At 43.7% G+C, this 288358-nt stretch overlaps 5 protein-coding genes across 10 annotated transcripts; 3 read left to right on the top strand and 2 right to left on the bottom strand.

Moving 5' to 3' along the window:
- Positions 1–448: 448 nt before the first annotated feature.
- Positions 449–52246, top strand: cp (ceruloplasmin). 3 transcript variants are annotated; one of them, XM_069897410.1, is made up of 19 exons: positions 449–643; positions 6821–7065; positions 9308–9520; positions 12100–12270; positions 14548–14802; positions 17484–17652; positions 20300–20439; positions 22351–22491; positions 24924–25144; positions 27411–27561; positions 30379–30591; positions 31631–31835; positions 37759–37898; positions 39350–39478; positions 40600–40706; positions 41916–42138; positions 44301–44440; positions 44981–45143; positions 51976–52246. In XM_069897410.1, the coding sequence occupies exons 1-19, from the start codon at positions 486–488 to the stop codon at positions 52083–52085; spliced, it is 3294 nt and encodes a 1097-aa protein (XP_069753511.1). In that variant the 5' UTR covers positions 449–485; the 3' UTR covers positions 52086–52246. The 3 variants fall into 3 exon arrangements, with proteins under 3 accessions (XP_069753511.1, XP_069753512.1, XP_069753513.1); XM_069897411.1 differs by lacking the exon at positions 51976–52246 and adding an exon at positions 49508–49697; XM_069897412.1 differs by lacking the exon at positions 51976–52246 and adding an exon at positions 46057–46254.
- Positions 52052–88911, bottom strand: hps3 (HPS3 biogenesis of lysosomal organelles complex 2 subunit 1). Its single transcript, XM_069897413.1, has 19 exons — positions 88685–88911; positions 88248–88454; positions 85875–86016; positions 85422–85714; positions 83831–84349; positions 78574–78736; positions 77822–77907; positions 75894–76086; positions 70503–70584; positions 69083–69234; positions 67743–67851; positions 67481–67659; positions 66284–66461; positions 63961–64191; positions 61937–62113; positions 57722–57922; positions 55032–55136; positions 54165–54240; positions 52052–52215 (listed from the first exon to the last, which is right to left on the bottom strand). The coding sequence occupies exons 4-19, from the start codon at positions 85636–85638 to the stop codon at positions 52151–52153; spliced, it is 2733 nt and encodes a 910-aa protein (XP_069753514.1). The 5' UTR covers positions 85639–85714; positions 85875–86016; positions 88248–88454; positions 88685–88911; the 3' UTR covers positions 52052–52150.
- On the top strand, positions 85893–121189 carry LOC138742679 (transmembrane protein 145-like). Its single transcript, XM_069897414.1, has 15 exons — positions 85893–86092; positions 93963–94037; positions 97438–97515; positions 99959–100045; positions 101748–101849; positions 105419–105503; positions 105587–105658; positions 105751–105819; positions 108353–108433; positions 109347–109425; positions 111158–111251; positions 112151–112323; positions 116943–117063; positions 117630–117827; positions 120924–121189. The coding sequence occupies exons 2-15, from the start codon at positions 94035–94037 to the stop codon at positions 120939–120941; spliced, it is 1260 nt and encodes a 419-aa protein (XP_069753515.1). The 5' UTR covers positions 85893–86092; positions 93963–94034; the 3' UTR covers positions 120942–121189.
- A 10462-nt stretch (positions 121190–131651) lies between these two features.
- hltf (helicase-like transcription factor) lies at positions 131652–199534 on the top strand. Of its 4 annotated transcripts, none has more exons than XM_069897407.1 (25): positions 131652–131737; positions 134800–135031; positions 138111–138277; positions 143574–143707; positions 144732–144832; positions 150124–150198; positions 153867–154058; positions 155663–155746; positions 157444–157531; positions 158451–158544; positions 166183–166262; positions 166464–166532; positions 169381–169485; positions 174122–174219; positions 174347–174490; positions 180207–180345; positions 183416–183551; positions 185419–185598; positions 187295–187419; positions 190047–190225; positions 192148–192273; positions 193822–193934; positions 195388–195568; positions 197319–197399; positions 198982–199533. In XM_069897407.1, exons 2-25 carry the CDS (start codon positions 134801–134803, stop codon positions 199126–199128), a joined length of 3069 nt encoding a protein of 1022 aa, XP_069753508.1. In that variant the 5' UTR covers positions 131652–131737; position 134800; the 3' UTR covers positions 199129–199533. The 4 variants fall into 4 exon arrangements, with proteins under 4 accessions (XP_069753508.1, XP_069753509.1, XP_069753507.1 ...); XM_069897408.1 differs by having other exon boundaries at positions 131696–131720; XM_069897406.1 differs by lacking the exon at positions 131652–131737 and adding an exon at positions 132328–133377 and having other exon boundaries at positions 198982–199534.
- A 12989-nt stretch (positions 199535–212523) lies between these two features.
- Positions 212524–269021, bottom strand: LOC138743609 (glycogenin-1-like). Its single transcript, XM_069899124.1, has 7 exons — positions 268867–269021; positions 257667–257841; positions 249463–249625; positions 230886–231012; positions 216595–216817; positions 214006–214062; positions 212524–213486 (listed from the first exon to the last, which is right to left on the bottom strand). The coding sequence occupies exons 1-7, from the start codon at positions 269019–269021 to the stop codon at positions 213313–213315; spliced, it is 1074 nt and encodes a 357-aa protein (XP_069755225.1). The 3' UTR covers positions 212524–213312.
- Between the last annotated feature and the right edge of the window lie 19337 nt (positions 269022–288358).

The following is a 288358-nucleotide window of genomic DNA, read 5'->3' as shown; positions in this document are numbered from 1 at the left end:
TGCCCATTTTCATACTCCAAGATAGTTCACTGATGGCACCAGCTCAATCTCTGGGAGTGACATTCCAGGGTCAACACATGACTGGACTCTCCCTCTCCTTTATCTGCTTTCCAGTTAATGTGGTTTGCTCATCGTCTCCAGGAGGAATGTGACCCAGCCCCACCTCCATCTGGCTGCCTTTGGAATTTTGCTGACAATCAATATTTGACACTTTTAAGTTAAAGTCTGCTAATCTCAGCAATTTTGCTTTTATTTTCTCCCAGGCCATAATACTTCAACATCGTCATTAGATTCTATGATTCTAAGTGCAAGTGCTTTGGAGGAACAGCACCTGTACACTGAGTTTACAAAACCAATGTTATTTAGCAATTGTCCCTGTTCCAATTGGTCAGGTAAATCAAACAGGGCAGATGGCTCCTCCCCTACCGTATAAAAGTAGCCACTCCATTCAGTTTGGCCACTGGAGAATTCCAGATCTACCAAACATGAAGACAGTATTAACTCTTTGTTTCTCCTTGCTGTGTTTCAGTGGCTTTTCCCTGGCCATTACCCGCGAGTATTATTTTGGGATTAGGGAAATCGAATGGAATTATGCTCCAAGTGGCAAAAATATAATTGCTGGCATAAAGTTCGAGAAGGACGAGTGAGTAGAAATAAGCAAAATGACTAAGAAAGAACACCAAGCGATACTTGGTGTCTGGATTAAACATTTGGGTATTTGAAATGTGTGGCTCTGACAAAGAAAGCCAGTCTAAATGATATAGATCTGCTAGGAGGGTCAGAATGGAAATGAGTGTCTGATTGTGTACTTGAGCTAATTTGCAGATGGAATCTGGAAATTAAGAAAATGAGAGAGGATTATTTTGTTTGCCAGGTAAACAGTGAGCCACAGACGATTTCTCCATCAATATGCTGGACTTTACTTATTGACAGATCGTTGCACTGAAAACCAATATCTCTTGTGCAATACTCAGTACTGTTCTTTTTTCCCTGCTCGATACAGAGCCCACCAATAAACAGAAAGGCTTTGTAGTGTGGGATTAAGTGGAAAGTGAGGTGGAATGTTTTGATTGGAAGAACAAAAAGATGAAACTTTTTTTTCAAAACTAAATGTCTAAGTAATGCACAAGGGCTCAAAATATTGGTGCATAGATCTGAAAAGTAATGTCAAGGTCATAAAGAAAGCAATGCAGATCTGGATTTCATTTGGCTCGCGACAGAATTGGGAAGCGACAAATAACAAAAGAAATACTTTGATGAAGGGGTCACGCCTGAAACATTGACCATGTATCTTTATCTTTGATATATAAAGGACACCGTTTGACATGTCGAGTTTCTCCAGCTTTGTATTTTTACTTCAACCACAGTGCCAGCAGATTTTCATGTTTTACACAAGAAATAGGTGCAGGGTAAGACATCAGATCTTTTTTGTAAGAAAATTCTGTGTGATCAAAGTTCTGCATAATATTTCGATCTGGCACTGACCTTAATACATTTTGTGTTCAAAAGAATGCAAGGAAAAGAAACAGAAGTAGGTCATCTGGCTTGTCGAACATGCCCTGCCATTTAATAAGATCGTGGATGATCTGGCCGTGGACTCAGCTCCACCTACCTACCATTTCCCCATAACCCTTATTTCCCCGAGGATGCAAAAATCTATCAAGCTGCATTTAATGAGGTATCCTCCATTGGTTCCTTGGCCTGAGAATTCCACAGATTTACTACTCTGGGAAAAGCAGTTCCTCCTCATCTCTAAATCTACTACCCTGAATCCTGAGGCTACATAAACATGCACAGATAGTAAGGGGGGAATTCAGACAGTTTTCATGTCATACTTCCAATTAAAAAGGTGAATCTGTTGATCATGGATTTTAATGCACAGCAGATTTATATTAACAATGTACAGATGAACAAAGGGCACTTTTTGGAACAAATCCCAACATGCATTTTTCCAGAAATCTCTCCAGCCCTTCCTGAAGAAGGGCGCTGGCTCCAAATGTCTCTTTACCTCCTATGGACGATGCGTGACCTGCTGAGCTCCTCCAGCATTTCTGTGTTTTTACTACAATCACAACATCTGCAGACTTTCATGTTTTATTCCTGGTATGGCTGCATCAGATGCATTTGAAATGGCATAATTTCATTATTCTTTTGCCAGTAGTACCAGGGAAATTATTCCAGAATTTCCCAGGAACACAATTTGTTTGGCAGTCCTGGCACAACTCGGCTTTAATAGCACTATTCCCCCTGGGAGTCCATACGATACAAGCCAGAGTCTATACTTTCTCTAGTTGGGTTGTCTAGAACTGGGAGCCAGTCTTCAAAGGATATCATTTGACAAAGTCCCAGGTGAGAGGCATGTGCAGAGAATTAGACAACATGGGATCCAAGGTGTTCTGGAAAAATTAGTCCGAAGTTGGTGATGGGGTCAGGGGGTAGTGGTGGAGGGTCATTTGTGAGTGCAGGTCTGTTACCGGCAGGGTAACTGTGGAGATCAACGCTGGGATCTTTGCTGGCACCAAGATTGGTGGAGCTGTAGATGGTGATGCTGGTTGCCAGTGGATAGAGAGGGCTGTAGACCATCTGGAAATCTGAGCTGAGCAGGTGCAGAAGGATGAAACACGAAAGTCAAAATACAGAAATGTTGAGGGAACTCGGCTGGTCTCACAGTTTCCCTAGGAGGTAAAGGTATATTAATGACATTTCGGGCCAGAGCCCTTCTCCAAGGTACAGATGAGGAGGGGTGTAGATTAGCTGAGCAGATACAGGTTAATGTGGACAAATGCAAGGTGATTCTGGAGACTTTGACACTCAGTTGGTTTCTTGAACTTGGACAGGTGTTTGCAAGGTCCTAATGGAATCAGCACTAGATATAGATAATTGCAGCAGTCTCCACCCAGAGGTGTCTCTCTGACTGTGCTTCTGTGACACTGGGCAATGGCTCACTCCACAGCTTGATGTGGAGAAGTTAGCTGTGAGGGCTAATATTAGCTCAGCAGGGGCGAGGGGTGTGACATGTTGGGCCCAGGACTGCACGACAACTGCTGGGGATCTGACAGCATCCACTCCAAGTGCTTACACTCTGCCTGGATGTCTCCTGTCCCAATTTTGGATGAGACCATGCAGGCCATGAATAACTGAGTCGCACAGCACAGAAGCAGGCCTTTTCCCCCCCCAACTCATCCACACCAACCAGCTTCCTAACTGAGCTAGTCCCATTTACCGGCACTTGGCCCATATCCTTCCTATCTGTGTGCCTGTCTAAATGTCTTTTAAGTGCTATAATTATAACCGCCTCTACTGCTTTCTATGGCAATGTATGCTAGAGGTACACCACTGCCTATGTGGAAAGTTTTTGCTTGAGTCCCATTTAAATCTTCCCCCCCACCCCTGCACCATCAATAATCACAAAAGTCTGAAATTGTGAAACTGGAGGGCTTTTATTAACTATAGTCAACTTCATTGACTGACCAAGGCAGAGTGGAATGGCGAGTGTGCAAAGGGCTCTGGGTAGGATCAGTCTCAGGAGGCGTGTCCAGCTGGCAGCAGCCAATCATAGCATAACAGTGGGTTACCACATTCACCCCCTCGTTTTTAAGAAGAGTCTGAGAAAAAAAAGATGAAACAAATATATATTTTACAGATTAAGTCTGTCACGGCGTCTCCTCTGCCACAGTGAACGATGTGGTAATGGTTGGGGCATCCTGAGCAGCTTGTGGGGTTGGCCTGTCATCACTGGTTACATCTTGTCAGGGCGGGGGGGGGGGGTGCAGGTGAGCGAGTAAGGGAATGTGGTGCTGGTGCATCATGGGTGACAACATGGGTGGAGAGTGGTCAGCCGCAGACTCAGTGACCCCTCAGGTAGCAGTGGGGGAAAGTGTCTGTTGGTGGTCAGTGGTGATCGGACAGGTGTCTGATGGTGCCAGATCCTGGATCGAGACTGTGTCCTCCTGCCCGGCAGGGAAGACAACACAGGCATACTGGGGGTTAGCATGGAGAGGAAAGACCCTCTCGACCAGTGGATCAGTCTTAGATTGTCTGGCGTGCTTTCGAAGCAGGACCGGTCCTGGGGAGGTCAGCCAGGTGAGCAGTATAGTCCCGGATGCAGATTTCCTTGGGAAAGCAAACATCCGTTCATGAGGCGTGTTGCTAGAGGTTGTACATAGAAGTGATCTGATGGAGTGGAGTGCGTCTGGAAGGACCTCTTTCCTTTGGGAGATGGGGAGGCCCTATGACTTCAGTGTCAGGAGGTTGGCTTTCCAGACTGTGGCATCCTGCCTTTCTACTTGCCCCTTCCCTCTAGGGTTATAGTTGGTGGTCCTGTTTGTGGTGATGCCCCTGGCCAACAGGTACCTTTGCAGTTCATCACTCATGAATCTTTTGTGTAGTCTTCCAAAGGCGCTATTTGCCTTGGCGAGTCTGTTGTCTATCTCATTGTCGATCCTTGCATCTGATGAAATGGTGCAGCCGAGATAGGTAAACTGGTTGACCGTTTTGAGTTTTGTGTGCCCGATGGAGATGTGGGGGGGCTGGTAGTCATGGTGGGGAGCTGGCTGATGGAGGACCTCAGTTTTCTTCAGGCTGACTTCCAGGCCAAACATTTTGGCAGTTTCCGCAAAGCAGGACGTCAAGCGCTGACCAACTGAAAAACCTCACAAAGATAAGCGTATACAGAGCCGTTGTCATACCCACACTCCTGTTCGGCTCCGAATCATGGGTCCTCTACCGGCACCACCTACGGCTCCTAGAACGCTTCCACCAGCGTTGTCTCCGCTCCATCCTCAACATCCATTGGAGCGCTCACACCCCTAACGTCGAGGTACTCGAGATGGCAGAGGTCGACAGCATCGAGTCCACGCTGCTGAAGATCCAGCTGCGCTGGATGGGTCACGTCTCCAGAATGGAGGACCATCGCCTTCCCAAGATCGTATTATATGGCGAGCTCTCCACTGGCCACCGTGACAGAGGTGCACCAAAGAAAAGGTACAAGGACTGCCTAAAGAAATCTCTTGGTGCCTGCCACATTGACCACCGCCAGTGGGCTGATAACGCCTCAAACCGTGCATCTTGGCGCCTCACAGTTTGGCGGGCAGCAGCCTCCTTTGAAGAAGACCGCAGAGCCCACCTCACTGACAAAAGGCAAAGGAGGAAAAACCCAACACCCAACCCCAACCAACCAATTTTCCCTTGCAACCGCTGCAATCGTGTCTGCCTGTCCCGCATCGGACTGGTCAGCCACAAACGAGCCTGCAGCTGACGTGGACTTTTTACCCCCTCCATAAATCTTCGTCCGCGAAGCCAAGCCAAAGAAAAACTCATGAATGAGGTACCGCGGTGGCTGTGGATAAAGCCGGGGTACCCAAAGCGTGTGAATTTATTGCAGAGGGCCTAGATAACTGCGGCCTTGGTCATGTCTGGGCAGGGAATGGTGAAAGGGGAAACGTGAGTATTCATTAATGATTGTAAGTAAACATTCTGGTTGGTGATATGCTGACTTCAGGTCAATCGTAGAAAATACCCAATATTATGCGATCCGTTTGACCATATTGGATATGCGTGGAAGGGGGTACGCATTGGGCTGCATGTACTCGTTGATGGTCTGGCTGTAATCTATGACCATCCTATTCTTTTCCCCATTCTTTACCACAACCACCTGGGGACTCTGAGGGCTATTGCTGGCCTCATGATGTCCTTGCTCAACAAATACTGAACCTCTGACTTAATGAGCGCTTTGTTTGTTGCACAGTACTATCTACTCCTGGTGGTCACACTGGCTTGCAGTCAGGGGTGAGGTGGCGGACAGTGGTGGGGCAGGGGCGGGGGGTGGGGGGGCGTTTGACCTTGAAAGTTGAGAGGCCACAGATCACACATAGAGGCTACTTGTGAACTGTTCATTGCAAATGATGAGGAGGGGATGGGGCTCATCAAATTTCAATATAACTTTCTGAAGTTGGCACTGGAAGTCTAGCCCCAAAGCAAGGGGGCACAGGATTGTGGCATTATGAGTAGTCTGAAATGTTTGTAAACTATGCCTCCAATGGTCAGGGACACTATATACAACCCATGGATGGCTGCTGTATGTGATTTGGACATACTAAGGGTATCGGGGTGAATAAAACTTTCTGTACTCCTGCTATCAAATTAACAGTTGATTGAGCGCCTGCTCACCGAGATTGGGTGATGCCTCTTGGATCAGGGTGACAGAGGCCAGTATAGACTCATTGTCTGAATCTGATAGGTGCTCACGATCCCGAGATGGCCACTTTCGATCCCAAGATAGCCGCCCTCGCTATTTCCCTGTGGTGTCGTATGTCTGAGAAGACCGTGTTTTCCGTATGGCCCAAGATGGTGGCCCCCACAGGGCGACGCTGGTTCGTAGAGGAGATGGCGCAGATTGTACTGTCTGGAGTGGTGACTGCCCGCACGCAGCGCTGCTAGGTTTCACAGATGGTTTGGACCAGAAAACTTTGGAATTTCTGCATTACCTTATTCTATGACTGGAAGTTGCTTTGAGATGTATGGTGCTCTCCAATTGTAAATGTCTTTTTAAATTTAGACATACATCATGGTAAGAAGTTATTCCGGCCCACGAGACTGTGCTACCAATTAAACCCAATTGACCTACTACCCCAGTGGGAAGAAACCGGAGCCCCCAGGGAAAACCCTCGCAGTCAAGGGGAGAAAGGACAAACTCCTTACAGACAGCATGGGATTTGAACCCTGGTTCCAGTTGCTGGCGCCATAACAGTGTGTTGTTAACCACTACACTAACCTTCTTCCTTGATGCCAATACTAATGAGTCTACTTTGGAATGTTTTAGGCATGCATCTGTGTTCCTGAAACGTGGCCCGACCAGAATAGGAAGTGTTTACAAGAAAGCTGTGTACCTGGAGTACACTGATGGAAATTACACCAAGGAGGTTGTCAAGCCTGCATGGCTGGGATTTCTGGGACCAATCATTAAGGCAGAGCAAGGCGATTCCATCGTCGTTCACCTGAAGAATTTTGCTCTTCTACCTTATTCAATCCATCCTCATGGTCTCACCTACACAAAAAGCAACGAAGGTAATGTTTTTGTTGGTTGCTGTTCATTCCCTTTAGTGTTCAGATTCCTAGACCATAATTTGACAGGAGAGGATACATAAGATCGGGCCACTGCACAGCCTTGTCTCCACCTGGTAATGCTTTAGAAAAAAAGTAATTGGTCTGATTGTAAGTGAAAAATACCAAGCATTGACCTTGAAGATGCTTCAAGCTTAGGTCAATGTACCAAGACCTAAATTCCACAGCATCTTTTCCATAGTGATACATCGGAACAGAGCCTGAGAAGAGAAAATCTGGCCACGTAACTATACTGGGCAAGAATGAGAGAATCATAAGGAATCTCATGACACAGGAGGAGGCCATTCCACCACCGTGTCCATGCTGTTATAAAAAAGACGCATCTGCATGGTCCCAACTTCTCACACTTGGCCTTGCAGATCACACGTCAGCAGATACTTTTTGTATGTCACAGGGTGTCTGCCCGTCCTCTACTTTTGGGCAATGAGTTCCAAATCCTACTGCCCTCTGTTTGCTCATGACCCCACTAATACTTTCAACCATTACTTTAGATCTATGGCTCCTGATTTTTGACCCCTCTGCTAAAGAAAAGGTTCCATTATGGTCGTGCAATGTACATTTAGAATGTAACGTACATGAAATTCTTTAATGTTTGTCGACTGTAAAGCAGACAGAGAGTTGCCACTTTGGCCAGTGCCCCTCACAGAAACCTACAGCACCTGATGTTTCTAGTTGGGCTCCCCTCCAAGTACTGACCAGGCCTGAGCCTGCTTGGCTTCCAAGATCAGACAATCTCAGGTGATTTCAGGCTATTAGGAGCTGTACCCCGTAAGGTCCATGTGCCTTATAATTCAGTATCATGAGATGATGGAGAAAGGAGCAAGAAGCTTGGTGGCTTTGTCTGTAGAGATACCCAGTAGAAAGTGACTAATACTTGAGGTATTATTTAGACTGGGACTTTACTCCATCCAAACTTCCCCATTGCCCTTCCATTATTTCTTGATCTCCAATTTGAGATTTATTGTCAGACTACATACCTGCCATCACATATAACCCTGAGATTCTTTTATCTGCGGGTGAGGCAGGCCAAAAAGAAACTGTACACAATGTATACATGTAAACAAAAAAAATGTAAATAAACTGACCATGTGAAATAGAGAGAGAAAAAAATCAATGAAGTTCAAAAGTAAGAGACCTTAAGTAAGTCCCTGATTGAATTTGTTGTTGAGAGGTCTGATGGTGGAGGGGTTCCTCAACTGTCTTGTGGCACCTCTACCTCTTTCCTGATGGTAGCAGCGAGAACAAAGCATGTGCCGAGTGGTGTGGATCCATGATGATTGCGGCTTCTCTCTGACGGCAGAGTTCCCTGTAGATGTTCTCAATGGTGGGAAGTTTTTTAATCTGTGATGTCCTGGGCTGGGCTGATCATTCTGACTACTCTGAAGAGTATAGAGATCTGGTTTGAACCAATCAAATTTGTCCAGGGCTCTCCTTCCCTCCAGGACCATTATTGAGAAGGAAAATAATTCTAGGTTCCTTCCTCTCTACTTAGCCCCTCCCAGGCTCATCTACAATAGGGAGGCCCTTTGTGACCATAAAAGAAATCCTCCCTCTAGCTGCCCTTAAAGCCAGTGTTTAACCCTCACTCCCGATAGTCACTTCTGAGTTAATGCAATACCGTAGCATTTCAAGCATGATGACATCAGTAACGTCTTATGTTGCCACAGTAATTTGATAGTTAAAAATTCACCTATTTTACGTTTATTCTACTGACCTGAAGCAGGTGATGCCTCTCACAATCCCAGGCACATTATCGACAGTCTAAGCAATTAGAAAGTAAATATTAAGCTTCTGAGAAGCAGACAGTGGTTAGAATTGATGCCTCACTGATTGGGGGACTTGGACTTTGCTCATTCTTACCTCTGATCCTCCATATCAAGGTGGAGAATGAGTGTGGGGGGCTGGGAGGGGGGGAAATCGACAACTGAAAGAGAACACATTAAAGGAAACAAGGATGAGAAAAATGGAACTGACGTTGTTGTTCTTTTTTGATCTGGCATTGAGCAGATGAGGCCTTCTGCTTGATAATAAGTCATTTCTTGGAGCAGCAGAAAGTTCGATTGGCCATTTTTGTTTGTAAAAGATCACGGTTATTGTCCTCAAATCATAACAGTTTGGACAAGTTATCCACAATTTCAACATGCAATTATCATCAGGAATTTAATCCTCTCCTTTGTTCTGACAGGTGCTTTTTATCCTGACAACTCCACAAATACTGAGAAACGGGATGATATTGTAAATCCAGGAGGTACTTACAGCTACCACTGGGACCTAACAGAAGATCAAAGCCCAGCAGACGATGACGTGGATTGTTTGTCGAGGATGTATCACTCCCATATTGATGCACCCAGGGATATTTCAAGCGGACTTATTGGACCATTGATCATTTGTAAAAAAGGTAATGATTGATTTGTACTGTTCCAAGTACAAAAATGTTGACATGTGACATCTAAGTCTTGAATATGCAAGGAAGGTAGGTATAAAGAACCAGGTGAGAAGAGACGTTGTATTTGTAGTTAAAACACACCGAGATGCTGGAGGAACTCAGCCAGTCTTGAAACCACCATAGGAGATAAAGATATACTGCCTGAGCCCTTCAAGGAATAAACAATAAAGAATAAACAAAGAATGGGAAAGCATAGAATAGAGACAGTGCTGGCTGGGGAGGCCAGACCAACAAAAGGTGTTAATTGGATATGAAAAGAGGAAAAGTGAGAATTCGTTTTGACTTTGTGAAAGGAAACAGAGTTTGGGAAAGGCAACAGGGGCAGGGGGTGGGGGGGGGAAGAGGGAGGGGGAGAGATGTTTAAAGTTAATGTTGATGCCATCTGCTTGGGGGGTGCCCAGATGGAAGATGAGGTGTTGTTCCAGATACTCCCCACAAGCTTGTTGATCTAGATGTCATCTTTAATAGAAAAGTTCATCTTGAACCCAGCAATCCCAAAGACCCAGCAGATATAGCTCCTGGATCTGTCAGGCAGGAAGCATCTAGATTTCAACATCACCAAAATAACCCACATCTGTGTCTTATATTCATTGCAGTTCTATAGAAAATCTTAGTCATATCTTACATGGTATCTTTGACTCAGCATCAAAATCAGGACTTCCAAGCTGGGAAATAGCTTCTTACCACAGGCTATGAGATTGATGAACAGTCTTCTGTGACCTTAGGTCTTTTATAAATGAAATGAGTAAATTATTCCAAAATATTTATTTTACATTACAGCTTTATGTGTACCAGTGATTTTTATGTGCTATGTGTTCTATGTGTATGTGTGTGCATCATGGTCCAGAAAAAAACAATTTTATCTGGTTATATGATAAATCTGAACTCGAAACATCTTTGGGTGCTCACTGTCTGGCAATCATTGACTGGTACAATTGGGACTCCACTTTTAATGATAACGTCATTTCCTGGTTGACCCTGCTTTCATTGGCTGGCTCATGACTCCTCCCCCTTTCTTTCCCATAAAGGCTGTCATGCCACAAACCAACCCCCAGTTAGAGTCCAGGTCAGTGTGAGCGACCAACACAGGGATGCTGTCCATCCCTGCAAATAAAAGCCTTCAGTTTCGGCAATTTCAGTCTTTGTGCAATTGATCGTGCATCAATCCCTTTCCACCGCTGACCACTCAATGAGGTCTGGTAAATGTTCTCCTGATTTCCCCAGCCAGAAGTCCACAATCAATTCCCTAGTTTTGCTAAATTTGAGTGGAAGGTCATTTATAGTTCTGGTCAATGGTAACCCCCCACAAAATTTATAGAGAGAGATTCCACCACGCTAACGTCAGTGAATACCAAAGCCAGGTAGTTGGACTCCTGTTATTGGAGATGGCACATGTATGATATGAATGCTATGAAGTGATATAATCCTATTGTGCAATTATCAACAAATAAACTTATTTCTGACCATTTAAGGAAGTAAAGTTAATGAGTTTGAAGCAGGTTCAGAGAAAGTTTACCAGAATGATAGGTGGGTTGAATTATGAGTGAAACTTGGATTGGTAAGACTTCACTAACATTCAAATGCATGAGAGGGGCTTCAAATGAACCACAGGAGAATCTGACATGTTATGGATGTGGAGAGGATGTTTCATCTTGTGGGAGATTTCACAATTCTTGGCTGGTGGGAGGGTGTTTAAAATGAGAAGTTGTGTATTGAAGATAGATGGCAGTGAGTGTTTGGAACCCTCTTCCTCAAAGAGTAGGGGACTCAGAGACTTGGAACATTTTTCAGGTAGAGTGAGATAGTTATTTGTAAGTTTATGGTGTCCTTTTCTTAATTATTTTCATAATTTATAAGGCTATTTAGATCCCATTTAGTGATTTAGCTGTTTCCTTTTTTTTTACAGTAGTGGAGCATGTATGTTCAACCAACAATTTCATCAGGGTGGGATTAGATCAATGGTTTTCAACCTTTTTCTTTCCACTTTAAGTATTCTCTATGCATTGGTGCTCTGTGATTCATAAGGGATTGCTTAAGGTGGGATGTGGATGGGAAGGCAAGTTGAGATCACTGGTATACTTAGTTGAACATCAGGTAAGTGATGGTTAGTCAGGTCTAGACTTCATGATGACTAGAAAAGATGCCACGGTTAGCACAGTGGTTGTGCCAGTGACCTGGGTTCGAGTACGGCGCTACCTGTGAGGAGTTTGTAGGTTCTCCCCATGTCTGTGTGGGTTTCTTCAGGATGCTTCGGTTTCCCTCTTCCCTCTCCAAAAATGTATGGGGTTTGCCAGTTAGTATATGGCAGCATGGGCTCTTGATTGGACGGGAATGTTACTGTGCTGTATTCTTTCATTGAATTTTTAAAAAACTAAATTTAACATTTAAATCCTAGGGGAGATCCAGGGGGAAGGCAGCACTGCCTGGAGTGAGATGATAAAATGAAGGCCTGTCAAGGATTTCTTGATACCACCCGAAGAAGAATCTAAATAAGATCATTCATTATTTCCACCTCTTGGTTTCACTTTCAGGTGTTTTATCTGGCAAGAAGAAAAGAGTTGATGAAGAATTTTCACTCATGTTTTCAGTCATGGATGAGAACTACAGCTGGTACCTGGATGACAATATCAAGAAATATTGCACTTCCCCCAACAAAGTGGATAAAGATGATGAAGATTTCATGGAAAGCAACAAAATGCACTGTAAGAAACCTTTAAAAATCTGTGATGTGACAATGTTGCAGGGAAAGGTGTAAAGAGCAGCCTATGCCTCTTGTTTCAAGTCTGAGTAACATTCACCACCCCCCCCCCCCCACCTCCCCAGGTCTCGTCCACCTTATCAACCCTGTCATAGACATTCTGCGTTTCGAGCCGTGTGGCCTGGTCGGTGCTCTCAGCTCCTACGGTCCTCACACACCTCTCGCATGGAGTTCATTCTGCTCTTTCATTACTTTTCCTGGACCTCTTCACCCTGGAACCACCTCATCTTCCTTCATTAAAGGACTTTGCTATTGTGGTCCATGCCAAATATTGTTTCTGCCTCCAGTCAGTTTTTAAGTTTAATTATTTAATTTAGACATACAGCACGGTAACATGTCGTTCCAGCCCATGAGCCTGTGGTACTCAAGTACCCCAATTAACCTTCAATCCCCATACGTTTTGAAGGGTGAAAACCCACGTAGACTGGGGAGAATGTGCAAACTCCTTACAGACAGCTCTGGATTTGAACTTGGGTCACTGGGATGGTAAAACCTCTGCACTAACTGCTACGCTAACCCTGCCACCCAAGTTTTGCTGAGAGGTTCACTGCCAACACCTGAGCCCATCCTTTAGGATGAGGAAGGGACTTCCAGGTCAAAATAGGAGGCATGAGGCTGAAATTGCTGGCACTTCCCTGACCATGGGATTCTGGGAGGGAGCCCTATTCCAGGGTAAGTGAAAGGGCTTGGCCACATCTGCCAGGAATCGAAGAAGTTTCCCATCTCAGTCTCCCCACTCTTACTGATCCCCTTTCTCCTGTACTCGAGAGTTCTTTAGCCTAATTGTCCCATCCCTCCCCTCATCAGCTTGACCCCTCCTACTCCTCAGAGTTATTGCCTGCTCTCAGACAGGGGACAGCATCAACTAACCTGGGGGGAGGGTACACAGTTAGCACAGCGCTATTACAGCGCCAGTGACCAAGGTTCAAATCTGGCACTGTCTTTAAGGAGATTGTACATTTCCTCCCATCCAAAATGTGCGGGGGTTATGGGTTAATTGGGTGTAATTAGGTGGCATGGGCTTGTGGGCCAGAAGGGCCTCTTATCATACTGTATGTCTAAATTTAAATTTATATTAAGACATTTAGTCACTTTGTCTGGATCACATTTGACACAAAATAATTGTAAAGTTATAGAGCAGCGAAACCGACCCTATGGCCCAACTCATCCAATCTGATCGGTCTCTGCCTGAGATGGTCCTATTTCCTCACACTTGGTTCTTGATACAACATTAGAATTGATCTGAGCATTGTCTCAAATACTCCAAGTACCTGTCACTGCCAGTGGAATGTACACTGCCGATGAATCTTGTCTTCAACAAAAAATATTTTAAAGTCACTTCTGTGACATCTGACAGAATCAGGTGATTCCTATTTCAGATGTACACCTGCCCAAGAGGCTGGTGTCTAGAGGATGACGGTTTTGGGAATGCAGTTTGGAACCGATGGAGATGTGGCAGTAAGAGTTTTAAGCTCCTTCCAACAGTTAGAGTCCAAGGGGAGCCTCTTGGTATTTTGAGTTGGCCAGCATTTCACTGATTGCCATCTTTCTCTCTCTATTTATCTATTTATCTAATGGAAAGGAATGGAGCAGGGATGGGGAACAGCTCTTTTAAAACTCGCATTCCATCTTAAGCAATCCCTATGCCATTAATGCTCTGTGATTAGTAAGGTGGGATGTGAGTGGGAAGGGAAAGTTGAGAACCACTGCTCTAGACCCAATTATTTCTCAAATATTTTGATTGAGAAATATTTGCCATTGGCCCTTTTCCTTTGGAGTTATGAAACCATTTGCATTACGAGTCAATTAGGGATGATTAAAACAGTGGTTCTCAAACCTATTTCTTTCCACCCACATACCACCTTAAGCAATCCTTTCCTAATCACTTGCGGCATAAGGGATTACTGAAGATGAAATGCGAGTTATAAGGGGACAGAAAAATATATGGTGCGGGTAGAGATGGTGGAGAGAGGATCAAAATATGATTCAAAACAGGACAGTATTTCAGACAATCGAGAAACTAAGCAGGTCACGCACCTTGACGAAGGACTCAGGTCCAAAACATTGACCCTATATTTCGAATAGATGTTGCGCGATCTGTTGAGTTTCTCCAGCACTTTTGATGATTCCAATATCACAGCATCTGCAGACTTTTTTGTTAAACACAATATTTCAGACAATGCTTCGTAATGAACTTACCATCCACTTCTATTTTTTTCAGCCATTAATGGTTACGTTTACGGGAACCTCCCTGGCCTATCGATGTTCATTGGCGACAAAGTGGTGTGGCATCTTTCCGGGATAGGCAACGAGGTGGACATCCACTCAGCTTACTTCCATGGGCAGATCCTGATTAATGCTGATCACACCACAGACACCATCAGTCTATTCCCTGCCACATTCGTGACTGCATTGATGGTGCCCAACAACCCAGGAAAATGGATGCTCAGCTGTCAAATTAATGACCACATTGAAGGTGGGAGCATTTCCTTCCCACTCTCAGCCCTCGTATGACATCTGTGTTTCTCAACATGCAGCTTCAGCACTCGGCCGGATTTTATACTCTTGGCATTCAAAGATCAATAGCTCATAAAAAATACAGCAGTGCCAAAGCCGGCCACGGTGAGCGTAACAGCACAGTTAGTGTAGTGGATAGCGCAATGCTGTTACAGTGCCAACGATCGGGATCGGGGTTAAAATCCTGCGCTGTCTGTATGGAGTTTATACATTTCTCTCTGTGTCTGCATGGGCTTTCTCTGGGTGCTACGATTTCCTCCAACCCTTCAAAACATACCTGGGGTGTAGAGTAATTGGGTGTACTTGGACAGCATGGGCTCGTGGGCTTAAATGGCCTGTTACTGTGCAGTTTGTCTAAATTTAAAAAAATTCCACTGCAAAACTTCACTCAAATGCTTTAGTCAATTTTATCATCCAATTGTACAAGTCACCCCGATGAAAGTGTTCTCTGGTCCTCAGTGCAACACACTGCAAACACACTTAAAAGACAAACAGTACATTTGCAAAGTAAATGCAATTATTGTTAAATAAATAAATGAGTCACAGTGGACTTGTTTGAGGAGTTCATCAGTTGCTCAGCAATTTCACTGCCTGTGCAAATAACTGTTTCTCAGCCTGGTGGTGATCGCTCTCTAATACTCTAAATCTGTTTCCTGATGGGAGTAGCTGGAAGATGCTGTGTGCAGGATGGTAGGGGTCCTCACCGATTTTCGGAGCCCCCTTTTGACAATGATCCCAGTAAATCCCATCTATCCTATCTGCTGCTCTTATGGTCCTGTGGATTGACCTCCAATCTGATGCTCTACAGCAGGGGTGTCAAACTCAATTTCACGGAGGGCCAAAATTAAAAACTTGGACTAAGTCGTGGGCCAAACTAAATATTTATTGAAAAATTTATTGAAAAATTTTCAACAACATCTGCGTGTTTTCTCTTCTTTCAACATATGTCATGTTAAACTTTTTCTTATTCAAATAAACGTTTAATAATAGTTTTGGTTAAACTCTTTCCAGAAGAAGCATTAACAAATGAGAAATAAAATATTCAATAAATAATATTTCTCTGTGGCCTTTAAGCTCCTTTTAAATGTATTTTTTTCACAAGCCAACAAGTCAAAAAAATAACAACTTACTTCAGTGACAAACAGGTTTGTCTTTTAAAATGATGAACATATAGTCTGCCTCCCACCTGTCTTGAAAGGTCCTGTTTCCTGTCTTTCGTTTGGCCATTTTTCGTAAGGGGTTTATTACATGTGAGTTGGGCGACAGGTCGCAGATGTTAATGAAAGTAAAGAGGAGGTGGGGGTGATTTGCGGGCTGACGGGCCGGCGCCAATGCATTTGCAAAGCATTCTGGGATTTGTAGTATTAGCTGTGCGTGTGCTATACTGGCGCGGCGGCCAGCGGGCCAGCTCTAATACATATTTGATATGTTCTTGCGGGCCAAATATAATTATATCACGGGCCAAATTTGGCCCGCGGGCCTGAGTTTGATATGTGTGCTCTACAGCATATACATAGCGTTTTACAGCATGGACACAGGTCTTTCAGCCCCACATTTCCATGCCACCCAATGTGCCTTCCTGATCTGATCCCATTTACCTATGTTTGCCCACATCTTTCAAAAATTTTCCTATCCATGAACCATGTCCAAATGTCTTTTAAATGTTGGAACTGCACCTGCTTTCTCTGTCAACTTGTTCCATATACCCACCAACATCGGTGTGAAATTTTGTTGTACAGGTTCCCTTTAAATATTTCCCTTCTCACCTTATAACTATGCCTTCAGGTTTTAAATTCCCCAACCCTTGGGAAAAGATTGTGGCCATCCAACTCGTGATTTAATAATCTCTACAATGTCACCCCTCAGAGTCCTTCACTCCAAGAAAGACACCCTCAGCTTATCCATTCTCTTTATTGTCATGTAATAAAACAGGTATAATATTACATGAAATTGACATTACTTTGCTGTAAGGGGACAAAAATTCGCCATCAGCTGAAATTGTCCAGGGCCCCTTACTGCCAGAAAAAGAGAAGCAAAAGAGATACCACCGCCCCCCCCCCCCCCCCCCCAACCACCACAGTCACTGAATCTCCATGGATTTTCCTCCAGTACTCCCGCAGCCTTCGCAGCAACCTGAGCTCAAGTTCGAACCTGTGACTCGATCAGGAAGCCTTCAGCGCCATCAGCACCTCCTCGCATCCCGATACCTAGTACCTCTTCAGCCAGTCAAGATCCAGTCTCCAGCAGTCCGCAGCCTGGCGTGAGTCCTTTGACCGCAGACGCCAGCAGCACCGAGCCTGCATGGGTTCCTCATCTCCAGTCGCCAACAGCCCTGCTGCCTGTGTGTCCTTCAGCTACAAAGCTCTAATAACGAAATCCTTCCTGTCCTACAAACATTCTTGCAATTTATCTAGCCTAATCATGCCCTTCATATAGTGTGGTGACCATAACACCAGGTGCTGTTTTGCCAATGTCCAATACAGCTGTAATGTGGCTGTGTAACTCATGACTCATGGGCAAAGTGAGGAGGGGGAGAGGGAGAAACTGCTGTCTCCTGATTCAGGAAGAGATTCATCAACTGGGTCACGTCACCTGAATTCATGACCTGATAATTAACCAGGACTGCTTTTATGATTCCAGCTGGCATGCAGGCCTTGTTTGAAGTTCTGGACCATGAGAAGAAAACCAAGAAGACCAAAAGCAAAGCGAAAGAACGAAAATATTACATTGCTGCAGAAGAAGTAATCTGGGACTATGGACCATTAAAAGTGGATCAATTCACAGCAAAGCCTCTGGACAGTCAACATGGGTATGTCTCAGTGATCCATTCACACCAGTGTCGTCATAAGAAACTTTGCACTTCTAGATTGAGAGAAACTGGAACTGAAGACAAATTTCTAAATAGATCAAGATATGATATTTAAGTCAAGTTTATTGTCATCTGACTGTACAAGTACAACCTGACAAAGCAGTGTTCTCTGGTCCTCAGTGCAAGACATGTAGACACACAACCAGACATAACACACCTACAGACAAACAATACATGTGCAGGACAAGTATTTAATAAATAAATAAATAACGATTGTTTTGTAGATACGAGATCCTCGGACAGTTAATGTGAGCAGTTCCTTGGGTCGTTCAGCGTTCTCACTGCCCGTGGGAAAAAGCTGTTCCTCAGCCTGGTGGTTCTGGCTCTGATCCTCCCGTATCTCTTCTGCGTGGAATAAGTGGGGCAACATTATTTTAGGGTGTGAATATTTTCAGGCTGGAAATTTGTCCAGTTACATTTTAGTTTTGGTTTACTTCATGGCTGTTTTCTGGATTTAAGTAGAGTTCTGCAAAATCATGTTTTCAAAAAGCTACAATCAACCTTTTATCTCTTTCGAGGTAACCTAATTGAAATTGGTAATAATATAAAGACAGACCTACAGTGTACTTTAATAAAATTTACTTCTCCCCCAGTTCCCTACTGCATTCCACCAACCAATCAAACTCAAGATTTGTCCAGTTGTTTATTCATGTATTTTTGAAGCCAATTGTTGTTTTCTTAAAGCAAATAATTTAAAATATAAATTTTGTAAAGTTGATATTCACCTGCTGGTGAAGAGTTTTAGCGCTGAATAAAAACTAAAAGTAGATTTTACAGGTACCCTTAACTCAACCCATGTAAACATAAGAGCAAGTAAGAAACACCCTATATCAGCCATTCTCAATGAGGATCCTACCCCGTGGGGGAGGGGGCACAGCCCATTTAAATAAAACCCTTGTTTTCTTTACACCTCATAGAACATAAATATTCTTTTGTATTTTTTTTTATGTCGTGAGTAGGCGAGAAGTACAGAAGAAACCAAAACTTGACTGCTTCACAGGGAAGAGGACCCATAAACTTTGAGCAGAGACCTGGGAGTGGGGTGGGGGAGTGATAGCCACATAAAAAAGGTTGAGAATGGCTAGTAGATAAACAAGAAGTCTTTAGATGCTGGGGTCTAGAGCAGTGCACAAAGGTGCTAGAGAAACACAGCAGGCCACACAGCAGGCCACACAGCATCCATAGGAAGTGAAAGGCAGTTGGTACTTCAGGTAGGCAATGCCACTGCTCCCCCCCACCCAACAGGTGCTGTATTAAGCATAGGGTATTTGTTTTAATTCTTAACTCTTGTCACTTTTTAAATGTCTGTCATGATTTTTAAATATTGGTCATTTTTCAAGGCTTGCCAGGAGACATTGACAACCTATATGATTCTTCTAACAATAACATTTCCATCCTGCTCTTTTCAATAGAAGCATAAGACCTGTGGCTTTTGAGCTCCACCCTTGCTCAGATAATGACTGATTTTCAAGTCAAGTCAACAAGTTTAACATCATCTGATTGCACAAGTGCAACCTGACGAAACAGTGCTCTCTGCTCCTCGATGCAAAATTTGCAAAGGCACAGCCAGACAGAGCACACATACAGACAAGCAATACATATGCAGGACGAGTCTTCACCTGTATATGCAATTAAATAAATAAATAATATTTCAGAAATATATGAACGTCTCGGATTGTTAGTGTGAGTTGTAAAGCATTCTCACTGGCCGTGGCCAGCACCATCTCCATATCTCTTGATTGACTTAGTATCTAGAAATGTATTGATCCCTGCTTTAAATAAATTCTGTGTCAGCCTCTACAACCCTCCAGGTAGAGGTAGAGAATACAAAGATTCACCAATTTTCTTTTTAACTCAGTCCTACATTGTCTACTCTTTGAGTCCTGGTCCCACCCTCCTGAGCTGGGGAAATCACTCTCCCTGTTGAACACTGCAAGAATTTTGCACATTTCAGTGAGATCTCCACTCGTTCCTCTAAACTTTAGAGGATACAAAAACTTTAGAGTCAACGAAAGAAGAAATACAAATTTTACTCCACTTTCATTTCAACAAACAATGAAACCAAAGTGTTGGCTGGGCCCAGCTTGGTCTTCTTCCATTGGAAAGGGAAAAGCCATGATTTTTATTTCAGATTTTTTTTGTGCCTGCAGGTTTGATTTTGGTTTCAATTCACATCAGTCAGGAAAGACTGTGTTTCCAAGGAATCAATTGCTTTGTACTTTTAACAGGATACTGATTGAGAGCCCAGAAAGCAGCTTTATTTTACATTGTTATGAAGCTACCACTAAATTAAATAAAACCGGATTAAAGGACAGAGATGCAGAGGAATTCCTTCCGCCAGAGGGCGGTATATCTGTGGAATTTGTAGTCACAGGAGCCAGGATACTGGGTGTATTTAAGGCAGATACTGATAGATTCTTCATTAGCCATGGGATCAAAGGTTATGGGGAGAAGGCCGGGCAGTGGAGTTGAGTGGAAGACTGGATCAACTAATGATTAAATGGTGGGGCAGACTCCATGGTCTGAATAGCCTATTTCTGCTGTTATGGCTTATGGTCTTAAATGTAATGTCTTCTTGCACCTTTAGAGATGCTGTGACTTTCTTTGAAAGAGGAGAGAAAAGAATTGGAGGAATGTATATTAAGGCAGTTTACAAAGAATACACAGATGATACCTTTAAAGTATTAAAGCCCAGGAACCCAGAGGAACAACATCTTGGAATACTTGGTAAGAATAAGTGCAGAAGTTGTTTTTCAACTATTTTAATTACTTTAACTTGTGTCACTGAAGATGACAAAATAGAATGGGCTACATATTTGCCTCTTGAAGGATTGGTGCCTTTTATAGTTTGGGGGTGGCACCGTTAGCTTAGCAGTTAGCTCAATGCTATTATAACGCCACTGAGCCAGGTTCGAATCTGGCACTGTCTGTAAGGAGCATGGGTGCTCTGTTCTCCCCCAACCTTTCAAAAACATACAGGGGTTGTGGGTAAATGGGTGTATTTGTCGGCTCATGGGCTGTAAGGTCCTCCTACTGTGTTGTTTGTTTAAATAAAAATTTAACTACTGAATCAATGCAGATAAAGTGAAGTGAAGATGTGAAACCACTACTGACTACACAAAGGAAAGATCCAGCCCCTTATTCTAAGCATGTTTTGGTTTAAGGTAGCGAGACAGAACGTGCAACGACATGCCACAGGGGTGTCGCAGTGCAGTTGCCTCGTAACTCCAGAGATCCGTATTCCCGGACTTCCCTATGGTCTGTGTGGAATTCAAAGGCTCTTCTTGTGACTGTACTGATTTCCCTTTGTTCTTTTGGCTTCCTCCCACCAACCAAAGTGATACAAGGAGCTGTTTGGATTGCATCTACTGAAGACCAGAAGTGTGTGCAGCAAATGTCTCACATCCAACACTGGTTGGTTGGTTGGAGAATTGTCCACTGTATTTACCCATCCTATGGGTGAAATGAGAAAAGAGAATCCAGGGGAGTAAATAGGCATAAAACACAGAACATTACAGCACAGTACAATACAGGCCCTTTGGCCCATAATGTTGTACTGACCCATATACCTACCAAAAGAATAACTAAACCCTCCCTACCTTACAACTGACTATTTTTCTTTCATCCATGTGACTGTCTAAGAGTCTCGTAAACCCCCCCCCCCCCCAACCTATTGATTCAGCCTCTTCCACCACCCTGGCAATGCATTCCAAAAACCTACAACTCCGTGTAAAAAAAAAAACTTACCTCTGATGTCTCCCCTAAAATTTCCTCCCTTCACTTTGTACAGATATGTGGAGGTGGGAGAATAAATGGAGAATTTGGATGATGGGATAACTCAGAGAGCTTGTATTATGTTAATGAGCCAAATTACCTTCTTGTCTGTGATGAATAAGAACATTAGAGGTTATCTCATTTAAACATAAAAGCTTTGGAGGAAGGTTGCCAGGGTTGATGTTGAGAAGCTGAGAATGAGGGCACAAGAATAAGAATAAGGGGACATCCGTTTAAATAGAGATAAGGAGGAATTTCTTCTTTCAGTGGGTTGGAAATATTTGGAAGTTCCTTTGGGGAGATGTGAAGATGGGGCCATTTAATATGTACAACATGAAGATAGCTTTCTGGATTTACTGGGGAGTTGGCAAGAAGTGGAGCTGGGACCAAGGTCAGACCAACCAGGGGTCAAATTCTGTTCTTATTTGTTTTGCTCTGTTACTCCTTCTCCCTTTAGAACCAGCACACATCCAAGCTCCATGGCCCCTGAACAAATAGTTCTCTCTCTCTCTGCCCCGTTCCTTTCAATCATATCTTGAAATCGTTGGTCAAATTACCAGTAAAATTACTAAATTTCAGACAATACCAGCCATGCAGACCAAAGAGAAAACCCTGGAAACACCCAGATGGTCATGCAGCATTCACAGAGAAAGAAACAGCATTGACGGCCCTTTGTCAGGTCTGCTGTCTGAGGGCATCCCTCCCCTTAACGTAACCTTTAAAGTCCAGTTCCCAGACTGCAGCCCAACCCCCTCTCACCGTGCTCTGCCTTGGGACAATCGTGACATTACCTAAATGCAATTTGTTGCTCTCATGCAGCAATCACAAATAAAATTCTTAAGGGTGACCAACTATGTTCCATAGGTCCTGTCATTAAAGCAGAGGTTGGAGATAACATCAAGGTGACCTTTTGGAATAATGCGAGCCATACCTACAGTATACAACCTCATGGAGTGTACTACGAGAAAGATGTTGAGGGGGCCAATTACCAAACCAACACCACAGGTAACTCGGTCTGAAGATATTTATCCATCAAAAATATTTCGACCTCCAGAATACAGTGACAGGAAGATGGACAAGGATAGTACAGTAAAACCCCTGGTATCCAGCATCTATGGGAATTGGTAGATGCTGGATAAGTGAATTTTCTGGTTGCTTAATATTGTGCGCTGCGTAATTGATGAATTAACAATGATAAACTTCTGTATTTTTTAGCTGTTTACTTTCTGATTTTTTTTTTCTGGTTGCTGGTTGCTTGAATTCCAGATTACAGGAGTTTTATTGTACAGTATTTAAAGTTTAAGAAACAGAAGAGATATCTAAAGTCATTTGGAGGTGAAGAAATAAAATAAAGCCCCAAAATGAATATTTCTTTTAAATGAGCTCAACCGAAGCCAGTTTAAAATGAACTTCTGGTAGGGAGTTATGATTTCCTGGTATTTACAGCCTTCTCTTTGCTGCTTCTCTGTGAACACTTCCATCCAAACTATCACAGAACAGCCCCATTACCAAACTGCGGCAGTGTACCATTCTAATCTCCGTGTTGTAAATCCTCCCTGACATCACTCGACCTTGAGGTCACCTGCCATTGACCTCACCTCTGACCGTGGTCTCACCAGGCTCTAGTCACACCTTCCCCGATCATCAGGCTCTGATCTCACCTGCTCCAGCCTCACCAGACCCTGACCCCACCTGACCATGGCTTCGTCAGGCTCTGGTCACACCTGTCCATGACCTCACCAGACCCTGCCCCCCCCCCACCTGACCATGACCTCACCAGGCTCAGACCTTACCAATCCTTGACCTCACCTGACCTTCACCTTGTCTGATCCTTGCCTTGCCTGCCCCTGACCTCAGCGGGCTCTCGTCTTCCTCGCCTAGATCTCATCAACCCCTGACCTGACCCTGACCTCTCAGGTCTCTGGGCTCGCCTGAACCTGAGATGCCCCATCTGTGAAAGGTCCCCTGATTGGCCACCAAAGTGGTGGTAAATCATCCAAGGTTCTCAGGACCAAGGAAGCTTGATCAAGAAGACGAAACATTATTAACAAAGAAGGTGGGAGAGTATTTGCTGGATCTGTGTCTCCTCCTCTACGAATGTGTTCATCTCTGTTCCTTTCAGTCCACATTAAACACATAATATCCCAAACTTAAACATCCTCCTTAAACAATTCCCTGATGTCCAGCACCTCTATGTTCAGAAAAAAAGTTTTGATCCAACAGCTACCAGGCTGCTAAGCTTCCCTGTATAACTCTATCCCTCACCATAAATTAGTCCAGGACCACAAAAGGATCTGTCTGCCCTATTGAAATATCACTCTTTTTCATGCGCTAACTACAACTGTGAATATCTATGAATCTATCCCTTGATTCATACATTGGAGAGGGACAAGAACTTCGAATTCCTGGATGTCAACATCTCCGAGGGTTTGTCCTGGAGCCTCCATGTTGGTGCAATCACAAAGAAGGCTCGTCAGTGGCTATACTTTGTGAAGTGTTTGAGGAGATTTGGTATGTCACCGAAGACTCATAAACTTCTACAGGTGTACTGTGGAGAGCCTTCTGGTTGGTTGCATCACTGTCTGGTCTGGAGGCACCAACTCTCAGGACAAGAATAAACTCCAAAAGGTTGTTAATTCAGCCAGCGACATCACAGGCACCAGACTTCATTCCATCGAGGACTTCTACATGAGGCGGTGTCTTAAAAAAGCAGTCTCTATCCTCAAAGACCCCCCCCACCCCCAAGGCCAGGACCTCCTCACTCTGCTACCATCGGACAAAAGGTCCAGGAGCCTAAAGACAAGCACTCAGCTTCTTCCCCGCTGCCATCAGATTCCTGAATAATCAATGAACCTTACTTTTTGCGCACTTTTTTTTAATATAGTCGTGTCGTAACATGGTTATAATATGAATGTTTGCACTACAACGCTGCCACGAAACACCAAATTTCATGACTTATTCATGCCAATAAATTTTGATTCCGATTCTTATTTATTATCTCTTTCTGTCTCATGGCCACTTGTAGCGATGTAATTTATATTATTATTATCGGTGATCTTACATGACTTACTGGAAGAATTTTGGTGCATCTGTACATTGTACTGAGGTACATGACAAGAAGCCATGAAGCTCTTGTACTCATACACATATACTCATGCACCTCCAGACAACCCCCTGTTTGATTCATCTTTCAGACTATCATCTGTTCCTATTTGAGAATGCCTTAGTTAAGCAGCTCAGGACAGCCTTCAAATTGAACTACTGCATCAAGCCACTACAATTATTGTAATGGAATACATTTAAACGAATTAATTACAGAGTTGTACTATGGCGTAACATAGGATGACGATATTCAACCCTTCACAACTGTAGTGGCTTTTTTTGAAGGAGCTTTGAAATGCATTTTAATGGCATTGAAATTAACATCTACCTTGCAGAATTTGTGGGACAACATTTACGATCCCCTCATGTTTTGCCTGGTCATACATTCATTTATCAGTGGAAAGTTCCCAGCAAGTATGGGCCTGGCAAGGCTGACCCTGACTGCCAGGTCAGACTCTATTACTCGGCAGTAGACCCCATCAAGGACACCAGCTCAGGCCTCGTCGGGCCCCTGATCATATGCAAAGAGAACAAGCTGGACTCAAAGGGCAAACAGGTACGATAAACTTGTTGATGACTCTCAGTGGGCTTCACATCTACAGCAGTAACCAATACTCCATACTCCTGGAATGCCTTATTCCTATTATGAACAGAGTTCCAGTACTTTATTATTATAAGGTCAAAGTTCAACACACAGCAGCCCTTTGAAAATTAACGAGTGAGCAAGATGCTCAGAAAACCATCAGATTTTCAAATAATTATATACAGGATAGATGGAGTCTTACTGAAGCAAGCCACAAAACATTCCAAAGTCCCCAGTTGAATATTTCCAATCAAAAAACAAAATGGACCATTAAGGTTCAAGTTCAAATTTATTGCCAGAGTATATGCATGACATCAAATACAACCATGAGAATAATTTTCTGTGGGAATTTCTACTTATCGGTAGTGACTGCAAACTGTACTGAAGAAGAAAGATAAGCATACAACAGAGAAATGTAAACAAACTGACTGTGCAAATACAGAAAAATTTAAATAGCAATAAATAATATACAGAGTCCTTAAATGAGTCTCTGATTGAGTTTGTTGCTGAGAGGAGTCTGACGGTGGAGGGGGAGCAGCTGTTCCTAATCCTGGTAGTGCGAGTCTTGTCTCACCTGATGGCAGCAGTAAGAACAGAGCGTGACCTGGATGGTGTGGATCCTTGACGATTGCTGCTGTTCTCCGATGGCAGATTTTCTCGATGGTGGGAGCGCTTTGCCTGAGATGTAATGGGCATCATTTTAATAATTACTTCATTCCAAAATAATATCAATGTGCAAAGAAGCGCAGATCTTGCAGAGAACAATACAGCACAGGACTGGCCCTCGATGCAGTGCCAACCCATATATTCCTTCCAAAAAAAAAGTAAACAATGAGCTGTTGGAGGGACTCAGTGGGTGAGGGACTCGGTCAATGTTTCGGGTCAGGCCCCGTTATCAAGTCCTCACCGGGTTCTACCTGACTGCAAAAACTATCGTCTCCATAAAGGGTCCTGATTTATAACGTTGACTGACCATTTCTACCCACGGATGCTGCCTGTCCCTCTCAGCCCCTCCTGCTGATGGTTTGCTTTAATATCAACGGAAGAGGGGTAATAAATAATGACCTTGTCAATGTCATTTTCTGTCGCGTTGCGAAGAGCATCAGGTTCGGTGGGTTCGCAGAGAGACGAGTCTGGACAAAGTGTTACAATCACATGTAACTTTAATGGGAGACAAACGGGGGAGATCATTAAGCGGTACTCGATTACTTTTTCACTTAAGCAATGATATAGACCAGTGGTTCTCAACCTTTTTCTTTCCATTCACATACTATGCCATAGGGGCTCTGTACTTAGTAAGGGATTGGTTAAGGTGGGATGTGGGTAGAAAGAAAAAGGTTGAAAACCACTATTTTAATTATACCTAATGGACTCGTTATGTGCATGGTTTCATAACTCCAAAGGAAATGGGCCAATGACCATTTTTCTCAAGCAAATTATTTCAGTAACAATTGGGTCTAGAGCAGTGATTCTCAAGCTTCGCTTCCCACTCACATATCACTTTAAGCAATCCCTTACTCATCACAAAGCACTGAAGGCTTAGGGATGACTTAAAGTGGGATGTGAGTGGAAAGAAAAAGTTGGGAACCATTCATATAGACATTCATCTCAGACCTAGATTGGACCTCTACAATAGTGAACCTATACTTGACATGCTCACACACTTGAGTACACCCACTACAAACAGCGACTCTTACACCTAGTGCCAATGGGGGTGTGGCTCTCTGCAAGTATTGATCTATCGCAATACTAGGGCGCACCTTTGGTGTAGTGCACACCTTACCCACGACACTTCCAGCGATGTCCACAGTAACGACCTGGCACGGATTGATGTCTGGGGTTCGGTCCAGAAGGCAGACAGAATGTCCTATGCTTTATACAGGTGTTAATTTGTACTTCTAGCGAATAATGACCCTAAATGATTTAAAGTAGTCTCAATGAAAAGGTGTGCACTAATGGGTGGCTGGAGTCCAACCTTGATTGACAGGTGATGAGACTTCTGAATAAGTTTCAGTCAGGGATGACATGTGACCACCTGCAATACTGACATTCAGACAGGCAGGGAGGCCCCGTTTAATCCGTACACAACACTTGCATCACAGGTATACCTTTGAAATGTTTTTATGACTTTAGAGAAGAGTTGCACTGAAGAGCTGTGATTTTTACAGTGACAGAAACTGAGTATTTTTTAAATTTCTTTCATCTGGCTTTAAATTTTCTATGTTCCCCACACCCACAGAAACATGTGGACAAGGAATTTGTCCTGATGGTAACTGTATTTGATGAAAATCTAAGCTGGTATTTAGAGAATAATATCAACAAGTTCACGACTAAGCCCAAAGCTGTTGATAAGGAGGACGAGGACTTCCAAGAATCCAACAAAATGCACTGTGAGTCTTTATGATGGATCAGCGTGGACAACGGGTGGTGAGGTCCCTACATAGGGATGAATATTTCTGATTTACAATCAAACATTTGAGTACAAAATAGTGTTAAACAGTAAAGTCTGCAGTCGCTGCAATTGTCATGGAGAAAATCAGTAGGTCGTGCAGCGGGCAAAGGAAGTAAAGGGTAATGAATGATTCAAGCCTAAGCCCTTCGTCAAGGTATCAGCAAAAAGCAGGCAGGGTGGTGGGAGGAGAGAAGAGGAGGGAAGAAGGGGCAGGGGGAGGAGCACATGCCAACAGGCAAGAGGTCCTAGGTGGATATGAATGAGAGGACAGAAGAGAAAAAAAGCTGAGGTGATAGAGGTTAGCTCTCTGAATGTAGAAGGAAGGGGGCGAGGAGATGGAGGAAAGGAGGCAGGTGGAGAAAGTGAGAGAGCGAGAGAGTGAGAGAAGGACCTAATGGAAATTGAAGGTAAATTTTAATAGCAGTGTGCCTGGATAGAATATTCAGTGTTATTCCTCCAATTTGAGTAGTCTTGGTTTGGCAGTGCATGTGACCATGGACAGACATGTCGGTGTGGGAATGGGTTGTGGAACTAAAATGGTTGGCCACTGGGAGGCCCCCATTGTTGCAGAGGACAGAGCAAAGGTGCCCACCGAAACGATTGCCCAGTCTACATCCAGTCTCTCTGACTGAGAGATAGATGTACAAAATAATGTTCGGCAATCGATTGCAGTTTTAAGGATTTACTTAAGGATGTTCATTGTGAGTTGATGGGAATGTGGAGAGAATTGATTGCAGGTAAAATTGATGGGGGAATAGGGTTGCTCTGCAAACCACCATTCACTTTATTTGCCGATTATCAAGTACGAGATTTATTATTAGAATACTTTGGTAGAGAGATAATACTACCTGGGCAAACAAAATTTGAGAAATTAAATATGGATAATGGTAAAAAGGGCTTTGTTTCAGAAATGTATTTGTTATTACAGACAATGAATGAAGACAATCTTAAGTTTTAAATTCAAGTTTATTAGTCACAAAATATCAGTGAGAAGGGTTCATCTGGGAGCAGACCAACAGGTTATCTCCAACATTCATAGAGTCTTCTGAACAACTGAATTACAGAGTATAGGATTGCAATGAAAAGAAAGATCAATCAGCACAGGCAGCATGAGGCACTGTTGTGGGGTTCATTCATGAGCCTGATGGCCGAAGGGAAGAAATTCTCTTTAGGCTTCTTAGCGTGTGCTTTCACACTCTTAATCCTTCTCCCCAATGGGAGGAGCGTCCCGAGTATGACAGGTCCATCAGTTTATTGACGGCCTTTCTGAGGCAGCAGGAGATGTCGATGAAATTCGTGGAGGGGAGGGAAGTTTGCATGATATCCCGTGCTTCACTCGCCACCTTCTTTAGCTTCTTCTGATCTTGAGCTCCCGTCCCAAGCTGTGATGCATCCAGCAAGTTGCTTTTAATGATGTACCAGTCGACGTTGTTGACAAGGGGGTCATGCCAATTTTCCTCAGTCTACTACGAAGCCTGTTGGTGCGCCTTCCCGACCTTCACGTCAATGTCCATGTCGCAGGTCATCGGAGATATTTATTCCTCAGAACTTCGACTTCAGCACCATTAATGAGTTCAGGGATGGGGACCTTGGCCCCTCTTTTGAAGAAGATGATCATCTCCTTCATATTTTTGATATTGAGAGAGAGTTGTTACCTCGGCAACACAACACTAGACTTTCACTCTCTCTCCTGTGTTCCATCTCGCTATCATTTGATGACAAGACTGCTCAGGGATCTGGCCAGTCAGGATTTTGGGATTTTCTGGATTCTTGGCCAGTATTTCTAAAATTCAAACTTAAGGAGAGAAAAAAAGAGATGAACAGATACATTTTGATAGTTTATTAATGAAACAGGTTTCCAGATAAAATACAAAGTACAAAAAACCCCCAAATAAATTATTCATTAATTCATTTCTGTGACTTCTGTGCATCTGTGGCACTTACACACACACACACACACACACACACACACACACACACACACACACACACACACACACACACACACACACACCTGGATACAGAAGCCTTATAAATTTCAAAAGTTTGAGGGTTTTTGAGAAGTCCAGTGGTCTGGATTTTTGGACTTTAACTGTATTCATGATTTAAGTTATGTATTAAAGGTCATTTAATGTATAGTATTGCAGTTATTACACAAACGTGCTGGAGGAGCTCAGCAGGCCCCATAGCAGCCATAGAAGGCAAAGGTATATAAACCAACATTTCAGGCCTGAACCTTTCGTCAAGGTATGAGCATAAAGCAGGTGGGTGCCTGAATAAAAAGGTGGGAGGAGAGGAGGCCAGAAGAGGAGCCAAAGCCAAGATGCCATAGATCGGAAGGCAGGAGGGAAAAGCTGAGAATTGATCGGGAGAGGGGTGATGCTCTGTGAAGGCAAGGCTGAAGGAAAGGTTACAAAGGGATGGGAAGCAAGAGAGAGTGAGAGCATGAGAGAGAGGGGGAAGGGATAGTGAATTGGAGGAAAGGATACATCAGGGTAGGGACCAAGATGGTGGGGGTGGGGGTGGGTGGGTGATGGGGAAGCCTAACAGAATCCAGAGAAGTCTATGTGAATGTCATCGGGTTGGAAGGTGCCCAGACAGATTGCAGTTGTTTTTTTCCCCCAAAAGTATCTGTTTGTTTATGACAATAAACTCATGATCATTATTATCTCTGTAATTATCTTGTTCAAATTTATACAGTATGCTATCTATTTGTAAAGAAGCTTTTTCGTTCTCTCCGGAATGTGACTTTTAGCAATCAACGGATACATGTACGGCAATCAACCAGGCCTGGTGATGTGCAAGGGGAATACAGTGGTCTGGCATATGATTGGCTTGGGGTCAGAGATCGATATCCATGGGATTTACTTCCAGGGAAACACCTTCACCAGCCAAGGAAGGCGCAGAGACACAATGAACCTGTTTCCGCACATCTCAAGCACAGCCATCATGAGACCGGATAGTTCAGGTAGAGATGTTTAATAATGTTTGATAAGCTTGAGTTTATTTGTCATAAAATAGCTAGCGTAGTGAGTCTACATATATGGTAACCTATGACCATGTCCTCCTTTGGATTAGCCCCCGTAGCGATGAGTAGGGTTCTTCTGCGAACAGACTAACAGGTTATCTCTAGTATTCATATAGCTGTGTAATGAACACAATTGACAGAATATAGTATTACAATGCAAAGGAAGATCAAGGGGCACCAAGCAAGGGCAGTGTGCTGTGGGGTTCATTCAGGAGCCTGATGGGTGCACAGAAGAAACTGTCTTTAAGCCTTGCTTTCATACTCTTAAGCCTTCTCCCCAATGGGAGGAGGGAGAAGAGAATATGGCTGGGGTTAATAAAAAAACACACCAAAATAATGGAGGAACTTAGCCGGTTTTTTCAGCATCTACAGGAGAAAGAGATATATTGCCGACATTTTGGGCCTAAGCCCTTCTTCAAGGAATAAGTAGAATAAGCCAGAAGCAGGAAGTCCCGGAAAGTCTCAGAATTCAAACAATGGGGGAGGAGTCCAGACCAACAAAATGTGTTAATCGGATATGATAAGGGAGAGGTAAGAATTTATCATGTCTGTGTGAAAGGAGACAGGGAACAGAGAGATGATGGGGAAGAAGGGTTGGGTTAACAAAAGCCAGAGTAGTTGATATTAATGCCATCTGGTTGGGATGCCTTGACAGAAGATGAGGTGTTGTTCCTCCAATTAACAGATGGTCTCTATCAGGCAGTGCATGAGACCATGGACAGACATGTCAACAATGGAATGGGATGGAGGATTGATATGGGTGGCCACTGGGAAATCCACGTTATTGCAGCTGACAGAACAGAGGTGCTCAATAAAGCGATCTCCCAATCTACGTCCAGTCCCTCTGATGTAGAAGAGCCCACAAAGGAAGCGCTGGGTTCAATTCTCCCTCCCAAAGGATCTGTTCCAGTGCCCTATGATTCCATAGCTCATAGCTCGGAATGATTTGAACTGTACTTTTTGGCATTGTCTTGCGTAGGCACCTTTGGAATTATCTGCAAGACCACAAATCACTTCGCTGGAGGAATTAAACAGCTTTACCATGTGAATAAATGCTCCTTGTTCAGCGTTTCTCACACCTTTTACCATGATAAGACATACTACATTGCAGCTGTGGAGATCGAATGGGATTATTCACCCTCCAGGAATTGGGAACTGGAAAGACACATGTTACATAATGAGAGGTAATTGAAAGAGCACGTGTTGACAGATGGGATTGCTTTAGTTTGACATCCTGGCCTACATGGAAGGCTTGTTCCATGTTACAACAGTGGTTAGGAATGACAGTACAATTACCTCCAAAATTTCACACTGACATGTCCATCCACAGCCTCATGCACTGCCAACCAATGCCACCCACAAACACCTTCTATTCCATCTCCAAACCAGACCTCCAGTTTCCTTTCACCCCAATATCTCTCTTTCCCTATCCCTCTCTCTCCTTTCCTCTCCCCATCACTTCTCTTTTACACTATCACCTGTATCCACCTACTACCTCTTACCCATTTGCCTAAACTCCCCCTCCCCCTGACTCTGCCTCTTCCTCCCTTACCTTTTTATTCGGGTGTCTACCTCATTTTCCTGATTCTTGACAAAGGCCTCAGGCCTTTACTTCCTCTTGACATACATAAACATAGAACACAGGACATAGAAATCTACAGCTCAGTACAGGCCCTCTCTCTGAGTGACCTAATAACGTAATAACTTCATAACCTTCCATTATTCTTAGTTCCGTGTACCTATCGAATAGTCTCTTAAAGGATCCTATTGTCCTTGCCTCCACCTCTGTTGCCGGCAGCATATTCCATACACCCACCACTCTCTATATGAAAAACCTACCTCTTACATCCCATTCCCCCCCATACTTACTCCCAAGCACCTTAAAAATATGCCACCTCGTGTTAGCTATTTCTTTCTTTGGCTTTGCTTCGCAGACGAAGATTTATGGAGGGGTAATGTCCACGTCAGCTGCAGGCTCGTTTGTGGCTGACAAGTCCGATGTGGGACAGGCAGACACGATTGCAGCGGTTGCAAGGGAAAATTGGTTGGTTGGGGTTGGGTGTTGGGTTTTTCCTCCTTTGTCTTTTGTCAGTGAGGTGGGCTCTGCGGTCTTCTTCAAAGGAGGTTGCTGCCCGCCGAACTGTGAGGCACCAAGATACACGGTTTGAGGCGAGATCAGCCCACTGGCGGTGGTCAATGTGGCAGGCACCAAGAGATTTCTTTAGGCAGTCCTTGTACCTCTTCTTTGGTGCACCTCTGTCTCGGTGGCCAGTGGAGAGCTATTTGACCCCTGTGAAAAAGCCTCTGGCCTTCCAAACAATCAGGTCACCCATCATCCTCTGTCACTCCAAGGTAAAAAGACTAAGTTCACTCAGTCTATCCTTACAAGGCACACTCTCCAATCCAGGAAGCATCCTTGTAAATCTTCTTTCTGCAGCATTCTCATTTTCCTGTAATGAGATAACCAGAACTGAACACAATATTCCATGTGGGGTATAGCCAAGGTCTTATAGAGCTGCCACATTACCTCATGGCTCTGGAACTCGATCCCATGATTAATGGCCCGAACACCATGCACCTTCTTAGCAACACTATCAACCTGCTGAGTTTCTCCAGCACGTTTGTGTGTTTTGTTGTTTCCTCACATGAGATGAGATCATGTGGACTACCTGCTTCCTCAGAGCAACCTATTTTTTTTTACCAATTTTTGCTGTGGACTGTAATTGACTGAGAGACTTCCAAAGAGAAGCTTTGAATGGTCAACTACAATGTACAGCTTATGTGTCTATATAATTTACCATGTTTCAGTAGATTCCATAGAGGAATTATTTAAAATGCAGCACATGGGAACTTTGATCAATGCATTAAAAAAATACCCCTCGAACTAAGACTGTGAAAAGGTTTGATCTCCTTACCTCAGGATGGGGGAGAGAGAGAAACAAAGGTTTAGCAGATGGATTCTTGGGATGGTGTATTGAGAAGAGTTGTGGCTGTCATGTGACAGCATTGTCTCCTGCCTAGTCTGAGGACACACCAATCACGATTTGGATCCATCCCACCCATTAGTGCACATCTTGCTGTTGGATCCATGTAAATTATCTGGACAGCCCTCTCCAGCCTGCCTGTACTTGGCCTTGGGCCATTGGCTGTTGTAATTAGATTAACCCTCCTGACACTGAGCTATTGGCCCCCAGTAAATGATGTGGGCTTGTCCCTCCAGCACTATAAAGGGGTCCTGTGCTCTTTGTTCTCTATTTTTTGCCAGCTTGGGACCACCCTACTTCACTCCAGGCCTAGAAATGTGGAAGGGGGCTGGAGAAACTGTTGGTAAGATGTGCACTGTTAAAAGGGTTGGGAGCATTTAATTAGTGTCCTTTGTAACCTAGAGCCATGCCTGCACCAAGTGGAGGGGTGGTGGGGCATTGTAGTGATTTTTCCCTGATCATTGTATGTTCCAGTTGTGTGTGTGTGTGTGTGTGTGTGTGTGTGTGTGTGTGTGTGTGTGTGTGTGTGTGTGTGTGTGTGTGTGTGTGTGTGTGTGTGTGTGTGTGTGTGTGTGTGTGTGTGTGTGTGTGTGTGTGAGAGAGAGAGAGAGAGAGAGTGCGCGTGCGCACGCTCTGTATCAGTTACCATCTTCCCACACTTGTAAATAAAATCCTTCCTGACTTCAAGACTGTGTTCAGTCTTTGCCTTTCAGACCCACCAAACCTGTTTCTTCACTCACAACATTCTCATTCCATGAGATGGGATGAACTAGAATGTGCCTAGACTCCCTTCAGATTTTTTTAAAAAAAAGAAAGCTAACCTTATAACCATATAACAATTACAGCATTGAAACAGGCTAATTTGGCCCTTCTAGTCCTCACTGATCCAAGTACCCTCCTCTAATCCCACTTACCAGCACTCTGCCCATATCCCTCCATTCCCCCTCCCATCCATATACTTATCCAACTCTTTCTTAAATGACAAAATTGACCCTGCCTCCACCACCTTTCCCGGAAGCCCATTCCACACAGTAACCACTCTCTGAGTAAAGAAGATCCCCCTCGGAAAGATCCACTAACACTAGCATTGTATAGACCAATATCTCTGCTCAACACAGATTATAAAATAATAGCTAAACAATTAGCAAACAGATTGGCCGACTGTGTACCAAAAATAGTAAAACTAGATCAAACTGGATTTATTAAGAAAAGACGAACAACGGACAATATCTGTAAGTTCATTAACTTAATCCATGCAGTATAAGGAAACAAGACACCAACAGTGGTGGTTGCCTTTGACGCAGAGTAGAATGGAATTATTTATTCAAAGTACTACAGAGGTTCAACCTACCAGAGAAATATATTAATTGGATTAAAGCATTCTATAATGGACCATTGGGGAAGGTGACAGTAAATGGATACATATCAAACCAATTTAAATTAAGCAGGTCAACTAGGCAAGGATGTCCACTATCTCCCTCAGTGTTCGCGTTAGCTATAGAACCCCTGGCAGAACTGATAAGAACAGAAAATAAAATAAGAGGGATAAAAATAAAAGAGAAGGAATATAAAATCAGTCTATTTGCAGATGATGTCATAGTATACTTAACAGAACCAGAATTATCAATAAAAGAATTACATAAGAAGTTGAAGGAACATGGAGAAGTATCGGGGTACAAGATTAACGCAAATAAAAGTGAAACGATGCTAATGAATAATGCGGATTTCACAAAGTTTAAGAAAGAATCACCATTTAAATGGCAAATTCAAGCAATCCGGTATTCATCTAGATAATAATCTAGGCCATCTATACAAATTAAATTATCAGCCATTAATGAAGAAATTACAAGATGACTTAGAACAATAGAAAGATTTACCACTAACACTGATAGGAAGGGTAAATTGCATTAAAATGAATATCTTCCCAAGGATACATACCCTCATCAACAATCTCTCCTTTAAAAGTCCTCTATTTCCCTATTACTTCCTTCCCAGAAAACAAATTGCCCCAATCCACCCCTTGTAAATCCTTTCGCATCTCCTCAAACCTAGCTTTTCCCCACTCAAAAACCTCCACTCTGGGCCCAGACCTATCCTTTTCCATAATTACCTTGAAGCTAATGGCACCATGATTACTGGACCCAAAGTGCTCCCCCACACATACCTCTGTCACCTGACCCATCTCATTTCCCCAACAGTAAATCCAACACAGCTCCCTCTCTAGTTGGTACCTCCACGTATTGATGTAAAAAGCTATCCTGCATACATTTTACAAACTCCAACCCATCCAGCCCTTTCACGGAATGGATTTCCCAATCAATATTCAGAAAATTAAAATCCCCCACCATCACTCCCCTGTGCTTATTACAAATATCTGCTATGTCCCTACTAATTTGATCCTCTAATTTGCGTTCCCCATTTGGTGGTCTATAATACACCCCTATAGTTGTAACTTCCCCTTTCCCATTCCTCAATTCCACCCAAATAGCCTCCCTGGATGAGCCTTCTAGTCTATTCAGACTTATAAAATCCTTTCAGGAGTAGGTAGGGTAGATGTGGTTATGATGTTTTTTTTGGAACCATAGAACACCACATAACCACAAAACAGTACAACAGGCCCTTTAGCCCCTCTACTCTGTGCCAAAGTGTTATTCTGCCTCGTCCCATTGTCCTCCACCCAGACCATGAGCCTCCATTCCCCTCCCGACCAATACCAATTGAAGTTTTCTTTAAATGTCAAAATCTAGCCCACATTCACCACTTCAGCTCGCAGCTCATTCCACACTCCCATCACTCTCTATGTGGAGGTTCCCCTTAAATTCACTTTAAAGATTTCCCCTTTCACCCTTAACCCATGTCCTCTGCATTCATTTCACCTGCATGCATTTATTCTATCCAAACCCCTCATCATTTTGTGTATGACTGTGGAGTCTAGAACCTCTGGTCATTGTCCAAAAAATTAGAGGTCAGTCAGTCATTCAGAATTGTGATGGGAAGAAATTTTTTTTTAAAGAGAGAACCTTAAACATCTCAATCTCAGTACCCAGTACCAGTCAGTGGGGACTGAGATTGAGATGTTTTGCAGTATTAAGGGAATCAAAGAATATGGGGTCAGTGGGGCTATGGGAAATGGTCAACCATGATCTTGTTGTCTGGGGAGCAGGCAAGGGGCTGAAAGCTTCTATTTCTACATTCTTATGTCAGCAAGTTGATTCATATCCGTGGTCTTTCAAGTATGCTGAAGCCAATTAATGCTGGTAGAATGGAACATGCCTTCTTGGCCTCCGTCGGTCATGATCTATCATGGGCGTTGAGTCTCTGGTAGTCTCTGGTTTGTTCAGCAGTGTTGATCCTGGAATGGCAGGCTCTGCCATAGTTGCTGGAAATATAGGGCATCATTGAATTGTTGTCTGTACTCTTCGCTTAGCTCTCCACTCCTGAAACTAACTCAAGCTAATGGAACATAGCTACCTGAGTAATACTGTGAGTAAATATGAAATGCAGCTCAAGTTCAATACACTCATCACTCCATTGTTTCCAATGTACAGCAGATATTAGCATGTCCCCAAGGCAGATATGTTGATTCCATTACATTATAGAAGGCAAAGTCGTATTCTGCTCTGCATGGATACATGATATTGTTGGGTTTTCCACTTTTACATGCAACATAGAGCACAGTACTGGCCATTCAGTCCATAATGTGGTGCCAACCTACAACAAGCTAATTTTTCCCTACCTCACACCCATTTGTCCAGTTCTTTGAACTCTTCCATAGAACTGTACAACTTGCCCAGAGTAGTTTACAACTTTAATCAGCATGGTTTTTGGCACCAAAACAATAGTCAAATTAAAGTATAAAATGTTTGTAACTTAATAAAATATAAATAATTTGTATGGTGTGCTAAATTGTGTCCTTCACCATATTGAAAGAGAGGGGTTTCAAAATTAGATCAATGTTAATGAAGAACAGATTTTTTCCATTCAGCAATCATGCTCTTGAACCTCTCCCCAACACTAATCACAAACTGGCCTGACACCACCAAAGCTGCACTATTATCATGCCTCTTGCACTATGGGTTTGGAAGAGTTTAATGATGTGCACATTTTTTGCTTTCAAATGTAGTCCTGGCGAGCCTTACGTAGTTCGAGGAAATGTGACCATCGGCTCTAAGTACAAGAAAGTAGTTTATCGGGAGTATACTGATAAGACATTTACTAAACAAAAGAACAGGACTATAGAGGAAGAACACCTGGGAATTCAAGGTATTCTGCATGTTTATTTAATATATTTTGCTGTTTATTTTAATCCAGTGGTTCTCAACCTTCCTTTCCACTCACATCCCACTTTAAGTATTTCCTGTGCCATCGGTGCTCTGTGATTAGTAAGGGATTCCTTAAGGTGGGATGAGAGTGGGAAGGGAAGGTTGAGAATCACTGCTCTAGACCCAATTGTTACTGAAATATTTTGCCTGAGAAAAATTGCCATTGGCCCATTTCCTTTGGAGTTATGAAACCGTGCACATAATGAGTCAATGAGGTATGATTAAAATAGTGGTTTTCAAACTTTTTCTTCCCACTCACATACCACCTTAAGCAATCCCTTATAGGGAATACATAAAGTGGTATGTGAGTGGAAAGAAAAAAGTTGTGGAATCACTGGTTTATTGACATATCTATTTTTCCATGAGATGTTTGTGATCAATGGTTTCAGGTAAGCATGACGGACAGTTAGATATACTATAATCTTCATCTATTAACATGTATGTTCAGGGTGATGGTAACATGACATTCACCAATGAAAGCTTGAAGCTTGAAAGCATGAAAGATTGAAAACTTGGATGAATGGTGCAACAACAACCTTGGCCTCAATGTCACCAAACTAAGGTGTTGATTGTTGACTTCAGGAAAGCCAGAGGTATATAATCCAGTGAATATTGGGGGATCAGAGGTGGAGAGGGAGAGAAAATTTAGGTTCTTCAGAGTCACTATCTCAGAGGATTTTTCCTTGACCTATCACACCAATGGCATCGTGAAAAAAGCACATCAGCACTTCTACTTCCTCAGGAGTTTGCATAGGTTTGGTATGACATCAAAAACCCTGGCAAATTTCTACAGAGGTATGGTGGAAAGTGTACTGACCAACTGCATCATGGTCTGGTAAGGAAACACCAACACCCCTGAGTGTAAAGTCCTCCAAAACATAGTGGACATCACAAGCAAATCCCTCCCCACTATTGAGCACATCAGAGAGCAGCAGCAATCATCAAAGTCCCTCACCAACCACCACATGCTCTATTCTCACTGCAACCATCAGGAAAGAGGTGTAGGTGCCATAAAACTCCCACCACCAGGTCTGTATTGCACAGTCATTTTGTTTACATTCATTATCTGTTTACAGTTCTTTTATTTGTTTATATGTTTACACTGTTTATTTTTTTGCACCACCGGTTAGTGATAATTCTGCTGCACCCACAGGAAAGAGGAATCTCAGGGTTGTATGTGATGTCATGACTGTACTCTGACAATAAATCTGAAATCTGAATCTGAGTAAGGTAATGTTTGTTTGCAAAATGTTTCTTCCATTAGAACACAAAATGTCATAAAAGTCTTTCTGCGCCTTTACACAGGTTCTCTGTCTTGGATCAAATTGTGTTGATAACTTTACTCTTTTGCCTAAAATATCTGTTGATTGTTTTTTTTCCCTCCTCACACAGGTCCTCTACTTCATGCCAATGTCAATGACAAGATCAAAATTGTGTTCAAGAACTTTGCTTCTCGGCCCTATTCCATTCATTCACAGGGAGTGAAGTTAGAAAGCCCCAACATTAAATACACTCTTCCAGGTAAGGTATTTTACCATAGATATGGTCTGTTCTGTAGTGAGTCCTAGAGTCATACAGTATCAAACACGATCTCTGGCCTGATTTATTCATTGGCCTGTAGTTGGTCCACATCCTTCCTATCTATATAACTGTCCAAATGTCTTTTGTGCCCACTTCTACAATTTGTTCTGGAAGCTCATTCCAGATACGGACCACCCCTGAATGAAAAAGTTGGGTCCTTCTTAAATCTCTCCCTTCTCACCTTAAACCAATGCCCTGTGATTGTAGAGTCGCCTGGGAAACAGACTGCGAGCATTCACTTTATTCATGCCCCATGTGATTTTTATAAACCTCCACTCCTCGGCCTCATACAGTCGCATATATAAAGACATAGCCCATCCATCCTCTCCCGATAACACAAGGCCACCAGCCCCGCAATGTTCTGCTGAATCTCCTCTGCACTCCTTCCAACTTATTGGCATCTTACCTAGTATGGGTTCCTCTTCCTCTTTTCCTTTTCTGTCATTAACTCAATTAGGGTCTTGCAGCAGCTTCTTTTTACTGACCATACCTGACCTGTAACTACAAAACATTCCATCATCTGCAGCCAGTTGTGTTTCTTGATCTAGTGAGGAACTTGCAAAGAAGATTCCAAACAATGGGAATGGATAGCGTGCAGGAATTTCACCAGAGCTCACATCGTAATGCACGTATGAAGGAATAAAAACAGTTTTGGTTCTGACTCGGTATTAATTCTCTAAGGTGCTGGAAAATAGGTGGAAATTCAAACTGATGACAAGGGTGTTAAATAAAAAATGGGACTGAGTGGGGAAAAATGGATCAGCTCATGATTAAATGATGGGGCAGACTCAATGGGCTGCATATTTCTGCTCTGATGTCTTATGGTCTGATGGTTTGACCTTCACAAAATGACCTCTTGACATTTGTTGTCAGTATTACAGACATTGCACTGTTTATTGTGGGATGAGAGGGAGGACTCAAGGTAGTGCTGGATGTAACCAGATGTGAATGGAGTTGGCAGACAACAGAAGCAGTTGGGAGTGTCTAGTTTATTGTACTGAAGCACTGTCATTTTCCCTGTAAAGAGAATCAATAGTTGATTAAACTTACCTTATTTTCAGGTGAGACGGAAACTTATATTTGGAAGGTTCCTGCTCGATCTGGTCCTATGGATAAGGAATCTGAGTGTATTCCATGGGCCTATTACTCAACAGTAGATCAAATTAAGGTACAACATAAGTAGGTTAAGTGAACCAATGACAATTGCCCATTAGCAGCGACCCTTTGAAGATGTTCTCGATGTGAGATGGAGGGTTTTTTTCCTGTGATGTCCTGGGCTGTGTCTACTACCTTTTGCAGGGCTTTACACTCAGGGGTATTGGTGCCCCCAGATGCAGCCGGTCAGCACACATTCCACCACACCTCTGTAGAAATTTACCAGGGTTTCTGATGTCATACCATAAGGCTTGTGTCTTACTGAAACTTTGTCAATGGGCTGGCAAGATTGTTGATTTACTGTAATAACATAATTAAAATCGTGCAATTTCAAGCATTTTGAAAAAGATGTAAGTGAAAGTTGATTCATGAGCACCCTCAACTCTGTACAAGAGAGAGTGGAGAGCACCAAGATCCTTGGAGTTCACTCAACTAGTGACCTATCATGGACACTCAACATCTCCTCACTTCTTTGCTCTTCTTAACAGCCACCATTGTCAATCTTCTACAGGAGCTCTATCGAAAATGTCCTGCCCAGCTGCATCACAGTGGTGTACGGTTGCTGCAGAGAAATGGATCAGAGGTCAATCCACAGGACCATAAGAGTGGCAGAGAGAATCACTGGAGTCTCTCTCCCTTCTCCCCACCCCCCCCCCTCCCCCGCCCCGAATGCCCGGGATCGTTGTGTGAAGAGGGCGTGCAAAATCATTGAGGACTCCTCCTACTCTGCCCACAGCATCTTTCAGCTGCTGGCATTAGGGAAGAGGTACAGGAGGATTAGAGCCAGCAAATGTAATATGATTAGAGCTGAACTGACCTAGGCTTGAACTTCATTTTCTGCTTGGTTCTTCTTGGTGAAAGGCAATGCCCCAATATTTTACATCAGCACCCGAGGCTCAAGGTTGGTTTTAATTGATGAGGCTCCAGCACTAACTCTCCCTGGACTGATTTGTCTTGCTTGTTGTTTCCATATGTATCATAAATGAATTAACACATAGAAAGGCAATTATTTTTAAATACAATGGACTTCCCTCAAAGTGCCTGTGGGAAGAACCAGAGAAATCACACGGAAACATTTTGTGAGTACTTTGCCTGAAAAATGAGGTAGAAACAAGGCTATAAAGGGAAGAGGATGAACTTAAACTTGTTCCAAAATGCGTGTTAGACCAAATGATCCGTGCCATCCCACCATTTATTAATCTTTTCTTTCTGTCTGACTCAGGATTTGAATAGCGGCCTGATAGGAACTCTGGTGACCTGTCGCAAGAGCTTCCTTCACTCAATTGGTCTGAAGAAAGCAGATCACAAGGAATTTGCTCTTCTCTTTTTAGTTTTTGATGAGAACAAGTCATGGTATTTGGATGAAAATATAAAAAAATATTGCTTCATGCCTAAACAAGTCAATAAAGCAAACGAGGATTTCATTGAGAGCAACAAGAAACACGGTATGTTCAAAGTTAATACTTTCTCTATAAAAGTATATTCAGGAGTGCTCTACCAGTCTGGAATATCCTGATCATTAGCTTTCAGTCATGAGATCCACAGAATGGCAATGCATTTTAGTGCCTTTGTACGTTCTCTGTGGTGAACGTGGAGGACAGTTTTAAGACTCACCTCAAAAAATTGTTACTTGTTCTTAATAGAAGAGTGACAATGTAGTGTAGCATTCTATGGATGAATTCAAATTTTAAGTTTTATTTACTGCACTATAGAAGCCAATTCTGGCTATTTAAACCCATGCTGCTCAATTTCACCCAAATTTCACCCGTACGTTTCAGATGGTGGGAAGAAACTGGAGCACTCATAGGACCCCCACACAGACAAAGGGAGAATGTACAAACTCTTTACAGACAGGGCCGGATTCAAACCCGGGTAATTGGCACGGTAATAGTTTCACAATAACTGCTATGTTAACCATGCCACCTGATTCTTAATCCAGGATGTGGTCTGGATTGGAAAGTAAATTTTATTGGGCAAGGTTAGTTGAGCTGATAATTTTAGAGCGGAGAAGGATGAGAGACAACTTAATAGAGGACTACAAGGCATAGATAGGGTGGACAGCCAGTGCAGGAATAACAAACACCAAGGGATATGAGTACAAGGGAGGGAAGCCAGGGACGGTGGTGGAGGCTGAAACATTATGGCATTTGAGAGACTCCTAGACATGCCCATGGATGAAAGCAAAATAACGAGGTAGGGAGTGTTTCGTACTTTTTAAAAGGAATATATAGGTCAGAACAACATTGAGGGCTGAAGGGCCTGTACTGTGCTGTAGTGTTCTATATTCCATCATATTTTCTTGATACAGATTCTCTCAATGTGGATCTCCTGTGTAGCATTGTACAGTCATGTTTTCCACAGCTCTGCTTATGAGTTAAAATGTGGATTGTGACCATTTAATTTGCCAAGGAGAGTTTTCCAACTTCGGTGTTCATGTTGGGCCTGTGCACCCTGATCATGAGGAACCTAGCTGTGACCTATTGTTTGCTTACATTTCTGGAGCACCATTAGGTTAATTCATGGGAACTTTGGTACAATCTGCTGTGTCCTCACACAAGAGGCAGCCTCAATGGGCCTACTTCTACTCCTATATCTTTTGATCTTGTTAACTCCTGAACCATGGGATATCATTCTCCATAGACCAAGTAACTTCTCTTTTACAATGATTTCACCCCCCACCCTCACTACCTCCAGTGTTGGGAAACGTCTATGCAGTTAAAACCGCTGAGCTGATGAATCACCCAGGGACACAATCTTGTTGTCATGCTTCATTACGCCATGGCGAGCTTGGAGTTCGGTGGGTTTTGATTGTCAGTTTGAATTGACTTAATTTTTTTAAAATTTTGCCTATCGCGCAGCATTAAATATCAGGATGGAGAGCTATAGATTGGGTGAAAGTCAGCGGGACTAGGCAGAATAGTAGATTAGCACAGACTAGAAGGACATTTTCCGAGCTGTAATATTCTATGGTTCAAGTAAGACATCTCCTTTCTTAGCATGAAGCTTAGTGACCAGTGGGAAGTGATTGAACGAATGAGAAAGAAGCTGAAACAAAATCGACCCAAGCTGTGGCAGGGCATAGAAAGAATTGACTGAGCAAGGGGTAGTGAAAGAAGAAATCAACATCGCAGTTAAAAGGTGCTGAACAAGCAGTTATTGTGGTCCAACCACACATGACCAGGAGCTCACAAGTCGGACTAGCCTGTGTAACTCTATTTTGGGCAGCATGGACTAGAAGGGACATGTGGCCCCTTTGTGTCAGAGGTTTTGACGATTCTTGAATTATCATTTCCAGAATTACACACAAAGTGAACAGGTATAACTGTTTCTTACTGAACCCTGGTTCAGATACCACAGCTATATAGTCACAGTGCACTTTATTCTGGATCCGAATTTAAATTCTAGATTAAAAATTTTAAATTTAGACATACCGCACAGTAATAGCCCCTACTGGCCCACGAGCCAGTGCCACCCAATTGACCTCCAAGCTTTGTATGTGTTGAAGGGTGGGAGTAAACCCACATAGACACAGGTCACTTCTGCTCTAACAGCGTTGCACTAACCATGCGGCAGGGGTTTATTTCACTTTTTTTATTTCCCATTCCAGCTATTAATGGGAGGCTCTTTGGAAATCTGGATGGACTGGATATGCATGTGGGGGAAAAGGTGTTTTGGTATCTCATTGGGATGGGCAATGAAGTGGACATGCACACAGTTCATTTCCATGCACACAGCTTTGAATACAAGGTAAGGCTTGTTATATTATTTCCTTGTGCTGCACGAAGGTAGTCAGGATGCACTTCACAAATGGCCCCTCAGTCTTATGTTAGGGAGAACGAACGCAAGAAGAGCAAACCACCCTGAGTAAAGGTGCAAATGCAGGTCAGTGATTTAAATATTTTATTAACTGTTTTTCCTTGTGTTCTTTAATGTACTTTTATTTAACTAAAAAATGTTTTAAAAATTAAAAATGAATTTATATGAATTAAGCTAATTTGAACCATTTTAATGTCTTTTATTCTCAACAATTAAAAAAGCAATTCAAAGGCATTTAGCAGTAACAAGGTTTCTGAGGGTTCTGAGGACCTTGGGATTCACCATCTCTCATGATCCAATGGGAGTGATCAGAATTGAAACCTTCTCTTTGTTCGGCCAAACTACACAACCTTCTGAACTAGATCACATTTTACTTTCCATCAAAGGCAGCTCTAATGTTTACAACATGCAAAGTTCTGAATCTGTGCCTTGGAAAGCACTCCTGACTCATTTGTGGTTCCTTCTACACAGATGAATGGAGTCCACCATGCAGATGTCTACGATCTCTTCCCAGGAACCTTCCAAACTGTGGAAATGATTCCACAACATCCTGGTACTTGGCTTATCCACTGTCATGTAACAGATCACATCCATGGTGGCATGGAAACAACATATACAGTCCACAAGAAACCAGGTAAAATGCCACAGGACTACAAAATCTGAAGCACGGAAATGGTTTTGGTGACCACGTGTATGCAGAAAGATGAAGGCAGTGTTAACTCTTTGAAAATTATAACATCCCAAGTCCACATTACAAAGTAACCGAGGGTCAGAAAGCAGCTGCAGAGGGGAAATTGAGAGATGACGTTTTGGTTCGAGATTCTTCATTTGGAGCGGTGGCTTTCAAACTACCCCCCTAAACAATCCCTATGCCATCAGTGTTGTGATTAGTAAGGGATTGTTTAAGGTGGTATGTGAGTGGGAAGGGAAGGTTTGAGAATCACTGCTCTGGACCCAATTGTTACTGAAATACTTTGCTTGAGAAAAATTGTCATGGCCCCATTTCCTTTGGAGTTATGAAACCGTGCACATGTCGAATCAATTAAGGACAATTAAAACAGTGATTTTCAAATCTTTTTCTTTCCACTCACATACCACTTTAAAAATTCATTACAAATCACAGAGCACCGATGGCATAGGGAATACTTAAAGTGGTGTGTGAGTGGAAAGAAAAAGGTTGAGAACCACTGGTCTAGAATGAGAGTAGAGGGGCGATAGTTTGCTTAAAGAGCTGAAAACAGGAGATAGAAACCAATAGGTAGGACCAGCTGAGGAGAGGCTGATTGTTAGAGGCAAGGGTGGAGAAGGTAACAGAGGCTGGGAGGTGACGTGAAGCCAAAGGGGTGCAGATTATGAATTTGATAAGAAAGGAAGGTGAAGGAAATACAAGAATGATGTGGACAATTGGGAACAGCAGGGAGAGGGCCTTGGTATCCCCTTTACACTGGTGAGACCAAGCACAGACAAGGTGACGTATTTGCCATGCATCTCAACTGTCTGGAATCAAGTAGCTTTCAAAAATTAACTTTCTCTCTTCACCCATCCAGAAAAAAAGGGCTTCTTCTCAAAATTTTTTTGAGGTTCTTGAAGATAACATAGATCTCCTTCGCAATTGCTGCTTGTGACGCCTTCAACTGCAGCAGAAGCTCATCTGAACGATCGATAAATTGAACGTGTAATAGAGTTCGTTCTGTGGATTTGAGTGATTTTTTTGCTGTCAAGTGTCCAATAAAATAATAAGTCCACTTGTTTGTTTATTGCTGCAACTCCAAACGTAAAATAGGTCTAACAACAAAAGAAATCACGGTTAGCGGAATGCTATTACAGCGTCATGACCTGGGTTTGAACCTGCCACTGTGTATGGAGTTTGCATGTTCTCCCTGTGACTAAATTTCATCCGGGCACTCCAGTTTACTCCCACGTTCAAAGACCTATGGGGTTAATTGGTCACATGTGTGTATTTGTGTGGCGGGGACCCGTGGGCCAGAAGGATTTGTTATTGTGCCACATCTCAAAATTAAAAAATAAGTAAATGAGCTTGGCACACAATTGCACAGCCCAGTGATTCTCAACCTTTCGCTTTCCTCTTACATCCCACTTTAAGTATTCCCTATCCCATCAGTGCTCTGTGATTAGTAAGGGATTAAGGTGGTATGTGGGTGAAAAAAAATTTGAAAACCACTGTTTTAATTGTCCCTCATTGACTCGTTATGTGCACGGTTTCAGAGCTTCAAAGGAAATGGGTCAATGACAACTTTTCTCCAGCAAAATATTTGTTACAATTGTGTCTCGAGCAGTGATTCTCAACCTTCCCTTCCCACTCACATCCCACCTTAAGCAATCCCTTACTATCACAGAGCACCGATGGCAGAGGGATGACTTAAAGTGGTAGGTGAGTGGAAAGAAAAAGGTTGAGAACCACTGGTGTAGCCAATAGGCTGAAGCTGAACATTTGGGTGACAGTTATTGTCAACCAAACAACTTGAACCACAGCAACACAGGAGAGATTTAGAGGGATCATTATCCTGAAATATTAACTGTATTTTGCTCTCCTCTGATATTACCTGGTGTGCTGGGTGGATTGTGCATTACTTGCTCGTCTTCCTGGAATAATCACAGCAAGTAACTGGATATGTGGGCAGGGGATAAATGAGTCATGGATCGATAATCTTAAGACATCACTGCTTTCACCTGGGCAGGGAAGGTGTCGGGTGGTGCCAACACTGCATGCCCTACAAGGATTTAAACTAGTGCAAAAGGAAGACAATCAAAATGAAAACTAAAAAAAAAACCTCATCATAGTATGGTACAACACTCAGTAGCAAAGACACCTCACCAACGATTCAGGTCTGAGCCCTTCATCAAGGAACCTTGACCAAGCAGCCTTTGCTACAAGGACGCTGCACAACTTGCTGAGTTTCCCCACCACTTTTGTGTATTGAACTCCAATCACAGCATCTGCAGACTTTCTTGTTTAACAACACATAATATAATTGGCCCACTGAATCCAGGCTTGAGCTCCAAGCACCCATTCACACCAACCCCATTTCCATATAACCACTTACAGAACAGGCCAGTTCGGCCCTACTAGTCCATGCCGTAGCAAATCCCCACCCTCCTAGTCCCACTGACCAGCACCCGGTCCATACCCCTCTAGTCCCCTCCTATCCATGTAACGATCCAGTCTTTCCTTAAATGTAACCAATGATCCCGCCTCGACCACATCTGCCGGAAGCTCATTCCAAATCCCCACCACCCTCTGCGTAAAGAAATTTCCCCTCATGTTCCCCTTACCATGTCCTCTAGTTTGAATCTCCCCCACTCTTAATTGAAAAAGCCTATCCACATTTACTCTGTCTGTCCCTTTTAAAATCTTAAAACACATTCTCGTAATGCTCCCGTACTTACTTGGGTCGCCGCTAGTGACACACATGGAGTGATGCTTCCAGACAGGCATCACATCCACTTCATGACCCACCCCATTCTCAAGTTTGATAAAGTAAAACCCCTAGTATCCAGCACCTCTGGGAATTGATAGATCCTAGATAAGTGTATTTTCCATTGCTTGAGACTTACTCTTAACAGTGCCTAACAAATACAACTGTATTGAGAATAAAAACAGTTTAAAAGACAAAAAACACTATACTGCAATTACACTGAACAAACTTCACTTGCATGAATATATAAACCTTAAAGCATTTTTACCTTATTTTCAGTCACATTCTTTGAAAACATTTAACCGTCGCTACATCTGCAGGTTGCTCACCCTCCACAGAGCCACCAATAATTAACCCCCTCCTCCAACCCCGTTTACAGATAAAGCCTCTGACTGCGCTAATTCTTACTAAGCAGACACTTGAAAGGAGTCACCCCAACGGAGAGCGGCATTAACCAGCTCTTCATCCTGGGTGACGCCATTCCTACTTCACACAAATTTGTTCTAACAGTTGCTACAAGCATACCTCGACCAAGGCGTCCACTGGCTGAATATTTGCTCCTAGCTTCACCAAAGGTTGGTGTGTTCAGAGAACATTTACAATTTTAAACTTGCGTATTGTTTACTTATTATTTTATTCTTATTTATTTACAGTATTTCATTTTTTTTGCTGAATTCCAGATATCAAGGGGTTTATTGTATTTAGTGAAAGTACCAAGCTGAATTGCTGGAGAGGTTTTGTTATTGAATTTTATTGCACACTTTTCTCACCACTCTCAAACTGTGAACCAATCAGTGCACCGTGTTAGATAAACATAGCCAGAAGAGTAAAATTTAACAGTAGTATCACTTGCCCGTTCTAAAAAAGGCTTTTCTTACACTTTCTGATTAAAAGGTTACTGGGTTTGAGAAAAATTCATCTCTGGCACTAATGTAAACATGAAGTGAAATATCAATAGCATAAATAAATAAGTGGATAAATACACATGATGGCAAAAAGAGGATCAATGATCTGCAGGTCAAAGGAATACAAATAGCCCTTTCAGGAAGGGACAGGAGGGGGTTGGTACAGTTACACAGGGGATAGATGGGATCATAATCAAAGACCCATTGCACTTTACATAAAAGTGGCATCACATACAGGCAGATCGATTTGATTAAAAGGGCAGAGATGCCATAGGTCAAAGGGCCTGTCCCTGTGCTGTTCTGCTCTATAGCAAACCTCGAGAAGCTGGAGAGACAGAGGGGGTAGGGCAGCATCCATGGAGGGAAATGGTCAGCCAATGTTTTGGGCTGGGGTTCTTTTCCCAGTTGAAGGAGGGAAGCGGAGGGTGGAGAGACAGGTAGAGGAGGAGGCAACTTAAGGTTGGAGAATGAAGTGAGAATGGGAGCAGGTGATGGAACCAGCAGGACCAGGCCGGGTTGGGGAGGATCATCTAACTCATCTAAAATTGGAAAATTCAGTGATCACACCATTGAGTTTGGGCTAGCCAGGTAGAACATGATATGTTGTTGCTCAAGTTTACGTTTGCCCTCTACAGTTCTATGTTTTTATCATCCAGTTCATCAGATACAAAAGGAAGTCTTTCATCCAATTCTTCACGTTTCACCACAGTAGGTAGTATTGAGGCATCTTCATGGAAGAGAAGGTTTCAAAAATGACAAGACAAAACTAAAAATAAAACTTACTCCAGAGAGTAAGTTATGCTATACATAAAGAGCAATTCCAATGAAGTTCATGTCAACCATTAACCTGCTCTCAGTCCATCCTTTTTCAAGTGTTCATTAATACTGCTCTAGAGATAACGTGGATTTGTCGTAGGAACGTGTAAGCAGTCGGTGACTCTGCTACCTTACTGTGAAGTTCTACTCCGAGACGGGAGGGGTTGTTCTCTCAGTGGTTTATCGTGCCGTTTCCAGTTAGGTCTCCTTATTTTATGCCAGCGATAGTTGTCGGGTTGAGTTTCACAGTTCTAGCTCGCATCATCAAGCTTGAGGCTGGGGGTAATGCTGTTCCTTCCAGAGCTCAGGAGATCAGAACACAGTGCAGATGGGCATTGCCCGAAACAGATTCCAGGTCAGGTGATTGAGTTCTTCCTGCTGCATTCCAGGAGGTGAGGTAGGAAAAATGAAGCCACGCCATCATCCGGCAGCAGTCTCAGAAAATCCAGAGGCGGGAGAGCGTTGGCCACCACCGCCAGAGTCTCTGGGAAAAGATACAAACGAAGCAGCCAAATGAATGTGTGTGACCCTTGTGTCGTGGAAAGAGATATAAACAATAGTGCAAGGGAACCGTGTAAACAATGCTGGCATGCACGCTTCGCTGTTGATGGTGCTGCTTGAGGTATTCCGCCTTCCGTCAAGTTTACGTGTGGGGTTAAGCTGGAAGCAGATCAGGCTTCACCCAATGTCGAATGATTACCCTGCGATATGGATCATAGACTTTGAGTTATACAGGCCCATCAGCCCAACTTGCCCATGGCATCCATGGTGTCGACCTGAATTCAGCCTTTTTACCCGTGTCCCCCAAATAAATGAGCATACATGGAGTTGCTGAAAGAACCCAGTGTGGCAGGCAGCAGGGATGAGGTTTTCCTTTGATAGGCTCCCTGGTCAAACATTCCACCAATGTTCATTGTCCAAATTCACCGAATGAAGGCTCAACCACAAAGGCAGTGAAAGCCTAATCATTAAAGAGGTCTTAACAGGAAGATACATTTCTTAACAGTGAAAGGTTAGGGCCAGTGGTTCTCAACCTTTTTCCCCACTGACATACCATCTTAAGTAATCCTTTAACCATAGAGCACCTTGGGAATCCTATGCCATAGGTGTTCTGTGGTTAGTAAGGGATTACTTAGGCGATATGAGAATGGGGGAGAAAAGGTCGAGAACCACTGGGATAGAATGGGGTACTCAAAGGGGTTGATTCATCGTCATGGAGTTCTACACCACAGTAACAGGCCCTTCTTGTTCAACTTAATTGGTGGAGCAAGTGCAAATAGCTAAATGGCCTTTGCTACAATGTTTATATGAACATAGAATATTACAGCACAGTACAGGCTCTTTGGCCCATGAGGTTCTCCAAACTTACACATCCTACCCCCCAAAAACACCCAAACCCTCCCTATTACAGAGCCCTCTATTTTTTTTCAAATCCTGGAGTGCCACCTCCAAATCCCACAAACATTTCTTAAGAGAGGGGTGGGTAAAATAGAAACAAGTTATTGACTGAATTTAAGAAGATAAAACTACTGATGCTAGAAAAGGAAACACTTCCCCTCTGGAACTAGCAAAGAAATAAATTGTCTTTCACAACCTAAGGATAAGCCCAAATATTGTTAACTGTAGTTAAGTGCCAGCAATACAGTCAGGACAAGATCCTGAAGAAGAGAACATACCCCACAATGTTGACACCAGGACTTTATTTTCTCCTCCAACTCCTCTTGTCTTCTCACAAAGTTCCGGCAAAAGCTTCTTCCACCAGAGGGACTGAAAACAGCAAAGCACAGGCATTATAATTAGTGGAGAAAATCTTGCTGGAATCCTTGGCTCAATTAAGGTCAAAAACAATGGGACAGTTCTGTTCAATGAGGAGGTCGCTGAGATGCAGGAGTGGATCCAAATGTGCTCCACAGGAGCCTTTGTGCTGAATGGAGGCAATCATGGTGGGGGGGGGGAGGCAAGGGTTAGAACAATTGCTGATGTGTCAGTCAGTGTGGAACGAGCTGCCAGAGAAAGTGGTAGAGACAGGTACAATTACGACATTTGGACATGTGCATGGATGAGAAAGCATTGGAGGGACATGGGCCACGTGCACTGGCTCAGATAGGCAACTTGGCCTGTATGATGAGCTGGGCCAAAGGGCCTCTTTTCATGCTCTCAGAGTCTATAAGAAGTACTTGGATGTGCATTGGAAGAACCAGGGCCTGAAGATGGTAAGTGAGGTTCAGTCTTTCTGAACTGAATGGTCTCCTGTGTCCCATGTTTTCTAAGACTCCATTTAATATTTTCATGGTCCTTGAATGGGAAGGTAAAACACATGGAGAAAGGGATCGAGGCAAACCTGATTTCCCTGCTGCATCTCACGAGTGGCAAACGGTAGAAGTGCCTGCGGACATCGTTCAAGCAGCAGGTCGGTGACATGCTCACATTTGCCCAGTTTGGTGTCACATAGTGCATGGATACTAAGCTCAGCAGCACCATCCTCAGGGAGTTGTTGCAGAAGATGAAGAACAGATCTTATGTCGATGGAAGAACCACACAAAATCGACTGAATAAAATAAAAGAAATACTCAGTAGCATTCTCATCTGTGTGCAAAGCATTTGAATCACTCGGACTCTGGGCCTCATTTGTTGCTGAACAGAGAGAGGGTGAAAGATGCAAGAAGATGGACATAGGGATGGTTTTGGCCAATGACTGCAAAGCTCAGTAGTATTGGCTGCGGTGAAGCCAGATGTGGTATTCGCCAACCAATCTAAATGTGGTAAAACAAAAGTCTGCAGACACCATGGCTGAAGTAAAAACACAATCCTGGAGAAACTTAGCAGGACAAAGTATCCTTTATATAGCAAAAATAAAGACTCACAACCAATCTTTAGGGCTTGAGCCCTTCATCAAGGTATGGCGCCTGTCCACATATTGTCCATACCTTGATGAAGGGCTCAAGCCCTAAAGATTGGTTGTGAGTCTTTATTTTTGCTATATAAAGGATACTTTGTCCTGCTAAGTTTCTCCAGGATTGTGTTTTTACTTCAGCCATGGTGTCTGCAGACTTTTGTTTTACCACATTTGGATTGGGGGTTGGCGAATACCACATCTGGCTTCACCGCAGCCAATACTACTGAGCTTTGCAGTCATTGGCCAAAACCATCCCTATGTCCATCTTCTTGCATCTTTCACCCTCTCTTTGTTCAGCAACAAATTGTGCTGGTTGACCTGCTGTGTTTCTCCAACGTCGTGCTTTTACTTCAACTCAATTCTGGGTCGGATATGAGGTGTCAAAATCTTTTGATTTTGAATACAAGTGAATAATGGATAGAAAAAAACCCCAGAATGCTCGAAGAACTCAGCATCTTGCTATTAAAGGGGTGCAGGAAAGGTTCACTAGACTGATTTCTGGGATGGCAAGACTGACGCATGAAGAAAGATTAAATAGGATTCTATATTCCTTGACCCCCTTGCTATACAACACTCCCTTGATCCGTCTCTCCTTCACTGCGTAGGTCCTGGATACATTGAACCTGCCAAAATGCAACATTTCTCTAATCAATTTTATCAACCATTCCACCTGACCAACTGATTAAAGTCCTGCTGCAATCTTTGACAACCCATCTTCAATTCCAGACACTAGTTTCATTCACAAAGTGCTAAGCATGCCATGCACGTTTTCATCTTAAATCCTTGATATAGATCACAAGTTACAGGCCCTAGTCTAAAAAAACCTCTTTCACCATCTTCCATGAAGCCAATTTCTATCTATTCTTCTGTCTCTCCTTGGATTCCATGTGATCTAACCATCCAGAGTTGCCAACTGAGCTGAAATCCATATATTCATCTACAGCTCTGCCCTGGTCAACCTTCTTGATCACATCAAACTCGATCAGATTTGTGAGACATGACCTCCTTCTTACAAAACCACGTTCACTAGCAGAATCAGCCTTTGTCCCTCTAAGTGCACGTATCTCTTCCTCCTCAGAATACTCGCCAGTAAATTAAAAACAAAGATGCCAGGCTCACTGGTCTGTAGTTCCCAGGCTTTTCATTGCAGCCCTTTTTTAATAGAGGCACATTTGTCATCCTCCAGACTATTGGCACCTCACCTGCACATAACGACTCATAAATCTCAACCAGGGCATCTGAAATTTCCTCTCTAACATCCGACAGTGTCCTCAGATGCATCTGATCAGGCCCAGGAGATTTGTCTACCTTCATACGTTCCAGGTCCTTCAACACAACAGCGGTACAGTTAGCACGACACTGTTACAGCCACCAGCAACCCAGGTTTCAATCCGGCGCTGTTTGTAAGGAGTTCGTATGTTCTCCCCGTGTCTGTGTGGGTTTTCCCTGGGTACTCTGATTTCCTCCCATCATTCAAAACTTATGGGATTGTAGGTTTATTTGGGTGTAATTGGGCAGCATGGGTTTAATGGCCAGAATCAGCCTTGATTGTGCAGCAAATAAAATTTTAAACTTAATACCAACTGTTCTCAGGTAATTACCATTGACTGACCCAAATTCCTCAGCTGTCATGTCTTTTTCCACAGTAAAAATAGAGGAGTATTCACTGAGGACCATCTGTGTGAGGAGAGAGGTTGAGTGTCACGATGATCGAGGTTGAAGAGGAAGTTACAGACACATTGAGTCTGGGCTTTGATGGAGGCAGTGATGGAGAAATGAGAATGGATGAGATTGAGGATTATAGCCAATAGGGAGAAATAGTTGGAGTTAAAGAATTTTTTGATAAATTTTCAACCCTATACGAAAGTGTGATCACAGAAGATTTAGTACAGTGCTTTTCAAACCAACCCCCCCACCCCACCCCCAACCAAAACTCTCATTCCAGCTGAAGTAATCCCTATGCCCTAAGTGATTAGTAAGGGATTGCTTAATGTGGGATGTGAGTGGGAAGGGAAGGTTGAGAACCACTGCTCTAGACCCAATTGTTACGGAAATATTTTGCTTGAGAAAAATTGCCATTGGCCTATTTCCTTTGGAGTTATGAAACCGGGCACATAACGAGTCAATGAGGTCTGATTAAAACAGTGATTTTCAAACATACCGCCTTAAGCAATCCCTTACTAACCACAGAGCACACATGGCATAGGGATTGCTTAAGGTGGAAAGAGTTTGAAAACCACTGATTTATGCACCATCTTACATTTTAATCAAGCTTCATACTCTCAGCCTCAACTAGGAATATCCATGCAGACCCACTGAACCTCCTACAAACTTCTGGCATTAAAACTGAAGCTCAACCTTGCTTGCCCTGTTTTTTTTAAAAAACTATCTTACCTATTTCACTGCCGTGGGTGACACACACTGTGATCTCCGAACTATGCTTCCTAGGAAAGAAACCCAGGACCAACCTGTAGCTTTTGCAGATCTCCACAAGGATCTAGTAACTGGGAACTGGATTCATTGATGGTATGGATCCATGGAAAAATCGGACCAAAATGACCACACAAATCGATCTGTTTGAAAAAAGTGATTAAAATTTATTTTAATTGTTACCTGATGAAGGGTCCAGGCCCGAAACATTGGTTACCCTTTACTTCCTATGGACGCTGCTTGACCTATTGAGTTTCTCCAGCACGTTTGCATTAAAAATTATTTGTCCCTTTTCTTGTTCAATTATATTTGGGATTTATTTATCCTTTTTCCTGCCCTCGTAGGAAAATAATACAAGAACACTACGATATACTGGGTATCCTACACCAAGGAAGTACCTGATCCTTCCACTACCTACATGTTGAAAGCAGGAAATAAGCAATACATTTTAAAAGGGTTAACTACTCCATTAAAATGGTTGATGCAATAAACACACATAAGAAATCAAAGTTAGCACTACACTATTACAGCGCCAGTGACCCGGGTTCAAATCCAGCACCGTCAGTAGGGAGTTTGTGTTCTCCCTGCGTCTGCATGGGTTTCCTCTGGGTGCTCCAATTTCCCCCCACCCTTCAAAAAGAAGTACGTGTTAGTGCAACGCTGTTAGAGCAGAAGTGACCTGTGTCTATGTGGGTTTACTCCCACCCTTCAACACATACAAAGCTTGGAGGTCAATTGGGTGGCACAGTCTCTTGGGCAGAAAGGGCCTGTCACTGTGATGTATGTCAAAATTTACATGCCAGAATGTTGCCTGTGATGTAGAGCTGGTGATGTGTTTCTTGGCCCGTTGTCAATAGGAGACACAGAGGCCAATTTTTATACATAGAAAAAATATATTTTGAACAGGCCATTTTTAATCTGGTGCCTGGGTTTCTTTCAGCTTTTACTTTGACTTTATCCCAGTAAAGTTCCTTCTGACAGAAGAAGGGATCCCTCAGGCCTGGCATAGAATCTAATGGGGAGTATATTTTGTAATGGGCGAGTGGACAATTAGCTCAGAATCAACACCCAGGTTATAGTTATTAGAAAATAGAACATTACAGCATAATCCAGGACCTTCAGCCCACGATATTGTCCTGTTCTATAGAAATCTACTCACCAATCTAAACGCACCCATAATGCTCTAAAAGTCCTGTGAATGTCCCTATTGTACCAGCTCCATCTTGGCAATGAATTTCAGATACCCACTACTCTGTTTGAAAAAAAATGTCCCCCTGCTGTCTCCCCTCCCCTTACCTTAGCACAGTGGTTCTCAACCTTTTTCTTTCCACTCACATACCACTTTAAATAATCCCTATGCCATCGTTGCTCTTTGATGAGTATGGGATTGCTTCAGGTGATATGTGGGTGGGAAAGGAAGGTTGAGAATCACTGCTCAAGACCTAATTGTTACTGAAATATTTTGCTTGAGAAAAATTGGAGTTATGAAACCGTGCACATAACGAGTCCATTAGGTACAGTTCAAACAGTGGTTTTCAAACTTTTTCTTTCCACCCACATACCACGTTGGCAATCCCTTACTAATCACAGAGCACCTATGGCATAGGGAATACTTAAAGTGGGATGTGAGTGGAAAGAGGTTGAGAACCACTGCCTTAACAGATGTCCTCTCATATTTTGCTATTGTTGCCCTGGGAAACAGTTGCTGGCTGTCCACCCTTTTTAATGCATCTCAAACTTGTCGAACTCTATTAATAACCTCTCCTCCTTTGCTCCAAAGTTAACCTCGCCTCATAATACACGTTCTCCAATCCATGCAATGGCCTGGTAACTCTCCTCTGCACCTTCTCCATAGCTTCCATATCTTTCCTGTAATAAGATGACCAGAACGGAACACAATATTCCAAGTGTGGTCTAACCAGTCTTATAGAATATCACATACACAAGTACGAAATGGAATGGAAATCTCACTTGCTGCAGCTTCTCAGGTACATGAAACAATCAGCATTTTAAAAACAAGGAAAAAAATTATAAATATTCAGTCATAATAGAAAAAGATCAGAGTCAGTGGTCCCTGAACTTTGGTGTGGACTGTCAAACAGAATCTTCAACAGAACAGCCTTTGGCCAGTGTGGAACCACTGAAAGCAATATTATGATTACCACATAGACAAAGGAAGAATCAAGTGTATTAACAATGAAAACTTATCTTTGACTTCATTGGCACACCAAAGACCCAATCATTATCTTAAAATATATCTATCATTGCACTCTCTGACATTTTACCAATCCCACACTAATTCCTAGGCACTCAAGCACTTCAACCCATATCACAAGCTTACCCAGGTAGCATTACAAGGGGCCAACCTTCCATGAGTTGGTTCATTGTATGCAAGGAAATAAGAATTTACATTGGGAATGGGGACAGATATAGCTCTACAAAGTTTTGTTCATAATCACCCAGCCTAATGATCATCTGGAAAATACAGAGGCCCAACACAATGTGATAGTATCATCGATTTTCATGACATTGCCATTGTTGTTCGTATTCTTGTGGCCACTTTAACATGTTCAGCTTTTACATAATAAATGGCCATGTCATCAGCTCCCTGTGTGGACAGATACCAGCGAGGCTGTGGTTGCAGGCTGCACACAGTGGGTAAGCTTGCTCCTGGGCCCCCTGACTGAGTGGTACCAGCAGGTGGAGGGGCTAGGCCACATCTACATACCAGTTCCTTCACCGTTTTGAGCGGCTTCCTGTCAGGCTTCAGCTTCCGAGCCATCCTCTGGATGTACACCGACACCAGTTTCATTAGCACGAGTTCAATCACTTCTTCCTTGCTGCAGGATATCAATGTGGCTTCCCAGAAATCAACCAGTGCCTGTGGAGTCATCGCCTCACCACCTCGGACACCTTTACCACAGAGTCCCTGCCAACAATCAAAACCCAATCACTCAACCATTATTCTGACACTTCCCTCCTATGCTTCTGGGATAAAGTACCATCGTATTTATAATAGTCTCCTACTCCCATTTCTTGAGTGATTGCAAGCTAGAATTGGGTGACTGGAGAAGACCTTGCAACACTTTGGAAAGATGAAGGGCATAGGTAAACGATGGTTCCAAACCAATTCAAGATGATGCTGTTAAATACCAAGTGGGTCATCTAATGTGCATTTGTAGACAAGGTCTTTTTTCCAAGATGAGGCAATCTAAAACTAGAGGGCGTAGATTAAGGGGAGAGGGGAAAGGACCTTTTTACATCAAAGATGGGGTTTATGGAAGGTGCTTCCAGAAATGATGGTGGGTACAAGAATATATGGGCTGTTGATTCGAGATGAGGAACCCATGCAGGCTGGGGATGCTGGCAACTTGTGACAAAGAACTCGCATCAGGCTGCTGGAGACTGGCTGAACGGGTACCAAAGTATCGGAGCCAGGATGCGAGAGGTGCCGAGGGCTTGCTGATCGTGTCAGAGGTTCGGATCTGGAGCTCGGGTGACCAACGATATGGACTAAAATGTGTGGCTGCAGAGGCTACAGGTGCATTAGGCGAATCCACGGAAACGAAACTATTCTCGGGGGGGTGGACTCTCCATTTGGTTCTCTTTCTCTGACTGTAAGGGTACCAGGCAATTTGTGTTAATGGTGAATCTTTGACTGCCTTATGGTATACTAAAGGAAATTTTGTGTAATATCACATTTTCTGCTTTATTGCATAATAAAAGAATCTTGAATCAATTGTAATGTTTAAATAAAATCATTTAGACAGGATAGAAGAGGTTTAGAGGGACATGGGCTGAAACTGGGCAGGTGGGACCTGTTCAGGTCAGCACAGACAAGCTAAGTAGAGGGATCGTTTCCATGTTGTGGAGTTTTCCGACTCCTACAAAGGAGTTGGAGTTGACTACAAGTAACATCATTTGGTTGCAAACAGCCAGTCCATTTTTCCATTCTCACCACACTGATAGCCAACAAATTGAATCAGGGAAATACCAAACTAAAGCACAGGGAAAGGGTAAAGGAGTGAGATTAACTGGAGAGCTTTCAAAGTGCTGGTAGTCAAATGGCCTCCTGCATAATTCTTCTCTCTGCAAGGATATTAATAAATCAAGAACATTGGCTCCTTCTAGTGGTTACCTTTGATATTTACCTCTAATGCACTTCAAAACATTATGCCCATGTGAAAGCAAAATACTAATACTCGCTGTGAAATCAGAGCCAAAATTTAAAACTGTAAACATTCCATCAAACGGAAAGACCCAAACCGTCGCCAATACTTGTGGAATGAAGTTTCAATCCACCTTGCGAAGAGCTGTAAAGAGACCGTTAAGGCTCAAATAAGAAGCCGTAGAGAGAAGATGGCAAGGTCTTGGTGAGGATTCAGGATTAACTGGAATTGAATTAAAGAACAGTTACATGGCGACTTGGGACTGTTCACCTCGGAGTGAGGGTGGCCAGTGGAAGGTTCCAGAGCGATGTGGGCAATGCCACAGTCAGAGTACAAAGATCGTTGATAACCGGCCTGGCCAAACATGGACAATGACCTCCAGTACCAGCACAGTCCGAATCCAAAGGTCAGAGATAGGAACCAGGAGAGGGATGTTTTTGTCATTATGCAGAGTCGTTACAGCTCTCGGTCAGCAGTGGTAGGAGGTTCAACAACTTGTAAGAGGGAACTTAAGGTGGGGGGGGGCACAGTTAACACAATGCTGTTTGAGTGCTCGCAACCTTGGATCGAATCCCGCGCTGTCTGTAAGAAGTTTGCACATTCTCCCAGTGTCTGCATGGGTTTTCCTCTGGGTGCTCCAGTTTCCTCCCATCCTCCAAAAATGTACAGGGGTGGCAAGTAATTTTGGGCAGCACGAGCTCAATGGCTGGAAGGGCCTGTTTTCATGCTGCATGTCCAATTTAAAATTCAAAACTGGGAAAGATTTGCAAGAAAAAAAGTGTCTGTGGATGATCAGGTGACATAGTTGTGGTGAACCAAAAAAAAACACTGCATCAGTCTTCTTTGCTCCGCAGCTGGCTAACAGCACCCCCCACCCCCAGAAAGGACAGGATTGCACTGGAGAAGGTGCCAAGGAAATTTGCGAGGACGTTGTCTGGGGTTGAAGGTTTCACTTGTGAGCTATCAGGTGGTGTTATTCTCGGAGCAGAGGATGCTGCGGGGAGACTTGGCCTCAATTACAAGGGGTTTGGGTAAGGTGAATAATAAGAAACATTCATCTGAAATCAGGGGCCACAGGTTTAAGGTAGGAAGTAAGAGAACATGAAAGGAATTTGAAGAAACATTTTTGTTTCCCACCCAATGGATGGATGCATTCTCTGAGGTGGTGGAGGTCATATTTAAAAGGTATCTGAATGGCCATTTGAATCACCAAGGCATGAAGGTCACGGACAAAACGCTGCTAAATAGGATTAGCAGATATGGGTACTCATTAACTAGCACTGACATGGTGGGCCGGAGATCTTCGTTTTGAGCTGCACGAGTTCAGAGAACAGATTGCATCATACGCAAGGCCAGTTGGGCTCAATAGTGAATCTAGAGGGTTGTCCTATCATCTTTACAAGAGGATCCTTTTACATCTGGTATATCTCGCTTAGAACCTTTCACATGAATGGGTTGTTGACCTTCAATAAAGGCCACCATTCAACTACATTTGGTTAATTTCATTTACTTTACTGTATGCTCGTGGTTTTCATCAACTTGAGTTTCACGGTTTCAAATATTAATTTTATGTTTAAAACTTGAATTAAGTTCAATTGATTTTAATTAGAGGCGTTCAAGGACAGTGAATCAGCATTAACCAGGCCCAAAAGCCCACTTACTGATTAAAGCCCATTCTCCCCACAGGCTGGCTGGTTATTGGGCACACCTTGGCCACTAAAAGCATCTGCAGGGCAGGCAGTTCCAAGGAAAGGTGGCACCATCATTTTTATATGGACACATGTTTGTCAATCCCACAAGAGGAAGTTAGAGCATGGCCTCCCAAAAATCTAGATTTGCATGTATTAATATTGGAGCACGTTAGAAAATTCTTATAAAGTGACAATTCTATTTTAAATTTCTTTTTCAATTTTATATTTTAGACCTACAACCCCATTTCGGCCCACGAGTCCATGCCACCCAATTTACCTACATCCCCTGGTTTCGAATAGTGGGAGAAAACTGGAGGCCCCGGGGAAAACCCACGCAGACACGGGGAGAACGTCAAACTCCTCACAGCGTGGGGTTAGAATCATGATCCCGATCGCTGGCGCTGTAAAGGCGTTGTGCTAACTGTTACACCAACATTATTTTCAAGATAATTTGGTTCCTTTCATTGTACCTTCACACAACTTTTCCATGTGTAAGAGCAACCTTCTAAATGGGGACCCTACAGCCCCCTGGGGGCCACAGCACATTTAAGTAAAAGCCTGGTTTGCTTTTCACCTCATGCAACAGAAATACTTTGAATGTATTTTTTAAAAAACGTAGTCAGTACTGAAGAAACCAAATAGACTGCTTCTCTGGGAAGGGGGCCCAGGAACACTGAGTAGAGTTCTGGGGACACGGTTGGGGGGGGGGGGGGGGGGGAAATAGCTGAAAGAAAAAACATTGACTATGGCTGCATTAGAGTGTCATAGTTAATATAACTGGCTCTCCACAACTCCAGTTCAATCCTAACATCTCCCTGTGACTATATCCCACAGATGTGCAGGGCAGTAGCTATACTGTAAATAACTCCTGGTGGCTGGGTGAATGGAGGGTTCAGGGGCAATTGATGGGAAGGTGAGGGGAGTAGATTGGAATTAGTGTACATGGGTGCCTGATGGGCTAGGCTGAAGGGCCTGCTTCTGTGCTATATTTACTCATGTTAAACTTGACAAGTTCAGTATTTGATGATGAACAGAAGATTCCAAAATTAATTTTGATATAACAAAATAAAATTGCAGACAAACCTTGAAGAACAAGTCGGCCTCCTCGAGAGTGATTTTGTCACTGTTCAGTAGAGCTACAAATGCAACTACCAAGAGGCCCGGCTGAGTCCTCTCTAGCTCACGGGAAAACTCTGTTGCCACCACACCATGACGTCGCAGGAGATTCGGTTCGTCCACAAATCCACTAACTAGCTTCATCTACCAAAAGCAAGCAGATGACAGATGAAACAGTCAGTAACCCAGGGTGGTTTGATTATCAACCCTCCCCACCCACACCCCCTTCATATGTTCTCAAACGTAACTCCTGGCTTTCAACACAAGAAATAAAGACTGGTCAGCAACATCATGGTTGCATTTTTTTTTAACCTCAGTACCATCTTGCACTAAACACATTCTGCAATTCCCTTATTATCTAAAAAGCCATTGATTGATTTTGACGTTACTGTTTCAAGGACAGAATCAGGAAAATGTATTTGCTCTGAATTTACCCAATTTTGGTCAGAGATTAAATTCCATCCCTTTTCCCATCTTCAGTCCTGAGAAACATAGGCATGAAAATTAAAAACTAAATGGATGGATACACGGATAGGATGGGTTTAGAGGGTAAGGGCCAAATGCAGGCAGGTGGGACATTTTGATTGGCATGGGCAAGTTGGGCCGAAGGGCTTTTTTCACACTGCATGACTCTGTGACTTTGATCCATCTTCATCTGGAAAATCTTGGATGTTAAAGCAGAACAAAAATCTTCTGTAGTCTGGCCAAGTGTCCACCAGGTGTCTGGACTACCGGTAATCATTAAATTTGTGATGTGTGTCTGCAGAGATCCCAGGTTGAATTTGTACACCTGCAACATGTTGGGAGTTTTGTTCCTTATCCATTGCAAAGGGAAACACCTTTTGAGGCTTGACATCAAGGCTAAGCTGTGCCAAGTTGGTTCCCTCAGATGTGGATAAAAGATTAATTGGTGGCTCGGTTAATGTGGAGGCCAGTGATTGGGGCTCGAATCGGGCACGGTTTGTAAGGAGTTTGTACATTCTCCCCATGTCTGCATGGTTCCTCCTACCCTTCAAAATATACCAGGGTTGTAGGTTCACTGGACAGCACAAGCTCGTAGGTCGAAATGGCCTGTTTACCATGATGAATGTCTAAACTAAAAAAAAATTTAGAAAGGAAAAGCACATTCTAATCCCTGGTGCTCCAGGCATCTTTTCTCTCTCACTTGTCATAACTGATTAACCAATTGTTGACATTTGGGGGAGCTTACTGTGCAATTTTACAAGTTGTCCACCTGTGCTCGTCCCATTTGCCGGTGTACAGCTATAATCCCTTAAACCTTTCCTATCCATGTACCTCAAAACACAGAAATGCTGGAGGAACTCGACCATAGGAAACACTGCGAGACCGGCCAAGATCCTCCAGCATTTCTGTGTTTTGACTCAATCACAGAGCCTGCAGACTTTCGTGTTTCACTCTATCCATGTACCTGCCCTAATGCCGTTCCCTTTTTAACATTGTAAGCACCACGACCTATGGGTCCCCCTTCCACATACCCATCACCTTCTGGGTGAAAAACAGTTGCCCTGCACGACTCTTTTGTGGCTCATCTGCAATCTCGTGTGTGTCTCAAGAAAAGGTTTCCCTGTATGTCTCTCACACCTTAAATCTATGCCCTCTAGTTTTGGGCTCCCCTGCACTGGGGAAAAAGACTCAGTCCTTATGAAGGGTTCTGGCCTTTAGCATCTGCAATCTCATGTGTATCAGGAAAAAGACTATGTCTACCTTATCTATGTCGTCATATTATGAGGTCTTCTCTGCAGTTTCCTGCACCCTGGGGTCAAAGCCTCTCTAGAATTCAAGCCCTCCCTGTGAATCTGACCTACACTCATCCCAGCCCGCTGACATAATTTTTTCTAGAGCTGGGTGACCAGGCTACAGACTTTATTAATTGCAAAGTGCTTTGGGACATTCTGAAAGGGGCAGAAAAGACAAGTTTTCCTTCAGCAAGAGTTTAAAGCGGAGAGTGCAGCATCTGCCTCAGACTTGACCTCTGGGTATCGAGTCATGGCCATTTGGTATTTCTGCTGGTCTTCGATCCTTAGTGCCACCGCTGCTTTGGTCAGCATCACCAGTGGCGATGGGCTGATGGAGGCCAGCCTCTCCAGATGGTCCCACGCTGTTCTCAGGCACACATTGTTCATACACGGGCTGCACAAAGCGTGGGGGATGTGGGTGGGCTCAGACAGCTTGAATACCTGCAACACCAGGTCTGCTGTTTCCTATAGAATTTAAAAAAATGTTACTGTTCTAAATGCATTTTATTAAATATTTTAGCCAGTTACTTCAAGCTCCTAAATGCATCAGAATTGAGATTCGGGGGGTGAGGGGGGGGGGGAAGAGAGCTGCAAGATTACATTTTAAACAAATTTAGACATACAGCACAGTAACAGGCCCTTTCAGCCCATTACACTCAATTAACCAACTGTTTTTTTTTGAAGGGTGAGAAGGAACTGGAGCACCCAGAGGAAGCTCACGCAGACACAGGGAGAACATACAAATTCCTTATAGACAGTGCCGGGTTCGAACCTGGACACTGGTGCTGCGACAGCTATGCTAGCTAACAATGCCGCCCCTCTGCGCTTTAACAAAGTTTTGCGCGGTAGTTAGCGCAATGGTGTTGCAGCACCAGCGCTCTGGGTTCGTATCCGACCGCTCTCTGTAAGGAGATTGCACATTTTCCCCGTCTCTGCATGGGTTTCCTCCCATGTTCCAGGGGTTGGCAATTTAATTGGTAAAATGCGGGCATTTGGATGATATGCGCTCATGGGCCCTGCTATCGTGTTGCATCTCTAAATTTTAGCAAAAAATACTTGTCAACAGGAAATTAAACTGCACATAGTAACTGACAGCTATAAAGCAAAAGTACACCAGTAAAACACCCCAAAGGAGAGTTAATAAATAAACATTAAGCCAAACCACACTGAAATTACCTGAGATCATCAAAATCTCAGAGAAATAACTATTAAAAATTCAAAAGTTGAAAAGAGGCAGAAAGCTACGGGAAGGAAATACTGCGAGTGAGATTAGTACAACTGGAAGGATGGGAGAGAAAGGCAGAGTGATAAGATCCCAGGAATGAGAGAGGGCGGAATGCAAGGAGCTCAGAGCTTTGCACCGTTGGAGCAGGTCACAGGGGCAAGGCTACAGAGGAGTGAGAAGGATGAGGTACAGCTGAACAAGGCTGATAGACTACCGTATTTTCACTCCTGTAACGCGCACAAGCATATAATGCGCAGAAAATCAAAGCATGTAAAATATTTTCGAATAACGCACACATGCATTTACCACTCGGGTGTAGTATTCTAAATCCTGACTGGCATTTAAACGGGATATGAGACAAACACATACCGGTATCTGCCACAGTTAATCTCCCACAATTAACACCCAATCAACTTCCCTCAGATGAGTCAATCACCCATTATATAGATGATATCCTCCTGCAACACATTAACAAGCTTTGGAGAGGAATCAATTAAATAGATCAAAGACAGCCTTCAGAGTTGAGCAGGATTTTAATTCTAATGTCTTAATTCAGAGGCTCTTGACATGTTAATCTCCTCCCTCAGGAAATTAACATTGATAAGGAGCAGGCCCCGAGCCAGAATGCCCTGTTTATAGGAATACCGTGGCATTCAATACAAAGAGATATTCCCAAGATCAAAATTTCCAACGCCCGCTATTAATTGTGCCCGTTCTTTCATTGCTGCTATTACACTCTAAAGCTGACTATAACATTCCCACGCTCGCTATAAATTGCTGGTGAGACTTTCCCAGGGCCACTATTAATTGTGCACGTTCTTTCAATGCCGCTATTATATTCCCACACCTGCAAATAAATTCCCGGTTCGATTTTCCCATGCCTGCAATTAATTTGATCAATCAGGGCGTCAAGGGTTGCGGGAAGAAAGCCAGGGAGAGAAGCTGAGTGGGATGATGGATCAGCTCATGATTAGAATCGTGGAGCAGACTCGATGGACCAACAGGTCTACTTCCACTCCTATATCTTGTGATCTCCTGCAGTCGCAGGGGGTAGATGCCAAGTGGACGATCATAGTAAATGCTGGAGGAACTCAGTTGGCCTTGCAGCATCCACAGGAGGTAAAGGTATGTTTACGGTGAGTTCAGAGCCTCATCATTCTGAAACCCTTTTGTTGCAGCTCCAGTGACTGTATCATTTCCTTTTTCAGCAAGTTGACAGGCAGATTCATCTTGCACCATCTGAAGCTGACAGCCGGACACCATTAGGCAGCACTGCACGGAGTTGTCTGAATTAAGTTAGATTACATCCAAGGCTACATTAAGGCTACTTACTGCACTGAGTGGCTCTTCAATTTCCTCATGGACTAAGTGCTTTATGTAGTACATGAATCCTTTTCCAAATTTTTGAGGTTCATTTTCCCATAAAAGTCTTCTGCTGATTAAGTCATTCAATGACTTGCCAGACATCTTGTAGTAGGGGAGAGTGAGGTGAAAATCACCGGTCTCAAACCTAGTGCCAAAATAAGTCCGCACAACAGTTAAAACAGCCGTCAAACAGATTAGAAACATGCAGTCTTTCAACCCCTTAACATGGTGCGAATTAAGAACATAGATGAAACATTGTCTATTCTCAAAAAAATCAGATAGTCCTGCCTTAAACAAGAATGGTCATGCAATGAGAATTGTGAGATGCATCAAAACAAAGAGCAAACAAAGAGGGTAATTGGCCCTCAGTATCAACTAGACTTCCTTTCTCTACTTCTTGTGAATCTTTCCTCAAACAACGATTATATAGCCTTCTCTGGCATAGTCAGAGCCTTCCACCATCTGATCCATGAATGGCCTGCCCAATCCTGATCTCCATCCAGCTCTCATGAAGGTTTTCCTCATTCTACCCTATCAATCCTTCTCAAGGGTCTATGAAGAACTTGATCTCTATCATCCCTAATCTTCTATGGTTCAGGAGATTCCAGTGTGAGATGTGTTATCTCCTCTCATACTATAGCTCTTTTGGTCTCCATTGCAGTGGCTTGCTGTAGTCTTCTGGGTTCTGGACTGTATACAGGGCTCCAAGTATGAATCGTGTTAATATAAACAAAGACTTTTGCAGGCATCACGTGATCCTGATCAAGAAGGTGCAGCTCACTGAGCTGCTGTTTCACAGTTCCCACAGCCCATGTTCAAGCCCAGACTTCTAGTGCCGTTTGCGAGGAATTTACAATGTTCTCCCTGTGACATGTTACCTTCCTCTTACTGTTTCAGTTTCATCTCACTTCCCAGTGACATGCAGGTAGGTTCATTGACAATGCTAAATTGGTCTGTGTGAAATAAATCCCAGAGGGAATTGATGGGAATGTTGGGAACAACAGGTTATCAGTGGTGTAATGGGCTTGCTGTGTGAGCCAGCACAGACTCAATGGGCCAAACAGCATCCCTGTGTGAAAACATATGACACAGCCAGACAGGATTCAATGTCACATTAATGCACTTCATGGTAAACTAGGACTTTTGAGATGTGGAGGCACGTACTGACTGAAACAATCCCCCAGTTGGACGCAGTTCTCTCTGAAAGCGGACAGTAATTGGTCATCATCAAGCTGGCCGAGGTCAGGATCCAGGAGGGCAGCCTTTAGCATCAGGTGGGTCTCACTCAGCAGATGGACGTAGCTCTGTGGACTGCAGGTCTTGTACTTCAGACTATACTCCACCTGTGGCAGGGTTTCAAATTTTAGAAGTTCAGATCTGCGTCCAACGAGTAGCCCAATACCAAATGGAAAGGTCGACTACTCACCATCTCCCTGCAGAGCTGAATTGTTGAAATCACCTGCAGGCAGTACAAATTCCACCCAGCCTCTCCGGTAACTGTCTGGTTGTTAGTAACAGTCTTGGTCTTCTGGGGTCTGCAAAAATATTAGACGCTTTGATTTGGTGCCTCAATGGAATTAGACAAACTTTCCCGTCTTGTATTTGAACTAATTACCACTGAGGTTAGGCAAGACAAAAATTAGATGACGTGGGCTAACGGTGATACATTAACGGCCTACATCGCTATGGTGGGAGTATGGATCGAAATGCCAGCCGAAGTGGTGATCGCTGGCTTGATTTTGATATTTACATAAAAATTGGATGGGAAAGGCGTGGAGAGCGATGGTCTGGGTGTAGGTCAACGGTACTGGGCAGAATAATAGTTCAGCATAGACTAGATGGGCCAAAAGGCCTACTTCTGTGCTGCAGCATTCTGAAGGTTTTTGGTCATTCACTAGATTTACTTTCCACAGGTGTCGTGAATGACGAGTCTGGATTATTCATCTTATAATTTACATACCCAGTCCTGACCTCTGGATGATGGGTTTTGAGTTAAATGCAGTGCAGTACGTGGTGTCCACGATCGGGAAATGCTCGCAAGCTCTGTCTCCTAATTGAATTGGAATGCATTGGGTTCACATTGCCTATTTGTGAATAGACGATGGCAGAACATCAATGGTTTCTAATACCTTATTAATGCAATCCCCAGATTCCCTTAACACTACACACATTGGTTTTTTGTATTTATACGGAACATTACAGCACAGTCCAGGCCCTTCAGCCCACATGATGTGCCGACCAATGTAAACCTACTCCACAACAATCTAATCCTTCCCTACCTCACACCCATAACCTATTTTTCCGACATCCCTGTGGTCATCTTTTGAAGGAGTCTATTGTATCTGCCTCCACTGCCACTCCCTGCAAAGCATTCCAAGTCCCCACCAGTCTGTGCAAAAAAAACTTACCTCCAAAGCTTCCTCTTAATTTTCCTCCACTTGCCTCGAACAGGTGCTGTCGGAGCTCTGGGGGGGGGGGGGGGGAAAAGGTGCTGGCTGTCCACCTTATCCAAGCCCCTTATAATCTTGTGTACCTCTATTGAGTCAGCTCTTCAATTTAGGTATCAGGGCCAAATAATCACATGGACTCAACTGGAGTAAATCATTCTGGAATATTCCATGTTTCGAGGAAGGTAATAAAAAAAATCAAAAAGGTTCCTCAGTCAAAGGGTAGACTTTCACCCAATTTGTACGCTGCCCTTGGAATGGATGGCCCAGGGAATGGAGTTAATGCTGTAGAAGGATGGACTGAAACACTTTCACTCACGATCCTTTTCTGGATTCATTCCGCTTGCTTTGCGCCTTGACCTCTGCTTTGGCCATCAGTATTAAGTGGTTCCTGGAATGACACGCAGCTCTCAGCCCGATAAAGAGTTGCATTCGCAAGGCAGAGACAGGGAGAAAGAACGGTGGACAGGCCTAACCACAGAAAACAGCAAGAGGAGAATATTTATATTAATGAGGCATCCATCAGTAAAGGGAGGGCATTTAACAGTAAAGCATCCTCTGCCAACTACCACCACTACCCCAATCCTACTTCTGGAAAGCAAGCCGATGGATATTCCACAAGATTAGCCGGTCAGATCAACTGATAGTACCCCAGTCTGTGAAACATTAGGTTGGGGTTGAATCCAGCAGTCAGGCACATGTGGCATACACTCCCATCTGATGTGCAATCTCCAGTTACCGATTCTTTATAATTTTAATGATACAGTACAGTTGAAGGCCCTTCCGACCCATGAAACGCACGTCATCCAATCAACCCCATATGACTAGGAGGGTGGGAGGAAACTGGAGCACCTGGAGGAAACTCATACAGATGTGGGGAGACCATGCAAACTCCTAAAAGACAGCGGTGGATTTGAACCCGCTGTAATAGCATTACGCTAACAACTATACCAACTGTGCTGCCCATCTGCTGGAACATAACAAACAGGAGAACACCAAAGGGCTTCTCAAGCATGATCTGACATTGAATAAGATTGTGGCTGTTCTGACTGTCGGGGTCATCCCTCTTTCTGGCCTAGAGTCCATGACTCTCGATTCCCTGTCATCCAAAAACATCAGCTTTGCTACCTGGTTATTAAATGTGCACATTCTCTGGAATGGAGAACTCCTACTTGTTACCCTCTAAATGAAATTCTTTCTTAGTTCATTCTTAATCTCTGAAGTTCAATGAGAGGAAAGTCTCTTCATTGAAAACACTTTGAATGCTCCTCAAGGTGAAAGGCATGGACAGAGTAGATGTAGAAAGGTTGCTTCCCCAAGGTGGGGGAGTCGAGGACAAGAGGGTAAAATTTCAAGATTAACAGGCGTCTGCTTAGGAGAGAATGTGTTGGAATTTCTTCAGTCAAGGATGTAAATCTGTGAAATTTGTTGCCATAGGCAGTTGTGGAGGCCAAGTCAGATTTAAGGCAGAGATTGATAGCCAGGGCATCAAAAGGTTATAGGGAGAAGGTCAGGCATTGGGGCTGAGTGAGGAAATGGATCAGCTCATGGTGGGGCAGACTTGATGTGTTTAATGGTCTATTTCTGCTCCTATGTCTTATGATCCAAGTCGGAGTCAATTTATCCTCCATTAACAACATTAATTCAATAGACTGTGATATCATGGAACTTCTTTTGCTTTTAGAAGCCGCCATATGGAATGAAAGATTGCAGCTGAATTATTAAGAGTAAATCAGTACCTTGTTATTGGTGTCAATCTCTGGATCAATATCCCGAGCAGCTACTGCACTGCATCGGACACTGTAACACAGCAGGTTATTCCTGTCAGAATGGGAAAAGGTTTTACAGACAGGAATCAACATACACCAATTAGCTGAAGAGCATGATTACATTGAAGCATTAGAGCTCATAAAGCACATGTGGCCAGGTAGTCTGTTCTGCCAGAGTGCAATGCTAGTCCATTAACTCGGGAACCTGCCTACATTTTGTTCAGACCTTGAAGGGTTCAAGCGAAAAACATTGGTTATGTATCTTTATCTTTGCTCACTGTCAAAAGACAAAGGAGGAAAAACCCAAAACCCAACCACCAATTTTCCCTTGCAACCGCTGCAACCGTGTCTGCCTGTCCCGCATCGGACTTGTCAGCCACAAACGAGCCTGCAGCTGACGTGGACATTTATCCCCTCCATAAATCTTCGTCCGCGAAGCCAAGCCAAAGAAGAAGAATAAAAGACACTGCTTGACCTGCTGAGTTTCTCCAGCATTGGGATTTTACTTCAATCATGGTGTCTACAGATTTTCATGTTTTACTCTTAGTCACTGCTCAGTGACTGAAAATGGCCCATCCAAGGCAACATCCAGGCAAATCTCATCAGTAACCTCTAGAACCATCACATCTTCCCTAACACATGGTGACCAGAACCATACAGTCTTCTACTTGAAGTCTGTAATGGAAGATTCTAACCTGCTTTTTTTTAAAATTTGCAGCTCTTGGTTTTTCAGGGCTGAGAACCTGCTTTTTTAAATTTGCAGCTCTTGGTTTTGCAAGGCTGAGAACCTGCTTGTTTTTAGAATCAGCAGACATAAGCTAAATTCCACTGAGGGGCCAGAGATGCAGTTATCTGAAGAAAGGACATCTGCGTACCAAGAACATTTAATCTTCCTGCTTGTTTTGGTCACAGACTGTCAGAAGCCTAGCCTTGATGCAAAATAAACCATTGTATTCAAAGTGATAAGCTGAAAATTATGTTATTCGTTAGAAGCCTAACATGCTCGCTTATCTTTCTTGCTGTGCTAGGAATAGGTGCTTGGGTAAGCAGTTTTTGTGTAATATAAGCCATGGTCCCGCTGCTGAATTTTGAGACTCTCCGAGAGGTGGCAACATCTCTCAGCAAGAAGAAGGACTTCTAGAGTCCAGCCAATGTCCCGGTCAGGGGAGGTGGAGAAGCTGCTACCGGCGCCCTGACAACCTACTACAAGTGTGCAGTGTTGCCTCGCTTTGGCAGTTGGGACCAGTCCAAGCGTTGATAAGTATAGTTGGGAAGGGCTTGCATATTGTAGTGTGAAATCAGCTTTTGAATTTGCAATAAACATTTGTATAATCTGAACTGCTCTCGGTGTGTGTGTGTCTATTTTCTTTCGGTACCTCAAATACTGTGACCAATCTAAAACGAACAAAGTGAGAGGTACAAGTTTACCCAAGACAAGGTCTGACCAGTGTTTTTATAAAGTTAGAACACAATCTCTTCACTTTTGTATTACATGACCCAACTAATGAGGCCAGTATCCTACCTCCCTTCCTAACCATGGAATCTACCTGTGCTGCCACCTTCAAGGATATTCAGACTTGCAAATCAAAGTACCTCAGCTTCTCTCAACTGCCTCAGATCCTACCATTCATGGTGCTTGTCTCAGTATCATTCTTTGGCTTGGCTTCGCGGACGAAGATTTATGGAGGGGGTAAAAAGTCCACGTCAGCTGCAGGCTCGTTTGTGGCTGACAAGTCCGATGCGGGACAGGCAGACACGATTGCAGCGGTTGCAGGGGAAAATTGGTTGGTTGGGGTTGGGTGTTGGGTTTTTCCTCCTTTGCCTTTTGTCAGTGAGGTGGGCTCTGCGGTCTCATCAGTATCATTAGGACTTCCAAAAAACATGCTTATCAGGATTCAACTCCATCAACATTAAACTAGTCAACACATCAATATCTACAAATTATCAACAACTCTTGATCTTCAGGTTAACTTGCTGATCAATTGGCCCACATCCATATCCAAATCATTCCACAGGCATACAATCACAATAATAAGCCTTTACCAGCGCCCTTGATTCCTGATTGCTAACCCAATTTTGAATCCAATTTGCCTATTTGATCTGGATCCCATGGGCCTCAAGTTTCTGGGCTACTTCCCCATGTGCGACATGGTCAGAGGTCTGACTGAAGACAATCCCAACCATAATGAATGCACGGCCTTCATTAGCACGCTTTGTTACATCCTCCAACAAAAATATTTAAATCAGATAGGCCAGACCAGATCAGCCCTTGATTAAATCCGTGCTCTGCCTTTCCTTGCGATCATTAATCCTGTCCCTCGGAACTTCTCCCAGTCAGTAAAGAGCAGAAAGTGCCAGAATCCTGCTAAGTGGTCACATGTTTGTAATATAAAGACCCAGAATGATTCAGAAGCTCCCTCATTTTCGTATCTTGACAGTGGGAGACTCGGCAATGTGGATTACAATCTGGCGTAATAATACTAATGGCCAAAGGGCCTGTACTGCTCGGTTACATTCTACTATGCGAGCTTTCCTTTCTGCCATGGACTCCAACTACATCTCCCGCCACCAACTTACAGAGTAACTAAGCATATCCCAGACAGTCTCTTTTTGCTCCTCCCATCAGGGAGACCTTTCAAGGCATTCACCAACACACTCCCTGCAGCCATCAAGCTCCTGAATTAACCCCACAACAGTACTATTATGCTCCCCTTGAATGGTACTAACAGATTTTCCTTTTTCCAGTAACTGTACTCTGTGCTCTTTATTTGGCTGTTTAAATGTTAGCGATAATGTTAGATGCTCGCAGGAGAACCTTCTTTTCACCAAACCAGGTAACAATGTGACAAAACACAATGGAGAGAATGGCCTCCTGTCTTGACATAAATTTATGCAATTCTGTTCAGGCGACCAAGCCACATCCTGCAGAGCAGAGGAGAAACAGACCCCCCCCGACAAGTTTTCTAACCCAAGTTGGCCAATACTAACAAGAACAGCACTATATACATAGGAAGTAGGAACAGGAGTAGGCCAAAAATGGCCCATCGAGCCTGCTCTGCCATTCAATACGATCATGGCTGATCTGTGGTGAATGTCTGGCAAGCTGCCTGTCTCCCCTCTGGCGAGCCTTGCTGTACTAACATTGGCTGTGCATTATCTCTCCTGTTAAGGACACTCCCCTTGGGTATAAATGTGCATGCACCTATTGTCTTTCATTATTGTACCATGAGTTTCTTCTAATAAAAGCCATGATGATTGTTCGACCACATCGTCTTTGTCTACTTCATCAACTGGCACTTCAACATCAGGTGTGAGAGACAGCTCCACTAAATATCTTTGGGCCTATTCGCTGCTCAGGAATGGCCAACTTGAGAGCTTGTGTGGCAACCACCGATGGAAAGATGAAGAACCAGTCTCGGCTCACTTCCTGCTAGCTGATTCCAACCTTACAATGAAAGGAACAGTAAAGGATGTGAAACCACCTGAACTTTCAAATTAATTTTCTGGTGAGAGGGACACTATTCTGAAACTTTATTATAGAGGGTACACGAGGGTTCACTGGATTAATATCTTGGTTGAGAGGGCTATCCCCAGAACAGAAAGTGAGCAGCAGAGGACTTGATGTCTGGGATTATATTCGTATGATTTACGGGCAGTGAAAAGGAATCAGAGGGATGGCAGAAATGGGTGAGGATTTGGAATTAGCGAATGGCAGAACAAGCTCAAGGGACCATGTATCCAACATGGATCCTATTTCCCAATGAACGACTTGAATCAAAGCATTGTTTCAGGATAATGGAGAGCATTACACAGAGCTCCAATCACCAACATTATCAGCTGGATTCTAACATTGGGAACTTGCACATTTATTCTCTTTCCCATTTCTGTTAAGGTCATATCTATTTTATTCATTTTCTCTTCTGTATTGTTTCTTCTTCTTCTTAAATCATTAAATTCTTGCGCTTGCCATTCTTTAAATGACTCCATGTATTCTTTAATAAGAGAAAGTATATCCTTTATCTTGCCTTTCCCTTCTTCTTCTATTTCACTGTACTCTTCCTCTTCTTCTTCCTCTGGGTTGGCCATCTGTTGTTTCTTTGTTGCCCTTTTCTTCTCTTCTTTCTTGTTTTCGTTGTCTTCTATGTTCTCCTCTTGCTGCAGGTGTTCTGCAGCTGTCATTGCCGGCTGTGGAGATCGACTCCCCAGCTGGTCCCCCCTCCCGTCGGTGTGTTTTTTTGCATGCGCGAGGAGCCGCGCATGCGCGGTTGCGCACTTTTACTCGGCTCAGCGAGCCATTTTTGTAGTCCACTTTCTACCGACCTGAGGGAGCGGGTTTCTCTCTCCACCGCGGGCCTCTTCGAACAGGTAAGGCCTTCTCCTTCTTCCGTTGTCTTCTCTTCCTCTCTTCTTACCGTTGATTTCGATTTTTCTTTTTTCGTCGCCATCTTCTTTCCACCTTTATACTCACTTTTCTTTAATTTTTATTTTTGTGCCTTTGTTTTTTCCGACTTTTCTGGAGAGGGCTGGAGTTCACCGTCCGGCCACTACTCCATCACGTGACTGCCCCCGGAACTTGCACATTTATGACAGCTGATCAATATTAAAGTCGTTTAATGGAATGCAACTGTTTTTGAAGGCTGATTTTTAACTCTTTGTAAAGTTCACTGATGGGTTCACATTCAAATCAAGCTGCATTGGTAGTGTATGTGCACATCGGTATTTCCAGTGACTGAGCCATTAGCGCAGTCATCACTGAGCTATGAGGTTGAGTGTCAGCCCATAAAGCGGACTGTTGGCCCAGCTCAGGTCTAAAAGTCTGCAGATGCTTGGACGAGCTATTAAACCTTCACCACTCTCACGTAAACGATCCCAGGGAACTCTTCCAAAGAGTCATCCAGTGGGCCTTTAAATTAACTAGAATTTAATTAGATTTATTGTCACCATCTGACTGTAGGATTTCTGTGCCCACAGAGTCTACATTTAAAAAGCATTTAATTGGCAATATTGCACTTCGGGATAACCTGAAAGTGATGCAGGCAGTGTTATGTAAATGCAAGTCTCTCTCCACCATCCATTCTCAGCTTTTTTTGAGTATGCCCCTCCAGAACTCTGCTTGAAGTTTATGGGCCCCCTGCTCTATGAAGCAGTCGGTTCTTTCCTTACTTCTACTGACTACATACAAAACACTAAAAATAGTTAGGTTATGCAAGGTGAAACAAAAACAAGGCTTTTACTTAAATGTTCTGTGGCCCCTGTTGAGAAAAGGCTGCTCCACGCACCACTGTGCCTCAAAACAAAGTGCCTGGACTCTAAACCCTTAAGCACTGATGCCAGAATTCTCCTGGCTGTGCGGTATCATACCTGGTAATGACATGCAAGAGCTGGGAACTCAACACTGCTTGTTTAGCCTTCTCTGGGTAGCTGTAGGTGGAGAGCTCCTGCACCAGATTGCCGACAGCGTACAGGTAGCCTATGTGCGGCAAGGAAAAGAAACAGAAGAGGCTGACCATCTGCTTCTCCTTCCTTTCCGGAGGACCGCTCAATTCCAAGTTACCTAGATCAAAGTAGAAAACACAACAAGTTGGCCTTGTATATTCATGGTTAGAGCCATCTGGATTTATGCTGACAGTTCCAGACCCCTTCCACATCCATTGCACACACACAGATATCCCCAGAGGGCAGTAATATAAATCTTGGATATGCAGATGTGGAAACAATATACAAAATGTTTCAGGTGCATCGCTAATTGAAAATTAGATTCTGCATAGCTTTGAAAGGTTTGGTTTATTGCCGCAGAAAGTCAAGGTATTTAAATCCACAAAGCTCAGATATTGGGACTTGGTCTTGGGTTTCTGATCTGCACAAGATTTCAAAGACACCGTGTGCATGGTGTATTCCTTGTCAATTCGCAGAGTTTTTTTTTTGCACTGCCAATAAGCTCCAGTTCTGTCTGGTCTACAGAACAAAGAATCTCAGGGTTGTATGTATGTACTTTGGCTTTGAAACAGACTGTAGTTTTATTTAAAATCCTGTGACTGCAGGGTCTGCACCCTGCTGATCGGCAGCAACCACAAGAGGTTTCAGACTCCAGGGGAGCAGAGGACTGGCGCAGGGCTCCATAAAACAAGCAGACCAACCCTTGTCTGAAAAGGAGAAACAGAGGAGATGACCCATGGGATGGTGACCGTGGCAGCGGACCAGTGAGGAGGCTCTGTGGATGAAAGACAAATGCACGTGGCGGGCTGCTAGCGTCTCGAGGAACCCACTGAGGCTGGAGGCTGCTGTCGGGAGACTCGCGCCAGGCTGTGGACTGCTGGGGACTGACTTGAAACTGACTGAAGGGGTACCAGGTATCGGAACTGGGATGCAAGAGGGCGCTGAAGGGTTTGGACTGGACTCTGTGTGGCTGAAGACACTGTAGAAGAGCTGGAGGTGAATCTACAGATACTCAGTGACTTGGGGGGTGGGGGGCGGGGAAGGCTTTCCTTCGATTCGCTTTCTGATTGTAGAGGCGCTTCAGGCAATTTCTACCAATGGCAAATCAGTCGGTCTTACAGCAGGCAAAAGCAATTTCATGTAATCTTTGGCTTGGCTTTGCGGACGAAGATTTATGGAGGGGGTAAATGTCCATGTCAGCTGCAGGCTCGTTTGTGGCTGACAAGTCCGATGCGGGACAGGCAGACACGGTTGCAGGGGAAAATTGGTTGGTTGGGGTTGGGTTTTTCCTCCTTTGCCTTTTGTCAGTGAGGTGGGCTCTGCGGTCTTCTTCAAAGGAGGTTGCTGCCCGCCAAACTGTGAGGCGCCAAAATGCACGGTTGGAGGCGATATCAGCAATAAATTTAAACTTGATCTTGAATCTTGATCTACTCTGACAATAAATCTGAAACAGTAAACATGAAGGCAGTGAAATGTTATAGAATAGAAAACAAGAATAAGGGGTAAAATTAAGAGGAAATGCAGGCAGAGGATGTAAGTGCTGGGAATGGCAGATTATGCATTATTCTGGAAGCGAATGTTTTGAATGGAATTGAATTGTGCCACGTGGACCAATGAGCAAGTTAGCCTCCTTTACAATTCATTTCTACTGCTTCCTTCTTTCCCTCACCTTTTAAAAGAACCGTACATATCCCACTTCACAAAACTCTCACCAGAGTAAAAAAGGCTGTGGACTCGTTCATCATCCCATCAGTTATGAGTGCAGATTCCAGGTTAAAAGTTCTGCAGTCAACCAGGCTGATGCAGGCAAGCAAAATCAGTGCAACGATTCAGTGTGCTGCATGTTACAGTACCTGCAGAAAATATTGGAAGCAGCTGGAGAGAGTGCAGCGAGGTTTTCTCATCCAAGTAGATCTGGGAGATATCTGGTGCAAATCGCCTTGGGATAGAAAACAAAATCAAATTCAATTTATTTCCTCAAATACGATATACATTCAAGGTAAAGATATACCCATTGGGAAATGAGTTGGTGGCACCATATTTGCCAGAACGGTCTGATATTTTGGCTGCATCTGGCAACGAGGTGGATTGGGTTTCTTAATCTCAAGCCTGGAACTGAGTGAATTAGCAGGGATTTAAGTGGGGTGGTTTGGAAGAAGGGAATTAAATGCATCCTTCAACATTTTAATATCTATTTATCTGTATATATGAATATCTGTCCTGCTTACGTATTGCTTGTCCTTATGTGCGTTATGCCTGGTTGTGTGTCTGCGTGTTTTGGTCGGAAAAACATGAGCGAAGGGGGAGAAAAAGAAGTTTTACAAGACAAGTCCAGAATTTATAACCCAGCTTACAACACAGGCACCAACTGTAAAGTGATTACAAACTGAATTGTGCAAGTGTGTAGTTATTTGTGAGGGGGATGGGAAGTTGTAGAAATAGAGGTGTGGGGGAGGGGGGGGGGGGTGGCGCCATGAAGGAATTAATAAAATAAAGGTGAACATTTTAATAACGGAGTCGAAGCACTGTAGCAATCTATATGCGGACTTGTGTGCAAAGGAATAAAACAATTTGCATGCAACACAGTAGAACAACCTTGCCTTACCTGTAGAGAATCTGCCGGAGGTGCAAGCTGTTCTGCACCTCGGTATTCAAACCCTCCACGCCAGTCCACTCCAAGCTGATCAACACGCCTGATCCAGATGCGTCTTCACCAAGCAGTTCTAAAGGGCCCTGGAAGAGGACAAACCCATCCTTTTGCAGAGATGCTGTCAAAGGAAATGTACAGATCCAAAACGCTGGTTAACAGAGTTTGTGGCATTGAGATACTCCACTTCTTCCTCTTTTGTCACATTCTGCATCAACTGTGAGCTCAGAGCAACACTGTCCAATACAAGGGGACAATTTTTAGCACCGACAGAAGCTCAAAGCAATCCGTAGTTTATCACTTATCAACACTTAAGCCTTGTCCATTTCTCTTTCATTCAGCTAACAGTATATATTAACTCGGGTCAAAAAATTCACTGGCAACAGGGGAGACAAGCTAAAGGTTTGCAACAAAACAGACTCACCACCTTTTTTTGTCATGGGGCTCACTTCTCCAAAATTAAGAGAAGCAAGTTTAGAACCATCCCTGAATTGGCCTTTACATGTGCTCCTCTGAGGTGTTGTGGAATATAGAACACTACAGCATAGTGAGCACCCTTCAACCTACAATGTTCTGCTGACCTATACAAACCTAGTCAACTAAACCTTCTCTGCTTCAAAGCCATAACCCTCCATTTTTCTTATATCCATGAGCCCAAGATTATTTTAAATGCCCCTATTGTACCAGCCTCCACCACCATTCCTAGCAATGCATTCCAGGCACCCACTACTCTGTGTTTAAAAAAACCCCTGACATCTCTCCTAAACATTTGTCTCCTCACTTGCCCATACGTGCGTCCTTGGTGTTTGCTAGTCTAGTCCTGGGAAAAAGGTGCTGGCTAATCTACACTCATAATCTTGTAGACCTGCGTTGTTTCCCCTTTTCTCCAAAGAGAAAAGCTTGTTAATCTTGCTTTATAAGACACATTTTCCAATCCAGGCAACATCCTGGTAAATCTCCTCTGTACCCTGTCCAATGGATCTACATCCTGAGGTGACCAGAACTGAACGCAATACTCCAAGTGTGGTCGAACCAGAGTTTTAAAGAGCTGCAACGTTACCGCATGGCTTTATAGAGCTGAAACATTAATGTGCAAGAGTTCAGGGCAAGTCAGGAAACAGGCACGAAGAAGATGGCCAGCCAGAGTGAGGTCTTGGAGAGTGCAAGGCAGGGAGTGTTTATTTGTCACATTATATCTGTGCAATGTAAAGGATTCTTCAACCAGCACTCCAACAAGTCAACTCATATAGCCATCTTAGTTTTCTAAGAAAATGGAGATGTTGGTGCATTCACTTTATTGTTGCATTTGTCTGAGTCAGGTCATTGGAGAGGTTTACTCTGAAGAACTCGAAGTGATGTACTCATTCCACTTGAACACCACTGATGTGGATAGGTGTGTAATTTCTTCTCCCCCACCCCCCCCATAGTCAACGATCATCATATTCACCTTACTGATCTTGGCACCACGCCACTAGACTCCTTCCTGCAACATTATAATTTGATATCTAGCATATGACAGTGGCGTTCAAATGCCTGGGCGTCAACATCGCTGAGGATCTGTACTCGAACCTCAATGTCGGTGCAATCACAAAGGCAGCAGTGGCTAATCTTTGTGAGGAGTTGGAGGTAAAGCACCAAAGTCTCGAAAACTTCTGCAGGTGTTCCACGGAAAGCATTCTGTCTTGTTGCATCACAGTCTGGCATGGAGATTCTAATGCTCAGGACAGTAAAAAAAAAAACTCCAGAGGCATTTAAACATGAGATAAACATTATGCACTTTTGTGTGATCTTGATACCCTTCAACATCACTACATCTATACATGGGACAAAATCATCTAGTATTTATCTTAAAGTCCTTTGCAGATTTTTATCCAGTAAGTAAATCTGCTGCATTGTTCAAGTGAACCAGCGTGGACTTGAAGGGCCAACATGGCCCGTTTCCACGCCGTAAACAGTTATATGATTATATAGTTATGGTTGTTAACTCGGCCTGCAACATCACGGGCACCAGTCTTTACTCCATTAAGGCCATCTATAAAAGGTGGTCTTAAGAAAGAAGCCTCTATCTTCAAGGACCCCCACTACCCAAGCCGTGCTCTCTTCACTTTGCTACCATCAGGAAGGAGGTACAGAAGCCTGAAGATGAACACCCAGCGGCACAAGGACAGCTTCTTCCCCTCTGCCATCCGATTCTTGAATGAGCAATGAAGCACAGACACTACATAAAAGTGGTTTATAGAAATGTTTGCACTGTAATGCTGCCGCAAAACAACAAATTTCATGACGTTTACAACAATAAATTCTGATTCTGTTGCCTGAGAATTTGAAGATGGTGTTGGAATGCTGATTGGTTGAATGCAAGAGAAGTTCCCCAAGTGGTTTCTCCAGTGCAGGAAGGAGACCGACTTGGGAGCAAGGTCATCAAACCACAATAGCTCTGTGTGCCCAATGCCAGACCCTGTTACAACAAGGACTTAATTCCCCAGACAAAGTTGCAGAGATCACCAAAAGTCCACATGCAGTTGGTTATCAGCCAGGGTCCGTGAAAGTTGAAAAAAAAAACACTGCTGAGTTACGGTCAAGACAACTAGAACTGCAGAAAAGAAACATTTCATCATTCTTCGTTGGTAATTTTCAAAATGTAGGCACGCTCTAAATTACTTAAAAGTCCTTTATCCACATTTAAATGGTGCCATTAAATTGCATCTGTTTCCCTTAGTGTCTCTTTTTTTTTAACCGTTTCTCTCCATTCGTTCCTTGGTGCACAATAGTGTATTGATTCAATCCAGGGGAGTGAATGACTTGAATTGATTCGCAGGGTCTGCTGTGGAAGCCAAAGGGTTTGTGGTCTGGGTTATGGGTGGGCAGAACATGGTCAAGAGGGAGCCCAGTGATCCCAGAAGCAGGATCGTTCATTCTGGAGCATTGCAGTAAAGGCACAATATTGCAATTCAGACTGAGGTAGATTTCATGACAGAGCGCACTCAGTTAAATGTCAAATAGCGATATTTGATAGATATCATTTCAATCATGTTCCACTCCAACCGTAATCTATTTCCACAAGCTTGGTGCTGAAAGCAAAAACAATACCTTGCTTATGAATGTCTAATCCGAGGTGACTTGCAATGCATTACAATCAAGGAAATACTTCACAAGTCCTATTGGAATGTAGGGAATATTACAGCCATCTGCTCCAAATGTGGCAGCATGGTCTCTTTTAGACAAAGCTGCCAATTAATAAATACTGCCATTTTGTCCATGTGAGGGAGTGTACCAACTCAGCCATGCCCACACAACTAAAAGTTTTGAGTAAATATTTAAAAACGGATCTGGACAATTCTCAAGTGGTGCCTTCCAGGATTCCCCTGGTCTTTACCAGCCTCCAACACATTAGCCTTGAATTACTGGCATTAGAATCCCATCACCAGAAAGATCTTTTTCCCTGTAGGGACTGCTCCCTCGTGCATTCATCCCTTCCTACCAATTGCCACCTCCCTCCCCCCAAACCCCGGCACCTTCCCCTGTGGCAGCCAGGAGGTGCCACACTTGCAACCTCACCACAGTCCGGGGCCTCAAAGGCCTTTCAAGTGAAGCAACACTTCATAGGGTTGTCTTACTACATCCGGTGCTTCCTTTGTGGCTTTGTCTGCATCGGAGAAACTGGGCGCTGACTGGGAGGTCGCTTCACTGAGCACCTTCGCTCTGTCCGCGCCAGTGACCTCCAAAGGCTAACCATTTCAGTTCAGCATCCCATTCTCATACTCGCATGTTTATCCATGGCTTCATGTACCACCCCATCAAGACTACCTGTAAATTGAAGGAATTTTCTCTCTGGGCTCTCTTCAGCTAGATGGCATTAACATCAACTTTTCCTGTTTCTGCTAACCTGCTCTCCCTTCCCCTTTCTTTCCCTCAGCTCTTCACCCCATTCCCTCTCTATTCACCTAGCTACCCCTCCCCCCCTTGCTTGCTACTGTGCCTTCCCACTCTTCTCCACCTATTACCTCCTGCTTTGCGACCCTGCTCCTCCCCTTCTTTCTATTCAGATGCCTGCCGACATTTTTCCATACCTTAATGAAAGGCTCAAACCCAAAAGGTCAGTTATGTATTTTTAAACTTTGCTGATATAAAGGACACTGTTTGACCTGCTGAGTTTCTCCAGCATTGTTTGTATTCAAGTTCCAGCAGTTTGTATTATGTTCCGCCTGCAATTTAAAGTCGCTGCAATGAAGATTTGTGCAGACTTTCTTAATGGAGTTTTGCACCATGGAAATTCACTTGTGCTAACTAAGTTTGGGTGAACAAAATGGAAATACTATCCCAGAAAATGCATCACTCCCTTCCTTTGTCACTTGAAATATGTCCATCTCCCCATAAAATGTTTGCTGGGTTTGGCCCACGTGCTGTTCATCCTCAAATATCAAAGGGACAGTGTTGCCAATTTTTTTTGGGCAAAATAAAATCCCAGATGCAATGAATTGTATTCACAGTTTGAGCAGGTCTTGATTAAAAATCCAATTGCCTTACATTTCCCCAACTCTCATGGCTGACAATTTTAATTGCCTCATCATTGCCAAGATTAGTTTGAGTTAGTTTACCTTGTTAAGTTAAAGAAAGAACTCATTTTTTTCACTTCAGAGTATCTGAAGCTCTCTATACTCAGTGATGTAATAAGGGAAAACTGAATTTCTCATTGAATACTGCAAATAATAAAACAAGACTGAAATGCTGTTTATAGTCAATAAAGCATCCCGACCTGAAGCTCCAACTGACCATTTCTTCCCCTGGATGTTGCCTGACCTGCTGTGTCTCTCCTGGTTTGTTCAAAAGACAAGTAAATTCTGGACACTGACACTCACTGTGTCAGCATGTTCTTGCACCGAGGACCAGAGAATGCCATTTCGTTAAATTGTACAATTTGATGATGATAAACTCAAACTTGAATAATTTAGTCACGTGTTGGTAGACAACTTGGTTGTCATGCAGGAATTAGGCAGAAGGGTTCAACTCCATGTTATGCAACTTTGCCACTTGGAGAACATTTAAGAATTTAATCTTGTAATGAAATTAGAAAGCCTGTTGTAATCCCACAGTACTGGCCCCACCTATCAACTTTCTAACTACACATCAGAATTCGCATTACAGTATGATTTGCATGACGGCATGTTCATTATTGGTGAAAGTAACACGCATGGTGAGATAATTTACGACAAACCTTCTGCAGGCTCATTTTCCCCTTCATCAATGTCCTGGTTGACCGGCACGGTTTTCTGAGGAGCCTGGGGCTTGCACTCGCCTTCCACTTGCTGGACACACTCCAGTTTCAGCACCAGTACCTCAAGGTCCGCTACCATGGCCAGGCAGCCATCGCACAAGTCCACTTCGAGCAGGTCCAGGGCGACATGCACAATCAAGAACCGCTCAAAGTCCAGCACGTGGCTCTCGCTGTCCACCTTCTCCTCTTTCAAGCGGAACAGCACCACCTTATTTTGGCAGCCGACCATTAGATCCCCCTTCACGGGGCAACAGGAAAGGGAGACTGGGGGCTCTGAAAACGGCACCTCTATGATTTCCATTTGATCCTTGGGTGCTCCGATGAAAGGAGCCTGCAATGCATGTCCCACCATTCGGATGCTCACCCGTGAAGCCCCCTTTGCCTGGCATCTCCTCCAATTCAAGTAGACACGGAGAGCAAGGGCCTTGCTCTTCTCTTCGATTGCAGCGAGGTAATCTCCTGAGGTCAAGATATAACCAGGCATAAAAACAAAGAATTCAAAGGACAAATGCAGGGCATTTCACCATATTTATGAATTGCATTTAAAAAAACACCACATCCATCATACAGCCCTTACAATTTCACCATTTAATATGCAGCGACGAGGTTTATTATGCACGCAGGACCAGATAGAGCATTAAATCACCACGCTTCATAGATATACAGAGAGGTTGCCTGTCAAGCTAAAGGGCCTGTAAACATTGCACGGATGAGCTGGAGAGATTATTAATAAACAGGGTTCTTTCAGACTGCACGATGCCCATCAACTCCTACACTGGTAGAGTTTTTAAATGATGGCAAGGTCACACTAATTCGGTCAGACGAACATCTCTGGAAGAAACGCAGGCGGTTAAAAAGGCAAATGGCATGTTGGCCTTCATATCAAGAGGGTTTGAGTCTAGGAACAAAGATACATGACTGCAGCTGTACAGGGCCTTGGTGAGACCCCCCCCCCCCCCCCCACCTGGAGTATTGTGTGCAGTTTTGGTCACCTGATCTAAGGAAGGATGTTCTTGCAATGGAGGGAGTGCAGAGGCGATTCACCAGGCTGAGACCTGGAATGGCAGGAATGACTTAGGAGGAAAGATTGCGCAAATTGGGATTGTACTCGCTGGAGTTGAGAAGATTGAGAGGGGATCTCAGAGAGACCTATAAAATTCTGGCAGAACTGGACAGAGTGGATGCAGATGGGATGTTTCCACTGATGGGAAAATCCAGAACCCGGGGCCACGGTTCGAGGATAATAGGCAAACCATTTAGGACCGAGATGAGGAGGAATTTCTTGACCCAGAGGGTGGTGAATCTGTGGAATTCATTGCCACAGTAGAGGCAGGTTCATTAAATCTATTTAAGAGGGAATTAGATCCATTTCTTCAGTACAAGGGTATTAAAGGTTAGGGAGGGGAGGGGGTACTGAACTTTAAGATCAGCCACGATCTCGTTGAATGGCGGAGCAGGCTCGAATGACCTCCTCCTGCCCCTATCTCCTATGTTTCTCCACCAGACGCGGAAGGAAAGGAACATCATTTACCTACGTGGCTGTAAGTTATTTTCTGGACTTTCCCAAGAGTGGTGAAGGTGCCGACGGGCTCAACCCCGCCGCTCTGCGCCACGTTGAACGTCTCCACTCGGCACCCAGACGAGACGACGAACAGATCGTGTCCCCCGCAGCAGAAAGTGTCGGGTTCGCGTCCGACCGGGACGACGAGTTGCGAGCAAAACGGGTGGCAGTTGTAGACTCGCACCATTGCCAGCGGGATTCATCGAGGTCCTGGGGCAGCGTCGAGGACAAGGCGAGGGGCGCTCGTTGGCCCCATTAAATTGCTACGAGCAACAGAGAGATTTTCATATGAAACCACAGGCTCGGTCTTTGCAAAAGGTAACAAGCGGCTCGGGTCCCAAATAAAGCACCACGTTGCGATTTAGCGCCTGCAGATGAACCGCATCCACGTGTCCAGGATGTTTTAACTTGTAACCAACTCACCGAGTTGTTTTCCTGTCGGTTCACACGGTCGCAGCCGGGTTCCGAGGAATTGGTTCCTCGCTTCAAGTCCCGACCGTCGGAATGTCCCCAACTTCAGCGCGGCTTCCGCGTCGATTGTGACCTCACCACCGCCCATCCACGCCTCAGCCAATCGGAATCAAAAGGGCCGTTCACGGCGCCGACCATCAAAAGCAGGCAGCCAATCGGGAAAGGAAGCGGTACGTCAATTAAAAGAATGCGACTTTTTTTTGCAACGTCTTCCCGCTTCCTCCCACCTAGCCCCCACCCCCCCCCTCTCCCTCCCCCCACCCCCCCCTCTCCCTCCCCCCCACCCCCCCCCTCTCCCTCCCCCCACCCCCCCCCTCTCCCTCCCCCCACCCAACCAATCCGTTGAAGCATGACCTTCCCAAGGGCGGTCACTCCTGTTCGGAGCAAAGACCATCACAGTAAACGGTACTTTCTGAAAATACTTTATAGAAAATAAAGGCCACGGCAAGAGTCTAAACCAATGAGGCCGGGCAGTTTCTGCGGAGATTCAGTCGCTCAGTCAGGATCAAACAGGCCATTTGTAATTCAATCTGGTCGTAATTGGCCTTAGCACAGTCTCACACACCTTTCCGAGCATCTAAAGATCCGTCTGTCCACCAGGATCAGACAAGACTCAATTCCCTCGTCCACTTTTCCCTGCTAAAGGAAATCGGCTGGAGGAACTCAGCGGGTCAAGTAACATGACTAGGAGGGAGCGAGGAGGGGAAGGAGGGCAAGGGGGGGGGAGGAGGAGGAGGGGGGGAAGAGGAGGGGGGAAGGAGGAGGAGGAGGAGGGGGGGGAAGGAGGGGGAGGAGGCCACTCGCTGCTTGACCCCTGTTCCCCAGCCCGCCTTCAGTGAAAACAATCCTGGAGGAACTCAGCAAATCGGTGTAATTTACAGAGCAAAGGTGCATCAACATGATTATCCAACTGCACGAAAACCAACAAGGTCGGGTCAGATACAGCAATGAGCTCTCTGAACCCTTCTCCATTAACAATGGCGTGAAGCAAGGCTGTGTTCTCGCACCAACCCTCTTTTCAATCTTCTTCAGCATGATGCTGAACCAAGCCATGAAAGACCCCAACAATGAAGACGCTGTTTACATCCGGTACCGCACGGATGGCAGTCTCTTCAATCTGAGGCGCCTGCAAGCTCACACCAAGACACAAGAGAAACTTGTCCGTGAACTACTCTTTGCAGATGATGCCGCTTTAGTTGCCCATTCAGAGCCAGCTCTTCAGCGCTTGACGTCCTGCTTTGCGGAAACTGCCAAAATGTTTGGCCTGGAAGTCAGCCTGAAGAAAACTGAGATCCTCCATCAGCCAGCTCCCCACCATGACTACCAGCCCCCCCACATCTCCATCGGGCACACAAAACTCAAAACGGTCAACCAGTTTACCTATCTCGGCTGCACCATTTCATCAGATGCAAGGATCGACAATGAGATAGACAACAGACTCGCCAAGGCAAATAGCGCCTTTGGAAGACTACACAAAAGAGTCTGGAAAAACAACCAACTGAAAAACCTCACAAAGATAAGCGTATACAGAGCCGTTGTCATACCCACACTCCTGTTCGGCTCCGAATCATGGGTCCTCTACCGGCACCACCTACGGCTCCTAGAACGCTTCCACCAGCGTTGTCTCCACTCCATCCTCAACATCCATTGGAGCGCTCACACCCCTAACGTCGAGGTACTCGAGATGGCAGAGGTCGACAGCATCGAGTCCACGCTGCTGAAGATCCAGCTGCGCTGGATGGGTCACGTCTCCAGAATGGAGGACCATCGCCTTCCCAAGATCGTATTATATGGCGAGCTCTCCACTGGCCACCGTGACAGAGGTGCACCAAAGAAAAGGTACAAGGACTGCCTAAAGAAATCTCTTGGTGCCTGCCACATTGACCACCGCCAGTGGGCTGATAACGCCTCAAACCGTGCATCTTGGCGCCTCACAGTTCGGCGGGCAGCAACCTCCTTTGAAGAAGACCGCAGAGCCCACCTCACTGACAAAAGACAAAGGAGGAAAAACCCAACACCCAACCCCAACCCACCAATTTTCCCCTGCAACCGCTGCAACCGTGTCTGCCTGTCCCGCATTGGACTTGTCAGCCACAAACGAGCCTGCAGCTGACGTGGACTTTTTACCCCCTCCATAAATCTTCGTCCGCGAAGCCAAGCCAAAGGTGCATCACCCACGTTTCGGGCTTGAGCCCTTCATCAAGGACGACACGGCCACGCCTCAGCCAGTGTTTCTTGATGAAAGGCTCAAGCCCGAAATGTGGGTGACGCATCTTGACCATTGCTAATATAAAGTTCAATCTTTCTCCAGCATTGAGCTTTTACTTCAACTACGGAGTCTGCAGATTTCCCTGGCTTGTCTCTCGGTTGGGATTGCAGTCTCGTGTCTCCTCTTCGCCTTGCGTTAATCTCGCATTTTCCTGAAATTGGTTACGTTATTGCCCTCAGTGCAGAGATCGGAAGGCGTCTTCAGTCTGACATCTCTCGTCCTTCCCCTTTTCCCTCTCGCCCTACGACTTGGCTGAGCGTTTCCTGCAAAAAGAACATTTTCATTCCAGGGATCAATTGCACATCTTGGGGCTTCAATTAACTTTCGAATTTGTAACATTAGTTAAGATGGAAACTTCTTGTTAATGCAATTAATAATATTCCAATTGGATTTTGAATTATATTGAATTTAAAAAAAAGACATGCGACGTATTTGCGTTCAGTTCGGAACATATCACGTGAAACCAGTCTTGTGATGAGTGCTTTCCTCTTACCTGAGGTTGGAACGCCAAAAGAAGTCAGAGCATCTGCTATTGGTTTGTGTCAATGTCCATCCGCAGGCGCTGGCGTTTATTGGTTCATCTCCCCATTGTTTATTGGTCGAATGTTATGTCAACTTGCTTCACCATCAACCTCAACCTATTGGTAGAGAGAGGGGGGCGGGTCTTCGGAGCCCGGCATGGTAATTGGTTACCGCGGCGGTCAATCACCGCTGCTTTCCGCCAATGAATAAGAGAGCCGCCTTTGTGTGACGCGATGCAGGCGGGCCGATGTAGGCCCTGCCGTGGCCACGGAGACGTGGCCTCGGGATGAGGTGGTCGCTGTGTGGGGTCGCGCTTTGCATGTGTTTGCGGCTCGTTAGCGGTAAATTCGAAGCGGGGAAGTTAGAGACGTACAAGGTAATTAGGCCTGCGGTCACTGTTTCAGTGAGATTGGGATGGCGGTGGAGCTAATCACCGGTTGGGGTCACGTGACGGATGGATCCAGGTACTGGCGGGGGGTCACGTGACGGATGGATCCAGGTACTGGCGGGGGGGTCACGTGACGGATGGATCCAGGTACTGGCATCCCCATCAATGGGGACAAGCCTGACATTCAAGGCATTAAAGAAATAATTCAATGCCCCACACGTAGCTTTATAGAGTATTGGGGGGAAAATAAAACGCTTCCACTGGTAAAGCACGAAAATCTGCAGACGATAGGATGGGAGAGAGAAGGAAAAATAGCTGGAGAAATAGCAAGCGACGTTTCGGGCTAGAGCTCGTCATCGAGCGGTGGAAAAATGTCGGCAGGCGCCCGAACTAAAGATCACCCACCTTGCCCGGTTGCCCTCCCACTCTTTTGTTCAGACGCCTGCTGACATTTCTCTTCATTACAGACCCGGGTGAAGGGCTCTGGCCCGAAATGCCGGCTACGGACTTCTATGGGCAAATTAAAGTGGATCCAGTGTCTCTGCTTTCATATTCTCCATCACCAGGGGCCTCAGCGTTTTGTGATGCTGGAGGTCAATGCCGCAGGCACCGAGGCCCGTTACCGTCGCCCTCTTGTGTACCTTCCCTGTGGGAAGGTGTCGGTGAAGACCTCTGTCACTTTGCGCAATCCTTCAGTACCCGATCAGGCGTGTTTGCCTGGTCCCGCCGCCTTGTGTGGGTTCACCTTGGATAGGGTTCCCCTTACCTCGGCTGTGGCTATGCGTGGCATCGTCCTGTTCTTTGCGTCAAACCCTGCAAAAAAGGGGTTTGGTCTGTTCCGAAGGGAGGCGTCAATGTTCTTAATTCGCAAGGTCGACTTGTGATCTCTCAGCTGAAATGCATAATTCTAGAAATCTCCACCCCTCTCCAAAGGAATTGCGTCATCCTAATCGTGTGGTAACCAAAACTACACCGAGTACTCCAGTTCTGGCCCATTTTCTAGCTGTGTCGTTGGAATTCCATCCTATGGAATGGCTAATGAAGGGAAGCTGCATCATGTATGCTGCCATCACCACTTTTTCTATCTTTACTGCCAGCTTCGAGTGTCCTTGAACTTGTACACAAAGGTCTCAATTTTCCCACGGCCTTACCATTCATTGCGTAAGTCCTATCTTAATGAATCATCTTACACTTACTCAAATCAGGTTTATTGTCGTCTGATTGCACAAGCCCAGATCAAAACAACGTTCTCCAGTCCTTGGTGCAAAACACGTAGACACAACCAGACATGACACATATACAGACAAACATAGGTAGCACAAGTATTTATATACAAATAAGTATATAACTATTGTTTCATGAATACGAGAGTCTCGGATATTTATTGTGAGCAGCTCATTTGGTCGTTCAGCATTCTCACTGCCTGTGGGAAGCAGCTGTTCCTCAGTTAAATTGCAACTGGGCAATGTGGTCCTATAGTCTTAACACTATCTCAATGTGTGTCCAATTTTAATGTCATCTATGAATTTAGTTATCTTCTGCGTGCAGTTCAAAATTGTTAAGAAGATACCAGTACTGTTCTCCAGTGTGCAGTAAACAGATCTAAATAATCTCACAGCTACTGGATCAGATCAAAGGGCTTGCCACATCTTATCTTCAATGGTGATGAACCGTTAAACTGCTATTGGGAGGAAGAAGTGAAGAGGACATGCAAAGTTGATTAAGACGATGAAGAAGAGGAACTACCTTTCCTAGAGAATAATGCATCCGGAATTTTCTGCCCAAGGAAACAGCAGAAGCTGCCTCATTAAATATATTTCATACACGGTAAATAGATTTTTGCATAGTAGGGAAATTTATTGTCATAAATAAATCACGAAATTCATTGTTTTGCAGCCACATCACAGTACAAACGTTCATATAAACTGCCTTACAAATTTTAAAAAATTAAAATTGTGCAGGAAAAGTCAAAGTAAGGCAGTGGCTGTGGCTCACTGATCATTCAGGAATCTGATGGCAGCGGGGAAGAAGCTGTCCCTGTGCCGCTGAGTGCTCGTCTTCAGGTTCCTGTACTTCTCTCTTTCCAGATGGTAGCAGAGTGAAGAGGGCATGGTCGGGGAGTCCTTGAGGATAGAGGCTACTTTCTTAAGACACCGCCTCTTGTGGATGTCCTCAATGGGGTGAAGTCCGGTACCCGTGATGTCACAGGTCGAGTTAACAGCCCCCTGGAGATATTTTTCTTGACCTGAGTATTGGTACTTCAACACAAGACAGTGAAGCAACCAGCCGAAATGCTCTCCATGGTACACCTGTAGAAATTTTGAGAGTCTTTGGTGACATCGGATGCTTTCTGGCATTTTCTCATACTTTGATGAAGGCCACAAAAGCCCAAAACACCAGTCTACACAAAGGACACTGACCTGCTGAACTTCTCCAGCATTTTGTGTTTTTATTGAATCTCCTCAAACACTTCACCTGATTGCATCAACATGGGAGCTCCAGGACAGATCCTTGGAAATTTGAAGTTCCTGATCCTCTCCACTACTGAGCCCTCGATGGGGACGGTTCGTGTTCTTCTGACTTCCTCCTGAAGTTCTCAATCATCTGGGTTTTGCTAACATGAGTGACAAGTTCTTGTTGAGACACCACTGAATGAGCTGATCTATCTTCCTCCTGTACGCTTCCTCATTGCCCACGGCTGGCATCAAGGTGGGGCATTCACAGGCATTGCCCCCCCCCACCTACAGCACTAACGTTACTAGTCTCCATGTGATATAAGCAGCGCGTATGTCTTTTACGACGGAGGGAGGGGGAAGTGTGACAGCAACATGCACGGAAGAGGTTCGTGGCAGGTAGGCACCACCCCTTCCCCCCCCCCCCCACTGAGCGAGTTTTCGAACATCAGATTGCCCCCTCCTCCCCATTCCGGCGGTTACCCTAATGCCCCCTGATTAAACTTGTTCTGACGCCAGCTTCTTGCCCATGAGGCCATGCTGCTCAATTACACCCAGTAAACCTACAACACCCCTGTATGTTTTAAAGTGTGGGAGGAAATCAGAGTACCCGGTGGAAACCCACGCAGACACAGGTAGAATATACTTCTGGACTGCGCTGGATTCAAACTTTGGTTGCTGGAGCTGTAACAGCGCTATGGTAACTGAACTTTAACCACATAGAAAAAAATCCAAAAATTTGAGTTCTATCATTCAATGGAACGGAGTTTCCTTTCAAATGCCATCAGAATATTATAGCTGATTGCCGTATCATGTACATATTTAACTGTCATGCTTTCTTTCTGCAGTTCCTTACAGTTCTACGTCATGGAAGGACTGATAAATTGGTGGGAATGTCTGTTGATCTTAATTGAAATATTGGTAATGATTGTGGAATAATGTGACTTCTTGTTGGGGCAACAAGACCATTAATGGAGTCTCATGCATCCTAAGAAGAGCATTATTTTCTGTCATTGTTTTTCAGTTGTGGTCCTTTTTGGAAAGAATTATAAAAAAAATCCGAGCAAAAAAACAATCTGCCAGAGGAACTCAGCGGTGACCCTCCAGCAGGTTGTTTTTTGCTCCAGATTCCAGCAGCTGCAGTTTCTTGTGTGTCTGCATTTTTATGAGATTTTATTTTTGACTGATGACAATGGAAAATCCATTGTCTATTTATGTGTTGATTTGAGTGAGATAAATTCATTGAAACAATTAAATAATGGATGATTGGCTTTGATATGCTTTTGCTCTTTATTTATTCGTGTGTGTTATTAGCGGCCATCTTTTGTAGAATTTTACTTGGCCTCCTTTCTCCCAAACACCTCTTCAAGTCCTCTGAGGCTTTTTTGAGCCAGAGGCTTATTCATGGAATCATTTGATATTGAGCTCAGCTGAAGGAGGTGATGGGACAGGAATGTGGATGGATTCCTGAGTACTCTGACCTTCCACCTTGGTGATATTGTGTAAGTGTTATTAAGAAACGGCAACTCTTCCAAGGAGAATTTTGGTCATGTCCGTATTTAGACTTTAGTATTGTTATGGTGTTTGGATTCTCATAAAAGTTATTCCTAGAATATGTTACTCCCTGAGAGAACAGTTATAATTTAGTCCAGTTTCCACTTGAAACTTTCAGAAACAGAATGAGAAAATGAGGCAGGGCAATAGATGTAATAGGAGAAATAAAACTGTGGGTAAGAATCCACAAAGGGAGATTCGATCCGAGAGATAAGCAGAAATGTGGATACACAAAATGTTTTTCCCAGTTAACCTACTGTATGTGCAGTAAAACTCTGACATTCTTTTTTCTGACTATTCAGAATTCCTGATGGCTTGATCACTCAATGTTGCTCTGGTTCTCACTCTCCCTTTAAACACATTGGGCCCCAATTCCTTCACACTCTTTCCACTCACTGGGCCTCTGGTCCTTGATCTGCCTTTCAACTTAATCGATTCATTGGGAAATGTATGATCACACTGTGTAATCTCTTTAAAAAAGAGACGTTGAGATATTGATCGAAATAACATGCAGGGATCAGTAAAATCTACCACTGATAAAATATTGGAATTTTACTTCACACAAGTTTCATAAAGTGGCGTTTGATACAAACTCCGGTCATTTTTTTCATTGAACATAATAAAAAGCTGTACAGTGTGTGAAGTGTAGCATTGCAGCTATCTTTCATTTAATTGCAGAATATAAGTTTTCTCAGTTAGATAATAATATGCTTGCTAATAACATTAATTAATTTGCCTTGCTTTTAGATTAACCATCCCTAATTGTATTTGGTTTAGGGGTTGTGTGGCATTTTTTCATTGTTTGTTTCAAATATTTCTTTTAAACAAAAGTAATGGCTTTATTTTTGTTTCAGAATTGGGTATTTTTGAGTAAATTTTGTTTCCTACCTGAGAATGGACAGATCAGCTATCATATCAGATATCCCATGGTAAGCATTAACTTAAAGCGTCCAAAGGCTCTCATGTTTGTGAAAATGATGGGACCTCCTCGAGTGTGCCAATTAAATGATTGACTAACAATTAAATTGAATGTGAACCAACTGAACACTACTGGTTTTTTAATATAGGACTGTATTTTCAATATTCAAGATTCTTTTCTTGTTATATAAAGCAGAAAATGTACAAAATTTCCTTTACTGTAAGGCAGACAGAGATTTGCCGTCAGCAGAAATTGCCTGGGAGTTAGAGAAAGGGAAGCAAAAGAGAGTGCCCTTAAAGAAACTGAGTGTCCATGGATTTGCCTCCAGTCCTTCCGCAGCTACATAGCCTTCAGTTCAAGCCATCGGTTGTGATCAGGCCTCCTGCACCCTCTCGCATCCCTTTACTGATACCTGGTACCCCTTCAGCCAATCTTGAGCCATTCTCCAGCAGTCCGCAGCCTGGTGCGAGTTGCTTGACCGGAGTCACTTGCAGCCTGTGTAGGTTCTTCGCCTCGAGTCACCTGTGTAATCTTCAACTTCAGATACTCTTGTTGGTCCACCACTGCTGTCACCATCCCCGGATCATCTTTAAGTAATTAAGTAACTTATTAGAGTTTTACTTTACATTTCTTCTTAATATAGCTTTTTTTTAAACTGTTTTTAATGTTCACTACACCAAAACCAAATGTGAGGGTTTGTTTAGGGGTAATAGGTTAGTGAATTAACCTATTATTTGCTTGGGTTCCCAGCTTTGTATTTGCATATGTGCGCAATTATTTCAATGTTGTACTGAGGTGTGCCTGATTAGAGCCTATCCAAAGAGTCTTTAGTTGTCTGAAATGTAACAGCACATATACTGTATTTCTTGTATCTTAACATGGTTTGTAACAAGATGGTGTTCATTAAATAATTTCTAAAACAATGGGGCTAACTTTCAACCTGGTGGATCGCATGAGATTATTGAAGAATACAGCTTTTACTCACTGCTCAGTGGTAGTTTCCATTGACCTCAGGAGACTATAAAATTAGGGAGAAAGTTAAACATGCAGTGCAGCCAAATCCAAGGGATAGGTTAAAACTTTCATCATCATTTAATGCATTCAGTTTGGTTTCAGCTCACTTTTTGTCTCTTTAATACTCATCAACTTTTTACTTCAAAATAGAATGAAGTTAAGGAGATTGGGTGCACCAGAAATATTTTTTTTCTCATTGAGCATTTGATTTCATCACCAATCAGAAATCATGACTGGGGAGTAAACTTAAAATTACAAAGGGCTCCAATGCAACACTCGTGAAACACTAAAGCAATACAGAGGTTTTATCTTAGTGATGTTAAGGCAATTCGATGATCAAAGATATTAAAAATGGAACATGGAACAGAAATCTGCAGCACTGAACAGCCCTTTGGCCCACATTGTTGTGGCGATCTAATAACCTACTCTAACAACTGTGGTGGATGTCTGCCAAGCTGCCTGTCTCCCCCCTCTGGCACGCCTTGCTGTACTAACATGGGCTGTGCATTATCTCCACAGTTAAGGACACTCCCCTTGGATACAACTGTATATGGATCTATTGTCTTTCATTATTGTACCATGAGTTTCTGCTAATAAAAGCCATGATTATTGTTTGACCACATCGTCTTTGTCTACTTCAACAACTGGCTAGAATTTCCCTATTCCATAACCCTCATTTTTTTTTTCAGTTCCATGTACCTATCTAATAGCCTACTAAAAGATTCTATTGTACCTGCTTCCACCATTGCCATTTGTGCATTCCATGCACCCAACACTCGCTTGAAGGACTTAATTCTTACATTCCCACCCCCCCACCCCCAAATTACTCCCAAGCACCTTATGGCCCTCGTGATAGCCATTTCAGGTTTGGTATAGCTCTTCATCGTGTACATCTCTATCAGGTCACCACTCATCTTTGGTCACTCCAAGGAGAAAAGACCAAGTTCACTCAACCTATCCTCATAACCCAAGGGGGCTTTAATTACAGGTTGCACATCATATCACAGAACAACATGATTACAATCACAAGTATAAAATACCTTGTATAAGAAAATTTAATGTGTATTATTTATATAATTTTTGTATTCAGTATTATTTTTGGACATAGTACAAGTTACAGTTTCATTGTCTAATTATTATAGTTATAGAATTTGATGTGTTGAATGAAATAAGTTATGTAATAATTATAGTTGTGGTTTTAATATACAATTGATATGTATATGTTATAATTTGATTTATGTTATCATTAACATACCTCCTGTAAAGGGTCTTTTGTTAAACTCAATAAAAATATTTAAAAACAGTAAAAAGAAAGCTCTCCAATCCAGGCAACATGCTTGTAAATTTTCTCAGCTCCCTCTCCATAGCATCCACAACTTTCCTGCAATGAGGTGATAAATATAATATTCGTTTTGTGTAGATGCAATATTACTTCTAAGTAAATTAACTTTTATTTAAATTTGTTGTTAATGTACCAGTCACTTTTTCCACTGAGAACAGTAATAATTGAGCTCCTAACTCCAAGGCACTCCATGGTCACAGGCTGCTGGACTGGAGATCTTACTTCATGCAAGATCTCATGTCAAAAATAAGTTTAGCTGCTGTTCATCATTTTGGAGGAAAAAAAAAACACCAGAGCCTAAAAAGATCCTGAACTTTTTTTTCCTCTCCCAAACTAGAAATCCAGTGATTTCTGCCTCTATCAATAACCCACAGCAGTATAAGGAAGACAGTAATTGTGTGTCTCGAAATCTGAGGATACTGTTCATCCAGTATCTTTGTAAGCCCATATAAACAAGAGAAATGGAAAGATTACTAATCTAAAGAAATATTTTTCAGATTAATAAGAAATCAAATGGAATTTCTCATCTTGAACATGAGTTAAGACTGTAACCCAGAGTACTCAATTGGATAAACTCAGCCATACGATTGCAGAGGACATTTTTAAGTAGACATTAAATTAATCAATTAATAATCATTAATATTATTTTTCCACATTGGCTGCCAAGGTATTTTGTCTTTCTAAATCTGTACATCAGATTATAATATCTACACAAATCTTGATTTGGGAGGAGATTGTTAGTTTCTGGGCCAAAATTAGTTTATGGAGTGTTCTTAGGAACAGAATCCATGTAGCCTGGGAACTTCCTATACTGTTCAATAGGCACTAGCAGGAGGTGCATCAAAGCAACTTGGGAGGTGGGGGGGGGGGGGGGGGGTGGAATCTGAGTTACAACCAATGGAATCATGTTTGCAGTAGATCACATTTAAAAGGTATTTTGCAGTCCATGATGTGTTAATGTATCTTTAAGCATTTGTTTCAAATATGGTAGAAATTTTGAAATTAGTTTTTCCAAGTATTTTTAATTGTAATATTTTTTATTTTCTCTCTGTAGGGGAAACATGAAGTAAATTTGCTATTTTACTATAATGATAAGAATCAGTGGCCCTCGGTGTACAAGAATAGCTCAAAGGTAGATCTGGCAACAGCATGCTGTTTAGATAAATGCCAAAGATTAACAAAATATTTTGATAAAGTAGCTGTTTCAGAAGCTAATGAAAGCAAGCAGTTGTGAGCATTTTGCATAATGTATATTTATTTGACTCGCATTTACCATCACGGAGTGTAAAATGTGGCACTTTGCTTCAACCATGCTTGGAATTCTAGCATTATTCTACAAAATGTTAATGCAGTCTCCAGGTTTTTGTCCAAGGGTTCTAAGGAATGCTGAGGATCTTGACTCTTAGAATTCTCAGTACACACAAGGTTTGAACAGCCAGATTGCAGACTGCTGCCTGCACTTTCCGTCATGTAAATATCAGGACATTAAAACCATGGTTGATCTGATCCTCCTTTTTCATGTTACTGTAATCTTTCACTTTCCTCTCAAACCAAAAATTCACCTCACCCTTGAATAAGTTCAGAGACTAAGTCTCCAGGTATCTGGAATAAAGAATTCCTCCTTTTCTCTGAAGTAAATAGGTTTATTCTGTAACTGTGTGCTTGTTCGGTCCTCCACAATGAAAGGAAGCAACTTATCATCTGCCTTGTCAAACCTCCTGAGAATCTTAAATGTTTTAAGAAGATTACCTCTCAATCTAAACTCCAGTGAGTACAGGCCCAACTTGCTGACATTTGCATCATAAGACAATCTCTTTATCCCAGTAATCACCTAACTAAACCTCTGAGGAACCAAAACTCCGGAATTCTACAAGAGTGATTTTTGTCACCACCCTGCAGCAAGATTTTATACCTTTATATTCCATCACTAATAAGCATTAATGTTCCATTTGCTTTCTCATTTATTTACTCTAAGTTGCATGCTAACTTTCTAAATTTGATGTAAGAAAATATATTTATGGCCTGTAATCTCTCTCCATCAACATTATATTCTGCTGTTATGTTCTTCCTTCCAAAGTACATAATCACATTATCCACCATCTGCCAAATTTTGCCACGTGTGCATCTCTTTGAAGATGTTAGAAACAGAAGTACCGTCACGGAAATTGCTCGAGACAAAAATTGAGAACAAAGAACATTTATTATACAACAATGCAAAGTTGGGTGCTTCCCCTTACCCTGGGAATACACACATACTGGGGCTCACCCAACTTTTATACAGTTTATTTCAGTATAGGAATACCCTCCCCCTTACATTCTTCTGCCTCCTGGAGAGGTTTGGCATTAGGCAATCCTGCCTGCCTACGTGATGTTTCTGTGAACTTGGAGGACCAGGGGGTATCCTGTCGGTGTCTCATCATGTCATTATCCTCATTGTCCTTACAACCTCTTCATAAGTAGAACTGGCTAATACTGTCTAGGGCTTACTAATTACTTATGCAAAACCTGCTAATTCTATCTAGGGCTAGAAGACCCTTATCTTATTCAGATTAACTCTACTTCCTACATTCTCTATTATCTATTGTCTATCCTTATCTCATTCATAAGGTGAACTTGCTGATTCTGTCTAAGGCTAGAAGATTCTTATCTTACTCAGACTGACTCTGCTTCCTACATTCTAATATCCATTTCTTATCCTGTTCCTACTGGCTTTATTCATTTACCCATATATCTATATTAGTTTCCTCATCTTCATAGTTTTATATCAGTTTTACTCATCTCTCACGATGACATCGTGTCCTTTTCACTTTCATATTTTTGTTTTATTTGCAAATTAAGCTGCAACATAAACAGTCTCTTCATTTGTCACTAATATCATTTAGTTGACCCTCCTATTTTTCCCAGTTCAGTTTTCTATTCGCTGTCTAGTATACTTTTCACGAGCTCAGATCTTGGGCAGTCATCTTCTTGTGCATTGCCCTGTATCAAATTTATTTCTTGTGTAGGATTATGAGATGATTTCTAGTTCTGGTTAAATCATGGACAAGTTAAGATCTGGAATCTTTAAACCATGTGGGTCAATTTCTCTGCAAAGCACCTCAATTGGCAACCATTATTGCTTTAATTGCCAGGATCTGGGGAGGAAAAAAAAACATGCTGAATATCAGAGAGGTTGAACATTTTGAATTGATAGAGAAAACGATGGAAATACTCGGTTGATCAGTCAGTATTTATAGAGAGAAGCAGTTAACATTTTAGATCTTTGAAGTAATAGAAGTGAACTAATTTGAAGATGGCCGATTCCCGTGCTTGCACGATCATCCCTTTTTAACTTCTCTCGTCTTGCACACTATTACAGACTTTCTCCCCACCTCACTCTTGCCCCCACCCCAACCTTTTATGTCGCTTATGCTGGTTTTAGTTCTCACTTTTTTGGGGGTGCAGATTAGTGGCCATTGTCCCGAAACTTCAACTTTTTTTCCTTGTTGAGTCCTTTCAGCTTCCTGTTTTATATGGTATTGACTTTAACTTATTCTCCTATTAACATTCATTTAAACCTGAAAATGTTAAATTAGAACTGCTGGAGTAAAGAAGCTGTGGCTGCTAATAGAAGTAATCAGCTGGTGAACCTCACTGATGGCTCTGCATTGTCTAGTTGCCAGGTATGAACTCATTATTTAATTTTTTTTTAAACTTTACAGAGTGGGACAGGTCCTTGCTGCCCCTATTACATTCAATTAACCTTCAACTCTCAGTACATTTTGACTGGTGGGAGGAAACCAGAATCTTGGGGGGAAAATCATACAGAAGGGAAGAATGTACAAACTCCTTACAGACAGCACGGGTTTCGACCTGGTCCTGATCGCTGGTACTGTATAGGCATTGCGCTAACTGCTACGCTAACCTTGCCATCCATTTATCAGGAGACCGATCAAATGGATACAAGATCGTGAGATTTGTTAAATGAGAATGCAGTTATTTCCTAGTTAATGAAGAGAGTTCTCTGTAAGTGAATAGAAGGATGAAAACAAATTTTCCACTTGGCTCATGTTTTTGACGTGTCCAGGAACTGAGCACGTGTGCTAGTTGACGTACCAGTTCCATATCGAAGGTCATATAGTTCTGGATGAAGTGCTAAATAACTATAGCAGTCCCTGTTACAGTGATTAAGATGTTATAAAAGTCAACTTACAGGTGTAACGTCAAAGGAAACTGAGCGTAAAGTTCCAGGAATCCCTGTAACATTAACTTCTCTTTTCTGACCCTAGTTGTTATTCAGGGCCAGTTCAGAGGAAATAAACACGAAAGTCTGCAGATGCTATGATTGTAGTAAAAACACAGAAATTGTGCAGGGACCTTGAAGAAAGGCTCAGGCCCGAAATGTTGGTTATATATATTTACCTCCTATGGATGCTGCGAGACCTGCTGAGTTCCTCCAGCATTTCTGTGCAATTCAGAGGAAATGCAGGCCACGTGCTCCATCCTGGAGTCAGCCACTCAGGAAGGATAAAGGAAAATCTTTAACTGATAATTTTAAAATATTTAAAATAAGATAAGAATGTGAGTGGTGTTAGGGTAGACACTAAAGAATTGTAAGCCTTTGTAAAAAAATATTTTAAAATCTCTTATTTTCACATATTGGTCTCGAACTACAGTCATGGCCAGAAAATTTAGTAAACAGGAATTTATTATCTTGAAAAATTCAAGCTAATGAAAAAAATTATACTGTATGTCTTACTGTGTGAATAATTAATAAATACTTGACTTGATAAATTTGACCTTTTTACTCTTGATTACACAAGTGAAGTGTACAAAATAGCACAGCCTATGGGGATTCATAACAGTTAATTCTGAGTTCCTCTCTGCAAATGTGTGGCCCACAACTTTGTACAAAATGGCAAATGCCTGATGGTTTTACTAAATCAGAAAATCCATTCTTATAAATAGGCCGTTTAGTGCAGTGGTTCTCAACCTTTTTCTTTCCACTCACATCCCACTTTAATTCCTAGGCCATTGGTGCTCGGTGATGAGTAAGGGATTGCTTAAGGTGGTCTGTGAATGGGAAGGGAAGTCGAGAATTACTGCTCTAGACCCAATTGTTACTGAAATATTTTGCTTGAGAAAACTTGTCATTGGCCCATTTCCTTTGGAGTTAGGAAACCGTGCACATAATGAGTCAATTGGGTACAATTAAAAGAGTGATTTTCAAACTTTTTCTTTCCACCCACATACCACATAACCACAGAGCACCTGTGGCATAGGGAATACTTAAAGCGGTGTGTGAGTGAAAATAAAAAGGTTGAGAACCCCTGATTTAGTGCCAAAAAATAACTGATGGGTTTCATCTTTTATCCCCACGTGCAGGTGATGGATGTGAATGGAATAAATTACACAGATTGTCAAGGAAAACTCGGGTTCCGTTCATCAAGGGAGAGATGGTGGTTCCTTGCAATCAGTAATTGTCGGGTATGAAGATAATTTTCTATACCGAGTATGAAAATCAGGCTAATGTACTTTAAGGGAGATCTAAAATATATAATTCTATTTAAAATATATTTCCACATGATTATTGCTGTTTCATAAAGTTGTAGGAATATGTCCTCTTCAAGAATTCAAAGTTGAGGACAGTTATGTAGGAATCGTGGAGCCAATTACATAGTTTTGATCATGGACGCTCAATGAACTTGGCATTGTGAGGGAGGTGACATTGTAAAAGTGCGGCACTTCTGCAGGAGACAGTTGGTTGAGGTGCCTTAGAGACTTATCCAGCAGATCTCACTGGAGTAAACAGAATACTTTGCTGTTTGGTTGGAATAAAGCCCTCTGAAAATATTAACCGTTGAATTTTTGGGTACACTGATAGACACACTAACCTTTTTGCACCACCACTGAATTTATTCCAAGCTTTATGTGTACTCTTTCAGAATTATCCTTTCTAGTTTATGTATGGTTTTTCACATTACAATGTGAATGTGTTATTGGTAATTGATTAAAGAAAAATAGATTTATCATATAATAAAATAAAGATGGAGATAGAGTAAAAGCGGGGATCGGTAGATGTCGGAAAGTGAATTTCCCATTTGCTTGAGATAGTGTGTTGCAAGATTGGTGAACTGGCCACTAGGGGACGCCGATTTAAAACTTTTGGTTTCTTTATCCGCAATTTTTTTTGCTGGTTGCTTGAATTCCGGATAACGGGGATTTTACTGTTTATATTTTGGGAGAAAATTTGAGATATATTTTAGAGAATATTGCTGTTTGGATTTGGCAGTTTGGACTGGAACTTTTAGCCATTGAAGCTTGGTAATTTTCAGAGTTGGCACATATGCTGCCAAATACACAAGCTGAGGATTTATAGACACGTGTCTGGTGGTGGCATTGTGCTGTGAAATTGCCCCTCATATTTGAGAGCTCTGATTTCAATGGGATTTTAGACCTGTGGGAGGAAGATGGGTCTTTTGTATTTTGATGTAGTTTAATATTTATAATTATTTCTAAGTAATTTGATTTGAATTTATTTCAAACGCCATTTTAATAGATTATAACTGATCATCAGTAAATTTCGTGGGGTGGGGCATCTTTATTATCTGCTACCTTGTTCCATCCTTTTGTACCAATATTTTTCAAAAATGTGGAAATGCCCATCTGAAGCATTGATTTTTATTTTTAATCACATTGTATTGTAAATTTAGAAAGAATGGTTTATTTATTTGTACTGAATAGGAACGCAAGAAACGGTGAAAAGTATAGGCCATCCCACTCCTTCAGATCTTCTTTCTTTGGCTTGGCTTCGCGGACGAAGATTTATGGAGGGGGTAAAAGTCCATGTCAGCTGCAGGCTCATTTGTGGCTGACAAGTCCGATGCGGGACAGGCAGACACGGTTGCAGCGGCTGCAGGGGAAAATTGGTTGGTTGGGGTTGGGTGTTGGGTTTTTCCTCCTTTGCCTGTACCATTTAATAAGGTCATGGCTGATCCAGCCTTATCCTCAGCACCAAGTTTCTGTTCTCCTTGATTGCCTTGTAGTTCAAATATCCCTCTCTGTTGGTGCCCTCTTGCGCTACTACAAGGCCCAATGCAAGCTTGAGGAACAATACATCTTCCATGTGGGCATGCTGCAGCTTGCAGGACTCAATACTAAATGTTCCAACTTTAGATAACTTGCTCTTTCTGCTTGTATCAGAACTTGTCATTTTTTGCCTGCTGTTTCTCTTTTTTTCCTTTGTATATTCTGGTTTGCCAGGCAAGTTCCTGAAGGTTAGACTGTAGACTAACTGGAGTTCACGACAATAGCATACAATACATAGACAAATGAGTCCATTTAATTCCTGCATTATTTCACCCTACCACACTAATTCCCCTTGTTCAACCTGTTGCCCTCTCCCACCACTTTTGCTACTGAGACTGACGTTTTTCTTTCCTCAGATACGATAAAAGGTCTTTCCCGGATATGTTAACAGTTTCTCCATCCTCAGATGCTGCCTTGCTTCCCAAGTTTTTCCAGGATTTTCAGCTTTACATAAAACTACAATTGCTTTCAAAGTAATAATAGCTTTAAGATGATTAATCCAATGTGAAGCAGGTAAACTTGTTAAGAAGCATGAGAAACAAGTTTACTTTTTTTTGTTTTCTGACTGACTCTGTGTGTGTGTGTGTGTGTGGTGTGTGTGTGTTTGTGTGTGTGTGTGTGTGTGGGGGGGGGTGGGGGTATGGGTGTGTATATTTAAGGAAGATGATGGTGTTGGCTGACCTGCTGTAATGGCAGCGCTGCCACTGGTGCAGACCCATGGGGAGTACAGACAGTGCTCCCGTGGGGTCCATACGCCCAGTCCGAGGGCTGTCAGCTCCGAACAGCCTTTCAACTGTCTGTTAAAGGAGCCGATGGTGGTGGTTTTAATTAAAATTCCACGGGATCTGTGCCCTCGATGGTGGTGCCTATGATTGACAGCACCTATGATAGTTGAAGACACTGGGGAAGCAGAGGACTGGTGCAGGTAAACCAGGAAATGGGGAAACCACCCCCAACTGAGAAGAAGCAGAGGAGATTATCCGCAGGACGGTGACCACGGCAGTGGACCAGAGAGGTTCTGCCGCTGAAGGATCCACTTGGTGACTCTAGACTGCTGGACACTGCAGTCAAGGGACTCGCACCAGGCTGCGGACTGCTGGAGACTGGCTTGAAACTGGTTGAAGGGGACCCAGGTATAGGAATTGGGATCTGAGAGAGTGGCAATGGCACTGAAGGGTTCCTAATTGTATTGGAGGTTCAGATCTGGAGCTTTGGTTGCCAATAGTATGGACTGGATTAATTGTGGCTGCAGAGGGTGCAGGAGTGCTGGAGATGAATCCAATCACTCAGTGATTCTGGGAGGAACTCTCTTTTGCTTCTCTAGCTCTGATGTGAGAATTTCTGCCGATGGCAAATCTGTCTGCCATAAGGCAGATAAAAGGATATTTCGTGTAATATGACATTTTAAAAATTACATAACAATTAATTAAATCTTGAATGTATGTACATAACAGCATTTATAAAAATCTGCATCTTGTCATAAAGTTTGCTGCTGTGAAATGCCAATGCCAATTGCATATAATGTAAATTGATATGATTAGCAGGCCTAAGTCTGAAAAAAACTAATTCTTGGAATTTGACCCATCACATTCCCTTCTCACTGCTACTTTCAGGCAGAAGGTACAGAAACCTGATGTCCAGGTTCAAGAACATTTTTTCCCAATGACGATAACACTGGCTGCACAACCAACAAAGATTAGTCTCTCTCTACACCAATAAAACAACGCACTTTTTTTGGGTACTGCTGCACCGTGAATATTTACTTATTTTACAGTACCTCTTCTCATGGTGCACTGTTAATTTATTTTTGTTGTCAGTTGGTGTGTTTTAATTTCCTGAGTGGCTGGAGCAAGCATTTCATTGTGTACATTCTACTGTATATTTGACAAAAACCTCTCAACGTCATCGTGCCTGATATATTTTCAATGTTCTTCATTAGATGTTTGTTTTCTTTCCTTTTTAACTAGGGTGGAGGAATAACTTTGGAGTACAAAATTACTATGTCTAATGGAAAATCTTTATGGAGAAAACATTTTTCTGCCAACCAAATAGGTAAAGGATGTTCTTTGTAGTTTTTATTTCATTTATGGAAGTTGTCAATCTAAATATAATATTTATCCTTCCTTGTTTTGCAGGTATACTTGAAGTACAAATACTTTCAGTATTTTTATTCACAATTGTACTTGGAATTTGTATATATTTTGCTCGTAAGTAATTTGCATTTACAAGCGAATACATTTGGTGTAACTTCATAATGAGCATTTTAAAAGAAGTTTTTAGAATTTTCATTTCTTTATAGATTATTTGAAGAGAAGACATTTGTTGCATACTAGCTATCAGATGTTAATGGTCTCCATTGGAACAGAAGGTGAGATCATGACTTCTGTAAATCAGTAAAGATAAATTACTTTTAAGATGTGTGTTTTGCATAATTTAATGTAATTACAAATTATATTTTAATTGGGTTTAAATCCGTTTATAATAAAAGGGGCCAAACTCACTTCTTCTCAAATTTTAATGAGGATTTGTGAATATACAGAGAAGAATTAGGGCATGTATAGATTTCCTCAAATGTTTTGTTAAGTAGTGAAGACTCGACAGGGCAGGAGCTTATGGGTTTGATGTTGGCTTCCGGGCTTGAAACAATAATTTCTTGGAGAAATTGGTGACAAACGAGTTTCATTTCTTAGGTGACCCTCAAGTTGAGCTCCAGAATCCATTATATTTGTACAGAATCTCAAGAGCCGATAATGACAAAAGGCTTGTTTTGCTTTTACAAGGGATTAAAACCACTCTCTTCCAGCTGAAGCCCCTACCACTTTTGTCTTTGCTCCTCGTTGGTTTCCACCCAAACACAGACGTTCCCTTTATTCTTTTCCATGCTCTTCCTTCTCTGAAACTTAAAAGATGATTTTTCAGAGTTCTCATGAAAGATCATTGACCTGAAATTTATCTGGACTCTCTCACCATGCTTGACGTGAGTATCTTCTGTTTCTTTTAGATTTCCAGCACCTCCAGTTTTTTGTTGGTGTGATACAAAATTGTCGAGCTTCTGGTAAATTTCTGTATGTAAAGAAAGTTTCTCTGTGGCTCTTTGGTTTCTGTGAAGAGAGTGGTGAAGCAAATTTGTGGAGTGAGATAAGCCCTCTTCATTGGTAATCGCTGAGGTCAGTTGGCAAAAAGGAAGGCAAGCGTGGAGGAACCTTTATTACCTCCAAGACTCCTTGCAGTCATTGCACAATCAGCCTGGTCCTTTCTGTGCCTGTCCGTACTTCATTGGAACATTGACGTTCACACCGGCGCATGAATACTGTGCAACTCTTACCATCCTCACAAACCTTGTTTGTTGTACACTTTTAAATCCCTTGTATTGGTTGCTGTACTTCCAAGTGTTCTGAACTAAGATAATAATACTGTGGATGGCTGAAACAACTGCCAAGGTTTGGTACTTGCAGCATTGGCCATTTTTAGCTCTTACTCGAATTGTGCAGCCTCAAATGATGACACGGATACTAAATAGAGGCAACTGACTGTTTCAGGAGGTTGCAAGGATGTAGTCTCTAACAACACAAGTCCCTGAATGTCTGAACTGCAAAGCAGACAAATAATTTATAATCTAGTAACATGGTAACAGGCCCTTCTGGTCTACGTGCCCATGCAACCCAAATACACCAATTAACCTCCTAACCCCATATGTTTTTGGAGGGTGGGAGAAAACTCCCGCAGACAGGGGTAGAATATGCAAACTCTCTTTACAGCGCTGGGTTCAAATCCTAGTCGCTGACGCTGTAACAGTGTTGGGCTAACCGCTGCACTAACTGTGCCACCTTTGCAGCATGTCCGTGTGTAATGGATTGATTGAGGAGTGCCATTGACATCCTGAATTTAGCAGTGATTATCATCTTGTGAAATCCAGCTCGCCAAGTCAATTTTATTGTCTTCTGATAGCACAAGTACAACTCAACACAACCGTGTTCTCTGGTCCTCGGTGCAAAACACGCAGACGCACAACCAGATGTAACCTACTGTACATACAGACAAACAATACATATGCAGGACAAGTATTACTATAAATAAATAAATGTATCATCAGCTGCGATTTGGAATGGTTCTTAGGTAGGAAATTAAGAGTGAAGGTGATATGATTCCCGTGGACTCCTGGAAGACTCTTGTCATCCAAGAAGAGGAAGATTTGACCAGGATAAGCGGATAATAGAAGTCATTTTTGGTTGCAGCAGAATACGAAGAAGTGCCAATTATTGATGTAAGCTGTGAGCAGGTAGATTGGAGTGTCGCCCTTCGGGTTTGTGATTGGCTTCTCTGAATGACGTGCTGTTTGAATCTTCAGTGTTATTAAAACTTAAACCCCACTGAGAGCCCGATGTGATTGAAGATTGCACTGCAACCAATTTGTGGCATTACATTGTTGTGAACATTTGGGCAAGTCATTCTCCAGAAAAGGAACAACAGGGAACAAGAAAATCTTGAATCGTTATCACCAGATGATCATAAGAGCTGGCATTAATGCACCCAGAAATGTGCAAAATTGTTTCGTATCATACAAATACTCTTTTTATTTGTGCCATGTCCGTAATGCTGACATCGTTCAAATTCTTCAACCGACATTTCACCACATAATTACTCTTGAAAGATTGTTTGTGAATATTTGACTTTTTTTGCCTGCTAAAGTTTAATTTGATAATGATAAGATATAAAACATTTCTTAGCTCATCTATTTACAACCTGTTCAATACTTGGGGGGATAAAGTTTGCATTTTACCCTTGTTATAAGCCACTTTGAAAGTGTTTATGTCCATAGCAGCAGCTTTGGCATTAAGTGATAAAGGGAGTCAATAAAAATGCAAGATGTGCACGATTTGTCATTTTTCATATCTTTCCAGTTCTAGGACATCTCTTCCAATGCATTCATTTCGGCATTTATGCATTGAATGGTGTAGGTTGTGAATCTGTCAAAATAATTGGTAAGCAAGTAGCATTAATGGCACAATATGAATATTTCAATATCTGTGACAGAGTTCCATCAGTAAATATGATATCACATTTGTAGTTGTTGGGTTTGCATTAGGATTGTCAATTCAAATGGTTGGGAGTCTTAATATATTGTATTAATTTATGTGAAATTGCAGATATGAAGTTCATAAGATATAGGAATTGAAGTAGGCCAATCGGTCTGCTCAACCATTCTATGATGAGCTGATCCATCCTCCCCCTCAGCCCCACTCCTCCAGCCTTTTCCCTGTTACCCTTGATGCTCTGATTAATCAAGTACCTGTCAATCTCTGCCTAAATGACCTCACTTCCACAGCCGCCTATGGCAACAAGTTCCACAGATACTCTGACTAAGGATATTTCTCTGCATTTCTATTTTAAATTGATACTCTTTTGTCCTGAAGTTATGCTCTCTTATCCTCGACCACCTCTCCCACCCCACTTGATCTTGCCACATCGACTTTGCCCAGGCCTTTCAACATTCGAAATGTCTCTCTGAGGGCCTCCCTCAATCTTCTGTACTCCAACGAGTACAGTCCAAGAGCTGGCAAACATTCTTCATGTGCTCACCCTTTCATTCCTGGCGTCATTCTAGTAAATCTTCTCAAAACTCTCTCCAATGCCAGCACATCCTTTCTCAAGTAAGGTGCACAACATTGTACTCAGTACTCCCAAGTGCACTATAGTCTTAACATTACATCCTGCTTTTATATGCTGTTCCTCTAGAAATGAATGCCAACATTGCATTCACCATCTAACATAAGGGAAGCATATGCACATCCAAACTATTTCTTTGCTAATGTTGTTCAGAACTTTCCTTTGTGCTTGCTGTGGTATTTCTGTACTGTAAACAATTTTCATTTTAATTCATTTTTATTTCCCAAGGACATTTATTGCTGGTGATTAGCTATTTACTGCTTGTTCCAATGTTGCTTCTATTGAGCCATGGATTTACAATTACAAGGTAAAAATTAGTCAAATGCAAATGAATAGAAATAATACAACTCGTGAAGATTTGTATAAATAATTTTACAATACTAGATTCAAGATTATTTTATTGTCCGGTAATAAAACATGTAATATTACACAAAATTGCATGTAGCCTACTGTAAGGCAGACAGAGATTTGCCGTCAGCAGAAATTGCCTGGCACGCCTTGTCATCAGATAAACAGAAATAAAAGAGAGTCCCTTCGAGTCACTGAGGATTCGCCTCCAGTTCTCCCACAGCTACTGCAGCCACACAGATTTCACTCAAAACCATCAGCAACCTGAGCTCCAGATCCAAACCTCCGATGCAATCCGGAAGCTTTCAGCGCTTGCATCTCAGTTATACCTGGTATCCCTTCAGCCGCAGCCTGGCGTGAGTCTGTTGACCACATGTCAACAGCAGCTCACAGCCTGTGTGGGTTCCTTGCCTCGAGTTGCCAGCAGCCTGTGTGTTCTAACAATATATGGATTAAAACCAGCAAACACCAGAAAAGTGAGAAGTGAAACATTTTAAGTTGCAGAAGATGGTGGTTGAAGGAAACTGGTCATGGTAAAGAGGTCCAAATAAGACTGTAAAGCAAGTCAACCCATGAAAAACAGTTACTCCATGTTGAGGTACATCTTGATATTTTGACTTGATCACTTACAATCACTCTAAAAGTTGCGTGCAAGGCGATTTATAGACAATGGCTCAACTGCCTGCCTTTACCTTTGACTTTTGTAAACATTCCCTCCTTTGCACTATTTTTTTTCAGTTTCTCAAATTACCCTTTACTTAAAGCTCTGAAGAATTTTCCTGTGGTATGATAAACACATAAAATGGATTAAGCCGCACAAAATCAGAATCCGGTTTATTGTCAGGAACGTGTATCACAAAATTTATTGCTTTGTGGCAGCAGTATTGTGCATTACAGATGCAAAATTGCTATAAATTATGGTTGCATAACTACAATATTTAAAAATAAATAATTAGCGCAAATGAAGAGAAAAAAAGCTGAGGTATCGTCTGTGGTTCATTGTACATTGAGAAACCTGATGGCGGAGGGGAAAAAGCTGTTTCTGTATTGTGGGTGTGTGCCTTCAGGCTCCTCCTGTACCTCCTTCCTGATAGCAGAGTGAAGAGGGCATGGCCTGGGTAGTGAAGATCCTTGATGATACAGGGTGCTTTCTTTTTTTTTGATATTTTATTTTATTAACACATGTAACAAAATTGCATACAAAACTAGAAAATTCCATATATTCTAGAAAATGTTGTGTGTGTGTGTGTGTGTGTGTGTGTGTGTGTGTGTGTGTGTGTGTGTGCATAGAGAGAGAGAGCTTTCTTGAGACACTGCCTCTTATATAATCTTAATCGAGTGAAGACTAATGCCCATGATGGCATTGAATGAGCTTGTAACCCTCTGAAGTCTTTTCCTGTCCTGTGCATTGGCACCTCCATACCAGATAGTGATGCAGCCTGTCAGAATGCTCTCCTTCGTACACCTGTTGAAATTTGCAAGAATCTTTGGTAAATGAGAGTATTTAGAATATTTATTGATGTCACCATTTATTTAGCTTGTATTTTAACTCTGTCACATTATACTAACTTGTTTATATTGCTTTAGAACTTGTAAAAGAGCTGCACAATGAATAGAGTCCATGACAAAACATACACTGTGGATTTTGTTCAAGGCAATTGGCACACAGTGTTTTTTCTCTCTGAAACTAGGACCAAGATTCAACATTCTAGTGCTGTCGCTGTCTGTTTAGTGGTAATCACCTTTGCAATTATGTACACTTGGTTTTTCATTGATGAGAAACACGTAAGTAGTCACAGATGGAGACTTCTAAAACTTTTCTCGGCAGTCTTATAATTATGGTGGTTAATGTCATTTATATGAACATGCAAATTAGAAACAGGGGGAGACTAACCAGCCACTTGACCTTTCTAGACCTTTACACCATGAGACAGCAGTTGGGTTATGGACTACTCAGGCAGAATATAATCTACTGTTCCTCTGGTGTGTTTGGCCTCATCCTGGCAGTTGCGGAGGCCGAGGGCAGACAGATTGGTGTGGGGATGGGGAGGGAAGTTGAAATGACTCGTGATTGGGAAGCTCTGTATGCCCATTGTGGACAAAGTGCAGGTGTCGAGCAAATTAGTTACCTAATCAATACTTTTCCTCACCAATGTAGAGGAGGCCACATCGGGAGAATTGAATGCAACCTGCAATAAATGCAGTTAGAGGAGGTGCACTATCTTGAAGAAGACTATGTAGGTTTTTATGGCTGTTAACACCAGTAAAACAGGCTAATCATTATTACACTGCTCTTTATGGGAGATTGCTGTGAAGAAATCAATTGCTCCATTTTCAACATTATTACAGTAACGTACATCAAATGAACATTGGCTGTAAAGGATTTGAGGCTCTTCTGTAATGCCCATTCTTTTGCCCATTAAGGAAATCTATTTGCTGGTTTTAGGCAATTATCGAATACTTTAGAAAATAAATGGTCATGCTTGACTTGGATAAACAGTTTGGTGTTGGGAAAAGGGAAGAAACTTGAGCACTCCATTGAATGAAATGCAACAGAAAATAAATCTGAGGGTAGACTGCAAATAAATTTGTTTTATCGCAGTAAACAGCAAAACTAAATGAAACAAAATGTGTAATCTCAGCAATTCTATAATAAAACTCAAAAAGTGTTTCTGTTTGAACAGCTTGTAGACCCAGGAAAGATACAGGGTTTATTAGAATCCTTTGTTGGCTATGCTGTAACTGCCTTGCAGTTTCTGACAGCAATTTGGTTTGTCCAGTCAACATATAAAATCATGCAACAGCATCCTGAGAAACGGCCATTTTATCTTCTCTTCTTTCCAGCGTTCGCTTTCTGGTAAGTTACTCCAGTAATTGGTTTCATTGTAACTAGTTAAAGAAGACGGGGTTCCATTTTATTTACTGAATGTGTCGCAAAGTACAGAATCATGCCACAACCTAATGATAATTTAAAAAGAAACACAAAAGTCTGCAGACGCAGTGAACAAAGTAAAAACACAACGCTGGAGACTCTGCCGGTCAAACAGTGTCCTTTATATAGCAAAGATAAAAAGATGCATAATCAATGTTTCAGGCTTGAACCCTTTATCAAGGTACAAACAAAATGTTGACAGGTGCCCGAATAAAATGGTGGGAGGAGCAGGGGGAAGACCAAGCGCCCATACAAAATAGTAGTGGGGGGAGTTGCACTCCTGTTCGAGCAATGTGCTCCTCATCTCCCACCATTTTTCTTCAGGCGCTTGACTACATTTTGCTCATATCTTCATGAAGGGTTCAAGCCTGAAACGTTGGTGATGTATCTTTATCTTTGCTACATAAAGTACACTGATTAACCTGCTGAGTTTCTCCAGCATTGTTTTTTTTTACCACACCCAAATGATGCTCTAATAATTGTGATGCTAATCTAAACGCTGTTTTGTCTGATTGTACAGTCTGTGGTTCATGTGATGAAAGTGGCTTTGAATTATTCAAGGTTTAAAAAAAAGATAAACATTTGCGTAACCTTTCGTGGGCCTTGAGAATAGAAGAACAAGAAACTTGAGTAGGTTACATAGGATGAATATTTTACCTTCACTTTCTGCTCGATTATTTGATCCCTCAGTAAATGGAAGCAGTTTTCACCACATTGCAGTAATGACCTGAGTGAACATTTTGCTCATCTCTGTGTTACTGATATATGGATGTGATAGTACAGATTCTATCACCAATGTGTCTATGTACAGATGGTAGTGTAAGATGACTGTGATTGGCTGAGAGCATAGCCACACCTCCTGGCAGGTCTTAAAGGATTGGTCCTAGTCGGACCAGGTCATTCTGGACTGGTCGACCTACTTGTGATACGCTCCAGTCTTTTAGTTAATAAAAGCCTTGGTTTGGATCAACAAGTCTTTGGTTCTTTCGACGGGCTCTACACTGGGACTGGAGTTTCCTTTGCATTTGAACTTGATAACATCTATTATGTGAGTGCAAACCAATTACTTGGGTAGGAAGTAACAGCAGTTTTCCGTTAAGTTGTATATGCAACAAGGATACAGTCAAGTTTTAAGTTTTTTCAATGATCTATCAAACAACACACAAACATGGAATTTCTTTTGCTTCACACTTCTATACTACAACACCCATCAAGCATCCAGATCTCAATGAGTCATAACTTTTGGAATATGGAAGTTAGCAATTTCAGATGATGGAACAGTTTTAAAAAAATTAGACATGCAGCATGGTAACAGGCCATTTCGGCTTCTGAGTCCGTGCCACCCAATTTAACCTACACCCTGGGTATGTTGCTATACCTTTTGTAATTCACTGCAGGCCCTCCATCAGCTAAATAAGATGATCAGATAAATGCTTTGCTCAGCACCTGCGCTCTCTCGAATTCAGTGACAATGGCCATCAATTTTAGTTCTTCTCCCCACTCCCATGATCACGTGCTTGTCCATGGTCTCGTGTAGTGTCCCACCAAGACCACCCGTAAATTGGAGAAACAGCACCTGATTTTTCCATCTGGGCACTTTCCAGCTGGATGGCATTGACTTCTCCTTTCTTCCTCCCTTCCCTTCCCCTGTCTTCTTTCACTCAGCTCTCCACTCTGTTCCCTCTCATTTCATCTTGCCATCTCTCCTCCCCCTGCTTGCTGCTGTGCCCTCCCCCCGTCCCCCCCCCCACCTATTAACTCCTGCCTTTGGATCCATTCTCCTTCCACCACCCCTCCCACCCTTAGCTTTTTGATCAGTGCCGACATTTTTCCACACCTTGATGAAGGGCTCAAGCCTGAAACATCGGTTCTGCATCTTTATCTTTGTTATATAACGTAAACTGTTTGACCTGCTGAGTTTCTCCAGCGTTGTGTTTTTGCTTCAGCCACGGTGTCTGCAGGCTTTCATGTTTAACTTTAGATTATTATCTCTCCATTCTATTTGATCTTGGTCAGAATTTCCAGGTGTGTGGATTTTCCATCACACAAACTGCCCAATTTCACCTCTGCTGAACTCTTATACATACTGTAGCCATATTCAGATTTGGTTGCTCTAATACTAGTTATCATGCATTTTCCATTAAACCTCAACTAGTCCTCTACTTGTCCTGCACCCTATCCACCACAAAACCCCTTCCTGCCCTTTGTTCTAGTTCTGGCTGTCTCACATTGATCACTAAATTCTAAATTCAAATCTTTGAGACGAGATCCTTTATGGCCTTGCTTCACTCTATTGCTACAAATTATTTTCCAAAATCCTTTAGCACATTCTTTTTTCACATCCGTACTTGACCGCCATATTTACTTGTCTATGTAGAATTACACAAAAGTATCCATCGAACTTGCACCATATAAATATTCTATTAAACCCATTGAATGCACGAAACCATTAAGCCAGATCCCATATCTCCTCATTCTGCAGAACCTTTCATTTCTCCTTTGCATGGCTATTTGGTGTTTGGCCTGGAAGTCAGCCTGAAGAAAACGGAGGTCCTCCATCAGCCAGCTCCCCACCATGACTACCAGCCCCCCCACATCTCCATCGGGCACACAAAACTCAAAACGGTCAACCAGTTTACCTATCTCGGCTGCACCATTTCATCAGATGCAAGGATCGACAATGAGATAGACAACAGACTCGCCAAGGCAAATAGCACCTTTGGAAGACTACACAAAAGAGTCTGGAAAAACAACCAACTGAAAAACCTCACAAAGATAAGCGTATACAGAGCCGTTGTCATACCCACACTCCTGTTCGGCTCCGAATCATGGGTCCTCTACCGGCATCACCTACGGCTCCTAGAACGCTTCCACCAGCGTTGTCTCCGCTCCATCCTCAACATGCATTGGAGCGCTTTCATCCTTAATGTCGAAGTACTCGAGATGGCAGAGGTCGACAGCATCGAGTCCACGCTGCTGAAGATCCAGCTGCGCTGGGTGGGTCACGTCTCCAGAATGGAGGACCATCGCCTTCCCAAGATCGTGTTATATGGCGTGCTCTCCACTGGCCACCGTGACAGAGGTGCACCAAAGAAGAGGTACAAGGACTGCCTAAAGAAATCTCTTGGTGCCTGCCACATTGACCACCGCCAGTGGACTGATACCGCCTCAAACCGTGCATCTTGGCGCCTCACAGTTTGGCGGGCAGCAATCTCCTTTGAAGAAGACCGCAGAGCCCACCTCACTGACAAAAGGCAAAGGAGGAAAAACCCAACACCCAACCCCAACCAACCAATTTTCCCCTGCAACCGCTGCAACCGTGTCTGCCTGTCCCGCATCGGACTTGTCAGCCACAAACGAGCCTGCAGCTGATGTGGACATTTACCCCCTCCATAAATCTTCGTCCGCGAAGCCAAGCCAAAGAAGAAAGAAGAAGTATCAACTAAACCATTCATCTCAATCTGTGGTATTTATTTCCATTTCCTCAGTACTCCAGGTGAAGCTTCTTTGTATCAAAATATAACATGCAGTTAAATATTAAAATTATTTTGGCCTTTTGTATGCCCACCAGAGATGCTTATTAAATCTTGTATTTTGCTGTAGTGCTTTACTCTATTGACATCACCTCAACCTACTCGCATGTACAGAAATTGTTCTTTATAACTGCGGTGTTTCATCTAAAAATACACTGTTACAATTCCCCTCGGCTACTCTGTTAGTCCCATTGCAAACCTATGAATCTACCACCAAGAATAACAAATGTTGGGAGCATCACCCACGTCGGTGTTCTAGAACTTCAATGTCACTTTGACACAGGAAATTTTAAATTTTAGACATTCAGCACGTTAACAAGCCATTTTGGCCACGAGTCTGTGCTGCCCAAGTACACCCAACTGACCTACAATCCCAATACATTTTTGAATGGTGGGAGGAAACCCACAGACACGGGGAGAATGTATAAACTCCTTTCAGATAACGTGGGATTTGAACCCTGATCACGGTTACTGCTGCTGTAACAGCTCTGCTAACCATACCACCCCAAAATATTTTGGAAAAATTCTGGAACTCTTCCCTACAGCGCTCTCTTCAACAGAGGAACAGATGTTTCAAGCTGTGGCTTTATCACACCTCAGGAGCAATTAGGGATAGGTATCAAATTCTGGCCTTGCCTGCTTGTCCGCAAAAAATGCTGGAATTCTTTTCCTAAATTACCTTGGCACTTACCTGTACTTTATCCAATTTTCTCCCCGCTCAAAAAATGCTGGAATTCTTTTCCTAAATTACCTTGGCACTTACCTGTACTTTATCCAATTTTCTCCCCGCTCAAAAAATGCTGGAATTCTTTTCCTAAATTACCTTGGCACTTACCTGTACTTTATCCAATTTTCTCCCCGCTCAAAAAATGCTGGAATTCTTTTCCTAAATTACCTTGGCACTTACCTGTACTTTATCCAATTTTCTCCCCGCTCAAAAAATGCTGGAATTCTTTTCCTAAATTACCTTGGCACTTACCTGTACTTTATCCAATTTTCTCCTTGCTCAAGGTTTTTTGCTGTGCCTGTCAGCAGTCTTTTTGGACAATTTATGATTCCAAACTGGAAACGGGAACGTGTCATGAGTACGGTCACGCTGCTATTGAAATTCTACGTCTATGCTGTTATGTTGGTAGGTGAAAGAACTTGTTTTGCTAAATGTAATTTAACTAATAAGCAGTTTTTTTCTGCTTTTTTACAATTTCACTATATTTATAAAAAAGGACTGAAATATAGACAAAATCCTGAAAAAAAAGGTCTTGGCAAGTGTTAGATAAGAGAGTCTGCCACTGCTGAGATTGTGTGCCATACGCAAAAGTACTGGAGAAACTCAGCAGGTCACTTGGCATCCATAGGAAGTTGAGAGTAACTAACGTTTCAGCCTGGGCCCTTTGTCAGGTCAAGAACCAAACAGAGGCCCAAAAATTTTCACAATGAATATACATGCTTGTAACCTACTTTTGCTGGAGACTCTATACCATTGCTTTCTTGTAATGAGGTAGCGGGAGTGAAAAGCAGAGTTGAAAAGTTGCAGAGAATTCCAGGTCAGTTGAGGGATATAGAATAGAATAGCAGGACTGTATTTAGAATGTCATTGATTGCTAAATAAATGAAAACCAAAAGAAGTGATATTTTACATTTATAAAATTGATATGACTTAAAATGATGTATTGTGTCATTAACATACATTTTGTTCAGTTTCTAACCAGGCCACTCCATACAAATACAAGATTTCCCTTTCACATTGATACCTCACGGATTGCACTTATGAGATATGCATCAGAATCCCAGGAAAACCTAAAATTTGGACGTCGTATATGCAGAAATATCAGTGTCACAAGCTTCATCAACAATGATTCCAGATGGCCCAATCCTAGTGGATGCACTTTGCAAGAGGTGAGATGATAACTATCCCCTGAATTGCTTAATAACCCAACATCAAAATATTCCATACACTAGAAATCTAAAAGGGCAAATGTGTGGAGAAAGAAAAGCAAAATTAACCATTTCAAGTTGAAATGGTAATTCTGTTTTTATTCCCCACAGGTGATGCCTAATCTATTTTTTATAGTCTTAAAACAATGTGTGGCAGGATCTGGAATGAGAATTTGCGTTTGCGAAACAATAACTTTTAACGTTGGCCCATTGTGTCTGTGCTGGCATCTCGCTTCTCGGCTCCTGGTCAGAGAAGATCATAACCTTCCAAGTCCACTTTAAATTTGGTGAATTTTCTTCCTCTGCTTTGCCATCAGACACTCGATGCGATCACTATTTAGGTTGAAAAGAAATCTCTTTCTGCTCACCCCGCTACCAATTATTTGTTTATTGATCTCTCTTAAGGAACTGCAGACAATTATGAGCACAGCTCAGTGTGTCACGCCAACCTTTTTGTCATCCTTAATTCCATCTACATCTCCTAAAGCCACAGAAAAGGAGCCAACCGTGCTCACTCTCTCCTCCTCCTCCTCCCATCGTGAAATTGCACACCACCAGATTCAAGGGCAATTTCTTTCCCACAACTATCAGATTCCAGAGTGAATCTCACCCTAGTAAGATATTGTTGCTCTTACTCCATTCAAACTGATCTTTCACACTAACTCGACTATATTCTGCAGTATTTAGTATATGGATAGACTTGTTAGATAGATGCAAAATAAGCCATGACACTGCACTTAGTACATGTGACAATAAGTGTAAACTTGAAACCTGGGTCCTTCCTATCTAACTAGGGTTGTCATAATTTATATTCAATTACATTTCCCCTCAGCTGTTTATATTCACCCATTCTGTTCTGGTTTTGTCTTGGCAATTTACTTAAATAGCATTTTTCTTATGCTATTGTTATCTTTGTAATTTTGTAACCAGAACTGTATGCGGTAATGTGTGGGAAGTATTAATTTCTACATTTTTTTATTTTGTAAGTCACAATAATTCAAAACTATACACTTTACATACATAAATTCATGTATATATAGTGACATTTTCCATTTTCTCCCCATCTCTCCTCTCCCCCCCCCCCCCAAAATTAAACCCAAATAAAAAAAGTGTCATCTGGTTATTATCCAATTTTTATTGACTCAATAAATAATATATCTAGTAATGTACATTATTCTATCGCTTTAAGAGTCTGGCGATTACCAATGAATTTGTACATCTTGAGTATGACACTCAAATATTCTGTGTTTCAATCAATAAGTGATGAATACCAGCAAAGAGCTTTCAGTGGTCTTCCTAACACACACCTTGAAGGTGAATGGTTGAAACTGTGAGAGATAATAGAATATAGGAAGTAAAGCTAGTATGAATGAAATAAGGAATACTGGACTGGACTAGAGGAAGTTAAGTAAGTGCTGAGTAGGGATGAATTCCGATAAGAGTGTGAGGAAGGGTTACGCAAGTATAATAGAATAAGGGTCTTGTAGTGATAGAAAGAATTAGCAAGTTCTGCAGAATTAGTAAGTCCTGGGGGGTTGAGATGTGTGAATAAGGACAAAGGCAGAGTCATGAATAAGGACAATGACATGATGGGACCCAGACAGGATACCCCATGGTCTTTCAAGTTTACAGAGTACATAGGCAGACAGAATTACCAAATGCCAAACCAATCCAGGAGGCAGAAGAATGTTGAGGGGGGGGAGGGTACCTCTACACTGAAATGAACTGTATAAAAGTTGGGTGAGCCCCAGTATGTGTGTATATTCCCAGGATAAGGGGAAGCACCCAACTTTGCACTGTTGTACAATAAATGTTTTTTGTTCTCAATTTTTGTCTCGAGCGAAATCTGTGAAGGTCCTTCTGTTTCTCACAAGACTAAGTCTAAACTCTTCATTTCAGGATGTTTTTGTATGAAGTATGGATGCAGTGTTCAAAATGCTATGATCTGTATTTTTAATATTTATTGTCAGGATTAGTAGTGCTTCTTTGAGACATGATTACACCAAATGAAGGACCTAGATTTGTATTAGTGGACACAAGTAATGCTGAAAAGTGTCGAATGAAAGGATAGGATGCACAATGTACAGGTATGGGGATTGGAACCACAGATTGTCAAAGGAAGGGAAGTCTGAAGGGTGTAAAGAGTTATGAACTGGGAAGGATAACTTGAATCAAGGTAGAAAGATTTGGCAGAGCATTGCCTAAATGTACAATTAATTAAGGTGAGGATTTGTAGTATTATCTTGGCAAATTCTTGTCAAATGCATAATTTTAGTGCTAAAATTGTTTCTTGCCGGTACTTTCAATGGAGTGTCCAACATTCAATATTTAACACGTTTATTTCAACCTAGGGTGCAGATTTGGATAGAGATCTTGTGGAAAGAACTAATTGTCAGATTGATGGCAGATTTGGATTTGTGAAGAAGCAAATCTTATAACTAAAATATTCTTCAAAGTAAAACTCATTAAATATTTAAGCAATAGAATGTCTCAAGCCGAAGCTCTTCAGATATTTGTAACTGCCATCTGATCTCCCTTAGTATTCCTTTGTTTACCACAGACCACCTGTAACAAGCCCACAGACCAGAAGTGGGGTGTGGTGGAGCTGGGATGCTGTTGAGCTCAAGCCACTTTCCAGACATTGAAAGGATTTTTGTTCTGTTTTGGGAATTCTCAGGGTTTTTTTGCACCTTCAGATTTACAAATAGTCCTACCTATCACTTGTTAATTACACGATATCAATAATATTCATTTTGACCTAGTCACCAAGGTCAAACCCATGGATCGGCAGAGTAATAAATACTGGCATAGACCATTATGGCATACCTGCATGGAGAGTTTAAAGACACTGATATTTGAATTAGAGTAGAGGTGTATAGAAAGGATGATGAAAATTATGGAGAATTTTGATAATCAAATAGGGAAAATATTTCCATTGACAAAGAATAGCAGCAGTTATTGAATTAGATAAAAACTCAGAAAATGTTCTCTGTGCATAATGTGACAATCTACTGTCAGACAAAGGTCTTAATTTGTTTCTCTTTTTGTTTATTTGAGACAAACATTCAGATTTAACGAAGATCCCCTGATTTTTCTACCTGCCAGAAAGCTGCTGTTTTGTATGGATACAACAGCAATGCTAAAAGTGACCGTTTAACGTCAGTATTACAACAGTATCATTAGTATTTGTGCCAACTATAAAGCCACAATCAGTACTCAACATTTGGAACCAGTTGTCTATTCAGCAGATTATCCTTTTAAGCTTTGATCCTGAAGCATTTTCATGTACACCAGAAATAAATACGATGATTGGCATGGTGAAATGTATGTCTCTGTCGACAACTGAAAGGCTGAGTGAATTTTTCAAAGTGCTCCCTTGGTTTGAATCTGGATGATTCATAGCGTGAAACTTTAATTTCATGAATTGTAATTATACTTTGACTGTTATTGGGAAATTTTGTATTCCCATTCAGAACATAAATGGAGCCATCAATTCTATTTTGGCCTCTACAGTTTGAAAGATGCCAAAACTGTGTGTTTACATTGAGGCAGTTTTGGCTTTTCCTCCTATTTTACATAAGAAACATTGAAAGCAGGAGAAGGTCACCTGTTCAACTCTGTAATACAATCATGATTGAACTTTTGCCTCAGCACTAATAATCAATGGATAAATCACAAAAATCTATAGGCACCGAGGTTGAAATAAAAGCACAGTGCTGGAGAGAAGCTCAGCAGGTAAAACAGTGTCCTTTATGTAGCAAAGGCAGAGATACAGAACCGCCGTTTTGGGCCTGAACCCTTCATCAAGGTATGAAAGAATGCTGGCATGTGTCTGAACAAAAAGGAAGGGGGGGAGGGGGGAGGGGGGAAGGGATGGTGGCAAAGGCAGGAGATGATAGGTGGAGTGAGGAGGGAGGGTCAGCAGGAATGAGGGAGAGGAGGGATGGCTGGGTGGGTAAGGGGGAAGGGAAGGGAGAACTGGAAAGGGAGAGGAAGGAAAGCAAGTTAGCAGAAAACAGGGAAGTCAATGTTACTCTCCATCTGGCTGGAGTGTGCCCAGACGAATGTCCATAATCCATTAATGCCTAGAAATCTATCAACTTCTATCGATATGTTCAACGAGGACGCCTCTACCATTTTATTTTTGTGATACAGTTCCATTGGTATAAAATTCTGTATGTCTCAGCTTTGTCATCCCCCCCCACCACCTTTTCATTTTAGACTCTCAGTCGGGACAAACATTCACCCCACATGCAGTCATTCAAGCCCCGACAGAAATTTTGTACTTTTAAATTGGACAACCACTTGCTTCCTTTTTGTCTTCTGAATACATTTCTACCATTTTCATTTTGACTAAACTGAGACTCTGCCTGTCCCGCATCGGACTTGTCAGCCACAAACGAGCCTGCAGCTGACGTGGACTTTTACCCCCTCCATAAATCTTCGTCCGCGAAGCCAAGCCAAAGAAACTGAGAAAGCAGAAAACTGAAATTATTAGAAATCCATAATAGTTGAAAATATGAGAACATAATGGCTTTATCACTGCTTGTAAAGTGAAAAGTTATGATGTCAAGGCATGTTAGCTATCAGGACTCGAATCTTAAAACTTTGCAAGCATTTTGATAAGGTTGGAGAATTTGGGGAAAAAAAACAGAACTAAAACATGCCAAAAATGACGAGAGACCTAGGTAGGGTAGAATGCCAGGATTTTTTTTTCCCTCGGTCAAAATAATACTGGTAACAAAGATTTTGCTTCCTGAGCACTTTTGAGTGTATTTTATGGATTTTGGGCTGCTGATCATAAAAATCACCTTAAAATTTTCCTATCATGTCCTTTTTTTAGATTGTAGTGCATTGCCAGTAACCACCAAGACAAGGCAGAGGGAATGATGGGCTTTAATGTACAGAAGAACCTTGCTGGCCCGGATCCAGGTATAGGAATGGCGGGAAGGGAGAGGTGGCTTGACCTTTATGGCCCAGGACCACGGGGGAGGAGTCATAGTTCGGTTTCAGGTTTATTCTCATGTGCACTGAAGTAATGACGAAGTATATTTTACAAGCGATCCATCTCATCAAACCATGCACAGAAAAAACCGTGCAAAGTTGCAAGGAGAGATCAGTTAGGGCAGAGCAAGGGCAATGTTATTTTGTTAAACAATAAAGTCCAGCAGGAAGCGCAGCATCCACAGGAGGTAATGGTTAATCAACATTTCGGGCTTTCTAAATTTCAAATTAAAATGTTTCTATTTAGGCATACAACATGGTAACTGGCCATTTCAGCCCACAAGTCTGTGCTTCCCAATTTACACCCGGCCAATTCCCTACACCCCTGGTACATTTCGAATGGTGGGAGGAAACTGGACTCCCAGGGAAAACCCATGGGGAACACGTACAAACTTCTAACGGACAGCACGGGATTTGGCTCCTAGTCCTGATTGCTGGTTGTCTTGGGTAAACTTGTACCTCTCATTTTGTTCATTTTAGATTGGTCACAGTGTTTGAGCTACCGAAAGAAAATAGACACACACACACCGAGAGCAGTTCAGTTTATACAAGTCTTTATTACTAAATCAAATGCTGAATTCACACTACAATATGCAAGCCCTTCCCAATTATACTTATCAACGCCTGGACTGGTCCCAACTGCTGAAACGAGGCAACAACTGCACACTTGTAGTAGGTGTCGGGGCGCCGGTAGCAGCTTCTCCACCTCCCCTGACCGGGACGTTGGTTGAAATCTTGAAGTTGTTCTTCTTGCTGAGAGATCTTGCACCTCAAACGTCAGCAATGGGACCATGGCTTATATTAGCCAAAAGTTATTTACATCAGATCTTATCTCTTTGAACAAATGATTTAATTATCTTCAAGGTCTCCTGACAGACTGCGACCAACAAAAGAAAGCGGCATCTCTGGGCCTCATGGTGGAATTTAAGATGTCTACTAATTCATATGCATTCTAGGCCTCATGGTGTAAATTAGATTATGTCTGCTGATTCTAAAAAAAACCACCAGGTTCTCAGCCTTGTAGAAGCAAAGGCTGCAAAAGTAAAAAACATGGTTTAAATCTTCCATTACACTGGTGCCGTAAAGGCTTCGAGCTAACCGCTGCGCCCACCTTGAGGGAGAGGAGGGATGGCTGGGTCGGTAAGGGGGAAGGGAAGGGAGGCAGGCAACATTCGTCAGGCAACATTTTATTAGTGTGAGCTTTGTTCAGGAGTGGTGGGAAAGAAGCTCTTTGAATCTCGTGGTGCTCGATCGCACACTCCCAATGGGAGGAAGAAGTGGTGCTCTGCACGGGATGAGTCTTTGAATGTTTTCTCCATTGGAGAATGAAGGAAAAAAAAGACCTTGTTTTTCACAATCCATTGATATCCAAAAACTGAGATAAATAATTTTGAAATAAAATAATTATTAGGAATGAATGTTAATGTGATAGACCCACAAATGTGAATACATAACCAGCTTGTGTCTTTAGAAGTTGGTTAAAGGTGATTGATTTTCAGGACTTCCAGGTAAGTACTCGTGCTATTCATCAAAATAGTGGCGTGGCATGTATTTTTTTTTGTGTGGAATGGAGCTATATGAATTCTACCCTTCTCTCTGCATAGATGTTGCATGATTCTCTGAATATTTTTGTTTGCATAAATTTAAGTGCAAGTTGCTACATTAAAAGGGCAGCAAGCATTTGTTTTTGTCTTCCCTGAAAATAGCCAGTGAAGAGTTTGGTTGAATTCTACTTGCAATGCCTGAATAATCTTATAATATATGACCAGGATCAAACTTGAGTGGAGCCATGCAATTTGCCTTTTGCATTGAATCTTATTACCTCCTGCAGTGATTGATATGTCTTTTTTTACTGTATTGTACACAGTCCTGTTGAGTTTAGTATGCTTTTAATCCAGTGGCCCTGTAGACAAGAGCTATTTGGCTTTCACTGCCAGTCTCATTACCATGTATTTATCTGCAATAATTGTAATTTGCCATCTCTCACTTTGTTCAACAGTTTTCCAAGGTTTTATTTTTGTAATTGACCTGCCTGTAGTCTGGAATTTTGTCTGAAAAGATTATGTATTTTCTTGAATACAAGGGTTTGGTGTTAAATTAACATACTCTATTTTTGAACAAAGTGACAGTATTCATAGTCATGAAAAATCTGTCACCATATGTCGTTTTAATTATTATGCAATCCATGTGCTGAAATGTTTTCAGACAAAGGGGTTTTGACATATTTACAAAGAGAGGGTTCATTGTAATGTACATAAGTGCAATGTATAGATGCACAGAAATTATTACTTGGTGCAGCCATACTGGTATCTAAGGTCCACCAGAAAGGTTCCTTAATGGTCCAGCGTTTCATGACTGAGCCTTTCATCAAGAGATCGAGTCAATGCAGTGCAGGTACTTGAGATCTTTGAGGGAGCCAAACTGGGAAGCCTGGAGAAGGGAGAAATTACCCTGAAGGAGCACCACTCCTCTCTCCAAAGGGAGTTCTGTGAAAATGTTTCTCACTGCTCTCCATCTGCCATCCCTGCTGCTCTCAACCACTACAACCATGTACTTACACAGACTCGCTTCCACGGCCACATGTCCTTCCAAGCTACTTGCCTTTGCCATGGTCGGTGTCTCATGGCTTCCAGGTCTCCCAGTTTGGCTCCCACAAGGACCTCAATTACCTACAAACTTGGGTCCACCCTCTGGAAGTGATGTGGTTTCCAGTCACCCAACCATTCATTTCTTCCATTCCTTCTCACTCCAGGAAGGGCTCAGGCCTGAAACATTGGTTATGTATCTTTATCTTTACTACATAAAGAACGCTGCATGGCCTGCTGCTTTCCTCCAGCATTTTTGTGTAACGTACAAGAACAGCCTCTGTAGACTTCCTTCTTTAACTTGCCCTGCGCATTTCACTAATGAGCTGCAGAACCTCAGCATCCATTGGAAGTAAAGGATAATCAACGTTTTGGGCCTGGGCCCTTCATCAGGTCTAAGCAAAAATAGGCAGGCATCTGAATAATAAGGTGGGGGGAGGAGGAGCATGGGTTAACAGCAGAGATCATGGGTGGATGTAGGTGGAAGGGTAGAAGAGAAAAATACTGAGAAGTTGTTGGGCGAGAGGGTAGCTCCCTGATAGGAGAGGGAAGCAGGTGGAGTCTGGAGGAAAGAAGATGGGGAATAGGAAAGGAGAGGCAGGTAGCCTTGATTTTTGCAGTGCATGTACAGGCATGTCAGTGTAGGAATGGTGCATGGAATTAAAATAGTTGGCCTTTGCTGTTGCAGTGAATAGAGTCTGCGTCCAGCCTCTCTGATGTAGAGGAAGCCATATCGGGAACACCGAATGCAGTAGGTAACCCCTGCAGATTCACAAACAATGCTTCACTTGGAATGACTGTTTGGACCCCAAAATAGTGGTGAAGAAGGAGATGAGGGAGCAAGTGTAGCATTTCGAGTGGACCGAGGAGACGATCGGTGGGAAGGGATGAGTGGACAAGAGAGTTGCAGGTTTTATTTTGCTCCACATGACAGAAGCTGCAGTCTCTCGAGTCTCAAATTGCTTTTGCTGTTTGGTTAAATTACTTCACTGTCTCATCAACCATACTAAACAGAGGCTACCCTGTAACTTGATTCAAGTTCATTTATCACATTGTTCCTGGGATAGTGGAAGGGCTCTTTAGTGAGCAATTGAACCCAGTGTTTCTGAACCAATGGGCCATGGCCCACTGGTGGGCTTCAGGGTGTTTTCATGTGGGCCACACCCACTGAGGTCAGGGTGGGTCACTCCTCCCGAGTGACCGATCTGCCATTGAGATCTGAGATCATATGGCCGTATCTTGGTCCTCCCAATCCTGGGGGGATCTGAGGTGGGGGTGGCAATTATCTGTGACCTGATGCATGTGTGGCTGATGTCAGTACAGTTGCACTCAATATAAGTGGCTTGGCGCTCAGCACTCAAGTCACAGATCCTATCAGACCTCCATTATCTTCAACTGAACCAAGGATGTGGAAACCGTTGAAGAAAATTCAGGAACAGGGGTTCCACATTAAAGTGGCTTGATTTATTTTCATTGTAAACTTGCAGTGTTTTTTTAAAAAATGTTAAATAAATTACTTTAAAATTAGATAAAGATGTTTCTTAGCTGCGTTTGACTTGAAAATATTGCTTCGTCATTGCCATTTGTGGGCCGTGGCATACTAGTTCAGAAGGCAGGTGGGCCTTAGACCAAAAAAAAAGGTTGAGTACCTCTAGTTTAATTGGTCATTGTTAACATTTGTACAAAGTTTGTTTTTTTTTAAATTTTTTATTTTTCTCACCATAAATCACATTAGCCATGATATACACTATTTATTTTTCACACATATACAGTGACTTTTTCTCCCCCCCCCCTCCCTCCTCCCAAGCCACCCCCCCACCCCCCCCTCTCATCCATTTTAGGTATACAATCTAGGTTGCATTAAGCCAGTCAGACAATGTTGTCATTCAACAAAAATACACCAGAAATTCTACTGAGTCCATTCTTTTCTTTCCTTCTCCTTCCATCAACTTAGGTAATGTTTGTCCCCGGTAGGTTTTCGCTATTGTATTTAATGTAAGGCTCCCATACTTGTTCGAATATTTCAATATTATTTCTTAACCTATATGTTATTTTTTCTAATGGAATCCATTTATTCATTTAAATTTAGTAGTTTCTTCCTTTTAATTTGGTTATGTATTCCATTAATATTTAAAGTCATATAGTTCAGCGTAGCCCTTTTATCTTCTCTTTCCGTTTTTCCATCATTACCTTTCCTCCTTTTCCATTTCTGTTTTCTTATTTTCAACTCTTTATAAGACAACATTCCTACAACATCCAACATTTCCCTTATTCTCCTATTTCTATCTTATTTATCCCCAATCTCCCCTTCCCCTCCTGAGTTGTCCTTTATCCCTTGTCGGACAACCACATCTCCCCTCTCCATTTGGATTTGCGAATCCACTCGCAAGCGTCAACTGATTTTGCAGTGACCGCTATTTCCCCCCACCCCGCCCCCCCCAGAAAAGATTTCACTTTTCATATGTCACAAAGGTCACTCTTTTAATTCCCTCCTTATTCTCTCTATTCCATTACCTTCCCTTATTAATTCTTGTCTATACTATCTATATTTTCCTCTAAGTACAGATACATTCACGTATGCACATTGTCTCTATTCACTCTTATACCTCTTTACCCGCATACATATCAATCGTGGTCATTTTTACTCTCATTACCCGTCTTCCTCCCTCAGTCTATTTTTGTAATTGTTCTGCAAATTTTCGTGCTTCTTCTGGATCCGAGAATAGTCTGTTTTGTTGTCCTGGAATAAATATTTTCAATACCGCTGGATGCTTTAGTATAAATTTATACCCTTTCTTCCATAAAATCGCCTTTGCTGTATTGAACTCTTTTCTCTTCTTTAGGAGTTCAAAACTTATATCTGGATAAATGAAGATTTTTTTGCCCTTTATACTCCAGTGGTTTGTTGCCCTCTCTTACTTTTTCCATTGTCTTCTCCAGTACCTTTTCTCTTGTAGTATATCTTAGGAATTTTACTACAATAGATCTTGGTTTTTGTTGTGGTTGTGGTTTAGAGGCCAATACTCTATGTGCCCTTTCTATTTCCATTTCTTGCTGTAGTTCTGGACATCCTAGGGTCTTAGGGATCCAATCTTTTATAAACTCCCTCATATTCTTGCCTTCTTCATCTTCCTTAAGGCCCACTATCTTTATGTTATTTCTTCTGTTATAATTTTCCATTGTATCTATTTTTTGAGCTAGTAGTTCTTGTGTCTCTTTAGTTTTTTTATTAGATTCCTCCAATTTCTTTTTTAAGTCTTCTACCTCCATTTCTGCGGCTACTGCCCGCTCTTCCATCTTGTCCATTTTCTTTCCCATTTCTGTTAAGGTCATCTCTATTTTATTCATTTTCTCTTCTGTGTTGTTTATTCTTTTTCTTAAATCATTAAATTCCTGTGTTTGCCATTCTTTAAATGACTCCATGTATCCCTTAATAAGAGAAAGTACCTTCTTTATCTTGCCTTTCTTTTCTTCTTCTATTTCACTGTACTCTTCCTCTTCCTCTTCTTCTTCCTCTGGGTTGGCCATCTGTTGTTTCTTTGTTGCCCTTTCCTTCTCTTCTTTCTTGTTTCTATTGTCTTTTGTGGTCTCTTCTTGCTGCAGGTGTTCTGCAGCTGTCGTTGCCGGCTGTGGAGATCGACTCCCCAGCTGGTCCCCCCTCCCGTCGGTGTGTTTTTTTTCATGCGCGGTTGCGAACTTTTACTCGGCTCAGCGAGCCATTTTTGTAGTCCATTATTTACCGACCTGAGGGAGCGGGTTTCTCTCTCCGCAGCGGGCCTCTTCGGACAGGTAAGGCCTTCACCTTTTTCCTCCTTTGTCTTCTCTTCCTCTCTTCTTACCATTGCTTTCGATTTTTCTTTTTTTGTCGCCATCTTCTTTCCACCTTTATACTCACTTTTCTGTAACTTTTATTTCTGTGCCTTTGTGTTTTCCTTTGTTTTTCCCGACTTTTCTGGAGAGGGCTGGAGTTCACCGTCCGGCCACTACTCCATCACGTGACTCCCCCACATTTGTACAAAGTTGAAGGGCAAGAGCTCAGTTACAGAGTACAATGGTTGCCCCTTATCTGTGGTTTCACTTTCAGTGGTTTCAGTTACCTGTGGTCAACCATGGTCCGAAACTGATCCGACTGCCCCATTCTCTCCCCACAAGCCCGTGTCAGTCCCCACCCATGTAGCTTTGCTAAGTATATAATATAGTGTTCGCACAATGTCCACATTGCCTGAAACCCAATTTCATAGAACGCATCATGGACGTTAAGCATTGCATATCCTGGTACTACACGTGAATTCAGGTATCTGCTGGAACATATCCTCTGTGGATAAGGGGGAGGGGGGAAACTTGTGTATAGAGTTTCAATGAGAAAGGTCAATTAGGACCAAGCAAGGGCAGAATAAGAACACTGTTGTGGAGTTTTCCCTGAGGGCTCCAGTTTCCTCCCCCTGTTCAAAACATACCGGGGTGTAGGTTAATTGGGTGGAACTTGCGCGCACAGACTTGAGAGCCAAAATGGCCTGTTACCATGCTGAAGTCTATTAAAAAAAAATTAAATCTGAACATTGAATAGCATTATCAAGAATGCGTGCTTCGCCCACTGCTCTATTCATTATATAACTAGGACTGTGTGGCCAGGCACAATCCCAATGCTATCAACAAATTTTCCAATTCACCAGTTGTTGGCAGAATCATAAACGGCAATGAGGAAGCATCCAGGAGGGAGATAGATCAGCTCATTGAGTGATGTCACGCCAACAGCATTGGACTCAACGTTGGAAAAACCAAGGAGATGATTATTCAGGAGGAAGTCATGGGAACACAACCCAATCTGCATCGAGGGCTTCATAGTGGAGAGAGGCAAGAGGGTGTCAACATCTCTGAGGATCAGTCCTGCAGCCCCCATATCAATGCAATCGCGAAAAAGGCTGACCAGCGGCTATACTTTGTGAGGTGCCAACTCTCAGGACAAGAAATAACTCCAGAGGGTTGTTCACTCGGCCTGTGACATCACAGACACCAGACTTCACTCCTTTGAGGAGTGAAGCCTCAAGACCCTCACCACCCAGGCCATGCCCTCTTCACCCTGCTACCATTGGTGGAAAAAGGTACAGGAACCTAAAGACGAGCACTGAGTGGCACAAGGACAGCTTCTTCCCCGCTACCACCAGATTCCTGAATAATTTATGAACCAAACACTTTTGTAATGTGTACATAAAGGTTTACACTCTGATACTGCTGCAAAACACCAAATTTCGTGACTTGTTCATGACAAGCCACTTCTATGTCGTTACTGCAAAAAAAACTATTGACTCCACAAAAATAGGAAATGCCTTCTACATTTATTCGGTTCCCTGATATACCCAGCCATTCATGTTCTTGTGTTCAATTTCACGTGCACTGCCTTGTAATTTTGACGGTCCCCCCTCCCCCCAGGACTTGCTTCTCAATTCCCCCAACCGTTCCATGTCTGCAAGACTCCTGCATGGACAACGAGGCTCCCAGCCTCATTGAAATCCTGCCAAAACTGGGCTCCAGTTGCTAGAGTTCCTGAACTCGAATGAAGTGAGCTGTCTGTTCCCCATGGCCTTCCACCCAGTAGCATGTTTGTCAGTTGGTATTGTGTGTCTCCCAGATCCTTGTGTTGAAAAACTCAGCAGTTCAAACAGTGTCCTTGATAGAGCAAAGGCCAAAAAAAATACACCACTGACATTTCGGGCTTCATCAAGGTATTTCTCCAGACCTTGGTCAAGGATTCAAGCCTGAAACGTGGGTAATGTCATTTTTATCTCTGCTCCATAAATGCTTTCTCCAGCATTGCATTTTGACTTCAACCACGGGGTCTCTTGTGCATAACAAAGAACGACATTGCCCCAGGATGTGCGGGGAACGAGAAAGGCTGCGTTCGTTGGTTGAAGCAGCTGGAAAAACGAAGTTGTTTTCACTTCCCAGATGAGCATTTCGTGGAAGTCCAAGCTCAGCCTCCTGATGCTGAGAATGAATGGAAATGCACATTCCCGCGGAGGAGTGGATTTAGTATCATTTTAAGTCACGTTCACGTTGAACTGTATTTAAGTCGGACCCGACCCGGAAGATGGACAATGGACAATCACGACCGACACCTTCAAGATTCGCGGCGGCGGCGGATCCCCCGATTGGTCGCTCCAATTGTATCCATTGTCCGCGCGTCACTCCGCGCGCGCTCCGATAGGTCAGACGGCGGCGAGGAGCCTCCTGTCCATCAGCGCAACCTCCCCGGGCGAATGTGAAAGTAAAAGGGAGCGCTGGGTACTGTGCGGGTGTTTTAATTTTGGAAATCACTGACGGGCGGGGGCGGGGAGGCTAGGGGGACTAGGAGGCCGGGGAAGGGGGCTGGGCGTGGATTAAGGGGGGGACTGGGGGCGGGGAGAGGGGTCCGGAGAGAGGGGGTTGGGGGGCGGGGAGAGGGGGGGTTGGGGAGAGGGGGGGTTGGGGAGAGGGGGGGTTGGGGAGAGGGGGGGTTGGGGAGAGGGGGGGTTGGGGAGAGGGGGGGTTGGGGAGAGGGGGGGTTGGGGAGAGGGGGGGTTGGGGAGAGGGGGGGTTGGGGAGAGGGGGGGTTGGGGAGAGGGGGGGTTGGGGAGAGGGGGGGTTGGGGAGAGGGGGGGTTGGGGAGAGGGGGGGTTGGGGGGCGGGGGCAAGCGAAATGATTTGGTGCGGAGGATCTCTCATTCTTTGCAGAGGGCTTTCATGTGCGGGTTGCGGCTTCTCTGCGTCCGTGGGCGCAAGGTCTGGGCCGTGGCACCGTTCCATGTCTGCAAGACTCCTGCATCTTCGTGGACACATGAATGAGCATTCATTACGGGGAGGTGGGAGTGGGGGGCAGGTCCTGGCCGAGGAACCGGGGTAGGCTGCCTTGTTTGGGGGCCCTGAGTGAAGAGTGAGTGGCCAGGCTTGTTTCCAATGGCAGGGAACCGGAATGGCAGCGCTTCTTGTCGGCCTCACTTCAAACTCTTGCTGGGGAGGCACCGCGATCAAGTCCTTCCAGCTGGTGAAGTTTCAGCGGCCCTTTTCTAACGAGGACGGGAGGAGTGGGGTTGGTGCTGCGTCCAGAGCCTGCAACCTCCTGCAGGTTCAGAGCCTGGAACCCGATTATCCATTGGAATTCTCTCTGTCCCGATTGAACGACCTGTCTCTCTCGAGTTTACTGGAGTTGCACCGTTTCACGCGGGGTTTGCAATTAGCTCCAGTGATTGGGGTGTTTGAACGTGTAACAGGAGGTTCACAGAGAAGAAAATCTTCATAATATAGTTTACAAACATACCCCTTGGACTGGATCGTCATGACACCTTCTCCCAGCTGATAGTTGAAGGACCCAGATCCATTTCGACATAAATAGCTGCAATCATTCTTAACTGGGTTTGTTTTTAAGTTGTGGAAGAAGTTTGATACCAGGACATTGCTGGTGGAACATCCAGACATAGTTATCGGCCAAGTAAAGCATTTGGAGTGATTGCAAACAAAAAAACCCTTTGTAAGCCAAGTGGATGCGTTTGAACGAGAGATGGCTGTCATCCTGAAAAAATGACTTCTGTATCTTGCAGGGTCTGTAGTTTGTCCATGTTTGCAAGTTAACTGCAGCCCCTTTTCCACTGGCACCCTGTCCCAGGAATTTACCGGGCCAGGGTCCAGTGGAAAAGGAGCATGGTCCAAATGCCGGCGTGACGTTTCACCTGGATTAACCTGACTGGTACACCCGGCATTTGCTGACACCAGCGTACTGATAAAGCCAGTGGAAAAGGGACAGCAGAAAGTCGCCCTCTTCCAATTGAAGGTAGAACACTCCAATCGCCAGGGATGAGTGTCCAAGTGGAGGGTGGTCCGGTGGTCCAAAGGGCTTCTTCTCCCAGGACACTGCACAGCCAATGAACTGGGATGCCAGTGGAAAAAGGGTTTGTGTTTGAATCCTTTGGCAGACTTTATTAGGAAATATTTCAGCGCAGTGATTGACAACCTTTCATTAATCTTAGGTCGGCAGCAAGGTTATTTATTTCTTTTTGAAATCTTTTATTCTTGGGAAATGCGATGCATACCACATGCTGACAGGTAAAGTCACAGACAAAGCTCTTCCCATCATCGAGAACATCCACAGGAAACACTGCTGTCAGAGAGCAGCAGCAATCATCAAGGATCCACGCCACCCAGCACACGCTACCATCAGGAAAGGGGTCGAGGTGTCACAAGACTTGGGCCACCAGGTTCAGGGACAACTACTACCTCTCCACCATTAGACTCCTCAACAACAAACTCGATCAGATTCATTTAAGGATTCCTCCTTTTGCACTTTATTGATTTATTTTCTCTCTGTGTTGCACAGTCGGTTTGTTTACATTTCTTTATTGGTTTACACGTGTATGTATCTTCCTGAGTACAGTTTTATTTGCATTACCAGCAAGTGGTAATTCTGCCTGGCCCACAGGATAAAGAATCTCAGGGCTATATGCGATGTCATGTATGCACTTTGACAATAACATTTCAACTTTAGAATTGGCTTGAGCCATCTCTTATTGTGAGCTGTGGTTGCCCAAATTCTGTGGCCTATTACAACTTATACACGTGAAAGTAAGGGTCTGCCTAGTATAGATTAACGTAGATTGATCAGTTTGAATTAATGTCCACGTGTGCCATGCCGCTTTGTGAAAGAATGCAGGGAGGATTTTAAATACCTTAAGTGATGGGTGTGAGGCAAACCTGGCCCTGCTAGTAAATCTCCACCAGTCTTGAGTTCCTCCGGCTTAGGTGACTCACAAGAACAAAACAAAATGTACAAGCTAAATCTTTTGAGTAATGTTTCTCCTTGATTTAAAAACAGGATGCCCTGCCTTTGGATCTCGCATAAGTTACCTCTTGGGTATGAATGAAAAAGTGTGAGGTGAACCTGTCTGGTTCTGTGCATCTCTTGAGTATCGGTGGAAAGAATTGTAAAAATGCATAATTAAAGCTGATGGCGTCAGAATGCTAGTGCCACAGTCAGACTGAGATCAAAGGCTGAGAAGTCGCGAAGAACTGGATTTTAGCAGGAGTCTGACACACTAATTGGAGGACCAGCAGCCCCATGGCAACTGTGTTAACTGAGTTCTCAAATTTTGCAAAACTAATAAAATACACTTGTGATAATGTTGTGGTCCTGAAATTTATTTTAAGGTTGAAACTTAAGTATACACAAAGCAGGTTAGAGGTCATGTGCTGGAACAGGTTTATAAACCCATTGTAGGGGGTTCTGATGCGAGGTAGGAATTGCTGCTGGTTTTTGATGTGCTCCTTTTGCGTTTGACTCTCAATGGTTTGTTGTTGTTTTTCTTCTGTTTCTGTAGTATGATATCGTGGCGGAATTGGTATAGTTCCCAGTACGTGGGGGGACAACCTTCACCCCAGTTCTCTGATGGCAGTTACCTCTTTGCTCTGGATCTAGAGGAGTCGCTCTCCCAAATGATAAACCGCACACTTGCAGATGACACGGCAGTGGCAGACGAGGACCTGGACTCTGCTGTGTTATTTGGAAACTTACGGGGGAATATAGTTGGATTACGTTACTATACTGGTGTGGTAAGATCTACTCCCATCCTATTTCTTTTTAAAAAAAATTTTTATTTTTCACACCATAAATCACATTAGCCATGATATACACTATTTCTTTTTCACACATATACAGTGACTTTTTCTCCCCCCCCCTCCCTCCTCCCAAGCCACCCCCCCACCCCCCCCCTCTCATCCATTTTAGGTATACAATCTAGGTTGCATTAAGCAGTCAACTTAGGTAATGTTTGTCCCCGGTAGGTTTTCGCTATTGTATTTAATGTAAGGCTCCCATACTTGTTCGAATATTTCAATATTATTTCTTAACCTATATGTTATTTTTTCTAATGGAATACATTTATTCATTTAAATTTAGTAGTTTCTTCCTTTTAATTTGGTTATGTATTCCATTAATATTTAAAGTCATATAGTTCAGCGTAGCCCTTTTATATTTTGTTTATCTTCTCTTTCTGTTTTTCCATCATTACCTTTCCTCCTTTTCCATTTCTGTTTTCTTATTTTCAACTCTTTATAAGACAACCTCCCATCCTATTTCTAATGGTATTTAAGTTTTCATATATAAAAATAAAAGGTTCATTTCTGATCTTGGGTTTCCTCCACGTGCTCTTGCCTCCTCCTGTATGCCAAGGACCTGTGAGTTGATCGATAAACTGGTCAATGAAAATTGCACCGCGTAGGTGGATGGTGGAACCACAGAGAATTGGTTGCAGGTAGAATTGACAGGAGAGTTCAGCGTGAGGTAGTATAGAAGTGATGGGCTGAATGACCTTTAGTGTGACCATAAACTGAAAAACAGCAATAGGAATTAAAAAAAATAATTTCCGAGCGGTTTTCAGTGAAATGGAAAGGGGAACAATTGATATGTTGGTAACATAATTGTTGTTTGTCATCTATATCAATGATCTGGATGATAATGCGGTTAAGTGGATCAGCAAATTTGCAGATGACACTAAGAGAGGAGGTGTTGTGGACAGCGAAGGAGGTTTTCAAAGCTTACAGGGGGATCTGGACCAGTTGGAAAAATGGGCTGAAAAATGGCAGATGGAATTTAATGCAGACAAGTGTGAGATGTTGCATTTTCGAAGGACAAACCAAGAAAGGACATGCATGGTAAATGGTAAGGCACTGAGGAGTCTGATAGAACAGAGGGAGCTGGGATTACAGATGCAGGTACACCCTGCTTCACGAAACTAGAGCGTCCCTATGAAAACTTTAATAATCCAAAATGGCAAAGCGAAGACCCATTCACTACTGCACTCCTGAAGGTTATTTTTGTAAAAGCAAAAAACCCATTCAAATCCTTTCGTAACAGGGAACACGGGTTTCTTTGTAAAAGTGAATTTTCATACAGTGAGTATTTGTAAAATGGGACACACCTGTACATAATTCCCTGAAAGTGGCATCACACATGGATAGGGTTGTAAAGACAGCTTTTGGCATATTGACCTTCATAAATCAAAGTATTGATTACAGGAGTTGGGATGTCATGTTAAAGTTGTACAGGTCGAGTACTCCTTATCCGAAATGCTTGGGACCCAGATGTTGTTCAGTTTTTGGAACAATGGAACAAAGCAGTACAGTAGCATTAGCAGAAAACCTGTATCAGCGGTTAACCAAGCAACAACAAACTACAGAAAGAATTTTGAGCGCTGACATGACATCACAAGTGGAAAATTCACATGAAATAATGTTTAATACTTAGCAAAAATAAAACCTCAATCTCTGCTTATAAAAGAAGACCACCTCCCCGCCACCGCCTGACCCCGCTCCTGCCCAAGGCGACTTCTTCGAGCGACTCTGGCTGCAGCCCATGCTGAAGACTTGGACCCAGCTCCGTTTGGCGTCTTCCCGGCCAGAAGCAAAGATTTTGTTTTAAACTGTTAATGCCAACAGAGCACAAGAGCCCCACATGGGCAAGTCAGGAGTTGAATTTTTTTTTCCCATTTGTGATTTCAGCGCAAAGATTTCTTCTGGTGTTTGCATCTTTTCAGTTTTCGGATGTTTTCGGATGTTCAGATAAAAGGTACTCGACCTGTATAAGACATTGGTGAGGCCAAATTTGGAGAATTGTGTGCAGTTTTGGTCACCTAACTCAGGAAAGATATCAATAAGATAGAAAGAGTGCAGAGAAGATTTACTAGGATGTTTCCTGGACTTCAGGAACTGAGTTACAGGGAATGGTTAAACAGGTTAGGACTTTAGCATAGAAGAATAAGGGGAGATTTCATAGAGGTATTTAAAATTATGAAGGGGGCTAGATAGAGTAAATGTAGATGGGCTTTTTCCACTGAGAGTAGGTGAGGACATGGGTTAAGAGTGAAAGGGGAATGGTTTAGTGGAAACATTCGTCACACAGAGAGTGGTGGGCGTGTGGAACGAGCTGCCAGCTGAAGTGGAGAATGCAGGTTCATTTTTGACATTTAAGAGAATTTGGACAGGTACATGGGTGGGAGAGGAATGGAGGGCTATGGACTGGGTGCAGATCAGTGGGACTAGGCCAAAAAAAAAGGTTCTGCACAGACCAGAAGGGCAGATGAGGTCTGTTTCTGTGCTGTAATGTTCTATAATATCTGTGGGAAACATTCACCAGTTCAGCCAGTAGGTGATTGCCCACATTGGGTAACTAATCGTGTAGTCGCAGGCTCAAACTTCCAAGGGCCAGCTGAATGGTGGAGTGCAGGACTCCCTCTGATACACGTGGCATCTGACTGGCCTTGGTACCTGCTGCTCCCTCGGGCTGCAGATTGCAACATTAACGTGGAATTCCCTGGCTGAGTACTCGTGCTCCACCCCTAGAAGTAAACTTGCCAAAATGTGAATGGAGACCGAGAAGATGAAATGGCCGAGTACGTGGACAGGTTTTTCCAGAATTGTGACTGCATTAAGAAGTGTTGACTTTGGATAATTTGAAAGCTAACATGTTAACTTGACAATACTTGTCCAGTGTTGAGCGAGAGCTGCTGCTGCTCTAGAAATTTCTTGCAGGTGGAAGCTAGATGAAGGCGCATGTGAAATGTTGATATCACAGCATACCATGCTTGAAGTCTGTGTTGATGCTACACTGATGTCTTTTGAATCTTGTTGCCAGGTGAGCAATAATGAAATGGTTGCACTTCGACGAGATCCAAACAATCCCTATGACCATCATGCAGTCCAAGTCAATAATGTGAATGGTATTCAAGTGGGACATATTAAACGAGAGTTGGCAGCACCCCTGGCCTTCATCCTGGATAACAAACTGGCCAGGATCGAAGGGTGAGCAAGCATCTTTGTTCCTGACCTACATTCATTGTTCATGAGTTTTTGTAGCACTTTTTAAAACTTGGGCCCTGTTGAACTTGGCATTAAGATTTAGAGTTTTAAATTGGCTTTGGTAAGTTTCCACCAAGTGTGCAGGTGAGTGATGGAATCTGGGGGCAGTTGATGGGTGTGCGGGATGAATAGGTGTTGGGGAAGACTGGAGGATGGCTCATGTTGTGCTCTTGCTTAAAAGAAAAGATGCAGGGACAGTCGTTCGTAAGTTTCTGGAAGAGATTCTGAGGGACAGGGTCTTTGGAAAGGCAAGGGCTAGCTAAAGAGTCAGTATGACATCGTGTATGGGAATTGTTTCTCATGAATTTGATTGTGTTTCTTGAAGACCAACAATGTTGATGTGGGGAGAGTGGTAGACATTGTCCAGATGGACTTTAACAAGGCTCTGTATGGTTGGCTCATCAGGAGGTCACATTATATGGGATCCAGGGTCAATTGGCCAATTGGATACGGAATTTGCTTGATGGTGTAAGACAAATGGTGGTAGTGGAGGCTTGTGACCAGTGTTATGCCACAGATCTTGGTGCTGGGTCCACTGTTTCCCATCCATAATGATTTGGATAATAATGTAGTCATCGTGGTTAGTAAGTTTGCGGATGATCCAGGGTTCCTTTTATTGTCATGTGATAATACATTAAAAATATAATATACTTCAACTTTTGCCATAAGACAGAGGTGCCGTTAGTATTGCCCCTTGCATTGCAACATGAGAGAAAAAGAAGGAAATGAGGGTCCCTTCAGAGTCCCTGGGTGTCGTTGATTCATCTCCAGCACTCCTGCAGCCTCTGCAGTTGCACACACCACTGTTCGAATCGTCAGTAAACCGAGCTCCAGTTGCAAACCTCCAAATCTCGGCCTGAGGCCTCTTGGAAGACCTCAGCTCCCTCTTGAATCCTGGCTCCAATGCCTGGATGCAGGTCCCCAAATGCAAGTCACCTGCAGCCCGTGTGGGTCCCTCAGCTGCTGGGCCCCTTGCTGGTCCACTGTCATGGTCACCTCTGGAGGATCGTCTCCCATGCTTCTCCTTCCCAACGGGGTTGTTCTCTCCAATTCTGATATCCTGCATCAGTCCGCTGCTCCCCAGGAGTCAGAAACCCCATGTGATGGCTGCCGAGTGCAGCCACTGCCATCGCAGGATTTTACTTACAAACACTGTCAGCTCCTTTAACAGGCAGTTTGAAGGCTGTACGGTTTGGATTATATGATGAAATTGGTGATAGAAATTGTGAGGTGTTTCATCTTGGCAGGTTAAACCAGGACAGGTTTTACACAATGAATGGTAATATTCTCAAGGGTGCTGCCCAACAGTGAAACTTGGACAGGTACTTGGTTCCTCGGCAGTAGAATGGTAAAGAATGTGTGTTCGCCTTAATCAGTGAGGGCATTGAGTACAGGAGCTAGGACATCGTTCTGCAACTGAACAAAACGTTGGACAGTCTGCATTTGGAATTTAATGTGCAGTTCTGGTCACCCAGCCAGAGGAAAGATGTACTTAAGGTGGGAAGGGTGCAAGAGAGATCCACAAGAAAGTTTCCAGAACTGGTGAGTTAGAATTAGAAGCGGAAGCTGGATAGATAGGACTTTTTTCCCTGAAGCAATCCTATGGAATACTGAAGGGGATTGTTTATAGAGGATTATAAAAGAATTGTGAGTGACACAGTCATAGTTGTTTCCCAGGATAGGTAGCATTGATTTTAGGTAGGAGTGGAAAAAATTTAAAAGGCATCTGAGGGTATATTGGTGGTGTAGTTAGCGTTGTGGTTAGTGCAGCGCCATTACAGCGCCAGCATTCGGACCCGGGTTCAAATCCTGTGCTGTCTGTAAGGAGTTTGTATGTTCTCTCCATGTCTGCGTGGTGTGCTCCGGTTTCCTCCCACCGTTCAAAGCGTAACGGGGCTGTAGATCAATTGGGGTAGCACAGGCTCATGGGCTGCAAGGGCCTGTTACCGTGCTCTTTGTCTAAATTTTTAAAAAAAGAAATGGGTACTATTGTAAAGTTTTGCTGGATACGTGGATTTCGAGGGATATGGGTCCAACACTGGATCTAGCTTGAGTAGGGAGTGTGCACAGGTTGGGCCGAAATGCCGGTTTCCATCGCTGTTGATCTTTATGACTCCGTAAGATTAGTGGGGAGTGGTCTTTCGGAACAGTCATAGACCTGATAAGCCCTCATGGCCTTCAGTTGGGCAAAAGAATGTATTGAGAACATTCTGTTTGTGATTCAGGATTTTATGAAGAAAAAAATGTGTAAGGAATCTGTCTGCCTGTTCAGGTTGATGCTATAAATCCTCCCTTTGATCAGACCATTGTGTTTTCTCTGAACATCATCAAAAATAATGAACTCATCAGTAATCCCTTTATTTTTATGGACCATGAAAAATGCTAGTGACAAAGCAGAAAAATCTTTTACTGTGAAATGCTTTCGGAAAGCCTGATATGGTGGTGAAAGTGGCTTGTGGATATTAGCACACCACTACACTTGGTGAAGGTTTCCTGTACTCTGCGTGATGAAACAGTAAAAGTGTTGGAAGTTTTCAAATTCGATCCAGCAAGAGAACCTGAGGAAACCTTCTGCCAATGTGTTTTTAACGCAGTTCTCAGAAGATCGTCTCTGGGCCCCATACACAAACGTGTAGGAGAAACTCAGCAGGTTACGCAGCATCCATAATTAAGAGTCTGGTAGAAAGTCTGCAGCTACTGTGGTCAAGTACAATACTGTCGATTTTGTGTGACCTGCTCAGTTTCTCCAGCATATTTGCCTGCTGCACTCGACCCCAGCATCTGCAGACTTTCTTGTTTATGTTCGGCCCTGTGCATTTGGCCGGTGTTCGTCGCCATCCAACAAACAGACCACTGGAAAAATTCAATGGGGCAAACAGCACCATGAAGACGAAAAGGGTTGGTCGATGTGTTGGGCTGAGAGCCAACGCTGGCACCAACTGAGTTGTTCCAGCAGTTTGTTTGTTGCTCCACATTCCAGCATCTGCAGTCGTTTGTGTCTCCATTCCTCACAAGCCCACTTGGCTGTGGATGCCAGTTCACTGCTGAGTTGTCAATGAACCCCAAAATTTGTGGTTATTGAGACTTATCTTAAGCATTTACAAACTTAGGAGGTAGGAAACAAATTGGGATCAAATTGTAAGTGGGGGGGGGGGGGGGTCACAATGATAATTAAAAGATTTATAACAAACATGTACATCAAACTGCAAGAGAAAGAGAACGAGGAAACAAGCTGTAAACCCAAACAAAAGTGGGAACAAGATCTAAACATAAAGATAAAGAATGAAACATGGGAAAAGCTATGCTCCGGAACTATGAGAAATACAATAAACACGAGGTTACGCATGGTACAATATAATTGGTTACACAGGCTCTACACCACGACTCAAAAGTTAAATAAATGGGACCCAACAGTATCAGACAGATGTTTTCGCTGTAAGGAGGAAACAGGAACAACAGTACATGCAATTTGGGCATGTGAGAAAGTAGAAAAGTTTTGGGAAGATCTAAATCAGGTATTAAATAAAATCACAAAAAGGAACATACCAAAAAAATCCAGAGATCTTTCTTCTAAGTAATATAAGAAGTAAAGAACTTGGCCTCGATTTGGATGAAGCACAAAAAAGATTTATTATGATAGCCTTAGATGCAGCAAAAAAAATGTATAATGTCAACCTGGAAATCAGAAGAGAGCCTGAGAATACAGCAATGGTACACAGAAATGAATAAATGTATTCCATTGGAAAAAATAACATATAATTTAAGAAATAACATCACAGTATTCGAACAAATTTGGGAACCGTACATGGAACACAACAGAGAAGTCCTACCGCGGACCTCCACCCCCTAAAATGATAGAATGAGAAGAAGACGAAATGAACTGACCCAGTGTGTAAAAGTAGATGACACAATTTTCTTGTTTATTTTCATTGTGTGATGACATTGTTTCATGGGTTTATTGTATCGTTTATGTTGAACTTTGAGTGGGTGGGGAGGGGGGTGGGAAGGAGGTAGGGAAGGGAGGGGGGAAAAGGGGAGAAAATGACACTGTGTATATTCAAGAGGGAAATCCTTATGTGTATTTTGGTCAAGATGGTTCATAGTATGAAAAATAAAAAAAATTTTAAAAAATTGTAAGTGGGGGAAAAACATTAGATTGAATTGTAGGCAATTGGGTGTAACTGGGCCGAAAAGGCCTGTTACAGTCGAGTATGTCTAAATTAAAAAAAAATAAAAAATTGCAGATCTAAAGAAGGGTGTCAATTATCGGTACAAATTTTGTGCGGCGTGGTTAGCGCAACGCTGTTACAGCGACTGGGGTTCAAATCCCGTGCTATCTGTAAGGAGTTTGTATGTTCTCCTTGTGTCTGCATGTGTTTCCCCTGGGTGCTCCTGTTTCGTCCCACCCTCCAAAAATAAACGGGGGTGTAGGTCAATTGGGTGTGTAATTAGGTGGTATGGACTCGTGGGCCGAAAGAGCCTGTTGCTGTGCTGTATGTCTAATATCAATTTAACTTTAAAATTTAAATTGCTGGTCTGTTTAAAACTCGTCTGATTTTTTGTTAACCTTTGAAGTGAATCGTAAAGGAAATTGGGCAGTTTAGAAGGGCCCCTCGATTTGTTGTTAGGAGTGAGTGTTTAAGGAGATCAAATTGAAATGCAGAATTTTTAAATTGGTGTAGTCTAGAGTCTGGCAATAAATATAACAAGCTGCACCTTTGGGAATGGTTTGTGTTTCCTTCTCCATGTCAACAGTTGTTTAAGCTGCAGGGAACCAACTTGGTTTGTAGAATTAGTGTTCATCTTTGTTATTTTGTTTTGCGGAACTCCTGCGGTGATGACATTTCACAAAGTACAACTTTGGACTTCCTGCTTCAGCTCATAGTTTGAAGGCTGAGCATTGCCCTGGTGGGTTTGGTGGGGGTGGGGGGGGGGGGGTGGTGTGTTGGTGGTGGAATGATGGTTGTTCTATGGTGATTGTTCCAGGAGTGATGACCTCCCCCAGCCAGAAGTGGAGCTGGCAGAATCTTGCGCCCACCAGGTTGGATTTCGGCAGCGTTGAGTCCACCTGTGCGGCTGAGATTTGTTTCCCGCCCTATGGCAAGACTGCATATTTGTTGTCGGCGGCTGTTTTATAATGGTGTCATTTCAGTCAATAACTGTGGAGGGGGGGGGGGGGTGGGTGGCTGTGAATCACTGCTTTATGTGGATAAATGCCTGCTTGCCCTTTTCCCATCAGGGTTGTCCCCTACGGCGCTAACAACGTGTTCACCATGCCTGTGCAGCTTTCCTTCTGGGGAAAAGAGGAAAACCGCAGCGCTGTTTTGGAGAGGTTGAAACTACATGGCTTCAAGCTGGCACCTCACAATAAAGGTAAGATCCCAGCAGTTTTGGGACCCCACACTCACCTCACAAAATCTCTTCGTCACTATAAAGTTTTCTCGACATCATTTACAATACAAAAACCTGCTGAAGAAATTCAGCAGGTCATGTGTGTCCATAGGGCGTGAAGGGCACCCCTTTATTTCCTGCTGAGTTTCTGCAGCATGCTTGTGTATTGCACTCGACCCCAGCATCTGCAGACTTTCTTGTTTAACTTCTCAAGATCACTGAAGCATTCTTAAATAGGACTCGAGGAATCCATCCAGCGCACAGTATCTTCAACCCACTGCTATAAAGAAGGAGGAACAGGAGCATCAGAATCAGGACTGCCAGGCTGGGGAATGGCTTCTTTTCATAGGCTGTGAGAGTGATGAACAGTAACCTGTAACCATGAGAATCATCCCAAATATTTGTAAAGGTACACAATCCTTTATCCGGACATCTAAAATCCGGAAAGCTCCAAAATCCGGCAAATGGGGAAGAAAAAAGTCGGGTGAGCGAGTGACCGGCGGCGTGAGACGGGCGGGTGAGGAGGAGAGACCGGCAGAGCGAGTCGGGCGGGGGAGAGACCAGCAGCGCGAGTCGGGCGGGGGGAGGGAGACAGCAGCACGACTGGAAGGGGGTGGGGGTGGATACGACAGCACAATTCGGGTGGGCTTAAATTTGGGTTTCCGAAAAATCCGAAATTTGGAACACACTGTCCCCCAAGGGTCCCAGATAAAGGATTAGGTACCTGTACATACATTTATTTTGATTACTTATGCGATCATTATGTATTGTGTGTTTTTGTGCGTATGTGTGTGATAGTCTCTCTTATAATCAGATGAATATAAACTTGAACTTTGCCTTCTGCAGTTTCATTCATCTCACTTGAACATAACTTCCTCCCTTCTGTCCTCGTATGAGCCAACTTTGGAAGGATGATCAAACTTTAGAACGACAGCATGTGGCATGGACCACGTCAATGCCGACAATTGTTGGGGAGTACAACAATTTGACCTGCTTTTCTTTTTAGGCGGTGGATTCACTGAAGCGTGGTCTGCAATGGGATCCTCCAGAGCTGGTCCAAGTTACAAAGCTCCTGTGCACACTGCTGTGCAGATGACAGCAGAACAGGTGAGGGTGTATTTTAACATTGGAGTTTCCCGGTTACAAATGTGGAATTTTCCATGTCCCTTTCAAGAAACTTCCACGTAGGTATTACAACCAAATTAGTATGTCAGCGGGCAAATCACTGTTCTAAATTGCCTTCAAGAAGGGTTTAAGTCCGAAATGTCAGTTGTATATTTTTACCTCCTGTGGATACCACGAAGCCTGCTGAGTTCCTCCAGAATTTTTGTGTTTACGGTACAACCTGATATGGAATTTAAAGGATTTAATATTTCCTCAGATACTGTACAGTTTAAATATGCCTTCCATAATCTTTGGACAAAGACACTTTTTTTCCTTTATTTGTGCCTGCAAATTTAAAGCTTAAAACTACAAAGTTTTACATTTGTATTCAAACAATTCACTTGTAATTGAAGTGCATATTCCAGATTTTATTCAAGGTGATTTGTATACGTTTTGGTTTGACCATGTAGAAATTATATGGCCATTTTTAATTGCTTTATTGGTGCAGGTATAAGAGAGCTAGGCTTCAAGGCTTTTCATAACCTTTGGAGTCTGTAGCTATTTTTTCCACATGAGGACCAGAGTTTTGTCCATGAAAGTTTTAAAAAAGCAATTATGAGGCTGAAAAACAAGAATAAGACAAGAGACATCACCCAAACCTTGGGATTACCAAAATCAACTGTTTGGAACATCATTAAAAAAAAAGAGCGCACTGACAGGCCAAGGAAGACTCCACTGCCGATGACCGAAAAATCCCCAAATCCCTGTCAGACAGATCTGAAACATTCTTCAGAGGAGGTAGGTGTGGATGTGTCATTGTCTACTGTCCGCAGAAGGCTTCATGAGCAGAAATACAGAGGCTGCGCGGCAAGATGCAAACCAATGCGAAGGTGGTATGCTTTGGATCTTAGGCAGTTCCTTCACTTTGCCCTTGCCATTATTGGTCTCCTCTGTCCACACAACCTTTTTCCTGAATTCTGCAGGCTCTTTTAATACTTTTTGGCAAAATCTGATCCTCGTGTAGAAAAATGGCAACCACAGACTCGAGATGTGATCAAAAGCTGAGAAGCAAGCCCATCTCTCTTATACCTGCACCAATGAAGCAATTAAACATACCTGAATACTCACAAACCCCTGTGAAGGCAAATGTCTCAAACATATGGTGCCCTGAAAGGAGGGGACTAAGTACAAAAAGTGCTGTAATTTCTACATGGTCATAACCTTGAATATAATCTGCAACATGCACTTCAATTATATGTGAATTGTTTGAATGCAAATTTCTAACTGTGGAGCACAGGGGAAAATAAAAGAATAAAGGTGTCTTTGTCCCAAACATGGAGAGCCCTCCTATGGATGCTGTGAGACCTGCTGAGTTCAGATTTAACCTATTTAAACCTAATGTTAATTTACATTAACCCTAATGTACATTATATCACATACAATCCTGAGATTCCTTTTTCCTGCAGGTGCAGTAGAATTGCCACTAATTGGTAGTGCAAAAAAAACTGTACACAGCGTAAACATGTATTACTGTGTAATACAGAGAGAACAAAAAGAAAATCAATAAAGTGCACAAATAAGAGTCCTTAAATGGGTCTCTGATTGAGTTTGCTGTTGAGGAGTCTGATGGTGGAGGGGCAGCAGCTGTTCCTGAACTTGGTGATGTGAATCTTGTGGCACTCATACCTCTTTCTTGATGGCAGCAACGAGCATAGAGCTTGTGCTAGGTGGTGTAGGCCTGATGATTGGGGCGCTCTCTGTATATGCTCAGTACTGGGGAGGGGTTTTCCTGTGATGTCCTGGGCATTTCTGTGTTTACAGTACAACCTGGTATGGAACTAAAGGGTTTGATATTTCCCCAGATACTAGGCAGTTTAATTGCATTGATGTCCTTAATAGTATTGAGAGCTCTTGGGAACAAGCCTACCTTTCAAACATCAATGGTTGAAATGTCAGTCATTCTCCCACTGATGCTACTTGATATGTTGAGTTCATCCAGCAAAGGGTGTTTAGCTTCAGATTCCATCATCTGCCGTCTCCTGTGTGTCATAGATACAGGAGTCAATGGCAAGGTCAGGTTTAAATTCCCATTCAGGTGCAGAGGTTGGAGGTGCTGTCTCAGAACTTTGATCCTGATTTTAATGCTCTCTATGCATACCCTGTGACTATGTTGTGTGTTGTGGTGTCCTTCCACATCCCAAAGCAAGTCAATTAGCTGCTGTAAATCAGCCCCCTTAATAAAGAAAATAAATATAAAGGGGATTTGATGGGACGAGTGGGTACTAATAACTGTTAGGGCATCGAGGAAACAGAGGGCGAGTGGGACTCGTGGAATCTGACATGGGATTGGTGTTAAAATTGAGCTCCTGTCAAGATACAAAAAGTATAACCAAGCCACACAGTACAGTTCAAACAGACTCTAAGAATAATGGTAGCAGGAATGAGCAGCCTGCAGTGTTGGGTAGACAAGGTCACCTCACTAAGACTGTTTGGTCTTATTCAAATAATCCAGGGCAAGGGAGCAATATTCTTGCATGCAAATTAGAAAGTTATCTCTTTGAAAGTATTGTTACAAGTTGAGGCATTGCAGTCAATATTTGCACATTTCTAAAGACAGGAAAATGGTTAGCATCAATTGGCTTTTTACATGTACATGTTATAATTAAAAGATATGAATTTGTAGCATATACAATGGAAGCTGCTTGCAATATACGGTGTTCTGTCTGCCTTAGTCTCATTTATTAACACTTGCAAATGCCGTTCTGTTTGACAGGCATGTGCAGCTTGTTGGAGGCATTTAGGTATTGAAGGTATTATGTAGTCTCGAGCCTGGGGGAGAGAGCTGTGATTACCTTGAAACTTTTTTTAGGGCAGATTCTAATTTCCTGTCTGAAAAGTCCCTTGGCTTAATATTTGTCACTTCCTTCCAGCATTTTCTCTGGAAGTCTGTGACTTTATTTCTGTAACAGCTGGTTTTCTCATAATTGATATTTCTAGGTAGGCTATAAACCTTCTACATTGGAGTGGTTGAGTTGTTTAGATGGTGGGGTTAACGTAGCAGTTAGTACTGAGCTATTTACAGCGCCAGCGGCCCTGTAAGGATTTTGTACGTTCTTCCCATGACATATAGGATTGGTAGATTGGGTATAATTGGGGACTGCAGGATTCATTGGCTGGAATCTGCTTCTACAGTGTTGGAATTAAGAGACTGGGTGGGCTGGGAGTGTTTTCCTTGGGCCAAAGGCTGAGGGGTGACCTTATTCTTTGGCTTGGCTTCGCAGACGAAGATTTTTGGAGGGGTAAATGTCCATGTCAGCTGCAGGCTCGTTTGTGGCTGACAAGTCCGATGCGGGACAGGCAGACCTTATAGAGGATGGACACAGTTCTTTTCCAAAGATGGGCGGAATTTAACACTGGAGGTGAGGGGGAAAAGAGAAGGGGCACCTTTTCCACATGCAAGGGGTCGTGGGTATATGGAACAAGTTGCCAGAGCAGGTGGTCGAAGCAAGTTTAAAATGCATTTAGACAGGTTTATGGAAAGGACTGATAAGGGCCAAATGCAGGCAAATAGGACAAGCTCAGGGAGATACCTTGGCTGAGGGCCTGTTTCTGTGCTGTAGAACTGAATCCTTGACTTCATTGACCTGATGGGCCACCTCAGACTTGTTATATCTAAGATGTTCCCGATTCTTTTTTATTGTCATGTAATAAAACAGAAAATGTAATATTGCACAAAATTTCTTTTAGTCTGCCATAGGGCAGACAAGTCTCCATTAGTGTTGTCCAGCTCCTTACAGTGAGACATGAAGACAGTCCCGTTTCAGAGGGCAACGGTGCATCAACTTTCCGTTTCTGCATTTGGAGTCACATAACGACCATGTCAATCAAAATATTTGAGTTGGAATTAAGACCGTGTGGAGGTGTTAATACTGATACTAGTATTTTAAATTCTAGAATTTGCTTCATTAACTGAATTTAAATATACTATGATGGGCTTTGAACCATCACTCTGAGCATCTGGTTAACTAATTTAACCATGCCAACCCTCTGCACAGCGACCCTTCAGCCAAAGGTGTTAGGCAGTAATCGGACCCAAGGCTTGCTTTGTTTAAGCTCTCCTCACTGCCTGCTGCCACTGAGACTCCTTCCTTCTGCACCAGGCAGTGTATGGAGGGGGGACCTCGCAAGCTTCTATTTGTATTTAAAGTTATTGACCACACAGAAGGAGCCATTTCTGGTGAGAGGAAACTGGAGGATCCAGGGAGAATGCCCGCAGGCCACAGGGTGAGCATACAAACGTCTTGCAGCCAGTGCCAGATTTTAACCAGGGTCTCTGGGGCTGTAATAGCGTTGTGACCATAATTTGGGAAGTGCCTTCCATGTCCCTTCAGCTGTGATTTGACAGGGCTTTTGAGATGTGTAATGCAGGATATTTCAATCAGGAGTCATAGAATCCTTAGCCCATGTCCATGTCAATTTGCTTGTCCACACCAGTGCTTTTCAAACACCCTCTTACATTCACATTCCACCTCAAGTAATCCGCATGTCATAGTTGCTCTGTGATTAGTAAGGGATTGCTGAAGGTGGGATGTGAGTGGAAAGAAAATGGTTCGAAAACCACTGTTTTAATCATCCCTCATTGACTCGTTATGTGCACGGTTTCATAACTCCAAAGGAAATGGGCCAATGACAATTTTTCTCAAACAAAATATTTCAGTAACAATTGGGTCTAGAGCAGTGGTTCTCGACCTTTTTCTTTCCACTTACATCCCACTTTAAGCCATCCCGTACACATTACAGAGTACTTATGGCATAGGGATTACTTAAAGTGATATGTGAGTGGAAAGAAAAAGGTTGAGAACCACTGGTCTAGAGCACTGATTCTCATCCATCCCTTCCCACTCACATATCACCTGAAGCAATCCCTTACCAATCACAGAGCACCGATGGCACAGGGATTGCTTCAGGTGGATTGTGAGTTTAGGGGTGCAATTTGAAAACCACTGGTCCACACTAATGCCATTTGCCTGCGTGAGGTCTGTGTCCCTGCATGCTTTCCCTATTTAAGTTTCTGTCTGAGTGTCCCTTAAACAGAGATGTGTCCACTTCCACCATCCCCTCTGTCAGTGAGTTCCAGATATAAACCACTCTCTATGGACCAAGGGGAGCTCTTGCCTACTCAACGTAGGCTCCTCATCATTTTGTGTACTTTTATTAGATTATCAGCCACTTTGGAATTACTTTTATTCTCGTTTTATTTGCTCCCAACTTTGAGAATTAATTTTCTTTTGCAGCTAAAGAATGAATTTGACAAGATTTTTGAAGATCTGAAAGAGCATGACAAGACTCGGGAAATGGAGCCAGCTGAGGTGAAGCGAACCGTTGTTGAACTGTTGTTAGAGCAATTAATGTAGTCGCGTGAAAATATAAAAGGCTTTTGAGCTCCTGTGAAGCAGCTTGGAATGTTTCACCACACTAGGAAGCTATATAAATGCCAATTTTTGTACTCTGGCCTTGTGGAATGTAGTGTTAGGCTTAGACTTGTGGTTGGATAATGATTATGTTTGTTTGGGCAGGACAGCAAAGGGGTGGCGGGCAATGCTGATGGGGAAGCTATGTGTGTCCTCCACATCGTTAGCTTTTCCACTCTGTTTAGTGTCATCAGAAAACTTTAATTCACTGTATGGTCCTCTCCTCCAAATTGGTTATGTATATTGCGAACAGATGTGGACCCGGTGTCGATTCCTTTGTCTACCACTAACCACTGATGCCATCCAGATCAACACCCATTTATCCCAACTCTTTGCCTTCTATCGATTAACCAATCCTTCATCCAGGCTAATACAGTTCTCCCGACTCCCTGCATCCTCATCTTTTTTTTTTTTAAATTTTTTATTTTTCACACCATAAATCACATTAGCCATGATATACACTATTTCTTTTTCACACATATACAGTGACTTTTTCTTCCCCCCCCCCTTTCCTCCCAAACCACCCCCCCACCCCCCCCTCTCATCCATTTTAGGTATACAATCTAGGTTGCATTAAGCCAGTCAGACAATGTTGTCATTCAACAAAATTACACCAGAAATTCTACTGAGTCCATTCTTTTCTTTCCTTCTCCTTCCATCAACTTAGGTACTGTTTGTCCCCGGTAGGTTTTCGCTATTGTATCCTGCATCCTCATCTAATGCAGAAATCTTTTGTGCGGCTTCTTCTAGAACGCTCTCAGCCAATCTAAGAATTGCATATCCACCTATTCCCTGTCATGCCCTCCCACCCATATCCATCTGTGACCTCTTGCCTGTGGGCCTGTGCTCCTCCCCTGCTACTCCCTCCCCTCGATTTTATTCGGATCTCTCCCGAGGGGTTTTATCTATGCTTCATGAGGACACCGCGTGACCTGCTTAGTTTCTTCAGTAATTGTGTGTAAATTAAAGACACAGTGTCTGCAGATTTTCTTATTCCCCTCTATCCTTGTCTTAAAAACTTGACACTGTTTTAAAAATGATCAAGGTTCCTTTTATTGTTATGTAAATAGTACATAAAAATGTAATATCTAGATTGTATCTCTCTTATCGAGTGCTCTGTGGTCCAGCACATTTGAATCTGCCACCGCTAGTACATATTCCTTACAGACAGCGCACGACCCGAATACCGGTCCCGATCACTGGTTCTGTGAAGGCATTATGCTAACTGCCGTCCAGCAGCATTATTTACTGTTTTAAACTTTGTTCTACCTTTGATATGTTTACCTGGGGGTTCCCTTAGGGGTCAATTTCTGTTTTCTAGCATTTTCTGTGGTCCGGCAATGGCCAAGTCGCCAGATTAAAGTGATGTATCCTGTATATGATGTAATTAAACTTTTGTCTGCCATAAGGCAAACAAAGAATTGCCATGAGCATTGCCTGGTGCCCCTAACAATAGGAGAAAGAGAAGGAAAAGAGAGTCCCTTCAGAGACACTGAGTGTCAAAGCATAGGACAAATTCTCCTCTATTTTAAACACTGATGTGGGATGCTGGTCCAGTGTGAGAGGACAGATTGGGCTTCCACTTAAACCCTTTGTTGTGATACAACCCCACTACATTGACCACCCTCCTACTGGCCTACTGCAGGGGGCGATCACTGTACCTACAGGTAGGCAGCCTGGGAGGCTGGCCCCACCTACTCGCTGTCAATCACCGGCCCATATTAAGACTTGTGCCGGCCCCTTTGATAGTCAGTCCTGCACGTGGAGCCAGGAAGGTACTGAGATCTTGTGTACACGAGTTTAAGCAGATTAAAGCCTACGTACTTAGTGCCTGAATTCTACACACAGCAGCGCTCACACCCTTCTATAATACAGAGTACCATTGACCACTTTGTGTAGTAACTGCGCACCAAAATCTCTGGAGGGAGATGACTCCTCCCACTCAGAGGCACAAAGTCAAATCTCACTGGGTGTTAGGAGCTTTGTTCTCTGAAAATTGGAAATCTTGGGCTTTGGGAAGTTACTCGTCATGTTATTGCTGATTTGGACTAGTAGATGGTGCTGTTCGCAAGCTCTCCAACAATCTTGACCAGCTAGCATTTCTAAAACGTTTGCAGGGTCACCTTGCAGACTGCAACAATGTTACTGGCAACTTGCTGGCCTTTTAACAGATGCAAAATATTTGGATTAGTTCTTAAGCAGCGCACCAATTATTGCATTCTGCCCACTTTTACTGTTTCATTTCTAATGTGATGCATTAGGTCTCATTTAGTAGACAGCACTGACTTTTTAAAAAATTATTTATCTGTTTGTATATTAATCGGGATGAATGTCGGAGAGTCTAGATCAGGGCGGGCGAACCTTTTTGGTTGTGGGCCACATACAGAGTCACGGGCCAAACAATATTAAGCCCGGCATTTTTCAACCATTTGCACTGCAAGAAAATGTGTTTATAGACCAGAAAACCCCTGTGCCATTGAAAATTAATTTTCTATCAAAATAACTACACGACACTACTGAACAGATCAACTGTTGACATTAGTTATTTTATTGATGAGCTCACATATTGGAATCGGCATTTCTGTATCTGCTGCTCTTTAATTTAAATGAATAGAATAATATTCTTTAAAACTCTCATTCAAAAAGCAGTGCAAAATAAAAGTTTTTTAAACTGAGGTAGATATTTTTTTTAATGAGGTAAACTTTTTAATCGATGTATACAGTTGCTGCCGTTGTATAGGATGATCATCAAACTTAAAATTTTTACCTTAAAATTGGGGGTCATCCGATACAAAGAGAATAAAATTCTTACCAAGATGACTGAAGACGCAACACCGCCACCCACCGTCTTCCTGCTGGCTCAGGCGCAATCTTGTGCATGGATTGTTAGTTATTTGCGAGGTCTTGGTGGGGTCCATCCATCTGGTCTGGCTTTAAACGGTCTGTTACAGGAGGCAGCAATGGTTTATTTTAAAATATGCAAATAATATTTAGACATTTAACCGATAACTTGTTATTAAAATACTGTGATTTGTTTTTAACAGCATCCACTGGTCAAGCAGTAAGTGGCAGATTTTTTGGGATGGAGGGCGGGATTAACTTATTCAAACTGTATCGCTCAAAACCAAAATTTTAGGTGAAAATTCCAGGTGCCCTATATAGAGTTGTCCTATACGGCATATACGGTAACATTTGCAACCATCTAGTAGTAGTTGTACAAAATGGCTGCAACATCTAGTGTTGAAACAAAGTAGTGCAATGTTCACACTGTGCAAGTTATTGTTGGAGACGATGTTCTAATGGGCCATCCACCCTTGCTCAAGATTTTTCCACCGAGGGACTAAATTTAGTATCCTTGATACAATCTTGAGCTTCCATTTAAACTCTTATAATGTACAGCACCAATGGATGATTGTATGGCTGACTCCGGGTCAGAAAAGCAAGCCTTCAACTTCAGAGGCAGGAGCCAGCTCTGCTGGGCTGTGATGTTGCATGGTGATGCCCTGCATAGAAACTATCCTTGAAGGACCCTCTTCTAGCCCGATGTTTAAATTTTGTGCTCGCAGGCTGTCCGCACACCATTGCTGCCTCATCAGAAGCAGGCGCTGGCCTGGATGGTGCTGAGGGAAAACAACACCGACCTTCCTCCATTCTGGGAGCAGAGAAATAACATGTTCTACAATCTGCTGACAAACTTCGCAGAAAAGGAGAGACCTGAAAATGTTCACGGAGGCATCCTGGCTGACGACATGGGTCTGGTAAGAGATCATTCTTGTAATTCTCTAATCTTTCTTTTTAAAATATTTTTATTGTTTAACGTATAAGCATAAATACAGAATTGAAAATTACATAATTCATTTGTCTACAAATAAGCAAAAAATGTAGATAAAACGACATCAATAATTGCTTATAAAACTTCAAAAATATTTAATTGAAATGATTTATGAGACCCGTTTATTGAAATAACTTGAATAAAAGAAAAACTAAATCTAATCTAACCCCTCCCTGTAATCAAGGTTACCTCATATAGAAAAAAAATGAAACTGTCACTGTTTAGTATTAGTGCTGAATATCTATATATTGTTACTGACGTGGTTCACGGTGAAGAGTAAAATAAAAAATTATCTAACAAAAGAATAATATCAAACTAGAATTTCCCAATGAACTCTTGTCTCATTCATTCAAAGGATGATTAACACTCATCCTGATGGTTATGGTACCCAAGCAGTTGTGAGTTTGAGCTAGTTATCTACAGCTTGTTAATTGCAAATTCTGGCATTAAATTCAATACATTTGGAAATATATTAGTTAAGTATATGGGGAGAAAGTACAAACTTTTTACAAACAGTACCGATTTCAAACCCGGACCGTTTGCACTGCAACAGTGTTACGCCACTTTACTGCCCCATTTTCCCAATAACCCTTAATTCCCCCTATCATTTGAATATCTGTCCATATGTGTCTTGAGTACATTCAGTTAAGCAGCCTGTGTTGCTTCTTTGGGTAGAGAATTCTACAGATTCGTCACTCTCTGGAAGAAGCAGCTCCTCCTTGTAGTCTATTTTAAATAAATCTACTCCCCTGAAACCTTGAGACTATGTCCCCTAGTTCTAATCTCACCTGCCAGTGGAAATAACCTCCCTGCTTCTTTCTTATCTAAATTCTAATGCGTATGGTCTGATCACCACTCACGCACTTCCTATAATTCTTTAATCTCATTGAATATTCATCCTGAAGTTATCCAAAGTTAAACTCGTGTAATATATGCTGTATCCAGTTATCAGTGTACACCATGAAACATTATTGTTATTACAAACTTGAAAAATACTTTTAAAATGTACGGGTGAGTTTGAGTCAAGTTGTATTTTTATGTCGGATCATTCGTAATGGTCGGAGCCCTTCTATGTGAAAATGCGAAACTTTAATCCTGAGCATCATATCATGTTGAGACTACGAAGAACCAAATATCTCCATGAGAGCTACCCTGCAGAAAAAACCATCCGTTGTTAACAGGCCCTTCCAGCCCCCCGAGCCCGTGCAGCCTAAATACCCCAATTAACCTGCAGCTGAAGGGTGAGACATGTGGAGAACATGACAAACTCCTGACAGAGAGCGCTGGATTCAAACCCGGGTCGCTGTCACTGTTACAGTCTTGCGCTAACCGCTACGCTAACTGTGCCATCAAAAGAAAATCCCTCTCTCAAAGGGTAAAGTTCTTCTGTCACTATCCCGTGAGACTAACTTTCTTATGAGTATATTTGGAACGTGGGCAGGGATGCTAACTCCTTGCTCCTTCCGAGGATGCTCCTTGCATACACTCCATGCCTTGAATCTACAATGTAATCTTGTGGTATTTTTCCAGGGAAAAACGTTGTCGACCATAGCAATAATCCTTACAAACCATCACTGCGGAAAGCCGCTTCGCACTGAAAAATATACAGAGAAGGTAAGATTTAAAACAGACACATTCCATTTGGTTGAATTTGTGTATAATGCTTATTACTGAACTGGTGTTATTTTTATACCTTCCCAAAACAATGGTCAAACCTATTATTGAGTCAAACGGTTTTACAAACCAGCAAGTCAATAGATGAAGAATAATAGCTTTTGTACACTGGATTTTGCAATAGCTGCTTTCATTATTGTCCCCAAATTAACAGATGACGAACAGTAACGTCTTTGCTGGGTGTGTCAATGGCCACCTTTTTTTTCGTGCATTCTCTCTTTCCTTTCTCCAGCTGTAAGAAAAGTGCTCAGTTTTTTAAGACAGGTTTCAAAGTATCTGTAGTACAAAGCAAGTTAAATGTGTTCCAGTCAAACATTCAAATCAAAGTTGCCCTATGAAATCCTTCTATTTCATATGATTTAGACCAAACTCCAAAGGCAAGACCAAAATAAATTGGATCATTTTCATTTGTGTGAACTGTGATCCAAGTATTGTGACTGAAAGAAAAGTTCATGTAAAGTGGTTGGATTTTTTTTGTCCATTTCCTGTAAATGGCATTACTCCAAAGGTGTTTGGCAAAAAGAAACTTCCTTTAAACCAGTAAAAGAATCCATTATAAGTTTCCTTTGTCAAATGTTATATGTCAGAGAATGGGATGTTGCATCTTGAGCAAGAAAGACCCGTTTCAGACCTTCAACTTTCAAAGCGTCTAGGGATTGTGCATTTGGGGGACACGGGCCCATGGACTGGAAGGGCCTGTTACCGTGCTGAAGAGTACAACTCCAAAATGGTCGAGATCAGGCCTATGTCGGATGAACTTTTTTAAAGAACAGCCCAGTAGCAACAGCAAATCATTTGTATCAATATTTAAAGAACAGCAAAAAAACAAGGAAGGCTTTTTAAGCATTAATTCTCACAAAAAAAATGATGGCCGCCGCCGATCACTGAGACTTTCCAGCTGCCACAGCCGATCACCAAAACTCCCACCCGCTGCCGTCGATCCTTGACGTGGACCCATCGCTGCATCCGATCCCTGGGGAGGCTTCCTGGGCCACTGGAACTCTCATTGCCGAGTCGGTGGGCTCCTGACTCCCTGGTCACTGGAGCTCCCAACTCCAAATCCTCCCCTGCTAGGCATACTGAGCATGCACACTGGGGAAGGGAGCTCCGCTGTGCCGAGGAGGGAACGCCACTGAGCCCGAGGTCCCGCTCTTGCCTGAGATGCCGCTCTCCTCGATGATGCCGGGACAGGGGATTCTTCTGACTGTTTCCAGTTGGGAGACAGCGGCACACAGTTTGAGAGGGAGAGTTGGAGAGAAAAAAACCAATGGGGGAAGGTAAAGAAGGAATAGCAAGGGGAGGGAGTTACCTGAAACGTAGACAATAGTCATTCTAATTCCATGATTTGCTCATGAAGGGGATTGCAGACTCTGGGGGGGAGCAGCAAGCCGGCGCAGGGCACTAGAAATTGGAGAAACCCACCCCGTGCGGCATTCAAGGCTGCAAGAGCACTAAAGGCAAATCCACAGACACTCAGTGACTCTGAAGGCAATCTCTTTTGCTTTCTCTTATAATTAGGGGTACTGGGCAAAAGTTCAAGAATATCATGGAAATTGCATTTAACGTGACGATAAAAGGAACCTTGACCTTGATAAAGCAAATAATAAAACATTGGCTTTCTAATCTCTTAAATGTAGGAATCATATGGTTACAGAGAAGCAATGGGGAAAAGTTGCTTTGAAAGGCCCAGGAAGGCACCGTCCAGCACTATAGCAGCAGAACCTAGTAAGTGCTCTGTCATTTCTGTGTGGTAAATGGGAATTGACTTCAGAAAATATTCTTTAATGAATTGATGTGCCTGATTTTTAGTTTGGGGATTTAACCTTCTTATCATTTGTTGTAATAATTTTTAATTTGGAGATACAGCACGGTAACAGACCCTTCCGGCCCACGAGGCTACGTGGCCCAAATACACCCATGTGACCAATTAGTCTACAAACTCTGCACATTTTTAGAATGTGGGAGGAAACCAGAGCACCGGAAGGAAATCCATACAGACCCCTTACAGATGGGGGCAGATTCGAACCCAGGTCACTGGCGCTGTAATAGTGTTGCGCTAATTGCTACACTAACCTACCGTAGAAAATTGTGGCGTTAATACAAGTTAACCCTGAGTTACAATGGGGTTCAGTTCTGGGACTCGCACTGTAAATGATCGTAAGTTGAAATTGGGCGGAAAAAATGTGAAATTTCACCAAAAATAAAATGCGTTGAAATATCGTATGTTGGGACGTCGTAATAGGGGGTCTATCAGTATTTGATATTTGTTTTGAAAATGAACTAATCTCAGAAATGGAAATCTCCTGTATGTGTTGGCCTACAGCGAGAGAGACAATTTCAGTCCTTCCTCCGTCAATCCTCTCCTCCCCAACTGGCCATAATGTATGAGCTTTGTTTGGTCTGGGAGGTGCTGTCAAAGTGGAATGTGGTAGTTCGACTATTTTCACTTAATTTATTCATTAGAGTTGGAGATTTTTTAAAATTTTGGATTGCCTTCACTGGGGGTCATTTTCAGCGTCCATCCACCTTGTTAATTTTCTTTCTTTCTTAGTTTCGGCAGCTAAGTTAGATCACCAGTTAAACTTCAAGAATTGTTGAACATTTATTCACTGCTGTCCTCCTTTCCAATAATGCTCCCATCTAGATGCTGTCAACAGGAAAACAGTCTCAACGATTGATACCACAGGAAGTGTTTCTTCCTCGAGGTGTGATTTATTCACTTCATCGCATCCGAAAAGGTATCGTTAGGATGCATTGTTTCTTCTTGCTATTTACTCAATACTGTCTGTATCTGATTGTTAATATGCATAATTTAAAATTATTAATCTGGACTGTTCTCTACATATTTGGATTGAACTTGCTAATCCCTTTGGGTACGCTTCACATCACACAGTTCTCTGCTTAACTTTTTGCAGAAAAACAAACTGCCAATCACTTTTATCTAAAAAATTCTACGTAAAATGAAGTTTAATAATTTGCCCCTGTTTTAGAAACGGCGATCAAGATCCCCAAAACCCACACGAAGCGAGCTGCATTTTCGTTAATACAAACGCAAATAAAAACCTGGGCACCCTGAACTTGTTAGGTTTTTGGGCGGCACAGTTATTGTAGCGATTATTGCAGTGCCAGCCACCCGGGTTTGAATCTGCGAGGACACGCTCTTCCCAGGTCTGTCTGGGTGTCCTCCGATTTCCTCCCACCCCACGCTTGTAGATTAATTGGAGTATTTGGGCAATATGGGCTGGAAAGGGTCTGTTACCGTACGGTACATCTAAATTTAAAATTTAAGTAACCAATTCTGCCTTCTGAAATCCTTTGTGCACCACTAACAAGGTCTTTTCTCTCTCTCTCTCTCTCTCTCTCTCTCTCTCTCTCTCTCTCTCTCTCTCTCTCTCTCTGCTCTGTGTTGACCTGTGCAATTCCAGTCAAATTGAGGCCAGCACCTTCAGTGCATTCCCCTCGCCCTAAAATCAATATCTACCACCTCTAAGAATGTATAATGATTTGTCACGGGCTTTTTCTAGTGGTAGAAAATTCCACAAGTTCATGGTCTGGGAGTATGTTTACTCCTCAGAGTCATGGACTCTGACCCTTGGTCCTGGATGCCCTGACTACCAGCAAATCCCTTCTTTCTAATCTGTTCAGTATTGTTAGAATTGTAAGCAGAGAAATGTGTTGGAGGAACTCGGCGAGTCTCGCAGCATCCATAGGAGGTGAAGATACATAATCAATGTTTCGGCCCTGAGCTCTTCTTCAAGGTTCCTGCAGTTATGTATCTTTACTGCCTATGGACATTGCGAGACCTGCTGAGCTCCTCCAGAATTTGTCTTTTCACTACAATCACTAGTCTGCAGATTTTCATGTTTCTCTGTTAGAATTGTGTCAGTTTCTAAGAAATCGCTCTTTCTTTGGAGGGAGGGCATCCTTGCGGATGAGATGTTAACAGAAAGCCTCATCCTTTCACCCATAGTCCGTCACTGCACTAATGTGGAAAAAGAATCATGATCACAGATAGAGGTTCAGCATGGAAACAGGTGCAGTCGGTCCCCCTGACTGTCAGGTGCAGTCGGTCCCCCTGACTGTCAGGTGCAGTCGGTCCCCCTGACTGTCAGGTGCAGTCGGTCCCCCGGACTGTCAGGTGCAGTCGGTCCCCCTGACTGTCAGGTGCAGTCGGTCCCCCGGACTGTCAGGTGCAGTCGGTCCCCTGGACTGTCAGGTGCAGTCGGTCCCCCGGACTGTCAGGTGCAGTCGGTCCCCCGGACTGTCAGGTGCAGTCGGTCCCCCGGACTGTCAGGTGCAGTCGGTCCCCCGGACTGTCAGGTGCAGTCGGTCCCCCGGACTGTCAGGTGCAGTCGGTCCCCCTGACTGTCAGGTGCAGTCGGTCCCCCGGACTGTCAGGTGCAGTCGGTCCCCCTGACTGTCAGGTGCAGTCGGTCCCCCTGACTGTCAGGTGCAGTCGGTCCCCCTGACTGTCAGGTGCAGTCGGTCCCCCTGACTGTCAGGTGCAGTCGGTCCCCCTGACTGTCAGGTGCAGTCGGTCCCCCTGACTGTCAGGTGCAGTCGGTCCCCCTGACTGTCAGGTGCAGTCGGTCCCCCTGACTGTCAGGTGCAGTCGGTCCCCCTGACTGTCAGGTGCAGTCGGTCCCCCTGACTGTCAGGTGCAGTCGGTCCCCCTGACTGTCAGGTGCAGTCGGTCCCCCTGACTGTCAGGTGCAGTCGGTCCCCCTGACTGTCAGGTGCAGTCGGTCCCCCTGACTGTCAGGTGCAGTCGGTCCCCCTGACTGTCAGGTGCAGTCGGTCCCCCTGACTGTCAGGTGCAGTCGGTCCCCCTGACTGTCAGGTGCAGTCGGTCCCCCTGACTGTCAGGTGCACTCGGTCCCCCTGACTGTCAGGTGCACTCGGTCCCCCTGACTGTCAGGTGCAGTCGGTCCCCCTGACTGTCAGGTGCACTCGGTCCCCCTGACTGTCAGGTGCAGTCGGTCCCCCTGACTGTCAGGTGCACTCGGTCCCCCTGACTGTCAGGTGCACTCGGTCCCCCTGACTGTCAGGTGCACTCGGTCCCCCTGACTGTCAGGTGCAGTCGGTCCCCCTGACTGACAGGTGCAGTCGGTCCCCCTGACTGTCAGGTGCCGTCGGTCCCCCTGACTGTCAGGTGCAGTCGGTCCCCCTGACTGTCAGGTGCAGTCGGTCCCCCTGACTGTCAGGTGCAGTCGGTCCCCCTGACTGTCAGGTGCAGTCGGTCCCCCTGACTGTCAGGTGCAGTCGGTCCCCCTGACTGTCAGGTGCAGTCGGTCCCCCTGACTGTCAGGTGCAGTCGGTCCCCCTGACTGTCAGGTGCACTCGGTCCCCCTGACTGTCAGGTGCACTCGGTCCCCCTGACTGTCAGGTGCACTCGGTCCCCCTGACTGTCAGGTGCACTCGGTCCCCCTGACTGTCAGGTGCACTCGGTCCCCCTGACTGTCAGGTGCACTCGGTCCCCCTGACTGTCAGGTGCACTCGGTCCCCCTGACTGTCAGGTGCACTCGGTCCCCCTGACTGTCAGGTGCACTCGGTCCCCCTGACTGTCAGGTGCACTCGGTCCCCCTGACTGTCAGGTGCACTCGGTCCCCCTGACTGTCAGGTGCACTCGGTCCCCCTGACTGTCAGGTGCAGTCGGTCCCCCTGACTGTCAGGTGCACTCGGTCCCCCTGACTGTCAGGTGCAGTCGGTCCCCCTGACTGTCAGGTGCACTCGGTCCCCCTGACTGTCAGGTGCAGTCGGTCCCCCTGACTGTCAGGTGCACTCGGTCCCCCTGACTGTCAGGTGCAGTCGGTCCCCCTGACTGTCAGGTGCACTCGGTCCCCCTGACTGTCAGGTGCAGTCGGTCCCCCTGACTGTCAGGTGCAGTCGGTCCCCCTGACTGTCAGGTGCACTCGGTCCCCCTGACTGTCAGGTGCACTCGGTCCCCCTGACTGTCAGGTGCACTCGGTCCCCCTGACTGTCAGGTGCACTCGGTCCCCCTGACTGTCAGGTGCACTCGGTCCCCCTGACTGTCAGGTGCACTCGGTCCCCCTGACTGTCAGGTGCACTCGGTCCCCCTGACTGTCAGGTGCACTCGGTCCCCCTGACTGTCAGGTGCACTCGGTCCCCCTGACTGTCAGGTGCACTCGGTCCCCCTGACTGTCAGGTGCAGTCGGTCAGGTGCACTCGGTCCCCCTGACTGTCAGGTGCAGTCGGTCCCCCTGACTGTCAGGTGCACTCGGTCCCCCTGACTGTCAGGTGCAGTCGGTCAGGTGCACTCGGTCCCCCTGACTGTCAGGTGCAGTCGGTCAGGTGCACTCGGTCCCCCTGACTGTCAGGTGCAGTCGGTCAGGTGCACTCGGTCCCCCTGACTGTCAGGTGCACTCGGTCCCCCTGACTGTCAGGTGCACTCGGTCCCCCTGACTGTCAGGTGCACTCGGTCCCCCTGACTGTCAGGTGCAGTCGGTCAGGTGCACTCGGTCCCCCTGACTGTCAGGTGCAGTCGGTCCCCCTGACTGTCAGGTGCAGTCGGTCCCCCTGACTGTCAGGTGCACTCGGTCCCCCTGACTGTCAGGTGCACTCGGTCCCCCTGACTGTCAGGTGCACTCGGTCCCCCTGACTGTCAGGTGCACTCGGTCCCCCTGACTGTCAGGTGCACTCGGTCCCCCTGACTGTCAGGTGCACTCGGTCCCCCTGACTGTCAGGTGCACTCGGTCCCCCTGACTGTCAGGTGCACTCGGTCCCCCTGACTGTCAGGTGCACTCGGTCCCCCTGACTGTCAGGTGCACTCGGTCCCCCTGACTGTCAGGTGCACTCGGTCCCCCTGACTGTCAGGTGCACTCGGTCCCCCTGACTGTCAGGTGCACTCGGTCCCCCTGACTGTCAGGTGCACTCGGTCCCCCTGACTGTCAGGTGCACTCGGTCCCCCTGACTGTCAGGTGCAGTCGGTCCCCCTGACTGTCAGGTGCACTCGGTCCCCCTGACTGTCAGGTGCAGTCGGTCCCCCTGACTGTCAGGTGCAGTCGGTCCCCCTGACTGTCAGGTGCAGTCGGTCCCCCTGACTGTCAGGTGCACTCGGTCCCCCTGACTGTCAGGTGCAGTCGGTCCCCCTGACTGTCAGGTGCAGTCGGTCCCCCTGACTGTCAGGTGCACTCGGTCCCCCTGACTGTCAGGTGCACTCGGTCCCCCTGACTGTCAGGTGCACTCGGTCCCCCTGACTGTCAGGTGCACTCGGTCCCCCTGACTGTCAGGTGCACTCGGTCCCCCTGACTGTCAGGTGCACTCGGTCCCCCTGACTGTCAGGTGCACTCGGTCCCCCTGACTGTCAGGTGCACTCGGTCCCCCTGACTGTCAGGTGCACTCGGTCCCCCTGACTGTCAGGTGCACTCGGTCCCCCTGACTGTCAGGTGCACTCGGTCCCCCTGACTGTCAGGTGCACTCGGTCCCCCTGACTGTCAGGTGCACTCGGTCCCCCTGACTGTCAGGTGCACTCGGTCCCCCTGACTGTCAGGTGCACTCGGTCCCCCTGACTGTCAGGTGCACTCGGTCCCCCTGACTGTCAGGTGCACTCGGTCCCCCTGACTGTCAGGTGCACTCGGTCCCCCTGACTGTCAGGTGCACTCGGTCCCCCTGACTGTCAGGTGCACTCGGTCCCCCTGACTGTCAGGTGCACTCGGTCCCCCTGACTGTCAGGTGCACTCGGTCCCCCTGACTGTCAGGTGCACTCGGTCCCCCTGACTGTCAGGTGCACTCGGTCCCCCTGACTGTCAGGTGCACTCGGTCCCCCTGACTGTCAGGAGCCCATTGACACAACATCTGCCTTTAAATCTTTTAAAATTCTTCTCACATTCTCATCAGCTCCCTCCTTTACATGAGGAACAATGTACAGAGGCCCATTAACTTAACCAAGCCACACATTTTTGGGCTGCAGGAAGAAACCTAGGTAGAACATGGATGGTAAACTGAGAAGGGTGGCAGAACAGAGGGATCTGGGAATACAGATACATAATTCCCTGAAAGTGGTCTCACAGGCGGTTAAGGGTTGCAAATAGAGCTTTTGGCATATTAGCCTTCATAAATCAAAGTATTGAGTTGGGATGATATGGTTAAGTTGTATAAGACATTGGTGAGGTGAAATTTAAACTGTGTGCAGTTTTGGTCACCTAACTATAGGATTGAAAGAGTGCAGCTAAGATTTCAAGGATATTACTGGGACTTCAGAAACAGAGTTACAGGGAAAAGTTAAACAGGTTAGGATTTTATTCCTTGGAATGTAGAAGAATGAAGAGATTTGATAGAGGTATTTAAAATTATGAGGGGGACAGATAGTGTAAATGCAAGTTGCCTTTTTCCACTGTTGTTAAATGAGATACAAACCAGAAGGGTGAAAGGGGAAAGGTTTAGGGGGATCATTAGGGTGGAACATCTTCATACTGAGAGTGGTGAGAATGTGGAATGACCTGCCAGCTAAAATGGTGAATATGGTCTCAATTCTAACATTTAAGAAAAATCTGGTCAGGTACATGGATGGGAGGGATATGGAGGGCTATGGACTGGATTGGGACTAGGCAGAATAATAAATTGGCGCAGACTAGAAGGGCCTGTTTCTGTTCTGTAAGGTTCTGTGGTTCAAAACTGGAGTAGCTGGAGGAAGCCCATGCAGCCTAATGAAGAACGTGCAAACTCCACACTGACAACACCCAAGGTGACTGGAGCTGTGAAACCATGGCTCTACTAACTGTGCAGAGGAACATTTCCAACACCTTGAGAAAATTCCTCACTCAACCGGATGATTGACATGTTTTTATTGCCATTTATAGAATTTTTCTATCATTTTCCTGCATAGTACAAAGACCATCAGGACATTGAAATGACCTCATAACCTCTAAAGAGCTTTGGATACACTTAGGTCAAAAGGTGCTATGTAAATACATGTCTTTTTTTTTGACTGTTTTGTATTTATTTCTGCATTTACTACTGCTACGGGTTATATTTTATATATAAATATGTTTTTAAAAGAGATACATTGTGGGGTTTAGTATAGGTCACTTCACAAACAGATACTTCACATCTCATTTAAAATGCAAGAGCTTTGTTAAAGGCAGCCATGCAGGCACCAGTGCATTGCAAAAGACAATGGGACTGTTTTGGAAGGAATTTTTCAAAAGCAGGTGCAAATAGATCGAAACTCAGGCTCAAAGGCTGATGAGATCTTTTCAAATATTGGGTTTGGAGCTCTGCAAGGAGTCCTGGTTTTGCAAGCAGAGAGGAAAGAACCAACAGGATTTTCTTTTAGAGAGAGAGAAAGAGAACAGTTCTGCAGTGGCTTTTGGAGGCTGCAACATGCTGGCAGGCTTGTTAAAACCCCATTTTGAAGATGGGTTGTGAGTTCTGAGTTCATCTTGTTGAAAACCCTTGTAGTCCTTACAAGAGGAAATGGCTGGCTAGAGCGTTTCTTCTGAAATAAGGGGAACGAGAGGAACTCTGTGGTGACCTGCAAGAAGAGGTTATCATTTGGAAAACTCATGATGGGGCAAGTTTCTTCGGCAGGACACTGAAGTGGCTGATTGGAGGGAATTAGTTTGACTAACGAGTAACAAATCTCTCCCTGAAACCATCAAGAACTTTCCTGGGCAGTTACCATTTAAGCACCAGAGCCTGGAAAGTTCATAAATGTTAAATTCTGTGAATAGTATAAGAATTACCTGTTACTGGTGAACTTGGGGGAATGAAAAGTGAGATTAGGCTGTGAATCAAAGAACTTTCCTGAACATATACACATGCGCTTAGAATTAGAAGGGAGTTAAGTTAATAAGTTAAAGTTTGATCCTGTTTTTTATGTTTAAAGAAAATTAAAAGCAACTTTTGTTTAAGTAACCATTTGTCTTGGTGAATTTCTATTGCTGCTGGGTTTTGGGGTCCTCTGGGCTCGTAACACTACTCACTTGAATTTGGAAGAATAGGAGGGTATCTTATAGAAATATATAAAATCACGAAAGGCATAGATAAGATGAGGAACAAGTTGTTCCGATTTGTGGGGGAGACCAGGACCAGGAGACGTAGCCTCAAGATCCAGGAGAGTAGATTTAGGACGAAGATGAGGAGGAACTGCTCTTCCCAGAGGATGGTGAATATATGGAATTTGCTGACCATTGAAGCAGGGAGGCAACCTCAGTAAATATATTTGAGACAAGGATGGATAGATTTTTTACAAAGTAGGGGAATTAAGGGGGTATGGAGGTGGAGATGAGCCCATCACCAGATCAACCGTGATCTTGTTGAATGGCGGAGCAGATTGGATGACCTACTCCTGCTCCCATTTCTTATGTCATGTTCTTGTGTGTTCAAGTTTTATAAAAACGTATCTTTCTACGTAGGAAAAAGGCAGAGAATGTTAAATACACTTACGGCAGTGATTCGGAGAAGGACGAAGACTGCTCCCCAGCAGTGAAGAAAGGCAAGTGTCTGTTTCATTAGAAAATCACATAATTAATCTGAATCACTGAAACTCCTAAAGCATTATCTGGCCAATTTCAGCTTTCTGTGTGCGAATAGGCTGTTGCCATATTCCCTGTACTGGGCACACAGGTATTTCACTTGGCTGTATCGTGGGGTGAAGGGTTGTTATTGAAAACTAGCACTTCTTATTCCTTTGCAGTGAAAGAACAAGGACGAGGTCTGGCAGTTAAGAAAATGGAAGGGAAGCCTTCAAAGAGTGGGAAAAAAGGTAAACATTTATAAAAGTCCATAGTACGGAGGGATGCCTTTTCCATTTTTGTTTGTTTGATAAGACCGTAGAAAGTATCCTCAAGAATCACAGATGCTGGAACCTTGAGTATCCTATTCAGTCTGGATGTATCACAGCTTAGGCAACGATCACAACAAACCACAGAGACTGATAAACATAGCTCGGGCTATCACACAAACCAACCCCCTCTCCTCCCTTACTCCATTTTCACCTCCTACTGTATTGGTCGTTTGGAGCTACAGCGTGGTAACAGTCCTTGACGCCCACATTGCCCGAATACACTCGTGACCAATTATCCCACTAACCCCGTACATCATTTTTGGAACCTGGGAGGAAACTGGAGAAGACAGAGGAAACCCACGCAGACTCTGTGAGAACGGAATCCCTGATGCTGGTTTTGTAATAGTATTGCTACAACCACAACACTAACCCTGTTGCCCCAGAGTAGTGAAGTATTAAAGGATACTCCATCTGCTCGCACTCTCTTCCCCCTCCCCTGCCCATCCCACATCCTTTCAGGCAGAAGATGCAAGAGTTAGAAAACCAGCAGGTTCAGATGCATGGACAGTCTATTTCCTTCTGTTCTGACACTGTTCAATGGACCTCCAGTTAACACAAGATGATGCCCTGCACTGTTTAACTGTAGTTTTTCCCTGTCAACGCTGTACCCTGTTTTATGATTAACACTGTTTCTGTTGTTGATCTGCACTATGTAGAGGTTGACTTGCTGGATAGCATGCAAAACAAACTTTTCACAGTATTCTAAAAGTGAGCCATCTAAATTTCTGGTCTGTTTGTCTACGTGGGTGACACAGCAGTGCAGCTGGTAAGAAGCTGGCCTCTACCTCACAGCACCAGTGGCTTGGGTTTAATCTTGAGCCTCAGTGGGTTTCCTCTGGCTGGAAACAGACCATTCGTCCCATCATGTCCATGCTGATCTATGGGCACCCATCCACATTAATCATATTCTTGTGTGCCTGGCCGATATCAATGCTCGCAGACCCTTCTTAAATGCTTTCAGTGACTCCTCCCACCACTCTCTCCAGCAGAGTATTCCAGATACACCCGACTCTGGAAGAAAAAGCCTACCAAGTACAGTAAAAACCCCTGGTATCCAGCATCTATGGGCATTGGTAAATGCCGGATAAGTGAATTTTCCAATTGCTTGAGATTGCATGCAGTGTGGATTGGTAAACTAACCTCTATTTGGGACACTAGTTTTAAACTTTTGTATTTTTTTAACCTATTTATTTTCTATGATTTTTTATTTTGCTGGTTGCTTGAGGCTGCCAGTGGCATGAACTCCAGAAAACAGGGATTTTATTGTACACGGTTTTGACACCCTGAAGATGGGTGGGCTGGTTGGTTGATTGGCCACCGTAAATTGGTCTGAGAGCGTAGGTGAGTGGTGGGATCTGTGGGAACCGTGGCAAGCATTCTGGCTGGTTGCATCACTGCCTGGTAGGGAGGCGCCAACTCTCAGGACAAGAATAAACTCCAGAGGGTTGTTAACTCAGCCAGCGACATCACAGGCACCAGACCTCACTCCATCGAGGACCGTGTACATGAGGCGGTGTCGTAAAAAAGCAGCGTCTATCCTCAAAGACCCCCACCACCCAGGCCAGGCCCTCTTCACTCTGCTACCATCAGGGAAAAAGATACAGGAGTCTAAAGACGAGCCTTCAGTGGCACAAGGACAGCTTCTTCCCCGCTGCTATCAGATTCCTGAATGATGAATGAACCAAAGACACTGCCTTACTTTTCGTGCACTAGTATTTTTATTTTTTATAGTAATGCTGGGAAACATTGAATTTCATGACTTGTTCATGGCAATAAATTCTGATTCTGAGCTTGACAAGAATGTGAAGAGGATGAATTACAGGGAAAAAGTGGGGGAAATGGGGTTGCTCTGCGAGCTGAGGTAAACTCAATGGGTTGAAATCAGGCTATTTAAAAGGCGATGGGATGGGTTTATAAGGGAATGGACCAAATGAGAGCAAATGGTCAGCATGGACAATGTGGGCTGAAGGGCCTGACTCTGTGACTCTTAAACAGCCTCCTGTGTCACACTTGTCAAGTGTTTGCTTGTTGTCAGGAGTAAAACATGAAAGTTTGCAGATATAGTGATTAAAATAAAAATTCAATGTTGGAGAAACAGTGTACATTATATAGCAAAGTTAAAGATACATAACCAATGTTTTGGGCTTGAGTCCTTCATCAAGATATGACCAAAATGTAGACAGGTGTCTGAACACCGGGTGCTTGCGTACATTTAGGTCATACCTTGATGAAGGGCTCAAGCCCGAAACGTTGGTTACGTATCTCTTCTCCGTTTCTCCAAATTTGTGTCTGTTTGTTGTCACCTACATCAGGGTGCAGTGAAACGATTAATTCTACATGGTATTCAGCACGTCAGCCATGTAAATGGAATTATAGAGGGCGGTTTCTCGATGGTTGAAATTCTGATGGAAGTTGTGGAAAGTATAAACCTGTCACTTATTTGTAGCTGATGTGAGGCGGTGTCAGGATATATTATTTGCCTCAGTTGCTTTCATGGAGGGGTGTCCTTGGAGTTCGTGGGCTGGCAAGCAAATGCTTGAAACACCCTTACGGTTCATTAATTTGTCTTTTACCCTTTCCACTTGTATAGATTGGATTTATTTGTTCTCATCAAGGATTTACAATGTGATCGAAACAGATCTCCATGTGGATTCAAACCTTTTGCAACAAGACTAATTGTGACAAGGAAGGATGCCATTTATTTAGACCATTTGAAATGGCCAACCTGCTGTAGATTTCAAATTTGCAAAATTCTCTTTTGTGGCAGGAGTGACGGAAGGCGAATCGCACTTCAAGCGTGGCTTCATGGAAGGTGGCGATTTTGCAGCTGCTCTTGGCGGCACGAGTTCCACTCTGAAAAAGATGAAGAAAGGTAAAACTTTCTATTGCCTTTAGATGGTGCCAGTGAAGCAAGAGCAAGTCCTGTAATCTAATATCCTGCAATCTAATATCCTGCAAGAGATGGCTTCACATGCAGGGACTCATCTCCAAGACTACAGATCAAGAGGAACTAAATGTAACGGAGGGAGGCCATTGGTTCCATCCCAACCTGTCGTTCCAGGTTCCATCTTTACATCTTGTAGCCCCTGCACCTTCATCTCTCGCACATGCTCCTCAACTCCCCTCTGATTCTACCTGCCACTTATCTACACCAAGAGGCGACATAGCAACCAGTTGACCCGCACTTCTTTGAGATGGGGAAGGTGACTGGTGGAAAATCCCACACGGTCAGAGAGAGTTGTGTGATTGCAGCTACTGGAATCTGGGGCAAAATACAAATTGCTGGAGGAAGTCAGAGGGTCGAGTAGTGTATGGGGGGAAGATTAAAGGAATTGCTACTCTTCGGGTTGAGACGATAAGACATAGCAGCAGAAATTGGCCATTCAGTCCATCAAGTCCACTCTGCCATTCGTCTCATGGCTGATGTATTTTTTCCTCTAAATTCCATTCTCCTGCCTTCTGCCTGTGACCTTTAACATCCTTACTAATCATTCTCCACTTTAAATATACCTAGTGACTTGGGCTCCACAAACATCTGTGGCAACAAATTCCACCGATTTCCCCCCTGCCCGCCTACCCTCTGGCTGAAGAAAGTTTCCCTCATCTCGGTTTCAAAGAACCAACCTTTGATTCTGAGGCTGAGAGGGAGGATAATTAATGGTGGAGGAGGGGGAGGGGAAGACAGGAGCTAGTAGATGATAGAAGGACCAAGAAGGGATGAAGAATGATGGACAGGTGAAGCCAGGTGGGGGAGGGTGAAGGTGGAGGCAGCTGCTGGAGGGTGATGATGAAAATGGGCCGCTAGCGATGGAATCTGATGTGAGGACGGTCCTGATGGGAACCATAAGTGGAGAGCGGATGCAACCAGGTGGTGAAGGGGATTCAGTGGGTGAAATGTGTGAGGAGTTGGTGGGGGGTGGAGGGGGTCTATATGAAAGGGATCTATGTGAAAAGGAATAAGATCAAGAGGATCAGAGGTGGATTGAAAGGGGTTAGGGTTACCTGAAATCTCAGTGTTCCCCTCACTGGATTGCAGATCACCGAGCCAGAATATGAGGTGTTTGTTCCTCTGGTATCCTGCGGGCCCCTGCTTGACCATGGAGGAGACTAAGGGCAGACAGGTCGGTGTGGGAGTGAGAAGGGGAGTTGAAAGATGTGCCATTGCAGACGGAGCGCAAGTGCCTGAATAAAAAGACGGGGCGTGGAGGGAAGAAGGGACAGGATGAGGAGCACAGGCCAACAGCCTGAAGTCTAGAGGTGGGACAGAGGAGAAAAGCTGGGAATTGATGGTGGGAGAAGGATAGCCCTGAATACAGAGCTGGAAAAGAGTAGTCAGATTTCAGATTTATGACATCATGTACAACCCTGAGATCTTTTTTCCTGCTGGCGAGGCAGAAATACCACTTATTGGTAGTGCAAAGAAAAACTAATGCTCATGTATAAGCAAATAAAGAAATGGAAAACCAACTGTGCAATACAGAGAGAAAAAAAAAACAATAGAGTCCTTAAATGAGTCCCTGATTGAGTTTGTGGTTGAGTCTATTGTTGAGGGGCAGCAGCTGTTCCTGAACCTGGTGGTGCGAGTCTTGTGGCACTTTGACCTCTTTCCTGATGGTAGAAGTGAGAACAGAGCTTGTGCTGGGTGGTGTGGATCCTTGATGATTGCTGCTGTTGTCCGATGGCAGCGTTTTCCGTAGGTATCCTCGTCGATGGTGGGGAGGCTTTGGCCTGTGATGTCCTGGGCTGTGTGCAGTACCTTTTGCAGGGCTTCGTGCTCGGGGTATGGTGTTCCCATACCGGAATGTGATGGAGCCGGTCAGCACACTTTCCAGCAACATCTTTGTACAAATTTGCCAAGGTCATACCAAACCTCCGCAAATTCCTGAGGAAGAAGAGGCGCTGTCGTGCTTTCTTCCTGATGCCATTAGTGTGATTGATCCAGGAAAGATCCTCTGAGACAGTGACTCCCAAGATAGGGAAAGAGAGAGACAGAGCTAGATGAAAGGCTTCGTAAGGAAAGGGAGAGTACCTTGACAAAGGATCAGGCTCAAAAGATTAGTTATACATTTTTGCCTCCTGTGCGTGGTGCAGGTCCTGCTGAGTGCCTCCATTGCTTATGTGCCCTGCAGATGGGTCAGATGATCTGAGCTTGATCCCACTGATGTAGAGGAAACAACATGGGGAGCATTTTAACACAGTAAACAAGGTTGAAGGAGGTACACTTAAATCTTTGCCTCACCTGCATTCTGGCCGGCTGCATCACAGTGTGTTACAGTTGCTGCAGAGAAGTGGATTGAAGGTCAATGCACAGGACCATAAGAGTGGCAGAGAGGATCACTGGGGTCTCCCTCTTCCCCCCCCCCCCCCCCCCCACAACCCTCTCCATCACTGATGTGGTCTACCGGGATCGTTGTCTGAAGAAGCCACACAAAATCGTTGAGGACTCTGTCCACCTTGCACACAGCATTTCTCAGCTGCTCCCATTGGGAAAGAGATACAGGATTATCAGAGCCAGTACCACCAGGCTGAGAAACAGCTTCTTCCCTCGGGCAGTGAGAATGCTGAACAACCAAAGGAACGGCTCACACTAACCCTCCGAGACTCTCATATTCATGAAACAATATTTATTTGTTTGTATTGATGAAATACTTCTCCTGCATATGTATTGCTTGTCTGTATGTGTGTTATGTCTGGATGAGTGTCTGCATGTTTTGCACCGAGGACCGGAGAACGTTGTTTCGGCAGGCTGTACTTGTGTAATCAGGTGACAAACATGACTGACCAGGAAAGGTTAACGGTCTATTTTTCTCCATGTGGACTCCCTAACCTGTTGAGTTCCCTGCAGCATTTCTTCATTTTCTTAAGATTCCAGTATCCGCGGGTTCTTGTGCCTCGCTGCGGTTTCAGAAAATGGTTGTGGAAGTCAAGTTGCTGCTTTCCTTGAATGATTTTTGCCACCTCCAGTTGAATTTATGTTGTGTCCTCAATGTAATAAAAGATCCCACAGTGTTTAATAGGAGTGTTGTGAATTGCATCCATCCCAGTTTGACGCCGCCAAAACAGCTTGTCCTCTGTGTCTTTGACCCACTGCCATTGGTGTGGACCTACAGGAGTAGTAGAATCAGGACTCCCAAGCTGAGAAACAGCTTCTCTGCGCAGGCTGTGAGATTGATGAACGGTATCCTATAACCTTGGGTTTCTTATGAATAAAATGAGTAAATTATTCTGAAATATTTATAATTATCTTCCGTATATGCCGTTATATAGGACAATACTCAAAACTTAGAACATATCACCTTAAAATCAGGTTGTCTTATACAGAGTCTAAAACTCTTACCTTGAAGACAAAGTCGCAACAGCACCGCCATCTTCCCGGTGACTGACACAATCTCACGCATGTTCCGTTAGTTATTTGCAAGGTCTCAGCGCTCCTCCATCTGGTCCGACTTCAAACTGCTCTCTGCACATTTTACACATTTAAACCTTTAAATGATGACTTGTTATTTAAATATTGTGATTTGCTTTTAACAGCAATAAGTGCCAGATTTGGGCGGGCTGTCTTATACAAAGGCTCTCATTCAAAACCAACATTTTAGGTGGAAATTCCGGGATTGTCCTACACACCAGTTGTCCTATATAACAGGATATACTGTATATCAGTATCTTTAGGTACAGTAAAATCCCCTGGTATCCGGCACCTATGGGGATTGGTATATTCTAGATAAGTGAATTGCTGGTTGCTTGAGATTACGTGTTGGGTGATTGGAGAACTAACTGCTAGGTGGGGCCCATTTTAAACTTATATTTTTTTACCTACCGTATAAATTTTGGTGGGGGGGGTCATACTTTTGACCATGGTAAGTACCTGTGTTGTTCAAGGCATTGGGATCTTGGACGGGTTGATGGCCAAGGTGAGGGTCTGTTTTCTGGGAGTCGGGCGTCAAGAGCTCGAATGAGTGGGTGGCCAGTGTGGAAAAAAGGGAGCGGGTTGACATTTTACAGGTCATACTAAAACATGCAATTTATGGGCCAAAAAAAGGGGGAGAGGGTCGACAATTACTCAACCATAAATGCTATTTATTTTCTGCATTTTTTTTTGCCGGTTGCATGAGGCTGTCGGTTGCTTAAATTCCAGATGACGAGGAATTTTCTGTATACACGTCATTGTTATGTGGTGTGTTCACCTTGGTCCAGAGAAACACTGTTTCCTCTGGATGTGTATGGACAGTCAGATGATAATAAACGAACTTTAAGAGTTGAGTTTGCACAACTGTTATGGGGGGTGGGGGAGGGGGGTGGGATTGGAAGGGGTAGAGCGAGAATTCCAGGGCTTGGGGTCGTGGCAACTGAAGACACAGGTGCCCATTACTGAGAGCCTTATGCTAACCCACTACACAGAAATTTCATCCCTTGACTTCAGAATTATTTTATGTTCAGTTCTTGAAGTGAGTTTGCGGGGAAGAAAATGAAAACATTCCAAAATTAGTTTGTAATATATTTCTCTTCAGGTTGTACCAGCACGCAGACCGTTGTCAAATCGGAATTCAGCACGAAGGCAAGATCAACCCTGATTGTCTGTCCTCTCTCTGTGCTCAGTAACTGGATTGTGAGTACATAGCGATCAATTCATGGGTCTGTCCCCAATCATTTTTAAAAATCAATAATCTTTATTACCATCCCAAAATCTACAGTTCAAACTGGATGAAATAACTCTAAATAAATCTGCCTTTCAGGACCAGTTTGACCGACACTTGTGTCCTGATGTGAAGCTAAATATGTACCTTTATTACGGTTCTGAGCGTAATAAGGGTGCGGCGTTCCTTGCAGAGCAAGATGTCGTATTGACAACCTACAACATATTAACAGTCGACTATGGGGTATGTATCGCATAGCCTTTAAATGGTATGTATGTTCCATTTTGAGAATGCACACGTTGAGCACCTGTGAAGGCTGATTAAAATACTTGGAACACACGTCGAACTGAGCTTATCCTTTTCCACCAGCATGGCTTTGGGGAGAGAGTTACGGACCAAGACGTGCTGGTCTATGCCGGGAGTATAGGCAGAGTGAATGTAGGTGGGCTTTTTCCTCTGAGGGTAGATGAGATACAAACTAGAGTTAAGGGTGAAAGGGGAAATGTTTAGGTAGACGATCAGCACCTTTTTTCCCCCCTCAGTGAGTGAATAGCAAACAGGAGGGAACATCTCTACAAAGTGAAGGGATGAAAGTTAATTCGAGACATCAGGGAGAAGTTTGTTTGTTGTTGTTTATTTTGGGTTTTTTTAACACACCCAGAGAGCTATGGGTGCCTGAAATGCCTTGCCAGGAGTGGTGGTGGAAGCTGGAACAACTGGGGCAAGGAAGAGACTCTTAGACCAGCACATGGATGAAAGGAAAATAGAGGGTTATGAGGTAGAGAGGCCTTAGATTTTATTAGGTCGGCACAACATTGAGGGCTGAAGGGCCTGTACTGTGCTGTAACGTTCTATGTTCCATGACACCATTCAAACTACATTTGATATCATAAGCCTGTTGAGAAGCCAGGCTCCATTGGGTTGCACAGTAGGGAGAGAAACCAGTCCTGGCTTGAGCTGATCAAAGTGCCCTCTCCTTTCTCCAGACAAGGTAATGCCTCCGCCCCTTCAACGATGAAGCGGCCTACTTCTATCTCCAACGTCACTGAAATTAATTTTGCATGGCATCTATCTTTTTCTTTGGCTTGGCTTCGCGGACGAAGATTTATGGAGGGGGTAAAAAGTCCACGTCAGCTGCAGGCTCGTTTGTGGCTGACCAGTCCGATGCGGGACAGGCAGACACGATTGCAGCGGTTGCAAGGGAAAATTGGTTGGTTGGGGTTGGGTGTTGGGTTTTTCCTCCTTTGCCTTTTGTCAGTGAGGTGGGCTCTGCGGTCTTCTTCAAAGGAGGCTGCTGCCCGCCAAACTGTGAGGCGCCAAGATGCACGGTTTGAGGCGTTATCAGCCCACTGGCGGTGGTCAATGTGGCAGGCACCAAGAGATTTCTTTAGGCAGTCCTTGTACCTTTTCTTTGGTGCACCTCTGTCACGGTGGCCAGTGGAGAGCTCGCCATATAATACGATCTTGGGAAGGCGATGGTCCTCCATTCTGGAGACGTGACCCATCCAGCGCAGCTGGATCTTCAGCAGCGTGGACTCGATGCTGTCGACCTCTGCCATCTCGAGTACCTCGACGTTAGGGGTGTGAGCGCTCCAATGGATGTTGCGGATGGAGCGGAGACAACGCTGGTGGAAGCGTTCTAGGAGCCGTAGGTGGTGCCGGTAGAGGACCCATGATTCGGAGCCGAACAGGAGTGTGGGTATGACAACGGCTCTGTATACGCTTATCTTTGTGAGGTTTTTCAGTTGGTTGTTTTTCCAGACTCTTTTGTGTAGTCTTCCAAAGGCGCTATTTGCCTTGGCGAGTCTGTTGTCTATCTCATTGTCGATCCTTGCATCTGATGAAATGGTGCAGCCGAGATAGGTAAACTGGTTGACCGTTTTGAGTTTTGTGTGCCCGATGGAGATGTGGGGGGGCTGGTAGTCATGGTGGGGAGCTGGCTGATGGAGGACCTCAGTTTTCTTCAGGCTGACTTCCAGGCCAAACATTTTGGCAGTTTCCGCAAAGCAGGACGTCAAGCGCTGAAGAGCTGGCTCTGAATGGGCAACTAAAGCGGCATCATCTGCAAAGAGTAGTTCACGGACAAGTTTCTCTTGTGTCTTGGTGTGAGCTTGCAGGCGCCTCAGATTGAAGAGACTGCCATCCGTGCGGTACCGGATGTAAACAGCGTCTTCATTGTTGGGGTCTTTCATGGCTTGGTTCAGCATCATGCTGAAGAAGATTGAAAAGAGGGTTGGTGCGAGAACACAGCCTTGCTTCACGCCATTGTTAATGGAGAAGGGTTCAGAGAGCTCATTGCTGTATCTGACCCGACCTTGTTGGTTTTCGTGCAGTTGGATAATCATGTTGAGGAACTTTGGGGGACATCCGATGCGCTCTAGTATTTGCCAAAGCCCTTTCCTGCTCACGGTGTCGAAGGCTTTGGTGAGGTCAACAAAGGTGATGTAGAGTCCTTTGTTTTGTTCTCTGCACTTTTCTTGGAGCTGTCTGAGGGCAAAGACCATGTCAGTGGTTCCTCTGTTTGCACGAAAGCCGCACTGTGATTCTGGGAGAATATTCTCAGCGACACTAGGTATTATTCTATTTAGTAGAATCCTAGCGAAGATTTTGCCTGCAATGGAGAGCAACGTGATTCCCCTGTAGTTTGAGCAGTCTGATTTCTCGCCTTTGTTTTTGTACAGGGTGATGATGGTGGCATCACGAAGATCCTGAGGCAGTTTACCTTGGTCCCAACAAAGCTTGAAAAACTCATGCAGTTTGGCATGCAGAGTTTTGCCGCCAGCCTTCCAGACTGATGGCATCTATCTCTGCCATGCCAAAGATCACCAATCTTCTCTCCTTTTCTGATGCGGTGCATAAATACCTTGGTCTAAATTTGCAACTGTAGGGCAAGCTCTGTTATCTGGCACATGCTCCTGATTACGACGGACTAATCAAATGCTGGCCCAATGCTGCTCCTCCATCAGCCTATTGATCCTGGGAATACCAGTGACTCCACCCCAATGCTTCATAGCAATAGTACTACAGGTGCTCCTCAACTTACGATGGGGTTACGTTCTGGCAAACTCCATCGTAAATCGTAAGCCTATGCACAATACTTTGATTTATGAAGTCCAATGTGCCAAAAGCTCTCTTTACCATCTTATCCACCTGTGACACCACTTTCAGGGAATTGTGTAACTCTATTTCCAGATTCTTCTGTTCTGCTGGACTCCTCAGTGTCCGACCATTCACCATGAATGACCTTTCTTGATTTGTCCTTTCAAGCTGCGACACCTCACACTTGTCTGTATTGAATTCCATCTGCCAATTTTCAGCTCACGTTTCCAGCTGGTCCAGACCCCTCTGCAAGCTTTGAAAGCCTTCCTTGCGGCCTACAGCGCCTCTAATCTTGTTGTCGTTTGCAAACTTGCTGATCCAATTTGCCACATTATCGTCCAGGTCATTGATATAGATGGTAAACAACAATGGTCCTGAAAGGGTTAAAATGATGAGCAGACACGAAAACAATACTTCTGCAGAATTAATAATTCAAGAGAGCTGTAACAGAAGTAGCTTCCTATTCTACTGTGCCTCAACAGTCTTTGGAATGAAAATTAGAAGATTGGGATGAAGAGAACCTTCTGTCAGCACATTTTAAAATCCTCATGTAGGTCTCAGTAATGAATATTTCAATTTTCATTCAGAGTATCTTGTGTTTGCATGTGATTGTACACACATAGTACATGCAGAGAGGCAAAAATGCTTAGCATGTAAATGATATTGGTCGGAAGAACACCTAGAGAGAAACCATAGAGAAATGTCAGTAATCAAACGGTATTCTTGTTAACTCTTCTACAGCAAAATCTCTCATCCCAAGGTGTTTTTACAAGAAGCATGCGAATGTGTACTGGACCTCTGACGCAGGGGTTCTCAAACTTTTTCTTTCCACTCACATCCCACTTTAAATATTCCCTATGCCATCGGTGCTCTGATTAGTAAGGGACAGCTTAAGGTGGGATGTGAGTGGGAAGAAAAAGTTTGAAAACCATGGTTTTAATTGTACCTCATTGACTCATTATGTGCACGGTTTCAGAACTCCAAAGGAAATGGACCAATGACAGTTTATCTAAAGCAAAATATTTCAGGAAGAATTGGGTCTAGAGCAGTGATTCTCCATCTTCCCTTCCCACCCACATCCCATCTTAAGCAATCCCTTACTAATCACAGAGCGCCAATGGCATAGGGATGACTTAAAGTGGGATGTAAGTGGAAAGAAAAGGGTTGAGAACCACTGCTCTAATGTGTAGTTGTGACCTGTAGTGGAACCATTGAATCACCATGGTACTGGAGGAGGCTATCGGGCCCATTTTGATCCATCTGTTTGTAGAACAATTCAATGGAATCCTATTCCTCCATTTCTTTAAAAAATTGTGCTTTCCATTGAGTGCTTGTCTAATTATCTATTGGAAAGTGGGCCACACTTTCACTTGGAGGGTGGTCCGAATCTGGAACGTACTGCCAAAGGAGGCTCCTGCTGCTGCCAGGCATCCGAGTCTCCCTCCTCAGCCCCCGTTTCCGAAACCCCAATACGATCAGGCTGGTCAGAGCCTGAGGCCCTTCAAGAGTCATCTTCACCCTCATGGATCCCGGTCCCGATACTTGGCTCCCACAAACCAGTCTTCAGCAGCTTGGAGTTGAGTCAGGCCTCTTTTCTGGGGTCTCCTCCCCTGTCAGGTTTTCTCCCAGGCTTTTCCTTCTTGGCGAGGTGGTGTTCTCCCACTCTGATGCCCTGCAATGGTCGGCTGCTAACACCCCCCACCAGTTGCTGCAATGGACCCTTCAACCCACTGGGCAGCCAAGCATTTTTGCTGCCGTCTTGGGCGTAGAGCTCTTAGGGGTCTTCGATGTAAATACATAAAAAAAATAAACCTGCCCCCGTTCTACTGGTGGTTTAAAGTTGTATAGGGTCGTTGGGGTGATGGCTGGACAGTAGGACTCCACAGAGGAGTGTTGGAAGGTGTTCCTCTGCCAATCCCCCCCCCTCCCCCACTCCTTACTGAGTTCACAGCAGCGCCGCCGTCTTCCTACACAGAACTTGTTAGGTCTTTCTTGGCTGCTCTCTACAAGGTCGGTGGCAAGTGCGGTTGCTTTGCCATTCTCACTAAAATCTAGGCCATTACTCAAATGCTAACAGCCCCAGAGGACACAAATTTAAATTAATTAGAAGTGAATTATCAAAGAGATGGTTGACCAAGGGAATAATGGGCTGCGGATGTTGACAGACCCGGATTTTGGAGTATTTTAAAAAGAAGTTGAATCCTTTAATGATAGGAACTTGCATGGAAATGCAAGATGTTTGTTTTTGTGTATTTCATTTTGGCAGTAAAAAGATAATTTCTGAGACATTTTATAACGTTGTGGTCCAGAGACCTAGCCTTTCATTTCACATTCTAATATCTTGAACACTAACAGTTTCGTTTTGCATTGCTAAACTGATGTTGTTTAGTAGATGAATAGTTTACTGTTCTCGGGCAGAAGGTAAAGTAAATCTCTCCAACCAGTTTTTGTTGAACCCTTTGCCCCCCCCCCCCACCACTCTTTTTCTCTCTCTCTCTGTTTCCTTTCCTCCAGCTCTCTACCTCCTTCCTTCTCCATTCAGAGAGCTCCCCAATACTTCTCAGCCAACCCTCCCCACCCATATCCATCTGACCTCTTAGCCTGTTAGCCCGTGCTCCTCCCCCTGCCCCATTGTCCTTCCTCTCCTCTCCCCTACCTTTTTATTCTAGGCGCCTGCCTGATTTTCTTTTTGCTTTGACCTTGACGAAGGGCTCAGGCCTGAAACGTTTGTTACCGTTTGCTTCCTATAGGCGCTGCGTGACCAGCTGAGTTTCTCCAGCATTCTTGTGTATTGCAGCTAAACTGTGGTGATTTTCTTTTTTGGTTCTGGGCTATAATTATTCCCCCTTTTCCCTTCCAGAGTGGATGTGCCAGCCCCCTGCACCAAGTGAAATGGCTGCGTGTGGTGCTCGATGAGGGTCACACCATCAGGAACCCTAATGCCCAGCAGACCAAAGCAGCGCTCACTCTAACTGCTGAGAGAAGATGGGTGTTAACAGGTAGAGTTGGGGCTGAGGCGCGCCGTGCAAAAGATTTGATCATTGATTGGGAACAGTGTATTTTGAGTAGGATTTTAGTTGAAATGGTGTTTTTCTCATGTACATGTAAATTGAATTGGAACTTTAGATTTGAATTCAGAGATACAGCATGGTAACAGGCCATTCACCCATGTGAGTAAACCAGACTCCCTGGAGGAAACCCATGCAGACACGGGGAGCACTGGATTCAAACCTGCGTTGCTGATGCCATAATGGCGTTGTGCTAACTGCTGTGCTAGCCGTGCTGCCCGAATGACCTCTCAACTTTTCTGACCTCTCTATGCCATTATGTAGGTCATAAAGCAGCAGTCCAATGTGCCCTCATTCTCCAAGGCCGCACAGTGGTGTCTTGCCAGGTTACGTGCCGTGAAAGTGTAGTGAACAATACAAGGCCACTTTACTCTCTGGATGCAGGGCTAACGTAGTGTTGGGTGAGTCTGGGAGCTGTTGCTGGAGCGGGATTTCTGAACTCTTACAACCTTATGGGACCACGGATATTTATGAGATTAGGTGTTATGTGGTGCATGACTGTATTCCAATTTACTATTCCTGGCACAAATTATGTTTGACATTATTGTGAGCGTTTAAGATTAAATATATATTGTCTTATAATAAAACAGAAATGTAATATTATACAAAATTGTCTTTAGAATGCCATAAGGTAGACAAAGATTTGCCATTAGCAGTGACCAGTGCCCCTTACAGTCAGAGAAAGAGAAGCAAAAGAAAATCAGAAAGAGAAGCAAAAGAAAATCCCCCCAACCATCCCCCCCACCTGCAGTCGCCGAGTATCCGTGGATTCGCCACTAGCACTTGTGCAGCCTCCACTGTTGTGTAAGATCCCAGTTCTGATTCCAGATCCAAACCTCCAATACGATGAAGAAACCTTCAGTGTCCAGGGCCCTTTGGGAGCCCTCGCTGGCCACAGCCTCCTCTCGACTTCTGGTTCCGAAATCTGGTTCTTGTGAGCAGTCTGCAGCTTGGTGTGAGTCCTTTGACCTCAAGTTCACCATCAGCCAGTGGCCTGTGTGGGTTCTTTGCCCGCAAGTCACTAGCTGCCCTTCAGCTGCGGTGCCCCTTGGGGTTGTTCGTTGATGCTTGCCCTGGTTCATGCAGGCCTCAGATCCTCTCCTGCACATTTTGGATTATTAGTTGAAATGAAAATATGCAAAAAGTCCATTTATAACTGTTTCTGGGCAGGTGGGATCCATTTGTACAGAAACCAATTCAAAATATCTGCAATGCAATAAAGCAAGCGAGCTGCCAAGTGCACCTGCATCTCGAAAAGGGATGGACAGCAAATAGGAGGAGTAGGTCTTATCGCCTCCACCCCCCAGACTTTCTCGCCAACACCTCAAGTAATTCAGGGTGGTATGGTTAGCATAATATCGTTAGAGCGCCAGGTTCGAATCCTGTGCTGTCTGTATGGAATTTGTACATTCTCCCCATGTCTATGTGGGATTCCTCCATTCAAAACGTACCGGGTGTTGTAGGTCAATTGGGAGTAATTGGGCAGCACTGGCTTGTGGGCCGAAAGGGCCTGTTACCGTGCAGTTGGTCTAAACATAAACGTAATTGTTAAAAGTTATTGGGAATCAAATTTACCGTGATTATTTTGTGGTGTAATGCATTATCGTCAAGATTCTGATGGGAAAATTTGCTTTTGAAAATAACGTGTGGAATCATTATAGCTCTTTCATATCACTTTTGTTTTAATGGAATTATGGCTCATAATGTCAAATTATTGTGACCCACGATGGGAGGAGGCCACTTGACCTATCCTGTCCATGCTGAGTCTATAAACTTGGACCCAGATGTGAAAAGAATTTGGGTTCATTTGATCTCGAAGTATTGGTTCATCGTCTGACTTTGAAACCTCATCCACTCAGCTTCGCTTCTGACCATGTGGCTCTCTGACAGAATTGCACTATGAGGTTAAAATTTGACCATAGAATCGAGGCCTGTGGTAGATCTCGATTTCACCGTGCTCTGAGTCTTAGTATTCTCCCAGTGGATGAACATTGAACATACAGCATAGTGCAGGCCTTTCGGCCGCCTTTGTGCCGACCCATATATTCCTACCAAAAAAAAATCAAAACCCTTCATCCTGTAACCCTCTATTTTTCTTTCATCCATGTGCCTGTCTAAAAGAATCTTAAATGCCCCTAATGTTTCAGCCTCCTCCACCACCACTCCAGGCAAGGCACTCCAGGTACCCACAACTCTCTGTGTAAAAACCTTACCCATGATGTCTCCCCTAAACTTTCCTCCCTCTGCCGCTTTTCTGCCCAACTCTGCATCCTGACTACATCCTTCAACACAATCCACAGCTCCTCCAATCTTCATATCATCCGCAAGCTGACTGGCCCATCCTTCCGCTTCTTTGTCCAGCTCATTTATAAAAATCGCAGGGACCAGGGGTCCCAGAACAGATCTCTGGGTAACTCCACTGGTCACTGACCTCCAGGGTGGAATACTCTCCGTCCTCTATGACTCTCTGCTCAAGCCAATTCTGAATCCGTACAGCCAAGGTTCCATGGATCCCCTGCCTCATGACTTTCTGAACGAGTATCTCATGGGGGACCTTGTCAAATGCCTTACTAAAATTCATATACACCTCCTCAAAGAAAAAACTCAATTAGGCTCATGAGGTAGGACCTTCCCCTCACAAAGCCATGCGGACACTCCCAGAGAAGACTGTTCCTAAATCCTGTCCTTAAGAATTTTCTCCAATAGTTTGCATGCCGCAGGTGTAAGACTTGCTGGTCTATAATTCCCAGGGTTCTCTCTATTAACCTTTTTTTAAACAAGGGGACCTCATTTGCCATTCTTTCACCTGTAATCTTTTTATGAGGCCCTTGACCTTCTTTTTAACCATTCATTCTGTTTGTGTTATGACCGCAGAATTTTCCACCAGGTCAGGATCACTGCATCATGAGCTGGATCCTGAATAACTGTAGTAATGTCAATGCAACTTTGAGCGCTGTGCAGATTAATGAGAAATGAAGTTGCTGATTTGCTTTTGTTGCAGGAACTCCAATTCAAAACTCCTTGAAGGATCTTTGGTCCATCCTTTCATTCCTGAAGTTGAAACCATTTACAGACAGACAATGGTGGCACCGTACGATCCAACGCCCCGTAACCATGGGGGATCAACATGGCCTCAAGTAGGTACTTCGACCTGAATTTGGGCCAGGATAGAGGGAAAGGCATCTTCATTAAGGCCTCGTATAGGAAAGGGAGGTTCAGTGCATCTCCGCAGTGCATTCAGTGAATCTCCGGAGCAGAAGAATGGCCTAAAGAGCACCTAGAGTTATTTTAGTGGTGTTTTAAGTAGGGGAACAATGTTTAAGGAGAGGGGCTCAGTGTGGTTTCTAAGGAGGGGTTCAGTGTGGTTTATAAATGATCTAATGGATTTGTGCTCCATTATTTGTATGTGGCAAGCTGGGAATGGGGAGGATTGATGAGGGGGGTTGTGGGGTGGGAAGAGGATTAAATAGAAGGGGATGGTTTTACGGGATGTCTTCAGGGTGGCACAGTTGGCCTGGCGGTTAGTGCAATGCCTTTATAGCGCCAGCGTTCGAGCATCGGGGTTCGAATCCCGCACTGTCTGTAAGGAGTTTGCACATTATCCCTGGGGGTGTAGGTTCAATGGGTGCAAATTGGGCAGCACGGAGACGTGGGCCGAAATGGCCTGTTACCGTGCTGTATGTCTAAATTTAAAAAAAAATTGCCTGTTGCTTTTTCTTCACCCAAATTGAGCGACACAAATCTTCAGGCCTTCACACCTTCTTGTGCACTACATGTTCTGCGATCAAGTTATTTCTGGGAGATCCCTTTCCATGGTTATTACCCACATTGGGAGAACTCCAGATTAGATCTTTTTTTTTAATATAAAAAAAAAAGTCACAAGTAAAACAAAAAAGAGAATTTGGAAGACATTTTAAGTTTGCAGTGTTTAACATTTTCTTTTGCACTGAATAATCGAGGCAATTAAGGAAAATGGAAAGGCTGATTGTTTTGTAGAGTCTGCTCACAGTTTCAAAATATTATGACTGATCAACTTTCTCTCCCCATATTTCTCAACTCCCCTGTTTTAATGTCCTTTGATCTCTTCCTGCATTGTATTCATTTATTCCACATTCACAAGAGTTGCGAACCATTTTTTTTACTCCAAAACTTCGACAGGTTGTACCATTGAAAGCACGCTTGCTGCATGCATGACAATGAGCTACAGGATCTGCTCTGTACATCAGAAGAGGCTTCAGAAGGTGGCAAACACTGCTCTGAACATAACACAAACCTCTCCCCTCCATCTACATCTCCCGCTTCCTACGAAAGGCATATTGGAGGACCCAAGGCACACTCTTCTCCCTCCTCTCATTGTGGAGAAGGCTTAAGAAGGTGAAATCACACACCAATGGGCTTAAAGACAGTTTCTTCCCCGATGAACCCCAGAACTGTGCGATTATGCTGCCCTTGCTTGGTGCAGTTTGATCTTCCTTTCCATTGCAGCCCTCTCCTCTTCTTTACACAGCTGTTGGAATGTTACAACTAGCCTTTTGGGGCTCTTGAAACTCTCTGAAAGCAGAAACTCTTCCTCGTCTCTGTCTGAGGCTGTTCACGGTGGGTAAAGATCCAGTCAACATCCACCCTTCACATATCTTTGTATGTTGTCCTTGCATGCTCCACTGAGTGTAGTCCCAAATCACTCAACCTTCCCTCATGTGTCAACTCCTTTAGCCCAGCGAACCTTCTTCGCACTGCCTCCAATGCAAGTTTCTCCTTAAAAAGGGAGACTAAAACTGGACACAGCTTACCTTGAGAAAGGGCTCAGGCCCCGAAATGTCAGTAACCTATCTTTACCTTCTATGGATGCTGCAAGACCTGCTTTTCCTCTTTGCATTTATGCTTCTACTACAATCACGGTGTCTGCAGACTTGCGTATTTCACATCTTCAGATAATGTCTCCATCCTAACCACCTGGGCTTAAGAAGGCTTCTTACCTCTTCTCTCTGTGTGATTATTCCTTAGACGGCTACAGGCATTGATAAACAACATCACCTTGCGAAGAACCAAAACCAGCAGAGTAAACGGCAAGTCTGTAATAGAATTACCGACACGAACCGTCTTTATTCAGCATATTACGCTGTCCGAAGAAGAGAAGCAAATATACGAGTCTGTAAAGAATGAAGGACAGGCCATTATTGGCAGGTGAGGCTTTGAAGGACTACTCAGAGAGTGGGTGTAGAATAATGTTGTTCAGTGTAAGGGCTTGAACCTTCATAAAAATATCTTTTTATTTGCATCGGTAAAGTGGTCAATTTTTGGGAATTTCTATCCCACTTCCTTGATGGGCTTTGTTTTCCTAGTACGGACATGATGGAATTGACAACAGTTGAGACGAAGTCTAAATCAGAGATGTAAGGAAGCCAAGAGCCCACAGCAATTGAGGCCTTCAATTTGCCCACATATTTTCATGGCAAACTGGAAGATATCGTGGACTGAAGCATAGACACAATCCTAACTTGAGTGAACAGTCATGCGGCTCTGAAATAGCCGTGACCATCAAGCCAGCCCCCATTCCCTCTTAATATACTCCTGGCATTCCCGTCAGAATTAACCTACCGTCCCGTACCCTTGGGACGTGGGAAGAAACCAGAGCACCCAGGGAAACCGGCAGAGTAACAAGGAGAATGTGGGCAAGAGTTTCCTGGGGTCAAGGATGAACCTGGCTATGGCATTGTCCCATGTTTCATTAGCCCTCTCTTGAAGTGTTCTTCCTTTCTCTTGTCGAAACCTGGGTAAGAATGGTGACTGTGAATCCTGCCTCTGAAAATCTTCATAGCTTTTCCGTAATAGTCTCATGGTCTAGAGAAATTTTACAGACCTGTGCGATGACATTGGCTGAATATGTTCTGTGGTTGTCGAAACCAGGTGGTCCGAAGTACCAAACAAAGTTTGACTTGAGCCATATAGCCTCGGCTCAAGTCCAGCCACAATAGCTGGCCTTAGTTTCCCTGAGGTTAAGGAGGGTGAAGAGAAGTGACCAAGATCATTGTTCATAAATGCTGTCAGCGATCCCTAATGAAAAGGAATTCTGTGTGCCAACATTCCCCCAAGTCTGTGTGGCAATCGGGTATTTGTGGATCAGGTGAACATGTCAGTGATCAAGTCTAAATTAACTTAGTGACTGGCCAAATAATCTTTGTACTTATTTCTAATTTTTTTTTCTCTGACAAATTCTGTTTGGGCGGTTACAGAGCCAGTGACGAGGGTTCGAATCCAGTGCTGTCTGTAAGGAGTTTGTATGTTCTCCCCGTCTCTGTATGGGTTTCCAACTACCCTTCCAAAAACGTAGGAGGGGTTGCAGGTGAATTGAGTGGCTCAGGCTCACGGGGTTGAAGGGCCTGTTATGTCTAAATTTAGTTTAAACATTTAAGAGTCCAAGGGTAGAAAGTAGGAAACTTTTCCTTGTAGCACAGTTGTCTAAAACAAAGCAGCACAGATTTAGGAAGTCTGGAGAGATGTTTTTTCCCCCCACCCACTGGGTTATTGGAATCTATACCACACTGCCTGAGCAGGGAGGGAGAGACTCTTACACCAGTTAAGAAGTATATAGGTAAACAAGTACAAATCATGGAAGCTCAGAAGTCTAAGGACAAAGTACTGGTCAATAGGATTAGTATAATGGGTCAATGTGGACTTGATGGGCTGAATGGCCTGTTTCTGCACCGTATGATTCTGTGGTTTTTCTGATGGGCTTTCAGTTTATTGCTCTCTGTGCCAATGAGAAGCCGGGTATGTTTTCAGCAAGGAGGCAGTTTGACTGAGGCATTCGCCTGATAGCTGCAATTATGTTCACGTGTCGCCAAGGGTTAAAGCTCGTCTCCATTCCAACATTTTTCAGATATTTCAGTGAAGGGTCTGTCTTCACACATTATGCCGATGTTCTGGCGATCCTGGTCTGGCTGAGGCAGCTGTGCTGCCATCCGCGCCTGTTTGCAAACTCTTCGGCCGTCATGGGCTCTGCAGGTAGGAGCAGCTTCCTGGCACATCTTCTCCATGTCTAAATGAAAATGGGAATCTCTTTCCTCTCTAATTACGACCCACAAGGGAGCTTCCCCACAGTGCTGACTGCTTGAAAAAAATCAAAAGGAAATGTTTGGGGATGAGTATGAGGGCTACAAATCTTTATTGATTTAATACAAACTGTGGGAAAGATCGGAATTTATTGTCATGAACATGTCACCAAATTTTTTGTTATGTAGCAGCGTCACTGTGCAAACATTTACATAAACCACCGTACAAAATAAATAAAAATAGTGCAAGAACACGTTAAAGAAAGCTAGTGTCTCTGGTTCATTGTTCATTCAGGAATCTGATGGCAGCGGGGAAGAAGCCGTCCTTGTGCTGCTGAGGGCTCGTCTTCAGGGTCCTGTACCCTTTTTCCCGATGGTAGCAGAAGTGAAGAGGGCATGGCCTGGGTGGTAGGGGTTCTTTAGGATAGAGGCTGCTTCCTCTTGTAGATGTTCTTGATGGAGTGAAGACTGGTGTGTGTGATGTCGCAGGCCGAGTTAACAACCCTCTGGAGTTTTTCCTTGACCTGAGCGTCGGCACCTCCGGGCAGTGATGCAACCAGCCAGGCTGAACGGGTTAGGACTTCATTTCCTGGAGTGTTGGAGAATGAGGGGAGATTAGATAGCAGTATACAAAATTATGATGGGTAGAGTAAGGTGAGATGTTTAAAGTAACATTAGGGGGAAATGTCGTGCAGGGAGTGGTGAGGGTGTGGAGCGAGCTGCCAGCTCAATTGGTGAATGCAGGCTCCATTTTGACATTTAAGAAAGATAATGGACAGGTGTGTGGATGGGAAGTGTATGGAGTTGTATGGTCCAGATGCAGGTCAATGAGATTATGCAGAATAATATTTTGGCAACGACTAAATGGGCTGAAGAGCCTGGCGCTGTGCTGTAGTGTTCAATGGATCTTCTATAACTGACTTGGTCTTGGCTATGCAGGGTATAATTACGCACTTTGCAAAAGACACCAAATTCAGAAATCTGCAAACTTTCAGCAGGGCGAGGACACTCTGGAGGACACAAACAGAAAATAAATGCCGGAAAGGCACGGCAGGTCAGGCAGCACCCGTGGAGAACGGAGCAGTTATCATTTCAGGTGGATAAAGACATGGAAAGGCTGTTGAAATGGGTGGCTAGTGCATTTTGGAAAGATAGTACCCCACCTATTCATGGACAATGACTAAAGGACATCATGTCCTGTTTAAATTTGGAAAAAAAAATAGATATGATTCCAGCATTGGATTATGGGGCCTGTTCATGGACTATTACCATCATCTCGAGATTCAGTGTTAATACAGAGTTTTGGCACCGGGTAAGCTATTTTGTTTTATTAACACTAACTTCCAACCTTGTTTAGAGTCAGGGGTTTGGAAAATTTAAATCTATTATGCCCATTCTTTATTATTATGGCTGTGAGTTGGGAATTCATGATTATTCTTGCAGTGATTTTCTTTGTCTTTTTTTCTTCTGCAAACTTCTTATTACTGAAAAAAATCAATAAAAACATTTTAAAAAAGAAATGGGCAGGTAGTATAGAGCAGAATCCAACACAGAGGTATGTGCTGCATTTTGGAAAGGAGTGTTTTAAAAACAAACTGGTGGAGCCCTTGAAAGATCATTCAAATTACAGCTCAGATGCTTTGAGTAGTTGAAGTCTCTAGTTCTTAGGCCCCCAAATTGCGCTGCTTGGGATATAAAGTGTGTTGGAAAGCCGGCAGGTGACTGAAATAAATTTTGTTATCTAGGGTTTTTCGTTCCAAAGGTGATACAAATAGAAGGATTGATTGCTTCTGCTCATTTTTTTACTGAATGCAAATCAATCTCTCCAGCCTCTTTGATTATTTGTCACTCTTGTATTTTTCAGTGTCCTCTCTCTTTCTCCTCTCTTCCTTTTCCCTTCCTCTTTCTTCCCCATCTCGTCCCTTTTGCATTGCTTTTTCCCTTCCTATCCTTCGGACTCCCTCCATTTCCCCCTCCTCCTCTGGGGTTTCCCTCAGCAGTGCTACAGAAAAGCCAGAGGAACTCAGCAGGACACGCAGCATCCATAGCAGAGGTTTTCAACCTTTTTATTTCCACTTACGTACCACTTTAAGTAATCTCTGTGCCATTGGTGCTCTGTGATTAGTAAGGGATTGCTTAAGGTGGTCTGTGGGTGGGAAGGGGAAGGTTGAGAACCACTGCTCTAGATCCAATATTTTGCTTGAGAAAAATTGTCATTGTACCATTTCCTTTGAAGTTACGAAACCGTGCACGTAACGAATCAATGAGGTACAATTAAAATAGTGGTTTTCAAACTTTTTCTTTCCACCCCTCACTAATCACAGAGCACCGACGGCATAGGGACTACTGAAAGTGGGATATAAGTGGAAAGGAGAAAGGTTGTGAACCACTGATCCATAGGAAGTCAAAGTCAGTGCAGGTTGAGCCCAAAACGTCGAGTGCCTTTTGCTTTGCGTGGGTGCCGCGTGACCTGATGAGTTTCTCCAGGACCGTTGGACTGCACTGGACTCCAGAATCTGCAGGTTTACTTGTTTACCTCCATCTTCCTCTCATTCTTCTCTCTCTCTCTCTGTCTCATAGACAGTACCACTCCTGATGAACTGAGGGAGAAGTTGGTGAAGAAGATGAAACTAGTTTTGAACTGTGGCTCTGATGAAGAATGTGCTATCTGTCTGGAATCGCTGACCTTCCCAGTCATTACGCACTGCGCGCACGTTTACTGCAAGCCTTGCATCTGTCAGGTTATTCGGAATGAGCAGGTTAGTGAGATGCCGAAGTGAACGGGATGTAAACCCTGAGGGTTCTCGGCACCACGTTACTGCAGTGATCAGAGCTTGAATCCGCTGTTGTCTGGAAGGAGTTCATATAGTCTTTCCGTGACCTGTGTGGGTTTCCTTCCACCCTCCAAAAGTGTATGGATTTGTAGGATAATTAGGGTATTTGGATGGCGCAGGTGCATGGGCCAGAAGGGCCTTTAACTGTGCTGTATGTCTAAAAATATTAAATTCAAAAAAAATTAATTCGGCAAATGCTTGTGGAACTTTGTTGTAAGAAATTCTACTGGGCTTGATTTCAATTCTTTATCTTGGGCTGACAGCCTATCTTTGTGAAGTTGTGTCTTGAGTATTCAATGCTTTGTTTTTACATTGTCAATGCAAAGTGGTTTTGCTCAGTACAGTTCTAATGGGTTATCATTATTAATTGCCGTGAGGCAAGTCTTCTTGGAGTAATTACTGGAGTTGACTCATGTGCTAAGCCGCTTCCGATGCAAGCAGGGGTAATGTGGGAATGAAGTTGACCTGAATGGGGAGGGGTTGCTCTCTGCCTTCCCTGAGAAAACTGGGTTGTTGGGCTTTTTCCAGGTGTAATCAGCATCTGTCACCGATCATTTTTCTTCGTGGTTGCCAGAAGCCAGCTGAAGAGTCAAACAAGAAATGGGATTTTTTTTTTAACCCACTCGTGTGGTCTGGAATTCATTGCCAGACCGAGGGTGGGGGGGGGGGGGGCGTGGTGGTGGGGGGAAGCTCTCCAAAGGGAATTTAGCAGAAGCATTTAAAAGGGAGTTGGGAAGGGGAAACTCTGGGAGGAAGTGAAAGCAATGCCATTGATTGGATGATGCTTTCTCAGATGTAATGAGCCAAACGACCACCACCTTTGGAGCCTGACGATCAGACTGAAGCATATCGTTATTAGTACTGCGACATCGAACGTCCTTATGAAGCAGGGCTCTTGTTATGTCAGTGCAATAGTTACGGCCCAAATTCAACTGCAGATAACTAATGTTTGACACAAGGTCTAGGGCAGTAATCATAAACTGAACGATATCGTTCCAATTTACTAATCATTCAGAGAAGACCTTAAATACACTATTTATTTAAACAATTTTAAAAATTATAGATACAAATGCAATTGTTATTCGCTGTAGAAGATGATTTGCATTTTATTAATGATGATAACGTGAGACATGAGACTGGAAATGAGAGTGTTTCCACTGATCTTTTCCACACTGTAGACAGTTTTAGGATAAGGTGGAGTGCAAAGAGTAGAAATATTGACAGCTTGCAAAGTTAATTTAATTTTTAAATTTAGACGTAGAGCACGGCAACAATCCCTTTCAGCCCACGAGCCCGTGCCGCCCAATAACACCTAATTGACCTACAACCCGGTACGTTTTGAAGGGTGGCAGGAAACCGGAGAGTCCGGAGGAAACCCACACAGACGCAGGGAGAACTTGCAAACACCTTACAGACACTGTTGCACTGACAGGGCCGCAGGATTTGAACAAATCCTACAGAAATTCTACCTGAGGCTAAAGAATAAAATCTGCAGATGCTGGAGATACACAGCAGGCCACGCAGCATCCACAGGATGTAAAAGACAGTGAATGTTTCAGGCCTGTCCTATGTATCACAGACACTGATTTGTTAGGTGTTGTGGGGTTGATGCTGTGATCTAGCACATTCCAATAACAGTGTATCGCTTGGAACCATCTTGCTCAAGAGAAGGGAATAGCAAATGATTGTTGGAAGGCCCAATCATTGGGAAGTAATGTGTACTTTATTCTGACCTTTGAGTCGCTGTGTAGGGGCCCTATATCATAGACACATTAGGAAATTGTTTATTGGTGTGAATGCAGATACTTGTGTTTGATCATCGCTTTCTTCCTGCTTGCCTCTGGTAGCCCACTGCCAGGTGCCCCTTGTGCAGGACGGAGATCCATGTGGAACAGCTGGTGGAGTGTCCCCCTAATGAGTCAGACCCGGCACCACTTGACAAAGCCCAGCAGGCCTGGGTCTCCAGTTCAAAGGTGAGTCAGACGCCATTTGTAGGAGAGCCGCACTGATGTTAGAAAGGGATTGCGCAGATGCCTTCTGTGGAATGTAAGCCTGCAGGGTTTTTTTTGGCGGGGGGGGTGGGGGGGGGGTGGGTTAGGGAAGCCAACTGTTGCAATGTTTGTTATCTATGAGAGACCTCATTTATTTTTTATGGATTTGACGGTTAAACGACAGTTGAGTGTTCCGATTATAATCCCAAAGTTGAGACCATCAAACTCAGGCCACTCACCCTTTCATGACTGGGGATTATATTTAAGCAACTGAATTCCTGCTTACAGTTGCTGTCAGAGCAGGAAATGCAGTTGGCAGAATTCCACTACCCAAGGGAATTCTAACCGAAAGCGCTTGATGGCAGAAAATGTCTAGAATGTCTTGTGTGAGCCCACTTTAACATAGTTTCCAGAATTGTCCTTGTAGCTACAATGTCTTAAAAACACAACGCTGGAGAAACTTAGCAGGTCAAATAGTGGACTTTGTCACAAAGGTAAAGACACATAACCAATGTTTTAGGCTTGAGGCCTTCTTCAAGGTATGAGTAAAATATAGTTAGCTGCCTGAACCAATGGGTGGGGGTAGGGGGTGGAGGAGCACACTCCTAAATATAAACAACACCTTGAACACCGACTCTCACCTGGGCCCTGACCGACCACCCATTGGAGTATCTGTATCTTTACTCTATAAAGGACACTGTTTGACCTGCTGAGTTTCTCCAGCGTTGTGTTTTTACTTCAACTACAGTGTCTGCAGACGTTTGTGTTTTACAGTAGCCATGTCTTGCACATTTTTAGGCTGAGAAGTCGGGTTTGATGGCAGGTGGAATTGCTGTGGTATCTTGTACAATGGCTATTCTGCTATGGTTGGACTGATCTCCCACACAGCACATAAATTGAAGTGTTATGAGATATTATGAGTCACCAGGTTGAATGCTCTTGTGTGCTCTTTATAAATTGTGTGGGTATCATTCTTGATGAACCTGCTCCCTCTGCAAACTTGATTTGCTTATTTAATTTTGCAATTTAATTAATCTTGCTTCTTTAAAGCACAGGACTCCTGAGTCTGTTTTTCTTTTACTCCACTGATGTCACTCCACTTTTTCTCCACAATTTTGCAGAAAGCCAAATGCAAACTTCGAGCAGGTGTGGTCAGGACATTGTTTGATGGAGAGGGCTTCATACATCCAGAAATCCTGTAGTAACTTAGCCAGTCTCATCCGTAGGAGGTAAAGACATATTACTGACGTTTTGGCCCTTCCTTTCAACTCCCTGCCAAGGAAAGGAGAAAGGGCTCAGACCCAAAACGTTGGTAATATATTGTTACCGCCTTCGGATGCTGCGAGACAGGCTGAGTTGCTCCAGCAGTCCGATCACAGGGTCTGCAGGCTTCCGTTTTTCACCCCGTACATTCGTGAATCATTTGGAGGGGTGGGAGCAGTTGGAAGGAAAGGCTGGCATAACGAGGGACAATTCTGAAAGCCTTCAGACAGGCATTTGTGATATTCCCCTGTCTATTTACCATTACAGGTGGATGCTCTGTTGCACTCCTTGATTGAACTTCGAAAGCAGGACCCCACTGTTAAGAGTTTAGTCGTCTCTCAGTTCACAGCCTTTCTTACTCTTATAGAAACTCCTCTGAGGTGGGTGAAATATTGTGCATTTATTCCTGTATTTTAGTTTATGGACTGGACTGGCAATAGTTAGTGTCTGGTATCTCTCTGCTGAATTCTTATCTATTCATTCCATAGAATCAGTTTTAGGTAAAGAAAGCAAAATCATAGTTACATGCTCTCTTTTCACGCCCCCATATAATTGTAGTGAGAAGTTTTTGTTTTTGTCGTCAAATGCTTTTGTAATGAAGGACATTGTATCAAATACATCATATTTGGCCTTGCTAATGTCTTTGACAACTTCACCGTAATGTCCCAACTCCTATACTCAATACAGTAAAACTTCATTAGAACGCAGAAGTTGGGGTCCAAGATTTCATACCGGAACAGATGCATATATGTCAGAGTGCCCGCGGATAATCAAAACCAAATATTACCAGTTTTCGAAGGATCCACTATTTATAACTAACAATTTCAATGAAAGAAAGCAAGCGCATTCTTTTAATATCGGTATTCAGAATTTTAATCAACTTATTTGCAAAGTTTGGGGTTCACAGACACCCGCGCTATAAGCGATTCCGCGGATTAACAAATCGCGTTCTAACGAGATTTCAGTGTTCTTTGATTTATGAAGGCCAGTGTGCCAAAAGCTCTCTTTACAACTCTTATCTATCTGTGATGTCACTTTCAAGCATTCCCACATCCATCTGTTCTGCCACACTCTGCAGTGACCTCCCGTTTTGTGTTTCATTCTGACCCAGAAGGTAGTCGTTTGACCCATTGAGTCTGTGACGGCTCACAGACCAACTCTATTCCCCTGGCTCATTTTCCCTGAAGCCTTTTGTGCCCACCTTTCCGTCAGCTACCACTCCCACCAAGATCCTGCCACCCGCACACTCAGGACAAGCTGCCTAACCCACACGCCATCTGGTTGCGGGAGGAAACGAGGAGGAATCCCTGTGGTCACAGGGAGAACGTGCAAGCTCCACACCTGGTGTCAGGATTGAACCCAGGTAACTGGAGTCACGAAGACACAGCTTGAAACCCTTGAATTAGGTCATCTTTTACTCTAGGTTAGTGGTTCTCAACCTTTATCTTTCCATTCACATACCACTTTAAGTAATCCCTATGCCATCGGTGCTCTGTGATTATTAAGGAATTGCTTAAGGTAGAAAGAAAAAGTTTGAAAACCACGGTTTTAATCGTACCTGATTGACTCGTTATGTGCACGGTTTCAGAACTCCAAAGGAAATGGGCCAATGACAATTTTTCTCAAGCAAAATATTTCAGTGACCATTGGGTCTAGATCAGTGACTCTCAACCTTCTCTTCCCATTCACAAACTGCCTTAAGCAATCCCTTACTAATCACAGAGGTCTGATGGCATAGGGATTACTTAAAGTGGAATGTGAGTGGAAAGAAATAGGTTGAGAATCGCTGCTCATTTTGAGCTAAATTGGAATGTGTTTACATCCCATTTGCAGACAAGAAGGCTTCAACTTTGCCCGCCTGGATGGCTCAATGCCACAGAAGCGACGGATAATTGCCATTGAATCCTTCCAGAGCAGCAGTCCAGGTGCTCCAACCATTATGCTCCTATCGCTAAAAGCTGGAGGAGTCGGACTCAATCTCACCGCAGCTTCTCGAGTGTTCCTCATGGACCCTGTGAGTACTGGGCCGGCCAACTTTAAAGTTCAGTCTTATCGTCAGAGTACATACGTGACATCACATACAAACCTGAGATTCTTTACCTGCAGGTGAAGCAGAATTGGGAGTGCAAATAAAAACTCTTCAGGAGGATACGTATACATGAAAACAAATTAAAAAAATGTAAACAAACTGTGCAATACAGAAAAAAAATTAGTTAAGTGCAAAAGTCAGTGTCCTTAAATGAGTCCCTGATTGAATTTGTTGTTGAGGGGACTGATGGTGGAGGGGGAGCTGAACTTCATGGGTGCAAGACCTCTTTCCCGATGGTAGCAGCCCATTCAGACCCATTTATTTAAAGAATAACTGCATCCACAGCCTTTTTACCAAATTTAATCTTACTTGCATGTGGTTTTATCTGTGTAGTTCCCATGACTCGAGCTCAATATAACATAACACTTATTAGTTGAAAGCACCTGAATTTGGAGTCTCGAAACTTGCTACCTATCCAAGTGCCACGAGGTAAAAATATTGTGGTTTCATAAAACAAGGAAGCCTTTTTACGGTTAAAAGACATGGATAGAATTCAGGAAGTCGCTTTATGCAAGCCCCTGAAACACAAAAGTTTTTGAATCTTGGAGCAAAGATTGCCTGTCCACAAGATAAGCATGCCTTATCCCATCCAGACAAAGATTCGCTGGAGCAACTCAACAGGTCAGACAGGTAGAAAGGGTCAGTCAAAGTTTTGGGTGGGGAGTTTTCATCGAGACTAAGATAAAATAGGTGGAATTTGCATACACAAATGGGGAAGGAAAGCTAGTGGAGGGGGCCAGGTGTGATGGGACAGAAGGCGTAGGAGGTAAAGAGGCAGGTTAAGGGAGAGACCATCAGGAAGGCGGGCGGAGGAGAGAAAAGTCAAAGGAAAAAAAAGTGTTTAGGGAGTAGGTAAAGAAGACATGGAAACAGTAGAATCAGATGAGGGGGTTGCCTAAATTTCGACAGGCACACAGTAACAGGCCCTTTCAGTCCAATAATCCATGACACCTAATTAACCCACAAATTAACCCTTTGAAGGGTCGGAGGAAACTAGAGCACCCAGAGAAACCCACACATACACGGGAGGATGCACAAACTCCTTACTGCCAGCGCCGGATTCAAACCCCGATCGTTGGCGCTGTGGCAGTGTTGAGCTAACCGTTCCGCTCTAATTGGAATATGAGGTGGTGTTTCTCCCAATGTCTGTGCTGTTGGGCTTAAGGGAGTATTTAAGGTATTAGCAGAGTGTAAAAAGAGTGTAGCTTGTCAGAGGGAGGAGAAGGGAGGAGGGAAAAGTTATTGGTCGCTAAATCTAACTTCCATCTGACTTTTTAGTGTAGACTGCATGACTAGGCCTCACCCCTAGTTTCATGTATTTCACTTGTCTATTGCAACTTGTGGAAAGATTACCAAAGGTCTTCAACAGCATGATATCAGGCTAACCAATCATCTAGTTACACTAATCCATTTAATTCCCCCACCACCCATGTTACCTTCAACTCCCCCTCCTATCCCATGCACTAGGGATAACTGTAATGCCACTTACGACCCATGGGAGGAACTTGGAGTACTCTGAGGAACCCCATGCAGCTTCAGGAGAAACCTGCACACTCCACACAGGCAGCATCGGAGTGCTTTTGGGTCTTTGTGGGAAGAAGGCTCGACTCCAGCTGCTGGGGTTTGGAGTAATAGTGTTACATTAGCAGTCCAATAATTTACCCTTGTGCCCTAGGCTTGGAATCCAGCTGCTGAGGACCAGTGCTTCGACAGATGTCACAGGCTGGGCCAGACCAGAGATGTTGTCATCACCAAGGTAATTACATTTTCTCTTCACAAAGTCGGAAGGAAAATGACTCTTTACTGAAGCCACCCCATTAGTCTGTCTGAAACCCAAAGAAACTGCAGATGCTGGAAATCTGAAATAAAAATCGAAGGTGCTGAAAACATCCAGCAGGTCAGGCAGCATCTGTGGAAGAGAAAACCGAGCTAATTCTTTCGGCTGAGATACTTTTCTTGGGACTGGGAAAGTTAGTTTTCAGTGGGAGAGGAGATGGATGGCTAGATAGAATAAAGGAAATACCTCTAATAAGGTGGGACCAAACACATTAATTTGGCATTTGGAAGCAGGTATAGTAATCTTGGTGTCACACTGCACTTCTCTGAGACTGTGATAGATCTACGGTGGTCTTTACTGCACATGTCCTATGAACCAGAGATGGGAGTTCAAATCCTTCCATGCCACTAAATTTCATTTTATTAAATAACATAGAAGGAAATTAAAGATTAAAATCTTCATCAGGGTCGTTGCACAATCTCATCCAGTTAACTGATGCCTCAGAGATGAGGAAATTTCTTGTTTTTTATCCAGGCTGACCTTGAATTGATTCCAAACCTGCAGCAATGCTGGAAACTCTTTACTGCAAGGCAGTCAGTTTAGGAGGAGTTGGAAAAGGGCAATAAATGCTCTCCTTGCCAGAAAGGTTCATGTGGCCATCAATGAGTTTTGAAAAAGACACTTGGGGAAAAAGTACCAAGACCTAAAATATTGTCTGTTTCTCCCTCCTGACCCTAATGGGTGTTCCTGGCACTTAAAAAAAAAAATAGCAGTTTCAGCTTTTAAACATGAGCCTCTTCCATCCCTTTCTAGATGGTTGTAAAAGTTTCTATGTCACCATTTGCAAGAGAAGTGCGGGCAATAAATGTCCCAACAACAACTTTTAAAATATATATTTTTCTGAATATTGTGCAAATTTCCCTCCGGTGCCTAGGAAAGGCAGCCAATGTACTGAAAGATCCATCACCCCTGACACCTTCTCTTCTCCTTCCTCATTGTAATCCTCTACTTACTTGACACAGTTGGATAAATGTTAGAAATAACCTGTTAGTCTGTTCACAGAAGAACCCTTCTCACTGTACTTGCTACCTTGTGTCAAATAAACTTAAATGTTATTTTCTGTTTTGTATAAAACCCTGTAGATTATGCTATTGTTCTCCAGTGACTGGGAAGGAGAGCAGAATCTGTGGAGCTTTTTTTTTGCCATGAACTGCAAATTAAGTGTTGACCTATTAAAAGCTGATTTAAAAATAAAATAAGACATACAGCATGGTAACAGGCCATTTCAGCCCATAAGTTTGGGCTGTCCAATTAACACCCCATTAACCTACACCCCCAATACATTTTGAATGGGAGGAAACTGCCCCCCCCCAGAGAAAATCCATGCAGACACGGGGAGAACATACAAACCCCCTACAGACTGCGTGGGACTCGAATGCCGGTCCAGTCCCGATGGCTGGCGCTGTAAAGGCGTTGCGCTAACTGCTACGCCAACTGTGATGTTGATGTGCAGGTGTCTTGCCATGGCCCAGTAAATCTTGCCTCGTTTGTACATTTGCAGTTCATTGTGAAGGACACAGTGGAGGAAAATATGATGAAAATTCAGAGCAAGAAACAGGAACTCGTTGCGGGAGCTTTCGGATCCAAAAGGCAGCGGGATATAAAGCAGGGCCGAATGGAAGAGATCAAGATCTTGATCAACATATAGTACTTGTTTCCGCTGGCTCAAATGTTTTATTTCCTTTCTCCTCTCCAAGAAATGCGAATCGTTGAAATTTTAACATTTTGGCAATTTTGCAGACCTAACAAATTTGAACAAGAAGGTAACTTTAATGCAATAGGTTTAATGACTTCCATAAGTTAGAGTCTATAAAGCAAATCAAGTTTAATATATGTGCCAGTTTGTAGTTGACATGCTTCAGACAGCCTTCTGATGTGACGTTAAGGCAGACAGATTAAAGTAATTTTTGTCAAGGGAAAGCTAAATGTCCTGTCTTTTCTTCCTTGTTCAGCAGCTGTTTCATCTCATTGTTATTTTGGAGGGGTTTTTGTTTGACTGCCGTGTTGGCTCGTGAAGAGGATTTGTGCATCTTTTACATGTGTTGACATAAAGCCAGCTTGGTTTTAACTTGTCCCTGCTTTGTTGTGCAATGGGACTCAGCTAAGGATTTTATTTTAATCTTAGGTTTGAGGATACTTGACCATTTTCATTTTTTTTTCTCTATGGCGGGGACTCTGTGGCATTTCTTCAATGACACCAAATACTGATGATGTACTGAGCACCCCTTGCAGTATGGATGCAGATTAAGAGCCTTCAACAGCACCGGAGGCTGCATCATGGAGCTGCAGATCATGCTGATCGTCGGAAGCAGTTGGCAAAGCTAACCTGGGGATCTGGTTTGCAATCATAGACCATTACAACTCAGATGACAGGCACTTCGGCCTCCTAGTCTGTGGTGAACTATTCTGCCTAGTTCCAGCCCATAGCCCTCCCATCCACTTACCTGTCCAAATTTTTCTTAAATTCTAAAGTTGAGTCCACATTCACCTCTTCAGGTGGCACCTTGTTTCCCATTCTCACCACTCTCTGTCTGAAGAAGTTCCCCCTAAACTTCTTCCCTTTCACCCTTAACCCATGACCTCTGGTTTGTATCTATCCTACCCTCAATGGAAATAGTCTAGTTGCATTTACTCTTCCTATACCCCTCATGTAGTCAGGTTGGTTGTGGCCAACTATCTGAGACCCAACTAGCTGCTGCCTCTCCGCTCTCGTGTTCTACGTTCAATCCTGACCTCGGATCTTTGTTTGCATTTTGCCAGGGTGCTCTGATGTGTGGGTTAGAAGATGAAATAACCATTGTAAATTGCCCCTAGTGTGTAGGTGAGTCAATGGTAATGCGGGGAGAGTAGATTAAGGGGAAAATGAATGCACAATGGAATTGCTCTATGAACTCGATGGCAGTAAATGGCCTCTTTCTGTGTGGTAAGGAAATAGAGAAGCAGTGAATGAGTGAAGGGGACAAGTCCTTAATGATGCTGATAAATAGTATGTAGAAGGAAAATCCAAACTACTTTCACTCATCTTCTGTACTGTGACTTTTCTGATCGAAACGCTGACTCTCTGTAGATGCTGCGATCCACTGAGTTCCTCCAACACTCTGTGTCATGCTCAAATTTATTTTTCTTTACCACAGTAAAGAAGGCATATGGGATTCTAACCGTCATTGGCTGGAGCAGAAAAGGTATGCTACAGCTTTGTCAGGTATTGAAGAAACCATGTCCAGATTACTGTGTGCAGTTTGATTGCCACGGTATAGAAAAGGACGTGATCGTTCTGGAGAGAGTGCAGAGGAGATTTGCCTTGGAATGGGATTGTCTGCATTATAATCAGACCAGATAGGTTGGGTTTGTTTCCTTTGGGACAGAGAAGGCTAATGGGAGAACTGATAGAGGTGTATAGAATTATAAGAGGATAGGCGGTTGTAAACTTTTCCCCATAGTAGAGGGATTTATACCAGGTTGCATAAGAGAGGGGATTTATTTTCACCCAGAAGAGAGCACATTAATTAGAGACTCTGCTGTGCTGGTAAGTGGGATTAGTACCAGTGTGGATTCAGTGGTGGGACAGATAGCATGGGCTGAAAGACCAGTGTAAATTTACATTTTTTTAAAAAATGTTTAACTTTAGACATACAGCATGGTACAGGCCCATTGGGCCCACGAGCCTGTGCCGCCCAATTACACCAAACTGATATACAACCCCCTTACATTTTGAACGGAGAGAGGAAACCCACGCAGACACAGGGAGAACGTACAAACTCCTGGATTTGAATCCGATTCTCTGGTGCTGTAACAGCGTTGCGCTAACTGCTACGCTTATTGTGCCACCCTGTGCTGTGTTACGATGCCCTCCATGTCCCCTGCATCCAATCTCAGTCTTTGGTGCTTCGATTCACTCCACCTAATAACGAAGATGCAGCTGAGTCCACCAGCAACTTGAAAGGCTCCAGGGTATGAACAACATCCTGGCTGTGTTGCTAAAGAGCTGAGCTCCAGCGGTACTCTATGAAGCAGCCAGTTTCAATCCTGCCAGAACAACACCCACTTGGAAACCCTTAAAAGCACTGACTATTCCCAACTTGGCAAATCATTCTGTGTTCATAAACTCAGTTTAGCAAATGACATAAATATTCTGGCTTTGGACCAAGCCAACAGCTTCGATCTCCTTTTGTACCCCGGTGTCAGTTATCTTTTGTTTGGTAACATTCCAGGAAAGCTTCTGGTTTGGTGAGATGTGGCTACCAGCACCAGCCTAGTATTTTGGACTGAATAAGCCACTGTGCAAACCATTGTCCTATAATTCACTGTGGTGAATTGCTTCCCGCCTCCCATGACCTGTTACCTAAGTCAAATGTCTACCTTTCACGTGACACCTTCACAAAAATAGCACCTCTGATGTAACTAGAATTCTTGGAAATGGTTCGCAAAGTGTTCAGTTGCAGTTGGGGAACTGATGGAACGAGCGACTTCAATTTTCCTTCTGTTTCTGGCTGAGAAATGTGACTTTTGCCATTTATGGGGCTGATTGAAGGGTCTTCATGCCTTAATCTGAGGGAAGGTTGCTAGTTACACCCGACCAGCTGGCAAAGCCGAGTTTAAAATGATACCAACTGTAAAAAGGGTCTAATGTTCACAGGATAATAGTTGAACAGGGCAACTCACTTGCTAAAAGTGTTGTGGAAAGCCTAGGGGAACAATATTATCTGCTGTTTTAATCCAACCCATCTAATCACTCAGGAATGGTGACACTTGCGTTTTTAAGTCTATACTATTACAAACCTGCTTCAGAATAAATATGGAAGAAATACTTTGCACATGTACTTAGGTTTTGGATTTCTTTTTGTAAGTATGCCCTTGTCACGTCCTAATCCCTGTCTAAAATGGGAAACGTGAGTATGTTTCAGGGCAAGGTCTGGTTCCGATCACAAGGCGAGGAACCTTCGCAGGCTGTGGGCGACTGGATACCTGAAGGGGTTCCAGGCATCAGAACAGGGGCGCGAGAGGCTGCCGATGGTGCTGGAGGCTTCCTGATTGTGTCGCAGGTTTGGATCAGGAGTTGCCACTGGTTTGGACTGCAGCCTGCTATGTTCCAGGTCAAAGTTCAAATTTATTCTCATGCACTGAGAAAGTTTGTTTCATAAGCATTCCAGATAATCAATCCATACATAGTACAGCAGAGTAAAGAGTGCAAAGTTAGAGAGAGGTATCAGAACAAAGCAACGGTGAGATTATTTTAGTGAGGTTTGATCTAGAGTCTGATAACAGCAGCAAATGGTCCTGCTCCTACCAGACAAACCTCGCAAATAATGTTGCCTTTACTCCATTCTAACTGATCTCTCTCGTTAACTCTACACTCAGAAACTTAACATAAGGGTGACGTAGTTAGTATAGCGGTCACTGCACTGCTATTACGGCGACAGCGACCAGGGTTCGAATCCAGCCTCTATAAGGAGTTCATACGTTCTCCCCGCGTCTGCATGGGTTTCCTTCAGGTGCTCTGGGTTCCTTTCACCCTGCAAAAATTACCAGGTTGAGGGTCAATTGGTTGTAATTGGGCGGCACGGGCTCGAAGGACAAAAGGGCCTGCTGTTACCTTGCTGTATGTCTAAATTAAAAAAAAATCAAGTATCCCTTACTGCTGAATCTGGAGTTACATGTCGACCATATGCAAGGCAAGGAGGTCGGTGGATTTCCTCGTAGGGCAACCAGGCAAAATAATCCCATTGTTAGACAGACCAATTTTAAGTACTAGGTTTACTTGGTTGAATACAAAATTCCAAGCTAGTGCGGGATCTGAACTGTTTTAGATCAAGCATGCATCACTTTGGTTGTCAGTCCAGCAACTTAATCATTCCCAGACGGGACAGAGGTACTAAGAAATGCTGTAGGGTTAACATGTCACAAAGAATAATGGGAGCGAAAATAAGATGCTGGGTGCCCAGTTTGACTCTGCGTGGTCACAGCCCGCACTATGGTCAACATATTCAGATTTTTAAAAAACTGGGTGCCCAGTTTGACTCTGCGTGGTCACAGCCCGCACTATGGTCAACATATTCAGATTTTTAAAAAACTGGGTGCCCAGTTTGACTCTGCGTGGTCACAGCCCGCACTATGGTCAACATATTCAGATTTTTAAAAAACTGGGTGCCCAGTTTGACTCTGCGTGGTCACAGCCCGCACTATGGTCAACATATTCAGATTTTAAAAAAACTGGGTGCCCAGTTTGACTCTGCGTGGTCACAGCCCGCACTATGGTCAACATATTCAGATTTTTTAAAAACTGGGTGCCCAGTTTGACTCTGCGTGGTCACAGCCCACACTATGGTCAACATATTCAGATTTTTAAAAAACTGGGTACCCAGTTTGACTCTGCGTGGTCACAGCCCACACTATGGTCAACATATTCAGATTTTTTAAAAAACTGGGTGCCCAGTTTGACTCTGCGTGGTCACAGCCCGCACTATGGTCAACATATTCAGATTTTTAAAAAACTGGGTGCCCAGTTTGACTCTGCGTGGTCACAGCCCGCACTATGGTCAACATATTCAGAATTTTAAAAAACTGGGTGCCCAGTTTGACTCTGCGTGGTCACAGCCCACACTATGGTCAACATATTCAGATTTTTAAAAAACAGGGTGCCCAGTTTGACTCTGCGTGGTCACAGCCCGCACTATGGTCAACATATTCAGATTTTTAAAAAACTGGGTGCCCAGTTTGACTCTGCGTGGTCACAGCCCACACTATGGTCAACATATTCAGAATTTTTTTTGTAATTCTTTATTTATCGCACTATGAACCATATCAACCAATATATTTACAGGTGCACCTCTTTAAATATTCACAGTGACATTTTCTCTTTTCCCCCATTCCTCCCTTCCCCCTTCCCACTCCCCTCCAAAAACAGTAAATATTGGACATATAAAATACAATAAAACAATATCTTTATTCAAAAGGAATGTAAACTAAAAAGGCGTATCATCTACTTATTCACATTAATTCTAATCGTGTTTATCTTTTTATCATTTTAGGTGGTGGTGGTCCGAGGCCTGCTCTTTCTGTTATGTTCCATATATGGTTCCCAGGTTTTTTCAAACATTGTAACTTTGTCTTTTAAGTTATATGTGATATTTTTCCAAAGGGATACACTTAAACTTGGTTATATATTCCATTAATGTTTATGGTCATATAGTCCAATGTGGCCATCTTATATCTTTATTTGCACTTCTTTTCTGCCTCTTCACCACCTCCATCCCCTTTTTTTCCATTACTGTTTTTTAAGTTTTCCTTTTTAATCTCAATATATGACAACGCATTTAAGACATGAAATACCCCAACAATCCCCACAAGCAATAAACTTTTAACCCCAATTGAACCTCCCCTCCTTGGATTGCCCCTTATCCCTTGACGGCAACCACAACTCCCCTTTCCATGCGGTTTGCGAACTTACTCGCAAGCGTCAACCGATTTTGCAGTGACCATTATTCTCCCCCCCCCCCAGAGAACACTATTTTCCTATACTTATAATAAAGCTCTCTCTTCCACCCCCCCCCTTCCCCTTCTCTTATCCATCTTTAAATCTTTATATATATATATACATTATCTTTACTTTATATTTTAACATATTTTTGTATATTTTCTTGCTGGTCTTCCTTCTTGACACTCCTCCTCCTCTCTTCTCCTGTCCTGTAAATGTTCAGCAAATTCTTGGGCTTTCTTTGGGTCCGAAAACAATCTATTCTGTTCCACAGGAATAAATACTTTGAGTACTGCTGGATGTCTTAATATAAAGTTATAACCTTTCTTCCATAAGATTGTTTTCGCCATGTTGAATTCCTTCCTCTTCTTTAAACGTTCGAAGCTTGTGTCTGGGTAAAAATATATTTTTTGTCCCTTATATTCCAACGGCTTATTGTCTTCTCTAATCTTTTTTCTTGCCTGCTCCAGTATGTTCTTGCTTGTCGTACATCTTAGAAGTTTTACCAAAATGGATCTCGGTTTTTGATGTGGTGATGGTTTCGGTACTAGCACTCTATGCACCCTTTCGATTTCTATTTCTTTGTGTAAATCTGTCATTCCCAACACCTTCGGGATCCATACTTTTATAAATTCCTTCATATCTGACCCTTCTTTGCCTTCTTTCAGTCCCACTATTTTTATGTTGTTTCACCGACTGTAGTTTTCCAATACATCAATTTTTTGTGACAATAAATCTTGTCTCTAATTTTTTTTTCGCTCTCTTCCAACTTCCCTCTTAAATCATTTATCTCCCTTTCTACAGCAGCTTCTCGTTCCTCCACATTTTCTACTCTTTTCCCTATTCAGTCATCACCAACTCTAACCTTTGCATTCTGTCTTCAGCTCTTTTCATTTTTCTTTTGATTGAACTAAATTCTAATGATGGCCATTCTTTTAATGACCTCATTTGTTCTTCGAAAAAGGCTTTATCTAAACTTTGTCCTTTTATTTTACCTTCTTCTTTCCTTTGAAATTCTTGGTCTTCTTCCTCCTCTTCTTCTGTCTGTATCTATGTCTGTGTCGTCTTCTTCTCTGTATCTGTGTATCTTCATCCTTCTCTGGTGAGCTGCTTCTGTATCCTTGCTGGGCCTCCAGCTGCTGTGTCTCCCGTTGTTGGGCCTCCCGTTGCAGGTCGACCCGTTGCTGGGCCTCCTGCTGCTCGCCCCATTGCCGCTCATCTGCTTCCCGCCCTTCATTCTCTTTCTCACCACTCTTCTTCTTTCTTGTTTGCTTCCCCCAGCCAAACGCCCCGATACTGGGCGTCTCTCAACTGGCCACTCCTCAGCTGAGTCCCCCTCCCGCCGGCGATAACCTTTTCTTTTACTTGCGCACCTCTTCTTGGCTCTGAGAGCCATTTTTGGAGTCCGTCGGTCGGGAGGACACCACTCCTCTGGGGACTCACCAACACCGGAGATCGGCTGCTCCTCTCCACGGTGGCTCTCTGCTCCGATGTGCAGGTAAGGCCTTCTTTCTTCTCCAGTGATTTTCCTTCTTCCCTTTTCTCTGTTATTCTTACTTTTCTCTTTTGGGTCCCATCTTCTGTCTCTTCTCTGTAACTTTATCTTTCTCTTCCTGTATTTTATGTTTATTGAGCTCTGTTTTTTCAAACTTTTTTTCTTTTCTCTGGAGAGGGCTGGTTCCACTCGACCAGCCACTACTCCATCATGTGACTCCCTCTAAACATATTCAGATCTGATACTATTTATTATCATGTAATAAAACAGAAATGTAAACAGACAAGGATTCGCCATTAGCATTACAAGGCATCCCTTACGTTCAGAGAAAGAGAAGCAAAATAGAGTCACCAAGTGTCCCTGGATTTGCCTCCAGTACTCCCGCGGCTGCACAAGACTCCAGTTCAAACCATCGGCAACCTAAGCCCAGATTCAAGCCTCCGACACGATGAAGAAGCAAGCCTTCACCATCCGGAGCCCTTCTTGCCCTTAGCCTCCTCTTGCATCCTGGCTCCGAAACCTTGTTCCATGAGCCAATCTCCAGCAGCCTGGTGTGTCTTCTACAGGCTGTCCAGAGTACAAGCAACTAGGACCCTGGACAGAAATAACAGTAGGTTCATTAACATCCACCCAAAGGGCCTGCTCTGTGCTGTAATGTTCTAAATAGTCCAATTTTAATGCAGCTTTGGAGCACATGAATATCAGTGAGTTTGTATCTCATGGCCTGGTTCATCAAGTCCCGATGATAAATGTTGCCATAGTTTGAAAATCAATGCAATGGAAGTCTCAGATTAAATAATTGGGAGGTTCGCCCTCTATAAAGAAACTGCTTTCGATCACACATCTGGCCCCTTGCTCTTTCCAGGACCAAGCGCCCTAAATATTGCCTTCCAAAGTCAACACCTTCCCAGGTACCTAACGAGACAATAGGGGAGCAAAAAGGCAACCAAGTTACCTTCCATAAGGATCGGAGAGTTTATTTGTCATGAAGTCATGCAGCATGGAAACAGGCCCTTCAGCCCACCATATCCAAGCCAACCATTCTATCTCTACTACTCCCACTTGGTCCAAAGCCTTTCACTTTTTGAGGATTCAACTGTTCAGTTTGTGTCCTGTAGAATTATATGCAATCTCAATGCAATTCTTGAAAGGATTAAGATTTTCATTATCTTGGTTGTAAAGACTTTGTGAAAAGCCTTGAGCTGCAAGAGGGAATATAATTTACTTGAGCCGTGCTGAAACAAACTGACAAAGGAAGAATGAGTTCACTTGGTGAGGAGCCTTCAGCCACGAGAGTTGCTGGATATCTGTGAGTAGTTATTGGTGTTTATTGATTTAATTAATTCTAAGGTCTATTTATTTATTTATCTATCTATCTATATTTATTTATTTAATTTTACAGGTTGATTTTGAAATCTGGGTGGGGGCCTAGTGCGCAGGCGGGAGAATTTAAAAAGGGAAGAGCAGCTTACCTTGCTGTTGACTTAGTGAGAAGCCTTCAACCAGGTGAGTCTGGTGACTGATGGTAATTAATTATTGTGGGAGGGATTAATTGGGTAATTAAGAAAATTGGCAGGAACCAATAAAAAGGAGTGGCCCAGTGAAGGACTGGGACTTCAAGGCTTTGGCTTGAGAGGCTTCGGAGAGCAAAGGCTGAGGAAGATTTGGTAAATTTTTTTTAAAGTTTATCTAAATTGAAGAGCTGGTGATGAAGGTAGTTAGGGCAATTGAGTGCTCTGATTGCAGGATGTGGGAGGTCAGGGACAGCACAGATGTTCCATAAGGTGCATTTAAAATGCACCTGCAAAAGGTGCATTTAGTTACAACTCATGGAAGATCGGGTTAGGGAACTGGAGTTGCAGGTGGTTGAACTACAGATCATAAGGGAGGCAGAGGCAGTGATAGATAGGAGTTATGGGGAGGCAGTCATCCTCCCCCCCCCCCCCCCCCCCAACAGTCAGGTGACTGTGAGGAAAGGGGAAAGGAGACAGCCAGTGCAGAGTTCCCCTCAACAACAAGTATATTGTTTTGGATATTGTTTGGGGAAGTGGGATGATCAACAGGGGACAAGTCACATTAGAGGTCGGGTCTCTGGCACAAGGTCTGGAGACCGTTGGCTCAGAAGGGAAGCGGGGGGGGGGGGAAGGAGTAGGGCTCTTGTAGTTGGGGACTTGCTAGTTAGGGGAGTAGATAGGAGGTTTGCTGGATGACATTGGTGATCCTGGTTGGTATGGTGCCTCCCAGGTGCCAGGGTCAGGGATGTCTCTGATCGAGTCCACGGGATTCTGGAGGGGGAGGGCGAGCAGCCAGAAGTTGTGGTCCATGTGGGGACCAATGACATAGTTAGAAGTGGGGATGAGGTCCTGAAAAAAGGATTACATAGAGTTAGGGAAGAAATTGAAAAGCTGGAATAGGAAGTTGTGGAGGATGAACGCGTGGCTCAGGAGTGGTGCAGGGGTTTAGATTTCTGGATTGTTGGAATCTCTTCTGGGGAAAGTCTGACCTGTACAAAAGGGATGGGCTGCACTTGAACTGGAGGGGGACCAATATTCTGGCGGGTAGGTTTGCTAGAGCTGTTGGGGAGGGTTTAAACTAGGTTGGCAGGGGGGTGGGAATCAGAATGAGAGTAGGAAGAACATCAAGGTAGGAAGGAATGGAGGGAACAGAACGTAAAAATAAATGAAGGAGGGAGGACGGTAAAGGTAGATGGTAACAAAAGGAGTGTTTGTGGAGGACAGTCTCTCAAGGACATATATTTTAATGCAAGGAGCATTGTAAATAAGGAGGATGAGCTTAAGGCATGGATGGCCACATGGAGATACGATATTGTGGCCATCAGTTAAACTTGGTTGCAGGAAGGGCATGTTTGGCAGTTAAATATTCCAGGATTCTGTTGTTTTAGGTATGATAAAACAGGGGGGGATAAAAGGTGGAGGAGTTGCATTGCTTATTAGAGAGCATTCCAGCAGTGCTGTGTCAGGACGGTTTGGTGGGATCGTCCAGCGAGACTATTTGGGTAGAATGGAGGAAGGTAGAGGCATGAAAACATTAATGGGTGTGTATTTATAGACCACTAAATGGGCTGAGAGAATTAGAGGAGCAAGTTTGTAAGGAGAATGTGTAATAAACACAAGGTGGTAGTCATGGGAAATTTCAACTTTCCAAATATTAACTGGGACGCCCATACAGTAAAATATAGGGTAGAGTTTGTTAAATGTGTTCAGGAAAGTTTTCTTCATCAAAACATAGAAGAACCGACTCTATTAGGGAATGAGGTAGGTCAGGTGACAGAGGTTTGTGTTGGGGAACACTTTGGGTCTAGTGATCACAATACTTAGTTTTAGGCTAGTAATGGAAAAGAATAGAGGTGGGCCAAAGGTTGAGATTCTTGATTGGAAGAAAGCAAATTTAGAGGGTATGAGAAAAGATTTGGAGGGATTGGGATATTTTCAGGGAAGAATATGGCAGATAAATAGAGGATATTCAAAGGAGAAATTCTGAGAGCACAGAGTCGGTCTGTCCCTGTGAGGATTAAAGGAAAGGTTAGAAACTGTAGGGAGCCTTGGTTTTCAAAAGATATTGGAAACTCGGTTTGGAGGAAGAGGGATGTGGGCAACAGGGAAGGCATGAACTGCTTGAGGAACACAAGAGTAAAAAAAATCTTAAAGAAATTAGAATGGCTGAAAGGAGATATGAAGCTGCTTTGGCAGGTAAAGTAAATCCAAAGGGTTTCTATAGGTACATTAAAAGTAAAAGAATAAGAATAGTGAGGGATAAAATTGGACCCCTTGAAGATGAGGGGGGTCAGCTCTGAAAGCCAGAGGAGACGGGCGAAACTTTAAACTTATTTTTTCTTCAATATTCACTAAGGAAAAGAAGATTGAGGCAGATGAAGAAATATGGGAGGGAGGTCATGGATAATATAAGAATTAATGAGGAGGTAGTGTTAGCTATTATTGAAAAAATCAAGATGGATAAATCTCCAGGTCCTGACAAAATATTCTCTTGGACCCTGAGAGAGGTTAGTGAACAAATAGTGGGGGCATTGACAGAAATATTTAAAATCACTGGCCTCGGTGGGGAAGTGCTGGAGGGTGACTCATGATATTCTGCTGTTCAAAAAAGGATCCAAAAGTAAACCTAGTAATTAAAGGCCTGTAAGTCTGACGTTGGTGATCCTGGTTCTTGGAGTAGTGAAATGGATTCAACAATGGTTGGATGGGAGATGCCAGAGAGTAAAAGGTGGAAAATTGTTGAATTGGAGGCCGGTGATGAGTGGAGTGCCTCAGGGATCAGTACTGGGTCCACTGCTGTTTGTTATGTATATTAACGATCTAGATGATAGGGTGGCAAATTGAATTATTACATTTGTAGATGATACAAAGGTTGGTGGTGTTGTAGACAGTGAGGAAGATTATCAAAGCTTACAGCATGCTATAGGACGGTTAGAAGAGTGGGCTGAAAGATGGCAGATGGAGTTTAATACTGATTAATCCTACCAAAATGTAGCATCTCACATTTATCAAAATAGGACATGCATGTTAAATGGTAGACAATTGAGGAGTGCAGTGGAACAAAGGAGTCATGGTACATAATTCTCTGAAAGTTGAATCACGTGTAGATAGGGTGATGAAGTTCAATATTTAGTATGTTGGCTTTCATAAATCAGAGAACACGGGAGTTGGGATGTAATGTTGAAATTGTATAAAGCATTGGTGAGGCCAAATTTGGAATATTGTGTGCAGGAAGGATATAAACAGTATAGAGAGAGTACAGAGGAGGTTGACGAGAACATTGCCAAGGTTTCAGGGTTTGAGTTACAGGGAAAGGTTAAGCAGGCTGGGACTTTATTCCCTAGAGTGTAGAAGGTTGAGGGGTGATTTGATAGAGGTATTCAAAATTGTAAGGAGGACAGATAGTCAATGTGGATAGGATTTAGTGAGAGAGATTCAAACAAGAGGGCATGGATTGAGAGTAAAAGGGGAAAAGTAAATAAGGAGGATGAGCTTAAGGCATGGATGGTCATATGGAATGAACTTCTGGCAGTGGTGGTAGAAGCAAGATCAATGTTAATATTCAAGGATAGCTACATGAACATGAGCGACGTGGATGGATATAAGCCAAATGCGGGACTAGGTCGGAGATGATGTTCGGCACGGATTAGTAGGGCGAAACTGACCTGTTTCTGTGCTGTAAATGGTTATATGGAATTACTCTTCCTGATGACTTCATACTGTGCTGTAGTGTTCTTTGTTTACGTATAAACAGGGCCAGTTACACAAGTGATAGTTCCTGGCTTGAAACTTAGCTTAATGGCAGCACCCACCAAAATGCATTACTTTTCATTAAGAGCACATCGGTTAGAATGTGCTCTCAGAAATGTAAACAAACTTTGAGTAGAAATTTTGCCTGGCCCTATGGAAAAAAAGAACCTCTGGGTTGTATGTGATGTCATGCATGTACTTTGATAAATCTGAACTTTTAATGTCACGGGCAGTGCACCCATGTACAATCCTCGCAGGTCCCTGCAGCTTCAGAGTGTCGATGACAAACAACTGGTCTCATCTTTTCCTGAGCTAGTTTACTGACTGAACGAATTCTCTGCAAAAATCTCATCCATTCTGCTACTTTTCTGGATCTGTGTTATATTCTTACTGCTTCAGTTTGGGTAGAAGGGTGAGAGTTCAAATTGTCAATCAGAAACCTGAGCACAAAATCCAGTGGCGTTGAATGAGAGCGACATTGCAGTAATGCTATCTTTCGCATTTCTTAAACGGGGTCTTCGATCTTTGCTTGCAGCTAGGCTTCCCCCAACCCCAACCAATGTTTTGAAGTATTGCATTTGGGATATTGAAGTCAAAAGTTATGATGTATACATTTTTCTTAGGAACATAGGAAGTAGGAACAGGAGTAGGCCAAAAATGGCCCATCGAGCCTGCTCCGCCATTCAATACGATAATGGCTGATCTAATTTATGACCTAACTCCACCTACCTGCCTTCTCCCCATATCCCCTAATTCCTCTATCATGTAAAAATTTATCTAACCGAATTTTAAATATGTTTAATGAGGCGATTCCATCTTGCAACTTTTTTTTATTAAATGGTTCAAATTTCACACTGTTTCCAAGGGAATCAAAGCAAGGGGTAGATATTTTTATTGAAAAAAGATTACAGCAATCTCAAACAAGGAAGTTTATTTTGTGGTTAAGGTGCTATGATACACTTAGTAATTGATGGTCAGTAGTTTAATCACCACACAAATTACAACGGTTGGGAAGCGTTCAGTTCCTTGTAAATTTTACAAAGTACTGGCTGAGTACTGTGCATAGAAATCTCACCTCTAGGTTTCTTTATTTCATTAAGACTCAAAAGATAAATTATTTTTGTCCTTTGGACATGGGCACAATATTCCCCTTGGAAAAGCCAATGGACTGGAAAGAGACAAAATTATATTCCTTCATGCAATGTTGCAGCTTATTCAAACATCTGTAAAATACTAGAAGCACTGTAAAATCCAGTGTATAATTGTGCAGAAGTTGAATTGCCTCACTAAGTTAAGCAAACAGCAGTATTGTTCTGAAGGAGTATTACAGCAGGAGGCAGTGTGGTGGATATGCTGAGGATTTAACGCTGGGAGGAGATTTGCTTCAGGAATTTAAAATTCGATCTTCTCGAGCTTTTGTCACATTCTCGCTGCAGCAGTGCAGCCTGGAGGTGACAACCAGACGAAGACATCCACCTCAAACCATGTCACTCACAGGCCAAGTACAAACCAACCATACACTGAACTGCAGCCTAGATGCTAAAGACCTTCTGGATCCAGTTCTTGCGAGTCAGCCCCAGGAGTTCAGTGAAACAGCCTTTAATTCAAGTACGAATCCAGCTTCTTCTGGATGTTTTGGAAAGAATCTACTCCCATGAAATCGGCTTGACCCTGCTCCCAATTTTTTCGACGTTCTTCCGAGGAGATCGGTGGAGTAGATGGGGCAGGTGGGGAGACAGAAAGGTGGGAGATGGCTTCACTCAACTTCTCCTCCTGTGGATCAGAGACTCTATTAATTGTGATGTCAACTTCTTGGAAATAAAAAAAAAATAATTAGAACAATTATGACTACTTTTAGATAGTTAACTAACGTGTTCCCCGTATCCACATGGGTTTCTTTCGGGTGCTCCGGTTTCCTCCCACCTTCCAAAGATGTACGGGATCAGTCATATGAGTGGATTTGGGAGACATGGGGTTGTGGGCCAGAAGGGCCTATATCTCCAAATTAAAATTAAACTCCCTTGTCCAAAACTTGCATGGAACAACATGGGTAAATTATGCTTGATCGCTTTCTGATCAGTAGCATGTCTTTGGAGGGAACACTATTAAGTGGCAAATATAAAGTACACCAAATAATCATCCATGCACATATCATCAAGCTGTTAACTCAAACCGTTAACAAATCAAGGGAGCAAGAACTTCCCCAGAAACAAACCCACTTAAGTTAGTTAACCAAAGTGAAGCTGAATGAGAATCAATAAGAGGGGCAGGGACCTTTGAAGATTAGCATACCTTACTACAGAATGGCAAGCCACAAGTGAAAGCCAGTGAATAGACCAGGCATGACTGCTGAAGCGTTGCCAGACATAGTTGTAAAGACAGAGAAAGAGAGTCAATGTGGGTAGTTGCACATCAGTTTACTGCAAACAACAATGGCTCCTCATTGCAACCAGCTTCCATTTGACTGACCCCTCCGGCCAGGCGTTAAAACCATTACACAGCCGATGCCCGGGAGTCAAATGTCCAGTGGCAGTCCTGAACTTTGATAGCGCAAGGGGTTGGAGTTAGATTGGCAGTGATAAAATACCACAGATTCCAAAGGGGTGCTTTCCCTGTGTGGAGGACAGCTATATTGTCACCTCTCACAAGGTGGGATGTGCATGTGCGTGATTTTGGGGGTGGGGGGGGGACTGAAGCTTTCTGATCCAATTTTGCCAGTGGCAAATTGGAAGATTTCTAGGGGCAGGACAAAGAAAGGGACCCCAAATAACATGAATTTCTTTGACCTGTTTATTTATGCACTTCCTTCAGGGGGCAGATTAGGGCACTGCCAGGCACAACCAAGAAGAGCTTGCAGGGTGCAAGATCCAACCTATTTGTCCCCAAATTTCAAATCAGAAGCCCGCATCCAGGAAGCTTACAGCGAAAGTGTCCAGAGAGCATGACTGGGTGTACATGCAATCTTTCCTGAATTGTATCAGGGAGGATCCAATACAGGCAATTAGCTCAACGCTGTTACAGCACCAGTGATCAGGGTCGAATCCTGTGCTGTCTCTAAGGAGTTTGTATGTTCTTCCCGTGTCTGCGTGGGTTTTTCTCAGTGGTTCCAGTTTCCTCCCGCCCTTCAAAACCTACAGGGGGTTGTGGGTCAATTGGGTGGTTTGGGCTCTTGGGCCTGTTACCGTGCTGTGTCTAAATTTAGATCACAGGATCGGCTTGCATTCAATTTTTAAATTGGGTCGTTGCCAGGTCTCCAGGCACACAATGCCGACCACGCGGTGTTGCAACTCTTCCCAGAAAGGGAGAAAGAAGGGAGGTAGCAAGAAACTATTCCCCAACTCATGGCAGAGGACAAGATTAGAGAGAATAGGTTCAGGGAGAGGAATAAGAGGTTTAGAGGAGTCCCTGCCCCGAGGCTGACTGTAATCTGGAACACATTGCTCTTACAACAGATCAGCAGTTGAATTACCAAGTGGGCTGCAGAGCACATGGTAAACAGGGTATCGATTGATTGATACTTGTTCAGCACAGACCATTACAGCACAGAAAAACACCCTTCGGCCCTTCTAGTCTGAACCAAACTATTATTCTTCCTAGCCCCACTGACCTGTGCCCATTCCATATCCCTTCATACTCCTCCCATCCATGCACCAATCCAAATGTTTCTGAAATGTCAAAATTGAGACTTCATTCAACACTCCCACCACTCTCCGCATGATGAAATTCCCCATAATGTTCCGTGTAAACTTCTCGTTTATCACCCTTAACCCATGTCCTCTGGTTTGTATCTCACCCAACCTCAGTGGAAAAATACAACTTGAATTTATCCCCATCATAATTTTGTAGACCTCTATCAAATCTCCCCTCATTCTCCTACATTCCAGCGAATAAAGTCCCAACCTTTTTTACCTCTCCTGGTAACATCCTAATAAATATCTGCACTCTTTCAACCTTATTAATATCTTTCCTGCAGTTCGGCGACCAAAAAGGTACACAATATTCCATATTTGGCCTCACCAATGTCTTATACAAATTTGCCATACCATCTCAGCTCCCATACTCAATACTACAATATATACCAAAAGCTCCCTTTTTGACGCCACTTTCAGGAAATTATCAATCTGTATTCCCAGATCCCTCTGTTCCACCCACTCCTCAGTGCCCTAACGTGCACATCCTGCCTTGGTTTGTCAAAATGCAACAACTCACATTTGTCCACATTAAATTCCATTTTGCAGCCCACTTTCCCAGCTGGACCAGATCTCTCTGCAAGCTTTGAAAGCCTTCCTCGCTGTCCACAACACCTCCGATCTTAGTGTCCGCTGCGGGTGCAGGGCCAGTTTCTGTGCTGTGTGGCTCATTGTCTCCAGATAGGGGATGATGGTGGAGGTCAAAGTTAACAGATGACCATAACAGTTTGCTTTATTCAGCAAGCTGTCACGTCAAGTGGGCTAGAGTGAGCCGAGAATGCACTGTTCAATTTAGTATCGCTGTTTATTCACATTTTACAATACAGAGTAGAGATCAAGAATCATGCAGACACGAGACAGGTGATTATGTCTGATGTTCAACAAAGCCGGAACTGTACAACCATTGTACAATTCAGACGCTAACACCTAGTAAAACTGACTCCTATATATTCCCTCACAATTGAATTACCTCATGTTTTGGTGTGAATTCACTCAACAAAGACAAAGCTCATAAAATAAGCACTCTGTTAATTTATCCTAACTCCCAAAATAGACAAAAATCTGCAACTCACACTGTTAAATAGGGTTAAAAATATTATAGCTACTCGTCTACTGGTTAGTTAATCTCCACATTGGTAAAATACCCTGTGATGATAGCATGTTTATTTCCACATTTTGATTTGTAATCTACCTCTTGTTTATCTGGAGTGATGTCCTTCGAGATACCATGTTCCATTAGCATCGGCAGAATAGATGTCGTGAAGGTGTCCCACCACATATTGAGGAATTCCGGGTGAACAACTGGTGCAGTGTCATGAACATCTCTCATCACGTACTTGGTCTTCAAGTCATAGGAGTAGTGCCAGGGTTTGATGTTACCAAGGAAATGCACCACCTTGGCGTCAGCACCATATCTGTGCATGTAACAGAAGATGTAAATGATTTTGGTACGCACGTGAATTTTTTTAAAATTTTCTTTTAAATTTAGACATATGGCACAGTAACAGGCCCTTCCAGCCCAAGCTACCCACATACATCATTTATCCTCCAGGTTTTGGAGGGTGGGAGAAAACTGGAGCACCCAGAGGAAATTCATGGAATACTACAGGAAGGCCCTAGAACACCACAGCTCAGAAATAGGCCTTTCAGCTCATCTAGTCTGTGCTGAACTGTTATTCTGCCTCGCCCCACTGACCAGCACCAGATCATCGACCTCCATACCTTCACATCCACGTATCAGTCCAAATGTTTCCTAAATGCCAAAATTGAGTCTGTATTCACTTCAACTCTCTGCATGAAGTTCCCCTTAAATAATTCCCCTTTCACCCTTAACCCATGTCCTCTGGTTTGTATATCTCTTACCTCGGTGGAAAAAGCATGCAAGCATTTATGTATTCCTGAGAAGAATGGAGCAGGCAAGGCTACTGGCCACCATTATGTCAACCTTCTATAGGAGCTCTATCGAGAGGGTCCTGGCTGACCGCATCACAGTGTAGTATTGTTGCTCCAGAGAAATGTATCAGATATCAATCCACAGGACCATAAGGGTGGCAGAGAGGATTAATGGAGTTTCCTCTCTCTCCCCCCCCCCCACCCACCAATCAACATGTTTGAATAGGGCATGCAAAATCATTGAGGACCCCCTCCACCCTGTTAGGAAAGAGATGTAGAAGTAGCAGAACCATCATCACTCAGCAGACAAACTTCATCCCTCTGGCAGTGAGAATCCTGAATGATCAAAGGAACTGCTCACACTGACCATCCAAGACTCTCATATTCATGAAGCAACATTTATTTAATTTGTATAGTTAAAATCTTGCCCTGCATATGCATTGTTTGTATACATGTTATGTCTGGTTGAACTTGTACAATCAGATGACAATAAATTTGACTATACACCTCATTATTTTGTAAACCTCCATCAAATCTCCCCTCATTCTTCTACACTACAGGGAATAAAATCATAACTTGTTTAACCTTTCCCTGTAACTCAGTTCCTGGTCCCAGCAACATATAAACATGATCATATAGGATCATAGAACATTACAGCACAGAAAGGCCCCTTCGTGCCTTCTAGTCTATGCCAAACTATTTTTTTTTGCCTAGTCCCACTGACTTGCACCCAGTGCATAGCCCTCCATACCTCTCCCATCCATATACCTATCCAATTTCTTCTTAAATTCACCACCTCAGCTGGAAGCTTGTTCCACACCCCCACCACTCTCAATGTGACGTTCACCCTCATGTTCCAAATTCAATTCCTGAAGTCTGTGCAACATCCTAGTAAATTTCTGCCCTCTTTCTATCTTATTGATATCTTTCCCGTAGTTAGGTGACCAAAATTTCACACAATACTCCAAATTTAGCGTCACCTACACCTTTTACAACCTTACCATAACATCCCAACTCCTATACACCATACTGATTTATGAAGGCCAATATGTCAAAATCTCTCTTTGCAATCTTATCTACCTATGATAACACTTTCGGGGAATTCCCAGTTCCCTGGGTTTAAATCCCGCACTATCTGTACATTCTCCCCATGTCCGCGCGGGTTTTCCCTGGGTCCTTCAGTTTCCTCCCACCTATCCGAGCTCTCGACACCCCGACTGAAGATCTTCGCCCTGGCCCAATGAGTTCCCAATGCCCCAACCACAAACCCTTGCCCCAGTCTCACCACCGGGTCCCGGGCATCTGAGCTCATGACCCCTTGAACAACGCGGTCTACAGTATGACCTATACAAGAATTTGGGTGCATCTATACATTGTATTTATGTGTATAACAATAAAAATCATTATCATAATTTAAAGCACAGTCAAAAAGGTACTCAACAAGAATGTTGTATCGAGTCAGGTCCATCATTTTGGACAACACAGTCACTAACCACCGACCTGAGTCTGCAAGGAGTTTGTATATTCTCCCCGTGTCTCCTCTGGGTGCTCCCGTTTCCTCCCACCCGCCAAAAAGGTACTGGGGTTGTAGGTCCATTGGGTAGAACAGGCTTGTTATTGGACTGTATGTCTAAATTGAAAATGTTCTGAACCAGTATAGCATCAGCCAATTTGTTGAAGGCAGGGCTCGGTGGTCTGACTCAGAAAGTGAGTCTGTTCAAGGAGGCTAGTTACAAAGTTGATCAGCATCATTTATGCAGCCTGGTCTCCAATTTTAATTGACAGAGGGATTGCCAATGGCTGGCTGCAGCATTGCTACCACAGGCCATTGGCTCATCAGATGAACAGAAACCAGGTTGTCATCCCCACTTTCAATGGTGTGGTCGGACAGTGCATAGGATTACTCATTCCAAATAAAGTCAAAATGTTTTCAGCCTCACACTTCCATTTATTACTTTGGATCAACATTCCCACTCTGGAAGTATTTGGAGCAACTGTGTTGAAGACAGGATAACTCACTGCAGTGGGCTCACCAGAATCTGCAAGATGGTTGCTTCACACCAAAGCCACTGAACTAGTCTGTCAACACTGCACCATTAAAAGGGGCCAAATTCATTGGACACTTGCTGAAGGGATTGTCTGTTTTCTGGGGAGTGTGGTTCAAACACCAAGCAGCAGAGACAATGTTCTGAAGAAATCTGGAGGGTGCCTCCAAGTTAGAGTCATGGACACTGTGTAAACAGGCCCTCGCTCTCTTTATGGTGAACACTCTCTAATCTGGTGGTCTACTTCAGCTCCCTTTTGAGAACCTCCACATCCTTCCTGTAATGCAAGACCAGAAATGCACTCCAAATGTGGCCCGGCCTTCTAGTCTGTGCTGAACTAGTTCTCTGCCTTGTCCCACTGACCCGCACCCAGTCCACACCAGTCCCATCTCTGTACCTGACCAAAATGTTCTAAAATAGAGCCTGCATTTACCACTTCAGTTGGCAGCTTGATCCACACTCCAACTACTCTCTGTGTGAAGAAGTGACCCCAAATGTTTCCTCTAAACTTTTCCCATTTCACCCTTAACCCATGTCCTCTGGTTTATATCTCACCTACCCTCCGTGAAAAAAGCCACCTTGCATTTACTCAATCTATACTCAGGCAGCCACGGGGACAACCGCAAAATCCAGGCACACAGGAGCAGAGGTCATGACTGAACCCGGATCACTGGCAACAGGTCTACCAGCAGTGGAGTTGTACTACCCAAACTCCTCTCAATCCCTCAGTTGACTCCTCCCCAAGTCAGTCATGCAAGCCTGCCTCTGTTCTGACTGGACAAAGCCATCACTGGATGGCTGGAGTGAAACACAAGATTCTGCAGACATTATGATTGTATTAAAAACAGAAATGCTGGAGAAAGTCAGCAGGTCTCGCAGCATCCATAGGAGGTAAAGATATATTACCGACATTTATGGCCCGGGGCGTTGACTGGATTGCTGGAGCCTATCTGGCTGGTTTAAAGGCCCACAACAGTTTACTTTAGGTACCCTGTCTCTGCCCAGCACCAGAGTGGCAGAGAATTTTTTTTTGGCAAAAGTAGACAAGGTGGTCAAGAAAGTGTACGGTACATTTCCCTTTCAGGGCATTAACTATAGAAGATGGGAAGTCACGTTGCAGCTGTACCAAACTTTGGCCGCGCCACATTTGGAGTGCATTTCTGGTCTCTGCGTTACAGGAAGGATGTGGAGGTTCTCGAAAGGGAGCAGAAGTAAACCACCAGATTAGAGAGTGTTCACCATAAGGAGAGCGAGAACAGATGTGGATTGTTTTCCCAGGAGCATTAGAAGATGAAGATCAACCTGATAGAAGCTCATAAAATTATGACCAGCGAAAACAGGTGGATATTCAGTCTTTCCCCAGTGGAATGAAATATCAAATGCATGTTGAATTAAGGTGAGAAAAGGACATTTTAAAAGGTGATACAAGAGCCTTTTTTTAAAGCCAGGGGAGGTAATATAAAAGCCGATATGATAGAAACTTTAAGAGACATTACATAGGCACCTAAATTGCCAACAGATGGGGGTGGGGGGAAGGGGTTGATGAAATATGAACCACGTTCGAGGACATGGGCTAAGGGTGAAAGGGGAAAAGTTTAAAGGAAACCTTTAGGGGAACTTTTTCACGCAGAGAGTGGTGGGAATGTGGAATGAGCTGCCAAATGAGGTGGCGAATACAGGCTCAATTTTGACCTTTAAGAAACAATTGGATAGATATTTGGATGAGAGGGGTGTGGATGGGTATTGTCTGGATGCAAGTCAGTGGGACTAGGGAGAAAAATAGTTTGGCACAGACTAGAAGGGCTGTTCAGCTTGTACTGCTCTCTGTCATCTCCCCAGTAGCTCGATGACCAGGGTTGGATTCCAGCAGACGGAGTATAGAAAGCCGAAGGAAGGGTTTTCAGTTTTATCCAGGGAAGTCTTCATTCATGGTTTGGGCTTTAAATAACCTTGCTATTCTTAATCATGTTATCTCAGCAGATAACTGGCAGCTGTTCCCTTCAACTTCAGCCCTGGATCATACCGGCAAGGAATGGAAGGTTCAGTTACGCTCATTCCAGTGCCTAATTAATCCAGTTACGAAAAGCCCGAACAATACAGGAGCGCGAGTGAGAAGATGTGTGATCTTTCCATCCATTCACTAGCAAAGCTGCATTTATTGTTGCCACCAAGTGGAGCTACCTGACCTCTGGGTTTGGGTGGAGATCGGATGTCCTTGTGACTGAGTGAGCTTTCACCAGGTGCTCCCACAACCCAATCGATCAACTGACAGATTAATAAATAAAGACAAACAAATAGACAGACAGACAGGGGCAGCACAGCCAGAACTGCTATAACAGTTCTTCCGCTGGTGCAGACCCAGGATAGCAGGGAGCAAATACACTGAGCTGCTCCACAGGGTCCTACTGCCCAATTCTTATGCCGACGGCTTCGCACAGGCTGTAGAGACTGCACCTATGGGGCCTACGATGGTGGCTTCTGTGGCAGACGGCGTACCATGGTGGGGTTAGCTGCTCAGGGGGGAGCATCAGAAACGGAGGAAACCACCCCCCCCACCACACCCCTCTTGAGAAGGGAGAAGCATAGGAGATAACCCTACGGCAGCGGACCCAACAAGGGGCAGAGCGGCTGAAGGACCCAAAGAAGCTGCGGGTTGTTGGGAATGTGGTCGAAGGACCTAAACAGGCTGCTGGAGACTATCTCGTGGAAACCAGGTATCGGAACTGGATTCAAGAGGGTGCTGAGGGCAAGAAGGGCTCCTGAAGGGCCTCGGCCGCTGACGGCCTCTCGATCGTATTGGAGGTTTGGGTACTGGTGGTTTGAACTGGAGTCTGTGGCTGTGGGAGCACTGGAGGTGAATCCACAGACTTTCAGCGTCTCTGAAGAGCTTCACTTTTGCTTCTCTTTCCGGTTCCTTTTAGTGTCACATAATATTAAAAATAACAAATGATATACTTCAACTTTTACCTGCCATAAGACAGATAAAGATTTTCCATTAGCATTATCCAGTGTCCCTGACTGTATGAGAGAGAGGTCATCTCCTCTGCTTCTTTTCAATGTGGGGGATGTGGGGGGTCTTCCGATTTCTGCACTGGCCCACTGCTCTCCCGGAGTTTTCACCCCTTTCTGGCCACCGCTGAGCACAGACGCTGCCATCTTGGGCGTAAACCTCACGGCTGCAGTACTTTACTTATAAACACCATCAGCTCCTTTAACAGGCTGTTTAAAGCCTGCATGGTGGAGCCTTGGGCATTAGGACTGGGCGGTTAAAACCTTCGGAGCAGTGTCGTGCCTCCAGTTAGGGCAATGCTCATGGTGACTGTTTGGTCGAAGTACAGTAAAACCCCTGGTATCTGGAACCTACAGGGATTGGTAAGTGAAATTTCCAGTTATATGAAATTGAGCGCTATATGATCAACTAATGGTGAGGCGCACCAATTTTAAACATTGGTATTTTTTACCTATTTATTTTCTGCAATTTGTCTGCTGGTTGCTTGAGGCTGCCAGTCGCTCGAATTCCTGATAACAGGGGTTCTACTGCATCTCATTTTTAAATGTATTATTATGTGACAATAAGAGGAACATTTAAAGTTTGGCAGGTTAATTGGCCACTGTAAATTGCCTCGAGTGTGTTGCTGAGTGTTAGAAACAGGGAGGGGGGGTGGTGGGGGAGTTGATGATGGACTTGATTGTAGGATATGGCGGGAGAATTGGGGAGTAATGTCGACAAGTCAGAAAAGACAAAGTCATTGTTATAGAATCGTACAGAACAGAGAAAAAGTTCACAGGCCCAGTTTGAACAATATGGCCTCCTCCTTTAAACCTACTTGTCTGCATCCCGTCCCATCCATATAGTTACAAAAGTATGTCTTAAACTCAGGCCCGCAGGCCAAATTTGGCCCGTGATATAATTATATTTGGCCCGCAAGATCATATCAAATATGTATCAGAGCTGGCCCGCTGGCCGCCGCGCCAGTATAGCGCATGCACAGCTAATACTACAAATCCCAGAATGCTTTGCAAATGCGTTGGCGCCGGCCCATCAGCCCGCTAATCGCCCCCACCTCCTCTCTTTCCTTTCCTTAGCATCTGTGACCTGCCGCCCAACTCACATGTAATAAACCCTTTACAAAAAATGGCCAAACGAAAGACAGAAAACAGGACCTTTCAAGACAGGTGGGAGGCAAACTCTGACCCCAGAGTTTGATGAACTTGCATCTAAGAAGAGATGCCAAGTATATAGTTTAGACCCAGGTGCATCAGAGTAAATCAGTGTAGCAAGCCAAGCTTGGATTAATATTTTCTTTGGTTAACTTTGGACTGTTCATAGTTGAAAGATTGGATTTTCATTGAAGCAAGTTGTTATTTTTTTGACTTGTTGGCTTGTGAAAAAAAAAACATTTAAAAGGAGCTTAAAGGCTATAGAGAAATATTATTTATTGAATATTTTATTTCTCATTTGTTAATGCTTCTTCTGGAAAGAGTTTAACCAAAACTATTATTTAACATTTATTTTAATAAGAAAAAGTTACATATGTTGAAAGAAGAGAAAACATGCACATGTTGTTGAAAGTTTTCAATAAATATTTAGTTTGGCCCACGACTTAGTCCAAGTTTTTAATTTTGGCCCTCTGTGAATTTGAGTTTGACACCCCTGTCTTAAAGGAAGCCAATGTATCTGCCTGCACCACTTTGTCTGGCAGCTCATTCCTTGTGTCCACCACCCTCTGAGTGAACATCTGTCCACTCACATCCATTCTCAATCCCACCCCCTCCTCTTAAAGTTGTGTTCTCTCATCTTAGTTTCCGACTCTAGGAAATTGAGTCACTATTCACCTTATCCATGCCCCTTATGATTTCACAGACTTCACTAGGACCCCCCTCTCAACCTCGTACGCTTCAAAATAGGCCTGATTTTTCCATTCTCTCACAATAACTCAACTTTCCTAATCCTGGCAGAAACTTGGTAAACCTGTACATTTTCAGCATTATATAATATACATCCTATAGCTCAGCGACCAAAGATCAACACAATATTCCTAATGTAGCCTCACCAACTTTAACATGATATCTTAACACTTGTACTCAGTGCCTTGACTAATGAAGGCCATTGTACCAAACGTTCTCTTTCTCTGCCCTGCCTACCTGCACTGACATCTTTAAAAACCTATCAACCTGAACTCCTAAGTCCCTCTGCTCCATAACACTCTTCAGGGCACTTCTGTTAACTTCTGCCCTGGTTCGATTTACCCAAATGTAGCACCTCAAACTGCAGTTGAATTGCATTTGCTTTTTCTCAGCCCAGTTTAGCTGCAAACCAAGGAAACTTCCTTGACTGACCACTTTAGCGCATATTTTTGTGCCATCATTAAATTTCTCTTGCCACAAACATTCTTGTCCAAATCATTTATTTTTTATTACAAGAAGGAAGGGCCCTACTACCAAACTCCGAGGCATTCTGCTGCTCACGGTCCTCCAATTTGAAGAACTGTCCTCTCGAATGATTCCGCAACTCCTATCATGAAACCAATTTTTAAAAATCCAGTTGGCAAGATGGTCTCCTCTCCCATGTGCCGTCACCTTCCATAGGGAGCTTTACTTAAATCCACATAAATAATATCAACGATCTTATCCCTGTCTACTCTCTTTGTCACCTCTTCAAATAAATACCATCATTCCTGAGACAGAATTTTCCATGCACTAATCCACGATGGCTCTCCTCAATTTTCCCTTGAACATCCAAATGTTGATAGATTCTCTCTTTCTCAGAATTCTCTCCTACAGGCTTGTAGTTATCCATATTATTCTTACAGCCATTTTAAAATAATGTCACATTTGACATCCTCCAGAATTTCTCCTGTCTTCAGCGATGAGTTAACAATGTCTATCAAGGTGCCAACAGTTTCCTTCCTGCCTTCGCATAATGTTCTGGGATGCACCTAGTATGGACCCTGAGATTTATCCACCTTGATACGATCCAAGACTGCTCACGCCTCTTCACTCCAGATAAAGACATGCCGAAGCTTCCTTTAGTTACCTCCCTCATATCCCACACCTGCTTATCCTCCTCTACAGTGAACACATTAAAATCATCCACATCTTCTCTGGCTCTACACATAGAAACCCCCCTCTAACCCTTAAGGGGACCTATTTTTTTTCCCTATTGACCAATTTATTCTTAATATACTTGTAAAATCTCCATGGAATTTTCCTTGCACTGTCTGCCAGTCACTTCAAAGCCTCTTAATGATTATGTTTCTCTCATCTACATTGTACAAATGTATAATACCAATGTTTTAGCTCGCCTTATTTCCATCTCCCATGTTCTTTATACTCAAGGGATTTCCTCAAACCTGTCTGCTGGTACCTGATACTCACCTCCTTTTCCTTTCTGTCCAGTAGCTTTACATCTCATTATCCAAGGTTCTTTTACTTTGCCATCCTCCCCCTCTCCCTGCTGAGAACATGTTCATCATGGACCTTCCTTATCTATATTAGAACATAGAACACTACAGCACAGCATGGACCTTAATGTTTTGCCATCCTATATAACCTACTTCACCATCTATCTAACCCTTCACCTCCTCTCTCGCTGCCACAGCTCTGGACCTCATCTGCCATGAGGCTCTACATGGCTGTCTATGGTCTCAGGTACTGCCAGGTTGAAGCCACCTACAAATTAGAATACACCATCTTGTATTCCATCAGGGCAGTTGCCAACATGTGGGCATCAATATCAACCCCCAATTTCCTTTAACCTACCCCCCCCCCCCCTTTTCTCTGGGAATCCCTCAGCTCCCCAGGAAACCGTTGATCTCTGGTATTGGCCTGAGAAGCACCTGTCAGTCCCTCTAATTATGGAGTCCCCTAGCACCACTCTCCTTTTATCTTCCCCTTGCGAGCCTCTGAGCCAGACTCTGTGCTAGAGAAATGCTGAGGCTTTCTCTGTGCAGGTCAACCGCCCCTCCATCAGTATCCAGAATGGGTTACTTGTAACAGAGGGGGATGACCACAGAGATGGCCCCCTGCCCTCATGCTATACCATTCCTTGTCTGAACCTTCAGCACAACCACCTCACTAAAGCTCTCATCTGTGAAGTCTTCAGCATTCTGAATGATTACTGAAGATCTGCGTTGAATGGTCAACTTCAAAAGACCGTTCCCACGCTGCGTGTAACAAAACATTTCCTTGACTTTCCCGTCTCTATAGAAACTGCTGCATCAGATGCCAACTTTGAGGTCAGCCCAGAAATACTGCAAAAGAGCAATTAAAAAGACTACCTGTTGTTGATGATGCGCATGTTTTCCCAATGGCCAAACAGTGGAGACCTTTTAGCAGCGTATCTTGGAACTATAATCCTCCAGCCAGTGTCTGTGGAAGATGCATCTCAGATGCAACACTAATGACTCTTAACTCAGAACTCAAACTAAAATGTTGAATCCCCTTGGGACCAGCCTAAATTACTTTAATGGTAGTTATTGTAACCTGCATGGTACCTCGCTCGGAGTCTGCAGAAAACTCAGATGTTCTGGGCTCGATGCTCTTCCCAGGACTGTTGGGAAGAAAGAGTCCTTGAATCTGGTGGTCCTAGTTTTTGTACTTCTGGCAGGCAAGTGGGGGGGGGGGGGAGAAAGAGAAGAGAGCCCCTTTTCCTTAGGCAGAAGATACTTAGCTTTGAAATCCCTCAACGTCGGATTCAAGGAAGGTTTCTTCCTAACTGTTACCAGGCCATGGAATGGACTTCTTGTTAGTAAAATAACGCTGCCCTTGCACTTTTTATGAACCAAACATGCTCCCTTCTGCACTTTTGCTTCAGTTTGCCCCATCTAACATACTTGTGTCTGGCTTGACTTGCTGGAAAGCATGGAAAACAAACGTTTTTAACTGGAAAACAAACATTTTTAACTGCGTCAATATACAGACAAATTGAGTATAAAAGCAAAAAGGATGTGTAAAGTGAAGCATGAAAGTCTGCAGATGTTGTGTATTAAATTTACAAAAATTCTGGAGAAACTCAGCACCATCCAAAGGAGGTAGAGATAATATAACTAGCATTTCGGCCTGAGTCCTTCTTCAAGGTCTGAGCATAAAGCAAAAAAAAACACAGAACTGCTGGAGGAACTCGGAGGAGGTAAAGATAACCGATGTTTCAGGCCTGAGCCTTTCTTCAACCTATCTTTTCCTCTCATGGACGCTGCATGACCTACTGAGCTCCTCCAGCATTTCTGAGCTTTTGCTACGATCACAGCGGCTGCAGACTTTTGTGTTTCGCTCTACGAGCATAAAGCGGGAGGTAGAGGGAGGAGGGAAGAAAGCGTGGGGTGGGGGGGGGGAGGAGCACAGGCCAACAGCCATGGTTGGAGGGGAGCAGAGAAAAGCAGAGAATTGGTCGGGGACGGAGGTAGCTCTGTGAACGCAGAGCTGGAAGTCATGTGTAAAGTGTCATGTCATTAAGTAGAAAGAAAGTAGTGTTTCAGCTGGCTAAAAGCCAGGATCATGAATGACACTCATGCTACATTAATGACTTAAACTTTGCCACAAACTTTACAGATGATCCCGAACTGAAGGCCATAAATGGAGTTAGGCTCCAACATCGCCATCCTCAACCTTTCTCCATCTACGGCCACTTTAACGCTCTGCTCAAAGTTTATGGGTCCCCTTCCCTATGAAGCAGTTAAGTTTTGGTTTCCTCTGGACTTCTCTCCAACCCAACTACTTAAAAAATACCATTAAAATATTTAAGCTTTGCGAAGTGAAAACATGACTTTTACTTATATGCGCTGTGGCCCCAGGAAGCTGCCTGGTTTAATGCAAAGCAAACAACACCAGAGAACTGGGCAGCTCGGTGCCGAACAACTAGATCAATATGAGCCAGTGCGTTCAGAGAGGAAAGAAGTACCTTCATGAGTCAATTGAAAAAAAAGCAAAGGGATCTGGTGGATAAACCATTAAAGTGGCAATGTAACACCAGATTTATTTTATTCTAATGAACAGAAAATGCTGCAAATGCTCAGCAGGACAGACAGCATTTGTGGAGACAGACTCTGAATTGAGGCTTCATTTGCTTTGGTTTCTCTCTCTCCACAAATGCTGACTGACCTGTCAAGTATTTCCAGCATTTGCTGGCATTAATTTGCAGGAGAAAGTGTTTCTACTTGCAGAAGAATACAAAGGTAAAGGGCATAAATGCAGGCAGTTTACTGACAAGGTTGAGCAAAACACAGAGGATGTTGGTAATGTCAAGAATTAGGCCATTTGGCCCATCGAGTCTGTTCCACCATTTGATTCATGGCTGATATATTGTTCCTCAACCCCATTTTCCTGCAATCTCCCCATAATAAATCATACAATAAGGGCCTTAAAGATTCTGATTATTAAATAAAATTAAAAAAAAACTAATCAAGAACTGATCAACCTCCACCCAGTGTCTTGGCCAGCAGATCCCATAGATTTACCACCTACTGACTGAAGAAATTCCCCCTCGTTTATGATTTAAAGGAACATTTTTTTTATTCTGAGGCTCAGCCCTCTGGTCCTAGACTCTTCCATTTCTGGAAAAACCTTCTCCACGTCCACTCCATCCAGCCTTTTCAATATTTGCTAGATGTTCACCCCCCCTCATCTTGGTGGCACAGTTGGTGTAGCCGTTAGCACAACGGCTTTACAGCGCCAGTGACAAGCGTTCGAAAATCGCACTGTCTCCCTATGACCCAAGTGGGTTTCCTCCCACTTTTCAAAGACATATGGGGTTGGTAGGTTAATTGGTCACATGGGTGTAACATTGAAAAGTAAAAAGACCTAAACTCTCACGAACACAGGCCCAAAGCCAGCAAATGCTAAGAAAAAATGCCGTCTTGCAGGGATCAGGTGAGGCAGTGACTGTACAGACAGCCACAGTTTAAATTCCACATCAATAACTTTTCAAAAATCCCAGGCCTGAAATTTTAAATCCCACTCGTTTTGCCTGCTGTATCTTTGAAGGAAATAAAGTTTCTCCATTCTAAGGGTGGGAACAATGTAGAACTTGCTTGCGGACAAAGTGCCTCATTATTCTTTCTTTTAAAGAAAAGGAGAAAATTGGCGAATATGAGTGAAAAGGGGAAAGCAGGTTAAAATAAATGCTGAGTTTTGGAGCTCATCTCTTTAGGTTTAAACAACAACACAATCTGTGGGCCAAATAACTTGTTCAATACTGTTCGTTTTATGCCATTCATATTACTGAAAACATTTTTCCCTTGAAATGTTCATGGGAACAATGCACAAATCGTCTGCCACATTAGCTGCTTTGCAGAGAGGCAGAGATGCAAGCTCCTCGGTTCATTGGAGATGAGAGTTCGCTGACACTGACGATGAGTGCAATAAGTTGGAGAAACTCATGCAGCGTCCACAGGAAGTAAAGGGTAACCAAAGTTTTGGTTCCAAACCTCCATTAATTAAAAAAAATATAATTTATAAATTCAGCACAGTAACGTGCCCTTCTGGGCCTCGAGCCCCATGCTGCCCAAATACACCAATCAACCTACAAACCCCCATGCGCATTGAAAGGTGGAAGGAAACTAGAGCACCCTGAAGAAACCAAAACGGGTCACAGGGAGAGCGTTCAAACTCCTTCCAGTACCCGGATCACTGGCACTGTGATAACATTGCGCTAACCACACTGCCCATACACCATGTCGTGACCTACTGAGACTCTCCAGCACTTTTTTTTTGTTTTCCCCTTAGTTTATTGATTCTGCATTTTCCACTAATTCTACATTAATTCCATTTTTTTTTGTTTCCCCCACATTCTCTTCAAGACTCCCCATTTTCTGCCTGCATGCTAGGCTTGACTTACAGCGGCCTATTAACCTGCCAACCCACACGTCTATGGTGGTGGACGGGAAATCCCATAATACAACATAATGAAAGGCACAGGGGCCAGGGTGGATAGCCGGCACCTTTTTCCCTGGGTGAGGGTACCAAACATCAGAGGGCATTGTACAAGGTGAGGGGAGGAAAGATGAGGGGAGACATCTAGGGTGAGTTGATTTTGCTTCACTCAGAGAGTGGTGGGTGCCTGGAATGCATTGCTGGGCATGGTGGTGAAGGCTGGTACAATAGGGGACATTGTAAGTTCAGCACAACATAATGGGCCAAAGGGCCTGTATTGCAGTGTTCTCATATTCTAAGAAACAAGAGCATCTGTAGCCAGTCACGGAGAACATGCTAACACCAGACAGACAGCACCAGAGGTCAGGGTTGAACTGGGTATGCCAGAACTGGAAGGGAGGCACGCTCCTCACAGCAAATACATTTCAAAGTATTTATTTGGCTGTACTGAGATTTGAGATGCCCCCCCCCCCCCCACTTCAGAAAGGCGCTATATAAATAAGCAACTTTATAAAGAAAGGGATTATTTCAAGTTCTGAGAGGAAAGAGATAATAAACCACATGAAAGCTGCATTGTAGCTCGAATCAAAACCAAACAAGCTCACAACATGAGGGGGGGCGGGGAGTTGGATGAAAGTCAGAAACTTTTTAAAGAAAGCATCCTGAATGTACTTACTGTTTGAAAGCGGGAAGGTAAGAATAAATAGCGATACTGCTCAGATTGTAAATGAAGGGAAGGTGTTTATTGATATCGGCAGTTGCCCAGCTGCTGAAGAAGCTGTTCAGTAAACCCTGGTCCCCACCTAAATTGAAAGAAAGCAAACTTCAATATGGCAAATAGTGCCAGGCATTTTCACAACCATTGACATTCACATAGCCCCTGTGGTGTTCCAAATGCTCCAAAGCAGGAGTGGCCAAACACCACCCCCCCCCGCCCGCAGGCCAATGCCCATTTTTAAGTGGCCCAGGGTGAATTTTAAAAATAAAATAGAGTATGGCCTGTCAGAACATGGTCTCTCATAATAAATTTCTCTGTACGTACATTGCTCTTCTTAGTTTCAACACTAGATGTCGTTGCCATTTTGAATAACTACTAGACCGACTGGTGCAATGTTAATTCTCGATGAAAATGTTTACCTCAGTTCAAAAAAAAATCTCATGGTGGCACTGAAAAGATGGAAAATAGCAGACATGGTAGGAAATAGAACACTTTTTCCACAGAGCTCAAGGGAAAGGGTGTTTGTTCGATTTGCAAGGAATCTGTTAAATTTAATAGCTCATTCTAAAAGCCCACGTACATCTTTACACAATTGCATCATAATCATTAAGTGGACTCTTGGGCCATGAACTGTGGTGTGGTGGTGCGTGGTGGAGGCATGATGGAGTCGGCCTTGTCCCTTTCCTGATCTTTTCTCCTGTCCTTATTTTTTCTTTAAATTGTAGTTATTTAAATTAAATTTAAGAGCAGCAGATACTGTGATATGTGAACACATCAATAAGCTAACGTCAAGAGTTAAACTGTTCAGTATTCGTTATTTTTATAGAAAATGAATTTTTGATGGTGCAGGAATTTTCTGGTCTGAACACTCAGTTTCTTGCAGGGCAACTGGTTGAAAACTGTTGGGTTTAAAATTGTTTGTCCCGTAAATCCTTATATTTTTCTGTATGTGGCCCACAACCAAATAAAGGTTGGCCACCCCTGCTCCAAAGTGTAAACCAACTTCTGGGTTGAATTGTTTCCCTCATAAAAGGAGACTGGGTCATAGCACCATTCAGCACAAAAGGGAGCCCTTTGGCCTCTCACTTCCATGTTGACCTCTTTGCCAATCCACAATCAGAGATTTTCCAGAGTTGCAGCTTGCTACTATAGAACGTCATTGAGTCCAGATCATTATTTGAATCAAAAAAAAAGGTGGTGGGGGGGGGGGGGGGTGGCAGCTGGATGTGGCCCTTACAGAAAGAAAGCAAAAAATATGGTGCAGAGTGAATGATCAGCCACGACCATACTGAATGTTGGCACAGGGTTGAAGGCCTGAATGGCTTTCTACGATTCTCTGAATAAACTTCAGTGATCCTTACTCATTGAAGTTCAGAAGAATAAGAAGTGGCTTCATTCATAAATAACGGATCATGACAACATTTGCTTTGTTGATTAACCAACTGATTAAAAAAAGTTTATTCTTAGATTAAATATATGAAAATTTCTGGATTTCACCAAATTCTGGGTTCAAACGACAAATGTATCAAAAATATTTATTTTTAAAAAGTTTTTCCTTTCTTTTTCAATCTTTTTATTGGTTTTAATATATGCAAAATACACAGATACATATGGTAATCAAATTACAAGTGTCAAATAATGATAAACAAGGTAGATATGAACCCTGTTATAAATTGGAAAAAAGTTAAAGAAAAACCCCATATATATTGTTAAACTAATCTAATCCCACCCTATGAGGGCTGCTGGCCCAGTTAAGGACTGTACTACTAATAACTAGGGAGTCATTAAAAAAAAGCAGAGATGAATAATCTACATATCTTGAAAGTAATTGAGAAAAGGACCCCAAAAGAGAAAGAAAGTTAGTAGTAGAACACCTCTTTTTTTTTCCTAAAGAAAAACATGTCATCACGTGTCCCCATCAAGGTGAGAGAGGAACAGAGATGCACCAACAATGCTTCCCTCCTCTTTTCAGCTAGGAAAGGAGGCTATGCTATACAAGGGCTCCTGGCACTGGTTTGCAAGAGCGTGCATGGCTCCTACAAGCGCAGATGCACTTGTCCTGTGCTCTTCTCTGACCTCTAACCCAACAGAGAAACCAGTCATGGCCAAAGAGCCAACTTCAGTGTTGGAGCACTGCATGCAGGGCCGCTAACAGAGGCAGCCAAGGACTCTACCTAAACACAAGAGCACCCGCTGGCTAGTCGAGGCACTGTCTGTGGGCCAAAGAAGATATCCGAGCAGTCGACTGAAACACAAGTAAAAAGTAATTTAAATTAAATAAAAAGTGCTTCTTTACAAGTTTCAGTTATTAGTACCCAATTCTTCTTGGGAAATGCTGCTTTAGGACAAAGCAAATGAGCCCATCTTAGGCTGAAGGTTTTTCTTTCTCTCGAATGGTAGCTTAAATCTCCATCTTGATTCCAGAGATGAGGGGATTATCTTAGAAGGAGAGATGGAGTTGCCTGGGACTGTACTCGCTGGAACTTAGAAGAATGAGAGGGGATGATATAGAAACATTCAATTATGAAAGGCATATATAAGAGAGATAAGTAAACTGTTTACATTGGTGGGGGAGGTCAGAACTAGGGGATGTAGCCTCAATATTCAGGGTAGTAGACGTAGGACAGAGAAGGATGGATAGATTTCTACATAGTAAGGGATATGGGGAAAAACAGGTAGGTGGAGACGAGCCAATCAACAGATCAGATATGATCTCATTGAATGGCGGAGAGGTTTGATGGGCCAGATGGCCAACTCCTGCTCTTATTTATCATGTTCCTATTTTCCATCAAATTGGAAAAAAAACAAAGTCATTAAAGTAGGCCCAAAATTCAGGAAACCAGGTCATGATGAGATAAAAAATTTGTAACCAACACACAAACCTATTATTTTGTTCTCAGGCAGTCCATCAGGTTCAAAGACAACTTGCTTCCATTCTGGTTGTGTGGACTCTGAGATGACTAATGTTCCAAACCCCCCCCCAGATAGGGGAGATGACAGAGAGGAGATACCAGGTCGGAGGCGGGCCAGCCTGAGCAGTCCAGTGAGGTCCCCACCATGTTACTGTGTTCCACCTCACACCCCTTCCTCTGTTTGCTCCCTACACATGACCTCAATGTCTTTAATATCTTTAGAAAAAAGACAAAATGTTACACAGTGATGGTAGGACCAACAACTTGGTCAAGGTCAGAGGTTTTAGAAAGAGCCTGTTCTGCTGTTAACTGTGGAATTAAAGTCAGGGATGAGGAAGAAGCTGGAATGGACACAGGGCAGGAGCTTAATGCAGCATGGCAATAGTCCCTTTGGCCACGAACCCCAGTACACCCATGTGACCAATTAACCTGCCAAGCCTACACATCTTTGGATGGTGGGAGAATGTACGAACTTCTGACAGACAATGGCAGATTTGAACCCAGGTTGCTGGTATTGTTGCAGTGATGCATTATCCTCTACACTTACCGTGCTCTGAGGGATGGATGTCTGGTTTGAGAGTCTATGGAGGAATTTAAAATCCAGGAGGTCCAGTTCAACCCTGAATCCTCATTGGTCAGGGGGCTAAACGAAACCTCATCTCCCCTGATGCCTCAGAGGGAGGCTATTCAGTGCAGAGATTAGCTGTAAACCTCCACTCATCTCCCTGCAACCCCCTTTCTGACATGCTCATCAAGATCACCATGGTTCAAAGGTCACCAGCCTGCTTTTGCCTTCGAGGTGATGAGAATGGGTGGGATTTATACCACAATTGATGGAACAGAGCATTGAGAAAAGTTATGGAGCAGGTTTTCTGACAAAACTCCAGCAATTTTTGGTTACTTCCCAGTCTTCAGTAAAGCTGACAGTTCAGTGAGCCAACATGTAACTGCCACCTAGCTGATGACACCACTTCAATTGTGCAAATGTTCCCCACAATGTTCCAACCTTGCTGCCTGCTCTAACACACAGTACTTGATGCTACTGCAGTAAAGCTTGAAATTTGGCAGTTCCGAGGTTCACAAGGAGTAGTAATAATGAGCCAATGCGCTCACCCAAGCGACAGACGATTCATCTCACATTTTGACTTGGTATTAACTGTAGTATAAAACACAAAATTCTGCAGACACCATTGTTGCAGCAAAAACAACGCAGGAGAAACTCAGCAGGTTAAACAAGGTACTTTTTTTAGAGCAAAGATAAAAGATACACAATCAACGCTTCAGGCTTGATCCCTTCATCGAGGGATGGAAAAATGTCAGCAGGCACCCAAACAAAATGATGGTGGTGATGGGGTGGTGTGGGGAGGGTGGCATGGTGCAAAAGACAGGCAGGTGGATAAGGGAGGGAGGGCACTGCAGCAAGCAGGGGGTGGAGGAATGGCTCAATGAATAGAGAGGGAAGTGGGGGGGGGTTGGAAAGCTATGGGAAAGAAGACCAGGGGAAAGGAGGAAGAATGGATAGTAGGTTAGCAGAAATCAGAAGAGCCGATGTTAATGCTATCCGGTTGGAAAGGGCCCACTTGGAAAAATCAAGGGTTGTTCCTCCAATTTACAGATGGACTTGATGGTATAGTACACGAAGCCATGGGCAGACATGTGGATATGGGAGAGGGATGCACTGGGAGATCCCCAACACTGATGAGGACAGAGCAAAGGTGCTCAGTGAAGCAATCTCCCAGTCTCTCAAACGTAGAGAAAGCCATAAAGGGAGCACCGGATGCAGTAGATCACTCCCACGATACACAAGCGAAGCATTGCTTCACTTGAAAGGCCTGGTAATAACTGTGGTTTGCTAGGCTGTTACAGGAGGAAATACAAAAGTCTTTTGTGAGTTTGGAGTCACACGTCGGCCCAACCAGATGATGACGACAAGGGCCACTTGATGAAGGGCTCAAGCTGAGATCTTTAGCTTTGCTATATAAAGGACACTGTTGGACCTGCTGAGTTTCTCCAGCATTGTGTTTTTACTTCAACCACGATGTGTCCAGACCTTCATGTTTTACCACAGATGATGACAACAGATTTCTGCCTCAATGGACAGCAATGAACCTACATATACAGAACAAACTACAAACAGAGCAACAAGGAAAGAAAATTCTTCCCAAACTACATTCTCTTAAAATGCAGGACACACTTGTGCTTTGAAATTGAATTCCATTTGTACCACTGTAAATCGCACACTTTGGGGATGTCAACTCTCACCTGGTATTCAAGACCTTAAACCAGGAAGGTGAAAACCATCAAGGTGCAGAGCTTAATTACTGTGGAAAGATGGGAATCCATGCATTGTTATGGGACCTTTAGATCAGTGGTTCTCAACCTTTTTCATTCCACTCACATACCACTTTAAGTGTCCCCTATCCCATCTGTACTCTGTGATTAGTAAGGGATTACTCAAGGTGAGATGAGGGTGGAAAGAAAAAGTTTGAAACCCGCTGTTTTAATCGTTATGTGCGCGGTTTCAGAACTCCAAAGGAAATGTGCCCATGACAATTTTTCTCAAGCAAAATATTTCAGTAACAATTGGGTCTAGAGCAGTGATTCTCAACCTTCCCTTCCCACTCAACATCTCATCTTAACCAATCCCTTACTAATCACAGAGTGCTGATGGCACAGGGATGACTTAAAGTAGTACGTGATTGGAAAGAGAAAGGTTAAGAACCACTGCTTTAAACCCTGGATGTTTAACAGTCATGAATGAATAACTTCTGGTCGAGTAGTGCCGGATGTTCAGGAATTTCCATGCCCTGGTAATCTTTTTGTTCTGTTCAGGCCCTCAAGGTTTCTGTGATGTTTTACTGAAATCGTGGATGACCTGACTGTACACAATACAAAATTAGACTTATTCAACCTTTCGCCTGCATGTTTGTCAGGAACCTCTGGTTAAATGTATTCCTTCTCTGCTTGCACCAGTCTATGAGGAGCAGAGTTCCAAATAACCACAGCACAAAATTCTGCCTCATCTACGCACTTGTGCTCCAATCCCTGGAGAATGACTTAATGCCATAATCTTCCGACTTGGAGCCAAGTACAACCACTGACCAAAACTTCATTTGGTTGGGAAACCAGGCAACTTTAAATGGGACTCAGAAGCACTAAAACAAAAGGTGAACACTAGACACAGTGACAGATTAACTATAAGGCTGAAGCTTACAGGCCCAGAAGGGATAGCTCTTTCCCCCCACCCACTTGGGCTCCCAGTAGTCAGGCTCTACAATTCTTTTGACCTTAGAAGTTCAATTGCCACCCCCCCCCCCACCATTTATTGACCCATTTTCAACCCCTAGCATTTTATGACCCCTTAGATAGTCCCATCGACCCTTAATACAAGTTATTTAACTTAAGTTTATTCTATTCAATGAAAGGTGGGGCGGAGGTGGGACGGGGGGGGGGGGTCAAAGTCAGCAGGAGCCTTTTAAAGCTCAGCCTAGGGGCCAGAGTTGTAGTTAATCCACCAGTGGCTAGCAGAAGAAATAAAAGTGAGCATTAGAATAATGTGACAGAGAGTATTTGTAATGATACAGGATACTAATTTGCACCCTCCCACTTCTCGTCTGCTTTCTCTTCCACTTCTTCCCTGTTAGCCTCCACCTACCCCAGCTTTCCCCCACCTAACCCCCTCCACCAACCCCTTCTTCTCTCTCCCCCCACCCCCCCAACCATATTCGGGCCAGATTTTCACCGCTCCTCAAGGAGAACTCGGAACTGAGATGTTGACTGCCCTTCACTTTCCGTGGATGCTGAATTGCCTGCTGAATTTGCCTAGCACTTTTGTGAGAAGTGCACTAGGATGCGCCTGCAAGAGAATATTCACTCAAGAGTGTAGATTTATAACCACCGAGACCCAGGTTCAATCCTGGCCTCGGTTGTGGAGTTCGCTTGTTCAGCTTGTGATCGCGTTTTCTCCAGCGGTTCCAGTTCCCCCCGACATACCGAAGATATGTATGGGTGCTAACTGGCTCTGTAAAACTCCACTTAGTGCAGTGGATCAGTGAGGAGTTATGAGCACATGGGAGAGGTGACAGACAAGAAGTTCGAGTTGAAAATTATTCATCATGCGATTGCACCAATTGGCGAAACAGCACTTGAAAGTACGTACCAACGTAACATTAGTAAAACACGAAAGTCTGCCAACACCATGATTGAATGACACAATGCAGGGAAACTTAGCAGGTCAAACAGTGCACTTTATATTAGCAAAGAAAGCTACATAACCAATGTTTCGGGCTTGAGCCCTTCATCAACATTATTGGGAAATAATGGGGCAGAGGTAATGGTTCTGTGGAACATCAGAAATCTGCCATCAAATGATAAAAGCTGAGACAATTATTGAAAGGAAAAGTAGGCCAACACTGGAGTATTACACAAGTCCTCAAGACAATGGAATTGACCCAACAATGATTAGCACAGTGGCCTTTTTTCTCCACACTTCCATAACTATGCATCTTTAAAGTACAAACAAGACTGGTATCTCCTGCATTAGTGCATTGCTCATTGATAATTCACTTGGCACTTTAATTATTTCTACCAACTGCAATCAGATTAAACTCTCCTAGAAAGGTCAAGGCTACATTTGAACCGCTGAGAGAAATTAAATTCATAGCCACCAATTTGCAGACCAATTAATGCAACCTCTAGTTTGAGGCAAATAATCAGTCCCTGAACACTTAGAAATGGAAAGCCCGATCCATCCCAGAGGCAGATACGAGATACAAAAGATCAGAGTTTTACAAATCAGGGGGGGGGGGCAATAGAAGTACTTTTAGATCCTTGAGAATTGGTGAAACTGCTGGAGGCCGGTGGGGGGGCGGGGTCCTGGAAAAAAAGGAAAAACAGAGTGAAGGAAGCTTTATTGTACTTGCGTGGTGCTGTTCAAAAAGCTTAGGCCATTTCATAGCAAGTTCATCAGGCAAGTCTGTACACACTGTGATTGTAGTGTAATACACAAAGGTGCTGGAGATTCTGATCATCCAATGATCGATCTTATCGTCCATTGGAATCTCCTCTCCTGTCCCCCCCAACCTTTTTTTTTTAAAATTCAGATGCCTGCCTGCTTTTTGCTCATACTTATTGATGAAGGCCTCAGGCACAAAACGATGGTTACTCATGGCGAGTTAACGTTTAACCGCTCATCACGCTTGTTCAAGATTTGGCCTTTGCAAACAACTGGGAAATCAATACATGGAAAGGAGAGGCATAAGTACGAGTTCAGAAATTGATGCCCTCGTCTATGCAGCACCATCACAGAAAATGATCCACACCAAGGAAATGCCTTGGTGGGAAGCTGTATTTCAAGTCAATTTGCACTCAAATTGGTGGGAGGGGTGGGGTGGGAGGAGAAAATAAGCGAGAATGTGGGGCTGATGGGAATGCTCTGGCCAGAATTGATTTAATGGGCTGAATGAATAACTGAAATATTGTTAGCAGTTTTGAGATCTTCATTCAAGAAAGAATGTGTTGACGTTGAAGAGGGTTCAAAGGAGGTTCACTAGGATGATTCCGGGAATGAATGGGTTATCATACAAGGAGAATTTGACAGCTCTTGGTCTGTATTCATTGGAATTTAGGAGAATGGGGTGGGGGGAGGAGGGAGAGGGGGAAAATCCCATTGAAATATTTCAAATGTTGAAAGGCATTAATAAGAATAAATATTGAAAGGTTGTTTCCCATGGTGGGAGAGTCCAGGACAAGAAAGTCCAACTTCAGGATTAAAGGGTGTCTGCTTAGAACAGAGATGCGCAGGAATTTCTCCAACCAGGTGGTGGTAAATCTGTGGAATTTGTTGCCATAGACAATTGTGGAGGCCAGGTTATTGTGTGTATTTAAGGCAGAGAGTGATAGGTTCTTGATTAGCCAGGGCATCAAAGGTTATAAGGGAGAAGGCCGGGCAGTGGGGCTGAGTGGTAAAATGGATCAGCTCATGATTGGTGGGGCAGACTATGGGCCAAATAATCTATTTCTGCTCTTATGGTCTTTCTGGTCTTATAGAATGGATTCCCTTGTTGCAAGGGACACATCAAAACATATCCAAGCTCCCCTCTCGGGCTCCCGAGAAATGGGCCCGCACTGTTCATGATATAGATAAATGTTGTGGAAGAGGGGACAGAGTGTAGTGTAACCAAGTTGAGTGGAAAAGCAAATTGGGCAGAGGATAGAGAGAGACTACAGAGAGATATTGATAGGTTAAGTGAGTGGGCAAGGGACTGGCAGATGGAGTACAATGCTGGCAAATGTGGGGCCATCCACTTTGGAAAGGAAAATGGAAGATCAGAATATTATTAAATGGAAAGCAATGCCGTGCAGAAGGGCTGGGGGGGGGGGGGGGGGGAAGGTGTGCTTGTGCATGAATCACAAACGGCTAGTTTGTAGGTGCAATGGGCAGGCAAAAAGGCAAATGGAATGTTGGCCTTCATTGCTAGAGGGATTGAATTTAAGAGCAGGGAGATTATGTTGCAACTGTACCAAGTATTGGTGAGACTGCATCTACAGTACTGCATGCATTTCTGTTCTCTTTACTTGAAGGATGTACTGGCTTTGGAGGCAGTTGAAAGTTGGCACAAATCGGATAAAAATCACCCAGGCTCGTCACAACTAGACAATTAAAATACCCATAGTTTGAACCATTTTACTTTGTAGTTTAGAGACCTCCTTGGCACAGTTGCACTTCCCTCCAAGTCAAAAAGGAAAAGCCACTTTACAGTTAAAGCAGATTAAAGGGGAAGTGTCACAGCCCAATTGCACCATCACTTCTCGAAGAGAAAGGCACCAATTTCCTCCAGGTTATCACTGGGTCATTCCCTCAGCCTGTGCAACGCTGGCTAAATGAGCCAACAACCAGCTCCTCTTGTGACTGTGTACGCCAAATGCTCCCAACACTGGTCAGGCCGCTGTGGACCCCCCGGAGCAGGAACTCGAAGCACAAAGCAGGACAACAAACATGAGCCAACCTCAGCATAGGGATTATTGCACAATGCATCAGTACAAGAGGGCAAAAAGAGATCCTTCAACACTCAGAGGCACAAGGACAGCTTCTTCCCCACTGCTATGACATTCCCGAATAATCAATGAACTAAAGACACTGCCTTACTTTTCATGCACAATTATTTTAATTTAAAAAAAAATGTTGTAAGATGGTTATATGAAGGTTTGCATTATGATGCCTGCTGTAAAACACCGAATTTCATGACTTGCTCATGACCATAAATTCTGAAATACATCAGCAGTATGATTGCACACTATTTTATCTGCCACTCAAAGCCAAGGCTGTTTAAATTGACAAATTTAAATTGCACAAACCATAATTCATGGTACTTCGTTCTAATTATAGATTCTCCACTTAAAACCCCTTTCAAAGTTGAAAGGTCAAGTCTTTTTAGACAGTAGAATAGAACACAAATGAGAATCTGCTCAATGACCTCAGTGTAAGGGAAGCAACCCAATGAACAAAGGGGTCCCTGTTTCCCTGTAACTGCTGGCACCGAGACAATGCATGGAACCACTAGTCCAGAGCAGAGTGTCTTTTGGCAACCGTCGGAATTGCTGGCCTCTCGGAAAGGACAAGAGGGGGAAAAAGTCCAGCCAACCAAATTCAAAAGGGCAGCCTTTTCCCTCAAAGGAACACATTCACCGTGTTGCTCTCCCGTCCCAATTATAACTTCTTCTGGATCCTACAAATTCTTTCAAGCTATTTATCTGCTGCACAGTTAATGCCACAGACTCTTCCACCAAGCTCCAATTAAGAAGAATATTTCAAATTGTCAAGATAGAAATAAGTAATTTTTGTCTGCACCCAGTGAAGAGCACAGGGACGTGATGCATTCCATCATCCCACAGAATGAGCCCAAATTCCTTACCCAACAGATTCCAACACTGGTAGCCTTTGTGTTCTCACTTATCACCCACCAGCAAACCCTCAAACCAATCTCCATCCCCAGCCTCTCTACTCTTGCCTTGACTCTACTCCCCAGCCAACTCTACCCTACTTCCTGAGGCATAAACTAGAGATGAAAAGCTGCAAGATCAGCAAAACAGCAGTGGGCGAAACTATCATGAATCAAAGCAACAATCTTTGATGGCCAAAATTTTTTTAAATGATGCACGTGTATACACGTGAAAACAAAATGTACAATATCAAAATTAACATGAGCAGGGGCATATTAAGTCAACAAGAACAGTCCATACTATGGAGATAATTTCCACTTTGACACAAGTGAAGACATTAGTTTTGTTGGCCATCAGATCTCTAGACCACAAGACACAGGAGCAGAAATAGGCTATTCATCCCATCGAGTCTGCCCCACCAAACCACATGAAAGGTGGTGGTAATGCTACCAATGCAATTCCATGCACGGCAGGTATTCATCATGACCAATTGCAACCTTTGCTTAGTGTTGGGAGATTTCATGCCTTGCAGACAGTTTGGCCAAGATCTGATGCTTCAAGTTATCCCAAAGAGGCACTGTCTGAGACCAGTTCTGGTCATCAGGTGATGTGGATACAACCAAAGGAGGTTAATAGAGACTGATAATACAGTGGCTTGGGTGACCAGGGATACGTTTCTCCCCTCTTTCTGTTTAATCAATCCCAACATTTTAGTCGAATCTAGAATGAATGTAGTATTTGGATGTCAAAATGATGGAATCCAATTTAAAAGACTTGGTTAATCAGATATGATTGCCAGCTGTCAACTCAGTCTAGCATGGATGGAACACTAATCTGGCAGCTCAGTTAATGGCTACATCAGGAGTAGAAAGATCTCCAGAAGCTGACTTCACTCATGAATGCACACAGACACTGCACATCCTTCATCTGAAACCAAGTAATACCACCTCTTGCAATGAGGATGAGAAGAGGTTTTGGCATTGCTTTTTGTAGCAGGAATCCTTTGCTGCTGGCATTCCCAGATTGAGATAGCTTGATAATGACCTACAGCAATATGTTAGAGCACGTGCAATACACAAAGGTACTGGAGAAACTCATCAGTCACGCAGCATCCATAGAAAGCAAAGGGGTATAGCCAATGTTTAGAGCCCGAACCCTTCATTAAGCTATGAGCAAAAATTGAAATAAAGAATTTAAAATTCAAGAGTTATATTCCTATTTCACAGTATTATCAAGAATCTGAATCAAGAAATTACCAGTGTTACGTACCACTGTCTACTTAAAGATAATTCTCAAGGCAAAATAGATAGGACATCGGCCCAAAACATGAAACCTGCTTCTCCCTCCACAGTTGCTACCTGACCTGCTGGTTTTCGGCATATTAGGTGGGTCACGTCTCCAGAATGGAGGACCATCGCCTTCCCAAGATCGTGTTATATGGCGAGCTCTCCACTGGCCACCGTGACAGAGGTGCACCAAAGAAAAGGTACAAGGACTGCCTAAAGAAATCTCTTGGTGCCTACCACATTGACCACCGCCAGTGGGCTGATATCGCCTCAAACCGTGCATCTTGGCGCCTCACAGTTTGGCGGGCAGCAACCTCCTTTGAAGAAGACTGCAGAGCCCACCTCACTGACAAAAGGCAAAGGAGGAAAAACCCAACACCCAACCCCAACCAACCAATTTTCCACTGCAACCGCTGCAACCGTGTCTGCCTGTCCCGCATCGGACTTGTCAGCCACAAACGAGCCTGCAGCTGACGTGGACATTTACCCCCTCCATAAATCTTCGTCCGCGAAGCCAAGCCAAAGAAAGTTGATGAAAGATTAATCTTGGGCCTGCTGTTTCTGAATGTGAGGGCCCTGCTTGTTCTGGGACAAGTATGAAGAAACAATCCAGGATCATCACCGTCTCTGGAGGATGTACATTTCCCAGAGGCAGAGAAAGAATAAAAGGGCAGAGTCAATAAGTGGAAGACAAAATAGAACAAAGCGGAATAAGACCACAGGAAAGACACTTGTTACTCTAGATTCAAGCATCTACAGTTCCGTGTGCCTCAAGTATAAATAGTTCTAGTGATGCCCAAGACCCTGTGTGGTCCTGATCCTGTAAAAAGGGTTATTTTTTAATGTTCCTCCAATTTTAAGCATCAAATCATTAAAATAGGCAGTTGTATATTTTTGACTGTACTAGAATGCCAATTGCATGTCTCCTTATTTGGAAAAGGGAATTCAATACAATCTGAAAAGATCTAGTCAACTTTCTTTATATAGCTAGAACTGCAACAGCACTCAATAGCTTGATTCAGACCTTTATTTATAGCTGGTCCACACACCAGTGTTTGCTCAGGTACTTCCAGCTTATCCCTCATCAGCCCAATTATGCCTTTAGAGACCATGTCATAAAACTTCAGTAAGAGACCTTGGAACAGGTGTCACCCATGGGTCAAGTGAACACATGAAACTGGCTTGTTTGCAAACTGCAAGGAGCATCGACAAATGTTAACACTTTGTAACCAAGTCCAAATCTTTAGTTGACTGGAAGTTATTGCTATCAGTTAGCTTCCTAACTAGAGTTAGGGCAATGTAACTTTATACAGGAGCAGGAATTCACTATGTGCCCCTGTGGAGAAGAGCACTGCCAGGGCTGCACCTGTCTCTGGCCAGAGGGAAAAAGACACAGAACTCTACTCTTCCTAACAATGTGCATCCGCCTTTGAATTAAAAAGGAGTAGCGCAACAACTGGCTCTTGGCCCCGATACAAGATCAGGACCACACAGGGTCTTGGGCATCACTAGAACTATTTATACTTGAGGCACACAAGGAACTGTAGATGCTTGAATCTAGAGTAACAAGTGACTTTGCTGGAAGAACTCAGTGGTTCAAACAGCATCAGTCACATTGCCCATCCCACCAATTACTTGCAAGCACATTGTCAATGCTCCAACAATTTAGACTTTATGCAGGAGACTGCAGTCACTGGAATTCCCCTCTCCTTTTTGATTCCATTTCCATCCACCAACATCTCTCCACTGGATTCTTCTGCTCTCTTAATCTCACCACCCCCCCACCCCATTCCAGTTCCATCTAGACTCACTTCATATCACTATCTTCACCTTATCAGATTCCAGCACCAACAACTTCCTTCTTCTAATCACCCAACCCCACTCTCCTCCACCTTGTGTGCCTCATCCTCCACCTCCACTTTCTTGCCCCTCTCTCTCTCTCTCTCTTTGCTCACCCCCCACCTTTGTCTGGCCTATCTACTACCTCCGTCCATCTGATTTACCAATCCCGCATGTCATTCTTGTCCTATCCCATCCACTTTACAATGGCTTCTCTGCTACGTCGCTCCAGTCTCCAAGGAGGGCTGCAGATCAAAAGGTCGACCATTCTTTCTCTCCCCCGATGTTGCTTCACACGCTGAGTCCCTTGACCAGAATGTGTTTGGCTCGGGTATTTACATTTTACATGCAAAGAACAAGCCCCAGGTTGCATCATTCAAAAGGTAATGGCCACACCACTGCCAACACGGTCCCCAATGCAAATTCCAAAACACATCATCACTTTTCATTTGCTCGCTGGGACAAACACCTTAAACTCCCTCTTTGAAACTAAACCACAAGGACTGCAGAAGTTCAAGAATAGTTTGCCACCTCCTTCTCAAGAGTAACTAGATAGGCAGTGAATGATAACTGCTCTTGCAGGGAATGCCAATGTTTCCAGGGAAATCGTATGCCTTAGAAATTTCCATTCCGCTGTCTACTGGCATTAAAGCAGTGTGGTGCGACACCCCAAATTTATTGTCACACGTCCTGTACCGACAGCGAGGGATCTCAAGTAAGCAGCTTCAATCATCAAGGACCCCACCACCCAGGTCATGACCTCTTCTCTTGGCCTACCATCAGAAAGGATTTACAGGAGCCTGAAAATGAACACCCAACAGTACAAAAACAGCCTCATCCCCTCAGCCATTAGATTTCTGAATGGACAAACAACCACTGACCCTACTTCACTTTTCCTCTCTAATTTTTTTTTTTAAATTGTGCATTTGCAAATGTAATCTGTGGCAATTTTTGCACATGTAATGCACAAAGATGCTTCCGCAAAACAACAAATTTTGTGACACATGTTCGTGACAATATATTCCAATTCTAATGCAAAATTTCCCAGAGGAGTGTTAGGTTTTCTTGTTTAACGTTACACTGTGTCAGTGCATCCTATCATGCTAAATTATCGCAAGATTAAACATCTACTGGCGCAGCCTCAAGGACGTAGAACTGAGAGCTAGACTTTAAAAGAACATATGCACTCTTAATTTCTGGAGGATGTGACTACATTAATAGGGGAAATGGAGCAGATTGGTCTCTTGGGCTCAGACGGTTTATACAGATAGGTGGAGAACATTGCTTAAAAACACTGAATGGCACACCCTTGATTCATCCATTTGGGGAGAGTGGGATGGAACAACTTTATAATCAGAAAATGGTTTCCAGGTTAGTGTAGCATTTAGTGAAATGCCATTACAGTGCTAATAATCTTGGCTCAAATCTGGTACTACTGTTGGGAGTTTGCATCTGGGTGGGTTTCCTCCCACCTTTTAAAAAATTGGGTAGTTGTAGGCTAATTGAGATTTTTGGTCGGTGCATGCTTGTGGGCCGGAAAGGCCTGTTTTGTGCCTCAGATCAAAAATAAAAGAAAAAAAAAGTGGGATGGGGAAATGGAGACCCTCAGGGCAACAGACTGCCAGGGATCATCTTTGTAAGAAGCATCACATGAGCGCAGTCTGTGAAAAGCTGCATTTTAGGAATGTCTGAAAAGTCACACCTTCCCACCTCTTCCAGAAATGGATGCAGGGAAAAGTTTCTCTCACTGCGTGTAGAGCAGGCAGCCTCCCCTACTGCAGCAGTGGGCAGCGAAAAGCGAGGCAGACTGCAGACTGGCAGCAGACTCTCGTCCAATTCCAAGAAGGAGCAGGTGAAAGTGACGTAAAGCAATGCAAATTTTGAGGCTGGATCGGAGGTTGCACGAGATCGCAAGGAAGTTGAACAAAAAAATCTGTAGGCGCAGTTATTGTAGTTCACAAAAAAAAAAATTCTGGAGGAACTCAGCAAGTTGTGCAGCAAAGATCAAGGTACACAACCAAAGTTTTGGGCCTTAGCCCTTCATCAAGGTGTGAGCTAAAAGCAGGCAGGCATCTGTATTGTGAAGCGGCTGTCACATGACACCACTGCCCCCTACCTAGTCGAAGGACACACCAGCTGCCAATCAAGGTTTAGTTCCACCGCACCCATTAGTGCACACTTGCCATTGGTCCAATGCAAATTACTTGGACTGGACTCTCCAGCCTGGGCTGTTGTAATTGAATTAACCCTCCTGGCACTGAGCCACACCTGGGTTGGACCCTCCAGTACTATAAAGGTGCCATACGTTCTTTGTTCTCCCTCTTTGCTAGCTTGAGAGGACTGCGTCACTCCAGGCCTAGATACATTGAAAGGGGGCTGGAGAAACAGTTGGTAAGATGTGCAGTGTTAAAAAGGAGGGGAGCATTTAATTAGTGTTCCTCGTAGCACAGAGCTGTGCCTGCACTGAGTTAAGGGGCGGTGGGGCATCATCGTAATGTTTCCTTGATCATTACATGCACGTGTATGTGTGTGCACATGTATTTTGTTCCCAAGCTATTTTCCCCACGTTCATCATTAATTGTCCACTATTACATTCCCATGGCTGCTGTACACTGTGTGTGCTGCATCTGTTACCATTTCCCACACTTGCCTTCTGTAAATAAAATCCTTCCCTACCAAAACTGTATGACCAGAGTCCTTGCCTTTTACACCAACCAAACCAGTTTCCTCACTCACAACAGCACCTGAATCAAATGGTGGGGAAAGGAGCAGGAGCACAGGCCCATGGGCAGGAGGTCATAGATGCACATCAGTGGGAAGGCACAAGAGAGAAAATAGAAAGAATGTGATAGGGGGAGGGGATAGCTCTCTGAATGGAGAGGGAAAGGTGTGGAGAGCTGGAGGCAAGGAGACAGGGGAATGGCTGAACAGAAACCCTAGGAGTCAATGTAAATACCATCTGGTTGGAGATTATCCAGATGGAATACTAGGTGTTGCTCCTCTAATTTGTGGGTGGCCTTGGTTTGGGAGTGCACGAGGCCATGGACTGACATGTCAGCACAGGAATGGGATGTGAAATTGAAGTGGTTGGCCACTGGGAGATCCCTGCCATTGATGCGGCCAGAGCAAAGGTGTGCAGCGAAACAAACTCCCAGTCTTTTAGATGTCGAGGAAGCCACAATGGGAGCACCCGATGCAGCAGATTCACAAGGGCTGTTTTGGGCTCCAAGTGGTGGTGAGGGAGGAAATGTGGAACTTCCTGGAGTCACAAGGGAAGGTGCCAAGGGAGTGATTCGTGGGAAGGGATGAGTGGACGAGGGAGTCACTGAGGGAGCAGTGCCTGTAAAAGGTGGGGAGGGGAGGAGAGGCGAAGATATGTCTGGTGGCGGGACAAAATAAAACGTGGCTTCCCTTCTATCACCATTAACTCAGTCCTTACCACATTCCATTTTTTTTTTTAAATTTAGAGATACTGTAACAGGGACTTGTGGCTCATTAGTCCACACCACCCAAATAAACCCATGTGGTCAATTAACCTATTAACCCCATATGCCTTTGGAACGTGGAGGGAAGACCTGGAGCGAGAATGTACAAACCCAGGTGCTGACACTGTAACAGTCTTGAGCTAAATGCTATGCTATCTGTGCCACCCAGAAACACTTCCCCCGGGATGATCCCAGAACCTGCCCGAGGTGTCTCCATCTCTACACCCTGAAGCAGATAAGTGCTGGGTGCAGACCAATGACTTTCAGAAGATGGATTGATCATGGAGGAAAATGCGGTTAAAGATAGCTATCTAAAGCCTGGAAGAGCCAGCACTCTGCGACTGCCTGCCAAAGAATACCCCTTGTCAGCTGTGATTGGTTTTGTTTTTGGAGGCCAGGAGTTTCAGGTGAAACTGGGTTAATAAAACAAGTGAGGTTGAAAAATTATGCTCAAGGTACAGAAACAAAACCTGGAATCTTGAGCAGCCAGAGAATTGCTGGAGGAACTCAGCAGATCAGGCAGTATCCATGCATAGAAATGGTCAGTCACCATTTTGACTCTGGGCCCCATCATCAAGACCCCGGTTTCAGGTTTCAATAAAAGGACCAGAGTCAAAATGGTGACTGACCATTTTTACCCATGGATGCTGTCTGATCAGCTGAGTTCCTCCAGCAGTTCTTCATCTGCATTGGATGGGACACACTTGTTTTCTTATATTGCGGGCAGGGCAGGTAGGAACAGGAACCTTAGCCAGAACCATGTTTCCAACTCTCACAGAAACCCAGCTACAAATTCAGGATATCAAAGGCATGGAAATGGGAACTATTTTGCACTGTTCCCAAGGTAAGGTCAGTTTTAACTCTCCAACACCATTATCTTCCCACACCTTCAGAAGGAATTTCAAGGTCTACAATTGCTTCCATTAAAAAAAACATTCCTTTCGGCTGCTTCACTCCTCACTTCACACCAAAGTGGGTCCAAGTTGGAAGACAGGAACGTGCTTGCCAACAAGATAAGAGTGCGCAAGCAACAAAGCCAGACCAGAAATTGAAACCATACTCTAAAATGTACCATCAAAGCTGCCTTGTTCTGTGGAAAATCTCAGCAGTTCCTTGTAGGTTTCTATGGAAGGACAATAAACGAATACTCCCGTGTTGAAGCAGTCAGGCCATCCTGGATCTGGTGCTGCAGACAATTCCTCCCTCTCAAAGAGTTCGTCTATGTTGCATAATACCTGTTAAAAGATATTCAAACCACAGGGTTATACCCAATCCGTGATCCAATTCCACAGAACAAAAGAGAAAGAGCACTTGCAAGGCCATGGATACAGAAGGGGAGTGGGACTACCTTAAAAGGAACTTAATGGGCTGAAGGGCAACCTTTTGTGGTTCGGGCAACAACTTCCACACATGATCCAAACTCATAAGAAAGGCAGCATTATAAACTGGAGATCTTTCCTTCCTAATGAATGGAGCAGCCAGAGTTCAGTAGCAATTGTGATAAAACCACAGACCTGCTGGAGGAGATCAGCAGGTCTTGCAGAATCCATAGGGGATAGAGAAATATAGCCAAAGGTTCCCTGAAGAAGGGATCAGGCCTGAAATGCTGGTTATACAACTTTCCCTCCTACAAACCATATTTCATACTTTTCACGACATTAAAGGAGACATTTGGCCCTCTCAAATTTTTTTATTTATTTCAAATTTATTCTCAGAGTACATTCTTTGGCTTGGCTTCGCGGACGAAGATTTATGGAGGGGGTAAAAGTCCACGTCAGCTGCAGGCTCGTTTGTGGCTGACAAGTCCGATGCGGGACAGGCAGACACGGTTGCAGCGGTTGCAGGAGAAAATTGGTTGGTTGGGGTTGGGTGTTGGGTTTTTCCTCCTTTGCCTTTTGTCAGTGAGGTGGGCATCAAATACAACCCTGAGATCCTTTTTCCTGTGGGTCAGGCAGAATTACCACTTATTGATAATGCAAAAAAAACTGTACACAACATAAACATGTAAACAAATAAAGAAATGTAAACAAACTGACTGTGCAATACAGAGAATAACACAAAATAAAAATCAATAAAGAACAAAAGTAAGAGTCCCTGATCGAGTTTGTTGTTAAGGAATCTGATGGTAGAGGGGTGGCAGATGTTCCTGAACCTGGTGGAGCAAATCTTGGGACACCTCTTTACTGAAGGTAGCAATGAGAACAGAGCGGGTGCTGGGTGGTGTGGGTCCTTGACGATTGCTGCTGCTGCCCTCTGACGGCAGCGCTCCCCGTATGTGTTCTCAATGGTAAGGAGGATTTTTGCCTGTGACGTTCTGGGATCCATGCACTACCCTTTGTAGGGCTCAGGAGTATTGATATCCCCATACCAGACAGACCATGAAGCAGCCGGTCAGCACGCTTTCCGCCACACATCTGTAGAAATTTCCCTCCTCAGAACATCCTCATTTCCTGGCAATTTGTTGGATTACAACCAGGGAGGTTATGTAGTAGACTCAAGATAATTTTCTGTGAAGCCAATGTTATGGGTTCACTTCACTTATCAGAAAGGTTGATATCTGGTGGTCCCTGATCATTTACCAGGGCAGAATCCTTGCATTTTGACAAGGGGATTAATTCCCAAGAAACAAGGAGAGCAAATGTTCAAGGATTTTCTGGATCCTAAAACCTCCATCAGCAGACACAAGGAATAAGCGATGCTCAGGTTAGTGCTGGTATGTGGAAAAGAATTCCAGTTAACTGAAAAACTCTGATAATCCGCTGTAAAACAGGAAAGTCTGAAGATCCCGTGGTTGAAGTAAAAACACAATGCTGGAGAAAGTCAGCAGGTCAAACAGTGTAGCAAAGATATATAACTAATGTTTTGAGCAAGGCCTCAAGCCCAAAACATTGCTTATGCATCTTTGCGATATCCCATTATTCAGAAATCTCAATAGTGCAGCATCTAGCTCATCAGAACCTGCTCTTATTCTGTTTTTAACTCAAGATTTATTATTTTGACATTATTAAAATGGTGAATTTAAAAAAAAGTGTGCAAGTATTACTTGCCAATAATTTAGAAAATCTGTCAATGCCGCAGTCTCAAGTGTGCTAGATTAACAGTTCTACTGTGCTCTTTGATGCGGCTGGTGGAAGTCATTTGAAACCCACAAGGATTAGTTCAATTGGAGGTGACTCCATTGACAAAATGACAAAAACAACTTGCCTCACCATTTATAGCTGCACCATCATTGCCCAGAACTCTGGCACAAAACCAACCACAAGTGACCAATGCACTAAAGTTGACCCGAAGTTGGCAATCAAATCATTCATGGAGCCCAGAACAATTATTTACCTTATTTTTCGACCAGGACTTGTATTGATCCATTGCAATGCAACCACATCAGAGACAGGGGAGTATTATTCTGGGATCAGGCTGTGATGTTACACTTAACTGAGGATTTGTCCTAGAGCCTGCATGTTGATGCAATCATGAAGGCTCGCCAGCAGCTAAACTTTGTGAGGTATTGGAGGAGATTCAGAATGTCACTGAAGACTTTAAAAAGCTTCTACAGGTGTACCAAGGAGAGCATTCTGACTGGTTGCAACGCTGGCTGGTATGGAGGCACCAACTCTCAGGACAAGAATGAACTCCAGAGGGTTGTTAACTCAGCCTGTGACATCACAGGCACCAGACCTCACTCCATCAAGGATATCTACATGAGGCGGTGTCTTAAAAAAGCCGCCTCTATCCTCAAAGACCCCCTACACCCAGGCCATGCCCTCTTCACTCTGCTACCATAGGGAAAAAGGTACAGGAGCCTGAAGATGAGCACTCAGTGGCACAAGGACTGGTTCTTCCCCGCTGCCATCATATTCCTTAAAAATCAAGGAACCAAAGACACTACCTTACTTTCCGTGCACTGTTACTTTTCAAACAATATTTAATTTATTGCTGTAAGACAGTTTATAATATGAATGTTTACACTACGAAGCTGCCACAAAACACCAAATTTCATGACAAATTCTGATCCAAGGGAATATACTCCCAAAGCCATACTTAGAAGTGCTCTTTCCCCAGGATCTCAAATGGAGTTTAGAGACAAGGACACTGAAACTTTCCACTTGCCTGGGTGAGTGCAGCTCCAACAACTCAACAAGGTCACAGCATCCAGAACAAAGCAACCTGTGTGTATGGACTACATCCATTGCCCTAAACATTCACTTCTTTCACCCAAGTGGCTGCTGTGCACATCACCTACTAAAGTCACCTATTCCACAAACACATCCCAAGTCTGTGGCCAAGCAAGACCAGGCATTTGCAGAGACGGGAGCACCCTCACCGGCAGGTTCCCCACCAAGTTACACATCAGTTGTACCTGGAGCAAAAGCAAGGTGACTGTAGTCTTTGTAGCCCCATCATATTCGAAAACCAGTTAAGAATTCCTTGGAGGACATTCCAGCTGCATTTAACATGATCAGTTGCCCTTCCACCCACACCCTGCTGTTGCCATTGACCAAAAGAACCAGGCACAGCACCTTGGCCTCAAAAGCAAGTTGGAGGTCGGTGTCCCATGATATCAGTTGGTCATCAGCCCTTCAAACTCTACTCCACCATTCAATAAGATCGAATCTCAACACTACTTTCCTGTAAAAAAAAAACCCACATACAATGCTGGAAAGATTCAGCAGGTAAAACAGTGTACTTTATATTGCAAAGATAAAGAAACATAACCAACATTTTGGGCTTAAGTATGAACAAAATGTAGACAGGGGCCCAACTTTCCTGTTCCAGACTCGTATTTCTTGACATCACCAATATCCATAAGTCTATTGATCTCTACTGAGAATGACCAACCCTCTGTGGTGGACCGTTCCAAAGATTCAACACCTCAGATTAAATTCACTTCTCCTCATTACTGTCTAACAAGACAGATTACAACCCTCCTGATCCTGGTCTCCTCAACTGCAGGACTCATTCTCCCTCTCCCTGCTCCACTGAGTACTTGAAGTAATTTTGGGATTTGAATGAGATTTCTCATTCTTCACTGCTCTGTAGTGAGCAGACCATTTGTTTTCTTAGTGAAGGAGTCCAAAAATTATACATAATACCCTCTGTGTAATCTCAGCGAGACCTCAAACAAATTGCAGCAAGATACCTTTATTCTCATACTCAAATCTCTGGGCAATAAAGATGCTTCTAATGCTACAACTCAGCACCCACTCTACGAAACACAAGCGTTCAATTTCCTGCACCCCCGCAACACAAGGCTTGGATGGATACTGCCATGTAAAAGTATCCACCTGGCAAGACACTCCGCAGCACTGAAGGGAGAGCATGTTGTCACGGGGCAACAGTAGTTCAGATGAAGTTACTCCCAAAGCACGGGATCAAGTCACCTTTATTTGTCATTCATACCGTGCATTGCACGGTGCAGACGAAATCGCATTTTTCCGGGACCACCGAGCAGATAGAAGTTAAAATATTAAGCCATATACAATAAAAATCCAGGGTACACTATCCAGATGTAAAGGCCCAAGGGCTACAGAATCTCTTACCAGATGGCAGAAGGGAGAACAGTTTACACAAGAGGCGAGTGAAGACCTTCACAATTTTTTATTGCTTTCCGCGTGCATCAAGTGTTGCATACGTCCAGCATGGTAGGAAGAGAGCCCTCAGTGGTCTTTTCCGCTGACTTCACTCTCCTCTGCAGGGTCTTGCGGTCTGAGGTGGTGCAGCTTCCAAACCAGGCGGTGATGCAATTGCTCAGAATGCTCTCAATGCATCCTGCAACCCAGCTGCTTAAAGACTCCAGTTGTGTTTTTTTTTTTTGTTTTTTTTTTGTTTTTTTTTTTGTTTTTTTTTAAGACTCCAGTTGTTAAAGCAGCTGTATTCTACAGCAGAGCCAGCAAGTGGGCAGCACGGAGCCCAATATCACAGGCACCAGTCTTCACTCGATCGAGGACATCGACAAAATGTCGTGTCTTAAGAAAGCAGCCTCTATCCTCAAGGAGCCTCACCACCCAGTCTCTGCCACCATTGGAATAAAGGTCCAGGACCCTGAAGACGAGCACTCAGCAGCGCAAGGACAGCTTCTTCCCCGGTCCCATCAGATTACTAAATGAACAGTGAACCACAGACCCTTTTTTCGACTTTTTCCTTGCACTACTTTTTATTTATTTTGTAAAGTGGTTTACACGTTTGCCCTTGATGGTGCTGCATAACAACAAATCTCATTACATGCTCACATCAATAAATTCTTATTCTAAATGAGGTGCTGTCTCACAGTTCCGATCCTGACCTATGGAACTATCTGGGTGGTGTTTACAATTTCCCTTGAGATCCCGTGGGTTTCCTCTTGGTCCTCTGCTTACCTCCCACACCCCAAAGGTGGGTGGTTGACAGATTGATTGGCCACAGTAAATCGCCTCTCATGTGCAAGAGACAGGTTGACTACCGGCAGAGATACACGGATCACAAAACATGCAATTCGTGCAAAGGGATGGTTTTTCCGTCAGCACAGGAACTGTGGGCCGAACCATCTGCCCCAGTTTGAAGACCCGTCTGAGATGTCCATCAGCCTCCATCCACAGTTCTCGCCCAACCCCAGGTTACGGTGCCAGGAAATATTCTCATGCAAACCTATCTGGGGCTGCTGGGACAGGTCCACACCACCCTGCACACGCTCGGTTCTCGCTGCCACTTCAGGAAAGAGGTCTAGGTGCCACAAGACTTGCTCTACCTGTTTCAGGAACAGCTGTTGCCCCTCCACCGTCAGCCTCCTCAACAATAAACTCAATCCGGGACTCCTTCAGGACTCTTACCTGTGCACTTAATTTTTTTTCCTCTCTGTACTGCAGTTTGTTTACATGTTTATGCATCTTCTTCAGTACAGCTTTTGTTTTGCATTACCAATAGGTGGTAATTCTGCCTTGCCCACAGGAAAAAGAATCTCAGGGTCATATGTGAGGTCACGTATGAACTCTGACAATAAATATGAACTTTGATCCCTACCCTGGATCGTCGACCTTGGCCGCTGAGGAGTTGAAGACAATCCCAGATGAAGGCCTGCTGTAATGATCTGTGACTCACCATTTCCCTGCCCCCCCCAGTACTCCCCGCACCCCCAACCATCTCCACCCCCACCAAGTTTCCTGAAATCTACCGGAGGGAAAGAGTTCCCTGGGAACCTTCTCGTTCACTTGCAAGGCAACACAACAAAGAACAGGACCTTCACCCCAATACGTCAAGCTGGGCTAGACCCATTTACCTGCATTCCACCCATATTATTCCAAACCCTTCCAATCCAAATATCTTTTGAATTAAAATTCTAATTTAGCCATATAGGCCCTTCCAGACCACACCGCCCCACAACCCCAATAGATTTTTGAAGGGTGGGAGGAGAGGGGGAGAACGTACAAACTATTTACAGACAGCGTCAGATTCTAACCCCGGTCACTGCTGTTGTAACAGCAATGCACTAGCCACTACAATGACCTTGCTGCCCCACGACTGTCACGATTCCTGACGTGGACTACTCCGAGTGATCAACCTAAAGCGCATTCAAGAGGACTTGGCTTAGGACAATGATTTATTTTTAACTTTTAGCTTCAGGGCAATCACAGTCCACCAACTGTCAGACTACATTACATCCATGGATCACCACCACACAAGAGCTGTTTATTGAACTGAACACCATTGTACAAACACTTGTTTTTGATTACCCATCAATGCTTCACTCAGTGAGTAGGATGTGCTCGAATGAATGAGGGGTACGAATGAGATCAGTGCTAATATAGCCGCACTCTTCCTGCTGGCCAGCATCCTGTAACTCAGCACTGCTCACCCCAGCCCAACCAGCAGTGAATTGCACCATCTGAGATGTGGAGCAATTCCCCACAACCAAAGGACAAGGGGTTTGCATCAGGTTCTCAGCGCACAGAGTACGAGGTGTGGGAGACACACCTATCAGCAGTCCGCCTCGGGGAGTAGCAGAAGCTCCGTACGTCAGTGCTCCCCAAGGCACTTGTGCTATCCCGAAACCAGTCAGGGGCTGGTGATGTCAGAAATTTCCTGAACAAAAAATAATATTGGAAACACTCAGGAAATTCAGCACATTTGTGGTGAGGGAGAGAAAGAACAATAATGCCCTTTAAGGTTTCAGACCGGACACAAAAGAGACGGTTGTTGACTTCAGTCGGGCCTGGGGAGATCACGCTCCCCTGACCATCGACAGCTCTACCATTGAGGTCAACAAGAGTATCAGAGCATACCTGGCGGAGAATCTCACCTGGTCCCTTAACATCAGCTCCATACCCAAGAAAGGCCGGCGGCGCCTCTACCTCCTGTGAAGGCTGAGGGAAGTCCACCTCCCACCCTCCATCCTCACTACACTCGAGAGAATGTACTTTCAGCAGCCTGTGAAACTGCATCACCGCCTGGTTTGGACGCTGGTCCACCTCGGACCGAAAGACCCTGCAGAGCATAGTGAAGTCAGCGGGAAAGATCACTGGGGATCCTCTTCCTAGCAATGAAGGGCATCTACAACACTCGATGCAGGCGGAAACCAATAAAACATGGTAAAAGACTTCACACATTCCGCATGTAAACTTCTCTCCCTTCTGCCATCTGGCAGGAGGTACTGTAGCATCGAGCTCTTACATCCAGAGTGGGAAACAGCTTTCTCCCCCAAGCCATCAGGCTCCTGAACTCTTAGTACAGATGTGGATAATGTACCTTGGACTTTCAGTGTATACATCTCAGTACCTTAATATTTTAAGGTGTTAATTACTTTCCTAACACATCTATGTCAATATGCTTCGTGGTCCTGGAGAAACACTATCTCATCTTTTCTGTGCGAGCATGATATGAACGATAAATAAAGGTAACTTGACATGACACAGATGATGCCCGATTTCCCCATGCGTTTGCAGCATTTTCTGCTTTCAGATTTCCGGCATCCAAAGTAATTTAGCTCAAGGCTGGTTTAGTTTCTCCATCTTCAGCATAAAGCAAACGAGCTATTCCATCAGGTGTTACATTGCACAATGCCCCAAACTGCCAACTAAAATGGGCTAAAAACACAGAAATACTGGAGGAACTCAGCAGGTCTCGCAGCATCCATAAGAGGTTAAAGATATATTCCCGGTGTTTCGGGACTGAGCCCTTTTTCAAGAGATTGTTTTTAACTACAATCTCAGAGTTTGCACACTTTCATACTTCACGACTAAAATGTGCTGCTCTTGGCTGACCTTTGACAAGGCCACGTATCCAAATGCGTAGAAAACCACTGCTTACCAACGTGTCTGCATCCATGAATATACATTTGGAGTATTGTGTGAGAGCCCAGCAATGCAACTTGGTAAAGGTCACGCCCAGCTCTGGTCTCTTGATCATGGCAAGGTGTGCCGAATCCTTGCTGTCCAGCACATCCACTAAAAGAATCTCATCGAAGACCCTCTCCAGTGCAGATCTAGAGAAAGAGAGATGCATTTTGGATCAATAAACAGGTGTTATGCGTTTCAGATATTGCTTAAACTTCCAGAACCTATTTGCATTACATTCAACAAGATGAAATGGAATACTATCAATTAACTCCAACCCAAGTTTATTGGCTCTGTTTGTGGATGAAGCTTTTGGCCCAGAAAAACTGATCTTCAAGTGCTCAAATTTCAAGTAACTCAGATAAATTATCAAATGACATCACCACCAGGTCCAAATGTGGCCCTGATTATTGAGAATGACTGCACACCAGGCACATTTCTGTCCAACATGGAAGGGTTATTTATCTGTTGAGTGAATGCCAACTATCAGCTCAATAACTTTCCCCTGTTTATTTCCCCATTCTTTGTCATGTACCCATTCATACGCCCTTGATTCCCTTCCTACCCATGGGGGTCAAGTACAAGGGTCAATTAATCCAACAACCCATGCACTTTGGGTCTTGGGAGGAATCCAGACCCCTTGGTTGGGGAAATCCACACAATCACAGGGAGAACGTGTAAACTCCATACAGGCACAAGTTAAGTCAGCGCCACTAATTGGAATCTATGCATCAATTCAACGATATTTATATTAGATAGTTTATAGACATAGAACAAAACAATACAGTATGAACCCAGCAGCCCTCGGTATTGTGGCAACCCATATATTCCTTCCTAAAAGAGTATTAAACCCACCCTACCCCATAACCCTCTGTTTTTCTTTCATCCATGTATTTGTCTAAGAGTCACTTAAATGCCCCCAATGTTTCAGCCTCCACCATCATCCCTGGCAAGGCATTCCAGGCACCTACAACTCTGTTAAAAAACTTACCCCTGATGTGTCCTCTAAATGTCCTTCCCTTCACTTTGTACATATGTCCTCGGGTGTTTTCTGATCTTGCCCTGGGAAACAGGTCCTGGCTGTCCACACAATCATTGCCTCTCATAATCTTGTAGACTTCTACCTAGCCTCCTATGCTCCAGAGAGAAAAATCCAAGCTCTGCTAACCTTGCCTCACAAGACTGGTTTTCCAATCCAGGCAACATCCTGGTAAATCTCCTTTGGACCCTCTCCATTGATTCCACATCCTTCCTATAATGAAGACAATACTCTAAGTGTGGTCTCACCAGAGATTTGTAGAGTTGCCACATGACCTTTTTACTCTGAATTTAATTCCCCTATTAATGAAGCCCAGCATCCATAGGCCTGCTTAACTATCTTATCAACCTGTGTGACAACTTTGAGGAATGTATGGATTTTAACCCCAAGGTTCCTCTGTTCATCCACACTCTTAAATAACCAACCATTAACCCTATACTCAGCCTTCTGGTTTGTCCTTTCAAAATACATCACCTCACACATCCAAATTGAACTCCATCTGCCACTTTTCCACTCAACTCTGCATCCTGTCTGTATCCTCTTGTGACCTTCGACAAATTTCAGCTTCATCCACAACTCCTCCAACCTTCGTGCTATCCGTAAACTCACTGACCCATCCTCCTGCCTCTTCATCCAGGTCATTTATAAGATAGAGAGACAGACAAATTTTTTAAAAAATTGCAAAGAGCAGGGGTCCCAGACCAGATCATTGCGGTCCTCCACTAGTCACCGATCTCCCGGTAGAATCCTTTCCTTCCACTACTACTCTTTGCTTTCTACCTACAAGCCAATTTAAAAAACAAAATCTGCACACCCAAGGTTCTTCATGACTTTCTAAATGAGTCTCTCATGGGAGATCTTGACAAATGCCTTGCTAAAATGCACGTAGATTACATCTATCGCCCTACCATCATCAATTTCTTTTGTTACCTCCTCAAAAACTCAATTAGACTCGTGAGGCATGATCTTCCTTTCACAAAGCCATGCTATTCTTGAGTAGACTGTACTTCAAGAAAGAATGGAGATTTATGGAGGCACAAGCATGAAGCGGACATGTAGTGCACTAATCACTATAGCACTCCAACTGTGTGATTTCCACACTTGTAACTCCCAGCCACGCATGGCCCATTATCAAAAAATGAACACGATCTAAACCACAGCTACAAGAATAAAGATAATCAAGAGCTTGGGAAACCTTTGATATTGCATGTCTGCCATGGGTCTGCTGAATGAAGCTCCTGGAGTGGCAAGAATTCCAAAGTGGACTCCAAGAAACCCCAACCTTCAGAAAGAGTGTCTGCCCAGACGTGTGAAAATTGGAGGCTGTGAAAATTTCTGCCCAGGAATCGGCAACATTGCAGAGACATATTGAAAATGCAAACCAAGTAGACAACAGCAAAATGATAGGAGATTTTGGTGGAGTTGGAGGTGGGGGGGGGGGGTAGGTGGTGGTGGAAGAGAATGAAAGAGAGTGGAGAAGGCCAGAATTCCACGTGGATTTTAAGGCAGGTGTATAATTGTATGACATAGAAACATGCTCTTTGGCTCAACTCCTCCCTGCTGACCAAATTGCTTATCCGAGTGTGTCCCACACATCTGCATTTGGCCCATATTCCTTGCAGTGTCCATAGGAGGTAAAAATATATAACCAACATTTTGGGTCTTGAAGCCCTCCACTATATTATTTTCACAAAGAGAATGGGATAAAGCAACACAGGCACATAAAACAATTGTAAAGAGGGCAAGAGTGGAAGGATTGCGGGCTAACGTACATAAATGTTTGAAGGTGGCAGGAGAAATAGAGAAGACGAAGCACAAAAGCTTAAAGGTCTGGTCACAACAAGAGTATTATATACAGAGCTGGTCACTGCAGCTTATTTGGAGTCTCTTGTGAGGTGATGAGGAGATTTCTCAGAGAAGTTCTGGGGAATGAGACTTTACCGACAAGCTCAAAGTGAAGAAGCTGGCTTTGTTCTCTCTACAGCAGAGTGAGAGGAGATTTGATAGAGGTGGACAAGACTATCATGTTTGGACAACGTAGACAAAGTTCTTGTGTAAGAGATTCAGAGAGAGAAAGGGTGTCTGCTATGAACAGAGAAATTTCTTCCGCCAGAGGGTGGTGAATCTGTGGAATTTGTTGCCACAGGCGATTGTGGAGGCCAAGTCACTAGGTGCATTGAAGACAGAGATAGATGGGTTCTTGATTAGGCAGGACATCAAAGGTTATGGAGGGAAGGCTGGGATGTGGTGCTGAGTGGGAAAATCGATCATGATTAAATGATGGGACAGACTCGATGTTCTGCTCTGATATAACATTTTTATGCAACGCAACAAAGGTGCAACATCCATAGGAATAAAACATGACCAAGGTTTGAGGTCAAGGAAAAAAAAGAGGCACCCAAATAAGGTTGGAAGGAGGGGGTGCGGGAAGGAAGGGTAGAGGAGAGATGGACAATCCTTTGCTGCACTGACAGCTACATAGGTGCTGCCTCCTGCATTCATGATGAGCTTGTTAACTTCATCCACTTTGCTGTCAACTTTCACCCAGACTTTCTTGTTCAATAATGTTTTCATGCAGCAAGTGACTCAGTGCCCGCTAGAGTGATGCAAGTGCAGGTGGTGAACGTTGTTGACAAGATAAGCACTGGAAGGAGATAAGCCTGCAGAGCCATGTGCATAGAGAAGAGGAAAGGAGGTCAAGTGCATTGCTTTAGAGAGGTGGCATAAATTCAGCAGGCTGAATGGCCTCCTCCTGCATTGCGGTTATTCGTGACATCCTGATTGATGGAGAGGATGTCAAAGCCCATGACGCTTGCTCAATCCATTACACCGATTGGAATCCAGCCCAGAAACATTCACTGCTAAATCACAAGGTGACAATGAAGGATAAGAAGGCTTCCTTGGGTCAATTCAGTGCAAGAGATCCTTTATCCTTGTGCCAGAATGTGGAAGAAACAAGAGTGAAGTAATGAAAGAAGGTGCTGAATTCTGGTGATCCCAAACTCAAGATGGTCGGCACAACACCATCACACTGCACAGAACAAATACACTGCCTGAAGATCGTAGCTGCAGAAGACAAATGGACAACCTTTGTATCAAAAGCACAGAAGGAGACACAATGTTATTAGTATTTGTTGCAATACTTCAACAAAAAATTTGTACTTGGATCTGAGAAGTTCCACATATTTCTGCTTGAAAGGAAATTTATAGTGGAAAGCAATCACTTGTCCCTGTGAAGCTCAAATGGCTTGTGAGGAGCAAGAGCATAGATTATTGCCAGAGGTTGCCGCGTTCATTCAAGTGGTGCCAACAAAATGCACTCCTTTCTATTGCATTGCATCACTCAATTAGTGAACTATATACTGCGTCGAGGTCACACAGCACAGTGCACCTGGACTACGGTCAGAAATCAAACGTGACGTCAACCATAGATTTGAGCCTCAAGCGTAATCAAGTAACTGAGCTTTGGGAATGAGATGTAGCCGGTGGAACTCCGTTAAGAGGCTTCAAAGCAGCATTTTTAAAAACACAGCCTGGCAGCGAGCTACAAGGAGATACAAGAGCCGCTGGCCAAAGGCTTGGAGGATATGGAGAGTTCTAGAAGTTTATACAAGCTAAAGCATGACAATAATAGTACAAGTCAATTCAGGACACAGTTAATGAATTATAGGGTTTCAAGGAGTGCTTCATTCATTTAAGTATCTCTCCACATTTCATTCCAGCGTTCAAGCTAGGTTGCCAAGTGTCCATCTGCAAATGATCTTGTTGGTTCCCTTTCAAATATCAAAAGCTCTCCCAATTTGGACAGAATAATAAAGCAATCATTTTGGAGCAAATCCATCTTTGAGTCAAATGAACAGAATTGTGTGTATGTATTCACATGCACACATGCTCAAATCTTTCCAAAGTTCTCATTGCTTATTGTATCCATAACTTGTCAGTTTAACTTCTAACATTAATCTATTTTTAAGAAAATTAATTGCAGGTCCCCATCAGCCAGAACTACTCTTCTAATGCTCTTGGAAAATGGTTCAGAAATAACCTGCTCGAGTCTGTCATAAGCACCAACCTCCCATCCACTCTAGACAACTGTCCGAGATGCTGCCTCAAGAAGGCGGCCAATATTATAAAAGATCCCCAAGACCCTGGTCCGCCACCTCTTCTCACAGAAGCCTAAAGTCCAGCTACTCCCTGTTCAAGAACAGACTTCTTCCCACCTCAACATTCATCAGGCTCTTGAACCTCCTCATATCACCACCCTAGGTGTTCGATGTGAAGAACAGAAGGATGATGAGAATGAAGGTGGAGCCACTAAATCATAAACAAGGCAACATGGTACTCAAGAATGTGGATGAACCGAGGAACTTTGGGGTTCCAGTACATACATCCTTCAAGGTTGCCGTACAGGTTGATAGGATAGTTAAGAAGGCCAATGGGATGCAGGGCTTCATTAATGGGGGATTGAGTTCAGGAGTAGAGGTCATGCTGCAACTCTACAAATCTCTGGTGAGACCACACTTAAGAGTAATGTGTTCATTTCTGGTCACCTCATTATAGGAAGGATATGGAAGCTATGGAGAGGGTGCAGAGGAGATTTACCAGGATGTTACTTGGATTGGAAACTAAGTCTCATGAGGCAAGGTTAGCAGAGCTGGGACTTTTCTCTTTGGAGTGAAGAAGGATAAGAGGAGACTTAGAGTCACAAGATTCTGAGAGGCATAGATAAGGTGGACAGCCAGCATCGTTTTCCCCCCAGGGCAGGAATAGCAAACACCAGGGGACATCTCTTAAAAAGTGAAGGGAGGAAATTTAGGGGAGACATCAAGGGCAAGTTTTTCTTAAAAAAAGCTGCAGGTGCCTGAATGCCTTACCAGGGAAGGTGGTAGAGGATGAAACAATAGGGGCATTTAGCAGACTCTCAGACAGGCACATCAATAAAAAAAAAATTAGAGGGTTATGAGGTGGGAATGGTTTAGTACTTTTTTTGGTAGGAATATATAGGTCAGCACCACATTGAGGGCCAAAAGGCCTGTCCTGTGCCATAATGTTCTATGGTGGACAGCCAGCACCTGTTTCCCAAGGCAGGAATAGCAAACACCACAGAACGTATGTACAAAGTTAAGGGAGGGAAGTTTAGAGGAGACATCAGGGGTACATTTTTTAAATAAAAATTTATTTAAATTAATTTACCTGCCGGCTTAGCTATTTATTCTTTTCTTTCATTCTATTTATCCATCCATTTATTTATTTGCACAATCTAGGGCATTTAAGGACTCTTACGCACATGAATGAAAGAAAAATGGATGGTTACGGGGTAGGGTGGGATTAGTACTTTAAAAAAAATATATACAGTATGGGTTGGCACAACATCGGGGGCCGAGGCGCCTGTACTGTTCAATGTTCTACCCTTACCATAAGCTACTGCAGGACCACCAAAGCATCTACCTGCACTATTGAAACATTAATATGCACATTGACATAAAATAGATTACTTTTTGCATTGTCTATTTATTATCTCTTGTGTAAATGTATACTGTGGTGAGTGTATCTACATACCCATGTGGCTACAGCAAGCATGATATTATGCACACCCACACACACGTACATATGTAACAATAAACTAATCACCATCAACTTAAAAATCTGCTCACAGCCTGAGAATTTGTCTAATTTTTGGTTATACAGTTATTTATTCTAACTATTCCAAACTATTGCGAGTGGGCAGCGTGGTTACCGCAACAGTAATTCATCAGATGCAAGGATCGACAATGAGATAGACAACAGACTCGCCAAGGCAAATAGCGCCTTTGGAAGACTACACAAAAGAGTCTGGAAAAACAACCAACTGAAAAACCTCACAAAGATAAGCGTATACAGAGCCGTTGTCATACCCACACTCCTGTTCGGCTCCGAATCATGGGTCCTCTACCGGCACCACCTACGGCTCCTAGAACGCTTCCACCAGCGTTGTCTCCGCTCCATCCTCAACATCCATTGGAGCGCTCACACCCCTAACGTCGAGGTACTCGAGATGGCAGAGGTCGACAGCATCGAGTCCACGCTGCTGAAGATCCAGCTGCGCTGGATGGGTCACGTCTCCAGAATGGAGGACCATCGCCTTCCAAAGATCGTATTATATGGCGAGCTCTCCACTGGCCACCGTGACAGAGGTGCACCAAAGAAAAGGTACAAGGACTGCCTAAAGAAATCTCTTGGTGCCTGCCACATTGACCACCGCCAGTGGGCTGATAACGCCTCAAACCGTGCATCTTGGCGCCTCACAGTTTGGCGGGCAGCAGCCTCCTTTGAAGAAGACCGCAGAGCCCACCTCACTGACAAAAGGCAAAGGAGGAAAAACCCAACACCCAACCCCAACCAACCAATTTTCCCTTGCAACCGCTGCAATCGTGTCTGCCTGTCCCGCATCGGACTGGTCAGCCACAAACGAGCCTGCAGCTGACGTGGACTTTTTACCCCCTCCATAAATCTTCGTCCGCGAAGCCAAGCCAAAGAAAGAATTAGAGTGCCGGCGACCCAGCCTCTATTCTGGTGATGTAAGGAGTTTGCACATTATCCCTGCGTGTGTGAGAGCTTCCTCCAGGAGTTCCAGTTTTCAAAACGCGGGTTGTAGGCTAATCAGGGTATTTGGATGGCACGGACACGTGGGCCAAAAGTGCCCATTAGCGGGCTGCACATCTAAATTAAATTTATGCACTTTGTCCACAGTATTACGTGGATTTCTCTCCGCTACAGAATCAGATCGCTCACAGTTCACCAAGCTCGAACTTGGGCTTCTCACTGGAACTACTCAGCAGTGGAGATTGGGAACAAAAATTACAAGTGGTGAAACAAGACATTTATTTGTAAGTATTTATCATAGTTTGAAACCTTCATGTACCTTATCACACAAATTAGTAATAGCTTAAGATAATAATTTCAGTAGGAGTGGCTGCACATCCTCCCATGTCAGAGCTGACAAACCAGGTTATTACTGCTTCAATGCAAATACAAAGCAGACACCTACAATTAAAACTTTGAGCTTTAAACATCCAAAGTGAAGCTTCCATTTCCATTTTTAGATTTTTCAAAAAACAAGAATCAAGCCACAGTAGGACCTTCTTCGACTGCCGTTCTGCTCCTCATTCTCTACAGTTATGATTGATAGTTTCCAAAATATTTATTTCTGCTTCCTTTCTCCTCCAAATTCTTTAGCTCCTTTATAGAACAGGACTCTTCCCTGCTCTCATCAACTTCCCCCAATTCCATTCTCATCCCTTCCCCACCTTCTCACATGATGCAGTTTTTCAGTACTCACTTTGCAATCATCTTAAGATCAATAAGCGAGGACCTCCTCACCGCCCACAACCACAGCGACCTCTAAGTGGCCAACCACTTCAATTCCCATGTCCGTCCACGGCCCTGTATACTGTTCCACCCTGACCACCCACAGATTGGAGGAACAACACTTTATTTTCCATCTGGGCACCCTCCAGCCAGATGGCATGAACATCGACTTTAGTGCTTTCCATTAGATCTGCTTGCCTTTCCTTTCCCCTCCCCCATTTCCTGCCTTTTCAGTTTTCACCTACACAACCCTACCTTTCCACTACCTCCTCCCCCAGTCCTGCTGTCCTCTCACTCCCTTCCTTCCCCACCTATCATCTCCTGCCCTGCCATCTCCCCCTTCCCCCCTCTCTTTCATTCTGACACTCACAGGAATTTTCTCATACCTTGATAAATGGCTCAAGCCCAAACCGTCAGTTACATATCTGCCTTGCTACATCAAGGACACTGTTTGACCTGCTGAGTCTCTCCACTATATTGTGTCTTTTACCAATTAATATTGTCTTCCCTGCCCCAGCTGCCTCGTTTTGGGCAATCATTCTGTACCACGTTTGGGCACCATGGTTAGGGCAACACCGTTACACGACAAGCGACCCGGGTTTGAACCCGGCACTGTCTGAAAGGAGTTTGTACATTCTCCCCGTGTCTGTGTCGGTTTCATCCGGGTCATCTGCTTTCCTTTCACCCTTCAAAACGTATCAGGGGCTGTAGGTCAATTAGGTGTAATTGGGCAGCATGGACTCATGGGCCAAAAGGGCCTGTTACCGTGCTGCAAGTCTAAATTTTTTTTAAAATTCCAACTTCCTAAATTCACTACCCACTGATAAGGTAACAATTATTATTTTTTACTTTCTCTCTTCCCACCAGAAAAAAACATCTCCTGCACTCCTTGCAATTTAAGAGCTTTGTATTCAATGCACATATTGCAGTCAACATCTGGCTAAATGGTCAAATGCAAAACAGACCAAACTCCTCTTCCAACTAAAACCCATGGTTGTGAGCCACCTCTAATCTTGGTATCATCTGCCTCCAGCCCAAGCCAGTGTTCCATCGAATCTCAAGCTTGAACGAACATGCTCCTTTTTTCGATCGGACATGGTTCAGCTTTTCCCAACTTTAGCTGCTGATTCAACTCTCTCCATTTGCACGTCCTCCAGACCCTGCTCTTTGTTGTTTTGTTCCTACCCATTTACTGATGTCATTTAGTCTCTTCTACCCTCTACCCCATCACCATCCTGCTATTTTGTTGCTAATTCTCTTCACGCTGCAGTTGAAACCAGTTTCATTAAACATATTGCAGCTCAGTACAGGCACTTTGATCCACACCGTTGTGCTGACTTGTACAAACCCTATTCAACAATTTCAACCTTCCCATAACCCTCTATTCTTCTTGTATCCATGTGCCTAAGAGTTTTTGTTTTACAAAAGTTTCCCTGTTGCATCAACCTCCACCACCCCCCCCTGCCATTGCATTCAAGGTGCACACTACTCTAGGTGTGAAAAGATTTTGGCCCTGACGTCTCTCTTAAATTTTCCTCCCTTTCAACTCCCTTCCTGGTTACGATGAAAAGCGTTGAGCCCAAAATACTAACTGCTTCTCCCAAACATTTCCACCCCTTTCCCTTCTCATTTAGGATGCATGAAAGGGATCATCTGAGGAACAGGTGTGAGAGAGGAACTGTGAAAAAGGGATAGGGTCGTCACAAGAGAAGGTGGAAGAGACATAATCCAGGGAGCTGTGGAAGTCTGTGGGCTTGTAAGAAATGACAATGTGCAATTTGTCTCGAGATGGAGACCGATGTCCGGAAGGGGCAGAGAGGTGTCAGAAATTGAGGGGTTGCTGAAGACCAATATTTCAGGTTCCTTTAGGGACAGCATAAAATTATCCTCATGCCACGCATGGTGAGAACCATTTACAAGAGATAGCAATGATGGCCAAAATGAAACTAAGCACAACATCGCAGGTGGTGATGAGAGAACGAGTCAGAGAATGAACAGAGAAAGGATAGGAGACTGGTTAAAATGGTCTGTCCAGTTCACATTTATTATGTTTGATTGTACAAGTACAACCTGACGAATCTGCATTCTCCAGTCCACGATGCAAAACATGCAGATTAACAACCAAACATAACACACTTACAAACAGTACACCTGCAGGACAGATATTCATATATACAAATAAATAGTTTCTTAAATATGAGCATTTCAGATAGCAAGTTTGAGTAGTTCCTTTAGCATTCTCACTGCCTGTGGGAAGAAGCTGTTCCTCAGCCTGGTGGTGCTGGCTCTGATCCTCCGGTACATCTCTTGCAACAGGAGCAACTGCAAGATGTTGTGTGCGGGGTGAAAAGGTGTCCTCGACGATTTTGCACGCCCTCTCCAGAAGATCACCTCGATGGGGGTTGGGGTTGCAGAAGGAGACTCGAGTAATCCTCTGCCACTGTAGGCTTGTGGATCAACCTCCCATTCATTTCTTTTCTCTGCAGCAACTGTTCCATTTCGTGATGGAGCCAGCTGGGACACTCTCGACAGAGATCCTGTAGAAGGTTGACATGATGGTGGTCAGTAGCCTTGCCTGCTTCAGTCTTCTCAGGAAGTGCAGTCCAAGGTAATTCATGGTAAATAATTGAGAGTTGTCAAGACTGTCAGGCAATTGAATGTGTGTAACTAAACAAAGTCTTCAAACAGTTTCAACTTTAAAAAATCCCAGCCAAACAATGTTCATTTCTAAAAAAATGGTTAAATTGAGCTAAAAGTGTATATACAGCCATCCAATTCAGTGTACAAATACCTCATATTGTTAGATACTTGGGGTGTAACAAGAATCACCAGCTTCCTTGTCGTTTTGTGCTTCAGCAATGAAGTGCCCAGCACCAAGGCTCCCTTTCCATACTGGTCATTTGTTGCTAGTGTTACGAAGGCTTGATCTGCAAGACAGAAAGTCATTGCAACGTTGTTAAGTTCCAAACAGATTTCAAGGTTGACAATATTTCCTTAAAATAAATTCTCCAGAGCAGAGCAAACTAAGTGAAGAAAGCAGCGTTCAGAAATTGGGTGGGGGGAAGGGGGGGGGGGAACTCTCCCACAAACCTTTGCATTTCCAACTCTGTTTTTATTCATTTCATAAAAACATGCATGTAGCAGGCAGTGAGGGTAATTGAATGAAGCCCTTTCTAACATCAAATCAATAATCGGGAAATTGCAGATGCTGAAATTCTGGGGTTCTTAGAGAGACAGATTCAACTCCAGATCAATGACATTTCATTCAGAACTAAGCAACAAAAATAACCAAAGGATTCCTCGAACAGTAAAACCCATGGTATCCAGAATTCAAGCAACCAAACAACCGGCAAAAGAAATCCATATATTAGACTTGATCTGCCGATTTCTGCTCACCAGAAAAGTTTTAGTTAGGCAACCAGAAAATACACTTATCTGGCATCTACCAATCCCCATAGGTGCCCGATACCAGGGATTTTTCTGCATTTCAAATTTAATTGGCTGCAGTCAGTGCTCATAAATATCATCTCCTATACATTGAAAAAAAATATAGATTGGGCGATTGCTTTGTAGAACCCTGAAGGGTGTTCACAGCGATGACTCAACATTTCCAATTTCCTGTCACTTTAATTTGTCAAATCATTCCTCTAACCTCGCCAACTTTGGCATCTCACACCATTCCAATGAAGCAACTGTGGTGCACATAATAATCACATTGACATGGAGTGATTAAACAGCTTTAGTTACCCAAAAACCTGAGCATTACTGATAGTTGGCCAGGTTCTAGGTACAGGAGCAAGAGGGGGAAAGTTCAGGCACAACAGACTTTATTGGGAAATCCAGGGAGGAGCCAAGGGAAGGTTTAGGGAAGGTCAGGGAGGTTCGGACTGTCCAGTCCATGCATCTATGTAAATGCCTTTCACCACAGCAACTTATTTCCACTTCTGACCAGAGAATGTTATGGACCTCAATGCACAAAACAGAATTCAACTGTTTCAGATAACCAGCCTTTCCAGTTTGGTTCAGAACTGGGCAGGTGTGATGATAAAAAAAAAGTATCAATACACAAAGGTGCTGAAGAAACTCAGCCAGTCGTAATGAAGTAAAAAGGTAACCAACATTTCAGGCCTGAGCTCTTCATCTGGAAAGACAGAGAGATGCCTGGATAAAAAGGAGGTTGGGAAGGGAGGGTGGATGGTGCACAGGCTAACAGGCAAGAGTTAGCAGATGGGAGGGTAGAAGAGAAAGAATCTGAGAAGTGACGGGGAGAGGCTTGAAAAGCTCTCTGATAGAAGCAAGGAGGAATTAGGGAGCTGAAGGAAAGGAGAGCGAGAGAGAGAGAGCAAGAGGTTAACAGAAATTGGAGGTCAGTATTAATGCAAAGCCAGAATTCAATGCATTGCTCCTCCAATTTGTGATGACCTCAATTTGGTGGCGTGAAGTCATGGCCAGACATGTCAGTGTGGCAACTGTGTGTGTGCAATTAAAGTGGCTGGCCACTGGGAGGTCCTCGCTGTTGTCCAATGAAATGATGTCCCAAAACCAGAATTTATTGTCATGAACAGAACACAAATTTCACAGGCTGAGTTAACAACCCTCTGGAGCTTCTTCTTGCCCCGATCATTGCCACCGCCATACCAAATAGTGATGCAACAAGAAGAATGCTCTGCGCGGTGCACCTGTAGTCTTCAGTCCCAGTTAGATTTGCAGAAAGTACAACGTTTTCTCATCTTACAGCACCAACATTTTTCCCTGCTCTTGTCCTTGTTTATCTCCTTCCATTTACAGATAGTTCAGCTGTGACCAACTCCCACACCATCCTCGCTTCCCTTGTATTCCCACCATTTGTGTTACCGCACTACTACAAACATTGTTTTTGTTCTCTTGGCCCATTCTTTTTTCTGAGGAAATTTCACGGGCCATTAAAAGGATCAGTTTTAATTATCACGGACTTTCTAGTAGCTTGCAGCTCTCAGAGTGCGCACATTAATTAAAAAATGGCAGTTGCATCTTCTGTAAATAAAATGGTTCCCTGCCATCACTGTTAAAGAATCTGCTGGTGTAACTGTTGCTTCTAGCTTTTCCTATCAACACAAAATGCAATAACACAAGAAATAGGGACAAGAATCAGCCTCTTGCCCGTCGAGTCTGCTCTGCCCTTCAGCAAGATCAGTCTGTGAACTCCGTTCTACTTCCCTGTAACCCTCAATTTCCCCATTATTCAAATTCATCCGTGTCTTAAATATTTTCAGTGAGGCAGGCTCTGCTGCTTTTTGGGCAGAGAATTCCACATTCATTACCCTCTGGGAGAAACAGTTTCCCCCTCAACTTGGCTTCATGAAATTTACCAGCCACTGTCTGATTTGACAATGTGTCCTTTCTGATAATAAAACAATCATCAATCTACATCTTGGAATCTTGAGGCCATGTCCTTAGTTCTGGTCTCACCTGCCAATGGGAATCAGTTCCCCACTCACATAACATACACAACCCTGCTCCCATGGTTTATTAGTTTATTGAAGGAATGGCAAGCAACTTAAATCTTGCAGAAATGGATACCCCAGCACCAATCCAGTCGAGTTTCATTCTTACAAAATCTTCTTAAATGGAATTGCAAAATATTTTCTGAAGGATTAGTGCTTGCCAGAGGTTTAGTCACGTCCCTGAAATTCAGCCTGCTGTGTCATACCCGAACCATCAGACCAGAAGGAAAACTTGGCTTCGTGAAAAATACCAGCCACTGTCTGATTTAGCAATGTGTCCTTTCTGATCTTAAAACATAATCTTCAGCCAATGAATAACCACTTATTTAATGCTCCAACAGCTCATGTTGCAATTATTTTATTAGATATCAAAATTTATGCCTTTGGATGGTTATAGTTTAATGTAATTTAAAAAGGTTTCTTCTCATCAGACAGATAAATGTCATACACATTCCTTGAATTCCAAACTTTAAAGAACTAATTGCAAAGTTGGGCAAGGTAGATACTTGTTCCACTTTCATTTCAAAATTTGCAAAGTTTGTAAAACTGGAAAGCAGTAAAAACTACTTTACTTGCCAAATTATAAATGATCCAAAACATGGGCTCTGCTGTCTTCAATTCTTAAAAGATAGCGTTGGCGGCATCCCGGAGGTTAGTAGGCTGTGCTCAGCCCTGTTGATTACTGCGTGCGTGTGCTGGCAGGTGCACGCGAAGGCCGGCATGGTTTATTGTGCTGGAGGAGCATGGTTTGCGCACGCATGGTTGGCTTGGCCCCGGCAGTGAACCGTTGGAGCCAGGGCCAGCGTGTGCACGGAGGAGCATGTGCAGATAGGAATTTAAATATAGGTTTCCCTATATTATGGTCAGTTGGAGCTCTGAGGAGGGCAAGCTGGGTGTCGACAATTTCTATTGACCGTTTAATAATATTGAATGTTTAAGCAACCTTAAAACATCGTTAAAGTTAAGCATCCTAAAAGAACATTAAAATTTGTTGAACATCATTAAGACATTGAATGACGTTAAATAATCATTAAGCTGTAGTGGCGGCTACTCTGCTCCTGCAATAACACACACAACTAGACGGGTTGAGCTCAGTGAGCAGACTAGTTTATTGCAGGCTGTTGGTCTGCACTTATACTCCCAGCCCGGACCTGGCTGAGAACCGTGCTGGAGGGCACTGACGTCATCTGGGCGTCTCGTGGTCCCCAAGTACGGGTTTCTGAGCCCTGAGCTGGAAGGAAGGGAAACCCCCGACGGCGCCATTTTGGCCAGCTGCCCCGCCGCGTGGCTTACAAGCGGGGCCAGTTTGCCTGCCTTGTGGTGAGCCGCCGCAAAGCCACCTTAACTTTCACACCAATATTTTGTTAAGAATCACCCACTTAAAACATTACTTAAAGCCTTTTCATAGAACAAGAAAGGTGACTACAAGTTTTGAGCATTATAAATAAAGGATTTAAATACATAATTTGAAACATGCAACAAATCTCCAGTCTTTATTCAGCCCTTCTGCAACCTTGACGAGCATTTTCAGAGCCAGAATAGATACCATTTTAACTAACGTGCTCAAACTGGCATCAAGTTGTGCATCTCCCCTTGAATTATATTAAAATATTTTGTTTAAATATACATGTTGAAAGATATTCTTCAGTGCAATCCTGAAAGTTTTTTTTCCTTTCTTTTATATAATTATATTTTAATTTTCATATCAACTATTTTGAGGGTGGAAGGAGGTTTTTGGTGGGGTGAGGATTATATATCATGTTTGTAGTTTTAGTGTGTTTTTCTATTTGTGTTTTGTTTTAATATATTGAATTTGAATAATACATGTATGGAGAATATTTAAAAATATTCAAAAAACCTGGCATCAAAACAGAAAATTCTACATGTCAAGCCATCATTAACTGAGCTCAGCACAAGTTGAAGAACCATGAAGGAGGAATCAGGCCCGAAATGTCAGTAATACATCTTTACCTGCCATTTCCTCCACCAGTGTGTGTTTTTAACTACAATCGCAGCGTCTGCAGACTTTTGTTTCAGTCACTTCTCAGCACCACTTGGTTCTAGAAGAGTTGCTGGAGGCCAATCTCTCCTGAGTGACACACACGCACCTTTACCTAATCCAAATCCATCAGTGCAACTCTTCTCTTGCTTAAAGGGACCAGTAGCCTCCCATTACAAGGGGAAAACATTCCTTCTATTCCCCTTTTCTCAGGCAGTTCCATGGAATCCAGGATGATCTGACCCATTCCAATTTTGAGGATTGCAAAATATTTGTCCTGAATTCCTTTAATTGGGGTGACTGTTTCAAAGCACCCCTCCCACAACAAACAGAACAAATTATGAACACTTTAATACCCACTTACAAAAAAATACTCCCTCCTTATCAAATCCCATCATAATTCTAAAGACACTTCAGAGAACATTATGAGTCACACATCACAAAATCAGATTGGTCAACACCTTCACGAATGAAGCAACCTTGTTTAATAAAACCAAGTAATAGGAACAAAATCAGGTGGGGAGGTGTTCATCATAATTGGGAAAAAAAAATCTCTTCAACCAGGCTTCTGATTAAAGGAAATTCCAGAGTTCGAAGCCTGAAACAACTGATGATACAGCTGCCACTCACAGACTATTGCAATCCAGGCAAGCACAAGGAGGTCAAAAGAAGGGGGCAGTGGGGCTCAGAGGACTGAACAGCTGCATGAGGAGACTGGAAGGACATGCCAAACCTGGTATGATTTGATAGCAAGGACGGAAATCTTAAACAATGGGACCAAGTTGAACTGAGAGAGCAGTGTGGACCAATGGCCACTGCAGATCAGCACAAGCGTGGAGGTGAGTGGTTAAAATCTTGTCGGGGGGGGGGGGTGGAGTTGATGAAAATGTGAAAGAATAAAATGGAATCTGTGCAATTGTGGATGTTTTGTATTCAGCATGGACTTGCTGGGCCAAAGAGCCTTTACAATGAACATTCTGGGAGTGTGGGGCTAGCTAGGCCTGGAGAGAATTAAGGGTAGTAGCATTTCCCCAGAAAGGGGAGTGGAGAAAAGTTTACTGAGAGGTGGGTGTCTGGACTGCATTGCTGGGGGAGGCGATGGAGGTTGGAACAATAGGGACATTTAAAAGCCTCAGGCACAGGGATGCAAGAAAATTGGAAGGTGTGAGGGAGGGAAGGATTGGTTCATTTTGGAGGTTTACATAGGTCAGCACAGCATCATGGGCCGTTTTGAGAGACAAAACAGATCAGCATTTGGCTTTTCCACCTCTTAAGCGATCATCCAGTTGTGCCTTCTGTTCACAAGTGGTGGCGTGCCTTGGATCCAAAACTTCAGCTATCATAATCTGAATCTCAGAACAAAACAAGGCAGGAACCATAGGCCCCTCAAAACTCACTGATCTGTAGCTCAACTGCCTTCATTACATTCAACACACGCCCTCAACACAAGCATGAAAAGTAAACAGCTGCCCTGGTTCAGAAACATTCAATACTGTAGGGTGGAGGACTGTTCCAGATTTCCACTTCACTCCGCATAGAAAGGGTGAATTTCTTCTGATAATTACCCCACCCATCAGGGATTTGGGCGACGGGGTCAGCGTAGCTGTTAAAGCCATGCTATTACAGCGCAGGTGAGCTGGGTTAGAATCCAGCACTGTCTGTTTGTTCTCCCCGTGTCGGTGTGCGTTTCCTCCGGGCTTTCCAGTTTCCTCCCACCCTACAAAAGATAGGTTAATTGGGCTATTTGCGCAGCACGGGTTCGTGCGCTGAAAGGGCCTGTTACCGGGCTGCATTTCCACATTTCTTTTTTTAAAAAGTTAGCAAATCTCTCATTTAAAAAAATTAAAGACATAGAGTATACATACAGCACAGTAACAGGTCCATGCTGACCAATTTTACACCCAATTAACCAACGCCACCCACCCCCCCCCCCCCCCCCCCCCCACAGGTACGTTTCGAATGGTGGGAGGAAATCGGAGCCCCTTGGGGAAAACCTACGCAGGCACGGGGACAACGTAGAAACTCCTACAGAGAGCGCAGGACCCCCATCACTGGTGCTGTAAAAGCGTTGCGCTAACCACTACCACAACCATGCCACCCGGTTAGCTGGATTTGATAACACCACGATTTTTCGTCGACTAGAGATGGACTCAAACTTCTAAGATTTGACATTCTGCACTGTACCCACACTTTTCATGAGAACTGACATTGTGGATGGATTGTCACACTTCAGATATTGTCTGAGCAAGGCTCCTTAACAAGTGAAGCATCTCTTTCTCAGATTCCAGCAAATGGAAATAAAAGCTTGTAAACATAAATCTCATCTGTGTGATGCACCACCACAATTACTTAATCAAGCAAAACACCATTCACCTTTCAAGTGGCAACAGTTTAATTTCCGCAGCTATTCTTTCCATACGTTTGGTAGATCACCAGTTATATCAAGAAGATAAGCAGGGAAAAAAGACACTTCCCTGAGGGTCCAATTCTGTTTGTGGAGCCAGCCAGGGTCCTAAATGAATACTTCCCATTCGTATTCACAGAGGTTGTCTTGGAAAATCGTGGGCTCAGGAGTTAGTGGTTTAGCATCAAGGAGGAGGTGAGCATTAGATGTCCACAGGTGGATTAAAGTTGATAAGATTCGTAGGGATGGATGAGACCTCTCCCAGATTGCTTTGGGGAGCAAGGGACAAGATAGCAGGGGCCAAAAGCAGATCTTTGCACTCTTGTTTTCTTCAGGTGAAACTGGAGCTGAGCTAAGGTTGTTCCTTTTTCTAAGGCAGCCAGCAGAGACAAACTTGGTAATTATAGGGCAGCGAGTTTTATATTAATGGTAGGGAAATTATTGGAGTAAATCTGAGAGACACGATTTGGAATGGCAAGAAGTGGTCAAGGGTAGACACAGTGTTTTATGTGGGGAAAACCCAGTCTCACTAATTTGATTGAGGTTTTTGAGGAGGTAAAGAGGAAGTGTTAAGAGTTATATTCTATACAAATAGGTCTTCAAAAGAGATTGTGGGGGTTTAGTGTAGGTCACTTCACAGACAGTAACACTTCACAAGAGCTATGCATAAGCAGAGACTTCAAGTCCACTGTGACTTTACAGAAACTTGGAAGAATGTCTATGTAGATTTCACAAGTATGTGTTCATTGGACTGATGCTGTGGAGTAAATGGACTATAGTCTTTAAAGCAACAGATGCCAAGGCGGTTACTGGTTCCAGTGCCAGCAATCTGTCTGGTTGCAGTTTGCTGTTCTAAGAGAGGTTTAGACAGACTAGATGCAGGAAGGTTGTTTCCAACGCTGGGAAAAGCCAGAACCAGGGGGTCACAGTTTAAGGATAAGGGGGAAGTTTTTTAGGACTGAGATGAGAAAAAAAATTTCTCTCAGAGGGTCTGTGGAATTCTTTGCCACAGGAAGTAGTTGAGGCCGGATCCTTATCAATATTTAAGAGTAGGTTAGATTTGGCCCTTGTGGCTAAGGGGTATGGGGAGAAGGCAGGAACTGGGTACTGATCAGCCATGATCATATTGAATGGCAGTGTAGGCTTGAAGAGTCAAATGGCCTATTCCTGCACCTATTTTCTATGAGGTTTTGCAGAGAGAAAAACATGTGATTTTTTTGTGGCGAAGGGGGGGAGAAGAGAGAGAGAGAGAGAGAGAGAGAGGAGTCAGCTCTACAGGAGGCTGCAACATGGCAGGCTTGTTAAAACCCCATTTTGAAGACGGGTTGGGAGTTCGGGGTTCAGCCTGTTGAAAACACATAATTCTTACAAAAGAAAATGGCTGGCTATTCTCCTGAAATAAAGGAAATGAGAGGAATTCTGTGGTGACCTGGAAGAAGAGGTTATCATCTGGAAAACCCACAATGGGGCAAGTTTCTTCGGCAAGGCACTGAAGTGACTGATCGTGTGAGATCAGTTTGTGAATGTCCAACAAGCAACAAATCTCTCTCTGAAACTGACAAGAACTTTCCTGAGTGGTAACCAATTACCTTTAAGCACCAGAACCTGGTGAAGATTCATAAATTCTGCGCACAGTATAAGAATTGCCTGATACTGATGAACGTGGAGAAGTGAATGATTGGACTATGAAAGCAAAGAACTTTCTTGAACATATACACATTACATACACGTGCACTTAGAATTAGCAGAGGGTTATGTTAGGTTAAATTAAGTTAATAGTAATAAGTTGAAGTTTAATCCTGTTTTTAATGTTTAAAGAAAATTTAAAGCAACTTTTGTTTAAGTAACCATTTGTATTGCTGCTGGGTTTTGGGGTCCTCTGAGCTCATAACAGAAGACTGATGGAGACAAGGCATTAGACTTAAACAAGGCATTTGACAAGATTTCTATTGATAGATTATATGACATGATCACTAGAGCATAGGCAACAGTATCACTGCCATCAGGAAGGAGGTACAACAGCATCAAAATCAGGTCTTCCAGGCTGGGAAAGCACACATCTTTTTCATGATCTCGTCAAGAGCTGTGGACAATCTAACCACAAAAGGAGCTGACACAAAACTACCATTTCACCAGTCACCAACATCAAATGGCCCCATCTTCAGAATAACCCAATGGCCTTCAAAAAAAAAAATACTTTGAATTATTATAATGAGAAATGAAGCCATTATTAACCAATCATATCAAAGTTATACCGAGGTAAAAACCTAGTGCAATGCTTTGCGACTTTCCACCATGCATGTTAAAGTTTATTTCATCTGTACGCTGTTATTGTCTGCACGACAATTATTTACTTGTAGGAGCTTCCCAGGACTGCAAAACCCACAACATACTATATGGAGAGGAAAAAATATAATAGGTACTCACATTTGGTCATGGGGCAAAGGAAGAATGGCCTGAGTCCGTACTGCTGACAGATTGTTCGTGGTCTTGCAGTGTCATGGCAATTATGTAATACTATTACAATCAAGATTCACATCAAGGCTTTGACAGTGAATGATGCCATGAAGTTCAACAATGAAATGGTAGAAATAAACTGCCATTGACTGGCTCACCTCTGTAAATCTGTCAAGTTTATTTATCACCTGATTACACAAGTACAGCCCAACAAGACAGCGTTCTCAGGTCCTCAGTGCAAAACGTGAACACACAAAACCAGACATCACACACGTACAGACAAACCATACATATGCAGGACAAGTATTCATCTATACAAATAGATATTGTTTTGTGAATGAGTGTCTCGGAGGGTCAGTGCGAGCAGTTCCTTTGGTCATTCAGCATTCTCACTGCCCGTGGAAAGAAGATACTCCTGTATCTCTTTCCCAACAGGAGCAGTTGAAAGATCCTGGGCACAGGGTGGAAGGGAGGTCCTCAATGATTACGTGCATCTTCTTCAGATAACAATCCCGTTGATGGGGAAAGAGGGAGACTCCCATGATCCTTTCTGCCAATCTTATGGTCCTGTGGACTGCAAAGACATACCCAATTCCTTGGTCCAGATACTTATTCTGATGCAAAAATGGTATAATCTATTCCAGTCTCCAACAGGACATGAATATTGCATTTCACCAACATTCACCATTAAGATTAAGCATACTCCAAACCCCCCCCCCCTCTTTTTGGGGTCCATCTGGTCCTATCTGTCTTTCCACCAACAGCTCTCATGATTCTACTACCAGCACCTTCATTTGCTTTCAGTACCCTACATTATCCCACTCCACCCTGCACGACTCCTCGTCAACCTGATCCCTTCTTGCCTTCATCTGCTACCTGCCAACTAACTGGCTCTGACAGTAATTTCCCCCCTCCCTTTACCCCCGTCCAACCTACTCCCTCCCAATTAACATTACACCCCTGCATTCTCAGTCTTGATGATGGGCTCCAGTCTAAAGCATTGACTGTTCTTTTTATCCCAGTGGTCCTGCTCAACCAGCTGAGCCCACCAGCAGATTATTGCTCCAGATTCCAGCGTCCGCAGTCTACTGTGTGTGTCAAAGTGCATGCTTTTGAGGCAAGAAAAAGCATCAGGGAAAAGACTAATCGGCTCAACAGGCAGAAAATTACCAAACACCAAAGTGCAATCCTATTTTAAAAGGTTTTCCAAAAGCAAAATAAGAATAAAACATAATTACCAGTATATAATGGTATCAGATTAACTGCGAATCAGAGAATCCGACACTGGTATGTTTTCACTTCTTCATGCAATTCAATAGATTAAAAATAATCACACTTTAGATAAACATTACTAACAATTTTTGAAAAAATTAAATTCTCTTTGGAATAATAACAGTATTGACTTTGTTCCCACAGTTTGAAATTTGATTACTGAGGTTATCAAATCTGCCAAAACCATAAACAGCTAGAATTTCTAAATGTACCCAACATGACTCCAAGTGAAAAATAAAGGTGCTTTTTATTTGAGACTTCAAGAACTCACAGGCAACTGCAAGGAAGCCCCGTAACTTGACCTAGCTGCAGACTATGTGGTAGACCGTTGGACGCAATTGACATCTACCATTCCCATCGGCAACTTGGGGATCCAGAGTGAATGTGATTTCCTGCTTAAATCCTATAGGCTTCTCCAAAATACAATTCCTTTCTCTCAACAAGATGAAATGCAAACCAGACCATGCAGAAATTATTTTTTGAACTAAGTTAAAGGCATTCAGGGCCTTTTCCTCCATTGGAAACTATATTTACCATCAGTTTAATCTTGTTAGGAAACCCATGAATCCATTTGGCATAATAAGCAAACATCCCGAGTGCCCTTTTTAAGGAATCTCAAATTTTCTGGTGGTGGAGGCTCTTGTGGGCAAAGTCTTTCAGGACCTGGCTTAACAATACCGTTCCCCACACAGTATCCAAGGACATTAATAGAATTCATAGACTCCACAGCCCTTGAATCATTAAGTGTTTGGTGCCTCTGACTGATGGTCTTCAGGAATTTCTTTACATTTTGATCATGTCCCTCTTGTGTATGTCCAGCAATAGCGATATTATAAAGGTAAGGGAAGGCACCTTGCAGTTTTTCTTCTCAAACCAACTTGTCCATAACTCGGTGGAAGGCAGCTACCCCATCTGTGACTCCAAATGGAATCCTACAAAATTGGTATAAACGTCCATTGGCTTCAAAAGCTGTATCCTTCTTATCTGACTCCTTCAGTGACACTTGGTGGTAGGCACCTTTCAGGTCAAAAAGGTAGAGAACACACTACATTTTCCCCTAAGTTCATTTGCCATTTCAAGGGGTAAGCATCAAATTCCGTGCATTAATTGATTGTCTGTGAATAATCCACACACATTCACTTCTTGTGTCGGTGGGTAGGATCCTTCACCTCTACCACTTGGGATCACCATGGTGATAGGCACGTCTCAATTATGCCTTACGAAAGTCATTGGTGAATTTCCTCGCAATGAAGTCCTGGTCATCTTCGCTAAAGCAAGTTGATTTGACAGCAATTGGTTGATAGCTTGGTGATAAGTTTGGAAAAGGGGATGGCTCTTCTATTTTTGCTACCGTCAGTGCCAGCACCAGTTGGCTCAGACCAGGGTCCTCCGTACTCACATTTCCCACTCAGGTGCTGACCCTGGAAATCCTGGCCAAGTATCAAGTCAGAACATGGGTCCTTCAATACACCAAGTTGTGTGGCAGCGTATGAACGGTTATTAAGACTAAGCATTCTCTTCTCTTTGGCTTGGCTTCGCGGATGAAGATTTATGGAGGGGGTAAAAAGTCCACGTCAGCTGCAGGCTTGTTTGTGGCTGACAAGTCCGATGCGAGACAGGCAGACACGGTTGCAGGGGAAAATTGGTGGGTTGGGGTTGGGTGTTGGGTTTTTCTTCCTTTGCCTTTTGTCAGTGAGGTGGGCTCTGCGGTCTTCTTCAAAGGAGGTTGCTGCCCGCCGAACTGTGAGGCGCCAAGATGCGCGGTTTGAGGCGAGATCAGCCCACTGGCGGTGGTCAATGTGGCAGGCACCAAGACTAAGCATTAGGTCAACAATAACAACATATCCTTGAAAACTAGTATTTAAAGTTTTCTGAGGGCATAGTTAACGTCTTTAGTTTTAGTTCTCTCTTGAGTTTCTCGCTAATGCACGAATCCAACAGAGCATTAACCTTTTACCATTCATAGTCACAAAGGTTGTGGCTTGAGCAAGGCCTTGTGACACATTACTAAGTGCAGCCTGTACCTGAGAATCGACCACTGTTGCCCCTGAGCTTTGGGGAGGCCTTGGATTGGCACACCTGGGCATAATGTCCCTTCTTGGCACATATATTACAAGCAGCCTCGTGTGCTGGGCAGTTATCCCATGAGTGGCAAAAGAAACCACAGAAGAAACATTTCCATTTTGTATTACGAGTAGCAGCCACAGCTGGTTTCTCAAGAGTAACTGGAAGGTTATCAGGCAGCCCTGCTAAAGAATCCTTCTCGCATACCTGCGGTACCGGGGATCGTTCAGGGTTCACTGCTGCAGCTGGATGGTTGCTGGGGTAGCGGGAGAGGGATGATTCTGAATGGAAAAGGAAAGAAGACAAGAGGGATATGGAAGAAAGGGAGAGCCAAACCAATGGCACCCATAAATTGGAGGAGCAATACCCAATATTCCGTCTGGGCACTCTCCAACCAGATGACATGAATCAACTTTTCCAGTTTCTGCTGGGCTACTCCCCATTCCTCTTTTTTCCAGCTCTCCATCCCTTTCTTCAACATTCACAGAGCCTTCCCCTGGTTTGCTGGCATAACAGACTTGCCTTATCCACCTTTTTCCTCTTGCCTATGGGCTTGAGCTCCTCCCCACCACCATTTTAATTGGGCGCATGCCTACATTTTGCTCATAACTTCATGAAGGGCTCAAAATGTTGGTAACACATCTTTAGCTTTGCTATATAAAGTCCACTGTTTGAGTTGGTGGGTCTGGAGATTGGTCACAGTCTCTGAATCAACATTCCCCTTCAGACACAGGACTTAACATTCCTATTACCATACCAGGTGTCCACATATGCTACGTGACCAGGAGAGGCAAACCAGGGCTAGGACAGATCAGGCAGCAGGAGGTCAAACTCCAGATAGTCTCTTGGAGATGTTGTAGGAGGGACTGAAAATGGCCCTCAATAAAGTTGTAAAGCAATGACTGAAGTAAGCAGGAATGGCACATGATCACACCAACTGTTAGTTCTCATTGATTGAAAACCAATCTGGCTACAGTTTTCCAGCTCTGTCAGCTTGTAAATAATATTTATCCACGCAGCCAGAGGCAGTGATTCCAAATAACAGGTCAATGGATCTGGCCATACAAATGGTCCTTGACATGTCAGAGTTCCATTCTGACCAACTGGTCAGATCTCAAAATGGATGCAAGTCGGATGTATGTTACTCCAGACTGAGACGGTGCTAAACAGGAACTGCAGCACTTCGTCCACGGTCCAGTCCGCCTGGCACTGGAACGATCCATTGTCCGCCATCACTGGCACCTGACCTTGAACCTGGAGGATTTCAGGTTTCTGTGCTTTCTTCTCAAAGGCTGCAATAGGAAGAGGTTGTGACCAGCAGGACAAGGGTCATTTCTTCTGGAGGCAGCATCTCACACAAGTGCCTTCAATGGATGGAAGGTTGATGTCAGCGATGGTCTTGGCTAGGTTGTTCGTTTCTACAGCTTTCTCCATTCCTAGGCACTCAACTTACAAACCAGGGCATGATGCAACCAGTTAGCACACTTTCCACAGTGCACCTGTGGATTGTTGATGGGAGTATTTAATCATAAGGCACATCTCCTCATAAAATGGAGGTGCTGGAGTGCCTTCTTCACAATTGCCTTGATATGCTAGATCCAGGTGTGGTCTTAGGATATATGGGCTAACAGGGTCTTGAAGGTACTAACCCACTCTAGCTCCCTCCCATCAATCCAGATGGGTGCCTGGCCCCTCAGCCTCCCCTTCCTCAAACCCACAATAATCCCCTTGGTCCTGTTGCCGATGAGAACAAGATTATCTTTCTGGCACCATTTTATCTCATTCTCCAACCTGACTCATTGTTTCCTGTGGCTCTGCCAATAACAGCAGTGTCAGTAATAAGTTCATAATTACACTGAAGCTGAACTTAGCTACACATCCATGCCTGCACAGGGAACAGAGGAGGCGACGAAGCTCACAGCCTTGAGATCGATGGCCAGCAAGAAGGAGGTGATGTTCCCAATTGGGCACTGGCTGGGATCTGCTGATGAAGATGTCGAGGATCCAGTTGCAGAGGGATGAACAGAGTCCCAGATCCTTTAGCTTCATTGCATATTTTTCCAGATAATGAGGGTGTGGGGAAAACCAAGCTGCAGTCAACGAACAATAGACTGACAGGTTCACGTAGGTAAAAAGAAGCACAATACAGAAAGTGCAAGACAAATGGAACATGCAAAACCAACTGCTCAGATGGACAGCAAATTATAAAGAAAAGCAACTGATGTCTTAAAAACCTTCAGATTCTCACGTGAGACAGAGAGACAAGTTTCCAACCATCTACAATCTTTAAAATGCGACATGCAACTTGTCATTAAACATTTTACAAACCAGTTCTCAAACATTCCCAGCATCTGAGCACTTCTAGTTCACAAGGAACTAAAGTGAAAACTTAGATAATTTTAAAATCAGTGGTTCTCAACCTTTATCTTTCCACTCACATCCCACTTTAAGTATTCCCTATGCCATCAGTGCTCCGTGATTAGTAAAGGATTGCTTAAGGTGGTATGTGGGTGGAAAAAAAAGTTTGAAAACCACTGTTTTAATTGTACCTAATTGACTCGTTATGTGCACGGTTTCATAACACCAAAGGAAATGGGCCAATAACAATTTTTCACATGCAAAATATTTCAGTAACATTTGGGCCTGGAGCAGTGATTCTTAACCTTCCCTTCCCACTCACATCCCACCTTAAGCAATCCCTTACTAATCACAGACCACAGAATACTTAAAGTGGTGTGTGAGTGGAAAGAAAAAGGTTGAAAACCACTGCTCTAGACTGTGATCCTTCCTCACCACAAGACCTGCTCAATTTTGATCCATGAGGAATGACTCAAAAGATGGAAAGGCCAATCTCTGGCTAAATTAAAACAACCCCAGAGTGCAGCATTTGGGAGATAAAAGCAGTGTTTGAAGGTAGGAGGAAATAGAAAGGAACATTTACACAGCATCGTTCATCAAGCTCAGACTATGCCAAATCCTTGTGTAGCGCACGCACGCACGCAGCACCCCCCCCCCCCCACATCACGGGGGGGGGGGGGGGGGGTCAGTCTGCATCTCGATCACGATATTCAGTTAGGAGAGAAACGAGAGTTGGAAAGTGTTGATTTCTTTCCCATTCCCCCCATACAAGTTCTGAACTAATGAATTTTATTCCATCTCTCAGATTTTTTGGGCAAGGATTCAGGAATTCTGTCAGGTCCATTTCCATCACCCACAACGTGGCAGGCAATCACCTGTACATAACCTTAGACTAAATGTGAGACGTTAGACAGAAATTTCTGCAGCCTATCGAACACCGCCTTTTACTTTCCAAAATAAACTTTATACAGAATTCAAGATATGTACAAAGAAAACTGAAAAGCCTTTTTTAAAAAAAATAAACATTCTTAGTGTATCAGGTGCTGTACAACAGGGCCATACGGTCTCACTGGGGGCCACAGCACATTTAAAGGGAGCCACAGACCGAAATTATAAAATGTTTTTTATGTCATCAAGTAGGAGAGAAGTACAGAAGAAACCAACTAAACCCGACTGCTTCACAGGGGAACTTTAAGCAGAGTCCTAAAGTGGGGGGGCCAAAGCCAAAATAAGGTTGAGAATGTCTGCTCTATGCATTCAGGTTACCATTTGGTCCATTCGCCTCATGATCTGTGTTTGTAACAATCATTATTCTATGCAGCATCACCTGCCAGTAATGAGGCACAAAACAGCTCCCCAGTCCACAGATCTGCAGACAGGACTCTACAAGTACAGGAGCTGTTGTGACAAGTCAAGTAACAGGAAATTCGACATTACTGAATTCACAAATCACTACTCATTTGAGAAGCGGAGTAAAATTCAGTCTCAGAAATTTGTGAGAATTAAGGCAAATAAATCAATATACATTTTTTCTTCAATTTGCAACCCACGATGCAGCTTCACATTATGATACACTCTATTTACAATGGACATACACCCTGGAAATCGAGGGGATCACCTGCACTGCTCAAACAGGATGAGATGCTTTACCACCGACTTTTAACCTCTGGGACACACACACACACACACACACACACACACCTGGCTAAAATAAATTGCAGAAAATAGACTTAAAACTGGTGCCCCTCGTTGTCAGTACACAATCACGCAACCTGACACATCTATCCTGCATCCCCATAGGTGCCGGATACCGGGGTTTTTTTTACTGTACACGTTCACTCGTGTTTGTACCCCAAGAAAAATGGATCCTTCCCATTTACACTCTATAGCCCTTTCAACATTTTATATACCGCAAGTCACCTTTGCGCCAAACTACTAAAAATCCAGCCATTGCAATCTTTCTTCATTACTACATGTTTCTAGTTCAGAAAACCTCCACAAATTTCTTCAGATGCCTCTCCAGCAGTGAAACACTTCTTTCCTGTAACGTACCAATCTAAACGGCACACACTGTTCTCATTGTGGCCTGGTACTGCAAGCAGTTCCAGCACAGCCTCCCCATTCTTAATCTCTTATTTGCTGAGAGACAGAATGGAGGAAACAGCAGCCATTTAGTGGACGACAAGCTCTCACAAACCACTACAAAAGTGACTGGGTAATCTTTTAGACGCCGAGGGATAAGCTATGCTCGAACAACAACAATAAAAAGAAAATGCTGGAAGAATTCAGCAGGTCAGCTGTTAGGACAATGCTACAACAGAGCCCATGACCCAGGTTTGAATCCGGCACTCTTTTTAAGGAGTTTTAGTTTTAGGGTTGGCGTCATAGGGTGCCATTTGCAGGCCATGTCCCTCCCCAAATGAGTTATTGTGCCCCTCCACCCCCAATTTGCTTTTCATACCCCTGCAAAGCAATTTCTGATATGTGACTATGATCGAAGTGTTGCATTTGCATCACACAGACATCATTTTGACACAATACGAATCCACTAGATCAGCCATTGTTTCCCCTCCTTATCGCTTTAATTGAACTGTTTGCTCCCTCTCAGTTGCAGCTTCCAGAGTTAATTAACCAGCGCAATGCCAGTAAGATGAAAGGAGTTGGGCCTCGTGATATTTTGCGGGCAAGTTTGACACAAAAAGGCTCTTAGCAAATACTTGGCAATTCTCTTGTTCTCTGACGGTTCCCCATTTCAGAACTTCTGAGTGACCTTATTTGGTTCCCCTCCTATTCCCACCTGCATTAGTGCCAGGTCATTTAGCAAAACAGACATTTGAAAGTTTTGTATGTTGTTTTAATACAAATTGGAAGTTTCATGACCTTTCCAGTCTTGTTGCTTTCTGTTGACATGAAGTGAAATGGCACTTTTCACGGATACTCCTTTAAAATTCAAACCTGGCAAGCAAACCACAGCGGGATTGATCCACGTGTGACGAAAGGGCAATTGCTCTGTTTTCCCTTTCAGATGGATGACGTTCCACATATATTGGCAAGCCACTGTGTCTGGATTGACCTCCAACACTCAACTTGGCCAATACATAAACATCAATGGCTGGATAATTGAGTGGCTCATCTCTTGGGAGCCAAAAAATTGGGTCATCAAAACTGTTAATAGAATACCCATCATTGACCCAATAACAACCCCCTTATCACAACAAAACGATTGACAATATTTAGGATAAACCAGAGTACACTATTGGCATCCTAACCAAAAAACTCCCACAACTTCAATGTGCATCATCTCCAACATTGAATTTGCCCAAGTTACTTTCTTAGCATCTCCTAAATCAGAACTTCTACTACCAGTGGGTTCATGGGGAAAAAAAAAAAAAATCACCATTTCCAGATTCACCTCCAGACCTGGAAATTAAATTGCTGTTAATTCCTTCTTCATTGCTGGATCTTCACATCCAACAGTATTGCGAGAGTACTAAAAGCAGATTATGGCATCGGATTAAATGGAGGGTTTACTACCACCTTCTCAATGCCCATTTGGGTGGTCAATCAATATTAGCCACTTCAGCATCACCCACATCCTGAACAATGAACTGAACAAATGCCACTACCAAATGAGCCATAACTCTTGATCAAGAATATCAATAATTACCAGCTTGTTATTTTGAGTTGTTCAGCCAGTCAAACTGTAATTTCTCTTTAAAACTGCTTGATCTTGTCATGTGAATAAATATAGTCATATAATGGACAGAGTACCTTAAATGAAAACAAGATTAACCAGTGACATTTCTCGTAAAATCAAAGGACTGGTGAGCTCCAAATACTAACAGGACTTAGGATTTACTTTTCTATAAATTCTTTTGCTTCTATCTGCATCTCAAACACTGCAATGTTGAGTGATTCTCTGACTTTATTTGTACTTCTTTCGGATCACCTATCACAGAGAGCAGTTTGCTCTCCTACAAGAGAGTTGCCCTGTACCAGATTCAATTCGATGACAGGTGTAAGTGGCATATCATCAGATTTACAATGTGAAGATGTAATGGTAATTTTGATGAAAATAGTCAACAATAAATCACCTTTAAGGACATTACTACTAAATCCTCAGTGATGCCATCAGAAGGGGTGTCACCAAAATGAATCACCTGGTTTTGTCTCCATGCGCTATAAGCAGTACGCCCGTTTGTCGGAAACACCGGGGGGGGGGGGGGCAGGGGGTAAGAGAGTGATG

Source organism: Narcine bancroftii, chromosome 9 (assembly GCF_036971445.1).
Source record: "Narcine bancroftii isolate sNarBan1 chromosome 9, sNarBan1.hap1, whole genome shotgun sequence".
NCBI lineage: Eukaryota > Metazoa > Chordata > Chondrichthyes > Torpediniformes > Narcinidae > Narcine > Narcine bancroftii.
The sequence above is the reverse complement of the archived record's forward strand: the minus strand, read 5'-3'. Positions and strand labels throughout refer to the sequence as shown.

Bases quoted from the DNA above. Each gene is read 5' to 3' on its own strand.
- LOC138743609 (XM_069899124.1), bottom strand. From the start codon at position 269,021: ATGACTTTCTGTCTTGCAGATCAAGCCTTCGTAACACTAGCAACAAAT. The intron at 249,626-257,666 runs GTAAGCAGTGGT...ATCTTTTAACAG, and splicing joins TCATGGATGCAGACACGTTG to GTATTATGCAACATAGACGA. The intron at 213,487-214,005 runs GTATGCTAATCT...TCTGATCCACAG, and splicing joins GCTTGCCATTCTGTAGTAAG to GAGGAGAAGTTGAGTGAAGC.
- LOC138742679 (XM_069897414.1), top strand. The intron at 97,516-99,958 runs GTAGATCTGGCA...ATGTTAAATTAG, and splicing joins TGTACAAGAATAGCTCAAAG to AACTGCTGGAGTAAAGAAGC. The intron at 111,252-112,150 runs GTAAGTAGTCAC...CTGTTTGAACAG, and splicing joins TTTTCATTGATGAGAAACAC to CTTGTAGACCCAGGAAAGAT.
- hps3 (XM_069897413.1), bottom strand. From the start codon at position 85,638: ATGGTGCGAGTCTACAACTGCCACCCGTTTTGCTCGCAACTCGTCGTC. The intron at 78,737-83,830 runs GTTTGTCGTAAA...TTCCTTTGACAG, and splicing joins GGAAAATGAGCCTGCAGAAG to CATCTCTGCAAAAGGATGGG. The intron at 77,908-78,573 runs GTAAGGCAAGGT...TTCTATCCCAAG, and splicing joins CTCCGGCAGATTCTCTACAG to GCGATTTGCACCAGATATCT.
- hltf (XM_069897406.1), top strand. The intron at 143,708-144,731 runs GTAAGATCCCAG...TTTTCTTTTTAG, and splicing joins GCTGGCACCTCACAATAAAG to GCGGTGGATTCACTGAAGCG. The intron at 185,599-187,294 runs GTGAGGCTTTGA...AACATTTTTCAG, and splicing joins GGACAGGCCATTATTGGCAG to ATATTTCAGTGAAGGGTCTG.
- cp (XM_069897410.1), top strand. From the start codon at position 486: ATGAAGACAGTATTAACTCTTTGTTTCTCCTTGCTGTGTTTCAGTGGC. The intron at 14,803-17,483 runs GTGGGAGCATTT...TTATGATTCCAG, and splicing joins AATTAATGACCACATTGAAG to CTGGCATGCAGGCCTTGTTT. The intron at 25,145-27,410 runs GTACGATAAACT...CCACACCCACAG, and splicing joins TGGACTCAAAGGGCAAACAG to AAACATGTGGACAAGGAATT.